The sequence below is a fragment of the Camelus dromedarius genome, chromosome 31 (genome assembly GCF_036321535.1).
Source record: "Camelus dromedarius isolate mCamDro1 chromosome 31, mCamDro1.pat, whole genome shotgun sequence".
Classification (NCBI taxonomy): Eukaryota; Metazoa; Chordata; class Mammalia; order Artiodactyla; family Camelidae; genus Camelus; species Camelus dromedarius.
Genome location: NC_087466.1, coordinates 10,244,279 through 10,479,212, shown reverse-complemented (window position 1 = coordinate 10,479,212; position 234,934 = coordinate 10,244,279). Strand labels below are relative to the sequence as shown.

The 234,934-nt window shown below is 53.1% G+C and overlaps 4 protein-coding genes and 1 non-coding gene across 13 annotated transcripts; 3 read left to right on the top strand and 2 right to left on the bottom strand.

Annotated features, from left to right (window-relative positions):
• Positions 1 to 7,348: 7,348 nt before the first annotated feature.
• TRPV4 (transient receptor potential cation channel subfamily V member 4) lies at positions 7,349 to 44,778 on the top strand. 2 transcript variants are annotated; one of them, XM_031442894.2, is made up of 16 exons: positions 7,349 to 7,415; positions 21,937 to 22,353; positions 25,123 to 25,295; positions 29,873 to 30,025; positions 30,779 to 30,919; positions 31,582 to 31,880; positions 33,392 to 33,571; positions 34,865 to 35,023; positions 35,280 to 35,372; positions 35,505 to 35,578; positions 36,306 to 36,471; positions 36,674 to 36,740; positions 37,980 to 38,296; positions 39,644 to 39,771; positions 41,235 to 41,356; positions 41,813 to 44,778. In XM_031442894.2, the coding sequence occupies exons 2-16, from the start codon at positions 21,968 to 21,970 to the stop codon at positions 41,968 to 41,970; spliced, it is 2,616 nt and encodes an 871-aa protein (XP_031298754.1). In that variant the 5' UTR covers positions 7,349 to 7,415; positions 21,937 to 21,967; the 3' UTR covers positions 41,971 to 44,778. The 2 variants fall into 2 exon arrangements, with proteins under 2 accessions (XP_031298754.1, XP_031298753.1); XM_031442893.2 differs by lacking the exon at positions 7,349 to 7,415 and adding an exon at positions 7,616 to 7,666.
• Positions 44,779 to 51,943: 7,165 nt separating this feature from the next.
• FAM222A (family with sequence similarity 222 member A) lies at positions 51,944 to 192,700 on the bottom strand. 7 transcript variants are annotated; one of them, XM_064481147.1, is made up of 9 exons: positions 191,736 to 192,700; positions 183,074 to 183,128; positions 175,266 to 175,335; positions 160,972 to 161,133; positions 150,728 to 150,827; positions 149,172 to 149,309; positions 105,748 to 108,335; positions 78,294 to 78,421; positions 51,944 to 54,471 (listed from the first exon to the last, which is right to left on the bottom strand). In XM_064481147.1, the coding sequence occupies exons 8-9, from the start codon at positions 78,373 to 78,375 to the stop codon at positions 53,183 to 53,185; spliced, it is 1,371 nt and encodes a 456-aa protein (XP_064337217.1). In that variant the 5' UTR covers positions 78,376 to 78,421; positions 105,748 to 108,335; positions 149,172 to 149,309; positions 150,728 to 150,827; positions 160,972 to 161,133; positions 175,266 to 175,335; positions 183,074 to 183,128; positions 191,736 to 192,700; the 3' UTR covers positions 51,944 to 53,182. The 7 variants fall into 7 exon arrangements, with proteins under 7 accessions (XP_064337217.1, XP_064337221.1, XP_064337218.1 ...); XM_064481151.1 differs by lacking the exon at positions 78,294 to 78,421; XM_064481148.1 differs by lacking the exons at positions 183,074 to 183,128; positions 191,736 to 192,700 and adding an exon at positions 181,422 to 181,615.
• On the top strand, positions 130,258 to 130,330 carry TRNAA-AGC (transfer RNA alanine (anticodon AGC)). Its single transcript has one exon. It is a non-coding gene; the product is annotated as a tRNA-Ala (tRNA).
• Positions 192,701 to 192,832: 132 nt separating the features above from the next.
• On the bottom strand, positions 192,833 to 212,159 carry MVK (mevalonate kinase). Its single transcript, XM_031442899.2, is given in 12 exon segments — positions 192,833 to 193,612; positions 193,614 to 193,711; positions 194,484 to 194,637; positions 197,673 to 197,789; positions 198,183 to 198,273; positions 201,552 to 201,597; positions 202,193 to 202,296; positions 204,741 to 204,896; positions 206,782 to 206,926; positions 210,081 to 210,228; positions 211,055 to 211,146; positions 212,088 to 212,159. Coding segments are annotated over 11 exon segments (1,662 nt in total). The 5' UTR covers positions 211,133 to 211,146; positions 212,088 to 212,159; the 3' UTR covers positions 192,833 to 193,087.
• A 264-nt stretch (positions 212,160 to 212,423) lies between these two features.
• MMAB (metabolism of cobalamin associated B) lies at positions 212,424 to 223,020 on the top strand. 2 transcript variants are annotated; one of them, XM_010999158.3, is made up of 9 exons: positions 212,424 to 212,581; positions 213,821 to 213,882; positions 215,630 to 215,723; positions 218,366 to 218,423; positions 218,907 to 218,979; positions 219,220 to 219,317; positions 219,665 to 219,729; positions 220,681 to 220,740; positions 222,596 to 223,020. In XM_010999158.3, the coding sequence occupies exons 1-9, from the start codon at positions 212,466 to 212,468 to the stop codon at positions 222,693 to 222,695; spliced, it is 726 nt and encodes a 241-aa protein (XP_010997460.1). In that variant the 5' UTR covers positions 212,424 to 212,465; the 3' UTR covers positions 222,696 to 223,020. The 2 variants fall into 2 exon arrangements, with proteins under 2 accessions (XP_010997460.1, XP_064337216.1); XM_064481146.1 differs by having other exon boundaries at positions 219,220 to 219,321.
• Positions 223,021 to 234,934: the final 11,914 nt, after the last annotated feature.

Genomic DNA, 234,934 nt, shown 5'->3' with positions numbered 1-234,934 from the left:
TAATGAAAAAGAATATGAAAATGAATATATATGTACATGTATGACTGAAACATTATGCCGTACGCCAGAAATTGACACACTGTAAACTGACTATACTTCAATTAAAAAAAAAATCCTGTTCCCTTTTCTTCACCACGGGGTTTTGCTAAGGCCCATCTCATAGGTTGTGAGGCTTAAATTAAGTGCTACTATTTGTAAAGCAACCAGAAATGTCTGAAGCATACTAAGCTGTCTTAGGAAGTGTTAAATAAAACTGCATGGATTTTTTTGTATGTGATGCAGAATTATGAAAATGTGATCAAGTGCTGGAGTCCAGGCTCTGCTGTTTATCAGCTGAGTGGCCTTGGACAAATCACTTCACCTCTCTGAGCCTGTTTTCCTCTTCCGTACAGTGGTGCTACTAATAGTTCCTTGCTCACTGAGAGTCAGTGAAACTACCGAGGTGGGCACTTAGCTGTGTAATCGTTCACTGTTGACCCAGTTATCATCATTTACAGAGGCTTTTGGAGACTGGAGGAGGAAGGGTCCATTTCTCAGGTTCACACGGTCCCAGACTCGGTCTGCGTGCGCCTGCGCACTGACTCCTCCAGGTCCCGCGCTTCCCGGTAGGTGGCGCTGTTGGCACCGCGGCGCTGCGGCTGAGCTGCGTGCCCCGCCGCTCCTGCGCCTGCGCAATGGCCTCCTCCAGGTCCCGCGCGTCTCAGTAGGCGGCGCTGTTGGCGCTGCGGGGACGCTGCTGAGCTAGGAGTCCCCACCTGTCCTCACCTCCCGAAAGTGAGTGTGTGTGTGGTGGTGGGGTGTGTGTGTGTGTGTGTGTGTGTGTGTGTGTGTGTGTGTGTGTGTGTGTGTGTGTGTGTGTGTGTGTGTGTGTGTGTATTGGGAGGGCCTTGCACCCCTAATGTGTTTGGGGTGCTACTGGAAAAGTCAAGCCTCTCAAGTGGACACTTTGGGATTCTGACCTCATGTCAGCTGCTGGGTCGAAGGTATGTCCTGTTACTTTTACTGCTACTACCAGCAGCAGCAGCAGCAGCAGCAGCAGCAGCAGCAGCAGCAGCATCACCATGATCACCTCACAATTTTCGGGTTCAAGTCCAGGTTCTGTAACGTTGTGGCTGTGTGATCCAGGGAAGGCAGTTCACCACTCTGAGCCTCAGTTTCTGCATCTGTAAAATGAGACAGGAACACCTCTGCCTTGCAGGATTACATAAGACAGTATGTGTAAAATACCTCACCCAGAAGATGGTCAATAAGTGGCTTTTATTAATATTTTTCTTTATTATGATGCCATGACCTGCTAGGGGGTCCTGAGGGGCAACCAAGCCCCTAATGCAGTTAAACCGTAGCGTGTTCACTTACACAGATATGGTAGGGTGCATGTCGACAGTAACACCCCAGAAAATGTCGTGCAGTTTGGCTGTTCTTCCTTGCTCTGTGACTCTGGGCACGTGTCTTCTCCCCGCTGGGCCTCAGTTTCCACATCTGTAAAGTCAGGAGATTGGACATTTCAGAGGTCCCTCCCAGCTCTGTCCATCTACAGTGGACACCTGTCATTGCAACCAGTCCCTGGTTTGTATTCATAATTCCAGTGAAATCAACACTCCACCCAGAAGTGGCCACATCATTTTCTCCTGTGACACCTAACGGAACGACACGTGCAAAGCCTTAGCACAGGGCCTGGCACCTACAGGGCAGTATGATGATGATCAATCCTTAATCAGCTCTCAGTCAAGCCCGGGGAGGATTGTCTGGTAGGTGAGTCATTCAACTCCTCTTTGCTGAGCACTTATTAGGTGCGAGGTCCTGGGCTCTGCTCAGGGGACCCTGCAGGGACAAGACAGATAAGGCTGCACCTTCCAAGGGGCTCACAGTCCACTGGAAGAGATCTAGATGGGGGGTGGGGCAGAGAGAACCCTTCTGAGGAGGTGACATTTGAGCTGAGATCTGAAAGGGAGAAAGAACAGACCATTAAAAGAGGCTGGTTACAGATGGTGCGAAGGCCCTGGGCAGGAGAGAAAGCAGCATGTTCTAAGGACAGAGAGAGAGAGAGGCCACAGTGGCCAAAGCATGGTAATCAAGTGGCGAGGACAGTGAGGGATGAAACCTAGCGATGCTGAGGCCAGGGTGAGTTTGGTTTTTGTTTTAGAGCAAAGAAGGTCATAGCTTCTGTTAAGTGGCAGCTGACAGAGCCAATTCACAGTTTAAAAAACTGTTAGCTAGGATCTCCATGGGTCCCTGCCATCCCCTTCCTCGCCCCAACCTCTGCCTCTTCCTGGCTGGGAAAATTGAGCCTTCACCACCTACGTGCTGGGGGGCGGGGTCCCAGGTCTCTGCGAAAGTCATGGGCCTCTTAGGGAAGTGTTCATTCACCCCCCTCACAATTTCAGTCACCACTCCAGGAGCCTTCACAGACACCCAGTAGCCCACCCAGGAAGCCGGGAATTACTTGGCCCCTACTGGCACCAAGGGATCCCCCTCCGTCCCCACTGGCTGCTCTAGACCACAGCTCCAGATGAAGGCTAACTTTGCAGTGCCCGTGGCCAGCTGTGGCTCGGCCACACCCACTGGCCACCAGGCCTGCTGCCGGGCCGACAGGAATCACAGCCAGCGGCTGAGGGCTGAGAGTGGCTGTGCCCATGGCAACGGTCATCTGAGGGGAAGGGCTTCCTCCCCACCTGGCCTCAGGTTTCTGCCACAGGGAGAATTCCAGAAGAGCCTCATTGAAGGTCGCTGGCAGGGCGGGGCCTCCAGTCTCTGGGAGGAAACCAGCTCTTTGTGGGACAGAGGTGGACAAACCAGCTGATTGTCTCCTGTCGCCAGGGCTTCTAGGTAAATGTGGGGTGGCGGGGTGATCTCCTGAGGGGCCTGCTGTCCACCGGGACAGGCTCCCAGAGGAAGACCATCAGCCTTCACCCTCCCAGCTATGTGACGTTGGGCACATTCCTTGACCTCTCTGAGTGTGCTTCCTCTCCTGTAGCTGGGAGGGATGTGTGAGGCAGACCAGTACACAGCAGGTACTGCATAAATGCACACCTGCCACCCCTGGTCCTCCCCCCTGCCCGCCCCTGACCTCTTCCCTCAATTGTTTCTTCCCATCACGACTTGAGCCTGTATGTGGCTCTCGCAGGAGAAAGGCCAAGCAGAATTTCTCACCTCCCAACCCCATACACTCTGATCTCATCCAAGTGGGTGCAGGGCTCCCCATGTCAGAGGTGAGGGGACTAAGGCACACAGGGTAGGGCCAGGTGGCTGCTAGATGCGCCGGGGAATGCCATTTGAATTCATATGGTCCTGGGTTCAAATCTTGACCGCATCACTGGCAGGTACCTCAGGCTTTCCCTGTGCAGAGCCTCAGTTTGTCCGTCTTTGAAAAGGATCTGGAGAAGGCCCACCCCTCTGAGGGTTGTGGGGAGGAGGGGATGAGATGGCCCAGGTCTGCAGGCATCCAGCCCCACGTGGTGGTTTTGGCTGCATCCTTAACTCTGAGGAGCACTCCAGGCCCCCAGGAACCTGGACACCAACTCTTGGCTGAAGCCGAATTCTGGAGCTGTGAGGTCACCAACTGGACCAAGGGGGCGCCCATGGAGGAGAAAGAGGGGAGAGGGCAGAGGCAGAAAGGCATGGGGCGTGGGGAGGGAGAGGAAAGAAGTTTCTGCCTGAGAGTGGGGGAGAGAGCTGCGCCAGCGGTGCTGGGCTCAGTAGTTCTCTGTAAAATGGAGGCGCTAATGCCAACCTTACAAGATTCCTGGGAAGGAAGATGGGAGCTGGCATCAGGGAGCCGACTGGGTAAACATGAGAGTGCTCAGACGGGGGTTTGAGTCCATCTTGGTGGGGGAGGCACGGTGACCTCATGGGACTATTTACTAAGCAGTTACTGTGTCCGGCACTGCCCAGCCCTCTCGAGCCCGATCGTGTTTAATCTTCTCAACCACGTGAGGTAGGGGCAGTTACCACCCCCATTTTATAGATGAAGAAGTGAAGCTCAGAGAAGCAGGGTCACCTGCCTGAGGTCACACAGCTTAGAAATGTGGTAGAGCCACCCTGAGATCCTTTGGACTCCAAAGACCACCTTCTTTTTTAATCTTTTGTAACAGCTCTATTGAAATACAATTCACAAACCATGCAGTTCACTCATTCAAAGCGTACGATTCAATGGCTTTTAAAATTTTATTATATTTTAAATTATATTTTGTCTTTTGATGGAGGGACTGGGGATTGAACCCAGGACCTTGTGCATGCTAAGCATGCACTCTACCACTGAGCTACACCCTGCCCTCAGTGGTTTTTAGCATATTCACAGATAGATGGAATTATTACCACCGTCAATTCTAGAATGTCTTCATCATCCTAAAAGGATGATGCTTCAAGCTTCCTCTCTCCCCAGCCCCTTGCAACCACGAGTGTACTTTCTGTCTCTCGGTTTGCATCTCCTGGACGTTTCACATACATAGGATCATGCAGTATGTGGCCTTCGATGTCTGCCTGCTTTCACTCAGCATCATGTTGTCAAGGCTCCCCCGGGTTGTAGCCGAGTCAGCACTTCATTCTTTTTATTGTCGAGTAGTGTTCCTCGGTATAGATGTTCCGCATATTTCTTCGATGTACCACATTTTATTTATCCGTTCATCATTTGAGTTGTTTCCACTTTGGGCTGTTATGAGTAATGCTGCTGTGAACATTTATATACAAGTTTTTTTTTTTTGTATTCATATGTTTTCATTTCTCTTGGCTGTATCCTTAGGAGTGGAATTGCTGGGTCATATGGTAAATCTATATTTAACTTTTTGGGGAACTGCCAACCTTCCCCACAATGGCTGTCCCCTTTGCCATTCCCACGAGCAGTGTCTGAGTGCCCGTCTTCTCCACGTCCTTGCTAACACGTTATGATCTGTCTTTTTGAGACCATATCCTTTCTGACTGTGCTGCGCTACACAGCCGGCTGGGTTTGGGTTCAAATCCTGCCAGCTTTAGGATCTCAGGCACGTGGCCTCTCTGTCTCCTTTTACAGAAAATGGCATAAGAATCTCTCCCTTCCTGGCTGTCAGGAGATGAACTGGCAGCATCAGGGCTATGCCAACTGTAAAGTGAGGGGCACATGCCTTATTTTTATAATTAGGTGCCCGGGTGATGGGGACAGATGCACCCAGTGTAAAGTCCCTGAGATGTGGACCCTTCTGGCTCACCAATCTCTCTCCAGTGCCTGGCACTGATTCTGGTATACAATAGGTGCTTGCTAAGTGCAGACCCTCAGTGTCGCCCAGGAACCTCCCTTAGTGGAAGTGGCTGAGCCCCCTTCCCCCTTCGGGGACCCTGGTACCCACGTGGGGCAGGGCACTGTGCCCGCCTGTAGCCTTTGCAGGACTCCCCACCCGTGGTAACATTTTTTCCTCCCCTGAGAGGAAAAGTTCTTTCCATCAAGAGTGTCTGGCCCTTCCAGAGGCTGGAGTGTTTCACCAGCGACAAAAACAGTCAAATAATTGCAGTCACATCCTTGAGGTGGCCCTTGTTCATATTTAGTCAAACCAGCGAGTCTTTGCTGGGTGCCCCGAGCCCCTCACTTTGTCTTCCTACTCACCCCTTCCCTGCAAGACAGACCTGCTTTTGATCAACCAGTATTCCCCGCCCCCCAATTTGTCTTTTATTGTGGTAAAATACACCGAACGCAATTTGCCATCTTAAGCCACTTGTAAGTGGCCAGCTCAGTGGCATTAAATACATTCACATTGCTCTCCAACCGTCACCACCACCCATCTCCAGAACTCTTTTCATCTTGCAAAACTGAAACTTTGTACCCATCAAACTCTAACTCTGTTCCCCAACTCCCTCCAGTTCAATCGACCAGTATTTTAAAAGTACCTCCTCCATGCCAGGGGCTGGTTCTGCAGCTGCAAACAAGACAGACAAGTTCCTTGACTCATGGAAACTGATACCCATTTTTCAGATGGGAAGACTGAGGTGCTGAGATGGAGAGGCTCTTGCTCACAGCTCCCACCTAATCTGTGGCTAAACAGAGTTTGAACACAGGTATCTGGCACAGAGGCCAAGGTCCAGCCTCCTGGCCCGAGATAAGGCACTTCCTAACAGGAGGGCCACAGTTTCCCAATCTGTGAAATGGGGGACAGGAGGGAGTTGGGTTTGCAACACTGATGCTGAGGGCTCATGCCTCGTCCCCCTCACTTTGGAGAAGAGCAAACACCATCCTTGACTCCATCTCTCCCCGTCCCCTCTGTCAGCCTCCTGGTGACCTGAATTAGCCCCATCATTTTCTTTTCATCTGAGAAGGGCCTTTCTGCAGAAATGGGCCCCAGCTAGTTATGCCCATGACTCCTCAGCTTCCTAGCCTGGCCCAGCCCCAGCCCAGAAGGCCCCCAACAGACGGACTTTCCACTAGGGAGGGATGAGGGGCCCTCTGTTTACCTTCTTCTCGGCCGGACAGCTGCCTGTCTGCACTGTTGAAGACCCTGGAAACCCAAAGGGGAATGTTTCTCTTCCTCACCCCTTTAAGGAGGGAGCTTTGGGGAGTCTATACTCCTCTCCGAGCCTCAGTTTCCCATCTGTAAAATGGGCACAGCAGTCCCTCCCTGACAACCCTTGGGAAGAAGGTTTACTTGACTCCCTTCCCCACCCCCATGCTCAGTGAGTTCATTTTCAGGGTTCATTTTTTCATAAATATTTCACACTGGTGATTTGAACACATCATTTCCATTAAGTTTATCTATCTCCAACAGTTCCAAAATTCCACTTCCTAGCTTCTGAACCAGCACCCTACGGGAGCTATTTCTACTTGCAATCTGAGAAGGAAAGGCCTACCCCCACTGACTTCCCAATGGGGGAGTCAGCTCAGTTTAGTAAAAGCAACTAACTGATTTTAAGAGGGCTAAGAATGTTCTTTGGGCTCTGCACAGACCTGATGCCCTCAGCATCTTCACCGTGTGAGGTGAAGGGAGGCACTGAGGCACAGAGAAGGGACTGACTGCTCAGCTGGTGAGTCATAGAGCCAGGGCCTGGGCTCAGGAGGTCTGGCTCCAGGCTTCCAACCACTCCCCGCAGAAGTGAGGTGCCCATCCCATGGAGGTAATCAAGTGTCTTGGGTGGCAGGTGAGACAGCTGGGATGATCACCTAATCAGGCTCCCTGCTAGGCGCTGGGTCAGGAGGTGACCTTAAAAGGAACTCACATGGAGTTGGTCTGGACCAGCAACTGTGTGTAACTCAGATGCCTCCCCTACTGGACGTGGAGCTAGCACACACCTGTCTGAATTGTCTGCTGGATGAAGGAACGAGCGAAGGCGTGGAGGAGTCAGCCAGGTGCCCATTCTCAGATGAGGAAGTCGCCTGGCGAGCCGGGAGCCCGTGATCTCGGGGATCCTTCCACGAAGCGCCTGCCCCTCTACCCGGGAAGATGAAGTCCCTTTTCCAGGTGAGGACGCGGAAGCCCCGCCCCCGCCCCCCCCCCGCCCCCCGCAGGGGCCGCGGGCCTTGGGCGTGGGGTGGGCTCGGCTCCAGCCCCGGCGCCCGGGCCGGGTGGGCGGGGTGCGGCCCGGGGGCGGCGCGCGGCGGTGGAACCCGAGCCCGGGGAGGAGGGACGCGGCGGGCAGGCGGGCGCGGGGCCGGCCGCCGGGATTCAGGAAGCGCCGCGCTCCCGGCCGCCGGCGCCGAGCCCTCCCGGAGGTGAGTGGGGCCTGGGCCTTCGGGGTGGGGACCCCGGGAGGGACGGCCCAGCCGAGGGTCCCCGCGCGCCACCGGGGACATCCAGGAGGCTCGGGGGTGCCGCCTGGGGCGCGGGACCCCGCGAGCGACCCTTGGGCCCGGCACCACCTCTCTGGGCTTCCGTTTTATTATCTGCGAAATGGGTGCCCACGTGGGCTCTGGGGATGCAAGTCTGGGAGAGGGAGGTCCCGGGTCCCGCACGACCCAGGCCCAGGAACCAAACTCAGGAGGCCCTGCAGCCCACCTCGGGGTCACCTCCTTTTCTGGGGGCCTGAGGTTTGCCCTCTGCCCCGGGGAGGGAATTGGGAGTCTGGAGCTTCCAAAGGCCACTTCTTGGTTACTGAGTCCCAGAGAGATGGCTCTTGGGCAGGAAAATCGTTAACCTCCCCTCTGGCTCTGCCCTGGAGACTCCCGGGAGGTCTCCGAGGACAGGCAGCGCCCTCCCACCCTCCCCACGTGCCTGGCGATCCCAACCACAGACATCCTGATTGAGCTACCACCACCCCGACCTGGTCCAGCCCCAGGGGTTTTCTCCATCTTTCCTCCTCATTTTGCCCACGAGGAAACTGAAGCTAAGGTCGGGGATATAGCCAAGTGGAATTTAAACCCAGGGCTGTCCAGCTCCAAAGCCGTCCCTACCTCTTGCCCAGGGGGTGCCCTGGAAGTTACCAAGGAGGGGGTGGGCTTCCGGCTGCTGAGTGCCTGGAACGAAGGCTTCTACTGGGGATAGGGGTTGGGGCTGTGATGTCATGTGTGAGCCTTGATCTGGGATGCTAAGACCCGCTGGAGGGTTTAAGCTTTGCCACTGTATCTCTGGGGCGAGGATGGTGGGGAGGTGGGGGGGGGGTTAACTTGGTGAAGAGGTGGCCTCTTTAGAGAGGTGAGGGAGGAGGGTCAGGCCTGGGTCATCTGCGGGGTTAAAAGTGGGATCTGCATGGGCCTTAACCCCCACTCTGCTACCACACTGTGGTGTGACCTTGGGCTGTTCATCTGTAAAATGGAGGCAGGCTGAGGGTGACCCCTGGGGCTTGGACCATCTGATGCTTCTTCTGGTGGTTGTTGCCCCAAACACCTTCTTAGTGGAAGGGGTGAAAAAAGGTAATTGACCATTTCCACATTTCTCTTGATCCTTCAGTTTGAATAACCAGAAAGGCTAGGGACCCTACTTTCCCACATTTATTGGTAAATTGGAGGGAGGAGGGGCTCCCAAGACAAATGACAAATGGTGGTCATGGGCCTATCCAGTTCACATTTGTGAAAGCAGGGTGGAGTCATTTTGAAATGGAGTATTTCCAGGTTTAGGGAATGGGCACCTGAGGGAAAAGGGTGAGAGGGAGAGAGGGAGAGAGGGAGAGAGAGCTCCAGTGAAGATGCTTGGGATTCCCCAAGCTAAATCCAGACCAGATGCTGTGGACACCCCTCTCACATCATCAGGTGTGAGCTGGGCCTCAGCCATTTCCTCTTTTGTCCATCAGACCCTCCTGGGAAGCTGCCGTGTACCAGCCCTGGGCTGGGCACTGAGGCACCTTGGATCCCAGCTTAGCTCTGGCCCGAGGTGGGCGTGAACTGGGTGGTCCAAGAAAGGCAGTGAGATGGGAGGAAGGGCTGCCTATCCCCCAACCCCAGCTGCCCCCTCCACCCTGGGTTGCCCCTCATGCCAACTGTGGCCTCCAAGCAGGCAACACCCATGCCCAACCTGTGGGCACCCAGCAAGGGAGCATGTATGGTAGATGCTCGGAAGTGTGTGCTGTTGATGAATGAGGGCCAGGAGAATGTGCTGTCGGTGGGACTGGGACAGGATCAGGGAAGGCTTGATCAAGGTGATGTTTCAGCTTTACCTTGAGGAATAAATGCAGATGTCAGGGAAAGGGCATTCAGGTAGAGGCCTGACTTCTACTCATCACCAGGTGGTAAAACTCAGGTTTGTAGAGCTGAGAAATTGTCCTGTTTGGAGTGTGTGACGTGAACAGGAAGGACAAGGGATCAGACAGGCAGGGGCTGGGGCAGACCCCGAAGCCTTAAAAGTCTGGGCTGGGAGGGACATGCGGATGTGTGGTCTGGAAAGGTCTGCAGAGTGGGGGCCAGGCAGGGAGGCGGGTCCCCAGGCTGGGGAAGTCATCCAGGAGAGAGGTTTGAGGCCCCAGGTACCAAAAGAGGCGGCTAGAAGATGTGGGAGGAAGAGAAATGTGCAAGCCTTGACCTCACTGCACCCGGCACATGGTGCTCAGTGAATCCCTGTTGCACTGTTGAGTGACTGAACACGTGGTTTGCAGAGGGCCAGTCCTTTGAGGTCCTTCATGTGCTCCTAGGAGGGACGGGGCCATGTGGAGGGGCCAGCTCTACCCCTCACAGGTCCCCAACCTGCTGTCTGCCTCCACCTCTCCCATTCAACTCTGGGAAAGCCACTCTAGGCTCCTCCCCAATTCACGGGGACCTGGAGACCAGGTCCTCTTCTTGTCACACACAAGATCTGGGGAGCCAAGGGAACATTTCATGCCAGCGGGCCCTCTGGAATTCTCCACATCGTCAAGTTGGGATGGAATTCACCTGTTAAAGATTAATTCCGGTCTCTCAAGATACTTGCGGTCCTGGGCCCTGCAGCTGCCTCTCTGAACTCTCGATGCAACATTTCATCTGGCTTCAGCCAAGCCTGGGCTGCATTAGTGGTCATTACGATGGTAGTGAGCATTTATTGAGCACTTACTCCGCCAGGCACTGAGCCAAACACTCAGGACATTTAGATGCAAAGTTATGATTGTGCCCATTTTTGAGAGGGAGGAACTGAGGGTCAGGGTGGTGCAGTCACTTGCCCAGGGTCCCTCCGCTGGGAAGGGCCTGACAGGGATCTGAACTCCATTTATCTGATTCTAAAATCCATGCCCTTAACTGCCACAGTGGCCTGTCCCCGCTTGTCTAGACTCAAGGTCATGGGAAAATAGTCTGCAGTTTAGAGATAAAAATCTGAATTGCTCTGACAGGCCTGGGCTTAAATCCTAGACCTGCTTCCTCCTCCCCAGGGGAGCTTGGGCAGGCCACCTCGTCTCTCTGAACCTCAGTTTCCTCATCTGTCAGATCAGGTTCTCAGTTCTCTCTTTGGAAAGACAGTCCAAGCACACGGATGGAGCCCTGAGCTCATCTTCTTCCTCATCCTGTCCCTGGCCTGTTCCAGGGCGTGTTTTCCTCCAGGTCATCCTGGGGCACCCTCCAAGAGCCCCTCTGAGCCAGGCGGGCGGGCGGGAGGTAGCAGGGGCAAAGCCAGACTTGCATTCGGACAAGGGACGTTGCCTTTTAAGCTGTGAAATATTTACAGGCGTTGACTGAGCGCCAGAAGCCATCCAAGTTTCCTACTTTCCTGATTTAATGCTGAAAAACAGGGCCAGAGCCTGCCTACCTGGTTCCGATCCCAGCTGTCAGTAAATTCCCTCACTCCTTGGGCCTCGGTTTCCTCATCTGTAAAATGGGATAATGATAGCATTGGCTTCGTGGGGTGACTGTGGACAGTCTCCAGAGCAACACTGACTGCTCGGAATGTAACGGGTGTCTGTTCACCTTGTTGGTGTCACAGCATCACCCCCGCTGGAGGTGGGCAAGGGGAGGAATGTTGAATCCCATTTGACAGATGAGTAAACTGAGGCTCAGAGAGAGAAGTGGTTTGCCTAAGGACGTCCCACTGGCTTATGGAAGTGCTAGACCTGGAAGCCAGATCCAGAGTCACTGGACCCTGAAAAGCCCAGTGGCTGGCTCAACCTCCTTCCTGGAAAGCCCCTAAGACTCTCCCCTCTTGGAGTCTGACCCACTTCCATTCACATCCCAGCTTGGCCACTCCCTGCTGTGTGACTTCATGAGGTGGGCTTAACCTCTCTGTTCCTGGGGCTGCCGCTCGGGGTTTACTGGACTTGAGAGCACTGCCAGTTGAGGTGGGGATTCGGGTTATTCTGGCTGCCACTCCTGCCCCAGCCTGGACTCCCCCTGCCTTGGGTGCCCTTGGGTCCCGTGAGCTGTCACCCTGGCCGATCAGGAATGAGGAAGGGAGGCCATGCCCTCATTTTCACTGTGACTCTGACTTCTTTCCCGCCTCTGAGCCCCTTCCTGGTCATTGGCTTCCCCTTTCTGCCCCGAGCCCTGCCCGCTGCTGGCTGTGTGACCCCAAGCAGGCCACTGCACTTCTCTGAGCATGCTTCATTATCGGTGAGGGACGGTTACAGACACCATGCTGGGGGCATGGGAGGCCCCCCAGAAACGCTCACAGGTCCGCTGCAGATGAGGTCAGAGGGTGGGAAAGGCCACAGAAGGAGGTGGGGGCGTTGGGGGCAGACAGGAGGGCCATTGACCAAAAGGGAGTGCTTATTTTTCTTTGGGTGGTGAGTAATGGCTGCCCCTCCTGCCCCCACCCTGCCTGCCCGCTGCACAAAGGGCTTCTCAGTCTCAGTGGACGTCTGTTTTTCCCTGAGGGTGGAGTGGCCTGGCCTCCTCCCGGCTGACCTGGAGGGCTGACCATCTTCTGGGACAGCTCCTCAAGAGTGTGTATGGGGAGACCCCAGTGGGCAAGGGGCCAGCCAGCCTCAGGTAGGGACCTGTTGGCTGGGTTCATTCCTGTCCCTGTGCCCCTTGGCAGAGAGGAGGGGCTCAGGAAAACCTGTGGATGGAGCGAATGGATGCAGGAAGGAAGGAGTGGTTGAACAGCTGGCAACAAGGCAGGGGCATCAGGAGAACCCACCTGCTCCAGGTCAGACTTGGGCTTGGGCTAGTGTCTTGCCTCTCCGAGCCTCACTTTCCTCATCTGCAAAATGGACCCATAGCTGTCTCCCTCACAGGGGGCATTGAACCTCACAGGTCAGAGAGCCCAGCAAGCAGTAGGTGTTCAGTAAATTATCTGTTAAAGGATGGGAGGGAGGAAATTAGCTAGCAAGTTAGTTGGGTGGAGGTTCGGCTTCAGTGATCTGAACCCAAGGAGAATGACTTAACTGTCTTGGATTCCTTTAGTTTGTATCCATGAGTTCATTCATTTGTTTGTTCATTTCTTCATTTATGCATTCAGCAAGTGTATCTTTAACAGCTACTTTGTGCCAGGCCCTGTTCTTGGCACCGGGGACTCAATGGTGAATGGAGCGGAAGAGGTCCCTGCCCTCCTGGAGCTTGTGTCCGAGTCCCCATCGCTTGGGGCTGCCCTTTATGGGGCTCTGACGCCCACAATGACCGAGCAACCCAGCAGCAGGTGCTGTGATTCGCTCCCTTTCAGGAACGAGGAGACTGAGGCTCAGATTGGTGAAGCGATCCACCTGGGGTCACACAGCTCTAAGTGGCAAAGCCGCGATTCAGACCCCCAGTCTGCGCTGCCCTGCTCTGTGAGCTCAGGGTGTGGGTGCGGCATTTAGAAGGGGGGCCCCAGGGAGAGGGCTTCGTAGACCCTGAAGCGATGAACTCACACGGGTTTAAAAGCAGGTGGTTGGAATCCTGGCCACCTTCCCTTCCTGTTGAGTTGTGACCTCAGCTGGGTCACTTGGTCTCTCCGAGCCTCAGTTTGCTCATCTGTGAAATGGAGATGGCAGCACAGCCTACCTCACAGGAGAGGGAAACAGGAGCATCCTTAGCGCATGCTCAGTGTTGGATAACTGTCAGCCCCTCACCTCCATCCTCCCTGGATGTTTATTCCTCTGAGAACGGGTGCAGTAATATCTAGGTAAGTTCTAGAGTTCCTATTTGGATTAAAGCAGATAGGAGGTGCTGTGTGACATTTACCAGTGGGGTGTTCACTGCTAATGTGAGCTTTCAGGCTTAGTCTCAGCCATAATTTTTTGGGGGGGAGAAGGGGGAGGTTTGTTTACTTATTTATTTATTGACAGAGATCCTGGGGATTGAACCCAGAGCCTCATGCATGCTCGGGCGTGCGCTCTACCACTGAGCTATACCCTAACCCCCCTCAGTCATAATTCTAAGCAGTTAGCCAGAGACAGCAGCCTACTGTTGGCATAGGCTGGTGGTGAGGCGGGCTGGGGCAGAGAGAGGATCTCAAACTGGTTTTCTGCTGCCTGGGGCGCCCTTCCCCCGCTCCTGCCCTTCCCGCTCCTGCCCTTCCCGTTCCTTCCACAGGTGTCTGCTCTCTTCCCTGACTTGGTAACCTCAGGACTTTTGCACAGGGGAGTGAGGCCACAGGGGTGTGTGCGTATAGGTAGGTGGGTGTCCTGTCCCCTCCGGGCCTCAGTCTCCCAGCTGGGAAATGGGGCAGGAATGGAAGAGAGATGGAAATGAGGAGGGGAGAAAATGCTTTCAGGAAGTGAGGTCTCCGGGCAAAGTCATGAGCCTTGGCCTTGGAGCCGGGACGTCTGGGTCCCAACGCCTGCTCCGCCCTGCCCTCTCTGGGCCGCGTCTCCCCAGCTATAAACTGAGGGAAGGTTAACAATGAAAAGGCAGCTGCCATTTATTGAACACTTACTCCACACCGAGCGCTGCCCGAAACTTGAATCATCAATTCAGTCAAGTCTCTGCCGTTATCATTCAGTCCTCACAACAGCCCTTTGGTGCAGGAGCTACCATTTTTTTTTAAATTTAAAGCATGAATGTCCAACCAGTAATTATAAAGCAAATATGGGTTCACCACTCCCAGGTGGCAGTAATTATTTCCCCCATTTTACAGATGAGGAAACTGAGGCCCAGAGAGAAGTGGTTTGCTCCAGGCCGCCCCACCAGAAAGTGGCAGGTGGAGAACAGAACATAGATTGGGTGATTTCTGAGGCCGCAGACTCCTCTCCGGGTGGGTCTCTGTGGCTCTGACTGTCCTCCAGGAGAGGGGCTGGGCTAGGCAGAAGGGGGTCCTAGGGTTTGAGGCCTCCATCCTCCTGGTCTGGAGCTGGGGAGCATCACACTCTGAGAAGGGCTGAGTCTGAGAGGGTGGGTTCCTAGGCTGTGCTTTGCTGGGAGTGGGTGAGGCAAGGGACGAGGGAGCCGGAGCCTCCCGGGACAGGGACTTCATGTCCTTGAGCTCCTGCCGTGTGCCAGTCCCTGTGCTGGACCCTTTAGGTGCACGTCTAACCTGGCGATGTTCCCACATTGCACCCAGGAAACTGAGGCTCAGGGTAGGGAAGTGGCTTGCTCAAGGTTCACCAATAATCTCAAGAGTTATTGAGATGTAATTCACATGCAACTCACCCTTTCAAAATGTACAATTCAGTGGTTTTGTAGAGTGGTTCAGAGTTCTACAGACATCCCCACTGTGTAGTTCCAGTACATTTTTGTCACCCCAGGAATGAACCCGGACCCATTAGCAGTCACTGCCACCCCAACGGCCTCAGCCCCTGGCAACCACTAATCTGCTTTCTGTTTCTAAGGATGTGCCAATTCTGGATGTTTCCTGTAAATGGGATCCTATCATAGGTGGCCTTTTGTGTTGTTGTTTAAGAGATGCGTGCTCTTAAACCGCTCAGCCACATAGCCTCCCCATGGCTTCCACCTTGGGGCTGGGGACTCTCGGAAGTGATGGGTGCCCATGAAAGCTCAGAGGGCCGGAATCCCTCCAGCCAAGGACTTGAAGAATGACCGAGTGACTGCCGTCCGTGGTCACACTGGCCTTGCCCTCTAGGGGCCTGGTGAGTCACCCTCCGATCCTGCCCCGCCTGGGTGGTGTGAGCTTGAGGGGGGCCTCCTCCTGGGTGAGGGCACCCGACAGGACACTGGAGCTCTGTCAGCCCTGGACAGACAGCCACTGTGCAGCAAACAGGAAGCGGGCTGGGCCGAGACCTGCTAGGTAAACACAGGCTGGCTGGGGAAGGTGCCTGGCGTGGCGTGATGCCCCCGCTGCTGCCACCCACCGGAGCCTGGGGAGCTTCTGGCAGCCTGGCAGGCAGCGGGTTTTGCCTGGCCAAGGGCCTGAGCGCTCAGCAGTGGCTGCTGTGGGGTGGCTGCCAGGGTCCCAGGCTCTGGGCCCAGCCACTCCACCCTCCCTGGTGGTCATACCTTCCTTGGTCCTCCGTCTGTCTGTTCATCCATCTTCTAATAATTGTAATACGATACTGATAATGCTGACCCCAGCCATCCTTTACTGGGCATGTGCTGCCTGCCAGGCAGTGGGCTCTGTTTTATACCCTCTCTCATTTAAGCCTCACAGCAATCCCGAGGTAGGGGCTAGATCACCATTTACAGGCACAGAGAGGCCAAGTGACTCGCCCAAGGTCACACAGCTGGTGAGTGGGCATTAGGCCTCGGGGCCCATGGTCTGCACCGCCCACCCTGAACCACTCTCCCTCCACCCCCATCTTTACCCTTTTCTTCTCGAGTCCCCTGGTCCTTGTAAAGTATCCATTGAAGGCATAGTTCCTGGGGCTTCATGGACTCCTAGACCTGCTTCAGCCTCTCAGGAGCCAGGCAACCTTGTAAGAGTGACTCCACCTCTCTAAGCCTCAGTTTCCTCACTTGGAAGGTGGAGGGGTTGGGTGGAGCTGGTGTTTCCTCCCTCGACACCAGCAAACCTCGGGATCCCGTCCTCCTAGATGCCTCCCACATCATTCCTCCAAGACTGATCTGGAATAGCAGATACTCACAGTCATGTCTATTCCAGGCTATGGCAAGAAGTGGGGGCCCCACAGGTTGGACAAAGATCCCCAGGATGGAGGGAGGAGGAAGTACAGTGAGTCGGTCTGGGAGCCCAGAACCTCCCCCTGGTCTACCTGTCTCCCCCTGTACCTGTCTCCTTCCCACCTACCCATCCACCCGCCCACTCACACATCTCTTCGTCCTTCTTGCCTTTCTTCTCCCAGTGCCTCCGGCCACACCGTTCCTCAACGCTCCCTGCACTTCCCCAGCTCCGTGCTTTTGACCTTGCTGTCTCCTTTGCTTTTTTTATCCCATTCCACTTGTCAAGCCCCAGTTCAGCTATTCCTCCTCCTTGCAGCCTCTCCCTGTGCCCACCAGGATGACTGCTGCTTCCTCCTGTGTGCACCCTTCCAGAACTTCAGAGCCTTACAGTTTAAGAAAGCACATATTTACTGATGCCTTGGCACAATGCTGAATGCGGGGGAGACAGTGGGCACAAAATAGTCCCTCCTTCATGGAACTAAAACGCCAGAGAAGAGGGAAGATGGATAAAAAAATGATCTAAGTAAAGGTCAGAGTTTAACCGTGAAATGCTATTAAAGGAAGGCACAGTTTGCTCTAAGAGTGAACACAAGGGAGCTGGTTTAGACTAGGGGCGGGGGCCAGGGTGGCTGGTTAAGATGACCCCCCCAAAGAATGGGAGCCAGTGGAGGAAGAGCATCCCCAGTGGAGGGAACAGCCCAGGCAGAGGCCTGGAGTGGGGAGAGCCATCTGCCTTCCCTCCTGGACTGTGAGTTCCCTGAGCTTCCACTCTTTTATGCTTCTCCAGGCGCCCTGCAGACAGGTGGCACTCAGCAGATGCCTGTGGGAGTGCATCGATCCCAGGTCCCTGAATTCTTCCCCCTGGGGTGGAGCAGCCCCTGCACGCCTGAACTTGCCCCCAGATTTAAGCAGCTTTCTTTGGTCACGTAATCAGGAGGATGGGATTTGCCAAGTACGTGGCACGGTTTCCATGAGATCAGGCAAAGCCACGGGGGTGGGGTGGGTAACACAGTGAGGACGGGCCCCTTCTTCCAGCCCTCTGCATGGGGACAGAGGGGTGGAGCAGGAGACCTCCACTTGACTCCACTCCTGTGGAATCTGGGATTCGCAGGGAGAAGGCATCTGCCATTCAAGTAATCTTGTGGTTTGCTGTTTATTGAAGGCTTACTCCGTGCCAGGTGCTTGACTCAATTCATATAATCCTCACAATGACCCAGTTAAGTTCCCCAAGGGCAGGCGAGGCTCAGAGAGGCTATGTAACTTGCTCAGGCTCACCCAGCTAATGAGCCGTGGGTCTGGGAGCCAGCACCGCACCCCCCCCCCCGTTCTGTCTGACGTCGGAATGCACGTTCTTTCCATGTCCTGCTAGCTAGCTCCTACCAGGTGCCCCTCCTTGGGGGAGGGAGTGGGTTTGGCTGGCCTGACTGAGTCCCCAGGGGCCAGCCACATTTCTGGAGAGCCTGGAGTCTGACCCAGGTAGAGAGGAAGGCTTGGGGATCCTGGCTTAGCCCTGTAGCTCCTTACCCTGGTCAGGACCCCTGTACCCCTTAACTTGGCCACTCCCAACCCTTCTGATCAAACCAGCTCTTAATGCCACCAGACACGCCTCAGCTTATTCCTGTGTCTAGCTGTTCCCTCACCAGGTCCACCCCAGGAGGGCAAGAATTCTTTGTCTTGCTTACATCTGTGTCCCCAAGACCTGGTACACAGTAGGTGCTCAGTAAATATTTGTTGAATAAATAAATAGGTGAACGGTTTCTAATCTTGCTGTTTGGGCCCTAAGATTCAGATTCCTGCTCCGTCCATCCTGCCACAACTACCGTCTGTGTGTGGACTGCCGTCAGGTGTGTGTGTGTGTGTGTGTGTGTGTATTCTAAAAAAAGGATTTGGATGCTTAATACCAAGATGTTTGGAATTCACTGCGTTAAATGGACACAGTGGTGACACAGTGTGTGGGATGTTCACCCTCATGTGTAAATGCCCTTTGTTGAGCCCCGAGGGGTGCCTGGTGCCAGCTGGGTGCTGCCCACTGCAGAGGCATTCCCAGGAGCTCGCAGCGGGCCCACGCGCATGCGTGCACACGGGGAGAGACAGGAAGAAACGTACAGGACATTTACACGCAGAGGAGACACACGAAGACTCTGAGCCTCTCTCCCCGCCCCGCACCCCTCCTTCCCCCTAAGTCTGGCATGGGTTTGGAATGTGTAATAACAGCCTACAGGGCAAATTAGAACTGGGAGTGAACTCTCCCCAGCCACAGAGAACAGGGTAGTGTTTGGGGAGGGGATTGCCACAGACTGGCTGTGTGTGTGTGTGTGTGTGTGTATGTGTGTATACACACGTGTACGTGCATGGGTGGGGTGGTGTGGAAGGAGTCCAGGGTTAGGAATCTAGAGGCCTTCTTCAAGGCCATTCACTCTCCATGTGGCCTCCCAGGGCCTCAGTTTCCTCAGCTGTGAAATGGGACCAGTAGCCCAGCTCTGCTCCCCAGACTCTGGGAGATGGGCTGGGGGAGAGGCTGAGAAGGCTTGGTGAATGTTGACCTGGTCCGTGAGTGCCAGGTTGCAGTGCTACATGTATGTTCCCCGGAGGTGGGGAGACAGTGAGGGGGACAGGTAAACTGGGACTGTATCCTGATGGCGATGATGATTAAAGCATCTATCAAATGTTTATTAGGTACCTGAGAGATAATCTGAGCTGCCTGTTACAGCAGCCTGTGGGATAGCAGCTGTGTTGAGACCCTCAACTTATAGATAGGGAAACTGAGGTTCAAAGAGGTTAACATGGGCTGGTAGTAATAATCCTTACCTCCCGGGGCTGTTGTTAAACAAGATACTGTAAGAGTTTGGGGTGGTGCCTGGCCTGCAGGCCACACTGTCAACTGAGGGGTTAGCGTAGCCCAGGCTCCACAGCCAACTGCCCGGATTTGAATCGTGATTCTGTTGCTAAGCTGCTGTGTGGCTTCAGGCAAGTCACTTACCCTCTCTGAGCCTCAGTTTCCATATCTGTTGAAAATGAGATTTATAGTAGTACCTACCCCTGGGGCAGGGTTTTTTAACTTCAGCGCTATTGACTGGGTTCGAGATGGATCATTCCTTGTGGTGGGGACTCTCTCATGCCATGCAGGGTGTTTGGTGGCTTCCCTGGCCTTGACTCACTGGATGCCAGTCGCCCTCTCTCCTCTGCACAGTGTGACACCAAACGTATCTCCAGACATTGTCCAATGTCCCTGGGGAGCAGAATGGCCCCTGGGTGAGAGCCACCAGTCTCGGGTTGCCATGAGGGTTGGATGTGAGTGCACGTGTGAAGCACTGGGGCTGGTCAGAGCAACACAGTCACAGTGATGATGGGGTTTCTGTCACTCTCACTTCGTCATAATTAAAATGCTAATTTTGATCCGCATGTGCCTTGTTCAAGGCTTTGCGCAGCGAGTGGGCAGCTGAGGGGGGATTTCAACCTGGGGCTGGCTGACCCCCTGCTCTGGAGCCTCAGAAACTCTGAATGCTGTCATGTTTGAATTTCTTAGAGGAGGGGCTGCAGGCATGGTGGGGGGTTGGAGGGGCCTCCCCGCTGCCTCCTCCGGCCCCTGCAGGACCTTGGAAAGGAGTTCAGTAATTAGGAGGGTGTTAACAGCCCAACTCCTCCTCTTCCCCTGACCTTGGGGTCCCCAATGAGGTGAACAGGACTGTGCCCGGGGAAGTCTAATCTTCGCCCTCAATGCCTGCAGCCCAGTAGATACCCCTCCCTGCCTCAACATACCCCCATTCCTGCAGAACAAAGCCCAGACTCACGCGGCAGCCACTAGGGGTCTCCGTCTCCCACCTGGCTGGTGGATGGGAACTGATGTCTCCTGAGGTCCTACTAGGTGCCAGCACCCAGTGGGCGCTTCAAATTCCTCAGTACACTGGCATCTCCCAAGAACTTTGCCCATGGTTACCCTGGTTTTACAGGTGGGGGAACTGAGGCCCAGGTAGAGGAAATGATTTGCCCAAGATCACACAGATGATAATGAACCAGGGCCAAGATGGGAACCAGGTACATCTGACTTCAGCACCTGTGCTCCTAACCCTTCCTTCCTCCTTTGGCTATAATCATTGACAGCCCCCAATTTAATCCCGGGGACAACACTGGACATGCCTGATCTCATCTAGTTCTTCCTGCAAATGTATGGAAAAGCTATGACAGTTGTACCCATTTTACAGATGAGCAAATGGAGGCTCAGGTAGCTAAAGTAACTTTCTCAAGGTCATGCTGCACATAAATAGCAGAGCTAGGGGTAGAACCCAGGCCTGTCAGACTCGGAAGTCTGGGCTCTCCCTCCCCACGGACGCCCAGAGTGGGGCCGGTCCCCAGCAGGCGCTCTGACCCTCGGTGTGCCCTGCTGCGCCTGCCAAGAGAGGCCTCTTGTGGTGCCCGGCCTTCCCTCCTGGCAGCCACAAAACAAACAAGGTGGGAACCAATCTTTATTTGCTCTTCTGCTAACGCGCGAGGAGGGAGAAACAGAGAAAAGAGGGCTTTTCAGACGTTTCCCCGCAGCCTGGGTGGGATGGTAGGTGTTCCAGGAAACTCGCCCTTGGTGCCCAGCACTCCCAGCGGTGCGCTGCAGCGGGCAGGGGGCTGACAGCCAGCCAGCGGGGCCCTGCCCCTCCCTTGCTCCTGGCTAAAGGTTGGACCTGGGTTCAAGTCCAGCTCTTCTCCCTGCAAGCTATGTGATTGCCCCTCTTCCAGCTTCGTTTTCCTCACCTGAGAAGTGGGAACAGATAGTACCTTTGTCTTCAGGTCGTCTGTCTGGATGGCGCCCTTCTAGGTGCAGGGGATGCAGGAGTGAACAAGACAGAGGACATTCCTCCCTCCTGGTGATCACAGCCTGGGAGTTAACTAGTCCCACGAACAAGTGGTCAGGGAGGGCTTCCCAGATGAAGGAATGAGAGCTGGGAACACAGGTGGGCAGGAGTTAACCTAGCAGAGAGGGGAGGGAAGGGGTCAGCGCTTGGTGCCATGGGGAGCAGAGTTTGTGCGCTGTGAGGAGTTAAGTCTTGGAACCTTGATTTCCTGTCCTGTGAAATGGGGGTCAGAATGATGGTGCTGGGTGAGGAAATTGGGTGCTACTGGCTCCCACAGTGTGTTCATGTGTATTTTCTGAGCACCTATTATGTCTGAAGCGTGCTTTTAATGGTTGGGTTTTAGTAAGTGCTTACTGTGTGTCACCTGACACACAGTAATGCGTGCTTTGTTTCAGAATCCCCATTTCACAGACGGGGAAACTGAGACTGAACCATCAACCTGCCCAACATCACACAGTTGCTAAATGCGGAGCTTGGATTTGAACCCTGCTCTGGGGGCTCTGAAGCCAGTTTGGCTGGCCAGGAGTAAGCCCCGGGCTCCAGGTTTGGGGTCCCAGCATAACTCTGAGGCCCTTCCTCCTCCAGCTGATGTCCAGGGTCTCTGGACCTGAGGCAGACTCGTGTTTCCAGGTCCCTGAAAGAGGCTCCTGTTGCAACTCCTGCCCGGGGGCTGGCAGCCAACCACATCTGGGAGTGGCCACCCTGCACCCCTGTCATTACAACGGTGGCTTTGAAGCAGCTGGCAGCAGTGCTGTTTGCCCATGTGGGAGGGGGCTTCCTGGAACTGGCCTGACTCCCCTCCCGTTCATTCTCTTGCAGGCCGAGCAGGGCAGACTGGTCCCAGGGCAGCATGGCGGATCCCAGTGAAGGCCCCCGCGCGGGGCCTGGGGAGGTGGCCGAGCCCCCCGGGGATGAGGGTGGCACCCCCGGCGGGGAGGCCTTCCCCCTCTCTTCGCTGGCCAACCTGTTTGAGGGGGAGGATGGCTCCCCCTCCCCCTCGCCGGCTGATACTGCTCGCCCTGCCGGCCCAGGCGACGCACGACCCAACCTGCGCATGAAGTTCCAGGGCGCCTTCCGCAAGGGGGTGCCCAACCCCATCGACCTGCTGGAGTCCACCCTGTATGAGTCCTCGGTGGTGCCCGGGCCCAAGAAGGCGCCCATGGACTCGCTCTTTGACTATGGCACCTATCGCCACCACCCTAGTGACAACAAGCGGTGGAGGAGGAAGGTCATAGAGTGAGTACTGCTGGCTGCCTGGCCAATGGTCTCCTCCTCTGTGTTGAATCCACCCACCCACTCACCCACCTGTCCATCCATCCATCCATCCATCTGTCCGTCCATCCATCCATTTGTCCATCCATTTGTCCACCTATTCACTGAGCCGCCCATCCATCCATTTATCTACCTATTCATTCATCTATCCAGCCACCTCTGTCCACCTTTCCATATGCTTGTCTATCCATTCATTCATCTATCCACTCCTCTGTCCATCTATGTGTCCCTCTGTATATCCATCTGTCCATCCATTCATTCATCCATCCATCCATCCATCCATCCATCCATCGTCTACTCATCCAAACATCTATCCGTTCTCCCATCTACCCACTGTTTCTATTCACCCAGCCAGTCAGCTGTCAAACTATTCATAATTCACTCATTTCATGTCCACGTCTTTCTTTCTCCTCTCTTTCTCTTTCCCTCTCTCTCTTTCTGTTTCGTTGCTACCTGTCTTTCCATCTGTCCATCCTCTTGTCCAATCCATCCGTCCATCATCACTCATGCAAATATTAATCAACCCATCTGTCCGTCTGCCATGTCTCTGTCCAGCCATCCATCATCTTCTCATTCAAATATTTATCTGCCTGTCTATCTGCCATCTCTCTGTCCAGCCATCCACCCATGCGCACCCCAAAGAGCCCGCCTCAGACCTCTGTGTGTGTCTGGAGGACAGTCCTAAAGTCTGGAGATGTCCTGTTGTCACTTGGTCCTCCTCTGTCCCCCTTGCTGATCACAGGCTCATTAATGCCCTTGGATGAAGCCCGTTCACCTCCTCAGCCCTTGCTGGGTCAAGAGTTATCTCCTTTACTTATTCACTGAGTCACCAATTCATGCAGTGAATGTTTCTTGAGCACCCACCATGTGCCAGGTAGGGGGATAGGGCTCCAGGGGTGAGCCAGACCAGGTGCTACGACTTCTCAGTCTAGCCAAGCCACTGAGTAGCCTTCACTGGCACCTTCAGTTTGGAGGGTGAGACAGGTAATAAGCAAGTGAATAGACAATTCACTTCCGGGGGGAGGTCCTGAGGTGGGAGAGGGGAGCTGATACAGGAAAGGTAGTTCAGGAGGGCTTCCTGGAGGAGCTGACATTTAAGCCCAAAGCTAAAGAGTGAGAAGGTACAGCCACACAGGGGCAGGGGAGGGTATTCCTGGTGGAGGGAAGTGCATGTTCAAGGGCCTAAGGCTGGAGAGGCTTGATGTATCCAAGGAACAGAGCCTCCCAGTCTGCATGCAGTGCTTAGATGAACTGCATAACCTCCACTCAGAGGTGGAAACAGAATCAGACCTGCAACATGCCCTCCTTCAGGCCCTCATCCCCACCCCTACTCCAGACAGCCAGGCCAACGGCTTTAGAGAGGTTGAGAAGGAGCTGGGAGGTGGCTGAGCAGCTGAGGTCTTCCGAGACCCCGAAGGCTGCCCAGGGAGGTCTGGGGCGAGGTTGTTCTTTTCATCTTATTTTTTGGCTCACAGGTCACAATTCAGGAGCAGATAAAATGGGGGGTGCACCAGTCTGTGTGCTCCCATCATCAGGAAGCATCTCTTCCCCCTTCCCTGGTACCCCATCACTACAGGCCCTGCCCCCGGGGTGGAAAGTCTGGGGCCCGAGCGGAGGAAGGAGGGAGAGCGGCGGTCCACTGCCCCTGGCGAGCTGCTGGCTCTCTCTGCCCTGCCGCCTCCTCCTCAGTTTCCCCTTCCCTTCCAGCCCCGCCTCCTCTCTGTCCTGGGTCGCTCTCTGCTCCCCTCCTCTCTCCTCTTCTCTCCCCGAGTCTCTGCCGCTTCCTCCTGTCTGTCCTCTCCTTCATTTCACAGATTCCGACTGCGCCCCTGTGCGTGCCCGGCACAGGGCGGGTGAGGACGTGGCCCAGGATTCCTGCCCTCGTAGTACCCTGGGCTAGCGCTGCTCCCAGCTCTTTGCCTCTCCAAACCTAGCACACAGTAGGTGCCCAATGAATGTTTACTGAAGGACTGAATGAATGTGTTTTTTCCCCTTTGTCTCCGTTCCTTTCCCTCCCCCAGCCCTCTCTGACTTGTTCCTTCTCCATCTGCCGCTGTAGCTCAGTGTTTCTCCCACACGTGTACAGGCTGCAGACACACAGTAGGTGCTAAATAATAACAGGAATATTAGCTAACATTTATTGAGTGTTTACTGTGGTGGGGCCTTGAACTAAGCACCTATGTGCATGGCCTCATTTGTCTCAAATGTTTGTTGAATGAATAAATCAGTAAGTGAATGATTGAATAAATGATAGAGTTGCTTTATCCTTTAGTCTGATGTTCCTCCTTTGTGTTCTTACTATCTTTGTCTCTTCTAGTCTCTGGCTTTTTAAGTACTCAATAAATGACAAATGGAAGGATAGACGGGTGGATGGATGGATGGATGAATGGATGGATAGTTGGATGGGTGGATGGATGGATGGATGGATGGATAGTTGGAAGGATGGATGGGTGGGTGCGTGGGTGGGTGGATGGATGGATATGTGGTTGGCTGGCTGGCTGGCTGCCTGGGTAGAAAGGGGGCTTGTGTGTTTCTTTTGTCTGTCTGTCTCCACCCAACACACAGTAGGTAGAATTTGTTGGGATAAAACATTCCTTTGTGTCTTCAGCTGTCCCTTCCCTCTCAGGCTGGTCCCTCCCTCGGGACCATCCACGATCCCTGGGCCCCTAAGGCTAGAGGTGGTGGTGGGCAGGGGATGAGCCCTCCTGTCACTCTGCCTCCTCCCTGCTCCAGGAAGCAGCCACAGAGCCCCAAAGCTCCCGCGCCTCAGCCACCCCCAATCCTCAAAGTCTTCAACCGGCCTATCCTGTTTGACATCGTGTCCCGGGGCTCCACCGCCGACCTGGATGGACTGCTCCCCTTCCTGCTGACTCACAAGAAACGCCTGACTGACGAGGAGTTCCGGGGTGAGCCTCCCAGGCAGGAATAGTGGGCAGGCCAGCTGGGGGCTGGGGGAAGACCTGGCATTGGGGGCCCCCTTTCCCCTCAGCATCTTCCCTTTGGTCAGTGTGCTGCGCCGCCAAGAAGAGCACTGGACACGGAGTCTGGTCCTGTGTGTCCTTTACCATATTACTTAACCTCTCTGGGCCTTTGTTGCCTTTATTCAGTCATTCATTCATTCAGCCTTTATTTATGAAAAGGTTAGTGTCATGGGTAAGCAGAGTCTGCCCACCTCCACCACTTACGGGATGTGTGGCCTCTCTGAGCCTCAGTTTCCTCATCTGTACCCTGGGGAATAATATTAGCTTAGTCCTGGCCTTTGAAGAGAGAGAGACAATTTCACAGTGCCAAGCCCAAGGCAGCTGGGGGGGTCCTGGGAGCCTCTGCCCCTCTGAGCGGAGCTCTGGACAGGGGAGCAGGGCATTCCTGCTTCTGCTCCTGGGCTCTGCCCCACCCCTGCCCAGCTTTTGGGCTCCCCGCTGTAGGTTGAAACCCCAGTCACCACTGCCCCTGGACTTCTCTCTGCCCAGAGAGCTCACCCTCCAGCCTAGTCCCAGCTCAGAGCACCTACCTCTGGGCACTAGCTCCCTCCGCTGGCCCAGACCTTCCTTGCAAATCAGGGAAGTTGGCCTGTGACCAGATGAGCCGTAATTCACTGGCCAAGTGACCCCAGAATCAATATAAAAAGTCAAGAATTGTGGCATCTGCTAGAAAGGAGGGCCTGTCTCGGGTGGGCTGGCCGTGGTCTACAGCTAAGGCTGATGAAGCTTCAGGGAGGTCAGGGGGCCACTTTTGGAGACTTTAGGGACTTTAAATAAATTAAATGCCAAAATAGGCTGACCATATCTGCAGTATATTTTTCACATATACCCTTATCCACCAGTTTCTTTTTTTTAAATTTATTTTTAATGAAGTATAGTTGATTTACAATATTGTGTTAGTTTCAGGTGTACAGCAAAGTGATTCAGTTATACATACACACACACATATATATATATTCTTTTTCAGATTCTTTTCCATTATGGGTTATTGAATATTGACTATGGTTCCCTGTGCCAAACAGTAGATCCTTGTTTATCTGTTTTATATATAGTAGTGTGGATCTGTTAATCCCAAACTCCTGATTTATCCCTCCCCCCTTCCCCTTTGGTAACCATAGTTTGTTTTCTATGTCTATGAGTCTATTTCTAATTTGTAGGTAAGTTCATTTGTATTTTTTTTCGATTCCACATATAAGTGATACATGATATTTGTCTTTCTCTGTCTAACTTACTTCATTTAGTATGATCATCTCTAGTTCCATTCTTGTTGCCACAAATGCCATTATTTCATTCTTTTTAATGGCTGGGTAGTATTCCATTGTGTATATATATGTGTGTGTATATATATACATACACACAAACACCGTATCTTCTTTAACCAGTCATCTGTCAGTGGACACTTAGGTTGCTTCTAGGTCTTTATCAACCAGTGTCTTTGAACACCAGAATGATAAAATACGGTATCACTGTGTCTAATCAGAAGGGAATTACCCGGTTTATAAAAATATTCACTCATGGTGCCTCGCCAGATGGTGTGGCCTTGTTTGGGGCACAGGCTTAGGGTTGTGGGGAGATGGAGCCCCTCTCTGCCCTCAGAGGGTCTCTGTGACAGTGTGAATAATCTCATTTGGAGATAAGTCACATTTAAGCCCTGGCTAAATGGCCCAGCCTGGTCCCCTAAGTTCATCAGGCAGAAGTGGGGAGCCTTGGGGTGGAGTGAACCCCTGTGAAGTGGGGACCGTGGTGCCTGTGCCTTCTGTGGGCAGAGTAGCACCAGGCTGGGCTTGCCAAGGCTTCTGGCTTCTCCTGAGTTCAGGACTGAATTGGGGGTGCCTCTGAGCCTAGGCCAGGAGCCCCCAGGAGAGTGTGTCTGCATGAGCATAGGTGGGGGACTCTAAGATAATCTGGGGGGGGGATCCCTGAAATTGTATGGAAGAATGCGTGTGTAGAGGATTTACTGTGAGACCCATTAATTAAGCTTCAGGGCCCCTTGCTTGCTCTGGCCCCTTCTACGGCCCTCGTATTTTGAATTCATAATTGTATGTTTGTTTTCATAAATGGGATACCCAAATTGTATGTCTCAGACCTGAATCTGCTCCTGTATGTTTTTCTAGCCAGAGACTCATGCGCTCATTGATTCTCAAGGGAGCCAGTAACACCCTCCCCCCAGCCCCGCCCCCAAACTTTGACAAGCTCCAATTTGGCAATTAGGACCCCTGGCTCCAGCCTCCCCCGTGAGAGCCACTTTGCCACCTGGTGGTTGAGTACTGTAGCTGCAACCTCTTCCCCATTCTGTGTAGTTGCTGTTCTTGGAATCTTTTCCCAGGACCCAGGCTGGCAGCCCCCTTACCCTGCTACAGCCTGGGTCTAAGGGTGTGGAAGTCCAAATCCAGAGTCTAGTTCCAAATCCCACACAAACCACTGGGTTCCTGTGGCTTGGAATTACCTGCAGTGCCCAGCGCATCCCTTCATTGAATGTTTAACTCAGCAAGTGGTTATTGGGCACCTACCAAGCATCAGGCGTTGTGCTGGTGTGGGGCAAAAATGGTGATCGAAGCAGACATGACCCTGCCCTCAAGTTGCTCACAGTCTCTGGGGTGAGACCAACATGGGTCAAGCAATCACAGAAATAAATGCACAGTTACAACTGTAATGCATGTCTGCAAAGAGGCTGTATTGGAGGATTTGACCTAATTAGGGAAATCTAGGAGGACTTCCCAGAGGAGGTGACACCTGAGCTGAGTCTGAATGAATTGCTGTTAACCAGGTAAAAAGAGGAGGAAGAGGGACTAGAGAGGAGGTGAAGAAACAGCATGTGCAAAGGCCCTGTGGCTGACCACGATCAGAGTTGGACTCTGAGGTGACTACTCCAGTTCCTATGTGGAAAGTGGATTGAAGGAAATCCAGAGAGGCTGGTGGAAACCAGGCAGGTGTCCTGGGCACGTGAGAGAGATGGTGGCTGGGCCAGGTTGGTGGCAGTGGAAAGTGGTGGAGGGGTTGGAGAAACTGGTAGGACTTGCTGGGGGCTGGGTGTGAGGGAGAAGGGAGGACAAAGACATGAGCGATTCAAAGGTTTTGGCTGGCTGGGGACACCATCCTCTGAGAAGGAGACATACACAGATCAGGAGGGCTTTGGGGAGGGAAAGAAGATGAGGTCAGCATGGAGAGTTGCTAGTTGCCTGATAATTAGAAAACAGACTGATCCACCTTGAGACTTGGCTCAGCTGAGTGTGGATGTGCCTGGACAGAATCCCCAGGGACCTCGGCCAGCATTCGGGGTCCCCCTCCCCTTTATGTAGATGGGGAACTGGAGTCCCTTACTCAATACATAGTTACCCGGTGTCGACTTTAGTGGACGCCGGGGATATAGCAGGAAGTAGCCAGAACGAGGCTTGCCCAAGCAGCCTCTCTCCTAGGAGTGATAGGACTGGAATTCAGGTCTCCGCAAGCCTTCTGCGTTCTCCCTACTGATTCCCGGCATCTAGGGAAGGGGTCTAGAGCACCTGTCGTGGAGTAATGACTGCAACAGTATTATTTATCGAGGGCTCCTATCTGCCTGGCGCTGGGCTCATCAACAAACATCTATTAGCTCATCGATTTCCCTTTGGAACCTCAGTTGAGCTGGACAGGACATTGAAGCAGAGAAGGGGCTGCACAGAAGCCAGGAGCAAAGCCCGATTCGAACCCCAAGGGTCCTGGCTCCAGGGCGGGCACCTCAGCTCACACCTGCCTCTCCCATGTCCCATTCCTGCCTCAGGCCATTTAACCCTGAGCCTGATTCACTGGAGAGTTCTCTTTTCATTGACTTGCTCCTTTTAAGATGTAGATCAAGTCATGTCACCATAAAAATTAATACAAGGGAAAGAAAATTGCAAAGGGACGTTAGCAGGCGTTAGTGGGCAGTGTTAAGGACCCATTAGTACCAAACAGAGACAGACTTCGCAGGAGAGACTTGACAAGGGGATGAAACCTTGCACACTTGGGCCTTCAGTGTTATTGCTACATCCGTGAAATCCCCAAAGTCCTCTCCAGCTGCTCCTAAGGTAATCTGACGTCGTCCACTATGGCTCCCAGCTGTTTGGGGTAAGCTGCACTCCCTCTGCTCCCCGCTAGGGGCACTAGTATGTAAACACTTCATGGAAAAAGGATTTATGTTCGAACAGGTGGGCAAAGGCTTCCTCCTGGGTCTCCTTTTAGAGGTTCACTGTTCTTATGAGCATGTGAAAGGCTCTGAGAAGTCCTGCAGTGAGGAAATACAGTTGGCTTTGTTTACTCCAGCATTCCCCCTTTTTATTTTTTATTTTATTTTATTTTTTTAAAGAACTTCTGTGCTTCTGCATTTATTTGACCTTCTTAGTTCCATGCAGGGCAGAAAGGGGACAGGCTCGGAGGAGAGGCATGACACGGCTGGACCTTTGGCTCCCTGCCCAGTACCCTGTCCCCCTGCTGCCCAGCAGTTTGAGCTTCAGGCCGAGCACCCCTCCTGTACATTCCCCCTGCAGAGCCATCCACCGGGAAGACCTGCCTGCCCAAGGCCCTGCTGAATCTGAGCAATGGCCGCAACGACACGATCCCTATGCTCCTGGACATCGCAGAGCGCACGGGCAACATGCGGGAGTTCATCAACTCGCCCTTCCGGGACATCTACTACCGAGGTGAGGTGCCGGGCCGGGCGGGATCAGGGGCACCATCCTCACTTGTCCGACCCCCCACCCCCGCCTCCGCCTCCACGAGCTTCTGTCTGGGCCCCAAGCACCAGCAGGTCTCCAGGAATCCATTATTGAATGAATGAATGAATGAATGAATGAATGAATGAATGAATGAACGAACGAACAGACAAAGGGACGATAACTACCCCTTCCAGCTTTGATAATTCTGAGTTTCAGAATCAAAGGTTCCAAGGTTTTTAGATGCAACGAGCCAAACAGGCTGTGAACCTGGAAGTCTGGACCTAAAATGCTCTGGTCCTGGATTCTCTGAGGCTCCATGATAATAGTTCTATGAGCCAAGAGCCCCCAGAGGCAAACGTGTCACCCGTCCCAGCTCCCTGGGTCTGAAGGTCTGAATTCTGCGATCTATGAATCTGACTTGACCTTCCAGATTCAAAGGCTGTGAATTTTATGTCCCGGGTCCCAAATTCTGTGAGATCATGACGCTCTTTCCTCTAAGACTGAGGCCTCCTTGTGAGTCTGAAAGTTCCCACTTTGGGGATCCTGCAAGTCCTTTGACCCTAAAATTCTGCTTGCACGATGCAGCAGATCTGGGACCTCAGGCATCAGAGAGTCCACATTGGGAATGTCTTAAGGTCCATCCGCTGCCCCTGGGTGGACTTCCATTTTCTGCACCCCTCCCACCAAGCCTGGTCAGGTCTCTGCCCACCTAGTGACTGTCCCCCTCTCCCTTGCCAGGTCAGACCGCCCTGCACATTGCCATCGAGCGCCGCTGCAAACACTACGTTGAGCTCCTGGTGGCTCAAGGTGCCGACGTCCACGCGCAGGCTCGGGGGCGCTTTTTCCAGCCCAAGGATGAAGGAGGCTACTTCTACTTTGGTAAGAAGGGGCCTGGTGGGGCTGGGAATGCAGGGGAGAAGCTGGGGCCTGGCAGGGGGGTACATGATGGTGGTGGCAGCCCCCAAACACCCAGAGCTGCTCTGGTCACAGCCCGGATGGTGCCCATTCCCAGGCCACCTGCGGGAACTCGGTCACTGAGGTCTTGTCTTTGAGGGGTAGAGCATCACCTCGCTTCTCTGAGCCTCCCCTTCCCCGTTGGTACAGCGGGGATGGTGGTGGGATCCTAGGGTTGCACTGGGATGTCCCTGTGCCTTATCACATGCATCCTTTAGTCCAATCTAAGCTGGGACCGATGGTCAGATTGCAGGGCCGACTCCCTGTCGCTGCTACATCCCAGTTGGACCCATGAAAGGTTTTTAATTTCATCCCTGCTTAAAGGCACATATTATTTGGAACTCAGAGACAAAGTCCCTCAAAGAGTCCCTCACAGCCTCCATGTCGCATGGCCACCCCCCCAATAGCCACCCCTGTCTCCCCAGACACATGCAGTTAACCCCTAGACACGTGCGGTAGACTGGGGCTCATCCACGTTGACTGTGGACACTGTGTCCATCGTCCTGGCATCTGCCCCTGAGTGTCCGAAGGCAGAGCCCCACCCGGGACCCCATCACTGACCTCCCTGCATCCACCCCCACCCACAGGTGAATTGCCCCTGTCGCTGGCTGCCTGCACCAACCAGCCCCACATCGTCAACTACCTGACGGAGAACCCCCACAAGAAGGCGGACATGCGGCGGCAGGACTCCCGTGGCAACACGGTGCTGCACGCGCTGGTGGCCATCGCCGACAACACCCGCGAGAACACCAAGTTCGTCACCAAGATGTATGACCTGCTGCTGCTCAAGTGTGCCCGCCTCTTCCCCGACAGCAACCTGGAGGCTGTGCTCAACAACGACGGCCTCTCGCCCCTCATGATGGCCGCCAAGACGGGCAAGATTGGGGTGAGTGCAGGGCCCGGGGCATGGCCAGCCCAGCCGTTCTTGCTCCTCTACACACATACACATTCATGCGCGCACACACACACTCACACACACATGTGGGGCTGCTGCTGGCGTTCATTATTACTAATACACACAGCACCTCCCATCCTGCCAACCCCATTGTGCAGATGCCCCAGCTCAAGAACCTGCTATGGCTCCCTATTGTCCAGCCAAGCTATTCAATTTCATCCCAGAGCCTCTCTCTTCATCCCACCTACCTGGATGCTCACCGCCCAACTCCCACCAGCCGGGACAAGCCGCTGAGAGAGAACTGAGTCGCAAGGGTCCAGCCCTGCTGGGTTCCCTACACTCCACAGCCGGATTTAGGCTCAGCCCCTAAGCTGCTGGGTGGCCGTGTGCCTGTTCCTTCCCTCTCTGGCCTCCCAGCACAAGGCCTAGAGCAGGACCTCTCAGCCTGGGCACCACTGCCGTTTGGGGCTGGATGGGTCTGGGGTGTGGAGCTGTTCTGTGCCGTTGTAGGCTGTTTAGCTGCATCCCTGGCCTCGACCCACTAGATGCCAGTGTGGCCCTCATGTACTCCACCAGTTGTGACAACCCAGATGTCTCCAGGCATTGCCAGGTTGTCCCCTGGGGGGCACCATCACCCTGACTGAGAACCAATCCTGAGGTTCTCTGCAGTCGGAAGCACCTGGGTCCAAGGCCGGGCTCTGCCACTGCCCTGCACTTCGCCTCAGGCCTCTTGCCTCTCCTCCCCATGCCTCCGCTTCCTTGTCTCTAAAATGGGAGCAATAATCATGCCCTGTGGTGTGGTGTTCTGACAACTCAGTGAGGTGATCCACTTAAAGCTGTTAATAAAAAGCCCAGGATGGGCACTAAATGCTAGGGTTACTACTGCTCTGTTAAAAATATAGCAAAAAAAAAAAAAAAAAAAGACTAAAATTGCAATTATACCAGGGTCCTGAGTGGGTGGAAAAGGCCTGGGTTTAAATTCTGGCTTTGCCCTACTGAACTCTGTGGACTTGGGCAACTCCCACACCCTCTCTATTCCTCAGTCTCCCTGTGTGTCAGCCAAGGAGAGTAGGGGCAGCGATAGGAAGGACCAAATAGGATAATTATTGCTAGATTTAACTTGCTAATAAGCTTGATTCATTGCTGTTTTAATTACATAAAGAGGATACTCACCACAACTGAGATTTGTAAGGCTCACCTGGGTTCAATCTGCCTTCAGCTGACTGTGTGGCCTCAGGGAACCTCCTTCTTTTTTCTGAGCCTCTGTTTGCTCTCCTGTCAACCAAGACAGAAGAGTAAGAATTAAACAAGATGATGTGAGTAAAGGGTCTGTCATACAGCAGGTGCTCAGTAAATGTGTTCCCTCCCCTCCATCCTGCTCTTGGGGTAGGTGCTATTTGATGGGCTGGCCTGGCCTCCTGGGGTCCCTCCGAGGTGAGCAACTGAGCAGCAGTCCCTCCCGCCCTGCCCAGGACCCCCTGACCCTCCCTTCTCCTACGCAGATCTTTCAGCACATCATCCGTCGGGAGGTGACAGACGAGGACACCAGGCATCTGTCCCGCAAATTCAAAGACTGGGCATACGGGCCGGTGTATTCCTCGCTCTATGACCTCTCCTCCCTGGACACATGTGGGGAAGAGGCCTCTGTGCTGGAGATTCTGGTGTACAACAGCAAGATCGAGGTGGGCATCTGGGCATCAGGGCAGGAGACGGGGCCCAGGGAAGGAGGGGCCTGAAGCAGTGGGTCTGTGAACTGAGTGCAAAAGAAAGTCACAGCTAAGTGCCCAGAACAGCGTCTGGTACTGGGGGGAAATGGGAGGGTTGTAAGGGTCGGACTTCAGGGGCAGGCAGGACTGGCTTTGTAACTTACATGCTGTGTGACTCAGGACAATGTACCCAGCCTCTCTGAGTCCCAGCTTCCTCTTTTGTACCATGAGGATAAGGATAGAGTATTTCTAATTGGGTTGTTGCGAGGACCAAATAAACTCATTCTGGAGCAGTCTGGCACAGGGTAAATGTTATGTGTCAGCTGTTATCAGTAGTCCTTACATGAAGTTTTGAAAGCTCCTTTTTTCACTTAGCAGTACTTTGTGAACATCGTTCTGCACCATTAAATATTCTTCTGCAGTGTCATTGCTGCGTGGAAATGTATCACATTCTAATTAACCATTCCTCTCTTCTTGGTCATTTGGATTTGTTTCTGCAGTTAACTATCAGGAATAACACTGCAATGGCATCTTTGTGGCTAAATCGTTGCACAGTTCTTTGATTATAAAGAAACTCAAGTCATTAAAGGGACAGGACACTGTACAAATGGGTCAGCAAATGCTGGGGCCTGGGTGCAGAAGATCTCCCTTCCAGCCCCGGCTCTGTGAGCTTGGACAGATGCCTTCCCTTGTTGGAGGTTACTTCCCTCATCTTTGAAATGAGTGACCAACTTGATTTACAATGGGGGTGGTGGGAGGCTTAGCATCTCTGCTGCAAACTCTGATTGATTGGTAGTGTCTACCCAGGGAACTAGATAGAGAACTTTTGTGCAGGAATCAATTTTGATGTCTGCCCTGGGTTCAGAATTGGAAAATTGTGGTGACTCAAGTTTTTATCATCTTTGGGCTAAATTTCCCGATCCCACTTTCTAAATCAGAATTTCTGAGTTTGGAGCCTAGGGATTTATATTTTTAACAAGTCACATAGGTGACTTTGCTGCCAGTAGCTTGGTACCATCCACAGAGTGGAGTCTGGGGACCACAAGAATAGATGTTCTTTAAGGTGCCTTCTAGCTCTGGGTTCTGTGAGTCTAGAAGAGGCTGAAAAGGTAAGCTGGGGCAGAACTGGGCAGAGTCTCAAATGCTGAGCCCAGAAGTTTGAGTGTCACTAAGAATGGGTTAGGAGGGGAAAGATCTCTTAGGGCAGTGGGTGGGGGGAGGCATACTGGAGTCAGCTGATCTGGCCCCTGACCACCCTGCCTCCCACAGAACCGCCACGAGATGCTGGCTGTGGAACCCATCAACGAACTGCTGCGGGACAAGTGGCGAAAATTTGGGGCTGTTTCCTTCTATATCAATGTGGTCTCCTATCTCTGTGCCATGATCATCTTTACCCTCACTGCTTACTACCAGCCACTAGAGGGCACTGTGAGTAACCCCCACCACCACCACCAAGCTAGGCAGGAGCTGGGGCACAGCTGGGTCCTCCTGGATCCCCAGTGGGAGGGACTGGAGAAGGCTTAAAACAGGATGGGGAGGTGCTCCCACACACACCCAGGGGGAAGAGAATGAGGGAGGAGGTGCCACAGGACCCAGGTGTTTGGGGCATTGGAGAACATCTGGGTCTGGGGCCAGGTGTTGGAGGGGCTGGGTGAGGATGTGTGTGCCCACCCTCGCCCCCCAGCCGCCGTACCCTTACCGCACCACGGTGGACTACCTGAGGCTGGCCGGCGAGATCATCACACTCTGCACCGGGGTCCTGTTCTTTTTCACCAACGTGAGTGCTTGGCCCCCCAGTCTCCCCCGACCCTGCCCACCCCCCCTCCTTCTCTTCCTCCACCTCTTTTAGCTGCCCTCTCCTCCCCTCTGCTGGCTCCACCTCTCTCACGTGCCCCCTCCCCTCTACCAGATCAAAGACTTGTTCATGAAGAAATGCCCTGGAGTGAATTCTCTCTTCATTGATGGCTCCTTCCAGCTACTCTAGTGAGTAGAGGTCCCCAGACTGGCAGCTTCTGGGTGAGGAAGGTGGGGCTGGGCAGGGGCATCATCCAGGTTTGGTGGGGGGTGGGTTGGGGGGGTGACTCTATTAGGAGTGAATTCACCCAGACTGAACAGCTGCAGCCCCAAATCAGGACAAGGCCAATGTCAAGCAAAAAGTATTTTGATTAAAGCAAGATTCTGGTTGCTAGAGAGTTACCACCACAGACACCATGGATAGAAATAACTTAGCATCTTACATGTTTGATTGATTGCTAATGTCTGCCCAGAGTGCCCATGTTAAGAATCTTGAGGTTCTGTCAGTGTTTCAGTGGGAAAGAGTGCTGGGATGGACTGATGATGTCTGCCTAGGGCACAGGATGAGTTGCTTCACGTATGTTACATCATCTCGTTTTTCCTTAGCATTAGAGAACAATGAAATTCACTTAGCTACAAAATCTCCACTGAACACCACTGAGTCTTTTTCCACCAATCCCAAAGACTGTCACTGTGGGATCTGGTAGAGCCTCAGGGCCATCACACACACATCAGTTGCCAATTAATGGAGCGTTTGGGTTAGAATGCTGGGGAACCCAGTGAATCCACATGGTTTCTCTTCTGGTGTCATCAGGATGTCCTGGGACCTAGAGGGCTTGAGGGCATATCTCCCCCTCCAGGGCCTCACTGTCCCCTCTCCCCTCTGGCCCCTCTTGCGGTCTCTGCTGCCCTGTAGCTTCATCTACTCTGTGCTGGTGATTGTCTCAGCGGCCCTCTACCTGGCGGGGATTGAAGCCTACCTGGCCGTCATGGTCTTCGCCTTGGTCCTGGGCTGGATGAACGCCCTTTACTTCACCCGTGGGCTGAAGCTGACGGGGACCTATAGCATCATGATCCAGAAGGTATGGGGTGGGGGGTGGGGGGTTCCCTCTGGCCTCGTGTGTCCTTGGAGGGAGCCACAGGCAGCATGTGTGTACAGACAGTGCTGTGGCCCTGAGGATGTGGACATCGGGGGATGTGGGATGTGGGATGAGGAGCTGGGAAAGCGAGAAACCATGTGTCTCATCCTTGCCTCCGTATTCCCCCCCAACCCGGGGCCTTTAGATCCTCTTCAAAGATCTTTTCCGCTTCCTGCTGGTCTACTTGCTCTTCATGATCGGCTATGCTTCAGGTGAGCGCTGGGTGCCCGGGTGGGCCTGGCGGGGGCGGCACAGGACTGGGACGGCCACCATGATGTGTGGAGGACAATAACCAGCGTTTGTAGAGTCCCCCCTGTGGGCCCAGTACTGGGCTAAATCCTTTCCCACCCCTGCCTCGTGTAATCGTCCCTACAAGTCTGTAAAGTAAGTGCCTTTATTGCCACCTTTTACAGATAAGGAAGCTGAGGCTTCAAAAGGTTAAGTAACTTGTGCAAGTGCAAAAGCTAGAAAATGGTGGAACTGGCGTGTTCGCTATTGTTGCAAAAGAAGCCACCGCAAGTGTAGTGGCTTAAACAACCCCATTTATTGTTACTCACAAATCTGGAGGTCAGCTGGGTGATGTGCTGACCTGGGCCAGATTTGGCTAATCTCAATGGGCTCCTGTGTCTCTGCTCCACTGGTGGGTCAGCTGTCACAAGGGTGGCCTCACTTGGGGGTGACTTTGCTGTCTTCGCTGGGGTCGCTCATCTCTAGCCGGCTGGCTTGGACTTGGTCACGTGGTGGCCTGAGTGTTCCCAGAATATGAGCGGAAGTGTTCAAGGTCACTGCCTTGCACAGCATCACTCCTGCCTCACTCTGTTGGCCAAAGCAAGTCTCAAAGCCAGTCCTGACTCAAAAGAGGGAGGAAATAGACTCTGCCCTCTTGGTGGAAGGAGATATAAAGCCAGCGTTGACGGGATATAGGGGAGGGTGCATTTTAACCATTAATCTACCAGCCCACGTGTTTTTTAAGCTCAGTATGTTCCCTCCGGTAGACTTTCTCCTTGATGTCATGATGCCATGGGACCCAAGTGGCACAGGCCATGGGGGAAGGACCCGGGATGGGGAAACTGACAAGCTGTTGAGTTAGTTCCCCAAGGGTTGGGTGATCTGCCATGCGATGCCTAGTATCCAAAAGGGGGCGGCCAACTTGGTCTTCACCAGGTCGCGTTCACATCTGGGGAGGTTGGTCTGAGACCAGCACTGACAGGGCTTCCCCTGCTAGGGGACACCAGATCCCCATTTTGGGGCTGACATATCCCAAACATGGCACATGTGCTGCCATTCTCAAGATTCAACTGTTGGCTTGGCTTCCACACTGCGTAACTTTGGGCCAGCACTCTCCCCTCGCCAGGCCTCAGTGTTCCCTCCCCATCAACTGGGACTGGTCCTCCCCTCTTCGTAGCCGGCATCCTCACCCTCAGTGAACATCACCGCCATCCCTCCCACAGCTCTGGTCTCCCTGCTGAACCCATGTGCCAACATGAAGGTGTGCAGCGAGGACCACACCAACTGCACGACGCCCACGTACCCCTCCTGCCGCGACAGCGAGACCTTCAGCACTTTCCTCCTGGACCTCTTCAAGCTGACCATCGGCATGGGCGACCTGGAGATGCTCGGCAGCACCAAGTACCCCGTGGTCTTCATCATCCTGCTCGTCACGTACATCATCCTCACCTTCGTGCTGCTCCTTAACATGCTCATCGCCCTCATGGGGGAGACAGTGGGCCAGGTCTCCAAGGAGAGCAAGCACATCTGGAAGCTGCAGGTGAGGCCCCGGGACTCCCGTCCCTGCCCCGCCAGCCACTCGGCTCCTTCTAGAGATGGGGCGACCTGACCCACCGCACCTCCTTGGCCTTCGGCACTGGGGGAGCCACACCGTCTCATTCGGCCTCCACTTCCCTGTCTGTAAAATGGGCATGGAAGGCTGCGGTCTGTTTCCCAGAGCTGCCGAGCGCACTTGCAGGTGGCTTCTTGCCTGACCTCCGGCAGTGGCCTCAGATTCCCTTGTGGTCGAGCTTCCAGGATACAGTCAGCTTCACCCAGCACCACTGAGTGAGCTGTCAGCACAAGATATGCTCAGAGAGCATCACATTTCAGCAAGGGTCCCACACTGGGCAGGTTCTGTGCCCTACGCCGGCTCCAGACACGAAACTGATGGCTGCTGTCGGCACAGGCCACCCCAGAGCAGGGAAACGTCAGCATTCTCATCAGATGGGCTTTTACCAGCCCAGGCTCCACCCCTTCAACCAAGCTGACGTGGACACGGAGGGCTGCAAGGGGCTCGCCGGCAGAGGAGCTGCCGCCTTTACTTCCCACCGGCTTCCGTGCAGTCCTGGAGAGCAGGGCCCTGGGGGTATCACAGCCCGCCTGGCCGCGTGCAGTATTTTGGCGTTCCTAATAAACAAGGTCGCCTCAAGGCCCGTGAGGGCAGCACCCACGTTTACCATGACTTGGTACATTTCCAGGAAGTGGCACAGTGAGAAAAAAACAAACTCCAAGGTCCTCCTCCCAGGTCTGGGTCTCAGGGAAACGTCTGGACCTGCTCTTTACCGTTATCTGTACCGCCTGCTTCCCCGGGCTGCCTTCCCCACCAGCTGTAACTCGTAAGATGCCAACTTATGATGCTTGTGGACTGGATTTAACCAGCAAAGATTTTTTTTTCTGTATCACCATATTTTTTTTTAAAGATTAACACAAAATTTTTAAATTAAGAGCTTTCATAGAAAAACCCCTATTTCTGGCCTTTCTTGAAAAGCTGGAAGCCTGGTGAGGCAGGCCCACACTCCTGCCTGGCCTTGCCCAGGTGGATGAGGGGCGGATGAGACCCTCCCTGGTCTGCCCCGAGTCCCCACCCCTCCCTGGGGAGGCTCAGCACCGAGGGGCAGCTGCTGTGTGTGTGTCCTGGGGCTTGAGCTGCTGGTCCTGCTTCATTCATCTGCTCCTGCCAGGCCCCTGTGGGTATTTGAGTGTTTAACCCTGTTTCCAGGGGCAGCGAGAGCTGGAAAGCCTAGGTCTCTTCCCTCCTAGTCCCGTAGCATCATTTCTGCCATTAGAGCAGTTAGGCGGGGCTGGGGTGGCTCACCCGCAGCCCTCCCTCCCTCCTTCCCCGCAGTGGGCCACCACCATCCTGGACATCGAACGCTCCTTCCCCGTGTTCCTGAGGAAGGCCTTCCGCTCGGGTGAGATGGTGACTGTGGGCAAGAGCTCGGACGGCACTCCGGACCGCAGGTGGTGCTTCAGGTGAGGCTGGGCGGGCTGGGCAGGACCAACCTGGGCGGATGTGGTCCCATATGCTTTCTACCTATTGCAACTTCCCGAGCCATCGAGGCCCAATGGGCCCGACTAGAACTCAGTTCTACTGGATGATCTTGGGCACATTGGTTCAGTTCTCAGCCTTGGCTTGTTCCTCTGTGAAATGGGGACGGTGACAGCAGCACTCCCTCGGCCAGCCATGTGGATTAGACGGGTTGCACGTGAGGCATGCCGGGCCAGCACCTGATGCAGCTGCGACACCGCGCGCCAGCTGGTGTTGCTGCCCCTCTGTCTCTTACTGGCGGAAACAGGTTCAGAGGCAGTGCTTATGCCGGGCATCGCCCTCTATCGACAGAAAAATGGGGTGGGCTTCAGGGCTTTTGCTAAACTGGGAAAACCAAGAAATCAGCGGCTTCCAGGGCTTTGGACGTTACCCAGATGCATCAGGAATGCCAGCTTCTCAGGGGAACCCGCTGGGTGAACCTTTTAAGCTGATTCGTTCTTTGTAACGTGATTGCCAGCCCAGAGCACCAGCATCATGTTTGGAGTCAGGCACAGTCAGTTTCCATTACGATAACCCCCACCTCACAGGGCAGCTAGTCAGCCCGGTTCAATTTGAATCCAAACTTCAAGTCCTGACTCTGTGATTTGTCAGCTCAGTGACCTTGGACGTACAGTTGAACAAGCCTCAGTTTCCTCATCTGTAAAAGGGGAGCAGTGAATGTCTAGCTTCCTTTCCGGCTCCTGACCCAGAGCAATTGCTCAAAAAGTGGAAGTTAAATGAAAATAACAAAAATAAATTTAGAAAGGAAAAATTACATGGAGCCCGTTTGGGCCCACAGAGCTGTAACCTGACTTTATGAGGGGGGTCACAATAATACGACTGAATCAAGCAGGGTGCTGCCCATCCACAGATGAATGGATGTATATCTGTATAAAATGTGGTCTTTCCACACAATGGAATATTATTCAGCCATAAAAAAGAATGCAGTACACATGCTTCTATGTGGATGAACCTTGAAAACATTATTCTAAGTGAAAGCAACCAAACACAAAGGCCACATAGTGAATGATTCCACTTATACGAAATGTCCAAAACAGTTAAATAAATTGAGACAGAAAGTAAAGCAGAGCTTATGGGGGGCTGGCGGGAAGTGGCATGGGGTGTCATTACTTCATGGGTACAGAACTTCTGTTTGGGGTGATGCAAATGTTTTGGAAATAGGTACTGGTGATGGTTGCACAACCTTGGGAATGTATTTTGTGCTACTGAACTATACACTGAAAAATTGTTAAAATGGCAAATTTTCTATTATGTGTATTTCACCAGAATGATAAAAAAGGAGGAGGGGGGCTGGGCAGCTCGAGCAGGGAGGCTGCCGGGGGCTGGGGAAGGGGTGCTGTCTCCAGGGGGGCTCCCCTTGACCCTGTCTCCCCTGTGGCCCCACCAGGGTGGATGAGGTGAACTGGTCTCACTGGAACCAGAACTTGGGCATCATTAATGAGGACCCTGGCAAGAACGAGAGCTACCAGTACTACGGCTTCTCGCACACCGTGGGCCGCCTCCGGAGGGGTGAGCCGGAGGGTGCGGGGGGCACTCAGGCGTGCAGGGGGGATCCCTGGCCATCCTCAGCGCTAATTTGCTTTGAACAGTCCTGTCCCCTTTCTGGGACTCAGTGTTCACATCTGTAGAATGGGTGGGTCCGATAGGCTGGCCACTGAGCTTCCTCTGCTGCCTGTGAATGCCCGGGGCCCCTCACTTCCACCCAAATGAGCGCATGAGACACCATAGAGAGGACACAGGTGCTCAGGCATTCTGACCCACACTTGAATTCTGATTCTTTCATTTATTCCCGTGTGTTCCTGAGCAGACTCCGTGACCTCTCTGAGCCCCACTTTCCACCTATTTAAATCAGGGATAGTATACCTCCCCCTTTAGAGCACTGTGCCTGAGTACACAGAAGGTGCTCAATATATGCACGGGCACCCTCCACCAACCCTTCCCCTTCCCCCACCGTGCTCACTGCAGATCGCTGGTCCTCAGTGGTGCCACGCGTGGTGGAGCTGAACAAGAACTCGAACCCGGACGAGGTGGTGGTGCCTCTGGACAACATGGGGAAGCCCAGCTGTGACGGCCACCAGCAGAGTTACCCGCCCAAGTGGAGGACTGACGATGCCCCCCTCTAGGCGCTGTGGGCAGGAGCAGGGTCCCCTCCACTGCCCACTTCTAGTCCACTTGCATTTCAGTGGCGCCCCCCGGGGTGTCCCCTGCACCCTCCTTCAGCCCCCAGAGGTGAGGGCTGGGCAGAGATGCCGGGGAGGCCCCAGGACCCTCTGGCTCCCCCACCCCACTCCCCAGGCACCAGGCTCCTGGCCGCCTTTCTCACTCCCATGGAGTCAGCTAAGCGACACCAGGGCCTCTCTGCCTCTCCATTTATTTATTTGCTCTGCTCTAGGAGAGCGGCACGACCCCTGCCCGGAACTGGAGCCTGGCCGAGGCCTCAGGACCCCATCCCAGGGGCACTGCTGGCTGAGCCCCTGGCCCCACCCTGCACCCTGGGCCGCTCAGGCCACCGTGTGCTGAAGTGTGGTGGCTTTGCCAGGGGGCCTACCTTCTGTGTGTTCTGTAAGAGGCCTGGGATTGTCGGTGCTCAATAAATGTTCGTTGATGGTGGAGATGGTGGGGACGATGGTGGGAGGAGCGTAGCAGGCACAGGGTGTTGGCACGGAGATGGGAGAGCTAAGAAATGTCTGCGGGGGGCGGGGATGAGAACGAGGGGCAGTAATAATGACCAAGGTGGTGTTTAGGGTGATGGTTGGGGGGCTGGACGAGGGGTGGTGGCCTGAGAGATGGGGGTGAGATGGAGTGTGATACAGAAGATAGAGCTGAAGAGAGGAGGTGACAGTAGACTGGTGGAGTGATAATGGTGCTGGCGGGGAGAGAGTCAGTCTGGTCAGGTTATAGGAATGCTGGGAGGGGATAATGACACTGGTGGGGGGACAGGAATGCTCATCATGGCCTGGTGACACTGGTGGGGGTAACACTGTGCCAGCGGGGGGAGGACAGCTGCTGGGGAGGGCCAGAGCCGAGGTGGGGATGACAGCCCTGGAAATGGGTGAGCCATCAAGTGTCAGCAACGGGGGGATGGTGAGGGTGACAGTGGCCTTAGAAAGGACAGTGGTGGCAACTGGAGTGGTGACAGTGCTTGTGGAGCCTGGGGTGGGGACGGGACCACGTGCCATCGGAGTTGTGAATGTGACCTGGAGCTGAAGGCTGACCTGCTTCCCTTTCGAGGGCAGCCATTCTCCCCAGGGTCACACCCCACTGCTGATCAAGCCCCCTGGGCAAGAGGAAGGACCCCACAGACACCGCATCCTGCTGCTCCACCCTGGAGCGGAGGAACCTGCAGTCAGCTGAAGTTGCCCTCTGACCTCCCGGGTCCCTGCTCGGACGAGGTCTGAGGTCCCCTCTGAAGCTTGAGTTGACCAGAGTTTGGGTCTCTGAGGACCGGGCCAAGGGCAGCTTCAGTGGGAGAAGCACAGGGCATGGGGTCTGCAGACGTGGGCCTGCACTGTTGGCCCAGACTGTGGGTCACTTTACTCCTCTGGGCCTCCAAGTCCCCGTCTGCCGGAAGGGTGAGACTCAGTTACTTGAGGGACTGGAGTCTATTCAGCAATATGAGAACCAAGCCGACATGAATTGTGTTACCACTGAGGGTGGCTGGGGGGCGCCAACCTTCCCATGGACCCATTCTTTCCATCTCCCTCTACATTGCCTTCCAGGGGCTGGTGGGCTCTCCTTGTGGTCCAAGAATGACCCAACTCCTCCCAGGGATGCAGGCTTCCTCATTCCAACCCAACACACACACACATACACACAGATGGTCCTCACCCAGCATTCTCAAAGGAGGTCCCAAGAGCCATTCTGATTGGACGGACTGGGGTCACATGTCATGCCTGAGCCAATCCCATGACTGGGGGTTGGGATGCCCTCCCTGGCTGAGCCAAGCCTTCTGGGTAGTGGTGGGTAGGTCCTAAATGTTGAGCCTCAGTGTCCTCATCTGTAAAATGGGGCACAGCTTTTTGTGAAGATCAAGTAGTTCCCTGGGCTTTTCAAAGAAGAGAGGATTGTGGTTGTAGTGTTTGTATAGTTATGTGCTTGGGGCAGCAAGTCACGGAGAACTTGAAGGAAAGAATGTTTATTGTCTCAGCAGGAAGTCTCAAGTTAGGGAGGGCAGGAAAGCTGGTGAATTCAGTCTCTGTGATTCATGAAGGGTTCAGCCAGCTCCTTTATCCCTCCAAGCATTTATCAGGTACTGAAGGTACTAAGCTAGGCACCACCCACCAGGTGTGCTGGCTTTTTCTTCACACGGGCTTCCATCAAAGACACAAGATGGCGCCACCATATCAGGCATTGCATCCAGAGGAAGCAGGAGAGATGGTTCTTCCTGGGTCTCTTTTAATGGGAGAGGAAACCTTTCCTTGAAATCCCCCAGCCAACCTCCCTTCTTGTATTATTGGCCAGAATTGTGTCACGTGTCCCATGCTTCAGCCAATCAGCAGGCAGGAAGCGGCAATTGCCCTAAAGAAGAAGAAGGCAATATGGAGGAAGGTAGTTTCCCCAGCCTGGTCTGAGGTGTGTGGGCAAGGAGGGTGGGGAAACCAGGATTTCCTAGGCGGCCGGTAACAGCTTTTCCCAGATGCCCACCCTCCCCTCCATCTTTCTAGTTGGAGGGTGGGCAACACTATCACGGAAAATGGCAGTGACTCATTCTGGGGCTGTAAAGAGATTGTTTCTCTAGGGGCATATGGGATGGGCTGGCCCATAAGATCAAAACACCCTTTCAGCTCAAAAAGACTCAATCGATTATTGAGGTGAATGCCTCATTCACTGATTTTTTAAAAATCATGCAATAATTATAGGCTATGAATTTTCCTCTGAGGACATTTTTAGCGAAATACATAGTAACTTCTTCTACCGTGATTTTCTAAATATTTGATGGTTTGTGTGTTCTTCAATAATTCAAAAGTAGTTTAGGTGGGGATTTAAAGTATTTTGAAGTCGTTGAGATTTCGTTTGTTCCTGTAAGACCTTAAAGATGACCTTTCCCATTGTCCTTCAGCGTATAGGACATGTACTGGTGGTATGCCAAAATATTTCCAGGGGACATACTGGACATAGAATTACTTAGAGGAAAACAGCCTTCCGACGGGTCTCAGTTTGATGCTTCTGGAATTTTAATACCGTTCCAATACTTGCTAATCTCTCTTTAATGGAGAAAAACCTCAGGCTCAGAATCTCTGAAAGGCAAAGCTAGAACCAGGGATGGGGTTAGCTTCTCGTGGATCACAGGGACTGAGGATGGAGAGGGGCAGTTCCTGAGGAAAGTTGGAATGTTGATACCTGTGCTAGACTGTGTTGGCCCTGTGATGGCCCTGACCCCTCCTTTAGCCATTCCTTTGCAGTATAGCTTTGTCTTTCCACGGTGGGCAAAGCATGACTTTGCACCCCTGGGGTTGGCCATGTGACTTTTTTTTGGCGGGGGGTAATTAGATTTTTTTTTAGTGGAGGTACTGGGGATTGAAGCCAGGACCTCGTGCATGCTAAGCATGCACTCTACCACTGAGCTATACCCTCCCCCCACCATGTGACTTGTTTTAACCAATGGGATGTTAGCGGACATGCCCAAGCCACCCCCCAAGAGGAGGATGAGAGACCCGTGGAGCAGAGCTACATCATCCCAGACAAGCCTCGCTGAGATCAGCTGCAGATGCGTGACCCCCAAAAGTTTCTTGTATGCCACTGAGTTTTTGTGATTTTTTTTTTCACGTGCAGGCATCAATTTTGTGGCAATAGCTAATGGGTACAGACAATAGAAGAAAGTAAACAGAACCTGGTCAGGCCAAAAAGACTGAATGTCCCCTGCACTCCATATGTTGTAGATGAGGAAACATAGGCTCAGAGACAGGAAACCTCTTGCCCCAGGGCATCTGGCTTGTAAGTGATAGAGGCAGAATTTGAACCCAAGCATTCTACCCACCAGACCCCATCGTGGAGAGAAAACACTCTGACCCCTGGGGGGTGAGAGGTGATAAGGCCAGGTCACTTCTGCAATGAGCAAAGACCCTGGCTGTCGCCCGCCACTTTGGCTGAGCCCCTGGGACTGTCTCCTTGAGACACCCTTTCCTTGTGAACATACCCCTAAACTTCATTCCAAGAAGGATTTCTTATTATGTGCATGTATGTGTATTTAATAATGATAAAGCACTTGTATGTCATATTTGACAGCAGGGCTTTTTTCATCCCAAGTTTAAAGCACTACTGGGAAATAATTAGTGCTACCAGAGTCAAAAACAATGGGATCCCATCAGAAAAGACAGTCTCAGAAACTCTCGGATCTTAATTGAACAATTACCTCTTATGCCTATGAATAGCTCATTATTACATGCCCTGTTATTATTAGCTGTTATTATTGTTTTAGATGAATGCTGGGGATTTTTTTTTAATCAAAAGCCATTTTCAACCATACTGTTCATCTCCCCGCCGCCTCCCCCTGCGCCGCGTACTCATGCTTCTGACATTTCTGAATGTAATAATGTTGTAGTCAGCAGTCGATCTCTACACCTCGCCTGGATAACGGTGTCTTCTGATCACTTGGGTTGTTTGGACGGGGTGGTTAGTTACTCCAGGGCTCTCTTCATACTGTTACTAATTTTCGACTCCCTGGTGAAAGCATTTGCATGAGAATCCAGCACTTCCTGTCTTTTATTTTTTAGGAATCCACAGTCATCCGGGACAAAGTGATCCTTGTTCACCCCAAGCTTTTGAGACAGAAACAAAAGGAGATGGTGGTGATGGAACCAGAGGACAGGATAGAGGGGGCAGTGGGGCAGGGATGTAGGGCGGGAGGCTGGGTCAGGAGAGGCCAGGCTGGGAGTCTTGTGTTCTCAGAGGGAAGCACAGAAAGGAGGGAACAAATGGACACACATAAAGCATCTGCCATGTTTTCGGTGCTGTGCTCAGTATTTGGTATTCATATTTCAGGAACCATGTGGGAGCTTATATACTGTTATGAATGCCTCTCCAGAAGTTGTGACTCTCTTCCTGATTCACAGTACCTCATTTTGTTCAGGGTACTCCACTCTGCTTCATGGGCTTCCCTGGGCCAACTACTGTGACTCTCTTTGCCTTACTAGGTACTAGTGTAGGAGTAGCCTTGGGAACAAGTTCTGACCCATGAGACAAAAGGAGAAGTCAGCTGCAGGAGAAGGAGTTCTGGGGAAATAAGAGAAATATAAGAAACACTGTCTTCTCTTTTGCTGGGCACTTTCAGGTCTGGGTGTGATGCCTGGAGCAGCAGCAGCCATTTTGTGACCATGAAGGGGCCTGGTGGAACAGAAAGACGAAAAGGATGTGGGTCCTTGATGATACCATTGTGCTATTGAATTAACCAACTTTGGAGCCACTTCACCTTAAGGCTTCTTATAATTATTTGAGATCATTTTTTTTTTCATTTATGCCAGTGAGTCAGAGTTTCCTATTACTCTGCCAAAATCATGAAGATACCAGAACAAAATTTTCTGCCTATTTTACAGATGAAGAAAGTGAGACCCAGTGAAGTAAACGTACTTGCCTGGATGGGGTGGAGTCAGGATTTGAACTCACTGTCTTAGGAGGAGGTGCCTGTTTGGGGCAGGGATCAGGGGCGGTGGCAGGATTTTTTTTTTTTTTTAAAGCAATCTGGCCTTTACACAGCATGGGCACATTCTGTTTCTCCACAGCAATAGGCTGTGATGGCTTCTAACAGCTGAAGTTGGGTGGACCTGGGACTCAAACCCAAGCAGGTCCCCATACCCCAGCTCAGAGTCCTCTTGCAGCTCAAGGTATTCAGTGACAGCAGAGACTCTCCCTTGCTCTTAGCCCCCCTCAGTTTGGGCTGCACCCACTGGGTCCCACAGATTCGTTGGTGGGGTGGCTGATCCTGGAGATCCGCCACCAGGGGCTGCTGTAGTCACACCCACGAGAGGAAGCCTGAGGGAAACTTGGAACCTGGGGACCAGGGTGGGAGGAGCCCCTGGGTGAGCTCCCAGTTAGGTGTGTCTTGAGGCTGTAAGACTCGGGAAACCCCACCACCACCACTCGCCACCCTCACAAGGAGAAAAAGAGATCTGTATCTGCCTCTGAAGTCTAAGGCCTAGTGGCTGTGTGCCCTCAGGCAAGTTGCCTCCCTTCTCTGAACCTCACTTTTCTTATCAAAAGAGGGGGATCACCTGTACTTCTCAAATGAGGGCTTCCTCTCTCTCCCTGGGGGGCTTCCCCCTCCTCTGGGCCTAGCTCTACATGGTAGACAAAAGACCAGGTAGGACGTGAGGCCCAGTGACTCCAGGTCCGGGTTGGAATCCAGTTCTTGCTCTGCTGCAAACTCATTAGGAGCCTTTATATTGCAACTGGGGAAACCAAAGCCCAGTGAGGAGAAGGGACATACTCAGTTTCCCCAGGTGCAACCCAAGAGGTAGGACTCAGTCTTTCCTGAAGTCTGGCTTATACTTTGGGATGTTAACAGATAGAAATAAAAACTTAGGTGATGGAAAAAGCTAGAGATAGAAATAAAAACTTAGGTGATGGAAAAAGCTAGGGAAATGCTGAGTTAAAGCTGGAAGGCTATCTTGCCTGCAGGACTTTTCAGAGCCTTTAATGTGCTTATGTGATTTGTGCATCTCAAGATGATGGTGGGGAGGAGGAGATAGACATCTGTTTTCCAAACTATTTTGACATAGAAACCCACTTTCCAACGTGAAAACCAGCTAGAACAGGCGATGACAGAAATAATACACCTAACAGAACAGGTAGTGTTCTGTTCTGCCCAGTGGATTTGACTACCCGTCTCCTACGTTTAACCGCACATGGTAAGTGCTTTGTAATATTAGTATCACTTTACAGTTGAGAAATAGGTGGCTCAAAGAGGGGCAGTCACATGCCAAAGGCCAGCATCAGGACTGGACCCACTGGGCCCCACTGCACTCAGGGGGTTCCACTCACAAGACTGATTTGCCCTGTCATCCTGATCACACATCACCTGATGCCGTCCTCGTCCTTCAAGTGCCATCACTCCCTTTGACAGTGGCTCAGAGAACTGGAAATGAGGCTCAGAGTGGCCACGCAAGTCACCCAGGGCCACACCTGGAGCCTATAGGAGACTGAGGCCAGTTTTCCTGCCTCCCTCACCACCATCCTGCCGCTCTTTGGCGAGCTGGTGATAGTGGTGATTTAAACAAACAAACAAACAAACAAAAAAACACCGGGTTCGCCCACCTTCCAGCGGCCCGTGAAGGGGGCCGGGTGGAGATCCCGTGGGCCCTTTAAGAGCCGCCCGGAAGTGCAGGCGCAGTGGAGGCGCAGGCGCACTGCAGCGCAGGAAGCCCAGGCGCACGTGGAGTCCCAGCTGCAGCTCAGAGCTGCGCGGTGCGGGTTCGAGATCGCTTCTTCCAGGCAAGGCAGGGGTCGAAATGGGAGCGGGATCTAAAGGCTGGGATAAGTCAAGAAAACACGGAGCCACCCTGGAAAGGTGAGTTTCCCCACATGGTTCCCGCTCCACTCGAAAGTTTGCTGAAACCCTCCCGCCCTCTGGTGCCTGTGGAACATGCGTTGATCTTCCAGTGGTTGTTAAGACAGAAAATGGGAGTAATAGACGCCGCCCTGGGCCAGCCACACGTGGCTACCGTTTTGGGCAGCTCGGCTCTAACGGGGATGCACTCAAGACAGCTACATGGACAGCAAGAGGATCCTAGTGTCCGAATGAAGAGAGGATTGCAGTTTGGGTCGGGGAGGGGGCTGGGTGGATGGTAGTTTCTCCCCTCTGCCTCCTTCATCCAGCGTGAAGTCCCCGCAGCGCCGGCTGTGGGAACCGAGTCTGGGCCTACGTTCTGGAGCCAAATAGGCCATATTTGGGGGTTGGTGGTGGTTTTATTTAGTCTCTGCATAGCACAGCACTGAAGAGCTTGGATTTTGAGTTAGAAGGCCTAAGTTCTACCCCAGCGGCTTCTCTGATCTCCATTCTCAGCTGTGTGACCTTGGGCAAAGTGGCCTTCACTGAGCCTTGCTGGTCTCGTCTGTGACGTGGGAACGTGCACGTTTTATCACACACACCTGAACCCTTGTGAGGCCTCAGCCCCACCTGGCACTGAGCCTGGTGGCCAGTCCGCCTACAGTAACTGGGCTGTTGGTAATTGTAGCGGTGATAACGTAGTTGTTATCACCTGCGCTGCTCTTCCAACGAGGTAATCAAAGGTGAGCCTATAAAGGGCAGGGTGCCACGTGCCAGAATGATGAGGCTGGAGGGCTCTTTGGATCAGCTAGCTCAGCTCCCAGGGAGAAGAAACCAGCCAAGGCACCCAGGGAGCTGGCGCTAGGACCCCAGCTGGGTCCTGGGGCCAAGCCTGGACTGGCTGTGCCTCGTGTCCCCACCTGCCCCGCTTGCAGAGGGTGAGGAGGTTTCCCAGGATAGGGGGCAGGTCCTCAGCCCGGTTCTACAGATGTGAGGGACCTGGCCTAGAGGGTGGCTCCAGTCTTCTTTGTCCCCTCTCTTGAGGTCCCAGGGTGGATGGGCCTGGCAGTGCGCCCAGGCCTGGGGAAGCTGGGTCACCCACAGTTGCAGCAGCCGATCCACTGCCCCGCCCTGCCCCTCTCCCAGGTACCCACACTGTGCTTTAGCCTCCATGGAGTCCATCTCTGGTTCTGGTGCTGCCTCCCTTGGGGATGGACGGGTTCAGAGTCAAGGTAGCAATGGTTTTGGACTTGGGAAGATTTGGACCCACATCTAGCTCCAGAGCCTGGGTTGCCCCTCAGGTGTGCTTCACTGATGCTTGAGGGCGGAGGGTCTGGAGTTGGCCTGGCGCAGGGGGTGGGGCTTGACGCCAGAACCTGGCTCCTTGTGGCCGTTTCTCAGATTCTTTGTGTCCTCATCTATAAACTGGGGGTGGTTTTATTGCATACCTGAGAGGGATTTTGCCAGACTCATGTGAGGTCAGAAGAGCACTTTGTCAACTGCCGTTTACATCCTACTTGTGATAACTCCCAGAGGTCTTCCACATGGCGTGGAGCTTCCTGGCTTGTCACCCAGTGGGACCCCGCTCCTGCTCTCCAGTGCCTGGGGGATAGGTTTGGTTCACTGACCCAGCTCAGAGGGGTCTGGATCTCACCCTGGACACAGCCTTTTCCTCTTGGAGGCTCTAGGTGCTGCCAGGCTCAGGGGCCTGGCCTTAGGGAGGTGGGTGTTCCCACTGCAAAGTCACATTCAGGGTGTCCCCTCTGTCCCTCTTCCACCCTGAACCTCACCACACCAGGCATCTGGACGGGGCTCCATGCATGGGAGGGGAAGCCTAAATTAGACTGGGGGCTCCCCCAGGTGCCCCCCTGTCCAGATGCTGCACTGGCAGACCAGGTGGAGGTAGGACGTGAGGAAGAGTCTATGCTGTGGGGTTTGAACCCGACTTTCCAGAGACTTGGCTGTGTGACCTCAGGCAGGTTGCTTCCCATCTCTGAGCCTCAGCTTCCTCCAGAACACGCCCTGTTTTGCAAAGCAGTGGCAAGGCTCCATCAAAATGCCGTGTATAGGAAAAGGCCCCAGCACACAATAAGCGCCTGATAAATGCGGAACATCCTGGGACAAGGATGGTCTCTTGGGCATCCCCGGGCGCCAGGGCACAGGGTGGGTGTGTGCTGGGGCTGGCCAGGGAGATGGCCACTGCCCAGCCACTTTGGCCTGTCCCCAGCCACAGTGCCTCCAGGGAAACATGGAGCGTGCCAGGCACACAGGTAGAACTGGGGGGGAATTTAGCGATGCTGGGATGCCAGCCCCAGACCACCTCTGGACTACTCAGGGGATGAGCCAAAGGGACCTGGGCTCAGTTCTGCCTCAGCTGATCTGTGGACCCATCACTGGCCTGACCCATAATCAGGGTAAATGACAGTGTGCACTTGGAAAGAGCTGGAGGAGTCGATGGAACATCGCATACAAAGTGGCCCAGCACAGGAGGGGCCGGGGGCTCCTGGCCGGCCTGGTCGGCAGGGGAGGAGACAGCGCATTTCACTCCTAAGGGGAGGAAGGAAGAACTAACGAAAACAAGAGCTACAAAACAATCCCACAGCTGAGACACCATCTGTGTTTTTCTTTTTTTTTCTTTCTCTTCGTTTTTAAAACAATATAGTGCAGACCGCACTTCTCACAGTAGAATATAATGGTCAATTTTAGTATAAAAAAAAAACATTCTCAGAGATTTGTAAATGCACTTAGTGCTTGAACAGGCCTTGGAGAGATACAGTACCGCTTCCGGAGTGCCAGAGGGGCCGGGACCTGGGGAAATCGGGCCTTGGGGATTTAATGAGGGGACCCCTGCCTGCCTTACCCCCCAAATGGTGTGGGGCAGGCCTTGGAGGGCGGCTTGCAGGAAGGGAGCTGGATTGGATCTCCCAGTTAGAACCAGCAGGTTGCCCTCTCGCTGGTTCCTAGGAGAACCCCTGGAGGAAGCAGTGGGTGGTCCCTCTGGCATGGTTAGCCCCTGTGGTGCCTTTGTGCGAATAGGTACATGGTGCCCCTTCCTCAAGATTCAGAAAATTGCTGCAATAAATATACAAGTCTAGGATGCGAGTGGTGTCTCCTTGGATGAGTTGCCCTTGTGCAGTCCACAGCCTGCACAACTGTGTCCAGCAGCCCTGTAAGATGTATGGGAGGGAAGGGGGAAAGTGGTAGTCCAGGGTTGGGAGAATGGAGATGGGATTCTGTGTTGGGAAAGAATGGTGGGGAAGGGGAAGGAGAGTCTCGGAGAGAAGGAGCAGGGGGGCCGGTAGTCCCGGAGCCTCTATCAGAGTGGTCTGCACCTGGATTGGGCAGTGGGGGACACTGTGGGCCCAGTGACTTATAAGCCCCCTCTGCTCTTTTTCGGGGAGACTGGGGAGCTCGTGGAGGGAGGAGCTGTCTAACCCCAGGGGCTGCTCTAGCCCACCCTGACTCTAGACCGTCACACTTCCTCCTGGATCTCACTGTGGCCCGAGCCCCTCTCCTGGAGAGCCAGAAAGAACCATTCCTGTTTTTAAGTGGTTTCTCTCTCCCTGCCTCTGCCAGCTTGGATGGAGGAAGGCGTGGACGTCGGCAGCTGCCTTGGGCCCTCCCCGTATCCTGGGGCAGCGGATGGGGGAGAGGGGCCCTGGTGAGTGAGGCCACCCTGTCACTCCCCTTCTGGCAGCCACATGGCAGCAACCAGCCTGGCTTCCCTGTGGGCATCCATGGGCACTCGGACACAGGGAGGGGCTGGCCCTCCCTGCGTGTCACCCACCCTGTTCTGCGGCCTGCCTCCCCCCTTGGCTCCCTGTCCGTCTGTCTGTGCATCTGCCAGGCAGGCCTTATCTGTAGACGGGCAGGCGGATGTGGGCGTGCTGGTGGTCGAGCAGCCGGGGCACAGCCACTGTCTCGTAGCCCTTGCCCAGCATCTGCTCCTTGATGCAGGGCGGCCGGATGTCATTGATGAGATACTCCAGTGACTGCAGGCTGCTGCTCAGCACGGCCGTGTTGCACACGCTCTTGCTGGGCAGGCCCGAGAGGGTCTCCGCCGGGGGCCCTGCCAGCTCCCGGGCTGCCCCCGGCCCCAGCTCAGTCACCGCCACTGCTGCCGCCGCTGCCGGGTTGTAGCAGTCGCTGGTGGGGGTCACCAGCACGCTGTTCCAGGGGGCGGCGAAGTACTGGCCCACGGTGAAGCTGGCGGGCAGCCCCACGCCGCAGTTGAGGGGCGACCCGCTGGCCCGCTCGTACACCCGCCCCCCACAGGCCTCGGGGGACTTGCTGGCCACTGCACCACCGCCGCTGTAGGCCCGCAGTGGCTGGGGTGGTGGCGGGGGCGGCTTCTGTGGCCACAGCAGGTAATCCAGGCCACTGTCCGCGAACCCTGCGGGCTTGGTGGCCCCAGCCAACGTCAAGGCTGAAGTGCTTCCCTGGCCCAGCTCGGTGCCCTTCCGGCAGTCGGGCAGGCCGGCGGTGGCCGAGTAGGCCATGCTGGGGAAGCTGGGGACCGGGCCGTGCTTGGCCGGGCTGGGGTGGGGGACAGCTACGGCCTGGCAGGCAGCAGGTGCGGTGCCCGGGGCCTGGCACTGCTGGTTGAGCTGGTAGAGGATGCTGTGGATGGAGGGCAGGTTGGAAGGCGGCAGGGGCAGGCCGCGGCCAGGCAGGGGGATGACGGAGGCGGCGGTGGCAGCGGCCGTGGGCAGGCCAGGTGGCGGGGCGGGTGCCTCGGGCGGCTTCGGGTAGGCCAAGGGCCCCAGAGTGCTGGGCGCTGGGTAGGGCGCGATGCCCACCTGCACGGTGGCTGGCGACAGCTTGGTCCGCTTGCCCTCGGCGCTCTTGAGCACGCTTTTGGCGGGCCCGGTGGGAGCGGCTACGCTGGAGGAGGAGACGGCAGCCTTGACGATGGCCAGCAGGCCCTGGTAGCCGGCCGTGTGCTGCGGGTAGGGGCTGTAGCGCTGGCCGCTGGTGTCATAGCCGTTGACAGTGCGGCCAAGGTGCTTGTGCTGGGGCACGCGGATGTTGGTGGGGAAGATCTTGATGGAGAGCGGGCTGTTGGCCACCTTCTCGGCATAGGCATCCAGCTCGGCCGGGCTCGGGTAGCGGGAGGAATGCATGGAGCTGGCCGCCGTCTCGCCTGCGGGGACGAAGCACAGGTGAGAGCTGACCCTGCGACCCGGGGAGGCCCCGAGCCACGCCCCGCACTGCTCCCTGTAAGGACTCACCAGCCGCCCCTCCCTCCCTGTTTTCTCCATCCAGTCACGTGCTCCTTCAGTCACTCCTAAATTTTTAAGCTTTGGAGCAAAGTGTAAAAGTACAAAAGGAAACTGCACACATCACAAGCGTGGTGCATTCTCACAAGCATACTCATATAACACCTCAGTCAAGGGAGGGCTAGTGCCAGGCCCCGGAGGGTGGCAGTGGCGGTGGCCGTAGGCAGACCGGGTGGCAGGGCAGGCGCCTCGGGCGGGTTGGGCCCCCTCACAGTCCCTAACCACACCAAGTGAATGGCCCTCCTGACTTCTTTTTTTAGCAGAGGGGGTGCAGTAATTAGGTTTATTTATTTATAGAGGTACTGGGGACTGAACTCAGGACCTCGTGCATGCTAAGCATGTGCTTTTGCCCCTCGAGCTATACCCTCCCCCCACCCCGACTTCTGCCAGTGTGGACTGGTAAGCCTGGCCTTAGCGTGGGTGAGCTGGAATCCTGCAGGACGTGCTCATTTGCACCGTGGGGTCTCCCCCACTTAAGGTTACATTTCGAGAGTCACCCGGGGGGTTGTGGGGGCGGCACCTGCTCTGTCTCATCGCTGTGTGATGTTCGAGTGTGACTGTATCACAGTTTACTTGTCTTTCCTACTGTCGATGGCATTTGGGCCATTTCTGGTTTGGGGCTGATGCAAACACTGCTGTGGCCCCTGAGGAACATATTCAGCGAGTCCTGCCGGCTGGGAATACGCCCGGGAGTGGAATTGCTGGGACACAGGGGAGGAGAGAACGTTCAGCTTCAGGAGAAAATGGGCAACAGTTTGCCAAAGAGACTGTGCGGGCTGCACTCCCCCCCGCAGGGCACGGGAGTTCCAGGGCTCCGCACCCTGTCTGCGTGGTGCCGCCTTCCCCCGCAACACCACGCTGGGGGGGTGTTCCTTCCTGCCCCCTTTCCCTCGTCCTCTCGGTGCCTCCCTCTCCTCATCTGTGAAATGGGGTGATGATGACCCGTGACCCTGTGGACGGTTCAGTGAGTGCTCTGTGGACAGAGCCCAGCACGGGCCTGGCGCCGGTGGGGGGCGGGTTGCTGCTGTCGGCCTTCATCCTGGTGCTCACAGTCCCTCGTTCAGCCAGCAGGCAACTGAGAAGGAGGGATCCTGTCCCGGCTGGCTGCCCATCCCCTCCCTGAGTCTATCACCTGCAAGACCAGCATGGCGGCTGCTGCCTGTTTTGTGAGCCGTCAGCACATCAGCTGAATGGTGCACTTTGTGTGACGGGTTGACTGTCCCCGCTGTCAGTGGGCAAGCTGGCCCCTGCCATGCGGGAGGTGGGTCACTGGTGGGTAGACCCCCTTCTCCCATCCAAAGCCCCTCTCTGGTCCTGAGACAGACAGTCCTCAGTGCTGCCCGGGACCGACTCTGGGGCAGGGGTGGGGGGTCAGGGAGGGGAGCAGGGGGCTTGCATGAGGCAGATGGAAAGAGCCTGAGCTCTGGAGCAGCAGCCTGGGTGGAGTCCTGCCCGGCTGTGGGGCTGTGTGGCCCTGGGCGAGTTGTTGGCGGGGCTGAGCCTCAGTTTCCCCGCCTATGGAATGGGGATAATGACTGTGCCAGGTCTGCAGGGTGGCCTGGGGGCCCAGCAGGGGCTGAGGTGCACAAAAGGTGCTGGGAGATTGTGGCCTGGCTGGACCTTTCTTTAGGCAAGGAGGACCCTACCAGGTCTCACGGTGCACTGCCTTCCTCCCCACCTTGTAGGCACCCCAGCACCCAACAGTGACTCCTTAGGAACTTTGGGGGTGGGGGCCTCACTACTCTAAGCCTCAGTTTCCTTATCTGTAAAATGGGGTTATGCTGCTGCTAACACCACCCCCAGGGGGGCTGTGAGGGTCTAACAAGTCATGTGGTGGAGCCTTAGCCTTAGTGTATTAAGACCCTCCCCGTCTGCCCAGCACAAGGGTCTTCCTGGGAGAGGAAGGGGCAGGGCTCGTGCACAGGTAGGCCTGGCGTTGTGGCTGGGACAGTGTGGACCCCCCTGCCTTCCTCAGGCATCCCACCAATCGGAAGGCCACACACCGCATCCCTTCCTTCCCGAGCCTCACCCCCATCCCCTCATGGGCTCACAGCCAATCTGAGCAAAGCCCGTGCTGTGAAGGGGAGAGGGGTGCAGGCAGCGTGGGGACATGGGGGAGCCTCACCCCACGGGGCTTCGAGACAGCTCTCCGGAGGAAAGAGGATCCCTGCTAAGGCGGCGGCGAAAGGGGTGAGGAGTGGGGAGAAACACATTTTGGGCAGAAGAAACTGCGCGAGCAAAGGTCCAGAGAGGAGGAAGCCTGTCCCAGGTGGGAACTGTAAACAAACCAGAATAAGAGCAGGAGCCCAGAGCAGGCAGGCGGGGGAGAGAGGGCTGTGACCCGTAGCTCATGGGGGCCAAGGCCCAGAGTAGGGCCTCTTCCTCGCGGGCAGAGGTTCTCAATGGCCCTGCCCCCTGGGGCACACTGGCGATGTCTGGAGCCCAGTTTGGCCGTGTAACTTGGGGAGAGGGTACTACTGGCATCTAGCGTGTAGGGGTCAGGGTGCGGCTCAATCTCCTACATGCCCAGGATGAAGACCCCACAGAGAACTGTCCACCAGGTGCCAGCAGTGCTGCGACGGGAGCCTTGGCTCCGGCATCGGCAGCCATGGAAGGCTTTAAGCAGGCGAGGAGCAGGGCAGGCTGGCGTGTTAGGAGGAGCACTCCTGCCTGCCTGGAGGTGCAGGGATGTGGTCTGACCTGGATGGGGCAGCAGGGAGGGAAGAGGTCGGCAGCATCAGGTGCCCCAAGGAGGCTGGAGCGGTGGCCCTCCATCCCTGCGGCCCAAGCTGGGCCGGGCAGCCGCAGCCGACCCCCGGCCCCCATCCTGACCCTGCCTGGGGCGGCCCCCCTCCTAAGTGGCCTAAAATAAACTCGGTGTGGAGAATGGAAATGTCACTTTGGCCAACGGGGGAATCTTTCTCCGAGATTGGATTTAAACTACATTATACAAGCAATTTCATGGGCACTTAGCGCCGCTCGGAGAGTCCCGCAAAAAAGGGACCAGCTCTTCATTTACCAGCCATAAATCAGCAGTTGCTATAATGAGCACAAAAATGTCACTTTTATGCAATTTTACAGATGAACAAAACTGGTGAAATTAACTGTGGTAACCTACTATAGTCAGCAAAAGCGGCTGCCGGGGGAAAAAAAATTATATCTGTATGTATTTTTGTTCCCCTTAAACTCTCTTCCCAAGCAAGTTTCTGCCATTGTGGTGTGAAAACTCATTTGTCCTCACCATTATACTTTCATTTGGAGTTTATCTTGAGTATCCAATGAGCCACCAACTGTGAAAATGATTAAATCTACAAAATCTATCTAATGGATGGAATAAATTAGGTGTTTAAAACCTTAAGAAGAAGAAGAAGAAGGGAAAAAAAAGAGCAATGCCTGTTACTAGTTCCCATTCATTGAAAGAAGGGGCCCGTCTGGCCCCCGACTGGTCAGCAGGGCCCAGCCAGGGTGGGTTGGTCCCTCCAGCGTTTGTTGGAGCTGAAGGTGGGGCCGTAACACAGAAGCTGCCCTTTGGTGAGCGCTGAGTACGTGCTAGGTTCCGCGCCCACAGCTTTCCTCGAGGCCTGTTGTTTGGAAGCACCTGGCAGCTCCGAGAGGTGGGAGGTAGTCCCATTTTACAGATCAGGAAGCAGACAAGTTGTGGCATTGGGCAGGTGCCCTCTGAGATCTGTCCCCGACCTCATGAGTCTCACCTCCTGGTATACATGCCCTTTTGCTCCACCTGGGGCTGGCCCGCGTGATCCACGCTGTGGAAGTGGAGTGCGACTTCCAGGCCTGGGCCATGGGAGGCTCTGTGGCTCCCCCACCCCCACCATTCTCTCCTGAATCTCTTGCTCTGGGGAAGCAGCTGCCTGTCAGGTCACTGAAGCAGCCCACGGGGAGGCCCACGTGGAGGCGAACCGAGGCCTCCTGCCAGCCACCATGTGAGCCTTCTTGGAAGCAGGTCCCCCAGCCCCAGTCAAGCCTCTGGATGACTGCAGCCGCCACCAGCATCTTCCTGCAGCCTCACGAGAGACACAGAGCAGAACAGCCCAGCTAAGTGGAGCTCCTGAGCTCCTGATCCACGGAGACTGTGAGAGACAGTACACGATTACTGATGTCTGAAGCCGCTAGGTTCTGGAGCAACTTGCTACACAGGTAACTAATCCAGGCCCCCATCCTACAGAGGAGGAAACGGAGCTCAGCACCCCCCGAGAACACGCAACCGGTGAGGGGCAGAGCTGGGATCTGGACCCAGTCTGTCTGCCTTCCACGCAATCGTCATCCTGCCCTGCACCCCAAAGCAGGCCCTGGCTCCCCCTCTTCTTCCATAGAATTAGGAGGTGGACAGGCCTGGTGAGGGACTGTAGCATCAGCCTGGAGGCTCAGAGAAGTGGGAAGTGACCCATCAGAGGCCACACGGCCGGGCAGCTCTGGCACCTGCCCTCATGTCCTGCAGGATGCCTGGATGCTTGCTGGCCTTCAGGTGGACGTGGACCCAGAGCAACCCAGGACGTCACTGGAGTCCTCGTCTCAAATGTGGCCTAATGGCAGTGCCCCTGTGAGCCTTTGCATCTGCAGCCTCTGTACCTTGTTCCTGCAGGGCTTCCTCCCGAGCTGCCCCAGGTGCCTGAAACCCAGCTTTCTCCACCAGGAAACAGGGTACAGTGGCCGTGGCTGGGGGTCTCAAGCCACTTGAGCCAGGCTGGGCCCCCAATTCCCGCTTGTTGAGCGCTCCAGACCCTCTCCCAGAGGTGGGCCCAGCCGCCAGTGTTTAGTACATTTGCATAGCCCTGTTTCAGATGTCACGGCACACAAAAGGCCTCACACGAAGGAACCAGCCGAGCCTGCTGTCTGCGATGAGCTTCCAAGCGGTGGCAAGGACGGGGGCAGCACTCACAGGGTTAATGGGTGGGGAGGGGACCTGTGGCCCTGTGGGCCCACTGGGGAACCCCAGGGCCCACCTTCCCTGATTCCTCGAACTGGACCAGGGGACCCCACCGGAGGTCCCATCAGCGCTTGGTTGGTGGCCTCAGGCACAGCGACAGATTCTGCCTGCCCTGGGCTGGCCCTTCACCCCTACAGAGCTGGCTTGCTCACCGCTGCCCCTGCTGCCCATGAGACGCGTAGCGGGAGCTCAGGAATGTCGTGTTGAATGAATTCAGCATTCAGCATCCAGATGGACCAGTCCAGCCCGGGAGCCCCTGTTCACTGCCAGTCATGACACTTGGGAGAGTGAGTCCTGGGAGGACCTAAGTCGGAGACAGCCCTGTGGAGAGCAGCCTCCCCCCACCACCCCAGCCCTGCATCCGTGAGATGCTTCCTGAGTCCCGCCTATGTGGGGTGCACTATCCCGGGCCTTGGAGACGCTGCCGCAGTCAAAGCAAAGGCCCTGCCCTGGTGGAGCTGACGTCTAGTCGGAGGAGAAGGAACCGCAAATAATGTGTCAGGCAGCACCAGGCCCCGTGAACACGGAGAGAGCCGGCGTGGTAGTTTTAAAGCACGTCCACAAATAATGGAGCCTAACTTTGCTTCCCTTGAACGTGAACTAATTTAGCGATGCAAATGTACTAAACAGAGCACAGCACAAGTGGTGCTGGCGGTTGTCAGGGCTGGGTTATGTCCAGGTGGATCTGTCTGTCTCTCGGGACATCCATCCCTGGAGCCCAGCCATCCCGTTCTAGGAAGCCCGGGCCCCGTGGAGAGGACACGCGTGGGTGTCTCAGCTGAGCTGGCATCCACCGCCCGATGCGTGAGGGAGCAGGCCCTCTGAAGATTCCAGCCCCAGCCTCGGTCTTCCAGCCGGGCTTCCTCCCTCCAGCCCCATTCCCAGCGACATCACAGAGCAGAGACACCACCTCCACGGTGCCCGGTCTATATTCCTGAGCATATGAAATAGCTGTGTGATGCCACTGAGTTTGGGGGTAATTTGTTACACAGCCAGAGTAACCGGGACAGCGGGGTGTGGGGGACGGAGAGGGACAGGATGGAGCAGTGCCTGGTTTGGACACAGCAGTTGGTGCAGAAGGCTTCTCTGCTAAGGTGGCTTTTGCGGAGAGAGCGGACTGAGGTGAGGGAGTGAGCTGCATGGATGCCGGATGGAAGAGCAGTCTCAGCAGAAGGGGCAGCGGAGGGGGGAGGGGAGCAGACGGGCGCGTCCAGGGTGGCAGTCAGCGGGGTGGGGCACACAGTGCAAACGGGATGCGCCTCGGGGGCCACTGAGGGGACCTGGGCTTCCCTCCATGTTGGAGGGTTGGGAGCAGAGGAGGGACAGGACCTGACGTAGGTTTCCACGGGACCCCTTCGTCTACTGGGTGGAACACAGGGCAGGAAAAGGGACATCAGAAGTCCCAGGAGACAGCAGCCAGGAGGCCGCCAGCAGAAGCAGGCCTCACTGGGCATCACACTTAGGTTTTGGAAGGCTCCAGCGACGAGGGGACGTGAGTGCAGTACAGGTCTGCAGAAGGAGGTTAAAAGGGGGCTGCACAAGCCCTGGGTCTCCCTCCTTCCCTCTCGTGGGAGGTCAAATCAAGACTTGAAGGGAAAAGGTCCCGATGCCAGCAGCGGCTGGCCTGGGAAGGAGGCATTTTCTCTCTTCTGCTTTTCTGTAATTGCTGGTGGCCAGCCATGCGGCTCCCCTTCCTCCCAGGGTCCTGCCCTTGACGCCCGCCTCATGCAGCCCTGGCTCCCTGTGTCATCGGCAGCGTCTGCTCCAGGGCAGCGCACAGAGGGTGGTCAGCAGACTTTCAAGAAGGCATCATGGTCAAATCCTGGCTCTGCCACATGTGGACTGTGTGGCCCTGGGCAGGCTGCTGCCCGTCTCTGAGCCTCAGTTTTCTCTTGTGTAAAATGGGGAAGATGCCACTGCCGCTGCTAACCTTGGAGTTTTTGTGAGTGCTGTAAAGGGTGCCTGTCCTCTGTCAGGGGCCGTGGCTATTGGTGATGAATTCACCAAAGCACTCCAGCCAGCCCGCGTCTGTCTGTGTGGTCTCAGCTGCTCAGGGTGGCATATGAGGCCACCTGGCCTTGACCTCCCTCTGCAGCTCTCCCTCCCCACAGGCCCCTGGATGCAGGCACGGTGTCCCTGGGCCTCCTCTATAGGCTGACGGCCCCCTTCTGTTGAGTGCTGTCTCTGGGCCCAGCATCGCTCCAAACCCCAAGGACCTTGTCCCTCCGCCAGCCCTGTGGTGGCCTCAGGAGGTGGGCGTTTCAGAAGAGGAAATTGCACATTCAAGGAACAGGGTGTCAGGCGGGGTTGCAGACGCTTTTGCTGATGGTTGGGGACAGAGGGGCTGAGATTGAGCCGGTGGCCCTGTCTGGGCAGGTATGCCCTACCCCGAGGTGTTCACTTTTGAAACAATGTTCAGACATTGAGCAGGACAAAACACACACCTGGTGGGTGGGGTTGTGGCTTGTGGGCTGCCAGTCTGAGATGTCTGGTGGCCCAGAAAGGGTTTGTGAGCCAGGCTGTGAGCCACGGGCATCCGTCCCCCAGGGCCCCTGCTCTCAGTCACAAGGCACCATGGACACCGTGGCTGGACTGGTTCTCTCAGGTTGACGCTGCTAGCCTGGACTCCCTGTGCATGTACTGTCTGTCTCCCTTGCCCCACACCCTGGGGAGAAGTGCCCCATCTCCATTTCCCCCCAGGACCTGATCTGGAAAGGTGAATCTGGGGTGGGGTGGAATTGTCCATGCACTGCCTGGCGCACAGTAGGTGCCCGAATTATGTGCCGGGAGAATGAAGAAGAGGCATTGCTTACAACTCTTGGCCGGCTGGCTCTGACCCGCCAGGTCTTAGCCAAGATGCCCACCACCCCCTCCAGGCAGCCTTCCCTGCCTGCCCCCCAGCACTCCAGTGCTGCAGCCGTTGACTTGTCTCCTGGGCTAGATCTGGAGGTTCTTAACCATCCCGATGCCTCAAAGAACATGTGGAACCACAGCAGGTACCTGGGAGCATCCTATGAGTGACAGCGTGGGGTCCAGTGACTCTCTGAGAGGCTGCAGGGGCAGCTGCCAGACAGACCCTGGGTCCCATGGGCAGAAACAAAGGTGGCCCTCTGTGAGCTGGGCCACTCCTGCCCCCTGCCCGCGCGCCGCAGCCCCTGTGAAAGCCTTGTCGGGAAATGTGAAAGGCTGCCTGGCGGGCTGGCAGTGCGGGCGAGCCATCACTGCCATTAAGTTAATGTTATGGGCCTTTTACAGGTGTGTTAAGTAGACGCGGTTATTAACGAGTATATTAAGCCAATTAAAAGCAGCCCTTTGAGTGGGATTTAATGTTGCTACAGGGAGACAGGAGAGTAGGACTCAGTGGCACCCTGCTGGCAGGGGGCAGGCAGCAGAGGGGGAGTGTGGGTAGAAGGATGGAGGATCTGCAGCAGAGACCGACCACCAGGAGGTGAGCTGCTCTGACTCTGACTGCAGGCAGGCGTGGCCGTTTGGCACGCAGCTTGGCCGCCTGGCCACAGGTCACGGGTTGCTCAAGTCGGTGTGATACTCCGCACGTGGTGCCTGCCCATCGAGGGGCAGGCGGAGGTGGGATGGGGGTGCCCAGGGCAGGACGCCAGCCCAGGTTCCCGCTCCTCTGTGGGAGCCCAGGCACCTACTGTGCAGCCAGATGCAGCTTCCTACTGATTCACTGGACATAGCTCCGGCGAAGTTGTCCCCTTGGTGGACCTCAGACTTTCTGACTGTAAAGTGGAGCTAACTGTAGCTTTCCCAGGGGAGAGGTGGGAGAATCAAAGGTGTGCCAGGCACCCGAACAGTCGGTGTTTAGCGAAGGCCGTTTCTCTTGCACGCTGTCCCAGGTTGTACCTACTGCCTCCTCCCAAAGGCGCAGGAAGTCATGCTGGGCCTTATCTGTGTTGAAATGGGGGTGAGGGCGGGCTGTCCAGGAAGGAAGGGGTCCCTGGGCAAAGGGCCTGGCCCCAGCCCGCGGGGAGGAGCAGCCCGTATCTGCATTCCCCTTGGCTGCTGACACTCTGCCCTTGGAGGTGGCAGCCTTCTGAATGCTCAATTAACGTGACACTAATTAGCTGGTGGCACCAGCAGAATCCCTAATGAGGCCGCCCAGGATAGGGCAGGGGAAGGCGGCTGGGCCGGGGCAGACACAGCTGTGCTCTGGCCTCTGCTGGGAGGGAGGGGGGGACGTTCAGGGTGGTTGTCAGCCCCCCAGACCTGCCTCCAGCCCCAGCCCTCTGCCCGGTGGCAGCCCCAGGGCCTTTGAGGTCAAACCCCAGTGTGAATGCAGGTGCCCTGGTTACTAGCCAGGGGACCTCAGGGGAGTGACCACAGCTCCCTGGCCTCCATTTCTCCTAAGGGGACAGAGTGAGGATTAAATGAGAAGATGCATGTCAGAAGGCCTGGTACACAGTGGTGCTCAGATAAAGCATGGCTGCCTCCCTTCCAGCTCTTTCTGGGCCTGACTAAGCAGTGCAGGGCAGTGGTTATCATTGGGCGCTGCACAAAGGATCCCCTCTCTCATTCTCTAGGCGTGTGTGTGTGCACATGTGTGCAAACTCACACATGCTCCGACACTGAGGGTCACACCTGTGAGCCACAATATTCGGGGACATCCGCACATGCAAAGACTGGCAGGTTCTCACAAGCACACGTACCTGTATCCACATCCTCCTTCCGCACCTGAGCCCCTGCTGGAGCTGGAGTGGCCGAGGTGTCCCTCCCTGTAGGTGGGGCTGGGAGTCCTTCCATCCGGCCCCAGCCTGACCTTCCTGCCCCTCTGCTTCCCCCACCTGCTCCCTGACTGGGCTCTGTGTTTGGGAGCCCACTCCTCTCTCTCTCCCTGGACCGGGCCCCCTGCCACGTTCACCTGTGTTTCCATCTCGCCCCGCCGCATTGCTGCCCGACCCTCTGTCTTTGCCCTCGGGAACTGCTGCCTCATCTCTCTGTCCTTTTGTCCACTTACTCACTCCTTTCTCCGTCCACATCTGTGTGGTCTGACTCACCACCCCTGCCCTCCCCCTCAGTCTCGCCCCCTCACCCCCCGGCCACCCCGGCTCCCTGCTACTGGTCCATAATAAATGCTACAGACACCCTCTCTCAACTCTGGGCCTGTCTTGACTTATTGATGGTATGTTTTGCCGAGTTTCTAATTTTAACGTGGTCCAACTCGTGTTTTCCTCTATTTGTGCTTTTCCCCCCTCCTTGGGGTTTGCAAGTCCTTCCTATGGTGAGAAGGACGTTCTCAGTCATTTTCTTCAAAGAATGCTATCATTCTCCTTTCCATGGTATTAGTTTCTTCTTCTGCCTAGAATTCCTGTTGGTGTATGGTACTGGGTAAGGCGCCAAGGTCATTTATTCCACACAGGTAACCAGTTGTCCCAGCACCACACGTCAGTCCCCTGTGGTCAAGGCGCGCCTTGTCCAAGGTAGCGCTGGCTGGTGTGTGGATGGATTTCTAGATGCTCTGCTCCATCCCTGGTCCTCTCTTTCCCTTTGCTGACCCCACTGCCTCAGCCCTAAGCCACGGCAGTGCGGCCCTCTCCCCTACCCTCATACTTCTTTGCTAAAAGCACCCTGGCCATTCTTGGTCCTTTGTTCTTTCCTTATCAGCTTCCAAGTCAGGTTTTCAAGTGATATACAGGGTGGCCATGAAGAGGCTGGACTGGATTTTTTCTATATTTGATTTCTGTCCTTGCACATGACTGTGTCTAAGTTTGTTTAAAGACGATCACTGAATAAACTTGTATTTTCTCCACAGAGGTCATTTACCTCTTGTCAACTTCTTTTAGGTCCCTTAATAAATTGTAATAGTATCACAACTTAGATAAAGTGGACAATTCCTAGACAGATACAAACTACCAAAACTGACTTAAAAAGAAATAGAAAATCTGAACAGATCTATAACAAATGAAGAAATTGAATTAGCGACCAAAACGCTACTCACAAAGAAGAGCCCGGGCTCAGATGGCTTCACTGGTGAATTCTACCAAACATTTAAGGAAAAATTGATGCCATTTTTTCCCCCACAGACTCTTCTAAAAAAGAGACCAGGAGGCCAGTATTACCTTAATGCCAAAATCAGACAAAGACATCATAAAATAACCATAGACTAATATCCCTTATGAATATACAGTCAACCCTCTGTATGCACGGGTTCTGCATCCACAGATTCAACCAACTGCAGATTGAAAATACGTATTTTTTAAATCGAGAAAGTTCCAAAAAGCAAAACCTGAATTTGCTGTGTGCCAGCAACTATTTTCATAGCATTTATATCAGACTTACAACCATCTACATATCATTTACATAGCATTTACATTGTTTTGGGTATTAGAAGTAATCTAGAGATGACCTAAAGTATACAAGAGGACGTCCATAGGTTATATGCAAAAATTATGCCATTTTATGTAAGAGATTTGAGCATCTGTGGGTTTTTCTTTCTGTAGGGAGTCCTGGAACTAATCCCCTGCAGGTATCAAGGGGTGAATGTACATGCAAAAATCACTTTGAAAAAAAAAAACCAAAAACTAGCAAGCTGAATCCGGCAACATATAAAAAGCATTATACACCATGACGAAGTGGGGCTTATCCTAGGAATGCAAGGTTGGTTTAACATCCCAAACTCAATTACATAATACACCATAGAGACAGAATAAAGGACAACTACCATGTGATCATCTCAGTAAATGCAAAAAAGCATCTGATAGAATCCAAGATCTCTTCATGATAAAACACTCAAGAAACTAGAAGAGAGCCTTCTCAACCTGATAAACAGTATTTAGGAAAAATCCATGGATTACATCATATTTAATGGTAAAAGACCAAATGCTTTCCCTCTAAAATCAGAAACATTGTGCTGAAGATTTTAGCCAGGACAAATAGACAAGAAAAAGAGTTAAAAGTCGCTCACATTAAAAAGCAAGAAGTAAAACTTTCTATTCATAGATGACATAATCTTGCACACAGAAAATCCTATGAAATTACTAAAAAAAAAAAACTTACTAGAATAAAAAGTTCAGCAAGTTTGCAGGATACAAGATCAAATAATACTTAGAAGCAAATTTGACAAAAGAGCAAAATTTATAATCTGACAAAAAACAAAACATGGTTGAAAGAAAATTAAGAAGATTTAAATAAGTGGAAAGACATCACACATTCAAGGGTTGGAGGACTTAACATCAAGATGGTGTGATTCCCTAAACTGGTCTGTAGATCCAACACAGTCCCTGTCAAAATCCCAGAATGACTTCTTTGCAGCAACGGACAAGCTGATCCTAAAATTCATGAGACCCAGAAGAGCCAAAACAACTTTGAAAAAGAAGGACCAAGTTGGAGGATTCACAATTTCTGATTCAGGACTTAACTCCAAAGCTACAGTAATCATGACAGTGTGTTGCTGGCATAAGGACAGACATGAAGATCAATTGAACATAATGAAGAATCCAGAAGTCACCTTTCCGGTCAACTGATTTTTGCCAAGGGTGCCAAAACAATTGAGTAAGGAAGGTCTCTTCAACAGATGGTGCCGGAACAAGATACCCACATGCAAAAGAATGAAGTTGGACCCTTCCTCACCCCATATACAAAAAGTAACTTATAATGGATCACAGACTGGAACGTAAGAGCTAAGACTAGAAAACTCTTAAAACGGTAAGAGTAAATTTTCATGACCCAGTGTTAAGCAAAGCCTTCTTAGATACAACACCAAAAGCACAAGCGACAACAGAAATTTTCACTTCATCAACATTAAAGTCTTTTGTACTTCGAAGGACACTGTGAAGAAAATGAAAAAAGCAACCCCGGAATGGGAGGAAATATCTGTGAATCATGAAATCTGAAAAGGGACCTATATCTAGAATACATATAAAGAATGTTTACAATGGAATAAAAAGACAACTCAAAAAATGGGCAAACGAGCAAAATAGATATTTCTTCAAAGAAGATATACCAAGGCCTATAAGCACACAAAAAGATGCTCGACATCCTTGGCCATTAGGGAAATGCAGATCAAAACCACAGTGAGAGTCCACTTTCATACCCATTAGGATGGCTGGAATCAAAAAGACAGATGCTAACAAGTTTTGGTAAGATGTGAAGAAACTGGAACCCTCATACACTGCCGGTGGGCATGTCAAATGGTACAGCTGCTGCGGAAACCAGTTTGGCAGTGCCTCAAAAAAAAGCAAGCATCGAATTTCCAGGTGACCCGTCAGTTACACTCCCTGGTATAGACGCCAGAGAAACGAAAACATTCGCCCACACAGAGGCTTGTACGCGAATGTTCATAGCAGCGTTATTTGTAATTGCCAGAAATGTGGAAAAGGCCCAGGTGTCCATTGGCTGGTAAATGGATAAATAATACGCAGCGTGTCCATACCATGGAATGCCGTTTGGTAATAACAAGGAATGAAGTTCTGACACCTGCTACGACATGGATGAACCTTGAAGACATTGTACAAAGTAAAAATGCCAGGCACACAAGGCCACGTAGTGTATGATTCCATTTATATGAAATGTCCGAAATAGGCAAACCTAGAGAGACAGAAAGTAGTTTAGTGGTTGCCTAGGGCTATGGGGGGGCCGAAGGGTAGATGGGGAGTGACTGCTGTTGGGCTTTCTTTTGGGGATGATGAGACAATGGTCTGGAATTTGTTACTGGTGATGGTTGGATGACTCTGAATTTATGCTAAAAAGTATTCACTCTGAATGGGTGAACTGTATAGTACCTGTTACCATACACTGAAAACTGTTTCCAAAAAAAAAACCACTTAATAGTACCTCTTTGTAAAACATAAGTTTCCAACTCTTTGTTACAGGTATGGAGCCTGCAAACCACCACCCACAGGCCAACTCCGGCGTGCAGCCTGCTTTTGTAAGTAAAGTTTTATTGGCACACAGCCGCGCACACTCATCTCCGCGTGTCTGGGGGAGATTCTGCACCACAGTGAGGTCGTATGGCCCTGCGAGGCCCCGGATATCGGAGCTTCACAAACAAAGTCTGCCCACTTGTGCTGGGGAGGAATGAAACTGCATTTGTATGTTGATGTTCTGTCTACAGATCTGGCTGCATTCTTGTTCTCTTGGGGTTTCTGTGCAGGGAGTTTTACTCCTTTCTAATCCATCAAGCTTGTTACTGAGCTGGCCAGGACCTCGGTGCAGTGCGGAAGGGCAGTGATGTGGGTCTTTGTCCTCCCCAGCTGTTACCAGCTCTTGGGTGGATTGTGGTTGGGTTCTCTGTAGCAGATGAAGGAGGTGGCTGGCTGTTCTAGTTGGTTAAGAGCTTATTTTTTCATTCATTCAATCGTAAAAGGGGGCTGACAGCGTCCGGCCCTCTCCCGGCCATCACCCCCCAAGCCTCTGTCCTTTCCTGGGCTTGGTTCCACAGTGGGGGTGGCCCCGGACCAACCCTCTTATCCCCAGGGCTGCGCTCGGCAACAGCCACGTAATTGAATCTGCTGCGCGGCCAGTGGTGGGTTTTTAATTTTATTGGAATTTTAAATTGCTTTGTTTCTTCCGTATTTTATTAATGTCAGTGGAAGCAGCTGCAGGAATGCTCAGGGCGCTAGGGCTCGCGGGGGCAGTGGCGCCAGCCTTTGGGGTCAGGGGTGTTGGGAGAGGAGGGGTGGGAGCTGGGGAGAAGGGCTGCTCCCTGATCTTCTTGGGTTTGCAAGCCCTTCAAAGCTCCATCAGTGAAGATGGGAGAGACAGGCTGGGGAACCTCTTGTCCCGTTGTGGGGAAAGGGGGGGGTCCCGCCCTCTGGGGAAGATGCAGGCTAAGGTAAAATAAAGTATTTGAATCTGATGGATCAGACCAAGAATCGGAGGACCAGACCGAGGCAGAGAGGCTACATCCCTTACCCGAGGTCTGGCAGAGAGAGGCTGAAAGCTCACACCAGGCTCCCGGAGATGCTGCCTCCGCCCCTCCCTCCTTGAATGACAGGTCCCTGGGTGTCCCCTATCCCCCACACCATCCAAGCCCCAGTGGTGCCTCTCTGGGGCCCTCTGCCTGGCCAGAACTTTGAGCAGCGCGTGACTCAAAGTTCATGTATCAAAACCATGATGAGAAAGTCAAATATTTATTAGAGGGACGGCTCTGAGCAGCTGAGAAAAACAGGCTTCTGTCCCAGGGGTGGGCGGGTCCTGTTTGGGACCCAGGGACTCTAGCCAGCTGGGAGCAGCCTAAGATCTTAGGCCTGAGGTAGGGAAGGGGGAATGGACTTCCCCCACCCCCACATCTTTTTTTCCTTTTTTCTCAGGGTCACTTTCTCCGGTCAGCTGAAACAGGCTACAACAGCCAGCTGCCAGGGTTCCTGGACCCGCAGCTGCCCAGCCCCCCACCCCCACCGGCTTCTCCACCTGCCTGACCTCTAGTCCCAGAGAGGTGGACTGTAGCCATTTCCGGTTCGCTGGCCGTGTTCTGGGTGCTTGTGGCAGCCAGTCCTCGCACAGCCCTGTGTAGTCAGGCTGCTCTGATCCCATTTCACAGGAAGAAGAGGGAGCGGGGCTCAGGCTGGGCTACGTCTCCCTATCGGGTTTTGACATTATCATCACAGATGGTCAGAGCTGGATGACTTCTTCGGTCCATCAGATCTGACCTCTCGCTTTACAGAAAGGCGAACACAGGCCCCGAGAGGCCGACTGACTCATCTAAGGTCATGCTACACGTGGCCCAGGCAAGACCTTTCTCCCTCAGTGAGAAACGCTGCACAGCCCAAGATCTGGTCACGCAGCTCAGGCCAGTCCTTCCTGTCCCTGTTCTGCCTAGGGGCCACAGGGACAAGAGGGTCAGCCCAGGCCTGGATGCCCAGGAGTCTTGTCCAGGCCTTGACCGGGCAGCAGAGCGCCCAATTCAATTTGCTTATCTCCCTTCCTGCCTCCCTCTTTCCTGTGCTCTTTAATTACGCAGAGTCGGTGTCTTTTTCAATAAGTGCAAAGATGTCAAAGGGTCCGAGCGGGCAGGGGAAGCAAGACATCCTTGGTGGTCCTCCGCGTTCTCTGATTCCAGCCTTGGAGCAGGAGGTAAGGACCAGCCCCAGTCATCCCCCAGCCAGCTGGCTGAGAGGGCAAGGCAGGAAACCCTGGCAGCTGGACAGGAGCAGTCAGAGGTTAACATGCACAGATCCTTTGAGCCAGCAAGTCCATCCTGGAAGAGGTTTTTTTGTGTTTTTTTTTTTTTTGCACAGATCTACATACATGTACAAAGATACTGTTCGTAAGAGCAAGAGACTAGAAACAACCTAAATGCCCATCACAGGGGGACGGTTAAAAAGGTCATCTGTATCTGTACAGTAGAATACAATGAGGGCACGCTTTCTGTCAGGTGGGGAAAAACCTCCAAGATACATTGTTAAGGTAAAAAGGCTCAGAAGCATGTCTGGGTGGAAATGTTTACGTGAAAGGTATTTACTGCCCCTTCACACACGCATGCATTTTTCAGGAGGGTATTTAAGAAGCTGCTCGTGCTGGTTTCCTCTGGGAAGGAGAGTTATTTTTCACTGTAAATTCTTATGCCTTCTGAATTATGTGCCATGGACAATCTATTCAGTGAAGTAGCTAATTTTATAAAAGAGAACGTGTTCTCCCTGGAGGCCATGTAAAGGAGGGTTAGGGAGCTGTGCATGAAAAAACGTTTTTCCTTGAAACTGAAGGCCCTTCCAGATTCTCCATCATTGTTCTGTTTTTGATGAGGCAGACAAATGCATCTCTGAAAGGACACCATCAGAGGACCTTCAGTTCTGAGGATGTTGATACAACATCCTAGGTCCCTCTTCTCTTTCTGGAAATACCCTCCAGAGGCCAAGTAATCAAAACTGAACAGCACAGGACCTAGCCCAAATATATAAGAGAAAGAAAGGCAAAACATAAGTAATGATTGGCAAAAAAATATTTTCCATCAGAAAAATATGGGCACAGAAGAGGTCAAGATTCTGGCCAACTACTTCAGTATGAAAGAAAACGCAGTAAGCAATTGTTTCTATAAAGCAAAAATGCAAAGCAGAGATACAAGAATAGGAGAAAAAGAAAAAATAAATGGAATGAGCAGGGAAGGGGAGAAAGAAGGCAGAGAAAACAAGGTGAAAAAGAAATAGGGAGGTAGAAAGGGGTAATTGGAAGAGGGTACGTAGGGGAAATGGGCAAAAGACAGCCAATCTCTGCTTAGCTAGAGTCCCCCCGAAGAAGGAAACTGAAATAATACAAGCCTTGGATCTGCCTGTCGAAAGGCACGGACTGTTCCAGGAAAAATAGACTCTGAACGGTCAACCTCAAGACACAGGCTAGTACCAGTAATGACACGAAAGATGTGGAAAGATCAAAATGAAATATAAAGGAGGAAGAATCAGGCTTCAGCTTCTCCATGGCAACATTCAACATCAGGAAAGAAGAGAACAAGGTCTACAAAAAATCCTCAAGGAAACAAAGTGACCCAGGGATGATTTTTTTGGCTCACTCAAGTAGAAAGTCAACAGACCATTCTAAACGTGTGAGAATTCCAGGTGTGTCATCCACAGGAGGCCTTAAGACGCAGACTAGAGGGCAACTTCTGCTTTATTTTTCCATCATCTGAAGAGCTGGTGGTGAGCACGGACCCTGTTCATCTAGGAGACCGAGGTGGGAACAGCTGTGGGGCTGCGGGGCTGTACCCAGATGCTAACATTACAAGCCCAGGGAATAGAGTGATGGTGTCACTTGGAAGAGGGGGGATGGGGAAAGTGGGGGACAGCAGGATGAGTACACAGATGTCTTCATTTTTAACAGCTGGGATCAAAAGATACTTAAAGCTGATGTCAGGTAACAGAGGTTTAAGAGGATGCCATGAATCAGAGAAAATGTAGAGAGAAAAAGGAAATACACTAATTTCATCATTTTGTTCATCTTAGGGAAAGTAATAGATACTGTTCCAAAAAAATAGGGAATTAGGGGACTCTTTAATGTGCCCAGAACAAGGATACCAGACTTCCCTATAATTAGTAGGTACACAAAGCAGAGAACACAGATCATACAGGGAAAGACTTTTCAAAGCAATAAAAACAAAGCACGGAATGATTGAACCAAGACCAGACATCTGTTCTATCAATAAATGTAAGTGGGCTAAACTCTCCTATTAAAAAAAAATTTTAAAGGCATTCAGATTGGATCACAAAGCTTAATTCAACTATATTATATGAGTCACATCTAAACAAAGTAATTCAGAAAGGTTGAAATAAAAGGATTGGCAAAGGTTTCAAGAAAAATATGAATTACAGCATCTTAATAGGCGGTTACCATCTTAATAGATAACATGGAATCCAGGCCAAAAACTATTAAATGCAGCAAAGAAGAATGGAATTCACTATGCATATTTAAGGTATTAATATCTATGTGTTAGATAACATTGCATCACCATTCATAAGGCCAAAGCCTTAGGTGCCACAAGGAGAGAGAGACTGGAACACATTAGCATGCGGCATGGAATTCATTCCTCTACTCATGACAGCTAAGTTAAAGGTATGTAAGACCTAACTAATGTAATTAATGGGGTAGATATAATTGGTAAACACCAACCTCTGAATCCTGAAAACAGAGCCACATCTTTTCACATCCTCATAAAAAAGTCACAAAACTCAAAAACAACCGTAGATTACACTGCAAAGAAAACTTCACTGAAGTCCAAAAAAGTAGAAATCATAACATTATGTGATTATAATGCAACAGCACTAGAAATAACAAAACACAAAAGCACCTTACTACCTGGGTGGGTAGATGGAACTCAAATGAGCCCGAAGTCAAATCAAAGCCAAAAGTATGACATATTTAGAAGATACTGCTAATAAAACTACATATCAGAACCAACAGGATACTGCTAAAGCAGTACTCAGAGAATTCATAGTCTTAATTTTTCCTTTTTTTCTTGTTTATCAGTATCAAGATTGCAGCCTCTAACTCAAGAAAAAAAATTTTTAAAGGAAAGCAGAAGGAAGATTTTAATAAAGGTAAATGCATAAATTGATGGATTAGGAAGGATAATTACTAATAAATGGATCCCATAGATGGTTCTTTGGGAAAGAGGGATACATAACTTGTTAGCTAACTCATCAATAAGAAATAAGGGCATGGGAAGCACAAAATGTACAGTAAAAGAAACAAGGGTGAGAACAATTTAAAAATTTATTTTGTGCAGCCTCATGCAAGTGAAGTTGAAAATCTGGATAAAATGGGTACTTTTCAGAGGGGAGGGTATAGCTCAAGTGGTAGAGCGTGTGCTTAGTCAGCATGCGTGAGGTCCTGGGTTCAATCCTCCTCTAAGAATAAATAAATAAATAAAGAATAAAGCTGATTACCTCCCCCGACCAAAACAAAAATGGATACTTTTCTAAAAGAACAATTTACAAACATCATTCAAGAAGCAGGACAATTGGATCAGTTATTACAGAAGGAATAGAGAACATTTATCTAAGGGCTATTTACTCATCCCAAATAAATGCTGAGCCCAGACTGTTTCACGGAGGAGCAACCAATCTTTAAAGAAAAGATAATCCGTTTCTACTTAAGCTGTCATAAAGCCCAGAGAATGAAGGGAAAGCCTCCATTGTCCTTATGAAGCAAGTGTTAACAGTGATCACAAAACCCAACAAAAACTGTTCCAAAAAGAGAAAACTGAAGACTCAAAAAATCTAATCCCACAGTGCGTTATAACAAAGTATTTACCATGACCAAGTGGGAACCAACTGGGAATGCAAGGATGGTTCAGTATTGACATCTAGATCATTATTCCTATTAATAGCTCAAAGGAAAAAAACCATATGATCAGTTCCACAGACACTGAAAAATCACTTGGTAAAGTTCAGATTCCATTCTTGATTTCTGAAATTCTTAATGAAACAGGAATAGATAGATACTCATTTAACCTGATAAAATATCTGCCCCTAAACCAGCATTTTGGGTAACGGGGAAAACCTAGAAGTTTTCTCATTAAAGTCAGAGACAACACAAGATTGTCTGTTGTCACCACTATTAATTTTCATTGTTCCAGGGATAGTAGCCAACACTATTAAATAAGACAAATCAAGGTATAAAATGTCCAAAGAAGTAAAATCATCACTTGCAAATGATTTGATGGTATAACTGGAAAACCTAAGAGACTAAACTGAAAAACCATTACAACCAAAGAATTCAGTAAGGTGGCAGGAGTTAACAGCCTTACCTCTATGTATGGAAGAAAAGACTCACCAGGAAAGGTTAACTTTCCAGAGGAAGTAAACTTTAAAAATGTGCAATATCTAAAATGTAAGAAATACTGAAACATTTCTGAGGGACACAGAACGAAAGTCTGAACGAACAGAAAGGCACAGATCATGTCATTGTAGGGAAAGTGATCATCATTAAAATGTCATTTCTTCCTGAATTAATTTATAAATTCTGTGCAATCTTGGTAAAAACCCAAACAGTATGTTGTTCTTAACTAGATAGGGCGATTCCATAGTCCAGACAGAAAACTAATAGACCAGCTAAGGAAATTCTGAGTAAGATGGTGGTAACACGGAGCAAGAAACACCACCAACTGTTAAAATGTATTAAACACAAGCTACAACATGGATGAACCTTGAAAATGTTATGCAAAGGGAGAGAAGCCAGTCCCAGAGGCCACCCACTGTATAAGTCCTTTCTTATCAAAGTCCAAAACAGGGGACTCTATGGAGAAGGAAGGAGGTGGGGGGATGAGGGAGTGAGTGCTGATGGGTAAGGGATTCCTTCTGAGGTGATAAAAATGCTCTTAAATGGGTTGTGGGGAGGGGAGGGGATAGCTCAGTGGTAGATCATGTATGTGCTTAGCATGCACGAGGTCCTGGAATCAATTCCCAGGACCTCCATTAAAAATAAAATTACAATGAGGTGCCACCTCACACCACTCAGAATAGCCATCATCATTCAAAAGCCCATGAATGATAAATGCTGGAGAGGGTGTGGAGAAAAGGGAACTCTCCTACACTGCTGGCGGGAATGTAGTTTGGTGCAGCCAGGAAAACAGTATGGAGATTCCTCAAAAAACTAAAAATAGACCTACTATATGATCCAGCAGTCCCACTCCTGAGCATATATCCAGAGGGAACTCTAATTTGAAAAGATACACACATCCCAGTGTTCCTAGCAGCACTATTTACAACAGCTAAGACATGGAAGCAACCTAAATGTCCGACAGATGACTGAATAAAGAAGCTGTGGTATATTTATATAAGGTACTACTACTCAGCCATACAAAAGAATAAAATAATGCCATTTGCAGCAACATGGATGGACCTAGAGATCGTCATTCTAAGTGAAGTAAGCCAGAAAGAGAAAGAAAACTACCATATGGTATCACTCATATGTGGAATCTTAAAAAAAAAAAAAAAAAAAAAAGACACCATGGACTCATCTACAAAACAGGAACAGACTCGCAGACTTAGTAAACAATCTTATGGTTACTGGGGGAAAGCGGGTGGGAAGGGATAAATCTGGAAGTTTGAGATTTACAAATGTTACCCACTATATATAAAAATAGATTTTTAAAAAGTTTATTCTGTATAGTACAGGAACTATGTTCAATAACTTGTAATAACCTTTAATGAAAAAATATGAAAACAAATATATGTATGTGTATGCATGACTGGGACATTGTGTTCTACACCAGAAATGGACACGTTGTAATTGACTGTACTTCAATTTAACTAACTAACTGACTGTGGTGATGGTTGCAAAATTCTGTAAATACACTAAAAACTACTGAATGTACACTGAGTGGACTGTATGATATGTGAATAATATCTCCATAAAGCCACTGAAAAAAAATTTAATGTATTATACACTACAGTATTAAAACAGTATTGCACTGATATCTGAACACACTTGGAGCCAGACTCTCACACTACATAAATCACCAATCAGAGATCATACATTTAAAAAAAATTAAACCTGAAAAGAACCAGAAGAAACCCTGGGGAAGCCTTTTTTAAAATAAATAATCTCAGCATGAGGAAGGACATTCTAAGTATGACACAAAAATCCGAAGGCCATAAAAGGAAATACTGACAAACTTCACTTCACCAAGAAAATTCCTCCCTGGCAGAAAATGACAAATGACAGTTTGGGGAAAACATCCACAATTCATGATAGACAGAAGTCTAATTCCATCATATACAAAGAGCTCCTACAAATCAATAAGGACAAAGCCCAGTGGGAAAAACAGACCAAGAAGATGAACAGATAAGTCAGTCGAACTGCATGTGTCAAAGTTACAAATGTACCTACCTTTGACCTGGTATTTCCACTTGTGGAACCTGATGCTGTAGTTTTATTCACACCTTTGTGACACAGGCACATGACAAAGTTTGCTGCTGCATTGCTTATAATGGCAACAAGGTGAGTATGGTTCCCCTTAGGGGACTGTTCAAATAAATGATGATCATCCGTGTTATGAAAAACTATACGGCAAAGAAACGAGGAAGCTCTTTAGATGCTGACCTGCAGGATGTACTGCTAAGTGAAAGAGTGAGGTATAGGACAGTGGATAAAGTATGCGTGTACACATGTCTTCGCTGGGATGCATACAACATCTCCTGGGGGGACACACAGGAAGCTGACTATGCTGGCTGCCTCAGCGGGGAGAGGAAGGCTTTTGTCCCTATACCCCTTCATTCCTTTTGAATACTGGACCACGTGAATATATTACCACATCTAAAGAGAAATACATACTAAAGGAAAAAGCAACTGTAAGCACAATGATAAATGCAGCTGACCCTGTACTATAGGAAAGAGGCAATAGGGAAGGGTATAGGACTGTGGTGAACTGGAGATGAGTGTCCCCAGTTCTAACCAATAGCTGCAGTACAGGAGCACGGGCCTGTAACCAAGTCCTCTGATTTGTTTTCAAGAGACACTAGATCCAGATTTTTATACAAACCTCCCTGTTTTTTAATGTTTCTACATATTTAAAAAAATCAGATCAGAGGGTTTGGGGTCCCTGTCCTAGGTGGTAAAGGACAGAGCTCTGGAGGTCACCTAACTCCAGCATCCTAATTTGACACACTGAAAAAGCAAGGCCCAGAGAGGGAAAGAACATGCCCAAGATCACACAGCGACCGAGGCCCCAAGCTGGGGTCCCTTTTAGGACTACAGTTGACCCTTGAACAATGCGGGGCTTAATTCAAGTAGAACTTATAGTTGGCCCTCCGTATCCTCGGTTCCTCCCCATCTGCAGATTCAGCCAACCACAGACCTTGTGGTACTGTAGTTACTCCTGAAAAAAATCTGCATATGAGTGGACCGGCCCAGTTCAAGGGCCAACTGCAGTTGCTGCCCCGTTAGCCTCCTCTCTGTGGACGCAGGAAAATGGTGATGAGAGAGGCAGACGTGGCACGTGATGGGGTCACCGAGGCAGTTCTGGGGTTGGGGCCGTGGTGCTGGCAGGAGTCAGAGAAGGCTGTTGGGGAGGAGGTCAGGCCCAGTAGGAGATGACAAAGGGGATGGGTGCCGCTGTCTGGGAGGGACCCTGGGGAGGCAGCCTAGCATGGGCAAAGGCCTAGGGGAAGACAGGCCGTCCAGAGCAGAGTCGTGGTGGGTGGATGTGCTGGATGCGCTTCCTTGCCTGGGAGCTGCCCTGAAAAGGCCCGAGGCAGGAAGAGCTGTATGTGTCCAGGAGAGTCCCGCGGACTCGAGGGGGCAGAGGGAGGGGCAGGGCAGGGGCCGGGGCCGCACAGAGGGCATGCCACTCACACTTGCGCAGCTCCAGGCTCTTGCTCGGGCAGGCCAGGTGTTGGCCCGGGGCGTTCTGGGTCCTCTGCAGACAGGCCAGCATGGCTGAGCTGGGGGCCCGCGGTGGGGCGCACTCTGCGGCAGGGTCCCTGTGAGGAGGGAAGATGAGGTGCTGGTCACCCAGGGCTGCTCTGTGCCCACCTCCCACCTCCCCACCTGGCCCTGCTCAGTGTTGGGGTCGCCGCCTCCACAGGCCTGCTCAGATCCTCACCCGCTCTGTGCGCCCTCAGCAGGCTGTCTGTCCAGGGCTGGTGGCCTCCAGCTCTTGTAACCACCTGCCAGCTAATCTGTACCAGCCCCGCTCTGGCCCCCACCTTCAGCCTTGAGCTCATCAAGGGCAAAGACCCCATCTGGTCATCTTTGGAACCGACACTGAGGGATGCCTGAGAACTGCCAGGGGGCGAATGAGTGTTTCCATTTATGGCAGTGTTGGTCTGCCCCTTGCCTGGAGACTCTCACAGCCGCCACTGGAGAGGGGATGTCCAGGAGGGCATCCCTGGGGGAGCGAGGGGTGCTCAAACCCTGACCTGTGCTGAGCCTGACTGTGGTCTCAGACTGAGCCCTGAGGCCAGGCCCCAGGAGCCACCAGGGCTCCCCGCCTGAGCTGCCTGCCCTAAACAGAAAGGGCAGGGCCACCCAGGGTACCTCTGCCCTGCCAGGCTGGCGAGAGGCCCTGCACAGGCGACAGCTCAGACTTCCCCGCTTGTGCTTATTCACCCAGATGCACACAGAAACGAGCCTTTTTATCTTCGCAGGACCCACTTTCCTGGGAACCCAGAGCCCCCGAGGGGCAGGGCGACATGGGCAGGGCCTGCTCCGGATGGACAGGGGGAGGGTGGGACGGTTCCTTCCAGGCCCCTCCCTTTGAGAAGGTAAGCCTAGGTGTGCGCTCAACCCTGGGCACTCCTGATGTCCACCCAGCCTGGGGGCGCCCCCCATTCCTGCCCCACCGCCCCCATCCCCAAGGCCTGAGCCGACAAGCTGGGAAAAAAAGGAGAAGAAAGCAGAGGGGAGGGTGTGTTGAAGGGGAAGAAAGGGAAGTTATTTAATACTAAACAGGTGTCTGGAGCCCGGAATTCTGCCGCTTTCTGCTAATAATGAAGTATTCATGAGGAAAAGCCTTTTTTCACTACTTTCTTAAGATACTAATTTCACAACAAGCTCCTTGTTACCGCGCAATTATTCCAATCTTGTATTTCCCCGAGACGGTTGCAGCCTCCTGTCTGTCCTGGACTCCCGGTAAATGAAAGACAATCACGTAACCACCTTTCATTATGCGCTATTTTACTTTCAGCAGAGGTACCCTGAAAGAAATGATTTACTCTGAAAGGGACTTTTATTCAGTTTCAAAACCAATTTTCTCCTATTACTGTCTCAGGAAAAAAAAAAAGAGAGAGCAAGAGAGAAAGTGGGGGGCGGATGGGGGAGGGTCGGTGGTTCTCATGCCCCCTCCCCCGCAATCGCCAGCCTTAACGCAGCCACGCAATGAAAGCTGCGGTATCCACTTCCCAGCTTTGATTTCTGGTAATTTTAAATATGCCATTACAATCAGGCAGAAATTATACAGTTTAAAAAGGGAATGAAGTGGGGCTCATTGCAGGGATAAAGCCCTTGACTGCGGGAACGAGGCACCGCTCCTTGGGGACTTGAGACGTGAGCGGACAGCGGCAGCAGCCTCGCTGGGGCCCTTTGGGACACACCTGCACAGAGGGGGGCAGGTGGCCTCCTTGGACTCCCTGGCCCACCCTGAGTGACGTGCCCCTCCTTGCCCTCTGGCACCCCCTCAGCACATGCGGGCAGGCCACAGACATGCACGAGAATCCTGTGGGTAGGGGCAGGGGACAGTTTTGTATCATTTCCATCATCTACAAACAAGACAGACAAAACAGAGCCCTCTTACTGGTCTTAAAACTTCACTCTGGTCTCAGAATAGCACCTAACCCTCTTTACCTGGCCCTCAAGGCTGCTGTGACCTGCCTCCCACCCACCCCACCCCCACAATCTCTCCTAGCCCTGCCTCACCCAGGCAGCCGCCCACCTCCAAACCTTAGCCTGTGCCCTTCCCTCTGCCTGCAGTGCAGCCACCTGATCCATTTTAACTCTGGCTCCCCTCCTCTGGGCATCCCCGCCTTGCAGCCCTAATCACACGGAGTTGTAATTGCCAATTTTCATGTCTGTCTCTCTCCACTGGACTGTGAGTTTCTCAGGGGCAAGGACCATGTCTTATTTGTCTCTTTCTCCCCAATGCCTGGCAAAGAGTAATCACTTAATAAATAGGTGTTGAATGAATGGCTGAATCAATGAATCAGTTATTGTCAGATGAAGTAACTGAGGCCCAGAGAAGCCAAGTGTCCTGCACAAGGTCACACAGCAAGCTGGAGACAGGACTGAAGCAGGTGCCTAGAACACTCATATCTTCCCGGGACCTCTACCCCTCTCGCCCCTCCGCCCCCTCTGTGCTTGGCAACATCCCATCTGCAGAAAGCCAGCCCCTAAGAGCCCCCACCCTGGCTCATTACATTCCCAGCCGAGGACCATCCGGGGAGCACTGCTCATTTTGAAACCCTATCTGCAAATCAGGCTGTTTATAAGCCCAAGGTCTTTTGTGACTTTAATAAAAAAAAAAAAAAAAAAAAAAAAAGGGGAGGGAGAAGGGAAGTGTCGCAAGCCTCAATGATTAGAATGCTTTGGCACCATCCCTGACACGGGGGCTGATAAGACGCCTTATCTCCGAGGCACCCCTAGGAAAAGGTCCCCTCCACCAGATAACACCCCCAGCTGTCGATATGCCCTTTCATAGCTGAGGATTTAGATAAAGGAAATGTGACAGGGGAGGGGAAAGAAAGGAAGGAACTTTCCAAGTCCAGGAAGAATCCAGTCTGTGCTGCTCGCCTTGGCAGAACAATGCATGGGAGGAGGATGTCTAAAGGCTGTCTTTATATTTATTAAAAGAACAATTGGAATTGAGGCCTTTGGCCCTGCCTGCCTTTTGTCATCTCTCCCAGCCTGTCTGGCTGCAGGGGGTGTCGGGGAGCCACCTCCACCACCCCCAACCCTGCCAGTGGGAACAGGGAGCTTTAAACTTAACAATACACAAGTTGGTGCTAATAATAGCAGTGCACATGTACTGAATGCTCCCTTGGTGCCCTGCCCCACGTGCATCCTGTCCATTATAGCTCACCACGTTCTCCTAGCAGCCTCTGTGGTAGGTTGTTTTTAGCCCCATTTCACAGATTAGGAAATGGTGGCAGAGAGGGGAAGTAATCTGTCCAAGGTCACACAGCTTTTAGGCGGCGGGGCCTGAGAGGTCAAACCCTGCCAGGGCCTGCCCCCTGGGCCCCATGCTGTATGGCCTCCAGCCTGGGCTCCATTGTTGTGGGGGGGCCCGTCAGTCCCCAGATCCCAGACAGCTGGGCAGGAAGGAGCAGAAGCAAGGTCCTGCTTCTCCCCAGAGCCTGAGTCTTTGATTCTCCTCTGGGAGGGGCTGGGATCACAGAGAGGGAGATGAAAGGAGGGCCGGGAGGAAGAGGGGCCCCCAGGAGGCCACTGACTCATCCCATAAACACTCACGGACAACAACGACGCACATGAAGTCCCGAAGTCCACATTAGGCAGAACAATACTGAGGCGGTCAAAGAGGCCCTTTCGAGGTGGCTGTCATTTACCCAGCCGTTCATTCACTCACTCATTCATTCATTCGTGCAGCAAACATGCCCTGAGCATCTTCTGGGGGCCGGCCCCGTGCCATGTGCTGGGAGGACAGAAACCAGCGAGAACATCCTGCCAGAAGAGATTATTCAACCGGGACTGGTCTCCCACTTCCAAGTCCCGCCTGCTGCAAGGGGACTTCCCGGGCCTCTCTCTCCAGGCTCCAGTATTTCTCTGAAGCAGCAGGCGGGCAGGACTTTCCCCCAGGCATCCTGTAGGTCAGCAGTCTGCCCCTCGCCAGGCTGCGCAGGCCCTGGAATGGGTGGAATGCGGGGACGTACTTGGGCTGCAAAACAGGGTGTGACCCGGTGAAGGCCACAGGCGATGCCAACTGCCAGCAACCACCCTCCCCTCCTCCCCAAAGTGGCCCACTCTGGCTTCTGTGGCTCCACTCAAGGCCAAAGACTGGCTGTGGCTTAGAGAAGGTCACGCCAGGCCTTCCCAGCATGCAGCGGGACCAGGAGTTCAGAGTAGAGGGCCGGCCCTGGAGGCTTTAGGGTTGCATCTGCCAAGCAGGGGCCAAGCACGGGGGTTCTGATTGACTGAGTGACCTTAAGGACGTCACAGCCCTTCTCTGAGCCTTGGTTTCCCTCACTGAATCTGGATGGGGAGTGGCCACGCCTCCAAGCTCGGACACAAGGGGACGTGTGACCATGTGGTTTTCAAACACAATCCAGTGCACAAGGTGTGTGCAAGACACAGGCCGAGTCCACACAAAGGTGTTCGAGATGCAGTCTGTCCTTGAGGGATTTGGAATGTTGAGTGGGGACGAGCCAGGAAGCTGGTAACACCCAGCATGTGAAGTGCTGAGTGGACATTCAGGACTGAGTTCCCTAAAAATAGGCGAGGTGATACCTGCTAGGCCCAGGGCCTCACAACCTTCACTGGGAGGGGACAGGAGCCCTCCCCAGCTCTTACGTTCATCCCCCTTGCTGCACTGGAAGCCCGTCCTGGCCCCAGACCCTGCCCCCACATGCAGGGAAGAATTTGAAGTAGGGCCTGGGGAGGGGAATAAGCACTGGATTGCGAGCTTGGGAGAGCTGGGGTTGGGTCCTGGCTGCGTGGCCCTGAGTGGGTCACTTCCCTGGGCCGGTCCCCACTACCACTAGCCAGGCCAACACAAAGCCTTAGAAAGCTCAATGTCCCCTAAACCGCAAGGGGCAGGATTTACCTGCCCTTGGCCAGGACAGAAGGGTGGAGGGACCCTTGCCCAGGAGTGCCATAGGGAATCGGGGTGCACGGCACCCCCCCACCCCGATGACAGGTGGAGCCACTGTCTGTCTCTTTCACTCCTCTGGCTCTATTGCTGTTGCCTTCTCCATCTGCCTCCCTATCCTGGTGCTTTCCTTCTTTCCTGTCTCTTTCTCACTCCCTTCCTAACCCCACTCTCCCCTACCCCTCCCTCCCCACCCCCCCAAACTCTCTCCGCAAGGCAGCCAGAGGAGAAGCCCACCCCAACCCCCGCCTGCCGCTCCCTCCCCCATTCCTGTTCCAAGCCCGAGCCTGAGGCCTTCCAGGGGACCCTGTTAATAATTAAATGTTAATCTAAAAAGCAATTTGAGCTGCGGCTAGGCAGATCTGGTTAGAGATTACATTAGCATGGAGGAGGCGAGGGTAATTTTCTTTAACCCCTCTCCTGATCTCTCAAGCCCGGGAATCTTCAAGTCATACTGGCACTGCTGATTAAACTGGCGCAGGGCTTGGCTGTGGATAAGGGGCCTGTGAAAAGTGATTATTTCCCACCGCCATTTGGGCCGCAGCACCAGAAAGGGGATTTTCACTTTCTTTTTTTAAGGTTGGGGTGAGAAGCGGGCACTGGCCCCTTCAAGAGGAAGCCTCCTCTACTGCCAGGATTACCATCCCCACCCCTGCAGGCCAGAGGTGTCCCTAAAATGCAAATCTAGCCAGAGCAGAACCTGGCTCCCTCTGTTCCTAGGACAGAGACGCTAGCTTCCTGCCCGGGGCACAACACCCTTTCATTTAGTCCTCACTCATAGTTCCTAGCACCTTGTCTGGCCCTGGGAGGGGCACTGGAGCTACAGATGCTAGTAGTGGTCCTGGGCTGAAGAGGAGACCAAGAGAGTGAACCGCCAATCAAATTCTGGATGGCAGGCAGCAGAATCCAGAGACGTGTATCCCTCAAGACATGCTTCTCACTGCCACACTTGCAGGCCTTTGCCCATGCAATCCCTTTGCTTAAAGCCCCTGCAGTTCTACTCAACGTTCAGCTGAAGCTCTGGTTCCTCAAAGGCTTCTTAAAGACATACAAGCTGCCTGATAAATGTTTGATGAATAATTGAATGGAGTGCCCCTGATCCCTCCTCCATGGGTTCACAGTGCCCATGTACAGTAGACCCTCAGGAAACCATCTCCTGAAGGAAGGATGGGCAAGAGGCTGGCCCAGGGAGTCGGGGAAGGAGAGGCTCAGGAAATAATCCGACTGGGACACAGGGCTGAGGTCTGGGGTGGCCAGCTGTCCTGGGGCCCTTCAGCACCACGGCCAGCTCCCAGGGCAAGCGCCCTGGAGAAAGAGGTGGGGTGGAACCCGGGAGCCTAAAGATGTCAGTTGCCATGGAAACTACCTTGAGGTTATCTGCCCTGAGCAGCACTCCAACCTCTAGAGGCCACATAACAAATTAAGCACCTACTGTGTGCCAGGTCCTGTGCTAGATACTGAGGCAGATACTGGGGAAAAGATGTGTACATCAGAGGGGCAATTACAAGGCAGGGTGACAAGTGGTATACCCTTGATGGGGACACCCTACCTAGCCTGGGGGTGTCAAGAAAGCGACAGCCCTGCTGCCTCATAAACAGGGTGACAGTGCTGTGTGGCAGGCTTTAGAACCAGAGGTCTGTGCTTTGTCCCTTAACTAAATCCCAGCTTTATCCCTTAACTCTGTGGCCTTGGGCAAATGCCTCTATCTTTCTCAGCCTCAGTTTCTGTGTCTGAAAAAGGGGTTAATTCTTTACCACAGCTTAGTACAAACAAAGTGCGGGGTCCCAGTAGTAACTCCCTAAATGGTAGCTATTATTAGTACCATTTATGATTATTATCAACAGGTAAGTAGGAAATATTCAAGTGAAGAAGGCAGGAGGAGGGGGTCCCAAGCAGAGAACTACACAGGGAAGCATATGGAGGTCATCTGTGCCAGGCGAGGCAGGGTCACCAGGACAGAGGGGACAGGGTCCCCCAAACCTCAAGGTGGGGAGATGCACTTCCTGTGGACCAGTGCTGGTTTAGGGCAGGGAGAGGCTAAGAGGCTCTGGGTGCATGAATAGGTGGGGGGCTCATGAAGGGTCAAAAGCCACCCCCTCTAGGGATGGGGTGACATGAGCAGTCACTGCCACCAGCAATAGACCTGGCTGGCCCTCTCCAAGAGCCCCCCACCACAATACCTGGGGAGTGAAGGATGGGGTGCTCATTCTCATGCAAGTGAACCTTCAGGAAACCCTAGCTAGGAGAGCAAAGCCTCCTAAACTCAGAACCCTCTACCCAGCACTCTTCTCTGAGAGCCAGAACCCAAGGCGGGACGTCTGGGCAGGGTCTGATCCCACAAGTCACTTATTCCTCTCCTAGTTCTGGCCTTGGCTCTTTAATGACAAGTGGCCGTCACCTTCAAGCAAAGGATGTGGGGTGGGAGCTGGGGAGGGGAGAGTGAAGCCAGGAATCAATTCCAAATGTCATCAGTGCTATGATGCTATAATGGGGGCTGGGGAAAGCCAGCAGAAAGGCCCCAACCTAGTATTTCTGGAGGAGGTCATGGGACCTTCCAGGAGGAGCAGTATGTTACCAGATGACTCCAGGGATAACAGGTCTGGGAGAAGAAACATTGTGCGCAGAAGGCATAGGGAAGGCTAGCTGTAGAGCCAGGAAGGGCCAGGGGTGCCCAGTCCGCCTCTTGCCTACTTCCCCTGCACGCCCCCAGGGCCCTGCATCCACACAGTTCAGGGTTAACCTAGTGACGGGGAAGGAGAAAATCTAATACTCAGAGCAATAATAGGAGCTAGTTGTTATTTTTAGTGTTCCCCATGGGCTCAGCACTTTACCGACATCACCTCATTTAACCCACCCCGGGCCTGGGAGAAAAAGAAAGAAAGGACCGCTGTGGTCTATGGACCTGTGAGGAAACAGAAGCCCAAGACGGGAAGAGGCTGTCCAGGGCTGCAGGAGCCAGGTGGAAGGCATGCGCGTGGGCCAGAAGGGCTTGAGGATTAGACCCTGGGGCGGGGAGGGGGAGAACGGAGAAAGACTGGGTCCTGGCAGGATGGGCCAGGAGTGCTTGGGAGAGAAAAGCCTGTGTGGGGGGCGGGGTGGAGCGGCTGGTGGGGGATAAAAGTGGCTGGTGAGGGCTAGTCTTTAAGCCAAGGATCAACAGATGCTTCTGGGGGTCAGGCTGGGGCAGAAATGAGTGGAGTCTTCCGGGCAGGGCTGGGGAAACAGGACAGGGCACCTCAGCCCATCAAGAGCACAAACATAGATGTATTAACCCTGAAAAGCAAGCCCCACGCCTCTGTAGGCCAGGTGAGCGGGGCTGGAGATGCAGTGTCCCTAAGCCCTTCTCTGATGGCGGAGCTCCCTCTGTGTCATCTGGCCACGGGACACCACGGTCTTAGCGCTGCGGTGCAGGGGCCAGACCACCTGGGCTCAAATCCCAGCTGTGCCACAGCCTGGCTGTGTGATTATCTCTGGGGAGTTGGATTTTCCCTCTTTGTGCTTCTCCATATTTATAATCTTTCTATGGGAAAGATGCATTGCTTCTGTCTTTTAAAAATAACTTTTTGAAAGGGATGTCAACCACTGACCACCTGGAGAGACAAGGAGCTGGGGTGCACTGTAAATTCACTGACTGGAGAGGGAGGAAGGTGCTCAGAGAGGCAGCAGTCAGGGAAGGGAGAGGTGGGTGGGGAGAGTGGCAGGAGGGGAAGGCCCAGAGGCTCTGAAATTCGGGAGCGGACGGATGGACAGAGGGACGGATGGATGCAATAAGCTTTCTGGGAAGCCAACGGGGTTAGCCACCCTTCCAGCTAGACTCTTACAACCGGCCCCTGCTCTGACCACATGCCCTATCACCTCCAGGCCTCCACACAGGCCCCTTCAGGCCACGCTCCACCCTGCTGGGGCCAGGCTGAGCTTTTCTGCATGGAACTCACTTCCTTCCCTACTCAAAACTCCCTCACTGGCTTCCAAGGCATTTCTAACAATATCCTCTGAGGCCCTGTGTGAACCCCTTCCCCACTCTGTCCCTCTCCCCTTGCTCACCTGGTCCTCTTAACAGGCCAACCTTGGGCCTCTCTCACCCCAGGGCCTTTGCAATTACACTTTTGTCTACCTAAATATTCTACATCTGATGCTCTCCAATAGAAATAGCACATCATTACAAATTTTCTAGTACCCGCAGGAGAAACTATGGCTCATAATTTATTGTATTTAATACAATATATCCAAAATAGTATCATTTCAACATGTAACCAGTATTCAAAAATTACTAATGAGATATTATGGGGTTTTTTTCATAGTAAGTCTTTGAAATCTGGGGTGGATTTCATACTTAGAAGACATCTAGGTTTAGATGGGGTGGCACTCTCTGCCAGCTCCGTTTCCTCATTCATGCCTCAACGCAAACACCACCTCCTCCAAGAGGCCCTCCTTGACCACTCCATATAAGCTGGCAACCCTCTGCCCTGGCCACCATCCTGTCAGCACTGTAGGTCCTTCACTGTCATTACCACTTTGAAATGATCTTATTGATGTATGGTTTAGCATCTGTCTCCTCTACTGGAGCAGGCTGCTGTGTTTGCATACTGGGGCACACAGTAGGTGCTCAGGGGGGCAGGTGGCAGGGGATGGAGGTGGGGGTAGCAGCCTGGGGCCCTTGTCTGCCTACCTCATTCCAAGTTCTGCTCTCGGTGACAAGAGAGGCCAGTGCGTGTGTGTATGTACATGTGGGGGGGGCGTGCACATGCACACACACACACACACACACACATAAAGACCCCCATCCCCTCCCCTGCTTCTGAAAAGCAGGCCCAGAAGATGGGCCTCCTTTCAAAATCAGCCCGGCGCAGAAAAACGGCTGTGACAGCACAAAGCCGAGATTGAATCAGCAACGGGCCCGATTGCCTGGTGACGGTTACAAATGATCTGATGTGGAAAAGACAGGATCAGATGTGTGCAGAACAGTGGCTGCTCTGAGCCCCCACCCGCCAGACAATGGGCCACTGGGCAGGCGGGCAGGTGGCTCCCAGAAGCCCAGGCCCAAACGTGCCCATCGGTGCGGGGCCCAGGACACACCTGGCCGTATCTGTGCACCAACTCACGTGAGCCTTGCTTGACTAGCGTGGTCACTTATGCCAGGCAGACCCAGATGCTCCCCAAGTGTCCCTCACCTGGGAAGAATGGCCCCAACGGGAGACCAAGTACCCAGCTCTGGGCAGGTGGAGAACTGCCGAATTTTTCATCATCAGACTTGTCATTTCCAAATAACTAAAAGAGGAACATTATTTTTGTCACGAGGGAGGAAAAAGAACTTTCTCCCCTCTTCTTGCATCTCACCAACCCCCAGCTTCTGCTCTCAGAGCCAGAGGCCATGCCCTCTACCCTGCACAGCTCAGTTCAGCTACTGGAATGGGCTCCCACCCTACCTCCAGGGGTGGGGCAGCGGTTTGAACCTCCCTGGCTCTCAACCACCTCGTACTGAATGGCATCCTACTTCAACCCCCTCCACCACCCAGTGCAAGGAGGCTGGGTCGAGAGAGACTGCCTGGCTTGCCCAGGGGTGCACAGCAGAGAGGCGGCCAGCCTGGGGCCTCACAGACCCACTTCTAGTCTTCCTGCTCCCAGGCCAGGCACCTCGCAAATGCTGGATAAATCCCCATTGAACAGACAGAGGATGTGTTGGGGACTTTCTTTCCACTCCCTGCGTGCCTGGGGCTCACGGCTCTCCTGTACTCTGCCCTGGCCCCTGGGGTCTCTCTCCCCACTCATTTCACTGCACACTTTACCACTGCAATCCAACAAATCCCTCTCCACATCTGGGACAGAGAACTGAGCCGGTGTTCATCAACGCAGGTGGGTGAACGGGGCACTGGCTGGGAGGCCAGCGGTATCATGGAGGCACAAGGGCTAGGAAGCTTCTGGAAGAGGGGGAGGGCCCCTCCTTGTGAGGTCTGGGCAAGGGAGCTGCTTCATCTGGCAGCGACTATGTGCTGGACCCAAGTCTCAGCCTTGAGCCCATCCTGGGAGATGTGGGCCTATCCACGTCTTCCATTCTACCCAGGGGACAGAGGCTCAGAGCGGACAAGGGTTTGTCCAAGGCCACCTGGTGGGGTCTGGACATGAAGCTGGGTCTGCTAGACTCCCAAGCCCATGGCAGGGCCAAGAGAGGGCTGGGCTCCCAAGTGGGTGCCCAATGTCCCACCAGTCACCCCTGGGGTGGGCACTGGGTCACCGCCCCCAGGGGGCCACCCTGGCCCTGAGCGGTGGGCGTGACTGTAGGCCGAGGCTGACGCCAAAGGGGCCGTCCTGAGGCCAATGAAGTTAGCTTCTACCATCACTACCTCCAGGACGGCGTCCTGCTGGTCCGTACTTCCCAGACCGCAACACACATACTGCTGTGACCGGCGGCGTCTAGGAAGGGCCACAGAGCACCACGGCCACCGCACAGACCAGAAATGCTGTGTCTGAGCCCCAGCTCTGCCCCTGACCAGGAGGACTCTCCTGCTTCTGTCACTGAGTTCCTTGGGGCCTGTTTCTCCATCTGAAAAATGGAGCTAGAAATCTCCCCTTCCTCACCTGGCCGTGGTGAGGACCAAGCAGGGTGATGTGTATATTATGTACAGTCACTCGCTTTGGGGCAGCAACTTGATGCTCACTGCCCACTGGGTGCCCCCTGTGCCGGCGACGTCCACCCTCAGCTTTCACTGTCACGGGCCAGAGACGACAGACAGCAAGGGGCTCGGAGACGTGAAGTGATTTGTCCGTGGTCCTGCCAGGCAGGGGGAGGGGACTGGGGAGGCTCCAAGAACTTAAACTCCACCTCCTTCCAGTACAGTTTCTCCTTCAACCTCCAGGAACAAGCCCCAAATATGCCAGGTTGGGGTGGGGGGCATGGGACAGATCCGTTCTCCAAAACTTGCCTGAGCGCTGGCTGCATGCCAGACTGCTGGGACCCAGAGAAGAATCAGACACAGCAGACACGCGCCCAGTAGCCCCAACCCCGGGTCAGATGGAGCTTCAAGGGAGCCCGGAGAAGAGTGGTTGTTCCCAGGAGGAGCGGCTTCCTGAAAGAGGAAGCCTCTGAGCCTTAGACTGCATGCTCCGGGGGCAAGCCCAGCGCCTGGCCCGGAGCCCAAAGGCACCCAGCAGGGCCTTGTAGGGCCAACTGAACGGTGCGGGGCTGGGCGGGGGTGAGGGCATTCTGGTGGAGGGACCCCATCTCATGGGCAGATGCAGTCATTCACCCACTGAACCTCCTAACCTCCCCAAGGTAGAGACTACTATTATCCTGATCTTCCAGGAGGGGAAATTCAGGCACAGAAAGGGAAAGCCACTTGCCCAAAGCCATCCAGTGAGGGATGGGTAGATCGGGGATTTGAACTCATTATCTGTCTGGCTCTGCGAACCCGACCACCATACCCACAGCCCTCAGCACAAGATAGCATGCAGGGAAGGGGTGGCGTGTGCAAGGCAAGAATGGACACAGGCTGGAGGGGCTGGGGGTGGTGGTGGAGGGGACTTGAAGGCCAGGCTGAGGTCTTGGCACATCACCCACAGACAAGAGGGAGCCACGGGGAAGGTGTGGCGGTTACAGTGCAGACCTCGGAGCTGGTCATTCTAGGTTCAAAACCCATCTCTTACCAGCTGTGCAGCCTTGCGCAGGTCAACTGACCTCTCTGTGCTTCAGCTTCCCCATCTGAAGAAAGGGGTTCAGATCAATGAGGCTGAATTTTGGCATGCAATGAATTTTATGTTTATTACATTGGAAAAAAAAAAAAAAGGAAAGAAAGCGAAAGCTGGGGGACTGAGTCAGCGCCCAAGCTAGGTTTAGGGATGATCGAGTCGCTGGGCCTAGGGCACATTCTGGCCCCAGGCAGTGGGCATGGCCTGGCCCGGCCCCACCCAGCCCTGCCAGGTGGCGTCTCCCAGCCTCGCCAGGGCATGCGCCAGCTTGTGCGTGTGCGCGGCTGTGTGTTGCTACAGCAGCTTCTATGCAAACACGTTAATTTGTTTTCATTTTGTGTTTTTTTTCCCTTGCAGGATAATTGGGTGAGTTTGAAGTCTTGGCGAGGCTGCTGATTATAGCTATTTGGGTGGTGCCCTCGTGGGGCTCGGGCCCTGCCTCCTGCCTCTGGCAGTGACGGCGGCGGCTGGGGGTGTCTTTGGGGGTGCGGGGAGCTGCTGCTGGATTCTGGGGGCTCTCGCTGGCAGGGGATGATGATGGGGAAGGCAAGACATCCTGGGACCCCCATCACTCCCTCCACCCAGACAACATCGCGTCACAGAAGGGTGCAAATCCTGCCCACGAACGTCTTTTCTTTGCCCTGTTTGTTGCGGTTAAAAAAAAAAAAAAGTTGCCAAGAATAAAAAGAAGAGCTCAAATTCCACCTAAAATTCTCATGGTCTGGTTTCTCTTGAAAACAAACTAACTAAAACTGGCAGCGTCGGAGCCCACATTCCCACAAGGCCCGGTGACAGCTGCTTTGTTCCCTGTGTCACCTGGCTGGTCCCCCTGGGCACCTGAGTTTTCTACCCCAGAGAAGGGCACAGGCTTTGGGGACAGTTGTCCGAGACTCCAACAGAGGCCCCGCCCACAGAAGCTGTGTGACCTTAGCCAGCATCTGCCTTCCTCAGCCTCTTGTCTCATCCGTACACCCTGCCTTGCCCCGGGAGAAGTAAACCGAGGTGGCTGAGTTTTCAGGAGCACAGTAAGGGCTTGGAAGTGTTCCTTCCCTTGGGCAGAGCAGGGAGAGCTGGGGTGGGAGCCGCCTGCTCCTTGTGTGTCCTGCACTTGACCCCTCCTCAGACACACAACCTTGTCACTCATCTGTTTGTACCTATTTCTCCCACTAGGCTAGGCGGGACCAGGTCCTAGAGGGCCAGGGCTGTGTCTCTGTTTAGACTTCACTGAAGGCCGACTATGTGCCACACTGTGAACAGAGAGCTGTGTATGGGACCCAGAGGAGGGGCTCCAAGCCCTTTAGGGAAGAGGAGTTGGAGTCACCCTAGCAGAGAAGGCACGTGTGCTGGGGAAGGCACTCCTGATGCAAACCTCGGCCTGAGCAAAGGCACAGAGTGGGGAACGGCCTGGCAAGGGAGAGCTGGTACCAGGTTGCTGGCCTTTGAGGGCTTCCTGGGGGTGGGTCTGAGCCTCCCATAGGACTGGGCTCTCAGAGGGGTTTGGTCAGCGGCTGCAGTGGACAGCTGCACAACAGGCCAGGTGGGGGTCAGGAAGAGACTAAGAGCTGGGCCCTGAGCTGCTGGCTTCCCTGTGTTCCTGGGCTTCTCAACAAGTCACTTCATTTATCTGAGCCTCAGTCTGCTTACCTGGAAAATGGGGCTACAGCAGGGACCCAGTGAGCCAATCCCTGACATGTGCTGGCACTCTTAAGAGTTACACTCACATCCCTGCCACCCACACACTGCTTCATCCTCCCACCTCTCCCAGGTGGTGGTAGGGATGCCAAGAAACCCCAGGCTACATGTGCGCAGCCTGAGTACATCCAGGCACTGAGCTCAGCGCGTTAACTGCACCCTGGCCTGACATCTCCCAGTGCTCCAGGGAGTAGATGCAATTTCACTCTCATTTTTAAGTTAAGGAGATCAAAGCTCAGGGAGGGTTTAATGGGTAAGGCAGCCCTCAACAAAGCCCTGGGTTTGGTTCTCCACTAAAGCTGCAGCTACTAGCCCAGAGCCTGGCAAGGATGGAGGGGTGGAATGGACTCCTGGCAACACAGACAGCCAGCAGCCTTCCTGAGGCCACACCCCAAATTGCAGCCCTGGGGCTAGGGAACAAAGGGCAACACAAAGGGTACTCCAATTACAGCCTTGGGGCCTGGGAAGAAAAGGCTTTGAAGTCGGCCAAACCCTGGCCCCAGGACCAGCTGCATGAGAAGGGCGAGTCAGCTGTCCTCCCTGAGCCTCAGTGTCTTCACCTGTAATGGGAGACCACGGCCCTTGACCTGCGGGGTTGGCGGAGTGTCTAGCCCAGGACTGGCACATAGTAGGCCCACAATAAACCAGATGAACAGCTGCTCTTGGCCCTTCTAGCAGCCAGGGGCCCCCAGGAAACAAGAGGAAGGTGAATAATGATGGAAGGAGGCGGCTAGGAGACGGGAGGTTCTCTGGCCAGTCCCCTAGGGGTGGTGACAGGCCTCTGTGGAGGGCTCGGGCCTCCCCAGTCACACAGGGTGGCAGCTGGCAGCAACCCCACCTCCACAGAGCACCACACAAAGGGGCCTCTATTCCGGCTCAGAGCATTTGTCCCTGGCTGGCTGGGCTGCACTGCCCTCTCCCTATTCCGCTGGCTGCCCTGCCTGGCCCAAGCCTACCCGAGCCTACACAAAGGCCAGTGTGTCCCTGCCGAGCCAGCCTGGCCTCAGAAGACCCCGTCCGCAGAGAGCTAGAGAGCTCAAAAGGGTCCCAGGAGGGTTCATAGAGCGTGGCCAGGCCTCACGTCCAGGCCCCGATGGGGAGGGGGCTAGGAAGGCCTGAAAAAGGCTTAGGAGTGGCTGAACCTGAACCTGACTCCAGCTCTCCCACCTCCTAGCTCTGCAGCCCTAGATCAGTTTGGACCTCGGTTTTCTCATCTGTACAATGGAGGCAATGATGACAATGTGCCCAAAGTTCTGGGCCGTGGAGGGTTCGGTTAGGTACGCGGGCCTGTGCACAGTCAGCACCCAGCACCTCAGAGCCAGATTACAGGCAACTGGGGGAGGGGGCAGGCAGGAGTCTCCTAGGCCTTGGATAAGAATGTTCTGTGTCTCCCTCCTCAGCTCAACCCTGGAAGCCTGGCCGCCCAGCTCCTAGGGAGGGAGAGGGGACAGCATCCCCTGGCAGACCATTCCCCCCTCTACTCTCCGTGGAGCAAGGTCCATTGTGTTGACACCGACCCTCAAGCCGGGGTCTGAGCCCCCTCCTGCCCCTGGCCCATCTGCAGGCAGTGGGATGACAGCAGCTGTTTATGGGAGTACCTACTGTGTGTTCGGACTCCAACCCCATCACCTCCTTTAAGCCCTACGGCTACCCTGGGATTGCACGGGCTGTGGAGTCCAGCGACCCAGGGCCAGGGATCCTGGCTCCACCACTTCTGGCTGTGAGATTCCAGGCCTCATGCTTCCTGTTGCTAAGACAGGCAGCCCACCCTAAAAGGTTCATGTGACAGCTAAGTGAGAAAAGGCCTGCTTTGTGCCTGCAGCCCAGAGCCTGGCTCCAGCAAGCTTGAAATCCTGACCTTCTGGACTCCCAACTCACAGATGGGGAGACTGAGGCCGAGCTGGCAAGTGGCGCACTGCCTGGCACGCAGGGGGTGGGCTAAAAACCCACGCGACGGATCATTGCAGGAGATGAAAGTGGGATTCCAAGCCCAAGTCTGGCGGACACCAAGTCCCTCTTTCCTCCTTGAGGATTTTGCTAGCCAATTTGAGCAGGTTTTTTTCCCTCTTGTTTCACAGCCATCCCCAGCCTGTGAAGGGTGGGGCAGGAGACCCGGGCCTGGAGCCTGATCCACCTCCCTGGCTGACCCCCAGGAGCCCTTACCCTGCCGCACAAAGTCCCCCTTTCTCCCTCCCGCCGGCTCGGGGCGGCCAAGTGAACAGCAGAATCCCGAGTAATTAAGCCAGCGCGCACCATCCGGGCGCCTGAGAACACTGTGGAGTTTCCCTTTTATGTTTATAGCAATTGTATGAAAATGTGCAACATGGAGCGGCACCAGCTGACAAATGAGACGAAACAGACAGGATTCCGGGCCGGCTTTTTTTCCAGGCCTGATTGGCATTAATTGTGAGCGTTTACAAAGCACAACTCGGCGCCTGACATTTGCTTCAAGCGAACGTTTCCTTCTAATAGTTTTAATGATTACAACGGGAGCTGGTGATCACCGCCGGGCGGGGAACGGGCTGCCTGGTGCCCAGCCTGGGCTCCTGCCAGGACCCAGGCCGGCCTCTGCTTGCCCAGGGCCCAAGGGTCCCACTTTCCCTTGCTACCTGCTGTGGGAGGGTTGCGCTGAGTTCCAGGCCTCAGGCACCAGGACCCCGGTGTGGGGCCCGGCTGCTGGCACACGCTGAGCTGCCAGCTTATGAAGCTGATGGGGAAACCCACAGGCACAGGGACCCCGGGCACAGCCCTGGGGGGAGCAGGAGGGCGGGGGAGGCGGGGAGAGCAGCAGGGCTCTGGCCTGGCTCTGGGGCTGGTGGGGCTGAGCTTACAAGGGACTAGCAAGGATCCTACAAACACTGCCTGCTACTTCCTTGCTGTGTGACCTTGGCTGAATCCCTTTCCCACTCTGGGCCTAACCTCCCTCACCTCTAATGTGAGGGCCAAGGACAAGGTCAGGTCAGAGTTCCAGTCCCAGCTCTGGCCTCTTTCCAGCTGCACGACCTTGGGAGAGTCCCTTGCTCTCTCTCAACCTCAGTTTTCCCCATCAGTAGAATGGAGCTCATAACCCCCACAGTTTGCAGAGTGGTTTCTAGATTCCAATTGAAAGGGTGGAAAAACTCTAATTTCTGGTGGGCCAGGAGCCTATGTTTCATTCTTTCCCCAGAGAGTCCTCCAGACACCTCATTCATACACGCATTCATACACTTACTCATTCACTCATTCATTCATTAAACATCCAGTGTCCTGATTAGGAACTTGGAAAGACACCAGTGAACAAAGACTCTCCCCTGAGGCAGAGGTATGACATAGAGGCTCTTTATATGCAATATCTGCATACACGTCTTATGCCCGTTTTACAGAGGAAAAACTGAGGCACAAAGAGGGAGAAACAAGAGTCTGAGGTCCCCCAGTTGGGAAGAGGTGGTGCAGCAGCAGAACCCTGGCTGCCTCAGAGGTGAGAGCTCTCAGAACCCTGATGACCAGCCCACGCTGGGCTGGAGCCCTTTCTGAAGCGCCAAGAAGGGCTGACCACTTGGATAGGGCTCATTGGCCGAGCTGGGCCGGGCAAAATGGCAGAAGGCTGGGACCCCTGGGAAGAGGGGAGTCTGAGAGACCTGGGTAGCCTGGAGGAAATGGAATTCATGGAGTTCCATTTCGTGGGCTAGAAATGGGAGCAGAGGCGCCTCGTCTGTGAAACTACAACATCGCTCATGCCTACACTTCCATCAGCACTGTGTGGTACCCAGTCCAAGCCAAGTCCTGCTCTAGCAAACAGCATTAGTGAGGTGGCTGGGAGAGAACACCAGATACTCGGACAGCTCCATGGCATGTGCAAAGACCCAGAGCACAGAGAAAACCCAGTGTGTGTGTGTGGTGGGGGGTGGCAGGAATCTCTGGCAGTTTGCCAAGGCCAAAAAAGCCTCCTCTGAGCAGTTGGGTCCCATGGGGCCCCCTGTCACCCCTACCTCACTCAGCCCCCTGACTTTGCCAGGCCCACACTGAAGGAAGGCCCCAGGATGGGTCCCAGCTCCATGCTGGGCTCCAGCCAGAAAAACCTTGGCCACTGTTTCTTTTGGAGTCAGTTTCGGGGATGGGGCAGGGAGAAACATTTTTTTTAAATGGGGATTTTTTTTTCCCTGTTGCATATGGTGGCACAGATGGGCCCATGATCCATAAAAACTGTTTGCAATTAAACTCCCACTTTGCATGGCTGGGTTTGTCAGTTGTCTGAACCACGAGCGTGGGGCTCCACACACTGACAGGGAGATGGGACTTGGGGCAGGGTGGGTGGAGGCCCAGGAAACTGTTCTGGGCTTGTGGCCTGAGCTGATGGGGTGCTGAGACGGCCATGCCAGCTTCCTCTCTGGGCAACCCCCAGCCCTCGCCAGGAGTTGGAGTGTGGCCAGGCAGCTGGGGTGGGGCTTGGCAGGGCTTCCCTGCCCAGCGGAGACTTGGCCAGTGCTGGGCACCCCGGCTGTGGGGGTAATGAGGGTGGAGAGAATGGAGGTAATCACCACTCAGCTCCTGCCAGAGACTGAGTCTGGGGCCCAGGACACGTAGGAGGGTGGTCGGGCAGGGCAAGCCATCATGGGGGTCCAGCAGGCAGAGTGCAACGTCAGGTTCAAGGCTGAGGAGCCAGAACCGCTGGCCCAGTTGGCAGAAAGGACCTCAGGTGGTGCCAGGAAGAGCAGCCAAGGGCCAGAACCGGCTCCTTCCTCACCCCCAGGGGAACTGGCCCAGCATCCCTGTGCCTCTTCGAAGCAGGCAGGGAAATCGAGGCAGTCACAAAGAGTACCTCAAAGGCCCGGGCTTCTCCTTGCCACACCACGGGGCTCTCTGTGTTCAAAACTTCTTCTGAGGGCTCCCAAAATGTGGGTGAGGGGCCTGCACCCCTCAAAACACCAGCCTGCCACCCCAGCTGCCGCGCCGGCATGCTGGCCTATTTGGGTTAACCAGTGCATCATTTGGCTCCAGGAAACCCTGAGTTCACTAATAATTGTTCCCTGATGAAAAGAAATAAGGCCTCGATACTCCCTTCCCCCCGCCCCCCTCCAAGCTGGGAAAGAAAAGTCGTAAAAATAGCTTGTTATCTCACCTACTGAGGCTCCGACTGGATGTTACTGCTAATTGGGTATAACATCCTTGTCTTGTTCTCTTAGAAGCTAAATCAAGAAAGCGCCACTGCTGCGAACTAATTATATCTCCGGCCTGCAGCCTGCAGCTTGTCTCTCCCTTTATTGAGTTAAAAAATGGTCACGAACCTTCATCTTTTATTCCCCCCAAGCGCCGGGTCCAGGCTGCTTGCCACGCCTAGCGGCAAGGAGAGAGGACAGCCCTGTGGGAAGGTCTGGGAGGACTCTGGGGACAGGCAGCAGGGTCGGGGCATTGCTGGGAGGGCAGCCCCTGCCCCGGGTACCTGCCTGGCACCCTATCCCTGCCCCTACCCCAAGACCTGGTGTTCAACTTTTCATAGAGAAAGGGACCCTGGCCTCTCTTCTCCCTGCAGCTGGGCCCACAGGGATGTCAGAGACATTTCGGTCCAGCAAGTATTTTCATTCATTTATTCATTCAACAAACATTTCTTGGATGCCTACCTACTGTGTGCCAGTCAAGGTTCTAGGCTAAAGCTTCCAGTAGACCAGAGGTAGCCCCAAGCACCAGCTGCCCTCACCCTGGGTTCATGGATGTATTGAATAAATACACTTAGACAGGACTGGCTCACTCCTCTGCTCCAAGAGCTGTCATAGTTCCCTGCTATAGGAGGGCAAAGTCTAAATGCCAAGACCACCCTGGCTCCCTCCACGGTCCCCTCCCATCCCCACATTCCAGCCACACACTAGTCCCTCAGCCTAAACACTCTTGCCTGTGGTCTCCACCTAGAAGTGCCTCCTTCCCTTTCCTGTAAGGCCCAGCTCTGCCCACAGAAGTCCACCAGCCTTTAAGGCCTTGGCCTTTAATGACACCTCCTCCAGGAAGGCTGCCCAGTCTGTCCCAGATTTTGAGACCTGACTTTGAACACTAGCTCGGCCACTCAGCAAGTGCATAACCATACTTTGCTGAACAGCTCTAAGCCTTGGTTTCCACATCTCTAAAATGGGTTAAGACTTTTTCCTAGCACTGCTGAGAGGCACAATGCAGGTGCCCTGGGGAATGATGAATGAGAAAGTGCCCAGGAAGGAACTGGCTCTCAGGAAGAGCTCAATAAATCCTGTTATTATTATCCAGACTGAAAGCGTTCAGAATCTGCCCGAGCACTCCACACTGAGCAAACACTGGGCTGTGCAGATGGAGACACAGGTCTCTCTGGGAGCTGGAGGAAGGTCATAGATTCTCAGACCTCAACAGCTCTTGTGGCCGAAGAACAACCCACATGCTCAGAAGAGATCCCCCAGAAATCCCTCCCTCCAGTACCCCTATCCTCTGAACCAGACAGACACGAGCCAAAGGGACTCCTGCGTTCCTTAGGGGTCAGGCAAGCAGGATTTGGGTCATAGGCCCTGCTGATTGATTGGTGCTGCCTGCCCAGAGCCCTGGCAAGAACCCAAGGTCAGGGGAAGAACTCAGCAGGGGAAGAGGGCAGTGTCTGATTGGCAATGTCTGCCAAGGGCACAGCAGTGTAGGGCAAGCCAGACCTGCCACGGATTTGCCATCCTTGACATTTTACAGAGAACACAGCTGAGGCCAGGCTGAGAACAGGGTGATTTGCTCAAGGTTGTGAGCTCATAAAGGCAACAGCTGGCCCCGAACTGGGTCCACCAAGCTCCCGCCCCAGGATCCTCCCCTGACAGCCCCACCCAGCCCAGTGCCCTCACAGGCAGAGGACAGGCAAAAGCTTGTGTGGATAATGAAAGGGATGCTGTTGATCTGCCACGTGGCCCTGGGCCGTCAGTTCACTGTGTTGAGCCTCAGTTTCTTCATTTACACACCAGGGACAAAAACTCCCTTCCCAGAACCATATGAGGATTAAAATGCCAAAGTGGGAAGCTGTCTGGCACACAGCCAATACCAGCAGTGTCCTGGGATTCCTATAATAGCTAAAAGTGTTTAGACGGAAGTCCTCAAAGCTAGCAATGGAAAGTGCCTCCTCCTCCAGGGAGCCCTCTCTGGCTACTACAGCCGGAAGCAGTAGTTTCTACCTCTAATTTCCTAGCGTGCTTTGAAAGACTGGGGGCTGCAGAGGGCAAGGGCTCTATCTAGCTTGTTCCCTGCTGCCACCCCACCCCTGGCCCAGTGCCTGCACACTGCAAATTCCTGTATTGTGGTGACCTACCCACTGTATGTGATGGTGTGTCCGAGGCCTCACCACCTTTCAAGGCAACTGGGCTTGCTCATCTGTATGTCCCCAGCACCTGGCAGGGAGCCTGGCACAGAGCAGTGGACCTCCCTGAATGAGCGGATGAATAAAGAGCAAAAATAGCAGTTCCTGTTTACTGCCCACTTGCTGTCGGTTCCTGCCAAGCCTCGCAGCTGCCCTCCAAAGTGGACCCCTGGCCCATCTGACCAGTAAGGAGACTGAGGTCACGCAGATGCTGCGGGACAGGGCCGAGCCACCAATTCAGGTCTAAGGGCTGCAGGCCAGCAGGCCCTGCCACTTCCGCCTTCCTCTTGCCAAGCTCAGGCCTGGACCCTGTGGGGCAGCTGCCCCTGCCTTGGCAGCGAATCTTGGAGCAGACAGCTGGTGGCTGGACCTCCCTCCTGCTCCTCCAAGGGAAGCTCCCCTCCCCGCAGACACCGGGTCATTAAGTTCTGCGTCATTAAGTCCCCAACCCCAGGAGCCTGTTCACCGCCAGCCTGGGCCTTACCCCCTGACCTCTGGGCCTTTGTCCCCTGTGCCCTCTGCACAATGGTAGGGGCTCCCAGGGCCCCAAACAGCTGCTGTGGCCGGAATGCTGCTTTGTTGTGGAGCCAGGATGACTGGCTGGGGTCTGTGCCTGAGCCCACCTAGCTCTGAAAAGCTCAGTCGAGCTCCTCCAAGCACTCCATGTGCTCAAGCTCACCCCACTCACGAGCCTGTGAGAAAACTGCTATTACTTCTTTGAACGGATGAGGAAAATGAGGCCCAGAGAGTTTACCTCTGACTTGTGACTTGTCTGAGGACACACAGCCAGTGAGAGTGGAGCCAGAGTTCCATCCCAATCTGCAACTCCCAAGCCCCTACAAAGGCTGCCAGACAGACCTACGGGCACCCAGATTATGCTGCATCCCTTCCCACCAGACACCCTCACTGGCTGCTCTTCCTCCAGACAAGTGAAGTACTTAGCTCAGTCCTCAAGGCCCTGCACACTCTCCTAGCTTATCTCCTTTCACCTCCACCCTCTCATAACCTCCCCCTGCCCTTCCTGGTCATACCCCTGGATTCTCAAACTCCCCCTGCCAGGATCTGCCCAGTCCTCAGGACCCAGAGCAAAAGCCCCCTCTGCCAGGAAGCCCTCCATGACCAGCTACAGTTTCCCCTCCTCGATGTCTCTTCTCCAGCCCTGCTCTGACTCTGTCCAGAATTGGAGTCCATTGCAGGCTCATCTTACTCCTCATCTCTGTGTGCTGTCTCATTCCTTAGAGCTTTGCCACCCAGGCAGGAACCAGCAGGCTGCCCTCACCCAGGCTGGTGCCCAGTGATCACTGAATGGGACCACGAGGGGTGGGGGAGGGGAGCTGGAACCCACACTTGCCCCTCTCACTGTCCACACTGGACTCCCACTTCTGGCCATCAACAGACCTCATATTTCTGTCTCCCCCTGGCTGTGTGACCTTGGGCAGTAAGGTAACCTCCCTGTGCTCCCGTTTCCTCCTGGGTAAAATGGGGGTAGTAACAGACTCTGCATTTCTCAGGGCTATGACATAAACCCTGGGAGGTACCAGACAGGAATGATCACCATGCCTATTTCTGTCTTCACCCCACTCCAGTAGCCAGTGCACGAATTTAAGGGTCAGAGACTCAGGTCCTGACCACTCATTGGGTGTACGATTCTGGGCAGGTGGCTGATTCCCAGGGCCTCTATTTTTCTATTTTTCCCATCTCTGAAATGGTACTAACTCTGCCCCCAGAAATGAACCCCCGCCCCCAATATCCACAACCTGTCTTTTGTTTCAGTCACGCAGTAGGCACTCAGACATTTCTCAACTAAGGAACCAATGGTCCAGGTGGAAGGAATCCATCCCCCTTTCAGCCTCCTCCCCCACCCCACCCCCAGCCTCCAGAATCCCCCTCCCCACCCCCAGCCCATGCAGACTAAAATAGTCATTAGGCAGATTTCAAAAGATGTCAGTAGCTTATAATTATAGTCGACATCCTTCGGAGATAAAAGTGATTACCTTGGATGCAAATCACTTAGCAACCAATCAGGGCGGTGGGCGGCGCCCGCGGAGGTGACCCGCGCGCAGCCCTCCTCCCGCAGCCCGCCCCGCACCAGCAGAGAAAGCGCACAATAGCTCTTGACACGCAAATGGGTTAACACAATAAAGGCGGCTCCGGCCGCTGCTGGGGGAGAGCAGCAATTCCCGGCCCGCGGGAGGTAATAAAGCGGCCCTTTTGTGCGCGCCTCCTCGTTCTCACCCCCGCCCGGAGCCCAGAGGAATCTCCGCCTGATTGAATTACGGTTCATGAATATGAGCTGCTCCGCTCGCTTCCTCCGTTTGTGGGGGGCTGGAAGGCGGAGGAAGCAGAAGGAAGATTGGGGAGGGGGCCCCCTGGCCGGGCCGCAGCCCTCCAGGAGCTCAGATGGGAGCCACGTGTGCTCACCACGTGGGTTGCCCTGGGTAGGTGGGTGGGAGACCCAGCAGAGGCAGCTGGAAGGGTGGAGGTCTCTGACCTGCTCTAACCGCCTTTGATCTTTTAACTCCAAGATGGTCTGGGAGAGCCATTCAAAGCCCCATTCTGAGGACAAGCCTACCAGTGGCCAGGAGAATGTGCATTTACTGTTCACCGCCTGTGCTCTGCCCTCACTGAATCCTTAAAGCTACCCTGGGCAGTGGATGCTACTATCAGCTCCTTCTCAACAGATGAGGAAACTGAAGCTCAGAGAGGCAAAGTTACTCACTCAAGGTCACACACCCAACACGGGTAGACCCACTCCACAGCCTGGCTCTTAATCAAGAGCCAATGGGCATTAAGAAGCCCGGCCATCCCAGCCCTGGTCCAGAGCAACTGTGAGGCTCAGAAGGGCCAAGGGATGGGGTGAGCTTACGCGGAATTAGACCGGTGATAAGGATTACTGCGAGTGGGAGGTAGGGAGCTAACCTTGAGAGAGGAGGCTGCCCAGAGAGCTGAGAAGGTCCTCCCTGCCCCCACCGGACTGGAAGGGATGTCCAGGGTCACCGTTCCGGTCAAGGAAGCCCTAACTGGATCCTCTCCCCTGCTTAAACCTCTCCCATCACCTAAGCCTTCAGGACACACCCAGCCCAGGGATGCCCCTTCCCCTCATCCGGCATACCCCAGCAACTCACAGGGCATGGCCACTCCCAATGGCCAGAACAGTCTCCCACTCCCCTGCCTGGTGGGGCTCAATTTGTCCCCTCTGAGAGTCACATGGCACTCCTGCTAAAGGGTCCGTCCTAACCGTCAGGCTTGGTGGGGAGCCAAAGTTGCCACTGTCCCACCTACATCCTTCCACCAGCTGCATGCCTACCAAGAGGGTCCCTGGACGACTGAGGGCAGCCTCACACCTCTCCCTGCAGTGAGCCCACAGGGGCAGATGACAAGGAGCCTAGGGCTGGCTCTCTCAACCTTTCCTGGCAGGCAGGTTTCATACCCCAGTGCTGGAGAAAGGGGTGCTGGGGAAGGGGGAGCAGGCTGCCCACAAGGCCAGGATGGATGCTGTGACTGCTCGACACCGCCCTGTATGTACTGGGGAAGCAGGAGTCACACCTGGGTTTCGGTGTAGCAAATCCTCTCAGTGAGGCCAGGCTCCCTCCAGGGTAGACAGCCCTGACTCTTACAGGGACCCTGTCCAACAAGTGGGGGTGCCTCCCCTGCACCCATGTTAGGAAGTGGGAAGACATGGAGACGCTGGGGCCAAGGTGATTCAGAGCCCAACCTCTGCGGATGCCTGGCTGAGCACCCCATAGCCCACCACTTTCTCTGCGTGAGCCTCAGTTTCCTCATCTGTCAAATGGGCCATAGCCCATGAGCTACTCCAAGGAGTAACTGAGATGCAGCAAAATGCCTGGCACATAGGGAGATGCTGCGTAAGCTGGTACTCCCTCCCACTTGTCGCCTGGTGCTATTGCCAAGTCCAGGGAAGGGAACAGAAGGAACTGCCCGAATCCGACAGCCTTTCCCTCCGCCTTGGCAGTGGAAGTGTAAATACTCCACGGAGGACCTCCAACTGCCTGTGTTTGTGGATCTCTGGCGCGCACTCCGAGTTTGTTTCTAAACTGGGAAGCTTCGAGAGGCAGCGCAAACAGCCCTTCTGCCCACCTCCCCCACTTCTACCCCCATCTGCTGTTGCTCTGTCCTTGGAAGCCTGTGTGTTTAACGACACCATTTCAGCTGGAAATATCATCTCCCTGCCAAGCCCCCAAAAGCAGCTCCACTGATATTTATTGACCTGTTAATCTAGCTAGAGAGCCTGGCAGGAGAAGAGAAAAAAATGCTCACTGTGTAGAGACTGGGGCCTGGCTTCTCTTAACGACCCCCCGCATGCACTCCCCTCTGCAGTCACCCCACCTCACGCTGCTGAAGCAATGACACAGTTCTCTAACCTTTTCCTAGAAATGTGATCACAGCAGTTTCACCCACATCCGATGCTGGCAGCCATCACTGGAAGGAACTTAGAAGAGGAATTAAAGAGCCAGCAGCAGGATGCGGGCTGGGGGTTCTCTGGGCCTTCACAAGGAACAGGGCTGGGGCTGGAGCTGGGGTGTGGTGGGGAAGAGAGGGCTGGTGTCGGAGCCCTGCGAAGCTGGCCCCTGGCAGGGACACGTTTAGTCAGACCTTGGCGCTGATGGGCTTGACTTGCCCTCCATTCACTTAATGAGCACCATACTTTGCTTGTCAAAATCATCTTAAACACAAAAGGGAGAGTGGGGCAGCCAGGAGTTCAGTTTTGGCCATGGCCTGTCATCTTGGGGTTGAGCAGCATGGAGAACCCCCGGACTCGAACGGCAGCGTGCAGTAGCACCTCTGCACCTTCCCTGGCCGGCGGCAGTCACCCATATTTCCCTGAGCAGTAGTAGCCTGCTTTAAGGCTGGGGGACCAGTCTCTCTGGGGACCCCAGAACGTCTGCTGGGGTTCAGGGAGATCTCTGTAGCATCCCTTTTGAAAGCAGAAAGTTGCTCTGCTTGGGAGCCCTGCACCCCTAGGCACTGCCAGGCTATATGGGCAAAGCTGAACACCTGTCTTGGCGGGGAGGAGCATCAGCAGGGACAGCTGGCACTGCCTCCCTCCCCCACCTCATCGGGGCGTTGGGGATTTAGGTCAGAGCACTGCAGTTGGGGGTGGGGGAAGTCTGCTTTCACCTCATCACTATCCAAAGGCATCCGGCCTCGCCCCCGGTTGCCACGACCCCGCCCCCTCCGGCCTTGGGTCAAGATGAGTCGTGTCGCCCTGGCAACCTCCACCCCAAGTGACGTCAGAGGCCTGGCAGTGACATCAAGTATGGGCCCCACTGGGGTTTCTCGTAGGAACTCGGGCGGTAAGGGGGACCGTGGTATAGTCTAGCCTCAGAGGGCACAGTTCTCAGTGCAGCCACCTGCTTGGTCGGGACTCCACGTTCCCCTCTGACACGTCTTTTGAAGATTTCAGACTACTTGGGAGAACCCCAAGGAGTCCCATCCAGGGTGTCCCCCAAACCCTCTAAGACGCGGGAGTTTCCGAGGAATTTTCGGGTGACTGAACTGCTACCTTTGTTGGCTTTAGGGGTGGGGTGACCTTTCCTCTCCCGCATACGCCCCACCCAGAGCTCCACGAAAGTCCTCACAATCGGCTCTCAGCGTCCACTCTGACCGGCAGGCCGGTCTAGGCAAGTTGTGTTAGGAGGGGCAAAGGGGCAGACAAGGGGCACTGCTGCTTCAGGATCCCCAACAGCCCAGGGCCTCTTCATTTCCAATCCTGCCGCCCCGACGCCAGAGGGTGCCCCCAGGTCCACCCCGGAACCCCGCCCCGCGGAACTCACCGAATCAGCCAGGCCGTCGAAGAGCACCAGGTCTCAGCGGCTACAACTCTCCGCTCGCCGGGTCGCAGCCATGCAGAGGTGGCAGAGGCTGCCTGAGGAAGCCCCCCTTGGGGGCCGATGCCTCTCTCCAGGTGGGAAGGGACGCTGTCGATGAGGTCGATCCAGGCGCCGGCCCACGCCGTCCGAAGTCGGGGGTGGGGGTGCTCTGGGCTCAGCGGGGGTCGTGCCAGCCCGGGACCCGGGCCGCCCGGGCGCTCAGGCGGCGCATACTCGCCGGAGCCTGCGCTCACTGCGTCCGGCGGGCGGCGCTGCGCCTCCCCTCGGGGTCCCGCTCAGGGCTGCGGCTCGGCCAGGCGCCGCTCCCCGGGGCGCCCTCTCCGCCGGCGCCTGGAGCACGGCGGCCGCGGCCCCTCTCGCCGGCCCCAGCTGCAGCTTGTCTTTGTTGCTTCCTCTCGCTCGACCGCCTGCCAGTGGCTTGCAGCCCCCTGGTTCGCCAGGGGGTGGGGGGGCTCGTCTCTTCGAGGGTGCACGCACCTGCAGCGGCCCCGCTCCTCGCCGGGCATGCACCGGCCCCCGCAGGTTGCAAAGAGCGGCGGCGAGACTGCACCGGCCCCTCCTCCTCCTGCTCCGAGCCCCGGGTGTGGGGGGAGGGGAAGCCGGAGAGCAGCGGCAGCCGCGGCGGCGGCAGCGGGCGGTGCAGGCTCGGGTGCAGCCCTGGGGGCCTCGGCGCCGAGAAATAACCGGTCCAGGTGGCGCAGGGTGGATATGGGGACGAACCGGAGGACGGTACACCGGGCGCGCGAGCTCTCGAGCGGCACCAAGGGCGGCGCGCGCCGGGCTCTCACGCGCCCGTGGCCCCGGCCGGCGCACGGGGGCTCCCAGGGCCTCAGCCTCACGCCGCCTGGCGCGCGCCGGCGCCTTGCCTCGCCTCGAGCCCGGGTGCCGCGCGCCGCGCCCCGCAGGCGGCGTGCCCGGCTCTTCGCCTCCCCCGAGTGCCACGCGCAGCCTCTCCGCGGAGCTGCCAGCCCGGCTGTCCTGCCCGCTGCTCCGCTCTGGCCCGACTGACAGGCGCTAGCGCCGGCAGCGGACGCCGCGTCTCGCCCCCCGCCCGCCCCCTGCGATCTGGTCCTATCAGCGGCTGCCGAGAGGCGGTTACCAGGGTGACGCGGCGCCGCGTCCTGCGGGGGGCGGGGCCGGGGGCCGCCACGCGCGCTTTTCGCGGCAAAATTCAAAGGCTGGCAGGGCGGCTCTCCCACCTCCTCCCCCAAGCTGGGGCGAGGCGGGGTCGGCCTTGGGTGGACTGCAACTCCCGGCATGCAGCGCGCCGGCTCCGGTCGTAGGGGCCCCGACTTGGGGCGTAGGGTCTGCTGGTACTTGTAGTCCCCTTGTCGGGAAACTAGGATGAACACCAGGACCGTTTATTGAGCACATATTTGGTAGCACAAGCTAGGTGCATTATCTACATTGTTTCACTTAATTTTGGAACCAACCCAATGAGAAGTTTGTTAAAAACATTAAAAGTAATAAAAGAAGCTAACACTTAATGTAATGAAGTACTTTACCTAATCCTCACACACAACTCTGTGAGGCAAGTATTATCATCCCCACTTTACAGATGAGAAAACTGATATAGTAGGTACTATCATTATACTCCTGACTTATAGAGGAAACTGAGGCCAAGAGATGTGAAGTGACACTCCGGAGTGTTTTGCCTCAAGGCGTATTGTTGGCAGTGATGGATTTTTGGCATCACAGGTGAGATCTGTGGAGCACTAACTATATAATCAGGTACAGCGCTGAGCTCTTTGTAAGTTCCATCTCACAGAACCTCACCACACCGGTGCTCCCTCTACTTAATGGCTGAGGAAACAGAGTATCACCTGGGGGTCCAAACTTTGAATCCATCAAACCATATTGCACGTTGCCTTTTACCTTCTAAGCAACTTCCTAGGTTCTCATTTGCCCTGCCTTATTGCCCGCGGGTGGCCCATTTAGCAGCCCCATTTTACAGCTGGAGAAATTGAGTCCCGGGAGGGACATTTCCCTCAGTTGCCATGTGTCCATCACACAGCAAGCTGGGGAGCCAGCTTTCCAGGAAAGATCTCAGGATGCCTAAAGAAATGTAAAGCAGCAGCCAGAACTCCTTCCACCACGCTCAGGCTGTGTCCATGTGACACCCCCCCCCCCACCAGCCCCACCGCGCCCGCAGGGTGGGGGCTCCAGCGCCGGCCCAAGTAGGGCACCCGCCGCCTCATCTAGGACAGAAGTTGGCCCTGTTTCAAGCTGCCACGCGCGCCCTTCCCAGCAGCTCCTCGCTCTCCGTGCCCCGCTCTATTTCTCCCCCTGCTGCCACACCCCAACCCCCCCCGCCCCCGCCCCGGGAGTTGGGGTGTGGGGGTGGGGATTTACCTGGAAACGCGATCCGGCTACCAGCTGCTTCAGCTCCTTGGCCAGCCGCCAGAGCTGCCAGTGACGTCAGGGCGGGTTGCCCAGGCGACCTGCTGGGTGGACCCGGGTGTGGACAGGTGAGGAGACTGCTTGGCGGGCTCAGGCCAGGTGCAGGGCAAGGGACAGCTACAACCAAAACCCTGGGAAGAAAGAGAGGGCGGGAAGGAGAGAAGGCAACAGGCCACACCACACACAGCCTTTCCTAAGTTTGGGATTTTTTTCCACCGAAGGTTACCATGACTTGACACCTACCAGGTGCCCAAGCACACGCTCAGTGCTATCTACAGCAATATTATTACATCCTTTTACCCTCACAGCAACCCTCTATTCCATCATTATCCACATCTTACAGCCAAGGAAGGCCACGTGACTTGCACAAGGTCACACGATGACAGATTGGGGTCCCAAAAACCAAGCCCCTGACCTTGATTTATTGTGCTCTGTGCCAGCCACTAATTGACTGGGTGTGATCTTGAGGGCAAGTTTTTTCTCCTCTCTGGGCCTCAGTTTCCTCTGCTGTAAAATGGAGGGTGGGACTCATAACCCAGCCCCACCAATCAGACTCTGGAGCTGGCTGCCCCTCCCCACCTCAGTAGTTTCCAAAGATCCCCACGTGATTCCAAAGTGAAGCCAGAGGGTTAGCAGATCTCAAAAGGCCCAGCGTCTCCGAAGGTCTGAGTCCATGATGTGCCAAATGGTGTGATTTCAGGCAGCAACAGGCTGAAAGGTAGCTGTACAGGTAATTCAGTTTTCCAGGTGCCTCTAGACCCTTCCAGGCAGGTGAATGTCCCATAGATGCTCAGACATGGGCCTTTGCTATGTCCAACACATACACTCAGTGCCCACTGCCCCACACCACTCCCCACAGTCCACCTCCCTGAGGTCAGACTCTCTTGCTGATGCCCCTTTGCCCCTCAGCTCTCAACCTTGACCCAGCCTTTCCTTGTTCTTCATCACGTCCAATAACTCGGCATTATGTGAATGGAGACAGTGTCAAGATGGATTTGCCACGGTCCATAGAGCCACCAGACGGGCCAGGCTCTGAACGTCGGCTCCAGCCAGGGGTCCAAGAGGCCCCAAGGGGAAAAGGGGACAGAGAGCACCTCGCTCCTCACTGCCCTGTATGCTCCCTATGCAGCAGCCTTGCTGAAGTACTCTTGACTCGCTCCTCCTTCAGATTTCAGTTAGGGTGCCACCTCCTCTGGGAAGCCTTCCCTGACTGCTGCCCTCCAGGCTGGAGCGCTTTCCGTTTCGTGGATGCACCCAGTCTGGGTTCTAATGGCCCACTTATTTCTCTTCCCCACCAACATGAGGGCTCTGTGAGGGCAGGGGCTGCATTCGAGCTCCTTTATCCCCAGCACGGGCCTGGTATACGATCAGCGCCCAATCAAGTTTTGTTGAATTCATCTCTGAATCAATGGATGAATGAGGCCCAGGTTTCTTTTGTTTTCTTGTAGAGGGGGAGCAGGGAGAGAAGGAGGGAGGGCAATCAGACAGACTGAATCCTGACTCTCCAGGTTACTAGTTATGTGACTCATCTGCTCTGTGCCTCACTTTTCCATCTGTGAAATGGGGGTTAACAGCCACATCAGCACTGCTCAAGGGGCCTGACGCCAGGATATTTGGCTTCCACCCCCCAAACACACACATGTGTAAGGTTAGTCATGCCTCGTTCACTGAGGCCTGATCATTTCCTCCTTAACTCTGCTCATGCATTCATTCATTCATTCTTTCTTTCATTCATTACCTAAGGACCTGCCCTGTGCCAGCAACTGGGGATTCAGCAGTAACCCAGACACAGTCTCTGGCCTCATGGAACTCAAGTTTCACGGAGGACAGACAAGGCGACTAGTAGTGATCACCCAGGGTAGCAGGGAAGGAAAAAGAACCGAGCAGTCACCTGACCTGGCTGGTGGACTAGTGACAATGGAAAGGCTGATCAGCTGTCCTGGGAAAAATGAGTAGAAGGTAGCCAAGAGGGGAGGTGAGGGTAAAGTGCTCCTGGCAAAGGAAACTGCTAATGCAAAGGCCCAGTGTCCCAAGTGAATGGCCCCAGAGTGGAGGTGGGTCAGAGGCTGAGCTGGGGCTGGGGAGGGAAGCGAGACTGAGCCTTTATCCTGGCAGGGAAGCAGACCTGCCCCTGCCTCCCGCCCCCCGCCTCCCTCCCCAGCCCCCTGTTGCCTCACCTGCCCTCATTGCCATAATCTAGGCCAGAGCCTGGAGGGAGCCGAGCCCCCATTGGTGCACGCCACGTAGGTTTTTCAGAGATAATTTAATCAGAGCTATTAATAAGCAGAAAAGAAAGAGCTCTTTATGCTCCTCCTGGAGAAAAGGAGAAAGAAGCAGCACGTGTAACCTTGTTATTCACCCGGCCCTGCCCCCCAGTACCTGGAGCCTCTCTCTGGGGCAGGTCTAGGGGGACGGAGCAAGGAGGCCCAGGTAGCCTCAGGGACTGGCCCTGCAGAGCTCCCGGACACCCCTCACCCTTAAACCCCTCCAGACACTTTGGCCTCCTCTCGGTTGCTTGAAGGTGCCAAACTGTTTCCCAACCCATCTTGAGGCCTTTGCACAAGCTATTCCCTCTGCCCAGACCACTCTTCCTTCTGCTCTTTACCGGCTGGCTCATGATTGTACTTTAGGTCTCAGCTTAAATGACACCTCCTCAGCGAAGCCCTCCCTGACTAACCCATCTGACATTCTTATCCCCAGAGCACCTCCCTTTTGCTTTTCCCCTTCCCGCACTTATCACTGTTGGCAACTCTCAGAGCACTGTGCGTTGACGTGTTTATTTTCTGTCTCCCTGTCTAGACTGTCAGCTCTGGGAGGGGCAGGGCTGTTTGTCACTATCTTCACCACTGTGTCCCCACACCTTGAATAATCACAGACACATACTAGATTCTCTGTCAATAGTTGTAGATGAAGTTGGTGAGGGTTCGAGGGGCCTGGATTGTTGAGATGGGAATCAGGAGGTGGTGGGGTCGCTTCCACTTGGGAGACCCCCTTAGAGAATCCAGGAAGCATGAAATGCTCCCCACCCCATGTTTCACCACTGGGGATCAGGGGGCCCCAGGGAAGGCACTCACTCAAAGTCATGTAGTAAGTCTGGGCCAGAGGTGGGACTTGAACCCAGAGCCCTTTGGGGGGCACAGACTTCCATATGAGTCTTGTATCAAATACCAGCTCTGTGTTGAGGAGGTTTCTGAGGTCTCGCTCAGGATTAGAAGGGAAAGAATACTATGCTACGATTGATCAGTGATGACTGCCAGAGTCAGGGTTGGCTATTCCTGTTTGAATTAAGACCATAGGACTGGGAGCCAAGAGGCTTCAACTGGCACCACCATCTTATCACATGACCCCCTAGGCAAGTCAACCAACTTCCCTGGGCCTCAGTTTCTACATCTGAAAATTAGGAGTGTCCACCCTAGCCCTGCCTATCTCAAGAACTATTGTGGGGGGGGTAGCGGGAAGGGAGGGTAATAGCTCAGTGGAAGAGCACATGCTTTGCATGCATGGGGTCCTGGGTTCAATCCCCAGCACCTCCGCTTAAAAAAAACAATTGAAAGAAAAGGACTATAGTGAGAAAATAGGTATAGCATTTCCAAAAGCCTCATGGGCTCTTTATAAGCATCAGGGATTATTGTTATTGTAAAATATAGCAACAACAATAATAATAAAATCCATCTGGTGAGGCCCTGCTATGGTCCAGGCACTACCCCAGGTATTTCTCATACGTGATCTATAAACCTTGCAATAAGCCATGAAGGGGACCCACTGGCTTGTGTTACAGTTGTGGCCCCTGAGGTGGGGTCCGTGGCCGTGCTCAAGGTGGCCCAGAGCTCTTGAGTGGGTGGGATTAGGATCTGAACCCTGGTGGGTCTCTTTGCATAGAGGATTTCTGACTTAGCTGGAGGCCTTAATAAACAGAAAAAAAAGTGGCTGGAGGTGGGGAGGTCCTGGCAACCGCCCAAGAGCAACCCCCGCAAGGTCATCTCTGCTCTCTGGCCAGCTGGGCCTGGTCCTCCCAGGCTCTGAGTGGCAGGGAGATTTTCCAGGGGATTAGACCCAGCCCTCCCCACACCCCTCCCTGACCTCCCCTCTGGCCTGGAAAGGCCAGCAGGCCCTCCCAAGCCCGCCTGGCAGATCTCCTTTTGCACAAAAAGTTATTGACTTATCAAGGTTAAAATACATTCAGCGCAGGCCAATAAAACAGGGATACCGCCGCATCCCGGCTGTCATGTGCAGCCTGGTTTTCATGGCAACAGGCCCTCTTCTGCACATGAAACGGTTCAGTTGTGCAAAGTTCAGGCGTTACATAAACAGGGAGTTAACAACAGCAGCAGAAATCAATGTCTGGCCAGGCATGGCCTGGGGAGATAGCATTGATTGGACCCTTGTCACAGATAGGCTCGGTCCCTGCTTCCTGCCCCAGCTGCCTTGGGCTCCCTCCTGCTGCCCCAGCCCCTGGCTCAGACCCAGAGAGCTCCAAGAAGGTGCCTCCGCCCTTGCCCCAGAGCCCCCTTCTGGCTGGCATCCAGCAGGGAAGGGATCCGCTAAGCTGTCTGCAGCTGTTTTGTAAACCATTATTGCTCAGAGACACCATTCCATTCCTTAAAATATGTCCGTGCCATTGTTAATGGAGAAAGCAACCCTTTGCCTTTTAAGCTGTCCTTGTGACAAGGAACAATCCCACTGCCTCTATGTTTAGCCATAAAAATCACCCGTATATCAAGATGCGACCTAATGGGGTCAAACAGACCAGGATATGAAATTAAACTGGCTGTGCAGCCTTGGGTAAGTCCCTTTGCCCCTCTGAGCCTTGGCTTTCTGCTTTCTGATATGACAAGCTTCGCAGCACCAGCTTCAGGGGTGTAGAAAAGGGGACACCTGCGAAGCCGCTAGCTTAGGGCTGTGTCAGGAAGTTAACGCAATGTCTCTCTTCTACTACAGATTCCACACCCTGAGGGAGCAGAAAAGAGCAGGGAGCTAGGAAGTGATATTTGGGTCCAATCCCAGCTCCGCCGCGAGCTGTGTGACGTTAGGCAAGTCACTTCACTACTCTGAGCCTTGGCATTCCTTCCCTTATGTGAACTGGAGAGGGTGCCTTTGCCAGCGTGAAGGAAGAAGGAAATGAACTCAACCACGTGAACATTCTGGGCACACAGGTGTCTAGTAAAGATTTATCACATCCAAGCCTTTCTCCAGTGTTCCAACATCAGTGCTACCCACCCTCCCCAAATGGAAAATCTCATGGGCTTTCTCTCAGGAAGAGAGGGTTCAAAGGGGAAAGAGAGGTCTGTTTCATTTACCGGAAGGTTCTTAAGGACAGGGACCTGGTCTTGTTCATCTTTGTATGGTCAAGGGTTGGCACAGAGCCCCAGTATACAGTAAGAGCTCAATATATGTTTGTTGAGCAAAGTTACACTCCTCCAGAGAGCTGGCTGGGCATGGGGTAGCATGGAGACAAGGGATGGCTAGGATGATGATTTGGGATGGCTGGGAGGGGGGCTTCCAGCCGCGCTGGGTATGGGAGAGACAGCCAACCCACTGCTGAAATTCACAGCCCCTTCCACGGATGGAATAAGCTCTGGGAAACTGCCCGGTGGGAATACATGGTTGGGGACTCTATTTCCACGTGTGGCTGAATGAGTAGCTTTTGCCAGGGATGTGAGCATGCGTGGAGTGAGAAGTGGCTGTGTCTTTCCTCTATAGGCTTTCTCTTCCTCCTTAAGGCAGATGATCAACCCTTTTAAGTCAGGGAAGGGTCAATGATGGATGGAGCCTGGGTCCCTAAATCACTTGTGGAGGAAAGTTGCCCACCGGTTGACTAACAACACAGGCTCCAAACTGTTATGTCAGAAATGAACTTCTGTTGAGTGATGCCACTAAGATGCTGGGGTCCATTTGTTACAGCAGCTGGTGGTGTCATCACAAATTCGTGGGGCTTCTTGGAAAGGACTCAGAGCCACCCCTGCCCCCAGCGCAGTCCTCTCCGAGTCATGGAATTTTGCAGAGCTGCGAGGGTGCCCTTAGTTGCTAAGGGAAGTACGGTAAAATATTAGCAGTAGAATCTGGGTGGTGGATATTTGAGTGTTCATTGTAAGTGTCTTTCAACTTTGCTGTAGGTTTGAAATGTTTCATAATAAAATGATTGGAAAAATATCTCTTCCTGTATTTTCAAAATCTTTCTAGAAACCTCAGAGTTTTAGAAAGATGCCTCAGGGACCACTCGTAAGTGATGGGGGTGGGTAGAGGGAGCTGGAAAAGACAGAGCTCTGGGGTCCACATTCCCCCCCCCCCACCTTGCCAACTTCAATCAGAGCACATTCAGTTTCATTTCTTTTTCATCTCGGAGCTCAGTGCGTGATTTAATTTGAAGAAAGCTTTCCACTGTTTCAACAATAAAGATTTGAAAACCAATGTGTTCCATCCTCTCATGTTGCAGACAGGGAAAGTGAAGTCCAGAGAAGGGAAGGGACTTGCTCTAGGTCACACAGCGAACCAGGGGCTGGGCAGGAATTCAAACCCAGATCTCCTGGTCCATAGGGCAGAGTTTTCTCCATGGCTTTCTGGAAGGTCTCTGAGGGTCTCCACCCTGTGGGCTGCTGGGAGGCAAGGAGCGAGAGTTGGGCACTAGGCGGGTGCCTTCACACCCTACATCCTCCAGCCAGATCCCTCTGCCTTCAGGGGTTATATGTTGGATTCTGAGGCATTGGACCAAATGGTCCTGAAGTTGGGGAGAAGCTTTTTGGGAGGTGATGGGGGGACACTGGAGAGGACTTCAGTGGGGCCAAGAGTTTCCTAGAGCGGGACCCTCCCCCTCCATCCCAGCAACTCCCCTTCCCTCTCGCTGCAGTGGGAAGATGGATGGGGGGAGGCAGGACTGGGACGGACCACTTGGGAATGATGGATTTGGTCCCTGACCAGAAGCCTCCAGGGTCATTGGGAGCATGAGAAGAGGTGAGAGGTCACCTGGCTAGGGCAGGTGGGTCAGCAAGGGACAGGGAGAAGGAATTGGCTTAGGGTCTGAGGGCTGGAGATGGTAGGGGTGGTGTATACCCTAAGCCTGGAACTCCTCTAGTACTAGCCGTGTCCATCCATCTATCCATCCATTCTTTCATTCATTCACTCTGTGACCCCAGCACCCCACTTCCCCACAACCCCTAGCAAATGATCAGCCATGTGACCTTGGGCAGGTCCCATTACCCCTCTGAGCTTCAGTTTCCCCATCCAGAAAATCAGGGTGATTGTAGCTTCAAACAGATGATGTGTGATACATTTGGCACAGAGCTTGGTCAGGAGACATGGTGGCTGTCTTCCCCAGACTTGCATTTAAAAGAGAAGAGACGGCCTCCCTTACCCGATCTGGCCCAGCACCGGTAAGACAGGGGCACGGGTTTGACTCTTGATCCCACTTATTAGCTGTGTGACTGTGGGCCAATCACTTCCCCTTTCTGGGCCTTGGTTTTCTTTTTTGTAAAACAAGCATAATAATAATACTTTATCTAATGGTTATGAGGTTTTAATGAGTTAATAGATGAAAGCATTTAGACCAGTGCCTGGTCCACAGCTAACACTCAGTGAATGCTAACCTTTGCTACTAGCACTGCGATGGATTCTGAGTTATTGAAGCAGTGATAATGTTATTGGTGAATGTTGACCTAGGGCTAGTGGAGGACTTGCAGACCCTCTAAACTCAGTCTGTGCCTGTGTGCAACTCTGGCCCATCCAGAGGAAATGCCTGGAGCACCGGCTTGGATTAGTTTTGCTAGCCCATCCTGCCCATCCAGGTTCTTTGAGAATGGTGCTGCAATTGATTAGCAATGCCTGCCATGGGCATGGGAAGGGAGAGTGATGGAGGCATGCCCTCCCCTTACACTGATAGGGAAATGAAGGCTCAGAGAAGGAAACGAGACTTGCTTAAGGCCACAAAGGCAGTCACAGACAGGGCTGTTGCTCCTGCCTCTCTGATTCCTCATTGGGGCCCTGGTCTATGTCATTTCACCCTGTGGAGAAAAGTCATTATTTCTCCATTACATTTCCCAGCCTGTTTTCTGGAAGGGAGTTAATTGATTTAAACTTTTCCAGGATGATTCTCCCCCCTCCTCTTCTCCCCTGCCCCTCCCCCGATTCTATTATCGCTCTGTGTCTCGGAAATGAGTAGGTGGCATCTGCCAGGACAGGCACAGAAGTCTCTAGGTGGGGGCCCTCCAAGCAGGCGTGGAGGGTATGGACCTTTCTGAGGCTGGGTCTCATGGGGACCTCCACATTTAATGACAATAACTTGCCAAGACTGAAGTATGTGGTGTCGATTACTCATAGCAACCACCATTTGTGCCACGTGCTGGGCGTGGCTCAGAGCGTTCACTGAATCTTCACATCCACCCAACTTACAGAAGGGGAAACTGAGGCACAGGGATGGTCCCAGAGTTGAGATTCAAACTCAAGACTTCCTAGCCTCGAATTCTTTGTCCTTTACTATTAACATCACTCCTCCTTAGCACTGTAAAACCCAGTCATCCCAGATGCCCTTTCGGATTCTTACTTCGGACCTGTGAACTTGGCTGAGGGGTCACCTCGGACACCCCCATTTGATGGATGAGGAAACTGAGGCTAAGAGTGGTGGGAGTGACTGATCCTGAGTCACACAGCACAGGAGGCCAAGGCTCTGTCCTTCATCTGTCTCTATGGGGAAGACACAGGACAAGAGAGGCTCAGAGCAGGGCTGGCCATGGCGGTCCTCCTGGCCGATTCATCTTCCAAGCTGAAATATTTATTTATGCACCCCATTTAATCAGGATATGCCGTAATTAGCGGCAGATTTGTGCCTCCTGCCTGTGGTATTATTTATTTCAGGTTCTGGGCGGCCACTTCCCGGGGCTGTGTGTGTACTGGGCCTGGATTTCAATCAGACGGGGCCCCGGCAGAGCTGTCCCCAGGGACCTCACAGCAGCGATGCCCACCTCGGAATGATAAATGAGCCCACAGACAGCAGAAATGCTGCCCAGCTGCTTTGGGGGGCTAGCGTGCATGGGGTGGGGAAGGGGGTGTTCTCACCAATCCCAGGATCCTGTTACAGAGGAACTCCCCCTCCCCCAGTGCCAGACACTAGCCTGGCATCCCCCAACCCCAGGAAGAAACACACGAGCAAGATGGCACCGTGCAGGGCCATCCTAAGGCTGGAAGGAACTTGAAAGGGCCGCCGGTCCCTTTCGCTGTCTCAAGTAAGGTTTTATCTCAGCATCCCCCAGCCTTGACTGTAGGGGTCACACTCTTCAGCTCACAGCCCCCGTGGCTGGGAAGTTCCTTCTGCTGTCTAACTTTTGTCAAGATAAAAACATTTGCAACTCTGTCCACCATGTGATCCCATGAATGTCACTATCTAGAAGGAAGCAGAAGACACAAGTAGGGTGGGGGAATATGCGCAGGGGTTCTTTGGATACTGGAGGGAGAGAAACAGAAATAAAAGCTAATCTTGATTGAGGTCCTGTGCCTTTATCTGTGTTTGGATGAGTTTCTTAATCTCTGGGTGCCTGTTTGCTCAGCTGTGGAACAGGGAAGATTTCAGGAGCTACCTCCCAAGATTGCTATGAGGATTAAGAGTTAATATCTGCAGAGCCCCTAAAACTACCTGACACACAGTAGGTGCTCAATAATTGTGCACTATTGTTGCTGTTTGGTGGTTAATTCTTACACGAACCTGGCAAGTCAGAACCCCATTTTACAGATGAGAAAACTGAGGCTATACCTTGCCCACGAGAGGGGCCTCATGGTCCTCATTTTCTACATGAGAGAACCGAGGCTTAGGACGCCAGGGAGCCTCAAGGGCTGCCCCCAGGATGGCGAGGGTGGGTGGTGTCCCTCCTCCCCCAACTCTTCCTCTGGGAAGTGGGGACGTAGGCACCTTACTGGTTGCTTTGGGAATCAAGTGATGGGAGGCACCCTAACAGGGAGAGGAGCCCGGTCCGGTGTTTGAGGCCCATCCTCCGGCCACAGAGGACCTGGATCCTGGGGTCAGGTTCAGAAGCGCTCCAGACGGATATTTCATGGGTTGTGAAATGATCACAGTGAAGCTGGCACAGCTCCCGGGGGTCCACTGCCAATTAGGCCAGACGCCCACAGGGTGATCCCATTGTCCCTGGCCTAGTTGGGACAGGGTTTAGTGGCTGAGCCTCTCCCAGGGATCGCTGCTTCCAGGCCAACTGCCTTAATGAGGTCAGTGAGTGACGTGGCTGTAACAGGTGTGGAGGGGTGACGACTTCACCTGGGTCTCTTTTTGCAGAGAAGGAAACTGAGACTCAGTAGGGAGAAGTGACTCGCTGAAGGTGCAGGCTGTAAACCCTGGAGGATCTAGGAGGGCCCCTGATAAACAGCTCCCCGATGCTCACATCCACCATGCTGGTCCAGATCCAAAGTGTCTTTGCTGTGTGGCCCCGGGCAACTTACTTAACCTCTCTGAGCCTCCCTTGCCTCAGGTGTCATCAGGGGAATAACATCTAGCTGGGGACAGGGATAGGGCACGCTGGAAGTGAGGATCACGTGGTGCTGGACACACCTGCCGCTCAGAGGACTCTGATCTTGAAACTGGACAAAGGAATGTTGTGAGAGGGCCCTTTCTGTGTCCACCCCCTGTGCCTTCTCACCTTTCCCGGGTTGTCTCCTCTGCTTTAAGTGTCCTTCCTGGCCCTCTTTCCCAGGCTGATTTCCACTCCCTGTATGCATCCCAGCTCAGCTGTCACCTCTACGGGAAATCTCTCACTGACCCTCCTCCCCATAGAGTCTGAGTTCCACCTCTGAGCTCCCAGCCTCGTCCTGATCGCTCTGGGCTGTACCTACTTATTCACTGTCAGCTCAGCAGGGCAGGGGCCCTGATGATCTGGTGTCCAGCGTGGGGCCTGGCACGTGGTAGGTGCCGATGAATGTTTGTTCAGTGACTGACTCACTCACTTAACGCGTGGACGATGGAACCAGAGAATGGAATTCACCAGCATGCTGCCATGGCCTGAATGTTCTGTCCTCTCCAGATTCACACGTTGAAAACCTGATGCCCAAGATAATGGTATTTGGAGGTGGGGCCTTTGGGAGGTGCTTAGGTCATAAGGGTGGAGCCCTCATGAATGGGATCAGTGCCCTTATAAAAGAGACCCCAGGAGATAAAGAAGCTGTGGTATATTTATACAATGGAATACTACTCAGCCATAAAAAAGAATGAACTAATGCCATTTGCAGCAACATGGATGGACCTGGAGAATGTCATTCTAAGTGAAGTAAGCCAGAAAGAGAAAGAAAATATATGATATCACTTATCTGTGAAATCCCCCACAAAAAGACAAACAAACTTGTTTACAAAACAGAAACAGATTCACAGACATAGAAAACAAACTTATGGTTACTGGGGGAGGGGAGAAAGGGGTGGGAAGGGATAAATTGGGTGTCTGAGATTTGCAGGTACTAACCAATACGTAAAAATAGATAAACAACAAGTTCATACTGCATAGCACAGGGAACTCTATTCAATATCTTGTAGTAATTTATGGTGAAAAAGAATATGAAAATGAATATATGTATGTTCATGTATGACTGAAGCATTGTGCTGTACACCAGAAATTGACACAACATTGTAAATTAACTATACTTCAATAAAAATACATATATATAAAATTCTGGAGGAGAAACACTAAAAAAAAAAAAAGAAAAAGAAAAGAGACCCCGGGAGATCCCTTGCCCCTTCAGACGTGTGAGAGCACAGAGAGAAGCCTTCAGCCCAGAAGAAGACCACCACCTGATCACACCGGCACCCCAGTCTCAGACTTCCAGCCTCCAGAAGAGTGAGAAACAAGTTTCTGTCATTGTAAACCACTCTGTCACTAGTATTTTGTTTCCAGAGCCCAAACGGACTGACACGTGCCCACCTTTCCTGGCTCCCCCACCCCCGTCCCTCTTCACAGAGACCCAGGAAGCTGGCAGCGTGGGTGGCAGCAGCTGCATTTGAATCCCCCGTAACAGGAGCTGCACGGATGTAAAACCAGGTTCTCAGTTCTGGGAGCTCATTGGCTTTGTCCAGAATAGCTGGGTCAGGCGGATGCTGCTGGGGAGAAACCAGCTCTGGGCTGCCCACCTTTAGCAGCTACAGGAGCAGCAGAACAGGCTGATCTGGAATCGGCCAGGCCTGGTTTCGAATTCTAGTCCCGGCACAATCTAGCTGGGTGACCACGGGCAAATGCCTTCACCACCCTGGGCTGGAGTTTCCTCTATGAAATGAACTTGCTACCATCCTGAAGCTGCTGTGTGCCCTTGAGGAAGGCCCTTTGATGGGGCTGGGGGCATCACACAAGCATAGTCACATCCTGGCCTGCTCGCCCAAGGGTGGGCCCAGGCCCCAGCTCCCAGTGTGCTGGGTTGGAGGGACCCCTCATCATCTGCCAGTCCTGTCCCTCGTTCCCTTCTACACTGACGCTCAGCTTTCCCTCTGGAAATTTCCACTGTGGGAAGAGCCAAAAGGATCCACCATCATTCACTGAGCACCTACTATGTTCCAGGGCCTGAACATTCTTGGCCTCACTGGATCCTCCCCCTCTGCCCCCATTTTACAGATGAGGAAATTGAGTCTTGGCGAGGGAGAACAGGGGCCCAAGGGAATGCAGCTGGGAAGTGCTGGACCCAGGACTTGAACTCACATCCCCCCTGGTTCTGGAAACAGCCTCTCCTTGGATGATGGCTCGTGGCCCCTGTGACTGTACAGAAAAAAACCTACTTCCCAACTGGGACCCTGCAGATATAAGGGTAGAAAGGGAAGTTATTTTGGGAGGAGTGGAAGCTAGGCAAATAAAAGAAGCCCCCTTTATTTTATTAATAATAACTATTATTATTAATCTGTCTGATTAATAATAACCCACATTTGAGCCTTTACCATGTGCCATGCCCACTGAGGACTCCTATCAACTCTTTTAGGACAAGTTCAAAATGTATCCCCATTCTACAGATGAGGAAAACTGAGGCTCAGAGAGGTGAGGTGATTTTCTGGAAGTTGCTCAGCTTGGAAGTGGCAGTGCTGTGATCTGAACCCCAGTAATGCCAAAGCTCCTTGGCCAGGGGACTTGCACAGAGATAACATCAGGAGATGTTTGTTGACTGACTGATTGAAACACTGAACAAGAGAAGAAATGACTTAATGAATGAATAGCCAGCACTAGGATGCCTACTAAGGGCTGGCAGGGAGCTGAGAAGGGCCTCTAAGTCCAACTCAGCCATCCAGACCTCCCTCCTGACTTCCCAAGGGCCTTCCATCTTTTGCCTCATCGGAGTTGGGGGTGGGGCAGTGGCCATCCGGTGGGGCAGCTCAGGGCCAGGGGCTGGACTCCCCCAGCCTCTGTCCTGCCCTCCCCCATGCTCACCCTCTCTGTGACTTATTGTTTAACTTTACAAGCCCCTTGGTTTTTATGAGGGTTATTTGTAAAAGCTTTGGGCTTTGATCCACAGCATAAAAACCAAACTCCTGTGTCTGAAAATGTCACCGGGGATTAGGGGAGCCTTTGAAGTCCCCTCCCTGCAGGCAGCACCCGCCCAGCTTCCCTTCCAAAGGGCCTCCATGCCTGGGAGCCCTGGCCAGGCCTGAGGGGCCCTCCTTTGGGCTGGAATTGGCCCCTGTCCAGATGAGTGACAGGTAAGGGACCCTTCTCCTTGGAGCACTCCGCCCAGCAAGGCACTCTGCCCAGTTCCAGGCAGGACTGGGCCTCTGTGGTCTCCAGATGTTGGCAACATCTGTCTCTCATGTTTATGGACAGCCAGAGGCAGCTATCTGGCGTCCCTGAGCCCAGCAGTAGAGACTGCAGGGTTTTAAAAAATGGATTATTATGACTGGCTTGTTGGGATGGAGGTGGGCAGGGAATCTAAATAGACAGGTAGGAGAGAAAGAACTCTTGGTAAGGCAGGTGGCCATCCCATTCCTCCTAGCCCTGGGGTCTAACTTTCCACCCAGCCTGGGAGGGAGGGGCCCCCCTCATTTGTTTCTTCCCTTCTATTCAGTGCAGTGGCAGCAGGAGGGATTTAGGCTCGCTTACGGGGACGGGGGGAGGTGGGGGGGAGGCACCCAAGTAGAAGGTCCGGAGAAGCAGCCATGTTCCCTGCTCCCCACCCAGTTCTCCAGGGAAGTGAGGCCAGAGGGATAAACAAGATGAGCTTTCCCGGCTCCTCTCAAACATTCACCGTGGCCTGACTGCTTCTAGGATATTTTCTCTCTCGCTCTCTGGATCTTGCTGGACCCCCAAGCAACTCAGTAGCCAATAGCCGGTGAGGAGGTGAAGTCCCAGCTTGCCCCGCCTCTAAGCTGTGTGATCTCAGGCCAGCCCTTGCCCTCTCTGAGCTGCCCTCCCCCTATTTCCAAAAAAGAAGGCTCGGACCATGCAAGGCTGTGTGAAAATCAAAGGAGGTGGTTCCCGGGAGCACGTGGGATGCTCAGCAGCGGTCCCTCTTGCCTCCTTCTCCAGACTCCGCTTCCTTTCTCAAGGCTCAGAGGAAGCAAAGCTAGGCCCCCAGGGAGAGAGCCCCCCCAACCCCACCCCACCTGGCCCTCTGCCCAGCTCTCTCCCAGCTTCAGCTGGTGGAGGAGGCAGACGGCCACCCTCCCCATTCACAGTGCTGGCCCCACTGCCAATTCATTTACCTCCACCTTTTAAAGGCTCATCCCTTCACTAGGCTTTATGGGGGAAGGTGATAAAGTGGCAGGAGGGCTGTGCAGGGTAGAAGGCTGTGTGTGAGGGGGTGGAGGTGGGACCAAGATTGTGGGAAACAGAGAGGGTGGGGTGGGGCCATGTGAGCCGGTATGTGAACAGATATTCAAGAGAGTGAGCCAATAAACACACCGGGTCTGCTCATCCCATGGAGTACTACTCAGGGGTAGAAAGGAACGAGCTCCTGATGCAAGCAACACCTGTGAATCTCAAAAAAAAAAAAATTATATATTTGCACCTGCTTTGCCGTCTGCCTGCAAAGCTGCCTCCCTCCCTGCCCACCCCCCCCATCCCTTTTATCTGGCTAAAGTCCCCCTCATCCTTCAGAGCCAGATTCAAAAGACTAGGCACTATAGGAATTTCTGTGTATGGAATTTTAGAAAAGGCAAAAAACTATAGTGGCAGAGAGCAGATTGGTGGGGGCTGGGGGCTAAAGTGTTGGGGGAGGGCGATTGACCCCAAAGGGGCAGGAGGGAAATGGGGAAGGGGATGGAAACATTCTATACGTGGACCATGGTGCTGTTTACCTGATTGTATGCATTTGTATACACTTACTTTTTTTTTGTTTGGGGGAGGTGGTAAATTAAGTTAGTTTACTTTTAATAGAGATACTGGAGATTGAACCCAGGACCTTGTGCGTGCTAAGCTTACACTTTATAACTGAGCTATCCCCTCTCCTCCCATATACATTTGTGTACTCATCAAACTGCACACTTAACATCAGTGAATTCTGTTGTATGTAAATTACACTTCCATAAAAGCTTAAAAAAATTACATGCAAGTGGAAGACAATGCATCGTTATGGAAGAATATAAGAATATAAGTAAACTCTCTACCTTCATTTCAACTCCCCAGAAGCAATAATGCATAAATGCATTAAGTCCTTCATTTGTGTGTACCTTTCTAGAAATAGTTTCCAGGTTATACTTTGTTTTTAGATAATTACGACCACGCTATAGTCTATTGTGCATATATTTCCCCATCTAGCAGCCCAGATGAGAGAGAGTTGGGCGTGAGTTCACATCTCCCTTATGCTTTTTAAATGCTATACAGGAGTTCATTGAGTGGATGGACCAAATTTATTAAACCTGCCCTCTTGACAGATGTTTCACTAGGCTCTGCATTTTTGGGTTTTTTTTTTTTAATCCCACATAGTGATGCAGTGAACATTCTTGTGACTGCAGGTGTGCTTATTTATGGGGTATATTCCTGTGGGTCGAAGAATCTTTATATTTCAAAACTTGATACAATCCCAAAGTTAAATCCCTCAAGTCAGCCCTCTGCTAGACATTTGGGTGTTTCCACCCTTCTCAGAAAGTGGACCCAAAGCCCCACTCACACCGACAAGCTGCATGGTCCTACCCCTACCAATTCTCACTCTGTACTCCAGCCACACTGATCTCTCTCCCACCACAGGACCTTTGCACCTGCTATGTCATCTGCCTGCAAAGCTTCCTCCCTCCTCCTTGTCCCCTTCACCTGGCTAAACTCCTACTTATCCTTCAGAGATCATCTTACAGGAAGCACTACCTCCTCCAGAGAACCTTCCCTGATTACTCTGACTGGACATGTGTCTGTTACAGTTTGCAGAGACCCTGTTCCTGACCCTGTCACTTTCCTTCAGAGCACTGATCTCCATTTATAAAGAACTTTGTTTTTTTTTGGATCCTGTGAACAAGGCCTGTCCTCCTACTAGACTGTGAACTCCATAGGGCAGAGATGGGGTCTAGAGTTGGACCCTGGGGCCAGGATTGGTGTGCAAGTGATTGTTTAAGGAACTGATCCCATGGGAAGTGAGTAAGGGTATAGGGGAAGCAGGACGGGGAAGGGGAGGGAGCCAAGTAGGTATATTTCCAGGCAAAGCCCCACAGAGGGTGGCTTCAGCCTGATGGGGAGCTCAGGAGTGTGAGTTACACCAGTTCTCCTGATCGGAGGCAAGGGAGATGGACTTTCATCCTGTCAGCCACTGGCTAAGAACTGCCCCAGCATGGGGGTGAGGGGGCGTAACAACTCCCTGGTTCTGAGTATGTGCCAGCAAGGTAGCTCCAGTGGGCCGAGGATAGTTCTTTGAAGGAGTCACAAATGTAGACCGAAGCTGGTGGAGGGGCATCTAGACTTGGCCAAAGGGACCCCCCGGGATCTGAGTGGGGTGTGATGGTACCATTGCAGATAAAGTCTATTTCTCATGATCCCAAGCACCTAGCACAGCTCTTGACACAGAGCATGCACTCAAAAAACACTTGGTGAGTAAGTGAATGAAGGAAAGAGTGAACGCGCGTATAAGGGCAACATTCTGGCAGAAGGCTCAAAAGCAGAAGTAGGCATTTATACCAGTCCAGTGAGAGCCAGCCGTCAAAGGTTCAGGAATTCTGTGAGCCCGTTCTGAAACACAGTATTCTGACCCCAGCTGGTGCCCTGTAATTCAATCCAGTGCTGACGCTTAACCATCAGACTTAACCATCAGTTAGCTTTAGACTCTGCAGGTTAAAAGGCACAGACCCCAACAAGACTGCCCTCGCTGCAGATGACAGCTGCCAAGTTCACGGGTCTCAACACTTATGACCAACTGGCTACAAATTTAGGGGTTCCCATGACCCTCCCACCTTGGGTTTGATAGTTTGCTAAAACAGAGCATAGAACTCAGGAAAGCACTATATCTGAGATTACAGTTTTACTATAAAGGATGAAACCAGGACCAGCCAAATGAAGAGGTACGTACTGTATGAGGTCTGGAGGGTCTTGAACTGAGAGCTTCCTTCCTTGCGCTACCACCCCGCCCGTGGAACCAGGCACATCACCCGCCCACTACATCAATGTTTACTGGCCAGAAAGCTGTATTGAGCTTTGGTGTCCACAGTCTCTATTAAGGTTCCATTCAGGGTGAGCTTGATCGAATCATTGGCCCCATGATTGAACTCAATTTCCAAGCTTTCCCCTGCTTGGAGGGGGCAGAGTGGGGGGCACAAAGCCCCACCTTCTAATCACGCACGTGGTTGGTCTTTCTGGCAACCAGCCCCCATCCTGAGTCACCCCATCTCTTAGCATAAACTCAGGTATGTTCCAAGGGGCTCATGAATAACAAAGACACCCCTATTCCTCCAGAATTTCTGAAGATTTAGAGTCTCCTTCTCAGCGACAAAGACCAGTCACATTCTTTCTTATACAATACACAGTGATTATTGAAATTTAACTTATATAAACTTATAGCTAATCAAATCCTATTGGAACAGTAATAATTCGCAAAACTCATCATTTCTTAATGTTTTCCTACATTTTGCCATTATCTGTGCCATTGAGTTATTTCCACTTGTTGCATCTACGCGGTAGAAATACTACATAACCAATATCTGTATCTCTCCCCAGCTCTGCATTCACTACAGTGTTGGTGAGTTTGAAATCAGTATTGACACCAGAGAAATTGGCAAGTGCTGCAAACCAGGGTTTAACTTACTGTGCTGTTGTTGATTATCTAAACTGAGAACGTAATGGAGAAAATGTTAATAACACAGATTAAACTCGGAAGTGCGTTGTCTTTATAGCCCTTAAATGCGACTAGCACGCCAAACTGAAGAAACAGTTTTCCAGGATTCAAAAACCATTATGCAATTCACATCACTGACAAAGAGTGAGGCTCTGACATACATCTCCGTTGCTTTACTCTCAGCTTACTGATTAAGACTTACATGAAAATATCAACCAATATGCATGCCTAAGCTACCCTTGTTCATCAATTCCAACCACAGGCTGGCTATGGATACTGGAATTACAGTGAAAACGTTTCAGGAGAATCAATTGATTCTATGGAATTTACAAGAAAGACTACTGTATGTTTCACTGTTATTTTTAAATTGCATGCCACACGTCAGTATCAATACAGTATGTATCAATAAAGGTTATAATTAAATTTATAATTTATAATTAATGCACACATGCACTTGTAATGCATATATTTTTTCTTTTTCTCAGAGAGCTGGGACTAAGCCACCGGGATCAGGCAGGTTGGATGGAGTGGAAGGGACAGGATGCCTGAGGGGCTAAGGTTGGAGATGAGGCTCAGTTCAGATAGTCCAGGAGCCTGAATGCCAGGCTCAGAGAGGGAGAGGACCTGCTCTAAGTAACACAGCCAGGAAGCGAAAGAGCTGAGGTAATCAGGGGGTTGTGGAGAGACCTGCCCTTCTGTCCTGGGTCCTCTGCTCCCCTCTCTTCCCCAAGATTTCAGCTCACTAGTCTTAGGGGCAAACCTGGGGTCGTTTGGGTCTGGGAAGTCAATCCAACCCAGCCCCTAAAATGCCATAAGCAGAGGCATTTGTCAGATTTCTGAGTGTCAGTCAATGGGGCCTGAGCCTGACTAGTCACCATGGCATGGCAGATTTGGGGAATTAATCAGGCTGGAGATGGTGGCAGGTAGAGGGAGGATGAGAAGGGGCAGGGATGGGGAGCAGGGTGCTGAGTGCTGGAGGACCTGAGTGATCAGTCCTTACAAGCCGCTGTCAGGCTGCCCTGGGGAGGAGCAACCATTTCTCCTGAGAGATGCTGTTGGTCTGGGGGAGGGAGCAGATATTCTGGGGGACCAGGAGGGCCTTCCCACCCTTCCCTAGAAAGACAGTACCGCTTTTTACATCGAGGTGGCTCAGGAAATGACCACAGATGGGGCCCTGCCTCCCATGCCTGGATTTCAGAAGTTAGAGGCAGGTGGGAGATGAGGCTAGGTGAGAAAGGAGGGGGTGGTCTCGGGCAGCTGAGCAGAGTGGACAGGGTCCCAACTCCCTTCCTCGCCAGCCCTGCTTGCCTGGGAAAATGTCAAGAACTGTCTCCCACCTGCTGAGGCTGGGCTGGCTTTTCTGGGCAGGTGGGCCCCACGGGACCCCACCTTGAAAGTGTCATCTTAGAAGCTGCGCAGTTTCTCAGCTCCTGCCGATGCATTCTCCTTTTAAAATGGGTTTCCGCCAGGATTGCAGGGAGCCCATGTAGGGCTTTGTTGGAATTAGAAAAAAGCATCCCCTCTGGGTAGGATAATTACCAAAAGGCTACACTTTCTCCAGGCTATTGGTACAAGTCTCAGCTGGTGGCCCTCTAGCTGAAGGAAGGAAGGGAGGGAGGGAGGGAAGGAGGGAGGAAGGAGGGAAGGAGGGGATGGATGGAGGGAGGGAGGGAGGAAGGAAGGAAGGAAATTGGCATCTACTGAGCTAGCTTTATATATATTAGCTCATCTAAGGCTGAAAACTCCAGCCATCATAGGAAATTCAAGGAGTAAAGACACTTAGCTCTCAGCTCCAATTCCAGATCTATCACTTTTTCCTACTGGGGGACTTTGTCTAAGTTTCTTGACCTCTCTGATCCTCAGTTTCTTTCTTTGAATCACGGGGAGGAATAATAATACAGACTGTTATGAGGATGAAAGCATGTAAAATACCTGGCACACAGTCAGGGTAGAATAAATGGGCACTGCTTTCACTGCCTTCTGCCATCAATGAGCAATTATCTCAAGCCCTAAGTCTGGAAGTTGGTGGGTGACTGAGAGATGAGGAATATTAGTAGTCCTAGCAAAGGGAACTACCGAAGCCAGAAGTCAACATCTACCGATCTGTTCACTTACCAGTCCATTCATCCATCCATTCACCAGCCCAAACATCCATCCATTTATCCATCCATCCAATTACCAACCCACCCATTCACCTACCCACCTACTAGACTGCTCAACCATCCATCCATCCATCCATCCATCCATCCACCCATCCACCAACCACAGATCCTCCTGTTGGTCCATCTATCCATGTAGCCATCTCACCCACCCATCCATCCATCTGTCCATCCTTTCATCATCCATTCCTCTACCTATCCAACTATTCCTTAGCACCTTAGCTCATCTCTAGGGATAAAGAGGAGAATAATGCATAATCTTTGCTCTTAAGAACTTCTGGTCTCCAGGGGAAGATAACATACCTAGATTATTTTCTCATGTGTCTTACCCACCCCACCTGAGGGTATCAGGAAAAGAAATGTGAGAAATATTGCCTATTAGACCCCCTTCTGGGCGATTCACTACTCACACTACGAGCACATTAAAATATCTGCCAAGTCCCATAGTCAAGATCTCTTTTCAACTACTATTACCCCAAGTGAACCTATTTTAAGAGGATTGCTGGTTAAAATCCCATGGAATGAGATTGTCTCAGAATAGATTTTGGGAAGTGCTGATAATCCAAGGAAGAGAGAACCAAGTGTTATTTTAAAAGCACTGAGTAATATTGGATTATAACCTAAAGTATAAAATATCTATGAGTCCATAGTGATATAAATAAATGACTGAATAAATAAACAAAAGAGAGAATATATGTATCTCCTGTGCAGAGGAATTCCAAATAATTTATGTAGGTACTCTGCCATTAAGGAGGGGGACCATAACTCCCTACTCCTTGAGTGGAGGTGGCACATAGTGACCTCCTTCCAAAGAGGACAGTGTAGAAAGGAGGGGAAAAGAAATTTTGCAGCGGAGAAGCCCGGCAGATGCTCTCCCAGCCATGTAATCAATGTTAAGCTCAACAATGATCTGTCACATTCACAGTGTGTAACTTCGATGGGACCTGGAGAACAGCGCTTGACCTCTGGGGTCTTCCTCCCAAAACACATAACCTCAGTCTAATTATGAGGTGAACATCGGACAAAGCCCAACTGAAGTACATTCTACAAAATACCAGATCTGTCCGCCTCAAAATTCTCAAGGTCATCAAAAAAAAAAAAAAAAAAAAAAGGAAAGTCTGAGAAACTGTCGCAGGCAAGAGGAGTCTAGGAGGAATTGGTGATGACACAGAATGTGGTCTCTTGGGTGGGATCCTGGTCCAGAAAGAGGACATTAGGGAAAAAATGAAAAAGATCCAAATAAAGAATAGACTTTGGTTAATAATCATGTATCAATATGAGCTCATTAATTGTGACAAACGTACCAGACAAACAGAGGATGTTAATAACAGGGGAAGCTGGGTGCAGGGCATATGGGAGCTCTCTGCACTATCTACTTAACTTTTCTCTAAGTTTAAAATGGTTCTGAGGTTTTAAATTATTTTAAAAATAAGCAGATCAACGAGTAAATAAAACTTTAAACAAGCAAAGGATGGGGCTTGGGGAACAGCCCGGGGAAGGCAATATGTCCTGGTTAGAAGGGGAGATCTGAAATCAGAGCTGCCTGGGTTCTGTTCCTTACCTACTGTGTGAACTTGAGCAAGCTGCTCCATCTTTCTGAGCTTGTTTCTTCATCTGTAAAATGGGGATTTTACAGATGAGGATTTAAACATGCTGACTATGAGTTGATTTGGATTAAATGCAGCAATGTAAAAGGGGAGGGTATAGCTCAGTGGTAGAGCACGTGCTTAGCATGCACGAGGTCCTGGGTTCAATTCCCAGTACCTCCGTTAAATACACACACACACACACACACACACACACACACACACACATATATAATATGTAAGCACATTTGACTGTCCTTTATGATTGGATTACTGCATTCTGTTGATTCTTAAAGATATATATATATAAAATGAGGCAATGTATATAAAGTTCTGGGCACAAATAAATACTCTGGGGCTATTAGACTGACTCTGTTATTATTTTTGGCAGGGTGGAGGATCTTGGAAGGCTGCAGGAAGGAGGGATATTGGCAGCACATCTTGGAGAACTGGTAGGATATGGATGGGACTGGGAGTAGGGGGTCAGCTTCCCTCAAAGCAGAGAGGTCTCTCCTTCTATCCTTAACTCCTACCCTTTGGTTCCAGAGCAGGGCTAAGCAGCCTGGGAGGAGACAGAGACTTCAGATAGGTCGCTGGCTTCCCACCCCAGCTATGGCCCTGGCTTGCTCTTCATCTGCCAGGGTCTCTGGGCTAAGTAATTGCTAATTCCTCCCTGATGAAGCACCTGTATCTGTAAGCAAATGAGCTGGCAGGTGGTGGCTGGGATAAAATACGACCCGCTCAGCAGGGGATTTGCTTACCAGTCGAGAGGCAGCCCATCCTGCTGCCTGCAGCCTGGAGGCCTCCCGGATAAAGTATAAATCGCTGGTGCCCACGGGGAGGGCAAGAGGCACCTGGAAGAGCGAATGACCCCCTGCTCAGTCTCCAGCCCCAGGCCTATGGACACTTTCTCAGTGGCTTGTAGGAAAGAACCATGACTGGGAATCAGGAGACCAGGGGAGTTCATTCTAGCTCCACCACAGACTTGCTGTGCGGCCCTGGGCAAGTTGCTTTCCCTCTCTGGGCCTCTGCTCTCAACTCTTTCAAGTAAGAATTGTTCCTCTTCCTCTTAGGGGTTTGCTACAAAGATCACAGGAGAAATGCTATGGAAACACACAATATTTGTTATCATCTTGATTATTACTATGTTGTTACTATGCTGCTCCCATGGAACGTAGCCTAGGGAGCAGAGATCAGGGGCTGGTAACTTTCTGGTGGGCTGGTAGCTTCAGGGAGTTATCTTCAAGGCTATAGTACCTATTCGCAGAAAACTGATCAAAGGCATTTTCAAGGAGGTAACATGATATTTTAAAAAGTGCATGTTCTGGAGGCATCAGAACTTCGTCTGAATCCTACAGCCGCCACTCATTAGCCAAAAGTACTTGGGCAAGTCACATTCCTCCTCTGAGCCTCAGTTAACTCCTCTATAAAGCAGAAGAATATAATCTTTCAGGTTGTGGTTATGACGAGATTACATTCCAGAGCACTTGGCTCATAAGTCACTGCCCGATAAAGGTTAGTTCTTCAAGGCTGAATCGGGTTTTGCAAATCAGATTTCCTAACTTTCTACTCAGCTCTTTGCTGAGATCTCAGAAAGCCTTGGGGGAATCTCCAGGCTTCTATGAGCTGAATCACTGCTCCCGCCCCCAGTTCCCCACCAGATTTCTGCAGCCCAGCCCTGGAAGAAGACCCCTTGGGAAGTGCTCTAGCCCAGGGGCTGCGGGGACGGCATGATGAAGACAGAGCCATTTGCTAATACTATGTGGCTGCTGTGACAGTCTGTTAATGCCATTTACAACGTGCTGTAATTATGTCTCACACATGCTGGCGGCCCAGCCAGCAGGAGCGTTCCCTGGGAGGAGCCTCGGAAAGATTCCTTTAGCAGGGTCGGGGATTGGGAGGCTGGAAGCCATTGTGAAGGAGGAAGAATTCCTTGTACAGTCCTACTTGGCTGCACCTGAGAAAGAGTTCACCCCTGCTTGGATGAGTGGCTCTACCATCCTGAATTGCTGAAGAACTTTGGGCAAGTCATGGCTTCTCTCTGGGCCTCAGTGACCCCTTCTGTAAGATAAGGATATGGGGAAAGATGAGAGAAATGTACTGGAGCCGGAGTTCTGAACACTTTCTGCAGCATTTCCCTAGAAAAATGCACATACTCACATCCAGTTGCAATGTAGCCTGCATATTCGGGGTGCTGAAATCCATCATAAAGCTCCAAGGACCCCAGGTCAAGAAGCTCAGTCTAGATCATTTCGTGGACCTACTACCAATATGTTTCAGCCTATTTCACCATCTGCTGGATGTTGCTGCCATGCTGGTTGGGGCATAGGTTTTCACGACAGGTAACTGCTCGTTCTGGATTCTTATCATAAAGTGACCAGAGTTGTCTCTTAAGGCTTTTTTACCTCGAATTTAATGGGCCAGCTAATTTCTACAAAGCTGCCCAAATTCTGACATTCTAGGATCCTTGCTGGTGGGTGATGCTCATCCTCCTTGAAGTTTGAGGAAAGAGCTCAGCTTTGGAGTCAGACAAGGTCTGAGTTAGAATCGCTCCATACTTCCTTGCTGGCAAACCACCGGCTTCCCTGAGCCTCCATTTCCCCTTCCAGGAGTCCAGCTGTCATGAGGGTTAAACGCATCAGTTCCCCTCAGGTGCCTAGCAGGGAGGAAGCACCCAGTGCATGCCAGTTTTTCTGCCCTCATCACCCCCCCCCCCCGCCACCACACTGAGCTCAGATCCTCCTCTCCCTTTCCTGGAGAGAGCTGAGAAGGAGTCTTGGGGAAAAGCTCTCGGGAATGGAGAAGCCTATTTCCAAGTCATTAGTCCCCTAGTGTCGGGCTGCAGGATGGATTTTGATCAAGAGCGGGGTGACATTTGGCAAAAGTTGCTGATGAGGGATTGAATGATTAATCGTCATGACAACCGGGCTGGAGTAATGACAGGGATGCGATGGTGCCCGAGTTAAACACAAAGCAGCCCCGCAAGCCGGGGCGGTAAATTACTAGGCATGTCACCGCTGCGCTTTTGGAGAAAGCGGCCGTGCGTTCCTAATGAGAGGTTAACTGTGTCCCCAAAGTAATTACAGCCGATTGAAGAGGTGGCTGGTAATTAGAGGATTAGCAGTGATGAGGCTCACCTGCATGGTTGCCATGGGGATGGAGGGTGGGTGGGGTAGGGTGGCAAGGAGGATCCAGACTCCTCCCCAAGGCAGGTGCCAAAGGCCTTTCTAGTGTACCAGCCCTGGTGTCCAACACTGACAGACAGGGAATTGGTAGGCAGTCCCTAAGGTTCTGCCTCTGATGGCTGGGCCTCAGTCTTCCCATCTGTAAAATGAGGGCTTGAGCCCATTCGAGAGTACAGACCATCAAAGCTGGAATTCTGGAAGTTGTCAAAGTGACATCTCCTTTGGAATTCAAATAGTCTTTAATTTGCCATCCTCCCCCCAAGCCTGGCATTGCTGGGACCCAGGAAATCACGTTCAAATCCCACTTCTCGGCTGAGTGACTCATGTCAAGGGTTTGACCACGAGCCTCAGTTTTCTCACCTCTGAAATGAGAATCATAATAATGGCTCCTATCTCTGAGGGTTGTCTGGAGAATAAAGTGAAGTCCTAACTGCAGAGCATCTAGAACAGTGCCCGGCCACTGCAAAAGCTCTGTAAATGTTAGTGGTGACGGTCACCTTTATAGTCAACTCTCCTCTCCACTGACCTGAGCAGTTGGAGGCAGGGAGGTAACAGGGGGCTCAATCTTTTGTTGGGGAGCAGGCTGAGTGAGCCCTCACACAAGTGACAGATGACACGAACACTAGGGGAAGAAAGTAGGCACCCATTTTTTGCTCATTTTGCTTTGCATCTTTGGTCAAGACCCAACTGCCTCTCTGAGCTTCTGATTCCTGCCTGCCTGAGCATTCTGTTGGGGGAAAAAATTATGAAACGCTGGACTTGTGGGGCACTTACTATAAGCCTGACCCTCACTATGTACTTTATAGCTATTGTTTAATTGATCCACCACATAACGCATAAAAAATATTATTTTGGCCATTTTCAAGAGGAGAAAACTAAGACTCAGAGAAGTTAAATGGCTAGCCCAGAAGCACACAGCTGGACTGTGAGAGTCAAGATTTGAACCCAAGGCAGTCCAGATTTCTCGCACTTTCTACCATTTGAGAAGTGCCCAAGGAGAGAAGCCAGGCCCACCACCTCCATCTAAGGGGCTGGGCACCCCCCATGGGCCCAGCTTCGAGAGAGGCCTCCCTGGGATTGGCCAGGGCTGGTATGACATCATGAGGGCGGGGCCATCTGCAGGCACCTGCTCTGGTGCTGGTGGAGTCTGCACGCCCAAGGCTTGGGTTTTGACATGCTGCCAGGCAGGGAATGTGACAGTGAAGACGACCCCAAACTGGTCCCCAGCTCAGCAGCTGGTGATGCCTGGCGTCCAGGCACAGGCCTCGGTGAACCGCTGAGCATGGTGGCTTAATTACTCCATACATAAATGATAAGCCCCGCTCATTTCCAGGCCTTCATGACAAATTTATGGCCTTCCTTAATGGCCTCGCTGCCCGACCTTCCCCGGGATCTCAGGGAAACCAGGGGCCTGTTCTGGAGGACGCCGCGGGCAATTAATGCTGCAGTAGCCGCTGGGCCACGCATCCCCGCCTATCACTCCTGGGAACCTGCCTGTTGCAGTTTGCAAATCCATTTTTTTCTGCCTTACTTCTGGGAGTTAGCAAAGACTCGGGTTCAAGTACCAGCTCTGCCACCTGTTTGACCTTAAGCACGTATGGGTCTCTGCCTGGGTTTCCTGGGTATGAGGATGAAGTGAGATAAAACAGATCAGGACAGGGTAGTTATTGCGGCTTTGGGATTTTCACATACAGTTATATGTTCTTTTCTTGGACCTGCTGCTTGGGATGGGACCTGGGATGGGATGCATCTTGAAGTAGAAGGCCAACAGGCCCAGGCCCTGCTTCTGCTCTGAGCAGAGAAGGCTGCCAAAAATCTGGCTGTGCGAGCCCAGCCCCAGGTAACCAGGAGCCTGGTTCCGGTGTCAGTCTCACTTCCAGCTCTGGGATGGCTTTGGCGACTCATGCCTCTCCCTCAGTTTCCTCGTTTGTCCCAGGACCTGCCAGCATCGTATGCAGAAGTGCCGTGGGCCAGAGGTTCCAGCATAATCGAGGAGTGGCAGAATCGCTTTTGGGGGGGAACCAAGGAACCCACACAAGGCCCTCCAGCCTGGATGGCTGACAGGCTCTGAGTAGGGGGTGGATGCAACTCACAGAGCTGCAGGGCCTTAGAGCTGGCAGGGGGCTCAGAGAGCGCCCCCTCCAGCCTCACACTTCACAGACGAGGATGCTCAACACGGCTGCCTTATATTAAATGCTTACTGTATACCAGGTACCGCAGCCATAGCCATATGTTATGAGTACATAGGTGTGGAAGGCTGTATTTAGTCATCTTTCAACAAAATGACTCAGAACCTATTTTGTGACAAGATCATAAACAACACTAGTAACAACACAGCAAATATGTATCTACTGCTTATGGTGGCCCAGGCAAATGACTTCCATTAACTCATTTAATCCTCACAACTACTCTATGAGATGGTAACATTATCATTTCCATTTTACATGTGGGGAAACAGAAGCATAGAGAGGTAAAGTAAGCTGCTCAAGGTCACACAGCTTGGTAAGTGGCAGGGCTAGGATCCAAACCCAGGCCATGTGGGCCCATGGCTCACGGACCCCTCCCAACTCAGGCTGCCGTAAAAGTACTATAGACTGGGTGACTTAACAGAAATTTATTTTCTCATAGTTGAGAGGCCAGGAAGTCCAAGATCAAGCTGTTGGCCTAGTCAGTTCCTGGTGAAAGCTCTCTTCCTGGCTTGTAGACAGCTGCCTTCTTGCTACGTGCTCATATGGCTTTGGCCATATGAGCAAACCAAGGCCATTCCTTGGTTCACAGGAATGGAGAAAGATAGTTTTCTCTTTCTGGTATCTCTTCCAATAAGGGCACTAATCTCATCCTGAGGGCTCCACTGTCATGACCTCATTTAACCCTAATTACTTCCCGAAGACATCATCTCCAAATAGCATCATCACATTGAGGGTTAGAGCTTTAACATATAAATATGGGGGGGGGCAGGGGGACACAGACATTCAGTCCATAACAGTGTGTATACTGTACACCTGTGCACACGTGCATGCATGGGTGTGCGTGCCCACACGAGTGTCTCCATGTCCGTGCATGCACTTTAGGTATGTGCATGTTTGTGTAAAGGTGCCTGTGGGTATATAAGATGTGGCTGTATATACAAGTGTGTGCACGTAAGCACATGCTGTGTCTGTGCATATGTACAACTGAGTGTGTGCACACAAATAAGATAAGAGATTGGGAAACCGGCTCCCAGGTCAGCCCCTCTGCCAATTGGTCCAACAGCCCTGTGAAAGCCGGACTCATACAAAGGGGGCTGAGGTGGGTCTTTGGGGAGCTAAGGCCTAAGAGCTAGTGCTCCCTGAATCGGGGGGGAGGGGACTCCCCAGCTGCTCATGCCTGTCACCCTGGCCTCCAGGAGACATTAATAATAGCTCAGCAAATTCCAAATGTAAATAGGGCAATCAGGCCCGAAAACACAGACATTCATCACCCAGATACAAATTACGCTGCCGGCCCTGATGTAATTACCAGAGCTCAGCTCGATGTGCGAGCCACCCCCACCCTGTACCCCTGCATGTTGCCTTGTGCTGGTATTCTTTCCCAAGGAGGCTCCCCTAGCTGACCCTACAGGGTCTCTCTGACTACAGACAGAGATCCCTGGCTGTCCTGTGCAACTAGGAAGACAGAAGACCCACGAGATCTTTATGCTTTGATGGCAGAGCCCTGAAGGTCATAGGGGCAGACCCCAGACCACACACCTGCTCCGGTTCTGGCTCCAGTTTTGAAATGACTTGCTGTGTGACCCTGGGCAAGTCAGTCACCCTGTCTGAGTCTCAGTTTCCTCTACTATCCAAAGGAGCGAACAATATAGTATGGTGTTAGAGCTTTGGGTTTTACAGTCAGAAGGACCTGGGTTTGAATCCCAGCCTTGTCTCTCTTGAGTTGGGAGACCTTGAGTGAGTTTTCTTCCCCACTCTGAGCCTAACTCTTTCATCTGTAAAGTGGGTATAATCATACCTATTTTATGGGATTATTCAGAGGAAAGAGTGAAATAATATTTTTTCTTTTAATTGGTGAATTTAACTCATTCACATTTATTGTGATTATACTATCATGTGTAAAACATACGCCATCAAAAATCTATATCCACATATATAGTGTTTATATAATTATGTGATTATATGGCTGGACTCTTTCCTGCCACATTTGTTTTGTTTCCTCTTTATCAGTCTTCCTTATGTTTCCTTCTTCCCCATGGCTATCATATTAGATATCTATTACTCCAAAACTTGGTGGCTTACCACAATAATCATTTAGTATCTCATAGTTTCTGTGGGTCAGGAAACTAGGGGCAACTTAGTGTGAGATTGCCGCTATCGTGTCAGCCGGGGCTGTGGTCTCATGTGAAGGCTTGATTGAACTGAAAGTTCCACTCCCCAGAGTGGCTCCCCAGTTTCTCCCCATGTGGAGCCCCCCATAGCTGCTTGAGTGGCCTTGTGATATGGCTACTGGCTTCCCCTAGAACAAGTGCTCCAAGAGGGCAAGGCAGAGGCCACAATGTCTTTAGTGACCAAGCCTTGAAGTCACAAGCTGTCACTTCTGCAATGTTGGTTACACAGATCCATCTCTTCACGTGGGAGAGAACTACACAAGGGGTGAACACCAGGAGGCAGGCATTACTGGGGGCCAATGTGGAACCTGGCTACCACATCTGTCTTGTGTCAGACTGAATGATATTGTATGTAGAGCTCTCAGCCCAGGCACTGGGACAAATTCATTAATCCCTGTGACCCCAATGCCCAGCACAGTGCCTGGCACAGTCTAGGCATCCACGGTAATGGCATGGCCAGAGAAGGACTGAAGCAGAATCTGGTCACCTCTCCCCCAAAGCCATTTCCTAGAGGCCAGTGGGCCAGCAGCTACTTGTAAGCCCACATTGTCCTCCCTTCCTGCCGTCCAGGACAGTCTGAGAGATGGAGGGCCAGGGACTCCTGCCTTCTCCGAAATGGAGAGTCTAGACCAAAGGCAGTTTCCAGGCCTGTCTCATCCCAACTTTACACTGATCAGTAATTAAACACAGCCTCCAATTACTATCACGTTTGGCGAGGCACCAAGCTTGTGTGAAACCTTGCAATAAACATCTGCTTTATAAATTACTTCTTGGTTTCAGCGCATCGGAGGGGTTCTGGGGGTTGGGGAGAGAGAAAATTGGAGAGCTGGGAAAGGGAAGAGAGGCTAGGGAGGGAGAGAGACAAAAGGAGAGGTGAGGGAGAGGAGGAAGAGAGGGAGAGGGGAGAGGCTGGTGTGAAGGACCGGGCTATTCCTCCATGACCCTCCCCACCCTCCCAGGTAGGGGACCAGGATCTAACCAAGACCCGAGAGGCACCCTTGTCTCTTGAGATCTGGTCACATATCTAATGCAAATCACTTTTCTGTTGCTTTTGATTTTACCAAACCCGATAACATCCCACTCATCTGCTGTTTACATTTAGAGGGAGGAATATAAAGATGTATTTGCTACACCAACAACCCCTGTGGGGAGCATGAGTTTCCTTGGGCTGTAGAGGAAGGGGGGGTCAACATGGTTTCTCACCATGGGCCTGAACCGCCCCCCAAAACACACACTGTCCCATGAGCAAGAAATGGGCCTGTGTACCCCACTCTGTCTCCTGCATGATCTTCCTCAGGGAGGCCACAAGGAAAGGGAAACCCCAGGACTGGAAGTTTGATGGAAGTCGGCTGAACTTTGGCTCAGCTCACATGAGATTCTGGGCAAGTGACTTTGCCTCTCCAGGCTTCTATTTCTGCATCTATGAAATGGATATAAAACCACCCTCAGAGGTTTGGGGAGGATTATGGGAGTTGTGGAGACAGGCTTTGGGCCAGGCCTTTTCCTCTCGAGCCTCATCGGACAATGGGAAGAGAAGAGGATCCTCCCACAGAGGTGCTCTGAAAACAGTCTGATTGACTTGCCATCCCCAACCTGCCTGTTTCTTCCCTCAGCCCTAGAGGAGGTTGAAGACGCCCATTGGGAGGGGGCAGGCAGAAAGGGGAGGACTCTCTGAGGCCAAACTGCCTGCCTGGGGGACACCCAAAGCCACCCAAGGCAGCTGAAATGAAATGAAATATCACATGTGTTGCACGCCTAGCTGGTCACGTTAATATCGTTATCATGATCTGAGACCCCGCCGGGGAGGCGTGGGGCACACCCCTCTCCCTTGTTCCATCCTCTTTGGCCGGGTCAGACACAACGGGAGATGAGTGAGGCCGCCTCCCATCTCTACACCCAAGCGCCCGGGAGTCCCCTGTTAGAAGCCCATTCCTTAGCATCGACTTGATCCTCTTTAAAAATAAAACAGCCCCCAAGAGGCTGGCGGAGGGAGTCCTCCTATCTTCGCAAGAAATCATTTATGAAATCGTCTAATCTGAGTGAGTAGGGATGTTCAGCGGAGTGCCTGGTTCATGGTGAATATCTAATGAAGGGATGAATGAATGAGTGACTGAAGCCTTCCTTCCATCTGGCGCTGGCCATCCCTATTATGGACGATGCTCACTGCGAGGGAGTCCAGCCTCTCTGTGAACCCTTTTCAGACACAGGAAGCTCATGGCCTGGGGGCCAGCCTGGTCCATCTCAAGACAATGCCATGCACCAGAACATTCCCCTGTGAGCTCCGGCTCACTTTCCTTAAACTTCTCTAGGGGTCTCTTGCCCCTGCAGCACAGCTCCGAGGTCACTCTCCAGAGAACCCTAAGTCACAGATCAGCAGTTGCCAACAGGTTTTGTAAAAGCACACCCTGCCACCTCCGGATGTTTGCCTATGAAACTGACGTCGCAGGAGAAGTTGGTTCTGGTGATGCTGTCAGCCCAAGGCAGCACACAGGTGCTCCGATGAGTGGGAATGTGACAGAATAATAAAAGATCACCCATGCCAGGTGTCAGCACTAGCTAAACGCTTTCATCTGGTGCAACTCATCTACCGCTTCCAACCCTCCAAGGAGGTAGGAGCTAGGAAACAGAGACTCAGAGAGGTGAAGTGACTTGGCCCAGGTCCCACAGCTGCTGGGGGTTGGGACAGGGATTTGAACCTAGACTATCTTGCTCCAGAGCCTAAGCCCTGTACTAAACTGCTGCAATGCTTAACCTGTGAATCAGAATTTTCTTGATGCTGGGCAGCCAAAACCAAATATGGAAATATATTGGATGTGGAGTTGATAAAAGATAGCGGCTGTCATCCGTAACTCCTGATTCCAAATGTTTATGTCTGTCAAAGCAACTTCATTGTTCTTCCTAACTGGCTTTAGGAGTAAATATGTTATTGGATTGAGCCCATCTTTGGTTGCAAGTGATAGAAAAGCCAACTGGCTGGAGCAGAAATGGCTCCTGCAACAAAAATCTCCAGAGGTGGGGCTGGCTTCAGGCACAGCGTGATTCAGGGGCTCTCGCGATATCACCAGGGCTCACATGTTTTACCATCTCTCAGCTCTGCCTTTCATGGTATTGGCTTCATTTTTAGACTCTGAGGGTGAACTCTGGCAGCTCTAGGCTTACCCCACCTCCATCCCAGGTTCAAATCTAGGAGAAAAAGGACTTTCTTTCCCTCTATGGTTTGCATGGAAGCCACAAGCATGACTAGCTCACATTGGTCACAATCTAGTCCCTGAACCTTTCGCTGTGGCCAGGGGAAGTCTTTGGCATTGGGTCCATGCCACCTCTTGTGTGGGGGTGGAGCGGGAGGGGAGCTGAGAGAGGGGGAAGGACAATCCCCTCAAAAGGAAGTTCAGGTGTTATCACCAAAAGAAGAAAGGATGCAGGAAGGCCAGAAAGTGGCAAACATCCACTGAATATAAATACCACACTTCTAAAGCTTCTAAAGTGTTCTTATTCCTGCTTTACACCCACTGAGTTGCCACCTAAGATTCCATTTGTAAATGAATTACATACCTAAACACTGTTTGAGGATCATTTAAAATAGCTTCATGGGGTCCGTCACAGGGATGGGTATTAATTCACCAGCTGGGAAGGCATGCGAGGGCTTACCATGTCTCTCAATGGGATAATAATAATTATAATGCTAAAGCTACTATTCACCATATGCTTGCTATGTATATACTAAATTTTTTAATTGAAGTGGAGTTAGTTTACAATATTGTGTTAGTTTCAGGTGTATAGAAAAGTGATTCAGGTGTATTTTTTTTGCAGATTTTCTGTATATACTATTAATATCCAATATTGCTGAAGGAAATTGATGCTCAGAGAGGTTAAGTGACTTGCCTAATGTCGCTCAGCTGGTAAAGGAAAGATTGAGAACAAGAACCAAATCTGCTTGACACCAAAGCCAATGTTTCCTTGTTTAAAAAATGTTGTATTCTATTTTTATATTTATAGACATAGTAGTTGGTTGTTGTAAAAAACTCAAACCATAGAGAAGTTTATAAAGGAAAAAATGAAAGTACCCCCCAAAGCTGAACATTTTAAGAGAGTCAAAATTTTAAAAAATATAAAAAGTTCTATGGCACATAGTAAAAAGTAAATTAAACTAGCCCAAAAGTGAATGAAATGAAAATTAAAAACAGTCCTGATCCCTGGTTCTTTGGTCTCACTTCCCAGAGAGACTCACTGTGAATAGATGTTTGTGTGATTCTTTCTACATCCTTTTCATGCACACCAAACACATATATGCCTTCTTTTATGTAAATGAGAGCACACTATATATTATCCTATAATTTGCTTTTTCCATTTAGTAATATCTCATATACTCTCTTCTCTATTGGTCCACATAGGACAAGCTCATTCTTTTTCTCAGCTGCATAGTATTCCACTCAAATGGCTGTTTCATCATGTACATTTAACTAGTCCCCTGCTGATGGACCCTTAGGTTGATTTCCATTTTATGTTTTTCTTTAAGGTTGCCATGAGCAGCCCTGTACTTTTGTCTTTGCCCATGTGGATGCACACACTTGGCCTCCTGGCTCCACAGCCCTCTGTTGTATGGCCACACTCTCCATGCCAGATTTGCCTCCCCCACCAGCCTCTGCTTTGGGAACCTCTGCTGGGCCAGCTCTGAGCTGGGGGTGTGTGAAGAGACCTCCCTTCCTCTCATCCCAGCCAGCCTCTGCTCTGCCTCTTCTGAAGGCCCTGCTTGGAGCTCTCAGCATCACTCTGTGATGAGATAATTTAAATTTTCTGTTATTTTTCTTTTTCAGCAAAAAGGGGGCACTTAAAGTGAAGTATCTCTTGCCGCCCTGTTAACCAGGATTCATAAAAGAACTGTTCACCTTATCTGCCAGCAGGGGGTTATGAAAAATCAATGGCACAGAGAAACTCTGCTTCTTGTGTCTGACGCTGTCTGTTTGGTAGTATGGGAGGGTGAGGGCATCCTGGCCTCCTCAAAGACACCACTGGGAGCCTGGTATATTTGCAAACAGGGCTCCTCTGGGCCGGGGTGACAGCCCAGGTCAAAGGTTAATGCAAAAAGCTATCGTTTGGTGCAGAAAAAGCTGTCTGGCCCTACACCCTGACTGCTTTCTTCCCCCAAACCACCATGAGAGCATGAGAGCATGGGTCGTAAGTCACATCATCTAAGAAAACCTTCCAGAATGATGCGTTCACTCATTCACTCAACAAACACCTACAGAGGCCCCTACTATGCGGCAGGCCTGTGCTGGTCACACACAGGAGACCCAACATGGCCCCTGCTTCCTGCAGTGGAGAAGACAGTTGGGTAAACAGGGACTCACCAAGAGACAGGGTGAGATGTGCTTCTGCGCAGGATACTGGGGACTGCTGGGGCCTGGAGGGGACCCCTGATGCAGTCTAAGGGGGGGGGGTGCTCAGAGAGGCTCCCTAGGTGATCTATGTCTCTGCTCAGAGCCCAGGGAGCATGGGGGTCAGCCAGACAGAGTACAGGAGGAAGGTCACAGCAAGCAGAAGGAACAGCCCATGCAAAGGCCCAGAGGCAAGAGGGAGGGAAGGCAGGGGAGTCTGGGGGCTTTAGAGGTTTGGTCTGACTGGAGCACACAGTCAGAGAGGAGATGGGAGGGGAAGGTGGGCAGTGGCCGGCATGGAGGGGCCCTGCAGGCCTCACTGAGGAATGGGACCTAATAGGGACTGATGCCTCTGTGGTGGTATTTGGGGGTGAGCTTTCATTTGTTTTTGAAATGATCTCTTAATTCTTCAATTGGTCTATCACAAACATGTGTTACCTTTATAATAGGAATTTTAAAAATAATGGTAAAAATTACTGCAGAAGGGGAAAAAAGGGAGGAAAAGAGAAGTAGTAATAGTAGTGATTGTGGCAGCAATAGTAATAGGACTACTGATAATGGTAGCAACAGTGGTAGTAATAGCAGTAATAGTGGAGGCTGTTAATAGTAGCAACAGCAGAGTAACAGTGGAGTAACAGTGGTAGCAACAGTGGTAATAATGGTGTCAGCAATAGTAACAATGGTGATAGTACTGACAATAGCAGCAATAGTGGTAGTAATAGCAGTAATAGTGGAGGCTGTTATAATAGTAGCAACAGCGGAGTAACAGTGGAGTAACAGTGGTAGTAACAGTGGTAATAATGGTGTCGGCAATAGTAACAGTGGTGATAGTACTGACAATAGCAGTAACAGTGGTAATAAGAGTAGTAGCAGTATTAGTGGCAACAACAGCAATAGAAACAATAGTGGTCATAGTAACAGTAATAGTAATGGTGGTGGCAGGAGTCCTAACGGTGGTAATAGTAGTGGTGATAGTAGCATAGTGGTGATATTCCTAGTGACAGCAGTAATAGTGGTAGTAAAAGTGGTGGCAGTAATAGCAATAGTAGTAATAGTTTGGGCTCCACCTTGTAGGCAGAGGGAGCCGCTGAAGGGAAGGGAAGGGTAAGAGTTTGAGTCCAAGGACGATGCGGGAGGCAACCAGTGTGGGGGAAGCACTGAGAATAACCCTGTCCTAGTTCTGCGGGGTTATGGGCTCCAGTTCCTGGCCATCTCATCTTAGATAATTCACCTGAGGGAAGTGGTCTGTTTCCAGAAAATCCCACCATCCCATTGGGAACTGGACTCTGCGGCCAGTCACATTCAGTCACGGCTGCTGGACGGACAGAGTGAGGGTCCGAAGTGACAAGCCTCTCTCCATCACTTCCCCAACACCCAGAACCTTAATTGTCTCTCTTCCCAGCTCTTAGGATCCTCAACAGTCAGAATTACTTTCTTCTTTCTATCTTTTGTTTTCTCCACCTACTCATGCACCGCCCACCACCTACCTATCCATCCATCCATCCATTCTATTTTATTTTTTGTTGTAAAAAGCTTCACCAAATATTAACTTCTGGGTAGTGGGGTTTTGAGGGTTTTTTCCATCCAATCAGTGCACTTTTCCATATTGTTTGAATTTTTACCCCACACATCCATCATACGTCATTGTATAAAAACGATGTATTGATAAAAACAAACCAGCATACCAAAATAAAAATACACACCCTAGACTTCAAATGCTTACTCTGGTGGAGGTGAGCCGCCACATGAGACATCTGACTCCTCTGGGACCACCATGCCGTGAGGAAGCCCAAGCTAGCTAAGTGGAGGGGCTGCGTGGAGAGGAGGGGATATCCAGCCAGCTCCGGCTGTCCCAGCCACTGAGCCCGGGTAGCTCTGTGAGTGAAAGAGCTATGTTAGGCCTTTCAGCCCCAGCATATCAACTTGGAGGAGAACCAAGGAGCCCATTCGACAGTCAGAACTGGGACATCAGACACATTTCTAGCCTTTCAAACCACCTCAAATCCGGAGCCAGTCAGTGAGCAAACACAGCTCTCCCTTCTACGCCCTACCTAAGTCAACATACTAAGACAGTTTTATTTTCAATTGAAGTATAGTTGGTTTACAATGTTGTGTTAATTTCTGGTTAATTTCTGAATCTATCTGGTGTATTCACTTATACATATTCCTTTTCATATTCTTTTTCATTATAGGCTATTATAAAGTATTGAATATAGTTCCCTGTGCTATACAGTAGGACTTTGCTGTTTATCTATTTTATATATAGTAGTATCTGCAAATTCTGAACTCCCAGTTTATCCCTCCACCCCACTCTTTCCCCCCTGGTAACCACAAGTTTGTTTTCTATGACTGAGTTTTTTTCTGTTTTGTAAATGAGTTCAATTGTAAGACAGTTAATTTTAAATACACACACACACACACACACACACACACGCACACACACACACACACACATGCATGCACACACAATTAAGACCTGGATTTGAATTCCAGCTCTGACTGGTTTGCGTATGACCTTGGGCAAGTCCCGTTACCTTGCTAGTCTCTGACTCTTTATCAGGGGAACAGGAGCCGGATGGCGGTGGGTGATCACACTGCTGGTTTCTCCCAGAACTCTTTCTCATGTCAGGAAGGCAGCATCAGGGGGTGATACTAAATTGGGCTTTGTAGTCAAGACTTTCAAGTCTTGGCTCTGGCATTTATGAGCATATGACCTTGATTCCCCATGCAATGCTTGGCTTTTTTCTTTTTTTTTTCAGTTTGACTTTTCTATCTGGATGAAAAATATGTAACGTTGGATGTTGCCGCCGACAGAACTGTGGCCAATGCTGCACTATTTATATTGCTGGTACTTTTGACGCTTCAAACATGTTTTGGCAATATTAAAAAAAAGGTTCCTCTGCAAAGTTGTTGGGGGAGCAAATGCTCCCCTCCCCTACCTTGAGCCTGGATTCCCAAACTACTGTGTGTGTTGGGGTCAGGAGCCCTCTTACGCATGCCCCAACCATCAGCCCCAACCAGGAGGGGTGAAGATTGTGGCAGGGGTTATCCCTTGCAGCCTGTGAATGTACGTGCGTGTGCATGCATGTGCACACTCACACACACACACACACAGAGCTATGCACAGACCCGGCCTGATTAGAGTCAGAAGGGCGAAAAGAGCCAGATTAAATATGTCTTGATTATGCGAGCTTGTGCTCCTGTTTATTTCTCATAAATAAGACATGAGCCCTGTTTTCCACCCCTAACACACACGCGTGCGCGCACACACACACACACACACACACTTCCTGGGGGTGATATTTATTGTATGCAAATCAGAAACTGAACTGGGAGGAGAAGTAATCACCTGTTTATCAGATGGCAAGTGGATCAGGCAGAAAATAATAACCCTGGGTGACAGCACCACATCCATTTGAAAGGAGATGACATAGACCTGTGTCTGGATGTACCCTGCTCTGGACAAGTCAAGGGCTGGACCTGGGACCCACTGCCCCACTGCCTGCTCAGGTCAGCCAGGCACCCCATGCTCTGCCCAGTGGTGTGCACAGGGTAACTGGGGCGGCGGGGCGGAGGGGTGGGCAGCACAGAATTCAGAAAACAGCAGGAGGAAGACAGCAGTTACCGGCCACCTCCTGAGCTCTGGCAGCTGTTTGCAGGAAAGAGGCTGTGGCAGGCAGACCTGGTTCAAGTGTGGGATCTGCTGCTTCTGGCTGTGTGACCTTGAGCAAGCTGCTGCGCTTTGCTGGGCCCCCATCTCTTCATCTGTGGAATGAAGATAATCCCCCTTCTGTCTCGTTGGCGCTGGGAGCATGAGAGGACTCGGGCACGTCTGGAGCAAGGCACCTGGAGCCACCCTAGACCCTTCTTTCTTCCTCACCTCCCTAACCCCGTTTCTGCTTCCTAACATTTCTTGCACGTGAACACTGCCTGGCACCTTGTGAGTGCCTGGTACCTGCTGCATCATTGTCCATCATTGCTCAGCGCTCTCCGACTCTCCCAGACTGACCCCGTCGTGAGCTTCCCTCCATCCCCTCTAATCTGTTCCTCACTGTCCGGGGCAGAGAGAGGGCTCCTTCTCATGTCCAAATCCCATCAACACATCGCCCCTGCTCCATAGCCTGTTGTGGCTCCTTGGTGCCCTCCACACAAGAAATCCACAGCCCTCCCTGTGCCCCGCGAGGATCCTTGTCCTGTGCCCAGTCGACCTCAGCAACCTGCTGGCTGCCTCTCAGACCCAGCCTCTCAGATCTTTTTTCAGGTCCTTAAATATGCCGAGCTGGTTCCTGCCCCAGGGTCTTTGCCCTTGTTGTGCCCTTTGCCTGGAATCTTCTGCCCCTGGCTCCTTTTCCACCAGGCTACTTAAATGTCACCTCCCCAGGGAAAGCGCTCCATCTAAATTAGGTCCCCTGGCGGCTATTCACCCTCTCTGAAAACCTTGTCAGTTTCCTTCATGACACTGCTCACAATTTGTCATAATGTTATTTATTTGGGTTTACTGGATTGTGGCTGTCTCACCAGCCAGCTGTGAGCTTCAGAGAGCTGGGGCTGGGTCTGTTTTGCTCACCATGGTGGCCCCGTGAGCTGGTGCATGAGTAGGATGCCCTTTGAAGGGCCAAATGGCCACTGTGGTCTGAGGCACTGCGGGAGTGGCCAGAGTAGAGGGGTGCACTGGACTGGGGACTGAGCTTCTTGTCCTCCTCCCCCAGCTCCCTGCCAAGTCCAGGGCCCCCCAAGGGATGTTTTCTTGCCTCTCCCTAATGGCCTGACATACAGGGCCCCAGTGATAAACCTCCCTCTGATAAAAGATGCAAAACTAACATCTGGCGGTTAATTAATAAAGAGCAGCGGTGTCTGGCTGGGGCACACAGTGTGCTGATGCTGCCTTTTTCTTCTCCCGCCCCAAGAGATGCTGACACCGTGAGCGAAAGTGGGGGGCGGGGAAGATCAATTTGGAGCAGGCCCTGCTGACGAGGCTCCCCAGGGGCAGGACACTCCCTCATCCCCTCTTTAGGGGGCTGACACTCAGTCCGCCATTGCAGGGGCACGGGTGGTGAGAGGGGAAGTCTCATTTACTGAGTACCTATTATGTGCCAGCCCCCATATCTCATTCATTCCTCCCGGAAGCCCCGCAAGGTGACTGTATCTCTCCTTATTTACACACAAGGAAACGGAGGCTCAGCTGCTGTCCCAGAGCCCGGGCTTCTCCTCCCTCACTAGGAAGCAGAGGTGCTGGGGAGTCACTGGGGGCTCTTGTCACAAATACAGGCTCTGGGCCCCAGCATCCAGGCTCTGCCCGTCCAGGCAGGGCCCAGGGGTCTGTATTCGTAACAAGTCCCCCATGAGGTATTGGAGCAGGTAGAATGGGTAGCTCACCTTGGAAGACACCGGTCTTGTGAATACTAGCAAAAGTCACTGAGTACCTACTGTATGCCAGGCGCCAGGCCAACTGCAATAAGGCTACGAAGCAGGAAAGACAGATGTCTCAATTTGACAGACACGGCCCAGAGAGGGAAAGAGACTTGCTCAAGGCCACACAGCAATGCAAGCAGGCTCGAACCCAGATCCTCTGATCGCCCCCAGCCCCAGGCTGCCCAGCTGTTCCCACCTGGCCTCTGGAGAATAGAAAGAACCCAGCTTCCCAGCTGCAGCCATTGCCTGCTGCGACCGAGCCGCTGAAATATTAATTGAGCTAATATTTCAATTACTTCTTGGGGCACCTGGGCAGGCCTGGCCCCCAGCCTCAGCTGAATGTGAGCACCAGAGTGACCTTCAGCAAGCCAGTAGGGGGCCCTGGTGAAGAGAAAGCCAGGATCTGGCTGTGGACTGAGGCTGGGGGTCAGCCCACAGCTCCTGCGAGTTTCTGGCTGACAGGTTCAAACCTTAGCCTCGTAACTTTTGGGCTGCGTGAACCTCTTCGGGCCTCAGTTTCCCCATCGTCTCTGCTCACAGGGTTCTTAGGAGAGTTAAAGGATGTCAAATGCTTAGCACAGGGCCTGGTATGGAATAAAAGCCGACGCACAATTGCACTGACAGGTGTGTGGATGTCTTGCTAGTACTCTTCAGAGTGTGATGCCGAGAGCTCATGAATGCACGCTGCTTACCTGTTTGGGGGTTTCCTGTCCCAGCTAAGCCCAGCAGCACTCCTTGTGGCTCCTCTGCTCCAGGACCCCCACTTGCTTGCTGGTCTCTGAGGGGCGGCTTGGTCATCGCCATGGGAGGGGCGCCAGACAGCCCTGGATCTATCGGCATAATTGAATTGTTACCGACTTGCCCTTGTGACTCTGGTCCACAGACATGGTAACACTCCCAGGGGCTGAGCTGGCTCCCACCTTGGAGACCGGGAGGGCGGCCAGATCAGGCTGGGATTTGGGGGCCTGTGGGGATTACAGGATATGTGTGGACTTGGGGTCCCTGGTTCTGCCACTGACTTACTGTGTCATCTTGACCCAAGTTCCTTATCCCTTATCCTCTCTGGGGCTCAGTCTCCACTCTCAAATCTGCTCCTCTCTCTCTGACTATGGTAGGATACGGAGTCGGAGTTGGGAGGAAAAAGGAGCCTGGCTTGGGGTTTCTTTGAAGCTTCTACCCCACCTCCCCCAGTCCTAGTCAACTTCCCTCCCTGACCCACTCTCCGTTCTGCCTCCCAGAAGCCTTCCCTAAAATAACATTCACTGCCTGCAGAGTGGATCTTGACGTCAACCCCGTTTTTCAGCTGAGCAAACGGAAGCTCAGAGAGGTCAGGTAGTGTGCTCAAGACTCACAACCAGGAAATATCAGATCCTGGCCTTCAACCCACGTCTGTCTGACTTTCCATCCTGTGTTCCTACCCTCCCCACTATCCTGCCATTCTTTCTACTCAACCTTCCCCTTGGCCTGGATCAGAAGTTGGGGATACCCCCCCCATTCCCTGCTTTCCTGGCCACCTCCACCTCCTGCCTCCTCCACCCCGTCTCTTCCTGCCCTGGGCAATCAGTTTCTTCAGATATGATTTGGGATTCTAATGAACAGAATGATTTGGCATTTAAATAATTATCCACTCTCTAACTGTTAGTGATGCTGAGTCGGGAGAAATTTCCGCATCTTATTTATGAATATGGTTTCTCCCCCTCATCGGGTGGAGATTTCTCAGCCCACCCCCTCCCAGCACCTCCTCTCTTGAATGCCTTTTCAGCACACATTTCCAGTGGAGCTCCCCCCACCCCACCGGCCCCTAAGTGCCTATTAACAACTTGCCTCTTCCGCTATCAGCCCCCATTCACGCCCCTTTTTATCTTTACATTTCAATATCATTACAAATCCTAGTGTTATTCAAATTGCATCAATTATTCAATTTCTCCTCCCCGAGTGGAGTGGAGGCAGCGGCTTCCCAGTGGCTGCGCCAGAAAAAGCAGAGGCCTCTCAAGGAGGGTTTGAAATTCATGGGGGATTCGGCTGTGTTCCATTAACCTGAGCTCTTTTGGCTCCCACAAACCATGGAATTGATTAAAACACATACGCAGCTGCAATTTGGTTTGGGGGAGAAAGCCCACTGCTGAGAAGCACTGAGGGGACGGTTTGGGAGATAAAAGGCTTTTCGCTGTCCTGTGATAGTCATTCACTGAACATTTATTGAGTTCCTGCTGTAAAGAAGAGAAGCCACCATTAATGGAGCACTTACTGTGTGCAAAACACCACTTGAAGCTCTTTATAGAAGACACTGCTGTTTCTCAGCACGGGCTGGCTGCCTGATGCTCTAGGAACCAATCCTACGGCACTGGCTTTTGAGAAAAAAAAGAGTTTTACTGCGAGGTCAACCAGCAAGGAGACAGAAGGCAAGACTCTCAAATACGTCTCTCTGATCCAGGCTTCCGGGTGAAATTTAAGAGGCTAGGGGAACTTCAAGCTTGCAGCTGATTGGCTAACCTCAAATCAGTCCAAATAAGCTACTGCTGGAAGCTAGATTTTCCTTATTGAAGGACTTCTTGCTTCATAAAGGGCTTCAGGGGCAACATTTCTATTCTTTAAATTCTGTAGACTTAAGATTCTTGGTTCCAGAGTCATCCTGGAGACAGGAGTTCCTGTCTTGTACATGAGCAGTGCTGTCTCTTAGAAAATAACTCCAGGCTTGATTGACCAACAACCTGTTTTAAGGAAGCAAAATCAGTTTAAGCTGGTCAGTGTTTTATGTGCTGTTTCACCACCTTCAATCTTCAAGAACCTGGAGGTGGTTATCATTATAACCACCTGTTTTGTAGATGAGGAAACAGGCTCAGAGAGTCTCTAGCCCAAGGCTGCACAGTGGTGCAGGCTGTTTTTGTCTTCAGATCCGGGCCTCTTAATCATTATGCCATCAGCTACGGTTGTAGGGTTTGAGTAACGCCAAGGAATAGCTGGAGAAGGAACGGAGGGCGTGGAAAGGAAAGAGAATGACCTCGTCCCACAGGGCCCTGTTTTTAAAGACTCACAAGAGAAATCGCTCACATCTCATTACCAAGAAAAGTTTTTTTTTTTCCTCCCCAAGCAAGTGGTAGTTTCTCAGCTTATGGATACTAAGAGTTACATAATGGTCACATTTCTTTCTTTGCTGTGGCTGCTGGGAGACTCTAATCCAGACATGCAGCCCACTGCTCGCAACCATACAAGACCTCTCCCCACCATCCCGTCATCCTGTCCTCTCATCTAGGTCTTTCCTGCATTGGCACTGCAGTGTATACTTGTAAGCCATTTCTAAGCCTTTTTGAAATGAGGCCAGATATAAGTGCCTTTTAAAAAAGACTTCTAAGCATCCGTTATGAACCAGGAATTTTATACAAGGTCTCATTTTAACTTTGGCAAAGTGTTTATTCTCACTTTGCAGATGAAGCTGAGGACCAGCGAGGCTATGTGAGTTGCCCAAGGACACACAGTAAGTGGCAGAACCAGGATGAGGACATGTCTGTAGACCTCCTCTTCCCATGATCCAGGGGATATGAAGACTCCAGGCTTTGACATCCCTGCTCTAGATCTTGGTCTGGCAGGAAGATGTCACAGAAAGGGCATTCAGGTGAAATCATGTGACCTTCCTCCCTGTAGGCTGGGTTTCCCCACTGAGCACTGTTGGGCTGCCCTCCGAAGCCCCATGCCGCTCTGACCTGGTGTCACCCCTTTTCTGTCTGTGCCACTGATGCATGCGCTGGCACTGGAGCCTGGTTGCACCTCTGAGTCACAGCACCACTCTCTGAGGCAGGTACACTCCCCAGGGAGTTGTGTCATCTCATTCCCAGGGTTTCCTGATGCCACAGACAGGAGGAGGGAGCAGCTGTGGGGGTGACAGGGCTGTGACACATGCCTCCCACACCAGCCACCTGCGTGCTTTGTGATCCTGGGGCCCCAGGCAGGCAGCACCTGCCTGGTAAGACAGGACCTCCCAGAATGGGGACAGAGGAGGGGTAAGGACGGCCAGAGGCTTAGCTGAGTGGGACTCAGGCCCTTCCTGAATTCGAGGATTCTAAGTTTTGGGTTGTGGGCTCCAGCCTGGCCTAAGGTCTGAACTCCAAGCAGGCAGGTGACGGTATAGAGACAGATGAGGGAGAAGCACCAGAGACTAGGGGCAGAGAGTGACTTCCCAAGAGAAAGGGACATCATTTACTGAGCACCTACTAAGTGCATCACCTTCAGTCCACAGATCAAAACTAAGGCCACAAACGTGGTAGTTCTGACCCACCTTGTGTTTTTAAAAAGCTTGAATTAGTTTCTAACACTTAAAAATAGGGACATCCTACATAAAATCAGGATTTAGGGTTCTCTTGAGAAGTGTCCTTTACATTTCCTGCCTGGCCTCTAGGGCATCCGAGTGTCTGACCCCCTCTTATAACTGTGAATGCCTTCTCGGTAAGTGTTATTATCCCCATTTTTACAGATGAAGAAACTGAGGGCTTCAAGGCAGCCATCATGCCAAGTTCCACAACAGGTTAGCACTGGAGTCAGGATTTAACCCCACTGCTCAGCCTCTCTAAGCCCCTACTCTTTCTACTGCCCCACACTCTCTCCATCTAAGAAGGCTGGAACAGGCAGCCCCAGCAGTATATCTCTCTAAAGTCCTCCGTGCTCCTATCTGTAAAATGAATGGCCTCTGAAGTACTTTCCAGCTATAATGTGGGGTGTGGCTCCCTGGGGGTTGAAACCAGGAATCTAACCAATCATAAGTGCTTAGGCTCTCTGTACAGGGAACTTTAAACAAGCCATCTCATTTAACCCTCACAGCTTCAGAGGAAGTAGGTTCTACCATTATGCCCATTTAACAGATTAAGAAACTGAGGCTCTGTCATCTCTCTCAATGGTCCAGCCCCTCTGGCTTTTTTTTTAAGCTCTTGGATGTTATCCTGTCCCTTTCCTAACTCAGGGCCTTTGCCCATGCTGTCCCCTTTGGAATGTCTTCCACCCTCCCCAATGCAAGCCTTCATCATCCTTCAGTTCTTCCCTGATTCTCTGAACAAAGTCTGGCTCCCCCTAGTATTGCCTCTGAGAACTCCCTGTACACGTCATAGTGTTAACAATGACAGTAACTTGAGCTAAGAATTATTAAGCACTTTCCATGAGCCAGGCTCCATTTTAATCACTTTAACTCCATTATCTCAATCCTCTCACAACTCCATGAAGTGGCTATGATTGTTATCCTCATTTTACAGATGAGGACATAAAGGCACAGAGAGATTAAGTAACTTGCCCAAGGCCACCCAGCTAGTGTAGAAATTTTTACCTTAGGTTGTATGACTGATCGATATCTTCAGGGACTATGTCTTGGGGAACTTGTTCTTGATAAATAAATATCCTTTATGAATGAACACACTAGGATTATGGCTCCAAATTTCATGTCCATAACCATATGACTATCACCTTCCTCCCCTGCTAGTGTCTCACCACTGGAGCTGCCCCCAGCTCGCATCTGACTCCAAAGTAGCGCTGAGTTCGCAGGACTCCCCCACCTCCACCCACATTGTCCCCAGGGAGAAAGAGAAAGTGGGCCAGTGAGGTTCAGCACCACGGACAGAGCCACCTCCCAGCTTATAACTGCTCCCCTTCAAGGCTCAAGCTGTGGACTGGCCTCTGGGAAATTCCCAAAGACCCCGCCTCTTTGCATCAGCCCCCTCCTTCCTCACGGCCCTCCCCCGCACCAGTTTACTGCCAATGACATTCAGATAAATGGCTGCTGTCAACCAGGCCGGTCCCACAGAAAGGCGTGTCGGGTGATGTATGGCACCGTCCTCTAGAACCACAGGACTCACTGCTCAGGAGCTCCAAGGGGGCTGCTCCCCTACTCCCATCAGCTTCCGACCCCGGGCCACATCTGGGCTTTGAGATCCCCCTCTATCCAGCCCTGGGGATGAGTCCCCCGTCAGACACAATTACTAGGGTCTTCAATCATATGCTGTTAAGACCCTGGCCCACTCCCCTACTCTCTGGGCTGCTATGCAACCCCACACCCAACCTCCACTCCTGCCTGCCCCAGGTATCCCTCCTGGATTGTTCAGGGGCTCAGGGGGCCTTGTGGACTGTGGCCATCAGACTCTCAGCTTCTGGGTTCAAAGGGAGGAGGCCCAGCCCAGCCCAGCCACCAATAGGGCAGCTAATAAAACCTTGGTTTATCATCCTTTCACTTAACTCGATGAGATGGAGCGATTGGGGCATTTAATGAAGCTGCTGACTCTGGAGACCCCTTGCCCCTTGCCCCTTGCCCCTTGGAGAAGGCAGAAGTACCTGAAGTCACCCTGTCCTCACACATCAAGAGGCACCAAAATGCCCTCTCCCGTCCTTAGCCTTCTGCCAGCTGCCAGCTCTGGCACCAGGTTTGTCATCTTTAAAATGGGACTAACAATAATAATAACTAACACTTACACAGTACTGTTGAAATACTTTCTAAGCTGTAAAGCCCCTGCCATAATATTTAAATGTAGGAGCCAAACCATTCAATTGCATACAGTTCAAAGTCATGTGTGATGTTAGCCAGATGACGAGAGCCAGCCAACAGGGAGTTCTGGGAAACCCATTCTATCATATTCAAACTCACATAGCCGGGTTTTATGTTTGGTTCTCACAACCACCATCTGAGATAGTACTATTATCACATTTCACAGACGAGATAGACTGAGGCCCAGAGACTTTCACAACCTTGCCCAAAGACATAGAGCCAGTAAATTGCAGGGTTGGGATTTGAACCCAGGAGACAGGGATTCAGAGTCCCTGGTGTAGCCACCACCCTAGGCCACCTCCCAGAGCTAGGATGAAGATTCAGTGGGAACTAGCAGACACAGAAGTCTCTTCTCACCTCACCCTGGGCACCAATATCGCCACCTCCTCTTAGGAGCATCCGCAGAATCTCCTGCGGTCCTCAGTGGCTAATCTAGCCTAAGTATTTCTCTCTCCTAGCCCCTCTGGTAGAATCCAACAGCCTTTCTTACTTCCTGGTCCTGAACTAATGGGGCATCTGCTCCCTCACCCTTTGGGCACCCACCTGGTCACCCCGTCCTAGAAGAGGAGGAGATGGGAAAGAGTATCCTATATCTTTACACTTTGCTGATGAAAAACAAGGAAAACCCACCAGGGATGCAGGTGAATAAAGACAAATGGCCCCACAGACCTTGGCTTTTCTGATTTTTTAAAAAAAATTTTATGGGGTGGTAATTAGATTTATTTATTTACTTATTTAGTGGAGATACTGGGAATTGAACCCAGGACTTCATGCCTGTTAGGCGTGCATTCTAACAGTGAGCTATACCCTTCCCTCTGGTTTTCTTTTTTTAATGATTTATTGAGCACCTACTGTGTGCCTACACAGTGCTGAAGGAAAGGAGGAAATGCAAACAGCTTTGAAATGCTCTTAAGAGCTTAACATGTGTCTTAGTCGGCTGGGGCTGCCATAATGAAATATCAGAGACTGGGTTGTTTAAATGACAACAATTAATTTTCTCACAGTTCCAGGGGAAAGCAGGCCAAGATTGAGGTGCCAGCCTGGTCACCTTCTGGTGAGAGCCCTCTTTCCGGCTTGTAGATGGCTGCCTTCTCACTGGGTCCTTACATGATGGTCTCTTCTTATAAGGGTACTAACCCCATCATGGGGCCTCCATCCCCATGAACTCCTCTAACCCTGATTACCTCCTAAAGGCCCCGCCTCCAAATACCATCACATTGGGTAGTAAGGGCTTCAACGTTGGAATCTGGGGTGGTGGGGGACACAATTCAGTCCATAGCACCCTGTGCCTGGGAGACAAAATTTTTACAGGGAGGATTGGGTGGCCTGATTCTACTCCTGGACTCACACTGACTCACCACAAATTTGCTGAGCCCCGATATAAACAAGGCACTATTCTGGGCACTGAGGTCACAGCAGAAGACAAGACTGACAAGGATTCTGCCTTCAAAGGAGGGAGATGACAATAAACAGAGAAAGAAAGCCCAGTGTAATCAGTGCACAGAAAAAAATTAGACAGGGTAACGTGAAAGAGAGTGATGAAGGGGTCAGGAAGGACCTGCGCAAGGGGAGGACCAGTAAGCGGAGGCGTGAAGGATGAGGAGCTGCCCCTGTGAAGATCTGAGGGAACAGCATTCCCAGTGGAGGGAACAGTGGAGGCAAAGATCTTGAGGTGGAAAGGAACTGGGGACACATGGGGAATCAAGAGAGGGCTGGGGTGGCTGGCTCAAGAGCAGGGGACAAGCATTATCCATTGTCCCTTGGACTAGCTTTGTGCCTCTTGGCACAACAGAAATTTATTTTCTCACAGTTCTGGAGGCTGGAAGTTCGAGATCAAGGTGTGGGCAGGTTTGATTTTTCAGAGCCTCTCTCCTTGATTTATAGACAGCCGTCTTCTCCCCGTGTGTTCACATGGGCTTCTCCCCATGCGTGTCTGTGTCCTGATCACTTCCAATAAGGATACCAGTCATATTGGAGTGGGGGTGACCCAAATGACCTCATTTTACCTTAGTCTCTATGTAAAGGGTCTGTCTCCAAATGTACTCACATTCTGAGGTACTGGGGGTTAGGACTTGAACATATGAATTTGGGGGAAGGGACACGATTCAACCCACAGCAGTGTCCCATCCATATCCCCTCACCTGGGTGCACCCGACTCCAGCCTCCAGCCAGCTTGTCTCTGCCCCAGGGCTTTCTCTGAAGTCTGCTTTGCCACCGGTAGGCCAAATCAGGGGATTCATGCCCCCCTGGAGCAACCCCAGTGGTAATGGCAGTTGATCTGGAAATAGCCCAGCTCCCAGCTCCTTGAGCTGGTGCGTTCCACGCTGTGTCCCAGAGTTCCCCGGCAGGATTATGCCCCACTCGCCACAGTGAGAGTTGGACTTCATCACATGCTTTTTATTGGCGGTCTCCTTTCCCACTCTCTTCTTGATGTGAGTTTCATCTCCAAAATCAATGACTTGCAGACTTGCAAACCCCTGTGTCAGGGTCTGGGGAGCCAGCACCGAGGGGTGACAGTCCCTCTGTGCCCCCGGGAGCTCAGAGGTGATGAAGTCTGTTGACGAGCATCCCTGGAAAGGGGCAGGCCAGTGTGAACTTTGTCCTGCTGATAAAGCAGCAGTCACACCTACCATTTACAGGACACTTCCTCTTCCCCAGGGGTCGTGCCCAGCACTTCACCAGCCTCCTCTTTTTAAGCCTGCCCACAGATCTATGTGAAGCAAGTACTATACTTAGCCTTTTTTTTACAGATGGGAAAACCAGGCTCAGAGATGTTGAGTTACTTCCCTGAAAATGCAGAGCCAGGTTCTCAACCAAATCTACTGCCCTGTAAGGTTGGAACTTCAGATACCCTGTGTTGCACCTGCTCGGAGTGGCAGGTGCCCAGGGCCCCCTTGGTGCTCGCCGGGGCAATGACAACTCCCCGCCTGTGTCTCCCTCCCACACAGCTGGGACCCGTTATCTGTTTTGCGCACGGCCTGTGCCCGTCAGGGTAATGGACTGTGCTTGTCCTAGCGGAGGTGGCCTCTGGCAGGGATGATGTATGAGGCGCTATTGTTTGATATGAATGCATTAGGCGACATTCCCGATAAAGACTTTACCAGCAGAGCTGCACTCACTGGCAGCAGCCCCTGTGGAGGGAGGGGGACAGTGGCAGTAGCCTGAGTCCCCATCAAACTGGGCTCCGGGGGACCAGCAACCTTCAGGGAGGCAGAGACCGGGTCACTCTGGCTTTCAAACCTCTGCGTCCTGAACCACATGTCTCACACCCTGACAGGCAGCAGAGTGTAGACCGAGGGTCTCACACTTTGAAAGCATCAGCATTGACTTGGGAGCTGGCTAAAAATGCAGAGTCCTGGGTCCCAACTCAGATCCATCAAAACAGAATCTCCAGAGGCCTGGGATTCTGCCTTTGCAAACCCCTTCCCTCGGTGAACCTAATATTGCTGGACCAGCACCCAAACATGGGCCACAAAATGGTCTGGGGTGAAGAGAATGTGGTTTGAAGTCAGAAGCTGCTGGGTTGGAGCCTGGGCTCCCCTGAGAAGCAGCAGGGAAATCTTAGGCAGGTCACTCGGACTCTCAGCATTGTAAGCCTCAGTTTCCCAATCTGCAACGTGGGCTGAGCAGCAATACCCGCTGTGGCTGTCTCCCAGGGATCAAGGGGACATGCGCCATCCACACGCTCACGAACCCTAGGGGCCTGCCAGTGTGAGTGAGCCCTCTACATCTTCCCAGGGGGCCTTCGGGGGACACCACACTTATCTTCATGCTGATGCTCCAGGGGGTTCCAGGCACCCTCTGAGGAATGGGGAGCCCTTTGGGGCTAGAAGATCCTGCAAAGCACCTACCCTATGAATCCTTTATTTTGAGGTGGGGCTGGGGCAGGGAGCGGGTGCCTACTGTTGGCACATTCAGGTGCAGAGGTGGACGGGATCCAGATGCTGCCAGAGGATGCCTACCAGGGGTGGCACCCCTGGAGACAACCTGGAGGGTCTCAGCAGAGACAAAGTGACCCAGGGTTCTTGGAGGTCCAAGGAGAGAGAGGAAGGGAAGATGCAGAGAGGATGCCCTGGACCAGGAGGTGGGCTTTGTGTGGGTTTGAAGCAAGAGTGGCTTCAGCCATACGAGGAGTCCCACGTCCAAGTCAAGTCTCTCTGACTCCATCATTCATTCATTCATTCACTCATTCAGATATGGACTGAGCTCCTACTCTGTGTCAGGTGGTCCTGGGTGCTGGGTATGTGATGGTTAATTTTATAAGTCAATTTGACTGTCATTTGGTTAAACATTCTGGGTGTATCTGTGAAGATGTTTCTGGACGAGCTGAATGTTTGGAAAGCAAACTGCCCTCCCCAGTGAGGGTGGGCCCCATCCAATCCACTGAGGTCCCGAATTGAACAAAAACGCTGAGTGAGAGGAATTCTCTCTCCCTCTGCCTGCCTGTCTCTGAGCTGGGACATTTGTCTTCCACCTTCCAGTTCGGGCTGGAACTTCCATCATTGGCTCTACCGGAGCTCCACCAGATAACCCAGGAGAATCTCCCCACCTCGAGGCCCTGAAGTTAATCACATCTGCAAAGTACCCTTTGCCATGTCAGGCAGCAGACTGACAGGTTGGGGTATCAGGATGTGAACATCTTTGGCAGCGGGGGAGGCCATGATTTTATCCCTGGACACCATTCTTCTGCTTAAAACCCTCCACAGGCTTCCGTTGTTCTCAGGACGATACCAGAGCCTCTCATGTGGCCTCCAAGGCCCAGCGTGGTCTCCCCTGCCACCCGGTCTCATTTCCCACTCCTTCCTGCGTCCCCATGACCCTGCAGGCAATACCTTGCCGAGCTTCATCCAGATCTCTAAACCTGAAGGTCAGCTCTGGCCCGTCCCTCTGCCTGGAATGTTCTTCACGAGTTAATTAGATTTCAGCCCAAACATCACCTCCTTCCGGAGACCTCTCTGATTTCCATACCCAACCACACTGAAACGGCTGCCTTGCCCCACCCCATTATCGCTTCTGATCCTAATAACCCCAAAAGGGGCTCATCTCTGTGTTTGGGTTGTGGAAAGAGGCTGAAAAAGGAAACAAAAACAAAAACACAGGAAAACTCACAAAACACTGAGGGAGGAAAATCTTGACACCCCTGACTCCAACTTAGGTACGAACTACATGTCTCACCAGTAAAATGCAGCCTGGCCTCACTGCTGCCACACTGCACTCATTCTTGGAAATTCACACATTTCTTCACATTTGAGCATCTCTGAAATCAGGGTGCGACTTGCAGTCGTGGTGGCCTCTAGTACCCTCCCGAGCCAGGTGGCAGTGATGGTGGAGTTGCTATTGCCCGTGAGTCCTAACCGGGTCAGAGCTAAGCTACTGTTTCCACTCAACCTGGGTTTACTCACCATCTAAGTACCTTCAAACCAGAATAACAAAATGTTGGTAAATGTTGAGGCTGGAGGATGGGGTTGTGGGAGTTCATTATTCTATTCTGCCCACTTTTTTACGTGTTTAAAAGTCTCCATAATAAAAAGGAAAAAATTTCCCTGCTGCAAATAATAATAACCCTGCAAATATATGAGGTTCTACTTTGGAGATGAGAGTGCAGAGGATCAGAGAGGTTAAGAAACCTGCCCAGACTCACCCAGCCAGTGCATAAGTGCTGGGGCCAGGATTCTCCCAAGTCTATTTGATTCTCAGGGAAATGCTTTTTCCCAGTCAAGCCTCCCCCTAAAGCTGTTCCTCCAAACATCTCAGTGCTTCCCCACTACAGCACCTCGGGGTTCTCAACCAGGGAGATCTGCCCCACCCCAACTCTGCCTGTTGAGAAACTGTACATCTTTCAATCAATAGTCATTCAACAAACACATATAGGCACAATTGTGGTGTGCTGGGAGCTGGGGTTCAGCACGAACCAGACAGACAAGGCTCCTGTGCTGGGGGAGCAACTGCCCAAGCGCCACCTCCTGGAAACCTACCTCGTTAGCCTCTTAGGACGCCTGCCATAGGCTGCTGCCAGGTTCAGCTGTGCCACGGCCACCTCCCCTCCTGAAGAGCGAGCGCCTTAGGGTCAGAGAGTGTGGCCTCATCTCGTGTCCTCAGTGTGGGACCTGGCACGTAGAAGGTGACCACGAAATGGCCTGTGAAATGGAATGAATGAAGAGGTGGGTAAGTGGCTGTGAGCGAGAAAGCACTGGTCCTGTATACAGTCGGTGCCTAAGACTGGATGATGATGATCCACGGTGGCCCCGCTGATTGGGTCAGGAGGGGAAAAGGCGGTTCTGGTTCCTATACTGCCCTCCCCCCACATTCACACTCACACACGCATGAGTGCATATGCCCTTACACACTTATACACACTCACGCACACACTCATGCAACAACCTTTCTTGACCAGGTGCAGGGCGAGACAATGAGGATGAGGAGAAGCTGAAGCACCTGGTTGGGTCCTGACTCAGATGCCTCTTAAAGGTATGATCTCAGCCCCTCAGTTTCTTCACCTGTAAAATGGGTATGATACAAACCACCCTCATAAGGACAGGGTCAAGGCTAGATGAAGTGGAACAAGTTAATTTACATAGAAGTCTGGTCCATAGTGGCCTCTTGCTTCCCCCTATCCCTGGTTGGCTCTAGGACCCCAGTGCGGGGTAGGCGAGGGAGGGAGCATAGATGAGGGTGTGAAGCTGTCCTTGCCTGTGCTCCTCCCCCCATGCCCCCTTAGTCACTTGGTCCTGCCCTCACTTTCCTTCACCCTCAGAGGGGTCCCATCCCTCCTCCTCCACCTTTCAAAGTCTGTCCTTTCTATGTCCACATCTCTTAGGTCCCCAATTCCACAATCTAGGAAGTGAATCCCGTGTCCCATGTGTCATGAGCAGGAACACACTTCAGCAGAAGCTTCTAAACCCAGTGATGCTAAAAGTCAAGGTTTCAGGCGTATACAGGATCAGCTTCTGCCCTCCTGCCCACCCCAAGCCAACCCAGGGTTTGGCAGGAAACAGACTGCAGCGTGGCGGCTGCAGATGTGATGGTTAGAGTTAATTTATGCTCCGTTTACACAGGCTCCAGATGTCACAAGCTCCTCTGTGGATTTATCCAAAAGCCAGGGAAGGAGGGGATGGGCTGCGGGCTGAGGCTGCAACCCCTTCGCCTGCCTCCTTTCCCTAGTCCAGCTCTGAGGATGGCATTTCAATACAGGGTCCCCAGGCCCTCACCCGTCCTGTGGGCCCCAGCCTTGTTTCCCAAAGCTTCAGCCTTGCGTTCTGCTCATAGACTGTAAGCTTCGTGGGACCAGGAGCCCCCAGCCTGGGCCAGCTCTGGGGCCAATAAGGTGTTTACTAAATGCCTCTGGTAGTGAGGTGACAGTGAGCCCCGGCGGTAGTGAACAGAACGGTGCTCCCCCAAAAGGGTATGTCGAAGCCCTCAGCCCCCGGGACCCGTGAACGTGACTATATTTGGAAATAGGGTCTTTGCAGATGTCATCCAGTTAGGATGAGATCATACTGGATTGGGGCGGGCCCTGAATCCAGTGATTGGCATCATAAGTTAAGACACAGACACTGAGAAGAGAGGTAGAGACGGGGGTGATGCACCTAGACTCCCAGAGATGCGAGATTACTGGCAGCCACCAGAGACCAGGAGAAAGGCATGGACGGCTTTTGGCCTCGGAGCCCCAAGAAGCAGCCAACTCCGTTGACACCTTGATTTCAGGCTTCTGGCCCCCAGAGCTCTGAGAGAATACACGTCTGCTGTCTGAAGCCACCCAGTTTGTGGTACTTGGCTACAGCAGCCCTACGACATGAGTCCAGTGGGGATAAGGATGAGGCGTCCAGCTGGCCAGCCTGGCCAAGGCTTTTTCCTTCCAGGCTCCCAAGCCTCCTCCCCCAGGCCTCTGTCCTAGGTGTGGCTGCCCTGTCCCCCATCCAGAGGACCAAACCAGCCCCTCTCCAGTCTCCCTGAGAGTCTCAGGCTTGTCTCCCACATCCATCCTGCACCCAGCCACCAGGGGAATCTTTCCAACTCCCAGCCTGGTGCCTTAACCCACTCCCACCTGCTGTTCACTCCTCAACCCACTGCAATCTGCTCTGAGCCCCCATCCCCTGAGGATGCTCTCCCCAACCCCCAGGGTGGGCACCAGCCTCACCTTGCAGATGCTGGGGCACAACTTTTCTAACTCCCTCCTTGCCAACTCTTTGCTCCCTTCAAGCCTGAGATACCTTCTTGTTCTCCTCCTGCCCACCCCACCCAAATGTGACTGTCTGGTTGTCTGCATGTGCAGCCACCTCTTTTTTGCCTGCCTCTCGAATCTGGGGCTCTGCCTTCTCCCTCTTTGCTTCTTCTCCCACACTTGGTGATGGTGGTCATGATGGTAGTTGATGGTAACAGTGACGATGGTGGTCATGATGGTGACGGTGATGGTGGTAGTGGTCACGACAGTGATGGTGGTGATGATGGGGTGAGGGTAGTAATCGTGGTGGTGGAAATGGTGATGGTGGTCATGATGGCGATGGTGATAGTGGTGATGATGGCGGTGGTGGTGGTTACGGGGATGGTGGTGCTGCTGTTAAGAGTCTCTCAACACAGAAAGTGGGCTAGGCCAGGCTGTGTTGAAGACACGGTCTTCCCCAGACACTACATCCACGGTGTTTTTGCATCTTCACCTCTCTCTCTTCTCTCTGGTCTTTCTTCTTACACACATGTATGCAGACACACTATTTTATTTTTCTAGGACTGCTATAACAAAGTCCCACAAACTGGGAGGCTCAAAACAGCAGAAATGTATTCTCTCACAGTTGTGGAAGCCAAAAGTCCAGAATCAAGATGTCAGCAGGGCCATCCTCCCACTAAGACACTGGGTGGAATCCTTCCTTGCCTCTTCCTACCTTCCGATGGCGGCCCACGGCTGCACCCCTCCGATCTCTGCCTCTGACGTCACATGGCATTTCCCTTGTGTGTCTGTGTCTCTTCTCCTCTCCTTAGAGGGACACCAGTCATGCTGGATCCGGGCCCAGCCTAATGGCCTCCCCTTGACTTGATTATATCTGCAGTGATTATTTCCAAAAAGGTCACATTCACAGGTTTTGGGGGTTAGAACTTCACATATCTTCAAGGGGGAGGGACACAATTCAACCCATCTCACACACACACACACACACACACACACAAACACACCCCTCTCTGCACCCTTCTCCCAGGCTTCTAACACTTTCACACCACATCCCTTGTGCTATCAAACACTTGCCTCTGGTTACCTCTTACCTTGTCTCTTTCTCCCTCTCTCCCTCCCTGTCTCCATTCTTTCCTACACCCTTGAAGCCTTCACTGAGTGCCACTCTCGGCCAAGCTCTGTGCTGGGGAACTGGAGACACAGAGATGGAGGTGGGACCTGTGGGACCTGTGGTCCCTGTCTTCAAAGAGCTCACTGCCTAGAAGGGGAAGTGAGGTTGCACGGGCCATGGGCCAAGCAGCCTCACGAGGGCTTCGACAGGGTCTCAGGGGGCTGAGGGCACAGGTGATGCACTGAGCCAGCCTATCCTTGGTCCTCTGTGCCCCTCTTCACCTCCGGGGCCATCCCATCTCCTGCCCACCTCCACAGCTCAGACACCCACCTGGCCCTTCCCTTTGGGCCAGAGAAGGCTTCTGGGGCATGAGCACCCTTCCTCTCCCTTGTGCACGCGCACCTCCCACACTCCCACTCCCTCTGCGCATCTCTCATTAAAGAGGCTGAAGATTGCCCAGCCTGTCTCTGGGCTTTGCACTGAGAGGGCTAAATGATATGCTGACACCTTAATTACGACCCATTGTCACGGAGCGCTGCAGAAGTTGTCTGAGTGATCCCTGGAGAATGGGCGCCAACAGGCCTGTCAGAGCCTTTGATTCCCTGTGCCAGATTGGAAAATGACACAAACGAGGGCTAGCTCCAACTGCAGCCCCTGGGTGACACGGGCAGACCATCCCTCTCACACATCAACCTGTGCAGCTTCCACAGGCAAGGGGTGGGGGGGTCTCCCTCCTGTTACCCCCATTTTGGTCCACTGCATAGCAATCACTCTGAGTCAGGCATTGCACACATAACCCCGACAGAGTTCTTCACCCAGCTGGGACTCTTATGCTCCCATTTTACAGATAAGGAAACAGGTCCTGCATGTTTAAGTCACCTGCTCCAGCTCCCCTGCCCCGACCTCGGCCACTGCAAGACACGGTCGCTGTAGGGATGGCGGCTCCAGACTGAGAGGGACGGGATCCGCCAAGGTCACCAGGGCCACCCTCGGGCCACCCGCAGCAGATAGAGGCCAGGACCCAGGCCCCTCACTCCCCACCCCTGACTTTTTCCACCAGGGCAGCAATTTGTAAAGTGAATCTGTGGGGGATGTTGTCAATAATAATAACACAATAACAGCAAGGATCTGTCACTGACGCTGACAAAGCACGGGCTCTGGGTCTCGAAACCCCGGGGGAATTTCAGCTCTACCATCAACCGTCCTGCCTCAGTGAGGACTGTGTGAGCTGGTGCAGGGAAAGGTGAACCGTCAGGAAGGAGGGCGGCCTCGCGCCCCCTCCCCTCCTCACCAGCCTGCAGCCCACAGTGGCCAATTCCCTGGCAGAGGAGTGCCTGCAAATGCAGGGAGGGAAGCTAGGGTCCCCTTGAAGCCAGGCCCCTGACCACCCCCACCTTGGGGACACCCCTCCCTCTGCCACTGTTTCTGCGTGAGCAAGGGGCCGGGCTGGGCATTTGATAACCCAGACTTTAAAGATCTGGCTGTTGTAACGGAATCACAGGGGAGAGGGTCTCCTGACATCATTAACTGGCTCCATCAGGTGGAAAAGAAGCGAGGGCATCTCTGTGCAGCACACACTCATTCAGCAGCCCCAGAATGGGCAGACCTGTGGGGCCAAGACCCAGAGAGGTGTGCAGAAGCTAACTGACATGGTCCCAGGACCTAGGAAGAGGGGTCAGGCAGCAGAAGAGGCGCCAGGTGCGCTCACAAGCTCTAGGGCAGGACCAGCCATGGACTGTGGCTCTTGTCCCATTCCCCTCCCAGGAGACCTGCCCCCAGGGGAGAGCTGGTCTCCCACCCACCCTGACACCATCCCTGTGGGGGAGGAGGGGGAGGTGGGAACAGTCTGAAAAGCTCAGGCTCTGCACCCTGGTCTTTCACAAGCCTGAAGGGGGCTGGATGTTATGCCTATTTCACAGATGGGGAAACTGAGTCTCCAAATCACGCAACCCTGTGGCAAAATGACCAAGCTCCCGCTTTGTGCCAGGGGCTGTTCTGGGCACTGGGGCCATATCAGGGGACAAGACAGAGGATCTCAGTCCTCTGGGGACTCACACCCACAAGTGGAACCTGGTTTCTTGTTGCTTCTCATAGCAGCCAGGAGGAGGCAGGGCCAGGTTGGGATCAGGTTGAGGGAAGGGACTTTATCTGGTAGACTGGAAGCTGGGTCTGTGGCCTTGGCAAGTGACTTTGCTTCCTGAGGCCTCAGTGCTCTCATCTGCAAAATGGTGGCTGTAAGGACACCTCCCTTCCAGGGCAACACAGTCGGTGCCATCAAGCCTGGCTCTTCCACCCCATCCTCTGCTGGCAGGGGTGGTGGCACTGGGCAGTTGACATGGCATCTCCAGGGCCCTTCCTACACCCAGCAAAGGAGAATGGTTCCTAGCGAGCCTTCTTCCTGCAGCCTCGTCACTTCCCTGTGTGGCCCCCCACCAACTCTGGGAGCCACCTGATTGTCCCGGTTTGGCAGGTGGGGAGGCCAAGGCTCAGAGATGGAGCGACTTGCCAGATGTCACGGTAGGTAGGCCGGAACTGCTGCGCTCCTCTCCAGCCCTCATCCCCACCCCACCACCGTCTCTCAGCACGGCCCCTCCCTCGCCACCCAGGAGGCTGCCAGAAAACTTCAGAGCTGCCAACATGCCATCATGAACCCCAAGCATATCCCCCTCCTCAGTGTCTACCCCTGAGAAGTGAATACACGTGTCCACAACCAGAGCTCGCGCAGGGATGCGCATGGCTGTGTTATTCGTAACAGAGAAGAAGCAGAAACAATTCAGATGCCCATCAGCTGAGGCATGGATAAACAAAATGTGGTCCCTCCACACCACAGAATAGTACTCAGCCTTAAAAAGGAATGAAATGGCAGAGGGGAGGGTATAGCTCAGTGGTAGGGCACGTGCTTAGCATGCACGAGGTCCTGGGTTCAATCCCTGGCACCTCCATTAAAAATAAATCAATGAACAAATAAACCTAACTACTCCACCCCTCAAAATTTTTAACCTAAAAAAAAGGAATGAAATACCGATACATGTTCCAATGTGGATGAACCTTGAAAACATATCAAGCGAGTCATGAAAGATCACATGTTGTATGATTCCATTTATACAAAATGCCCAGAAGAGGCAAATGCATGAGACAGACTAATGGTAGCCAGAGGCCTTGTGTGTGTGTGTGTGTGTGTGTGTGTGTGTGTGTGTGTGTGTGTGTGTCTGCTAACGAGTAAGGAGTTTCAGGGGAAATGTTCTAAAGTTGCAGCTGGTTGCAAAATTCTGTGAATACACTGAAAACCATTGAATGAGACCCTTCCAATGTGTGAATTACATCTCACTGAAGCTGTTTCAAAACCCTGGTGAGTTGACCCCTGCCCAGAGTCTCTGATTTATCCCCTGCACCTGGGCTGAGGGGAGAGTCCAGCCGGGGTGTCCCCAGGCCTTCAGACTCCCGGCCAAAGCTAGGCAGGGCCACAGGATACAGCCCCCGAGGTGACACAGGGAACTGCCACAGGGGACACTCTGTGCTGGTCCCTGAACCCGGGTGACTGTTCAACATTCATTCTACATTCCAGGCTCTGTGCTGGAGCTGGGGACTTGGTGGGGAGCAAGAAACACTCCCTACCTCCAGGAAGCTGGCTGACAGACAGACAGACAGACAGACAGGGGTGGGGCTAACAAGTAGGCAGAAATGACAGCCCAGTGTGACATTGCTACGATCCTGGCAAGCACAGAGAGGAGGGCCCCTGACCCAGCCCAGGTCCAGTGCAATCTCCCAAGGAACAGACGTGTAGGCAGAGATGGGAAGAAGTTCAGGGGTGGAAAAGTGTTCCAGGCAGAGGGAACAGCAGATGGGAAGGCCTGGAGGTTCTAGAGGGCGTGGCATATTCAGAAGAAGAAAGAGCAGGATGAGGCGGGGTGGGACCAGGGGAGACCTTGGCTCTGGGAGGAGGGGGCTGGGAGGTGGAGATGTCGCAGCCCACAGGCGGAGGCAGAACCAGCTCCTGGCCACCTCCACTGCCCTGCTGGCCCTTCCGGGCTGGGGTGCCTGGGACCCCACAAGGGATGGAGTCAGGCCCACACACCTAGGATCCTCTAACCCGCTCCCCCTCTCAACTTCTACGTCCCCACCCAGCTGCCTCTCCCACACCCTGTGAGCGTTGATCACAGCAGACGGAAAAGGCAAGGCTAAGTTTTAATGAGCCATCTCTGGGATGTCTTCAGCTGCATGTAAAAGCCCCTAAGCTTCCAGCAACAGGGGGACCTGCGTTAGGCAGGGTAAATATTTACAGCTCCACCTGAAAAGCCGAGCCCATTTTTCATGCAGGATTTTAACGATATAGATCATGCCGAGAGCGAGACACAAATAGAGGGAAATGAAACCATGGGCGGCCGCAACGCCAGGGCCCTGAATTATGGATAGGAACCTGTCCCCAACTTCTTGTTTTTAATTAAAAAGCCCTTTTTGGTAATTCCATTAAGGGGCAGCTGTGGTTCCAGAGTCTCTTGCTCTTTCTCTTTAAATGATGAAATGTCCCACCGGCTCCTTCCAGTTTTAGGAGTCAGGGGACAGGAGGCAGGGGACTATTAGGATTTAGGAGGTGCCAGGTCAGGTGTGGAGGGAGCTTGGGGCCCTGAGCCCCCTCATTGCCATCTGCTTCTCCCCTGCCCTGTCTCAGCCAGACTCCTAACCGTGCACTTACTTTGGGCGGGGTCTTCCATCTCCACCATCTCTCTTGCTACCCATAATGCCAGTGATGCCGGGATGAGGATGTCTAGTTTACAGAGCAGAGGAAGCTAAGTCTCAGAGAGGGGAAGGAATGGGCCTAAAGTCACACAGCAAGTAGGAGGTAGAGCCGGAACTCAGACCCAGGGCCACCTGACTCCAAGTCTCCTGCCTTTGCCACCTCCACCAAGGATGGAGAGGGACATGGAGTCCCCATCCCGCCCACTGGAAGGGCCTGGTGAGGGATAGGAAACCCTGGGGCCTTGACTGGCACACACCTGAGATCCAGGGAGAGGGGATTTCTGAGCACCTGTTCTGTGTAGGGACCCAGGCCAGGAGCTGGGGATTCAGAGCTGAGAGGTGCACATCGCCTGCCCTTGAGGAACACACAGCACCCGCTTCTCTGCTTATCTGCAGCCGGGCCTCCTACTGGAAGCCTTCCTTGACTTTCCCAGCCATCATCCCTCCTTCCATCCGCCATGCCTCCATCTCCCTGCTACCTGGACTCTCATCTGATATTCACCCATTCACCCATCCATCCTTCCACTTACCTATCTTCCATCCACCCATCCATCCACTGATCTATCCATCCACCCATCCATCCATCCACCCATCCATCTATCCATCCATCCATCCACCCATCTATCCATCCATCCATCCATTCTTCCACTCATTTCCCCTCCATCCATTCATTCATTCACCCATCCACCCACTCACCCACCCACCCATCCACCCACCCTTCTACCCGTCCATCCTCCAACCCATCATGAAAGGAACCCACACATCTCAAGCCATTACTATGTGTCACTCAATGTGCCTCCCTCATCTAATTCTAACAGCACCTCTGCCAAGTAAAATCTATCATCTTCATTTTACAGATGGAGAAACGGAAGCTGTGAGACATTCTGAGTCGCTTGCCCAGAGGCAAGGGAATGGAGAGCTGGTTATACACTTTCAGCCATGGTGAGAGGCCACTTATGGTGGGAGGGTTTGGGCCAGGAAAGAGAGACCTTCCAAATCTCGCCATGTGGGTGGGCTGCCAGCTCCCCCTCTCCCATCATGACCGTGTGTGAGCTCTCCAGCCCCTTGCCCCTTGCTCCTAAGCCAGGCAGTGGCAGCCAGGACCATCTCTCGTCTGGAGTGGTGCAGAGAGAGGCAGGCCCCCAAACACAGGGTGCCTATTGTGTTACCCCCCCACCCCGGGAGCACAGGCCTCCCATTGTCTGGAGGAAGCTGCAGGTGGGCTCCAAGCCTGTCATCTGGCTTGGATTGTCCCCATTGTGCAGCCACAGCAGTGCTTTGTCTCTGAAAGGCGCTCCCTCATTGTCTGCCCAGGCCCTCTCCCCCTCCCACCAGGGTGATCTGTACTCAGGATGGTAGAGAGATTGGGGTGGGGCGGGAGAGAGCACGGGTTCAGGAGTCCAGAGACCCTAAAACATCACATCCCCTCTCTGAGCCTCAGTTTCACCATCTGTAAAATGGATAAGAATTCCTGCCATGCCTCGCCCATGTTGGAGGCAACAGCAGGGGATGTAGGAGTTGTTCTGAGTACAGGTCTGGTCTAACTCCCTTAGTCTCTTGCTGTGCAGCCTTGAGCAAGTCATGTGCCCTCTCTGAACCTACATCCACATCTGCAAAGTCAACATGAAAGAGGGCCTGCCTCCGAGGAGATACAACATGCAAAGGGTTTGGCCCAGGGCCTGTGCTAAGAGACAGAAGTGGCCATTTCTGTCCTCATCAGCGGTGGCGGCAGCCGTCCTCTGAACACCACGTGGCTCTGGGCCATGCAGAGCAGTCTGCTGTTTCTGCTGCCCTTCCAAACCTTCAGGTCCTTTCTTAGGTCATGTCATGTCTCAGACCAGAGAAGTTAATCAATATCTCTAAGGTCACACAGTGAGGGGACATCAGTCAGGCCCACAGATGCTGTCCTGAGTCCCTTATCCTCCAATTCAGGAGGCTTCAGCTGTGCTGTGGACACCGTGGGGGCAGGGGTGGTCTGATGAGGGCACTCCTGGCCTGAGCACATCTATTCACTGTGTTTGGGAAGGGCAAGGAATTGATGGAATCCTCAGTGCCTGGAACAGGCTTGGCTCAATGGAACTTGATAAGTGGATGGGAGGAGGGTCCTGGGAGCCCCACAGAGCTGCCAGACTTAGCTGGGCTGCGTTCCAGCCCGGGATGGAGGGCCCTGCCACAGCCACCGCTGAGGACAGAGAGTTGCTAGTAAGAGGTACCCCCTGGTGAGGAGGGATGACAAAATGACATGGGGTCAGCCTTGCCCAGTGGCAGGCACTCTGGTCAGCGTGGCCAAGAACCTCTACCCCCAACTTGGGGGCCCAGGTCTCAGAGTCTGGGCATGGCCAGGGAGATGGGCGGGGTGGCCAGGGCTGCAGAGGTGGTCCAGCAGCCACCAAGCTCTGCCAGGACCCAGTGCCCAGCATGGGCTCTCGAGCCTGAGAATTACCCAGTAACAACCCCTTGCAGAGGACAGCACCAGCCGGACACAACAAGGTCACTCGACAGTGTCATGAGACATGGACAGATGGGGTCACATGGACACATGTCACCCGGACCGTGTCATGAGACATGGATAGATGGTGTCGCATAAACAACTTAGGGTCACGTGGCCATGTCCTCGAGAAAATCATAGCGCAACTGGGACAGTGTCACCTCAGCAGCGGTGCAGAGGGGAGGAGCCCAGGGCACCCACTCGCCCCCATGAGCAAGGCTGGCAGGGCGGCAGCACCATCTTGGACAGGGCGGGGGAGCATCCATGTCTTAGATGGCTGACCACGCCCCTGCCCACAGGGTGAGGTAGCTACAGGCCCAGGGGACGTGCCCACCAGGGGAGCTCGTCCCTCTGCTGACCACACTCAGAAGCCGGCATCCCAGAATCCCCTCCTCTGATAGCCCCGAGCCCATTTCCAAAGCCTAGAGGACATCCTTCCGAAGTCCATCTGAGGTCCATCCTCCCAGGACAAACCTGCCACTGATGTGAGCACCCCCAGGCCCAAAGGGTGGTCAAGGGGTGGCTGTCGGAGGGGGTTGCCAAGGACCCTGGCAGGCTGGTGTCCTCACACGTGCGAGCCAGGCCCTTCCAGTCCTGGACACAGCCCATGTTGAGAAGAGAAGGCCTGGAGGGCTGGTCCTGGGCCACCATTTGTACCCGATCCAGACTCTTGCGAGTGTCACAGGCAGGCCTGGTGGGGAGCTGCGCCCAGGACTGGACGTGGCAACCCTCAAACCACTCCGCTCCCAGAGACAGCAAGAAGCCTACTCGTCAGGGGAAACGTCCCCTCCCCACTAAGGGAAATTCTGGGCCTGGAACCCTGTCCAGCCTCAAACCCCATCAGGCTCCTGGTACCCCAGCCCTGCCGTGGGACCTGTCATATGATCCAGGGATCCTAAGCTGGAGCCCTGGAGCCTGCTGGTCGACCCAAACATGGGTGCACAGAGGTTGCAAGTCTATAGTTCATCCAGAAGCCCTGGACAGACAGCCCGCCCAGCTTAGAGCTCAGGCTTGTAGAATCCAGGTCACCAGGAACAATTCAAGACTTGGAAACTCCATCAGGCCTGGGTTCAAATCACGACTCCATCTAGTACTGGCTGTGTGACATCCAGAAAGCTAATGAGCTTCTCTGAGCCTTTCTTTTGGAAACTGGAGATAAAACCTGCCTCCTGGGGATGCTGTCAGGTGAAAAGTAATCACGGCTTTGAATTCTCCCTGTATCCAACATCTACACAAATGTCCTTGCCCAGTCCAGGGGAAGCATTTATTGAATGGGCGATTTAAAAAGACAATCGGAAAACTGGGGCCGAAGGAAGCTAGAGGCTTCCATCCAGCCCTCCTTCCCGAATCCCTCCCTCCATGCAGCTGCAGCCCTTTCCTGGGGCGAGACCCCTGCCCCCCCCCCCCCCCCCGCTCCGAGCCCCTCCCCAAGCCACAGGAGGCCCAGACACATGTTCGGAGGGGGCTTTATCTCTGCTCAGTTGACTGTAAACGTTTAAGCGGAATTGACTGTGTACTCAGCCACTTTCAAACACTACTAATCTTCATCGGGGCGACGGGAAGTGAAATATGTTATTGTCGGCAGCAGTAAATTACCCGTGCCAGAGCCGGCTCGTGAGGCATTACGGGCCGTGGCCGGCGCACTCCTTCACCCAGCCGCCACCCGCCGCAATCCATTACCACAAAGGGCCCTGGTCACCTCCTCGCCAGCCCAGGCCTGGCCCCCACCCATGCTGGGCAGCAGGGTGAGGAGTGGGCTGGCAGGGGAGGAGGCAGGACCTGGTTTCATGCCATTCTGTCTCCCAGATGCCTGGGCAAGAGACTTGAGAAGACCCCTGGCCAGTGAATTCTTAGAGGTCAGGGACCAGATGGGGAGGGAGATGGAGACCCAGACAGGGAAAGGGATTTGGTCCAAAGCCTAGCTCTACTGCCTTCTGAACCTCAGTTCCTCCATCTGTAAAATGGAGAGGTTTATTCAATGTTTTCATTTTGCAGAAATCTCTTTAACATCAGCCTACCCAGATCGTTGGATTCCCACATCTGCTTCTGCATTTCAATCTGTTGTGACGTGTTGTTTCACTTGAAGCCAATGAAGGCTATCTGACCTGGCGCAGACACGCAGCTCAAAAAAGGAAGAGGATTCTAGCAGACTTCTTGGATATTTACCGATATTCTTTTTGATATTAAACCAAAACTACTTATGTGACGGTGTGCTAAAGGTGAGCTGTAATATGGAACCTGACCGCAGCCGTTAACTCTCAGACTCTGTTCAATTAAAACCCATTGGGTCTATTTTGCACTCTGAGTGGATTTTTACTCCTTCTGTAACACTCTGCATTGGTCGCTGGGAACGGACTGGTTTACTGAGTTGAGTAGCTCTTCCCAATGTCGACATATTTCATTAGACAATATCCAAAAAAAAAAAAAAAGTCACTTTCACTCTTACCACCCAGCTTTTTGGGAAAGTCTTTCAGTAGGAAGCTGTCAAACCCCGAGTGGCAGGTACAAGTTCTCCAAAATTCAAATTTTTGCTTGAAAGTCAAATTTTATCATTGGCAAAAACAGATCCTGTCAGTTGACAGGCAACTTGGTACATTTTTGAGAAAATATCTGCCAAATCACCAAGCCTGCAAGGCTATCGTGTGTCGGTTAGTCATTATTTCAAGTGGAAATGATGTTCCATGAAAAAAAGGGGCTAATGCCGTTCGCGACTCAAACAGTCACACGGCGCTTTTCTGCAGTGACTCACAGTAGAGCGGGGTCCCTTTCCGGACGTGCTTCCTACTGTGTCACATGGAATATTTAAAAGATGTGTGCTCAAAAGTTGAGATTTTTAAAATATCAATAGTTTTTGTTTTTCATCAAGAACATTCTTAAGTGAAACTAGGTTTTAAATTTTTAACTGAGGGAGCGTTGGGGATAAAGAATGCAACGATCTCTGTTCCAGGTTGGCGTCACTGCTGTGGTTCCCACTATGAGGCCCGCGGGTTTTACCCATCCCATGACTTTGACACTATCAACACGGTGAAAAAGGCCAGTGATGACTTAGGATTATTAGGAAAAAGGTCTCGACCTCATGGGCCCCCTGAAAGGTGTCCCAAGGGTCTGTGGAGCCCACTTTGAGAACCACTGATCCACGGTGATGATCCCGGGACCACCAGGGGTGTTGGAAGACGCGGATGAAATCTAATGGGAAAATGGACCTTAACAAGCTGCTGTCCATCATCGGGCAGTACCGTCCCTGCCCCCATCCTCTGGGGCCGCCTCCACATTCAGGGGGCAGGTGCCCTCTCTCCCCATGTCCAGCTCCTTCCTCAATCCCAACTCTAAGTAAAGCTGCTAATGGAAAACTTTTGGCTCTTTTAGGACCCGGTTCAAAGTCAAGTTCTTCCAGAACATAGTCCTCAGTGGGGATCATGTCTCCCTCCTCGGAACCTCCTGTCCACTCAGCATCTCCCTTCCAGCCTCATCCACTCCCAGTACCCTCCTCAGACATAATAAACCCCCAGCAGACCCACGTTGATCCAAAGGAATGAGGAGATGGAAAGTGTGACTCGGCCTGTGGCTGGAGCTGACTAGTGACACTGGCTAACAATGGTTAGCAGGACAGAGGATCCTGCTACGAACCCCAGAACATAGGTGTATCCCCAAGAGCAGAACCAGGGACCAGCACCCCAAGGGAACTGGGATGGGTGGGGCTTGGAGGAGAGGAAGGGGTTACAAGTTCTCCGAGGGCTGACCCAGACAAAACTGTGACCATGATGAAACTTACATTTAGGGTCCTCCTTTGCTGTGTGATCTTTGGCGAATCACTTAACCTCTCTGGGCCATGGTTTCCTCCTCTGTCAAATGAAGAGTTTAGATCAATGCCTAAGACTCCTTACAGCTCCCAAATTCTATTAGCCAATGATATTCATGTGCTAACAATCCATAAGCTGACTGAGACTCCAACCTCCTGTGGGAGAAACATTCAAGCTTTCCAGGCCACTGACATTTGAACGTAGCACGGCATTGACGTTCAAATGATCTTTGACATCATCCAATGATATGACATCAAACAGTCTCTAATGCTAACACATGCAAAGACATGATGCTGACATTCTCACGGGCTGGGGCTGACACAGAATGCTCTAGGACATCAGTGTGAACTGAGTGCCAGCTGTGTGCCGGTCACGCCAACAGCCCAGGGAAACCTATCAGTCCATAAACTGTCCCTTCTCTGAACATAAACTGTCCCTTCTCTGAACTTTCCTTTCCAGGAACCTAGACCCCCTGGTGGTTCAGGAGATCTTAGCTGTCCCCATCTCCCACAGTCCAATCTCTTGTATGAAGGGTTGATCTTCTCTCAACATAATGCAAAGGCAACTTCCATACAAGTTGCATGGCCCTCTTCCAACCAGATTCTGTCCCCTCAAAATCCAGAGCCATCAATACGGTAGCTGCAGCGCCCTAAGATTTCCCTGCTCCCCAGTTTCCACCCAGGGTCCTGCAGCTGGACCATGCTGGTGGGCATCAGGGAGAAACCAAGGCTCAGGATGGGACCCACAGAGGGCTGTGGAGGAATGTCCTGGGACGGTGGCTTAGCCCCCTCCTCCTGCCCCCTCATCCCTCCGGCTGTGTCTGGGGCTCCTGGGGGCCTTAAGGGGGCAGGGGAGGCAGTCACCATGGCGATGCCCACTGCCTCCCCCACCCCGGGTGGCCCAAGGCCATTGCCCAAAGATTCCAAGCCCCGATTGGCTTTGCCTCTCCTGCCTCTCTTCATAAAAAGAGAAAAGAAAAGAAATTCCTGCAAGTTGAACAATCCTTGTGTTGGATTTGGGAGATGTTATTCCTAGTGACAGACAAGGGCAATTATCTGCAATCCGCCAGCAGTTTTAGCCTAATTTCATTACTGCTGTGCAATTCTCCCTGAGCTGCTAGTCTATCAATGTCTTGCAGAACGGATTAGCGGGCACTTTCTTCATCTTCAAATGAATTTTAGCTGTCATGCCCTTGATGAATAGAGGCTGACCTGGGCCGGGGAGTGGCCAGAGGGCAGCAGGCAGGCAGGCGGCCTCTGGGCTGGGGCAGGAGGTGAGGTGGTGAGTGGGTAGACCCAGGAGGTGAGTGGAGAGGGAGGCACCAGAGCCATCCAGGCTTCCTGGGCCCCTGGAGGTGCAGGACTTAGGGCTGTTTGGACCCACCTACTGGGGCTTTGCACACTGAGCCCCCCATCTCCATCTAAGGATAGTTTCCCAGGCCCCAGGCTGACGATACAGGAGGGGTTCTTTCCTGGGAGCGTATTGCCAGCTGACATCAGGGGCCCCCATGCTGCAGCCCTCTGGGTCACCCCTGCCACCGCATCCCAAACTTTGGAAACTCCAGCTTCAAGTCTGCCTCCCTGAGGCACCATGGACCTCACAGGAGCAGAGTCCAGCCCTGCCTTGTCACGGCCACGTTCCCAGAGCCCAGTGAGTAGGAGATGCTCTGTCAGTTTTTGCTAAAGGACTCTCAGCTTGGCTGCAGCTTGGGTCAGGGGCTGGTGCAGGCCTGGCACATGGCAGGAGCCCTGTCACTATCAGATGACTGCATGATGCCATAGTAGCTGATTAGAAAAAGGGTGGTGAGGGGAGAAAGGGAACGCTTTGCAGAGCACCTCCTATGTGTCAGGCACTGGGCTGGGGGCTTTCCTGATGTGGCCTCAGTTAATCTCAGGGAGGTGGAGCCGAGACCCGGGGACCCGAGCAAGTTGGTAAGTGGCGAACCCAGGTATGTCAGGCCATCCTCTCTGACTGCCCAAGGAGCACTGTTTCAGGAGCACTAGTGTGAAGTGAGATTCTCATGGGCAGGATGATGCCCCGTGGGGAGAGGGGAGGAGCCCTGCGGAGAGGTCATGGGGGGAGTGGCGTCGGCAACATGGGGCGAACACCATGCCTGCTTAGGACCCCCTCATCCCCACTCCCACCCAAAGCCTCCCTCCCCACCCCAGTACTTCTCCAAAGTCCTGGGAAGAGGGGCTGTGGGGTTTTTTTTCTCTTTTCCCATCTGTCCAATCCCCCCTTTCTCAGCCCGGCTCTATGCCCTAGGAAGCTGACCTCCACAGCCTTCCCCACCCTCCGGTTTCCTGGAAGGATCATCCAATGGGTAGCTGGGGGTCGGGGTGGGGGGAGAGAGTTGGGGTATGTCTGCCTCGCTCTGCCTCGCTCACATTCTTGGCAGCAGAATTTGAGTCTGGGGGCCTCTGGCTGGCTTGCACCTCTGTATACAGAATCCCTCTACTGAACTTTCTTCAGCTGTACCATTCAGGTGGAACGCCGGGTCCGACTGATGCTGACAGATGCAGGTGGGATGGGGGTGCAAATTAGTTTACAACCTCCCCACACCTGCCCTGTGCCAGCCCTGGGCTGGGCAGCAGGCTTCCACTGGCTCATTGGAAACTCCTAACAGCTCAGTGGGGTGTGCAATTTCCAGAGGGGAGCACTGAGGCTCAGGGAGGTCAGGAGACTGGCCAGGGTGCCCAACGGGGAGGTGGGGGAGTCAGGACCTGAGCCATCCTTCACCTGACCTCCAGCCCCGTCACCTTCCCCTACCAGGCTGTGCAACTCAACTCTTGGTCTGACCAATGGAGGATTTCCTCCCTCACTTTCAATTTCTGGTCCTTTCTCCAGGCCCCGGGGAGACTGTCCCAGGTTTATCGATTTCCAGGGCGGCTTCGAGTCAATATGGTGCACTTTGCTAATTAATCTTTTCCAGATAATTGCAGGAAATTATTGGGTGGTGTGAGGTGGGGGTGGAGAGGCGGCCTCAGTCCCCCACCTGCCCAGAGCAGCCTCTGGCAGAGCTCAGGATGCCGGCCTAGACCCTCTGCCCAGCCTCCCGCCCCTGACCCACTTCTCTCTGTCTCCAATCTGGGGCAGATGAGCCCTGCTCCCTCCCGCTGCCTGCTCAGCCCCATTCTAGAATCCTCAGCCCAGGCCTCCTACCAGGCCAGCTCTCCCAGCACTGGGCACCACTCTGGGATGCCGTGGGAAACACTGGAAGCAGGAATGATCCCAGGTTCGAATCCTGCCTCTGGTAGTTACTAGCTGTGCAACCTCGGATGAGTTATTTAACTTCTCTGAGCCTTAACGGAAAAACGAAATAGAGTTTATCATCTGCATCACAGGCAGACAAAACCAAGGAAGACGTTTTAATACTGATTTACTAGGACCACTATGAGTAATAACTCCAATAACAACAGCCAACACTGTGCAGGGGTTTTGCCACATTCTGGGTATTGTTCAGAGTGTCTGATCGGTGCCATTATCATGCCCATTTTATAGAGGGGGAAACTGACACCCTGAACTGAGGTCGCAGAGACACTGAACGGCAGAGGCCGAATCCCTGCTCAGTGCCCAGGATGCTGGTGGCTGCCTCACGCAGTGTCAGTGAGGCCAGCGTGGTGCCCCGCCTAGATCAGCATCATGAGGAGCAAGCCCTCCACATGCTCATCTCAGAAGCCAGGGGATGCTAGCCGTGGGTGGGAAGGAGATGCGGGTGGGATGCTGGAGGGGGCACAGCCCTCAGAGGCACCCAGGACTTCCCACTCCAAGCCCCTTGCCCTAAAACTCTGGATCCACCTTAAGGAGGCTGAGAGACTCTTTGGGGCCCCAGGGGCCTCCCGCAGGCCCCACAGTAATTAATCATAACCGGACACTCCTGGATAAAGTTCCCCATCCCTTTGGGGTTTCTCGCTTTCTCCCAGATATCATTTAATACACCCCCTCGCTGGGCTGTATATATACCTGCTCTTAATAAACCTCTAAGACTTTAATGAACTAAATAGCAAATTACTTTTTTATTCAAGAATGAAATTTCATCATATTCATAATTCATATTTTATTTCAGACATCTGCTGCTGATTACATTACATTTAACTAAAATTAGATGATGCTCAGAATGCAATTAAGGCTCTGCCAAATTCTTCGGCCCACCAATGCCGGCGCAGCTCAGCGGGGGCCGCTAGGAACCTAATATGTAATTAGGAGCTATTTTCTAGCTGTTTTTAAAGTCTGAAAATTAGCTGCCTTTATTAATCACACAGACAAATATAAAGTGGAACCAACGCTCGCTGAAATTTCTAAAAGGGATTTTTTGTTTAATTATACACCGCAGAGGGCCGCCACTCGCTCTGCATGTTGATTTGTTGTGCACTGACATTTTGACAACTGGTTTTCAATTTGTCTGTCGTAGTTAGGCAACAACAAAGCCAACGGTAATACTTTAACTTTCAAAACCTTCAGTGCGCCCGGGAGAGGGAGAATGGCGGGGCCCGGGGCTCGGGTTCTCGGAGACACGGGGGAAAGGATGGGCGAGGGCTGGAGGGGCTGGGCTGACAAGCTGGGTGGGGAGGTGGCTGGAGCACTGGACTTGGAGTCCGGAGCCTAAGATGCGAGCCTTGCTCCGTGCAGTGGCTAAGAGGAAACCCTTCCCCTCCCTGGGCTTCTGTTTCCTCCTGTGCATGTTAGAGGGCTCCGCAGCCCGAGATCCTTTAAGAAGCCTTCAGGTGCTAAAATTCTGTCTTCTTTTCTCTGTGCCAGACCCTGTGCTAAGTGTTTCCATGCAGGATTATTTAGCCCCAGGACCTTATGCGGGGGACCTGTTATTATCTCATGGTACAGAGGATAAAACTTAGACTCAATGGCATTTGGCAACTTTTGCTGGCCAGGAGGTGGCCACACCAGAGCTCAAAACTTGTGGACTCCAGGATCCGTGGTTTTAACTGCCGTATCCACCCGCTGGTATCCACCCGCTGGGCTAGACAGCTCTGAGCAGGGGTGGCTGTCCAGCCCTCCTTAACCATTTGTGTGGCTTGGACGTGGGGATGTGGTTTTGCAAGGTCTTGGGCTGACGCTGTGGCCAGCTGACCCTGCCCTTGGCCACTTGGTAACTGACAGCCTGACCAAAGCCCTGGTTGGGGGCCAGGGAAGGGGCCCACAGAGGGGACTGCGGCATGGAGTGGGATAGAACCTCTGACTGGGTCCTCAGCCCCTGAACTCACCCCCCATGTCCTGAGCTCACCTCGACTGGTGACCAACACTTCCCAGTGATATCCAAAGAGTGGTTGCCGTGGGGCCCGTTCCCATCCCACGCTAACAACATGCTAACAACAGTTATGATAGCAGACACTCTCACGCCTCCACCCTCCCGCTGACTCTGTGAGGTAGTTCACAGCCGGGTGTGGCATCTGACAGCTGGGTTCAAACACAGCCTCTGTCACTTCCCGGCAGTGGAGGCCTTGGCCAGGCCGCCCCACTTCTCTGAGCCTTGGTTCCACATCATTAAAGTAAGGATCCTGAGGGCACCAGCTCTCTGGGTTCTGGTGAGAACTGATCAGGGTATTGGGTGCTTGGCTCAGATGAAGCCTCGGCCACTGAAGCTACGAGGTACTATCCCATTTGACAGATGGGGCCACTGAGGCTCCACAGGGTGCATATCACTCAGCTGACAGCTGCAGCCCGGTTGGCCTGATCACACAGCCTGTGCTCTCACCCAGAATCCTGATGCCACCCGAATGCCCACGGGGGAGGGCTGGAGAAGGGCCTGAGGACCCGCTGTGGGGTCTGGACCGCCCCCATTTGGCCACCGTGGCTATTTCCAGGGGTCCTTGGGGTCTGTTCTCCCACTTCTCATTCCCTCTTGCCCCCCTGGAGGGGGCTCCTGAGCAGGGCTGAAGCCAAGGGGAGGCAGAGCCCACCACGGGGGTCTTCTGCCCCCACTAACCTCAGGCCAGTGGAACCAGCACCCACCGCCTGCCAAAACCCATTTTCCGGAGCCAGCCCTGCGTCCCCTCCTGCCCCCAGGCTCTCCTGATGAAAATGCCAACGGAGCAAAGGAGGTTTTTTTGGGTGACAATGAAACTGTCAATAAAATCTCAGACGCAAGGATAGGCAATGACTATTTCACTTACTCTGACAGCTGAGACTCTGCCGGGGAAGGAAAGTGATAGGCATCTGCTGACATCAACAGCACTTCTTTCGGAGAACAATCCGCGGGAGAGGCGGCCCCCGGAGGCCTGCCTGGCCCTGATGCCATTCAGGCCAGGGCCGCTGCGGTTGCCAGAGGAGATGGGGTCAGGCACGGAGGAGAGGCTGGATGCCCTGACTCTGTCTGCTCATTTGTTCCTCCCACGACTCCCCTCCAAGCTCCGACAGATGCCAGGCTCTGTGCCGGGGACCGCAGATGGAGAAACCAGCCAGGAAAACCCCTGCCCTGAAGAATGCTGTGAGTTCAGTCGCGTCCTCCCAAAGGAGATGGTGAAGTCCTAAACCCTGGTACCCATGGACGTGACCTAATTCACCAATGGGTCTTTTGCAGGTGTCCATCAAGACGAGGTCATGAGGATGGGGCCAAATGCAGCGTGACTAGTGTTCTTATAAGAAGAGGAAATGTCATGTGAAGACGGAGACGGCCATGTGACCACAGAGGCAGAGACCGGAGGGACGCATCTGTGAGCCAAGGATTGCCGGCCACCACCAGAAGCTGGAAGAGGCTACCTAGAGCCTACTTAAGATGCTGCCTAGAGTCCTAGAGGGAGCGTGGCCCTGCTGACATCTTGATTTCAGACTTCTGGACGCCAGAACAGTGAGATGATGAATTTCTGTTGTTTTCAGCCTCTCAGTGAGCAGTAAGTACTGTGTTCCAGCAGCCCAGGACACTAACACATGGGCTTCCACGCCCACTAAAGAATCAGCTAAGAGGCCCCACCCCTGGCAGGAGACTATCAAAATAGGGGAGACCTGCTCCCTGAACAGGGGAGGTAAGTTGGACTCTGAAACCGAAAGGCCCCTCCAGGCACCCGGGTAATCCTCCCATCTATTATCTCCAGTCTCTCTGTTCCCAAGGACACCACACCCTTCCAGCCATTGTCAGCTGTTACCTCTCATGATCCCCCTCCATCCGCCGCACCACAGCCAGAGGACTTTCTAAAGCGCAACTGTGACCTGCCCTCCCATGTCACCAACTGTGGCTCCCCGGAGCCCTCAGGATAAACCTTGCTTTGTGTTAGCCCAGACCCTGCTTCATACCATGGGCGCCATCTGAACACCAAACCACATGTGGTTTCCCTGCACCTGCTCCAGCACTGCTCCCCTCAGTGCCTTTGCGGCCTAGAATGCCCTCGCTTACTTCTCAGTTCAGCCGAAATTCTACCTAGGCATCTCCTCCTCCAGGAAGCCTCTCCTGATCCTCTTCCTAAAGTTCAGCTGGGATATGTACCACCCCTCCCTGGGCTCCATGGTAACTTGGAACCTGCCATTCCTTACTGTCATTGTCAGTTTTCTCAGTGGGCTCTGTCCTGTGAGCCCTGGAGGGCAGGGATGGATCTCATTCACCCCTGGGACCCCAGTGCCCAGTGCATAGTTCAAGCTCTGTCTCCACTTCCCCCTCTGGCCCAACCAAACTCAGGCCTTGGCTAAGAAGCTGGCTCTGGGAACAAATCCTAGCTCAGCCACCTGGACCCGGGCCAGTCACTTTTCTGCTCAAGACATGCTGAGATTGCCCAGGGTAGAGGAAGAGAAACTGGCTTTGGGGTCAGAGGACGTGGACTTGAGTCCCACTTACCAGCTGGTCGGCATTGGAGATGCCACTTTATCTCTCTGAGCTTCAGCATCTGTGTCTGTAAAATGGAAACAGCAAAACTTAAAACATAAGTTTTAATTATAGTGATTATGAATGGTTTTTGTCATTACAATGATGATTGATTCACTGTCACTGTAAGGGGTATCAAGGCCAGATTCCCTGACCAATTCCACAGAATCGTACACATGCCCTCATGAGAGTGCCCAGAGTTTCTGTTTGTCATTTAATTCTTATAACTCTTTACATATTAATATATCACCCTCCCAATTGGATGACATCTCCCTTACCTCTAGGGACAGTATCATACTTCAGGGGCTTTTGAGGGACCCAACAACTACTGGTTGATTGATCTGCCCCTTCACTGCCCACCCAGGGCCTAATACAAATCTGAGACAATCTGGACTTGAGCTGAGAAGCAAACTGCAGGGCAGAGACTGCAAAGTGGATCTGGAGTCAGACAGACCTGTGTTTCCACTTGGTGCTGCCTCTAACAGGCTGTGAGACTGAGGGCCTGCCCTTTCACCTGAGCCTCAGTTTTCCCTTCTGTAAAATAGGGGACAGAGTCCCCACTTCTTAGGATGTCAGCAGACAATGTCCATGAAGGTGGCTGGCACACAGCAGATGTGAGGTGAACGAGCAAGTACTTAACCTGAGTCCTGGGTGCCATCCCAACACCACTCCTTCGTGGCTGGGTGATGCTGGGCTTGCCTTCCCACCACTCTAAACCTCAGTTTCCTCTTCTGGAGAATGGAGACACTGAGAACTGTTGTGAGGATGAATTTGGTCCTGCACGTCAGGCCTGACATGGGGAATGTGTGCATTTACTGGGGGCTGTTATTCTATTGCACAGAATTTTATGAATGTCTAGTCTTGTGCTCCCCGAGGTCCTGCCCCCTCCACCTCAAGATCTGGTAAGTGGAGTAAGGAAGGGGTGCAGACAGGTGCTGGCAGGATCGCTCCTCCCCCAACAAAGAGGACATTGCCTACGTCTCCCCCCCCAGCACTTCAAAGAACTTTAGAAATGCTATTTATCCCCCAGCCCCCTGGCTGCTGGGATATGGAGGGTCTGCGGAGGCCCTTCTTGCCCTCTGCCTGAAAATAGGACAAGAAGGGAAGGGCTCATTGCCTTCTGACCAAGACCCCGACCCCTGCCCACTCCTAAACCCTGAAAACCTCTTTGGAGAGGTGGTCTGGAGAGGTGGGCTTGGGTGGCCAGGTTTCCTAAGCTGAGTAGGGAAGAGGGGTCACAGTCTCCTTTCCTTCTCATCCATTCATCCATCCATCCATCCATCCAACCACTCTTCACTCTTACCATGTGCCAGGCACTGTGCTAGACTTGGGGAGGTAGCAATGAGCAAGACGGCCATGGCGCCTGCCCTTGGAGGGCAGGCAATTCACTGGGGAGAAGGGGATGTGACAGCAAATGACCACACAGTTTGGAAATAAAAGGCGAGATAGGGTGGGGGTGGCATGGGGGTGTTTTGCGCAGAGGGAACAGCAGGGGCAAAGGCCCTGCAGTGGTACTTGCTTCCATCACATCATCATCGTCATCCTCGCTCTCACCTGCCGGAATCAGGGAGCACTGAGAGGGAGTCCGTGTTTCCTTTCTATCTCCTGCACTGGAAGGTAAGCTTCCTGAAGGCAGGCATGGGGCCTTACTTCCTTGGTGACTTAGACCAGCACCTGGCACAGAGCTGTCCTTCAGTCATATGTGTGGAGTGATGTGCTAAGTGAATATAGAGGCGCTGTGTTAAATGCTCTACACCTGTTACCTCGAGGGATCCCTACAACCATCTTAATGGAGGAGCTGGGAGTTGGTCGTCCCATTTTCCAGATGAAGAAACTGAGGCCTGACTGAGGCCAGACAGCCAGTGAGTAGCAAAGTTTGGGATTCAAACTCAGTTTTGCCTGGACTCTTTTGCTCCCCTGCCCAGGCCAGGAGTGGTGGTGTTGGGGTGCAGCAGATGGCAGGGTCCCGGGGCATCCCCCAGAGGAAGCAGGTCGAGAGGGACCGTGCTGCAAGCTCTATAAATAACCCTGGTCCCTGGGCCCTGCCTGTGGTTTAGCAGCCGGCGAGTGTGTGTGTGTGTAATACAAACAGCTCTAATCCCCTGTCAGTTAAACTGGATATCAGAGGAGACAAGCTTCCGAGCGGGGAGGCCTAATTGAATCGAATTGAAAAGGCGGAATGGGCGGCCGGGCAGCGGAGGCGGGATGGGATGCCGGGAGGGAGCAGGCGTGGCGCAGCTGTCTGGGCCGCCCCTGCCCTGGGCCGGGGCGCTGCAGCCCCCGCTGCAGGGAGCCGGGCTTGGGGGGCAGCGAGCATCCCAGCAACGGGCTCGGGGGTGAGGTGGGGTGGGGTGGGGGGAGGCGTCCCAGCCTCGGCACTCCGCCCCCTCCAGCCTCCCCTTTATCTGCTGGCTCTGCCATTTTCTCTCCATCGTTGACCCTTTTTCTGTTCCCTCTGTTATCTCGAATAATGTCACTGCCTCTTTAGAATCTATTCATCAGAGCAGAAAGAAGCCAATGCTGACGCTGATAAAAAAAAAAACAACAAACCATCTGTGCCTGACAGGGAAGCGCTCTCAACCCAACCTCTGGCGCCCCCGCCCGCCTGCTATTTGGGGGGGTGCCAAGGGGTAATCAGATTCCACGGGGGGGCACCCTCTCACAGGTGGTGCCCCCACTCCCCAGCTCACTCTCCAGAGCCCAGGAGACAGTCTCTGAAGGAGGTCTCAACCCCGGGCAGTTTTCCAGGTGCAGAAGAGCTTGATTTGGCTATTTGTTTTTTTTTTTTTCCCTAATTGTTTTTCTTTATTGGTTGACAGTACTTAAAAACCAGGATATTTTACCCCTCGAAGTTCCAGACTTCGGAATTCTCTTTAAAAACCAACAGAAAGGTTGGGCGATAGTGGACCTACCACCCTGCAGGGCAACAACTGCCTGGAGCTTGGGGAGGGGGCGCTGCATCCTCCCCCAAGTCTGACTTGCCTGTGTCGCCTGGCAAATCCCAGGAGGCTTGTGAACTTGAGACCCCTGGGTGGCTAGGGTTCCTTATAGTGGTGCTGAGGGGCAGGTGGAAAACCTCAGGGCACTTTTCATGGGGCTATAAATAATATCCTTAGAAATGACTGTGACCAAGGCCCAGAGAGGGAAACCCACTACTGTAAGTCACACAGCATTTCAGATATCTCCCAACTCCTGGGTAGTATTCTCCTCAACCACACGAGGCAGGTGGGGAGATGGTGGGGAGTGGATCCTGACTCTGGCCCCACACCTCCCCTCCCTGTTCCCCATCAAAATCATTAAGACTCCTGCATCCCTGTGTGTGCCATCACATCACCCCTCCTGAGAGCAGGTTCTGGCCAAAGCTCCCTAAGGGTGTTGGGGGAGGTCCTAGCATCTCCCCGGACAAGCAAGGACACATTAGCAGCCCTCCTGCCTCCTTTCCTGGCCTTGGAACACCCGGTCTTGACCCAGTGCTCTCCGCTGGTCACAAGCCTGGGTTAGGATCCCTGCATTCCCACACATGTGCTGTGTGGCCGCAGGCAGGTCATCCCCCTTCTCTGTGCCTCAGAGTGTAGGTCCTTGTGGCTTTATCAGGGGAAGCTCTGTGTGGACTTGCCTCTGAGACAGAGGGAAGGACCTGGGAACTGGGCGGTGAGAGCTGATCTCTGCCCGCCAAGGTCAAGGCCAGGCGTGTGCACGGAGTGGGGTCAATGTGGGCCTGTGTGAGGGGCACTCCATGTGCTCCCCACCCCTAGCCCGGCTTTGGTGAAGCATTCCCCTGGCCCCGTGAAAGTCAAAGGGGGAGCAGAGCAGATGTGCCACTGTGTCGGCAACAGAAGGCAGGTGTGCAGTTCGAGGGGAGCCGCTTCCTCCAGGGTCACGTGATAATCACTGGCTGGTACTGTGGTGAGGACCACACCGTCTGAGGCAGCCCAGCCAATTCTGCCTCTTCACCCTGGGCCCCAATCTCCTCTTCTGGGACAGGACGACGCATTAGTAAGACCCAGCCTCCCCCAGCAAGGGAAGTGGAGGAAGCCACGGGCTTTGGAGTTGGGCGAGGCTGGGTTCCATCCAATCCCAGCTCGGCCACCTCCGAGCTGTCCTGTCACCTCTCTGAGCCTCAGTTTCTCCATCTCTCATAATAATAGCTCCCATTTATTGGATGCTCACTCTGCTTACCTGGCTCCAGGCTAAGAGTTTGATGTGCATTTTTACCTAGTATTTCCACTTCCCAGACGAGGAGCCTGAGGCTCAGAGTGGTGACATGGCCAGCCCAAGTCCCACAGCTAGAAGCCACAGCATGAGGCCAGACCTGTCTCACAGCAGAGGCCACAAAATAGTAGTAACTGGGAAGAGGAAACGAGGGCACCAAGGCACAGCTCCCAACACAGCGAACGGGCGCCATGATTTCTATGGATGGGAAGACCGAGGCCCAGAGAGGGCGACAAATGCCTAAGATAACACAGCCTGAGCGTTACAGGAAGAGCGATGTACTTGGGGTCTAGAGACCCAGCTCAGGGCCTCGCTTCTGCACCTGTTGACTTTTCAGCTTGGAACAGGGACTCCCTCTGGGCCTCAGTTTCTTCATCTGTAAAATGGGGCTCACCACACTTGCCTCAAAGGCTTGCTGCAGGTGCAGGTGGCAAGAATGAAAGTGAAAGCACCTGAAGCCACCGGCCAGCATGCCTCCATCAGTCCCCTCACTTGCCCTTGGCTCGGCCCGGATCCTGGGATGTGGTACAGGTGCACATTTCACATCTGAATGAATAGCGTCCATGAGCGCAGGGGCCAGGATCTGCCTACGGCCCATGGCAGTCATGGGGAGGAGGGCAGCTCCCTTCTCTCCGGGCAGGGAGGATGCCCCGGGGAGGCCAGGTGCATCTCAGGAGAGCCTCGGCGCCCCCATCAGCATTCAAGGGGACACCTCGTCCTCAGCCAACACATTATGCAAATGCATCGAAATGGATGTTTTCTTTATCAGATTTAAAACACTGTGTGAGGACAGACCCAGTTAATCTCCCGTGCCAGGGGGGTTTGGCAGAGCAGCCTGTGAAGAGGCCCTGTTCCCGTCTCCTCCCCTGTGTGTGTAATTAGGCGCTTCCCCCTCTGTGGTGAGGATTGATGCATTCGGGCCTCCCCACTCCTTCCTGCTGCTTGGAGGGAGGTGGGGGTGGCCCAGGAGGAGAGGGAGGGCCCTTGTCTCTCCCTCAGGCTGAGGTCCCCCGTTTCTGCCCCTGGTTTGCAGGAAGCAGCAGACCCCCAAGAGGGCCCAGCAGCCGGCCTGAGCCATCCCCTGCAGTCTTGTGAGTCACATTACAAGCTTTATGGCGAGAACACACAACCAAGATGGACAACTCTAGTCTGACTTATGAGCCGGAGCCCGGCCCTCTCACCCCGAAGGCCAAAGACGGGCCCCGGTCAGACCCCACGGTGAGGGGGGTCATGTTCAGCCTGATGGATGGGGTTCATGCCTGGGCTTCACCCTCTTAGCTCTGTGGAGTTGGGTAGGTCACCGAACGTCTCTCTGAGGGAGTACCTGTCTGTTTCTTGGCAAAACAGGAGGATCGTTCAGGCCCACCGTCCAAGACACTCTGAAGCCCAGAAGCTTGGCACCAAAACCCACTTGGTAGCAAATGCAACACAAGCTGACATACAGTGAATGATCTTCACCCTTGGCACCTGTCACTGCAGAGTCCGGAGTGGGGCTGCCCCAGACGCCACAAAGGCTGAAACGTGGGGTGCAAAATGCTGAATCCCAAATCACACGTGTTCCCAGGGTTTCACGTAAGGCACTGTGGTCCTGTCCCCGCAGGGCTGCTGTGGGAACTGAATGTGACGATGTCTGCGGGGTTTAGCACGCTGCCTAGCATTCTACACATGAACAAACTGAGGCCCAGAGGGATCCCCTGCCCCAGGCCACGCAGTCAGCAGATGTAGAAGCGAGGTCCTGAGACGGGTCTCTAGACTCCGGGTACCGTGCTCTTTCTGTGCTGCCCCGGCTGTGAGGAGAAAACCAAAAGGCAGCTTGCTGTGTGACCTTAGGCAAATCTCTTGCCCTCTCTGGGTCGCTGTTTCCCCATCAACAGCAAGTGAAATGTTGGACTGTGTGATCTCCAAGGGTCCTCCTGACCCTGATGCTTTGGGATTCTAATTACAATCAAATGAACATCTGCCTGGGTGACATTGGAGACAACTGCCTTTGTCTGTTTCCGTTTTGAGAAGACATGGGGTTGTGGAGATAGTTCAGCCCAGCAGCCAGGTTTCCCTTGGACGTGGCTGAAGGTGGCTCCGGGCACAGTCCTGCGAGAGAACACGTGCTCTTCGGCAGTTCAGTCAGTCTGTTCACCTGTCCTGTTGGTAGGACCACAGGGGTCCAAGGTGGAGCAGGGGGGGTGCGCTGAGCTGGCGCCTCTTGGGCGGATGTGACAACTCAGTTATGACGAGGCAGGGACTGGAGGGGGACTTGGGAGGTCACCGGCCATCTCCCGGGGAAACAGCACAGAACAGCAGGCCGAGAGCACAGACCTGTCTGTCATTTGTTTGCCTCGTGACCTTGGGCAAGTCACTTCCATTCCCCGGGCCTCAGTTTACTCATCAACGATCTGGGTGTAGGAACGATACCTATCTCACTGCACCGAGCAGGTTCGCAGGGAGAAGGCACCTGATGCACCAGGCGCCATGCTGTAGCAGCCCGGTAGCAGCCGCTCAGGAAAGCTGGCTGCTGGCCGCTCAGGAAGGGCTTTGATCCTGAATGCCCAGCGCAGAAGCTGGGACATGCTGCGGGATGACCGGCCAGGTCTCTCGAGTAAGCCAAGCACTGGAGGAAAGAAGTGTGTATGGGGGGTGGGTGTCAGGCTGCTGTGCTAAATTAAAAATGATTTTCAGGCTGCAAGAGCCAGGTGTGTGGTCCTGGACAGGATTCTGGACATTTGGGGGACAATGGGAGGAAAAGTGACTCTGGCCTGAGCATTACGACAGGAACATTCCACAGACAGGTTGTTTAGCCTCTCTGGGCCTCGTTTTCCTCATCCAAGCTGATGACTGGGTCCGGTGCACAGTAGGTGCTAAGAGACAGCCGAGGAGCTGGTCCAAAATGAGCCTGGAAGCCAGGAAGGGCCGGGGAAGGGGATGCCCACTAAGTGCCTGCTAGCTTTTTAAAAAAAAAAAAAAAAAGCTTTTGCCAGAGAACAAGAATGAAAATGGGGGTCTTGAGAAGCAAAGGGACGGGCCCAAGTGTACTCCGATGGCAGGGTGGGTCTGATCACACCTGCTGATCTGCAGCCAGCACCTAACTCAACAGGCTGCCAGCGGCCCACAGGAGACAGTCTCGGGGAAAAAAAGAGCCTGATGGACAGAAAGAATGTGGGTGTAGCCGCTGTGGCTCCTCTGTCTGCTGTGGGTCCCAATATCTCCCAATGCGAGACCTCGGTCAGATCTGGGAAATTTCCTGCAAACCTCAGGCTATGCGGGTGGATGTTGAATCCACAATCAGCTGCAGAGGCTGGGAGCTGCTCCAGATGCTGACTTGAGAAATCGCTCTCCTCTGGGCTGGCGGAGAGTGCGTGGGGGCTATGAGACTGCCTCTTTGGGGAGGAAGCCAGTTGACATTAGCTGTGTTTCTCAAATAGCAAACCCAGGGGTCTCCACCTAGGGGGTTTGGACAGATGGGGCTGGGGGCTTCTAACCAGCTTGGTGCACCGTTCCGAAATTTCTGTCTTTCAGCGCAGGACAGTTTTTGATAATGAGTTTTTTTAGTGAGTGCTTACACTGTGCCAGGCACCGAGCCAAGGGCGCTACATGCCTTTTCTCCTCAGTTCTCCTGGGCCTCTATGAGGTGGGTCCTACTATTATTGTCATCTTCTAGATGAGGAGCCTGCAGGCTCTAGAGCTGGACTGGCTTGCCCAAGGCTATGGGGCTAGTGCGTGGCAGAGCTGACTGGGAGCCCAGGCAGAAGCAACTTCTCAGCACCAGGATGGCCTGCAGAAATGACCCTGGGCATCACCTTGCTCAGGGACCTCAGCCTTGGCCGCACTTTAGAATCAACCGAGAACTTTTATAAACCACCCATGACTTAAGTCCTGCTGAGACCTGTTAAATCAGAACAGCTGGGGGTGGGGCGAGGCATTCAGGGGTGGTTTTGAGGCGCAGCTGGGAGTGAGAATGACCACGGAAGGCAAGGGGAAGGGCGAGGCTACAAATGCACATCGTCTACAAATGGGATAGCAAAGACAGGTGGCCGGGAGTGGGTGCCACTCGGCCCATATGGTGGCCGGTGATGGTGGCTGGGGTGAGAGGCTGTGCTGGCCAACGCAGGCCAGGTGGCTGCTTCACTGGGGCAAGAGTAACAGGTTGGCATCTGATCCAGGAGGGACACCTGATCACCAGGGAGTAAGGAAAAGGGAGTGACTCAAGGGCAGGTGGGCTCTGGAGGCCTCAGCCTCTGGATACCCTCCTCCCAGGCCCACCTCCTGCAGTGTAGAAATGAGTTCAACCACCATCACCTCCAAGAAAACACCTTTCAAATGGGGAACTTTCAAAAACCACCCAGGCCCAAGCCCCACTCTGACCAAGCACCTCGGCGTCCAGAGCAAGTCAGGAGCCCGAGCGTGGAAAACAGCAAGAATTACAACAAACCTGTGTCCAGGAGGAAGCACGGAGGGGCTGAGGGCAGGCACTGGAGTCAGACCGTCCGAGTTGGAATCCTGCCTTGGATGCCGATTATCTGTGTGGCCTGGACGAGTCAGGCAACCTCTCTGAGCTTCAGTTTCCCGATCTGTAAAATGGGGCTGAGACTAGCAATTACTCTCCAAGGTTGGTGTAGATGAAAAGAGATGACGTAGGTACAGTGCTTAGAACAGTGCCGGACACAAGTCAGTGTTCAGTATTCATATTATCATTTTATGCATTATTTGTTTCGAAGGGTGGAGGCATGCAACCTCCCCGCCCCCATCAGTGAATCTAGGACCACTTTCACAGGTTAAGCTGGGGCAGGTATTCGTCCTGTTGCCCTCAGATTCCTGGCAGTGACCCCAGGCAGAGTTGGGAGAGAGGCTTGGCATTGTGGGTAGGCTGATTCGGCTCTAAGGCAGCCTCCCACTCACCCTCCTGGTGAAGATGCTGGGAAAGGTGCCAGCTGCCCCCTAGTGGCCGAGGGCAGAAGCGCAGAGCCATTTTAACCAAACCCTTCCCCAGCCCCCGCCTTCTTGTCCCGCCTCTTGCAGGCCCAGGGCTCCCAGGGCTTCCGGTGGCAATGTGCTAGCTCAAGGATTTTTGGATGGATTCTGCCATTTCTTAAAGAGCCTTGACTTGTAATATAAAGTTCAAATAGGGCCAGGCAGGTGCCAGGTCTCTTTTTCCCCACCCAGCTGGTAATTTCAAAAAGGAATAGTCCATGGCCCACAAGCAGGTTTTGTTTCTGTGGCTTACAGAGGTCTGAGAACTAATGGGTACTCACGATCTGAGGAGCTGGGAAGCTTTAAATTTCCCTTTTCAGGAAAGTGGGCTGGAGCTGTGCTGATGGACTGAGAGCCCGATGTCCCAACATCCATCCAGGTCCAGCCAGGGCCACCTGTGAAAACCCCGCCCCATTCCCCAGACACAAAACCACGTGGCCCAAAGCCTTACTTTCCACTGAGAAAGAGGCTGGAGAAGGGACAGGCCAGGGGAGGCAGGTTTGGGCGGGTGGAGACTACTGGACCTTCCCCCTTCTTTCTGGACACCGAGAGAAGCACTGATGATTTAAGAGCTTTTTATTCCCCCACTGCCATCTTTTCTGCAAACCCCTCGGGTACAAGCTGGAAGAAACCACCCATAGATGCTGCCTTTCGCCCAGCCTCGGGCAGGAGGGCAGAAGGGCAGAAGGCAAAGACCACCACCTGGGCACCTCCTGGGGCCCCACAATCTACCTGAAGAGAACAGCCCAGCAAAGTGCTGATGGTTCAAACAGACTGAAGGTGTGAAGGGAGGACGCTGGGACAAGGGTTACCCTACGAAGTGTCAGGGAAGGCTTCCTGGAGGAGGTGGGAGGGGCCTGGGCCCTGAGGGACAGACATGTAAGTGTTGCAGAGGTGGAAGGAGGGAGAAAGCCGACTCCTCCAGGAACCAGAGTCCTGCATCCAGGTGTCCAAGCAGTTCAGCCAGGGAGTTTGTGGGTCTGTGGGAGCTTCGGGGAGGACAGGAAAGAGGCCCTCACATCTCAGGTCTGCAGTCTCAGTCCCCACGCAGCCCTGCTGCCCAGCCAGCTCGAGAGAACGTTGCAGAACACAGACCACGTCTTCTGGGCTGCCTGGCTCAGGGCGGGGACTGCCAGCAGGAGGGGCATCACAGAGGAGCTGGGCGCCCCCCCCCCCATCAGTGCCAGGAGCTGGGCGCCCACTGGCCAGCACAGACACCAACTCAAGAGCCCAGAATAACCCGGGAAAGGGCTTCGCGGTGGGGCTGCAGCCGCGTGGGCTCATCTCAGAGGCCGTCCAGGGCTTGCCGGACAGGGGCGTCCAGGGAGGCAGCCGCGTGCATGGAGACACCAGGGGCACCGATGCTGGTTTCCCAGCAGTCAAAGCCACAGTTGGTCAGCGCCTGCTTCGTGGCCTCTACCTCTGGCCGCTCCAGATCTGCGGGGAGGAAGGGCAGCAGGTCGCCCCTGACAACTGTCCACTCCCTTGGAAATGTTCATCCCCACTCAAGGAACAGGCCCGGGGACCAGTCTGCTTGTTGGAATGCAGAGCTGTGCACCCTCCCCGGGAAGGTTACGTATCCCGAGTCACATGGACCTGGCCTTGGCGCATATTGGCTGTGGGGCCTCAGACAAATGACTTCCCCTCTCTGAGTCTCAGTCTCCTCACCTGGGAATGGGGCACATGATGAGATCTGCCCTCGAGGGTCACGGTGAGGCTTACATGGCCTCCTGCAGGTGGAGAGCCTGGTGCAGTGCCTGATAATACCGCACACGCCTGAGAAATCATCTCACTGCCCCTGAACTAAGCCCCCCAAGCCCAGGTTTGCTGAAGTTAGGATGTGGTGACTCTGTGAGGCCCAGGAGGCCCACTGAGGGTGAGGGGGCCTCTGGGGCCACTGTGGGCTTACAGCAAATCAAAGGGGAAAAGCAGGGCAAAGAAAAGAAGCAGTAGGCAGCCAAGCCCTACGCCAAGCTCTCTAAATACATTTTCTCCTCCTTGATTCTGGGCAACAATCTTATATAAACTAGATATTGCCATCCATATTTTACCAATGTGACAACATAGGTCCAGAGAGGTTAATTCACTTGACTAAGGCCACACAGCAAAGGCGAGACTGTTCACAGGCCTCTTCCTCCTCCCAAGGGAATTGCCCAGGTGGAACCTTTGTATGATCCCAAGCTGGCAACTCCGCCTGCCCCCCGAGTACCTGGCCTGAGAAGCGTGATGCCGCAGCCCCCACCGCCTGCACCCGTGAGCTTGCTGTGCAGTCCGTGGGCCATGGTCACCTGGCACAGCTGGTCCAGCGAGGCATGGCCCACACCGAGGGCATTCAGATGGTGTTGGTTCATATCGATGAGCTCCTGAGGGAGAAAGTTCTCTGTTCCTGCTTGGCCTGCCTTAGGTCGAGGTCCTGTGCCCACCCCATCTGACAGCCGCTGGTCTGGGACCACAAATGGCTTTGACTACCCAGCACACTGTCCCGCTCACTGATAAAAGAATCCTCTCCTTCCTGCAGGACACCTGCAGGGGCTGGGGTGGAGTTGGTAGTGAACACCCGACCCAGGCCTGGTTACAGAAGGCTCTGTGTGTGGGACAGGTGTGTGACCCCAGCTGGGCCAATCAGAGCCATCCCAGTTTCTCTGCCTCGTTCCACTGGAGCTGCTAAACTGGTTGACTGCACTGCACATGGTCTCAGAGATTACATGGAAGACGGAGAGAGATTTCAGACTAGGTTGTTTTGGCCCCTGGATCCAGCTATGCCTGAAGCTGTCCCCTCTGGTCTTCTCAGTTATAAGCCAGTAAATTCCTTTCCTGCTAAAGCCTGGTTGAGATGGATATCTGTCACTTGCAGAAGTCTCAAGTAATATGCCATCCTACAGCCGCCTCAGGTACTGATTTTCAGAGTAAGATCAGGTTTGTAGTTCTAACAAGGTCACAAATGGGGGAAATTGCTAACTGTTTGTTCAGGTTTCTTTGATTATGCATAACAAAATTCCTGTTCTCCTGTGGATCAAATGCAATGCAGGCTGATGAAAAAGCTAACAGCCCCACTGCCCAGGCGTTCTCTATTTACATTTCATTTACTCCGTTGGTGTCTGGCAAATCCCTTCCACATGCTGGGTGCCAGGCTAGATGCTGGGGCTCTGAGAATGAGCTATGGTCCTACTGTCGGGAAGTGATGAATGTGGCATCTGGAGGCAGGTGGGCCTGGGTTTGAGTCTCCACTCTGCCACTTCTTGGTTGGATGTCTTGGGATGAGGTCTTCCACTCTGAGCCTCAGTTTCCCCCCTTGTAAAACAGGGATTGTAGGAGTATCTGCCTCGTCACCGTGAGAACAGAATGAGGTGTCTTTCACATGATGCCTGGCATGGGATAAATGCTTGGCAAACGTCAGCTGCTATTAGTACTTTATGGTTATATTACCACCATCCCCATTTTACAAAGGGGAAAACAGGCTCAGAGGGGAAAGTGACTTGCCTAAAGTCCCTGAGCTAGTAAGGTACAGAGCTGGCACTGGAGTCTGGGTCTGCCTGATGCGAAGCACGTGTCTACCCCGCCTCTGAGAGCACCCTCAGCATCCCTGCCGCCACCCACTTCTTGCTGTGTGTGGCCTGACAGCGTGCAGCTCTGCCCCAGGCTACTGGGAGCGTCTGTGCACCGTGAGGGCTGCAGGCTGCCAATCCCGGACCTGTCTGCCGAGACCCACCTGGTTCTCCTGTCCAAGGCCATCGGGCAGGATTGGGTCAGCCCTGCCCCAGCAGCCTGCCTCACACACCCCAGCACTTTTGACAAACAAGCAGACAGGCGTGATGGCCCCGTGGCAGCCCCAGGTGCCTTTCCCCGGCCCCGAGGGCAGGAGGGGAGGGCAAACTTCTGGGGGCCTGCCTCTCTCTGCGCCTCAGCGCCAGGTGTCATGTTGCCAAGGCAGGTTCCAGACACCTGTCACATTCTGATCCAAAATCTGTCACGGATCAGATGACGGGCTGTGACACAGGAGAACAGCTCGCTGGTTTGAGTGCAGAGCTGTCCGGGAGGCAAGCTGCACATTTCAGCGGCTGCTGCAGCCAAAAATATACACAATGTATAATCAACGTGCTCTTTCGCAGCGTCCTCCGGGGGCTCGACGGGGTGTATTTTAGGCAGCACTCCATCATTATTAATTTCCTCCTCAGGAGGACTCTGTTCCCTTCCTTTCTACGTGAAAGGAATTGAGAGCCAGCCAGGCAAATGCTGGGGGATAGAGATGGTTGCGGAATGAGGGCAAAAGCCCAGAAATTAGATGGAGTCCGTGCACCTGGCCCGTAGGAGGCACTCATAAAAATTTGCTTACTAAATGAATAAACAATTCAGTCTTTGACCTCTGGCTCAGCCCCTTACTAGCTGGAAAACCTCAGAGAAAGTCATTCCTTTAGGCCTTTTATATCTATAAAAATGGGGGCAAGGTACCCAGGTCACAGGTACGTTGCTGTAGGGAGCAGGTGAGAAGTCATTTGTGAAAAGGCTTGGTCGAGTAGCAGCTCCCACTCAGTACAGGGGCTGCACTCAAATACCTACAGCGGGACTAGGAGGCACCAGGCAAAGACAATAGTGGCTGTGGGTACTGATTAGGGATTGGTGGGGACTGTGGAGAAATGGAGACCCCACGGCCTGGCTCAAGAGGACCCCTTGGGCACCTCCAGCTGACTGCTGCCACAAAGCCACACAGACGGGGCTGCTGGATCCCCTGATTCTTCCAGGGAAGCCAGATGGCTTTTTAATGTCCATCCACGTTCACTGGACCAGATGGACCAGGTCTGAGAATAAGCCTGGGCCCTCTGCCTGAGCTGGTGGCTCCTCCGGCACTGTGTTTGTGCGTCACCCACAGGACCCCACTGCACCCTTAAGACACCCCAGGGAGTCCAGGATTCAGACCCAGGCCTGATGAAATTCAAAGAATGAGATCTCCGCCTCTACGCTAGAATTATTCAGAGGGTGGTGGCTGGAGTACTGAGGGTGAAAGGACACTTTAAGACTACATCTGATCCAAACAATGCATGTGGATGAGAAATAGGTACTGAGTAAACAAAATGCACTTAGCAAAGATAGCAGGAAAGCAGCAGCCAGGTGAGAAATTGCTCCTGGGCCTACGGAAGACCGTGTCCTCACACATGACCCCCAACCTGGCCCACTGCACTCAGCACACACCAGGTGCTTTCTCTGGGTTCTTACAATGATTGTGAATCATTTGGGAGGAGGCTTAAAAATAAGGCACACATGCTCATGGGTGCACACATGGGCCCCCAGACCCAGCCCTGGCCTCTCTGTTAGCTCCGTGGGGATTCCGAGCGCAGACTGGAGCCGCTGCCTTAGGCAGTGGTGTGGGTGAGTGACCCTGATACTGCAGACGGGCTCTTACTTCCAGCACAAGGTAGTGCTCCGGGGTCGGGGCTGCTGCCATCTCTCCAAACACTCGCTCGCACTCCAGGGAAATGGCGTCTATGGAGGTCAGGAGGGGGGCCATGATCTCTGGGAACTGTGGGGAAAAGGAAGCCAGGGCCTGTGAGGCTGAGGGGCTGGCAGACACCAGACAGCTGCCCGGGACAACGGGGTGGAGGGGTTAGGTGACCCCACGGCCCACACCCACCCTCTGAGGGACCCTCTTCTCCTTCCGGCCTGGTCCCTGCCCCGCCCAGCCACCCCTGACCCAAGTGCGGGATTCTCTCTGCAAAGCCAGCATGTCTAATGACCTCTGTCCTGCCTCCTGGCTGAGGTGTGGGCAGATGGCGCCTCTTCTTCTGTCAAAAAGCCTCCCTGAGTCCCCACCACCACCCCCAAAAAACCCACAAGGCAGACGGAGAGCTTGGACACCCAAATGTGAGTGTCGCGGCCCCACTGGGAACCCGTCCAGGAGTGGGACAAACGGCACCTTGAGCAGCCTGCTCCTGACGCCAGCCACCAGGGCCTTGGTGCTGCGAGGGACCTTTGTGTTGATCAGCAGGATCTGCAGGGCTGGCGGCCTGTTGGGTGAAGCGTCCACAGTTGAGCCCGTGACAGAGGAGCTGGGTCGAGGATGGGGACATGCCTGGACTCCACCTCACCCTGGGGAAGCGCACCTCACCCTGGGAAAGCGGAGGCCCAGGGAGGTGACGGCAACAGCAGGCTGGGGACGGGCCCTGGAGCATGGGCTCCTGACGGCCAGCCTGGGACGCCTGCTGCCAACCCCTGCTTCAGCCCCTGGGCGGATGGACATGTTCCCTTGGCTTGTGACTCACTGACTCACTTATTTAGTAATTGAACGAGTGAATGTGCACATATGAGGGCCCAGCCCAGCCTGGAGGTGGCAGAGCACGGCACACTTGTGGACTTAAAAGTTCAAAGTCGCCACAGCAGAGTACAAGAAGGGGCTGAATTCTGGAGGGGGCGCTGGGAGGGGAGGTGCCCGGGTTAGCCAGTGTCATCAGCACAGGAGCACGAGGGACGGACAGGCTTGTGGAGGAGTCAGGGTCCCAGCGCTGCACCCACTCTTACCCTGCATCAATGGTGCCCCGACCAGTGGCCCTGGCACGAAACCAGATGCAGTTAGAGGGAGCCAGTCTTCCCTGGGGAATAAAACACAGGGCCCGGGGTGGCCACAGGAAGCCGGCTCTCCAGCCCAACCCCGCTGCCCTCACCCGCCCTCTAAGCTTTATAATCTCTCCTAAAGCTTCAATCTCAATTGCCCTTGTGGTTGGCCGTCTTTGGGGGACTCAAGTCACCGTTTCTTGCCATCCGAACCTGCCTTTCAGAGAGCGGCAGGCCAGGGACAGGGGGGCCAGATGAGCTCTGGCTGGAGACAGACAGACCTGATACCTTTGTTCGAGTTTCTTGTCTCAGACCAAGCTTGTAAAATCCAACAGGGCTGGGAAAGGCTGCCAGAAACCTGCTTGATCTCACCGCCCATAAGCCCATGAAATTAATATCGATTCTCAGCCTCGGAGGCCGGCTTTTTTTCTTTTTCTCCTTACAAAAGATGAACATTCTATTTGGCTTTTCTCTTCCCTTTAAAGAAAAGCCGTTCCTCAAAAGGGCAGTTTTCTGGGAGGCCAAATCTTGATCCACTTCACAAACAATGCCTTTTTTTTTTTTTAATGAAAAAGCCCCACGCGTGGTTTGAGGGGAAAGGGCTCCTCTTTAAGCCATCAGCAGGACTGATGAGGAGTCTGACACCTGCTCACTGCGGCGCCTCACAGCCAGCAGCAAAGGTCGGTTCGCTGTTCCCAGCCATCGGGTCAGGAGGAGTCTGGGTATTACACCTTCATCTTTCTTAGATAGAGTCCTTTGCGATCTTGGACCTGCTGCTGGCCCCACAAAACCCAGGGCTCCAGTGACACCCAGTGACCTCCCCCTCAGGGGCTATGTAGGTGGTTTAAGCCTGGCCATGCCTCCAACCTCACTTCATCTCCACCTCCCTGATGCTCACTCCACGTATACCACCCTGGCCTCCTGGCTGTGGCTCAACATGCCAGGCACACTCCTGCCTCAGGGCCTTTGCATGTCCATCTCCACTACCAGAAACCAGCCCTTGGCCATTTGCCAGTGGGTTTCTCCTCCCACAAGATAGGAGTTCCATGAAGGTGGGACTTGCGGTTCCCTGCTGAGGCCCCAGCACCTAGTAGTTAGCTGTTCAGAGATATTTGTGGGCTGGATGAATAAATTTGGTCAGGAAAAAGCAAATAAGCCCTTGACAGATACCGTTTCTGATCTCATACTCAGGAACCCAATTGTGTAAATAAGAACGAGGCCTCAGGAGAAGTGACTCACCAAAGGGCACCCAGTGGGCAAACAGCAGAGCCAGGCTCAAACTCGAGCTGGTGGACCCCAGAGCATCTGCCACCACCGGCCACTGTGAGCCTCTCCACCTGCCTCCCCCGGCCTGGGAAAGCCTCCATTGCTTGTCTCTTGATTGCCCCGCCATAGACCATGCATGTGCCCAGCCACTTCTCCCAGGGCCAAGTTCAATGCTCAGGATACAACAGACTCTAAGGATGCACAGAGTGAAATGAACTGCTCCTGCCCCAGATCTGCAGCCTGACTTATGACGCCCTCCATGCTGTCCCAGCAGCTTCAGAACCCTGAGGAGGCCTTCATTCGAGGGCCTGGACACCTCAGCATCCCCTCCCTTGGATCCTGCACACGGATTCAGGGCACCAGGCTCTCCTGCCATCAGTTCCACAAGCAGCCAGAGAGCTCTGTTCCACACTCCTAAGTGGTTCCGCTTCCTCCTCCATGTAGAGCAGTGGTTGTCACCCAGGGGGACTCGCACCCCAGGGGACAGGTGGCCACGCCTGGAGCTATCTCTGGCTGTCGCAACTGGGAGACAGGGGAGGTGCTACGGGCACCTAGTGGGCAGAGCCCAGGGACGCTGCTGAACACCCTGCACTGCACAGGACAGGCCCCAATTCTCCACCCCAGACACCTGTAGTGCTGAAGTTAAGCAACGCAGATGTGGGGCCTCAGAAAGGCAGGCCAGGTCACTGAGCCCCAAATGGAGCGGCCCAGCAGGCGAGAGCAGAGGCCTGGGACCTGCCGCCGGGCCGGAAAGGTCTCCCTGGCTGAAGAAGGTGGGGGCAAGCCCTGGGCCCTCTGAGGCAGCAGGGCGCCCTGGGACGAACACCACGACTTGATGGAGCGTTCAGGGAACAGCCAAGAGGACCCTGCTCCCGCATGCCACGTGCTTCACTCCCAGCCCGTGACGTTTCCACGCTGAGGGCAAACAGAGCAGAGGGAGTTGGAATTTCCAATGCCTCCAGGAGACATAAACAGGCTGAAAGTTGCCCCAAGTCCCCTCCGCTGTCAGCCTCTTCTGAGCCTCCCATGGGCTCCGGTCCTGCTCGGCCTTGAGGCCTTCACTGTGGCTACTCCGGCGATGTCTTTCAGTGGCTTCTGTGTCTGTCCCCGCCGCCCAGAACCATGTTGGAGAGCCATCCTTATACCCCTAGCCCCAGTGCAGTGTCATGGGGAACACGGAAGGCATCAGTTCTCATTTACTAAAGGGTAACTGAACAGGTGGCCATGGGTCTGGGGGAACAGCCACTTTCTAGAAGGTGAATGGCGCAGCCTCCCATGACTTCCCCCTCTAATCTCCTGGCAGTTTAAGAGCTGAAGGGGAGAGGGAGAGCATGGGGGCTGCATGGGGGAGGGAAAGCCCAGGGGCACTTGCCCCCACCTCCTTCACAAAGAAGTGGGGCTCCCCACCCCCCACCCCGGACGCATGGACGCAGCCACTCAGGAAGGCACGGCTCTGCCCAAGAATTACCTCTTTAAGGATGAAATCTTCCCTTGTTGGTATCGGAGAGCTCCTCCTAAAGAAAAGGGGAGTGGGTCAGGGCTGGAGGGAAGCCCTGCACTTGTGCCTCTGGGGAGAGGGGCTGGGGTGGGGCTGAGTATCACCGGAACTAGACCAACACCGTCACCAGCTGTCTCAGCTTCAGGCACAGAAGGCCCAGAAGGGCACGAAGGTGCTCCGCCGGGGAGCCCTCCAGGACTTGGGGTCCCTCCCTTCTGTCCAGCGCCCAGCTTCCAACAGGATGCACGGTGACGTGGCAGAGTGGGAGCCGGACCGTGTCCAGGGCCAGGACGCAAGCAACCCCACCAGAGGGGAGCCCAACCTGCGTGATCTGCAAACTCCACACCAATGGTTCTACAGCTTTACTGTCCGGACCCCCGGAGGGGTGGGGGGGACTCACTGCAACCATGGCTTCCTGGGCCCGGCCCAACCCCCAGAGATTCAGATCCCTGAGAGTCCTCCCCCACCCCCCTCAAAACAAGAAAATGCTATCTCCCTCCAAATTCTTTGGATCTCTTCATCCCAAACCAACAGAGCATGCGCAGCCACGTTTGTCCTAAGAATTTTTAAAAGAATAAAAATAAAGGACACAAGCCTGAGGCAGCACCTACCCCAGGTGCTGACAGCGTTGTCCACTCCAGACGGGTTCCCGTGAATCATCCTCTCCCCCTGGAAGGCCCATTTATTAATTAATTCCAAGTTCTCTGCAGTCCACCTGAAGAAGTCACAGAAATGGGGGGCCGGGGGTCACTGAGGGCAGCAGAGGGCAGAGGCCACAGGCTGGGAGTGGTGGAGACCAAAAGTCAAAGGGGTGTAGGCCTCTGAACTTGGAAAGAAGAGAAGAAACAGCTCTGCACCTCTCTGGCTAAACAGCAGGCCCCTGGGCCAGCGTGGTGAAAAGAGCCAAGGCCGTGAGTTCCCGGGGTCCTGCTTTGCCTCTTACAAGCTGAGTGACCTGCGCCCCTTGCCTGCCTTCTCTGAGCCTCTCTCTTCATCTGCAGGATGGCAACTCCTCCCTGCTCGAAGGCACGTGGGTCATCTCTGGATCTCTCCCTGGGAGGGATGTGGGCTCACTGACAGTTCACATGAACAGACCCAAGAGACGTGTGCACTGAACAAGGACAAATGCTCGACACCTTCCCCCCCACTCCCCTGCCTTCTCTCTCAGCTTTTGTTTCTGTTGAGTCCCTGTCCCAAGAAACAGCAGAAGCCAACGGGGGCTTTGCAGCCTCTGAGAGTGTAGCTCAGAGGCAGAGCAGCGGGTGAAGGAGGGAGCTGGTTTGAACCCCCTTCTGCTGCCGACTCACTGAGGGTCTGTGAGCAACCGCTGCAGCTCTGACGCTCAGTGTGCTCACCTGTGAAATAGGGACAGCAGCGTGTCTGCCTCACAGAGGACACTGTGAAATGGAAAAGACACTCCAATGCTTTGTAAAATGCCCAGGGGATAGAGGCCAAGTGGGATCATGGCTCCTGGAAGTCTCTCCAAGCCCAGGCCACCCACTCACTTGCTGTGGAGACTCGGGCCTCTTTCCTCACCTGTCAGATGGGGATTTTATGGACCTGAGATTCTCATGGTGGTTGTGAGGCTATGATTAACAGTGAGTTGAGCAGGGAGGGTATAGCTCAGTGGTACATTGTACGCTTGGGTGAGGTCCTGGGCTCAATTCCCAGTACCTCCGTTAGAAAAAAACATTTTTTTAAATAGTTAACACGGCTCAAAGCTACTGATTACCCAGCGCTAAGCACTGTGCTAAAGGTTCTTTCTGATGGGCCATCCGTAATCCTCACAGTGACCCTTCAGGGAAGGTACAGTTACTACCCACTTCCTCGTGCACCCACAATCACCCATATCCTGTGAAAGGCAGAGGTGGCTGCTGGCCAGGGGGAGTGTCTATGTGGGAGGCCCACGACAGCCAGGCCTTCACCACTCTGCGCTAGATCAGCGATCGGCGCACGGTCGTGAGGTCTTGAAGCCTCTGGTCTGAGTCACAATCTTATCTTGGGATCAGCAAATGTCAAGGCTGGAACCACCCCCCCAATTGCCCCGGGGCCTCAGGTGCAGGCCCTCACTTTCAGAAGAGCAAATGGAGCCCCAGAGAGAAGAGAGTCAACAGGCAGATCTGACTGTGATTCCTGAAAACGGCGACCTCGCGTCTCTGAAGGTGCAATCATTACCTGCCTGGTCATTACCTGCTGGATGCTTCCCACAGCCACTGACCCCCGCCCCCAACCTCCCTCTGCTCGCATGAGTCTTTCAGAGCCCCTCTGGGGAATGCAGACGGGGAATCACATCAATGGCCCCCAGACCTGCTGTGGCCACAGTGATCAAGGCGACCTTGGGCTTAGCCAGCAGTCCCCCGACACGGCACAGCTAGGCCCACGTGCCTGGTACCGAAGGCCCCCCTCAGTGTGAGGGCTTTCCGGAGACATGAGGGCCCAGTACAGGCCTCACCAGGAAGCTGCCAGGTGGGATACCAGGGCCTCACCCACAACTTCTGGGGCGAGGTCCAGGGCAAACTACATGACCTGTGCTCAGGGTGGTTCCTCCAGTCTCCTTAAGAGACAGAAATGGTCCGCTCACAACCCTGCCTGGACAAGCCTCAGTGACACACAATGAGAACCGCAGAGGCGACGCTTCCTCCTGGAGACGAGGTGGAGGACTCGGAGGAGGGGGTGCTGTGATCTGATAGACATGCCTCCTGTGTTTATTTCTCAGCACGGTGTACGTTTTTTCCCTAACCATCTGGTACAACCAGGAAGCGTCCCCTGGGTATAAGTACCGTCATTTACAGAAAAGGACACTGAGGCTCCCAGGGGGCAGTCAAGGTCCCACTGGGAGTTGATGACAGAGGTGGGCCCGATGGCTCATTTAATCCATGGCCCTCTACAACCAGGCTCCGGTTTCTCTACCATACCAAGGGCACGTGAGTCCAAGAGGCAAGGAGGGGGCGAGGGGTGGGGGAACTGAGGCAGTTTAGTGAGAAGAGCTCAGGCTCTGGAATCCGATGGCCCAGGCCTGCCGCGTGGCCTCCCTGTGCCTTGGCTTCCTAAGCTGTCAGGTAGCCACGGGACACCTCTCATCTCATGGGGTAGCGGGGAGTTCTCAGCTCGGGCACGGCACCCAGGAAGGACAAGGAGTGGGGCGAGGGCCATGATTACCTCCCAGTGGCCTCCCCATCCTTCAGCGGGTTTGGGATCTCCTCACACGCAGTCAGGAAGGCAGCTGCCAGACACACGGAGTAGGCGGCACTGGAGCCCAGGCCAGCCCCAGGGGGCAGCTCCGACCACACGGTGATGTCCAGGCTGGGCAGGGCCCTGAAACACACCAGGAAGCAGAGCGTGACCCTCCTGAAGGGCCGTGATGTGTCAGCACTGAAACAGGGGCCCAGATCTAGGCCTGACTCAAAGGGTCTGGCCCAGTTTTTTGATCTCAGGGAGATTCCCCAACCCCAGAGGCATCCGTTATCAGATAGCAGGAACTCACGGCGACTCAGACAACCTGAAAATAGGTAAAGGATCATTTAAATCTCTATGTTGTCCAACCGGAGCTCTTCCTAACAGTGCCTGGAGAACCACCATTCCTCTAAACTCCTTCCTGTTCCCAAGTGAGGCTCTTTCCAGGCCCTGCTCTCAGCATGGGCTGGCCCCCCTGCCCAGGTCAGCTCTGTACCCCTTTCTCCCCCAGGGAAATTCTTACCCATCCTGCAAGACCTTCCTTGCACGTTGTTCCCACTGGGAAACTTCCCTGGACCACCCAGAGGCCATCCCTAGCTCCCCTGAGGACCCCAGCACACAATCTGTCTCCATTGCTGCCTCCTCACACGCAGGGCGCTGACAGCGCGTTCATGGGACGCCTCTCCCACTGGACAGTGTTTCCCAACTGCGTGTAACCCAGACCTGGTCTGGACCCACAGAGAGTTCTGAATCACTGCAACTTACCTGTTATCTGTCCCCAGGGAGAACCATCAGAGGTCAGCTTCTATCATCTAAGCACTCTTCCCGTTTTCCAAATATAAAATTCCAGGACTGAATCTGCCTTTTCATACTACACATTGCCTCCCCTCAATCAGGAGATTCTGAAATGTGCCTGCAGCCCCCACCCTGGAAAGGGACACGCCCCTCTCAAGCTGAAAACCCTGGCACCCAACAGCAAGTGTCAAGACTTTTTTTGTTTTGCTTCACATTTTATTTTAATTAATTAATTGATTTTATTTATTTATTTATTTATTAACATTTTTTATTGAGTTATAATAAGACATTTTTTAATGTGGTCTCAGCACAGCACCTAGTACCCAGTGCCTGCTTAACCAGGGAAAGGCTGCACCTCAAGGCTGTCCCTTTGGGTTCTGGACCAAAAAAATCATCGTGAACACTCACTGTGTGCCACTTACGGTGCTAGCCCCATTTCATACATAATGTTTCTAATCCTCAGATAGTTTTTCCCAGGAATGTAATAATAATAATATTAATAATAATAATAATAATAATAATAACGCCTCTGAATCAAACACTTTAGGTAAATGGACTCATTTAACCTCACAGGGAACTAATGAGGTAGGTACCACTACTACTCCCATTTGACAGATGAGGAAACTGAGGCCCAGGAAGGGTGAGAACCTCACACCGGCTAGTAAGTGACTGCACTGGGGTTTGAACCACTGCCATCTGACCCTCAGCCCTCTCTCACCGTGGGACACTGCCTCAACAGGAGAGTATCCCTTTAGGAGCTGGCTTCCCTGGGGCCAGATGACCCAGATCTTACTGTAAGCGGGGAATTGAACACAGGCTTCGCTCTGCCAATCAGGTTCCCTTGGAGCCTGTGAGATGTGGAACAAGGGTGCCTCTCTGGGCCTGGCGCAGAGATACCACACAGTGGATCCAAGTATCTGGCTTTGGTTCTACTGAATGGGAGAGGCCAGAGGAGGCAGGGTGGGGTTAAAGAGGCAAACATCGGTGTTGAAGGGAACTGAGTTGATTTCCAGCCCTCAGCACTTCCTAGCTAGCTCCGTGGCCTTGAGTGTCTCTCTGAGTCCCAGTTTCTTCCCTGTGCAAAACGAGGAGCGTGTCCTTCTCAAGGGGTTGTCGTGAATATTAAAAGCAGATCATAAATACGCAGGGTCTAGCACCAAAACCACAGCCACCCTGGATCAGTTTCCGGGGTGGGCTGAACCCAGACTCCCTGCCCAGACCCTGCACGCACCTCTGACTCCGGCAGATGGACAGGTACAGGTACAGGAAGGCCAGCACGGCCAGGCGCTCGTGGTCAGTGCAGTCCTCGGGGAAGCCCGCTGCCTCCTTCAGCTTCTCCACTTGCTCTGGGGTGAGCGCCGTGTTGCCCGCTCGCTCTGTCACACAGGCAGACAAGCACACGCGGGTGGCTGAGAGGGCCTTGGCGCTTTTACAAACAGGATGCAAAAAACCGAGCAGTCACAGGAGTCAGAATCTGGATGGATGTGGACTCAGGGTCCTAGCACCGTGGTCAATGCTGTCAGTGGACTTTGGGCTTGGGAGGCGGGTGGACTCAGATTTGGGTCCTGACTTTGCTAACTGCTTGTTCTGCAGGCTTGAGCAGGTGACTTAACCTTCCTGCACCTCATTTTCCCTCCTTGGTAACAGAGGTAACTGCAGTACCTCCCCCTAAGGGGTGTCATAGAGATAAAGTTAAACAGGTACAGAAAATCCTTAGCACTGTTCCTGGACTCTAGTAAGGCCTAACAGAGTTATTTTCAAACACACCCACACATACGCACAAAACCACTCAAAGGCCTGGGTTTGACCCCACAGTACAAAACCAAAGGCGGTATTAAGTTATTCCCCAAATAGTTCCCTCTGCCAAAACATAATTAGCGAGAACAGGACGCTCAAATAAAACCAGTCAACGTGAAAGGCTGAGATCTGCTTGGGTGGAAGGGAGAGGAGGAGGCTGGGCCACATCCCCCTGAGGCTAAGGAGCAGAGCAAGTCTGATCTGCCTGCCTTCATGAATTACCCGAGTCCTGAGTCAAATTCTAAAGGGGACCTGAAATTGAGCTGGTGTGCCAGTCTTAGGAAACTTCAGGGTGGAGCTGGATTAACTGACTGAGTTAACAATCCACTGGAGGCAACCAAGCCAGACAGTGTGACTGAGAGCCCGGACATTTCTAAGCTCTGTGATGGAGAGGGAACGGTGCCTTAAGAGCCTGGGCCTTTGAGTTTAGAAAGATTTGGGTTTGAATCCTTTCTGTATCACTGACAAGCTGTGTGACCTGAGACACATGGCCTCTGAACCTCAATCTTCTCATCCATAAAATGGGGCTGAATCACACCACATACTTTCAGGCAAGACTGGAGAACTCGAATAGTGCTAATATACGTAACACATCGGTTCAGTGTCTGGCACACATAAATGCCCAAACGTTCACTGTGTTTAGGATGATTAGAAGGGTACAAAAGGACATTGGAAGAAAAAGGTGGCAGATCCTGGCAACCTAGTAGAAAATTTGACTCCAGCAGGGAGGGTATAGCTCAGTAGTAGAGTGCATGCTTAGCATGCACGATGTCCTGGGTTCAATCCCCAGTACCTCCATTAAAAAAACAAAAAAACAAAAAAAGTGCTGGTAAAACAAAACCAAAACATATTGTTAACCTAGAAATCTCTGTCCATTGAAAATATGCCTAATAAGTGAAGGCAAAATAAAAACATTAAAAAAAGAAAGAAAAGAAACCTTGACTCCAAAAGGCTCAGATTCTGTCTCCTTGGAGAAGCAGACTAACGGGCCCTCATGAATGGGCTGCGCTCTGCACCACAGGCCTCCGCCCACCTCCCATCCTGTGGGACCCTCACAGCAACGCCCCCAGGCACCACGAGTCTGCTCAGAGCGGTAGGTGCCCTGCCTCGGCGCACACAGGGAGTTGCGAGTGGTCTGAGACATGTCCCACTACCCCCGCTGCATCATCCGTGCTATGAACGTACAAAAGCGGCATTCAGTTTTCAGGGAACGTTTCCGACCTGGCTGGGTGGCCCTCTGCCCGACGGAGAGCCAGGCCAAGGGTGCTCTGGACAGCTGCCCCAAAGCAGTGGCTCTGAATTGAAGATGTCCCTGCAATTACCCAGAGAACCTCTTTTTCTCTTTATTTTTTTTTTGGGGGGGGGGGAGAATTAGGTTTATTTTATTTATTTGTTTGTTTATTTTAATGGAGGTACTAGGGATGGAACCCAGGAACAAGCTAAGCACACACTCTACTACTGAGCTACATCCTCCCCTCATCCCCCGAACCTCTTTCAAAATACACATGCCCAGTCCCTCACCAGCACTACGACTTCTCAACAGGAGGGGTGGGGGGCCAGGAATTCATCTGTACTGTTAAAACAACAAGGACAAAAACCGCCCTGGGGGATCTCAAGGCAGGACTGAGGTTGAAAATGGTAGCTCGAAAATGGGGGTTTGCAACTCTTCCTCCATCTCTCTACGGTGTTTGGGAAGGACTGCGTGGCTTGCTGTGGATTAATTCTCATGGGGGACAGGGTGCAGTTTGGAAAAGACCCCAGAAGAGTCTCACTTGCACCACCCTGGCTGGGGGACACTGTTCCGAAGGGCGAGGTGTCAGCCCAGAGAAGAGATACTGAGAACGGGGAACACACTCCAGCTTTGCTGTGGGTGGTGACTCTGCTGATGAACAAACCAGGCCTGCTCAGGAGTGGGGAAAAACCTTCCCAACAGTAGCAAAAATTAGCCCAGAGGCCTGTTTCTTGGCATGGAAAGAGCGTCCTGATACATGGAAGAAGAAAAAAACCCCACACAATTCTAAAAACTTTATACGGTCTGATCCAATTTTGGTTAAAAAACAAGCTCTCTCCTTATTTCAACCTAATTACTGGTCTATAAAAAATAATCCAGAAGGCTTAACATCGAAATGCTTAGCACTGTCATGAGGGGTGAAGTGGGAGGCAGTGATTATAGGCGATTGTTTTTAACTCGCAATGTTTCGGCATTGATGGTGTTTCAATAATAAGCGTAAGTTACTTTTATTTTTAATAATTTTAAATTATATGAAACGCCAAAACATTCTCCTTGTTAAAACAACTTTGGAGAAGGGAGGTTCCCTTTGTCCACTCTCTGACCTTAGGACCCTCCCAGAGGTGACTATCACCATTGTCAGCAGGATGCATACCTCCCCAGGCTTTTTCTTTGTATTTACACACCTGCCGATACTTAATTTGAGCCCTTCCTCATATACTATATATGCTGTTCTGCACCTTGTGTTTTTCCACTCAATGGCAGGCCTTAATGATCTGTCCGCAAAAGCTCACACAAACCTAGTGCGTCATTGTACGTTTTTACATTTTGAAAAGTTAATAAACAAGTGAAGTTAACTTTACGGGAACAGGAGAGAAAACACCCCCAGAGTGGCTGGCCTCTGGTCCCTTGGGGACAGCCTGGAATGACAACCCAGCTGGCCTTTCCCCGTCTCATCAGGGCCCAGGCTCTTCCTGCACCTGGGTCCTGCTTCCCGCTTTTACCCAGAAAGCTCATGTCCAGCAGCTGAAGCCTGGCCATGTCCCAGGCCCGCTTGATGCCAAGGTTGGGTAAGTTGAGGCCGACTTTCCCATAGCTGTGGGGCTGAAGCCGGAGGAATGTTCTCAAGTTCAAAGCCACAGCCAGGGCTACCTGTAGAATTAAAGGTAAAAGCAGTCAGCCTGAGGGTGAGTGCCAATGAGCATGGCTCCTGTCTTAGGAACAAAGGGCCCTTGCCAAAGAGCTGAGAAGAGAATAAACACTAGCACACAGGCCACTCCTACCCATGCCCTTGGCAGACACTGCTCATCGATCTTGGCACGCTCTCCCATACAACTGGGCACAGCCACTACCAATCGATTAGGAATTAATATCTATTTCTGTTTGCTCTCTCTGCATAAAATTCCAAAAGTTCTCAACTCCAAGGAATGGCTTCCCAATAATCATCACACTTTCAAAGATAAATAAGAACATAAAGACAGGGTGGTGGAGTGAAAAAAGCACAAGCTTTGGGTTCAAACAGACTTAAGTTCACTCCTGGCTCTACCAAGGTGTATGGGACCTTGATCAAATTACCAAGCCCCTCCTGAGCCTCAGCTGCCACATCTCCCAAAAAAAAGGACAATAAAAGTTTAACCTCAGAGGGGAGTTGTAGGAGTTAAATGAGACAATGCATGTTTCAGAGTCTTTTTCTGAAATGCCCGGGTTTGGTCCCCAAACCTAATCTCTTCCCCACTGAAGCTCACTTCCTAAATGACTCATTCCACCAACAGGGATGTCATCTTTTTGCTATCTTATGGGATGGTCTACAGAAGCCCTTTAGAGGCCCTAAGACCTGTCTTTTCCTTGCCTGGCTGGGGAGAAACTGACCTCTCTGAGCTACTCCCAGGCTATGCCTCAAGGCCTCCTTTCAGCTTCCTTTAAGATTAGTGTCAGGGAAAAGTGGTGCCCAGCCCTCGAAGGCTCTGGGGGCTTGTACCTTGCCATGGACCACGGCATGCTCTCCGTGAAGGATGACTTTCCCTGGAGCGGACACCAGCAGGACTTCTGACAACATGGCTCCTGGAAATCCTGAAAGGGAAAGCCAGAGAGAGGATGGAAGGTCCCTACTCCTTGGAGATCTTCGAGAATGCCTCGTTCCAGCTCATCATTATAACAAAAAAGGCAGCTACCACTCAGCACTTGCTATGGTGCCCAAAAGGCAGGGCAGCAGTCAATGAGACACATCAGAAAGATCTGGGTTCAAACCTAGCTCCTCCACTACCTAGTGATGTCTTGGCAAACTCCCTCAAATAGCTACGAACCTCGGCTTCCTCTTAAGTTACACGAGGACAATAACTCTATTTACTTCAACGGGTTTTGAGGTTAAATTAACTAATGCAAGGGAAACCCTTAGCAGTGTCTGGCACACCATAATCACTTGTTTATGGATAGCTTCTTATTACTGGCTCTGTTCTTGCTTCCAGCTTTTACCATTAGTACTATTAAAGGTGGAAATTTAAATAAAATCAAGGACCAGAAAGGACTCTTTCCTGGGTATTTAGGCTGTTTCTAACTTGTCACAATTATAAACAGGCTGAATAAAACAGCTAGCTGTTACACACCTTTTTTGCACACGTAAGCGAGGATCTCTACAAGACAAAATCCTAGAAAGTGACTTGTTGGGTGTATGGTGTGCCTATTTTAGATTTTTTATATAATGTAAAGTTACCATCCATTTAAGGCTTTACGTGCATTACCTCAACATTATAAAACCTGAACCGCACTGTGCGCTAAGTACTATTGTGATCCCCGTTTCTTAATGGGGAAAACTGAGGCTCGGAGCAGGGAAAGCTATTGCTTGCTTCCAAAACTCAAAATCCCGCCTGTCAGACTTGAGGTAGCCAACCCCTCAGGAAGGAGTCTCAGAGTTGGGGAAACTGAGCCAGAGAAGCCGGGAGCCCGACCCAGGGTCGTCCTAGGTCTCAGCCCTGGACCACGAGCCACCCGGCCCCGACACCCCGACCTCTCACCTGTTGCCACAGCCCCTCCGCTCCCGAGCCTGGGCCGCTCTGGAGCTCCATCCCCGGGCGCCCGGGCGCCGGAATGGGGGGGAGGCGGACTCTTCCTTAAGATCAGCCAATCAGAGAGAGCGAACCGGGAGTTCCTTTGCCAATTGGCTTGAGTATTGACCAATAGATGTTGCTAACCAAGTCTTCACGGGTTTCCCCGCCCATCTCCTTCCGTAAACCAATGGAAAACAAGTCTCTGGAAGTGCCCCGCCCTGGGGCGAGAGCCACGGACCAATGGAAGATGGCGGCTGAGCTGTGGCGCGGTCGGCGGTAGGTGGAGTCATCCCGCGACCTGGACGGGAGCCTGGCGGAGTCAGCTCTCGAACAGAGGCCTGGCGCATGGCTGCCTGGGGCCCGGGAGGTCGCCTTGGCCTGCGTGGGTGCCTCGGCGCCCGCAGGCTACTATGTCCCCGTTTCCAGAGCCGTGGCCCCCAGGGCGTGGGAGACGGGGACAGGTGAGTGCCTGGCTGGGAGGGAGTTCAGATACCTGCCGTAAATTGTGTTGTCGTCGCCACGGTTACGTCACACCACTGGGAGGGCGCCGCAGCAATTGCCAGGTGACGTCTTCTTTTAGTCCTGACGTCACCATGGCAACGTGGGCACCCTCGAAGCGGGAGACCAAGATTTCTTGGCTTAAGACAAGTCCAAACGAAGCCCAGCATCAATCAGGACAGGGCATATCCCATGTGGGCCAGGAGGACCATCTTGCCCGGCCTCACAATCAGGAGGGGCCTCAATTCAGACTTTGACCTGTCTCCAAACCAGTGTATACTTTTCGATGCGGAGATACACCAACACGAAGAGATATACCAACACGAAGAGATACACCAACGCGATCTAAAGATGGCTGTCATCATATAACTTGAAACCTGCACCCCATTCCTGGATCTCAGAACCTAATTTAACAATGGATTAATGTATTTCATAGCTCCAGTAATTTAACCTGGAATAACCTCTTAATGTCACATTTTAATGTTGAAGTCTGCATTAAAGGTGTTATGTTGCTACTTGAAAATGCCAGTTTTCGAACCCTGTTTTGGCAATTCTTCATTTTGGAGTATATTTGAAGCCTCATGGTGTGGAAGTGGTCCTGGGTACTCTACCCCAACTTGTACCCTCTCTTCCACTAAGAGGCTCTGACTTGCTGGAGTAGAGGGTCAGAGTTTGGGTAGAGCAGCGGTAACAATTTGGGGTGTGGAGTAAGATAGTCTTGGGCAAGAACCCCAGCCCTACTAATTCTTCCCTGGGTGCTCTAGGAAGGCGAATCTCATCCTGTGAGCTACAGATGCCTCCATGGTAAAATGAAGGTCATAGATAATGGCTCCCTTTAGGGCTTGGGAGAGATTCCAGGGATAATTCCAGGAGATAATGCCAGTAATTCACATAGCACAGTGCAGGGACTATGGGGAGTGATCAGTACATTGTTTCAGCCAATGTTTATTGAGCATCTGTGTTGAGCAATGCACTATGTTAGCTACTGTGCAGCTGTCGATGTGGGAAGACACAGAGCTTGCCCACAAAGTGCTGAAAACTACGAGGGAGGGAGGGGAAAGATATAAGCAGAAGAGATCGCAGCAGAGAGTGGTAAATGCTGCCTTTGAGGGTTCGGGTAGCAAGCTGTGACCCACTAAAGGCGGTGACCCACTGTTTGCACCATCCCTACTCACCACCTCTTGATGTCTATTTCTTCTTAGGCCACAGCCTTCCTCGAAGACACCCAAGATCCCCAAGATTTACACTAAAACAGGAGACAAAGGTATGGTGGGGACAGGTGAAAAATGCAAAGAAAGACAGGCTCCCAAAATAGCAGTTTCCACCGTAAAGTTCTCTCCAATTCTTTGCAGACATTAAAAACTATGTGACAGATCAAAATGTGATGTGAAGTGAAAGATGGCCAAGATATATTAAGTGATAAAAGCACATTGCAAAACAATCCAAATAATTGGAGTCCACTGGATCAAAGTGTGTGTGTGTATTTATATGTGTCCAGATATGCATAGAACATTGTGAAAGGTTACACCTTGAACTATTTATTACCCAGGAGAGAGATTGAATTGTGGGAGAGGGGAATGAACAGGCAGGTTTTCATTGTTTCCTGCACCCACTTTTATCCTATGCTGTTGTTTTTTTGTAATGAGCATATATTAACTTCGATAATTTAAAAAATACCAGAATGCGATGTTGTATAGGAAAAGATGCAGAAGAATGTATCATTTTCTAAAGTGTAAAACCAGGCAGATCATTAGTATATATTGCTTTGGGGGTACATTTATGTAGTAAAAAGGTTAAAAACATGCCTAGGATGTAGTTAATGCCATTGTACACTTGAAAATGGTTAAAAGAGTAAATTTTTATGTTTATGTATATGTTACCATGATAAAAAAAAAGAAAAGATGGAAAGGCATGACAAACAGAAGGCAGGGACGATGCCCTCCAGCCAAAGACTCCAAGGACAGTCTAGTCAAATAAAAAAGGGCCAAGGTGGGGAGGGTATAGCTCAGTGGTAGAGCACACCCCTAGTGTGCACAAGGTCATGGGTTCGATCCCCGGTATATCAGTTAAATAAAAAATAAAATAATAAATAAATAAACCTAATTAACACCCCCCCCCCCAAAGGGTCAGTTAACTCATTACAACTAGGGAGATGGCACACGATCAGATCTATCCGATTGGGCTGGTATTAGGTGATTTAGGGAGAATTTGGGGAAGTGGGGCTTTGCTCTGGATCGGATGCTGTCACAAAGCAGGGCTGATGGTCATTGGGGATCTTAATAGTTTTTATCTAGAAGGTGCAAGGGACAAAGAGGTCTAGGGCTGTCATTGATCAAGCAGCAGCAGTCACATTAGCTGGGAAAGGGGGACGCTTGGTCACCTTTTTTAGTTTGGACCATGTTCTGTGCTCAGGCATGATCATGGAGTGGTCTTGTTTAGGTCTTAATCCATCCCAGTCATAAAGTGGCCCATCACAAGAGAAGCCCACAGCCTACCTGTGAGTGCCGGGCCAGTGCCTGGCGGCATCAGAGCCAGTCTAATGGTGCTGGGCCAGCTCTGGGCTGTCAGAGCAGGTTTTCTCTTCCTCGGTGATTGGGAGAGCAAGGTGGGAAATGTGACCTAGGTAAAGATACAGAGGACTTGGATTTTATGTGAAATATCATTATAGTGTGCATACAACATGTACATGTTTTATTTCTCTAGCAGGATGGTTAGTCCATGATTTTTAGGTTTCAAATGAAAGCATATCAGGAAAGAAGAGGACAGTGGTTACCCCTGGGAGATAGTAACTGAAACAGGGTACACGGGGGCTTCTAGAGTGACGCTTATATTCTGTTTCTTGATTGAGGTGCTGATCACAAAGGTGTATTTCAGTTACTAACAATTCATCAACTTGTCCACTTATGATTTGAATACTTTTCTGTGTTTGTTATACCTCGAGTGGAAAATTTTTTAAAAGAGCACATCAGGGAAAAAAATCTTTAATTTCAGTGGCAAAACATTTTCCACAGGGTTTTCTAGCACCTTCACTGGAGAAAGGAGACCGAAAGATGACCAGGTGTTTGAAGCCGTGGGCACTACAGATGAATTAAGTTCAGCCATCGGGTAAGGGGGACGGGATTGGCCTTGAGGTCGGGTCTGAGTGGACGTGATTGATACGCGGCTCTCCAGAGCGCCGGCCAGTCCTGGAGGCTGCCAGCCCTTGACAAACCCGCCTCGTCCTGGGGGCGCAGGGGCAGCTGGTCAGCTCCGCAAGGCTGCAGGGCTGCAGACGCCCTTCCCGTCTGCCTCCGTGCCGGCTTCGGCCCCTCACCCCTCTGTCCCTGTTCCCTCGCTGTCCTCGTGAGTATGTGCATGCCTTTGAGGTGCACGTGTTAAGTGAGAGGTGAGTTGAGCACAGTATCCAGTGCATCAGACGTGATTCCTTTCATGAATCTTGTTTTCTGAATAATCATATACATGGCCAGAGCTTAGAAGGTGGGCTCGGGAATTAGGATCGGCCAGGCCATGCTGGGGTAACAAACAATCCCCAGATCTCATGGCTTACACCACCAAAGGCTGTTTCATCCTCTTGTGGGTCGGGTGTTTCTGCTCCATGTGGCCTTCACTCTGGGACTTGGGCTGGCCGGACAGCCTCTGTCTGGAACGGAATTGGGGCAGAGGGAAGGGAGATCATAATCACGCCCACACTGGCCCTTAAAGCTTCCACGATGTGACACATCACATCTGCTCACATTTCACTGGCCAGAGCCAGGCACGTGGACACATCGGACAGCAGCAGGGGTGGGGCGGGCAGCAAATATTTGAGAACAAAGTACAGTTCACTGTGCTATGCAAGCTGTTGACAGTGTGAGCTGCAGTGACTGGTTCCGAGCTCTGATGTGACCTTGTGGGTGAAGGTCGTGGGAATCAGACACATCTGGGTTCAAATTCTCTCCCACAGCTGACTGGCTGTGTGACTTCACGCAAATCACCTAGGCTCTCTGAGCCTTAGTTGCCTGTTCTGTCAAATGATCATAGTAATAGTATCCATCTCATTGGCTTCTGGTGGGGATTAAATGAGATAATTCCATGTTTTACCCTTAGGACAGTGCCTAGCACCAGTAATAATAATGCTAGATATTGTTATTATTAATTATTAAAACTTACCTGTCCATGGCTGCCATTTCTCAGTGATGGGCCTAAGGGAGATTTGCAGGACAGACGGTGGAAGGTGTAGGTCGTCTGCCAGCAGAGTGGAGAAGGCAGACGCTTGGTGTGTGTGGGAAGGGTGTGGAGCCGGGGAGGCAGACACAGGATGAAGTGGGCAGAGGGGCAGGAAGGTGGGATCCAGCATTGGCTGTTTAGAATGAGCAAGTCAGCCAGCCATCATCTCTCAGATGACGTGGGGCAGGAGGCTGGCAAAAGCTCAGTTGTGGATTCTCCCGCTGTCAGATGTTGATGGAGCATCTCTGAGCCCTCCCCCGCCCCCAGTCCCCCACTGCTGAGCAGGGAGCCTCAGCCCACGGCCTGGGGGCGGGGTGCCGAGGGCGGAGCAGACAGATGCTCTAGGGGCAGCTACCTGTGATGGGAGCTGGGCTGCAGTGAGCACAGAGGGGCACACGCTGGCCTATGTCCACGAATCCCTCATGTGTGCCAGGCCTCCACCCCTGTCCCAGCCCACAGACCCCCTCCCTGCCATCCAGAGGGGAAGACAAACACTAGACAGCTTCCATGTGTGTTTGTTTAGTTCTGACTATAAGATGGGCTAGAAGATGCGCTGTACTTCTTTGTTGGCCCCGTCAAAGCCATTCTCCTGTGCCTGGGAGGCTGGCCTTCATCCCCTGGTGATGGTTTCACCCTGATTCCCTTGTCTCTTGCCTCTGGCCCAGCCCACGGGAGGCACCAGCAGGAGATCAGATGGGAGTGAGAGGTGGGGGATACGTGTTACCCCGGCCCCAGCTGCATGTGGCTCTGGCGGGATCTGGGCTCTCTGCCGGCTCTGTCCCAGCTGTCAGGCTCCTGGCGGTGGCCCCTGCCCAGCATCCAGCTTTCTCCAGGATCGGTAGTGCCTTTCCCCCTCCTCCCCAACCCCCACAGGCTCCTGCTTCTGCTCATCTTTGCCACCCATCCTTAGTTCCCACAACCCTCCCCACTGTTATGGCCCTTTTCCTCTGGGAACCCTATGAACACACCACTGTCTGTTCCCTACCAGGACCCTGACTGAGACTGAAGGGGCTGCAGGGTTTTGAGGGAGGCCAGAGCCAGGGTCCTGGCCTGCATCAGGGGCACTTCACTTTTCCTGCCTGACCTGGCCCTACCAGGGAACTCCTAATCAGCCTTCAGAGTCCCGCCTCCAGCATCGCCTCCTCCAGGAAGCCCTTCCTGAACCCTGACCAAGGCCAAGTTTCCCAGGACTCTGGCCCTTTCCTTCAGAGCACTGACCTCAGTTTGCAGCGTCACTTTGAGCCATGTGGTATCCAATTCATGTCTCCCACTCCTGCTGGCCAGGGCCTGTGTCACTTCGGTTCGGACTGAATCGCCTGGACCTGGCCAGAGTGGCACTGAAAGAGGAGCTGTTGACTGGATGAGCAGTGAGGAAACAAATACCCCTCACCATGGGGAGGGCTGTGATGTTCTGACTGTCGGCAGGAAAATGACACTCTTCCTATGACAGTTCAGTTAGCTAGCCCGCCTGTCACCTGAGCATGCGTGGCTTTACAGCAAGACGGGGCCTGCAGCAAATTCTTTTTCCTTTTTCCTCATAGGTTTGCTATGGAATTAATCATGGAAAAGGGCCACCCATTTGCTGAAGAGCTTCAGAAAGTGAGTAACATTGTCTCACCCCAAGCTGGGATTTTTCACCCCCAAGGCCTGGTGGCTGTAACTGGATTTGCCATCTGACCTTTACTTCCTCCCTGTGTCACCTGGGACTAGTCCCTCTCCCTCTTTGAGCCTCGGTTTCTTCATCTGTAAAATGGGGACGTACAGACATCACCCTCCTTTGCAGGCGAGCGGTGAGGCTTGTACTCGGGGAGGGAGATGTAAAGTGCAGTGGTATCAACCCGGGGCTATTCTTGCCCTGTGCATCACCCAGATGTCCCCAAGGGAGCCAGGTCCCCTCTCAACAGGGCAGGCTGTGCTGCAGGTTCAGGCAGTTTGCTCATTAGCCTCTAATGCCAGCTCCTTAGAGGTCTGACAGCCCCACCTGCCTGGCCGGGGCGTCGGTGCCCCCCGCACATGGACTCACGTGACCCCGCTTGGCCCGCGGGACTAGGTCTTCATCTGCGCCTTCTGTTCCTTCCCCAGATCCAGTGCTCCCTGCAGGACGTCGGCTCTGCCCTGGCGACACCGCGCTCCTCGGCCAGGGAAGCTCACTTAAGTAATTCTCTCCCAGAACCTGCCGTGTGTGCTCAGCGGGCCCAGCGGGGGCCTCAGCCCGAGGGCAGGGGTTGGGGGGACTGTCTCCTGAGTGTCGGGGGTCCTCTGTCACCGGGCCTGCAGAACCTGCGAGGGAAGGGCCCTCTGATCCAGTGGAATGGTGTGCGGGGCACCTGGGTGGAAGGGACAGGGGGCGGGTCCCTCATGTTCCTGGGGCAGCAGCCTGCTCTTGGCTCCGCAGAACTCGCCGCGTTTGAGGAGGGGCCCATCCTGGAGCTGGAGCGATGGATCGACAGATACTCCAGCCAGCTGCCCCCTCTCACGGCTTTCATCCTGCCCGTAGGTACCGGACCACCTCAACCTGGGGGTGGCTGCAGGCCAAGTGTATTGACCAAGGCACACAGGCACTGATTCAGTCCGTCTCTAACTCTCAGCAGTGACAGAAGCTGGCCCCCAGCCCCCAGGTCCCCTCCACACCCTCACCAGTCCCTCCCCAGCCCTACCCACTTTGGAGGGGGGATACCTGTGGGTGCGTCCCGGCAGGGCCCCCTGGAGGTGGAACAGTGCCCGCTGGGGGCGGGGCCTGTGTAGCATCCTTCCATCCATCTGCCCGAGGAGCTCCCTGTCTGCAGTGGGCACACCCGCCCACCCCTCTGCTCCAGCCAACACCCGCTTTCTCCTTTCAGTCGGGAGGCAAGTGCAGCTCCGCCCTGCACCTCTGTCGGGCTGTGTGCCGCCGAGCCGAGAGACGGTAAGGGGGCCAGGGCTGGGGACCTGGTCAGAGCCGGGCAGGCCTGGCAGGGTCGGCTCCAGGCACTCCAGCCGCTCACCCACACACCTCCTGGCGCCCTCCCCATGCCGGATGGACGCCAGGCCAGACCTAGTCCCTGTCCTCAGAGCCCTACGTTGAGCAGGGGAGACAGTGATCCCTGACCAGGCAGATGACAGGTGATGTAACTGCACATCCGGATCAGAGCCGGTGGAGAAACAAGCAGCTTCTGCGAACAGGGCGGGGGAGGCCCAGAGGGTCTGGATGATTATTTGTAATGATAATAACACTCGCGTGGTGGGAAGCTCAGAAGCATGTTCAGTGCAGACTCCTGTCCCCTGTGTCCCAGCTCCCCATTCCTGGGAGGGGCTCTCAGCCGAGCAGAATCAATGAAAGAGCTCCAAACCTCCAAGCGGTGATGAGGGCCGTTACAGAGGGTGCTCAGTGCCAGGGTGGCCCAGCCTGGGGGGGGGGCGGTGGACAGTGCCCAGGGCGAGGGGGCAGCAAGGACAGAGGGGACAGTCTGTGTTGAAAGCACAGAAAGGGTCCAGAGTTGGGGTGGGGCATGATGAGGCCAGAGGCTGAGCGAGGCCAGGCCAGGCAGGGCCTCGTGTGCCCTCAGGGCTCCGCCTTTTCCTGGAAGCCACTGATGGGTTTTGAGCCATGGGGTGATGTGCTGGCTGCCAGGTGGAGAAGGGCCCAGAGGGACCCCCGTGGTCGTGGGGAGCCTAGGTGGAAGCTGCCAGCTCTCCAGCCACTTGCAGCCCCAGTCCCCAAACTCAGAATCAGGGAGAGGAGGGACCCCTAAAAGATCCTGTAAGGCCGTGCAGTCAGGTGGCAGTGGGGTGGGAAAATGCTGGCTTGGGACATAGCCCGGGGCCCACAGCGTGTTGAGCCCAGAACATAGTGTGATGCTGTGTCTCCTCCTTCCAGTGTCGTGCCTCTTGTCCAGACAGGTGAGACGGATGCAAATGTGGCCAAGTTCTTAAACAGGTACTCAGATAAGACTTTCTCTCTGAAAAAGTGGGCACATCGTGGGAGGTAACAACAGAACAGGCCTCATTCTCTCGTTCATTTGCCTCGTATCCACTGAGTGTCTGCTGTGTGCTAGGGGCCGTGCTGGGCAAGGGGATGCAGCTGAGGAAACAGTGGGGACCGTCCCTTTCCCTAGTAAGGGGAAGAACTTGTCAGGACAGGCTACTGTAAAAACCAGCAAAGAAAAACATAAGAACAGAAGGCCGGCGGGTGCGGTAGCAGGGGTCCACTTGGAGGTACCGTGGTGGTGACTGACCAGGGAGCCCCGGCAGGAGTAAGACCCTTTTTGATTCCCCTGCACGCAAGGCCCCGGGCCAGGGTGAACCGAAGGAGGCAGCCAGGCACAGCCAGCGCGGGCCCATCGGCGCAGGACCCAGGGAGCCAGGCCGGCCCAGGGAGGGCTCCTGCTGCCCCGCAGTTGGCCTGCTCCACCGGGTCCTGCTCCAGCCCTGGTTTGTGCAACCCCAGCGTGGGCCAGGCCAGGGCTCAGGGGCGAGGTGAGAGCTGAGGGACCCCAGAAGCTGACCTGAGGGTCCAGAAAGTGACCTCCCGGCCAGGGTCTACCCCTTACTCTGGCTTCTCCTCCCTCTGGGACATGGTGTGGCCTTTGATGGGTCCTGACCAGCTGCTTTCCTCCTCGGAGGGGAGTGGGCCCAAGGGGAGGGGGGGACCCTTCCATTCATGTCACAGCAGTGGCCCCACATAGTTTGTGTTGGCTGAGCTAGTTCACTCCCTCAGCAAGGAAGGCGTCACCCAGCAGATGAGAAACTAGCACATGACCACCTGGGGTGGGAGAGGGGGGACACTCAGAGCAGTGTCCTCCCCTCCCCCTCTCCCCTCCCCCACAGTGAGACAGCAGACATCGGGAGGAAGGGGGACCTGGTACCAGGAGGGGCATGGGTCAGGGTAGGTTCCAGCAGGACCTGGCGTGGAGCTGGCCTCAGAGGGAAACGAGCGCAGGACAGCTGAGAGGCGGCAACTCGGTGGACTTGTTGCCAGCTCCCTAGGGGCAGGCTCCCTCCCTCTCTGGTTTCTCTCCATGCCCACCCCTGCCCCGAGGCCCCGTCACCAGTGGGTCAGAGAAAGAAGGGAGAGAGGCACCAGAGTCTAGCCCGCTAGAACATTCCAGGCCGGTGCTGCTCAACTGGGATATCTGGCAATGCCTAGAAACAGCTGGGTAAGGACGCCACTGGCATCGAGTGGGTGGAGGCCAGGGGTGATGCCCAGTGTCCTGCAATGCACACTACAGCCCCTTCCCGCCACAAGGAGTTACCCAGCCACAGGGGATGATCCCGAATGCCAGAGGTGGTGAGGCTGAGAAGCCTGCGCCCAGCCCCCTCTCCTCAAAGTGGGGTCCTCAGACCAGCAGTGCCAGCATCACCTGGGTGCGGTGTAGACCCGCTGAATCCCAGGCCTGGCCCAGCCCGTCCTCTTGAATGAGAACTGCACAGCTCCAGGATGCCGGGGGACTCGTGTGCACGCCCCATTTTGGGAGCCGCCAGTCCTGGTCACTGGAAGGTGCAGAAACCAGCGAGTGGCCCAGAGTCGCCAGCCCTGTGAGGTCAGGCAGGGTAGCAGCCTGGTCCTGCAGGAACCGCCCCAGCCCTGGCACCAGTCAGGCGCTGGGCTCTCCCAGAAGCCGGCCTCGCACGCCATCTATTAAGCCCAGGTTGGATGAGCATCCACCGTCCCGCCCAATGCTCCTGGGGGCGCGGGACTGATGTGTCCTCCTTGAAGGCTCATAGAGGAACGACCTAGTTAGCACTGATGTCTCGGCTCACATCACTGTGTTTGCCTCTCCCTGCCCCTCCAGACTCAGCGACTATCTCTTCACGTTAGCCAGATACGCTGCCATGAAGGAGGGGATTCCAGAAACAATATACAAGAAAAATGACCCGTCGGACCAAGCCTGACGCACTTGGAAATCACGGGAAAAAGGAGCTTTGCAGGCTCCTCCGTGGTGACGCTGGTGAAGAGGAGAGTTGCCCTCCGTGTCCTGATTCCTGAAGACCAAACCCAGCGGGGCTGGAGGCTGGTCCTCCATCCACACTTGGCTTCCTTTCGGAGCCTCGCCACTTCCCTCAGGAGCTGTGGCTGAGGGAGGTCCTGCTCTCGCTCCCCTGGGCTCTCCTCGGGCTTCCAGGAAGTGGGGAGGAATTCAGTGTTGCAGGAAAGAAAGATAAAGTGATTGCTTCAGTGAGGAGCCACACAGAAAAAAGAATAAAAGTGGAAAAGCTGTGCGTGTGCATGTGTGTGCGTGTGTGTGTATGTGTATGTATGTGTGTTGGAGGGAGAGAGGGGAGGTCCTTCCACTGCTAGCTCATTGTGTGAGGATTTGGAACAGTACCAGAGGCCCTCGGAAATGTAATTGTGATTTACCTGTGCCAAAGGGGCTTTAACTGTCACATTTATAAAGGGGAAGGCAGACAGGATTGGGAAGTTTAGTCACCTCTGAGCCACCCATCTTCATGAGGGGAGGACAGCTGCAGATTGACAGGCAAGGCCTCGGAAACACTTGGCCTGAAGTGTGTACACGGTGGGGGTGCAGCCTGGAGAACCCTCCCTCAAGGGGACTCTTCCTCTATCAAGGAGCAGAGACCCGGTGAGAGGGGCATTGCCGCTTTAAGGAGGGCATGCCCTGCCCAGCGGGGTGGGGTCCAGGGTCTGAGGTGGACCGTGTTCAGCTTGAGGCGCTGAGATCTTCTGCTTCCAGGGACACTGACCCAGGCCAGAGTGACTTCTCTGATGCTGCACTTGACTGGTTTATGCCTCTGAGATCCAGGCCACCGCTGTATTTCATTTCAGTTGTCAACCACGCACCCTCCTGCCATGAAATGACACTGCCAGTGCCAGCTGTGTCCTTGGGAAGGGGGATATTTATGAAGGTCGAGGAGGCAGCCCCGAGCACCTGAAGATTCCATGCTGCTAACTGCAGGAAGTGACTAGGGAAGGGCAGGCCCTTGCTAACTGTCAGGGTGGAAATGCCCGGTGAACCCCGTGGGGTCGTCCTTTATTTCCTGAGCGCCTGCTTATTATCATGAGGCTTGGAAAGGCTGGTCACTCCAGCTGTTCTTGCCGGCAAGTCAGAGAACATTAAAATGATGAGTTCTGTGCTTGCTTCTGCTTTTATTTTCACCACTTTGCCTGCTAATTTTGCTGGAGGAATATGTTCTCTGGTTCCTTCTGGGTCCTTGCGTTCCTGGCAGGCTGCAGCGGCCCTCTTAAGCCTCGGGCCAAGTGGCCGAGATGATGCAGGTGACCGTGAGCACAAGTGAAAACCCTCCAGGACATGGCCCTGCCCCGCCCAGGGGTCAGTGCCAGGCTGGGTACAGGGCAGGCGCTCTGTTAGTGTGAACAGAACTGAACACAATACAGAGGTAGGCTTGAAGCGGTTCACTGCCAGGCAGGCACTCAGGCTGGGCCGGGGAGGAGTGTGTTCCAAGAGCTTGCAGCAAATCCATCGTCCCTCAATCCTGCCCACACCTCAACACCTTTCCAGAAGAAGCAAGACGTGTATAATGAAGCAACAGCCCCGCAGTCCCCGCCGTGGTCAAACATCCTGCAAAGGACGGGAGAAGCTCTTTGAGCAAATGCAGTGCCCTAACAGGATGATCTTGAAACAAGTCCTTCTGCCTCTTGCCAAATCCCACACCCACCAGCCCTTGCCAGGAGGGGCTGTCGCAGGCCAGTTGGGAACCCCGGGTTCCCGGGCCCTGCGCCCTCTGGATCTTCCTTTCCACCAGCAAACATCCCCGAGAAACGTGCAGGCACAGGTGTCTCCCGGGCCGCCACCTGGGGAGAACTGAGGAAGCCTGCTTGGGGGACCCAGGAGACGGGCTGGTTTGAAATGTCTGCTCCTCCACAGTGCCTTACACAGCCACGTGGGAACCGGAAGCAAAAGGAAGACTGTATTCCCCCTGTACACCTACCAAAACATCCTCCCGGGTCTCCAGTCCAGCAGGAAAAGTTAACCAAAGCTCCCCCTGACTGTACAGCGAGCCAGTTTGCAACCACTGTCACCCTCATAAGTGACTGTCCCTGTGGCACAGTGACACACATCGGGAGAGAAACAGCAGGCTGTTTTATTTATAATTGTAATATCTTGTGGATCAGAGATTTTAAGGGACATAATTTTGATTTTTTAAAATATTGCATGAAAGTGTTTCTCTTGCTACCTGGATTTGGGGGGCATTCCCATACATTTCGCACCCAAGAAAGTGCTTACCTGCCTCCCCCTTGTCCAGGTCTGGCTCTTGGGATCGGATCTACTGCCACAGCCAGAAGGATATTCCAGTGGCGAGAAGCCACCACAATAATAATGCCGGCTGGCACTGTCAAAGGCTTGACATCTGTCAGGCCCAAGGTCAGGGGCTCCACAGACATCATCTGGTTTAAACCCCACAGCAGCCCTGAGGGCGGCACCCTCTCTGTCCTCTTTGCGGGGGAGGAAACAGACTCGGGAACCACCTATGTCAGGGAGTCAGCTCCAAGATGTGGGCCCAGGACGCTGCCCCGTAACTCGGGGCCCAGGGCTCCTTGCCTCCCCCTACCGCCACTTGACAGTCATTTTAATCACGACCCGGGCCGCCGAGAACAATGTCAGGTCCTAATAGATTCTGCTGTCTCATTTCTCAACCTAGTTTCCCTTAACTGATATTTCATGGCTATTGTTAATGTGCATTTTTCACCGAGTAATTTTCGCAGCCCGAACTTGTTACACATCCCAATGACAAACGTCCCCGGTTCCGAATCCCCCGTGAGCTGCAATGTCACCCTCATCTCCCAGTTCCCTCCCCCACACCTTCCTCCGACAACCCATCCAGTTTTATGATCACTCTGTCCCAGTTATCACTACTGAACCTTTAAGAAGCCAGATGCATTTCAAGTTTAATTGAATAAAATCCTTTGTCTAATAAATTCCACATGAATGCTACATAAATCAGTGCCTGGGGGGGATGTGTGGCACATCCCTCCCCTCAGGCTGGGCCCAGGAGTCTCGATGGCAATTCTGGACCCATGCTGGTCCGATCTTGCTCAGGGAGAGGACTGGATTCTCTGCAGCCCAGCTGGGCGCGGTTTTCACTGGCCTTGGCCTGTCACTTTTCTCCTCTGGCAGTCCATCGTGGAAGACACCGCTTGGGCACAAGCAGAGGCAGGAGATGGGCTGGTTGGGGACACAGGATTTGGAAGTTTAGGGGTCACTCATGGACTTTGGGGATGTCCCAGTGCTTTCCTACTCCACAGAGTCAGAAACTTCTGATGAAGGCTACATGCACCCTTCCCCAAGACAGACACACACACGTGCACACAATCCGCATCCAATCCGAGGAAGTCCGTGGAAGCCCCGGAGAAGACTGACTGCTTTAAGTGAACCAGGGCAACAGCCGCTTCAGGAGCGAATCTGTTCACAAGGCCGCTGGACAGTCTCGTGGCGGGGTGTGCAGGGCCCCAGACTCGCAGTGTGAGAAGGAGCATTGGAGCCGGCCGGGGATGCTGCCAGAGGACATTTGCTCCCTGCAAGACTGTGTGAGCAACAGTCAAACTCATGGCATGGGTGTTGGCCTCAGGCCGACTAAGGTTCAAGACCAGCTCTGTCACCTTCTAGTGTCATGACTCTGGGCAAGTCCTTCCATCTTTCTTGGACCTGCTTCTTCATCTGTAACATGGGAATGACAAAAACATCTACTCCACAGGGCCACGGGGGAAGTTTAATGAGGCAAAGTTTAAAAGGCTTAGCATGCCCCGTCACATATTAGCTGCTATTATTACAGTTGGTTTATTATTATTATTATTATTATTATTATTATTGTTATTGTTATTATTGTTATTATTATTATTTTGAATTCAAGTTCCCGCTCTGCCACTTCCTAGCTGAGTCACCTTGAAGAAATCACATAATCACTGAATCCTCATCTGTTATTGCTGGGGATAATACACCAACTTCCAAAGGTTCAGGAAATATGTCCATGGGCCTGGCCCAAAAAAAAAAAAACAATTGTAGCTCTAGTTGAATCAGATTCAAAGCACTTTCAAATAGCTCAGGCCCAGGTGAAGCGCGGAGGCACTGAGCTGTGCCTCTGGTTTGCTTAGACTTCCTGCCGGCAGGAGATGGGAGGCCTCTGGGGGGCTGGGCCCAGTCAGCCCTGCGGACGTGGCTGCAGGAACACCATGCCAAGGTGAAAGGGAGGGTGACCCGGTCACAGAACAGTGAGGACCAAAAGGGATCAACGCCCGAGGGCCCTCTGTGGGCAGCAGCAGAGCCGGGACGAGAAGCCTGGTGTTCAGAGTCCCACAGGGGGACAGAGGCCGTGATTGACACTTAAGCAGGGCAGAGGAGGCGAGGGGACCATAAACCGGAGGACCATGCTGCAAGCTACCTCTCCGAAGAAGGGTGAGAAGCAGGTGGCACCAGGACGAAGGCAGCCTGGGGAACAGACTGAATAAGGCGTCCAGCTGACCCAGGACCTTGGGGTCCTACCCCCAGCCCCACCAGATACTCCCAAAGCACAGATCTCCGGCCCTCGTCTGTGGCCATCTGCAGCGCTACGTCCCTCCCTAGCCAGCAAGTGCTTTTATTTACGATCACCTTGGAAGGGTCGAGCAGACATATGTTGCTAAGGGTCGTTTATTCTTGTTTATAAAATTTATGGCTTCACCTCGATTACACACTGTCAAAACGGAAAGGATTGGCCCCAAAGTCTCTTGCCGCATGACTGCCTCAGACGGGCGTACATCTGTTAACGCCGTAGGAGCTGTAGAGGGAAATAAGGTTGCCGATAACTCAGAAGTGCGCCGTCCCGTCACAAGGTGTGGGCGGCAGACCCTGAGAAAAGACATCCAGGCGCCTACGTGGAAGGGGAGGAGGTCAGGGTCTGTGGGTGGCCATGCTGGGTGGCATCGGGACCCTGGCCCTGCCTGGCAATGGGCTCTCTTAGGTGCTTTGGGTTTGGGTGTGGGAGGGGAGGAACTTGATTCCTGCAGCCTTCAGGGATGTGCTGCAGGACCGGCAGCTGGAGAGAGTTTGGAGCGTGTGGTTCTCCACCTGCAGACTTCAGCGGGGAGAGGGAAACGTTGACTCTCCGCTGTGGAGGGGACTGGAGACAGGTCCGACCTTTCAGGAGGGCAATTTGGCAACGCCTTTTAAAGTCCTCAGAACGTGCATCCTTCTGGCCCAGCAATTCCGTGTCTGAGAATTTCTCCGAAGAAAATACATCTGTCAGTGGAGTCATTGAGTTTTTTTCTTTGTTTTTTTTTTTATCATGAGTGCATGCTGCTCATTACAAAGAAAAATTGGAAACAAATGTCCAGTAGGGAGTTAATGATTAAAGAAATATTTAATAATAAGGGACTATATGAAATATCATAAAGATACTGAAAATGATGGTGGCTATGTATTTATTACTATGGAAAAGTGTTCACCATCTGTTGAGTGAAAAAAAAAATCCAAGTTATAAAATGGTATGTACAGAATGATCCAAATCCTGAAAAAAAAAGTGTGTGTTTGTATACCATAGGGGAAAAAATGCAAGAATCTGTTCTGTTTGTTAATAATACTTATCTTTAAATCTCAGGATTATTGGGTGATTTTAACTTTATTTTTGTTTTAATTTTCTAATTTTTTTTTACAGTGAATTTGCGTTGGATTTGACAAAGGCTTACTTGTGTAATAAACATGATTGAAAAAGTGTAAAGAAATTGACAACTGCTTTCCCTGCTTATAATAAATCATCTACCTCCCTTGGGATGTTTGGAGCCAAGAGAGCAGCCCAAGGGGAAGGCACTGCCAGTAGCCAAAGCCACGGGGCCCCTCCCAAGTCTTGAAGCCTGGGGAATGTGCCTTGTGTTCCTTTGGTTGGAGACAGCTGGCTGTCTGGAGTGTAGCCCCTGTGCAGCCTGAATGTGGACGCTTGGCTTCCATTCTGGGGCAACAGCAGAGGGAAGAAAAATGATCATGGCTCTGCCGCGGTGCCCCCAGCGGGTAATCATGCCAGCTTTTCACAAGATATTGGGAATTGCTGGCATCCTTCTTTCTCCTCTGTTGCGTGTTTAACCTGTACAGAATTTGAGAGTAGGCAATGGACGTTCACATTTAATTGACATATGGCTGTTCATCCTGGATTATCACCCTCACTTTTCCTGGACAAACTGGCACCCCCTCGGGTAGAGTGATGAATCCAATGTGCAGTAGTCAGCAAGCTGAAAACCCAGCACTCCACCTGGGCCTTCTAGATCGGAATCCAGCTTCCTTTCCCAGCCCTGTTCTGCTGAGACAGGGGAGCAGCTTATCCCAGGGATGGGCAAGAAAGGCCAATTCCAACTGATTGGTAGTGGTGGCGTGTGGCGCTGTGTAAGAAGGAGCCTGAGGCTGGATCCAGATTCAGCAGGAAGGAGTTTGGTAATCCATTAGTAATGTCTGCCATGGCTTCCCACAGAGGTAGTGGAAGAGTGTGTACCTGATACTTCTGGGTTCCTACGCCAAAGCCTTCACAGATTTCAAAACGGTGGGACCTCAGAGGTAGGTATGGGTCTTCAGGCTGCCTAAGGTTCTCCCAACCCTACAGCTCCCCAAGAGAGCAAACCAGCAGGACAGGAATTTCTCCGTGCTTTGAGATGACACATTAGGGTTATAGATCTCCAAGAACCAAAATACTTATAAATCTGACTAATTGATTAGTTAGCCCTGACAAGCTCGCCACTGTAATTCAGCATCTGTAATTACATTTCACATTAAAACATGCAAAGTTAAAATGAAAGCCAGTGAGAAATGGCGTGACACTTCCTGCACCAGCCCACTTCCAACCTCGCCACAATTGTCCGTCTGTCCCTCCTCCTGCCAGAGGAGACGTCTCCAAGGGGCAGGGGCTGTAGTTCCAGAAGCTGCTTCCTTTGGCTACTTTTTCTCTCAGTTCCCTCCAGGGCTGTTTCCTGCTGTGCCAGGGACCAGGTCCAGCTGCCCTCCCTGTGGAGCTGCGTTTAGTTGAGACAAATGCATTTTTCAAGGGGATGGACATTTTGGGTTTCCCATGTACCATGCCCTCCAGCCAAAGAAAGCACCTGTAGTTGAGCAAAGGCAGACTGTCTTGTTGCAATGAGAGAGCACACAAAGCTGGGAACTGCAGGGTGTTTCAGGAAGAGGGTGTTAGAAAGGACTTAGAGAATCTGGGCTTGTGTTGGGTGCTTTGGGGAGGGTTCAAGGAAGCAGGGGTATCCTATTACTGGGTGTCTTAATAAACGTCTAAGAGGAAGGGAGGAAAGGATGAGGCTAAAGTTGTAAAGGAATACTTTGGAGGGTCAGGCAGGCACAGTCCCCAACCCCAAGGAGCTGGCTTGGGTGACCCACCTTCTGCGTGTGCATGCTCACACACACAAACACACGCGTGCACGCAGCCAGGATGTGATTTGTAGTATATTTGAGTGCTCACTTATGCTAGGCACTGCATGTATGTACCATTCAACTTCACGGCAACCCTACGTGAGAATTATCACCCCCATTTTGCAGGCTTGGTGAGGGTAGATGACTCGCCCCCGGTCACAGGGAGGAAGTGGCCATGGCTAAATTTGAATTCTAGTCTGTCTAATTCCAGAACCCGAATCCTTCCCATTGCCCTGGGGGCCAGAGCAGGCTTTAGAAGCCCTGAAAGTAGCAGGAACCGTCTGGTGGGGATTTGCTGTGTCTGGGGACTCGCCCTCCAGTCCTCCTTCTCTTGACAGTCATGCCTCTATTTCCTTTTGGGACTTTTCTCCCGCAGAATACAATCTCCGTGAAGGTCTTTATTTGTCTCATTTTCAACACATTAGGAATGTTACTGGTTTCCTATTTAGTGTCCGTCTCTCCCAAAACAGACTGTATCCCAGTGCCTGGAACAGTGCTTGGCATGCAGCAGGTGCCCCAAAATATTTGTTGAATGAATAAATGAAAGAATAACCTCTGGGTCTCGCCCAATCTACTCTCTCCCCCTGGTTTTTCTCTGAATTTCCCTAAAGACCCCTGCGTGATCTCAACGAGGACAGGTTCCTGGCTGGAGCTGAGTCATTCCTGCTCACAGAGTCCTGAAGAGATTCAGGGGCGGCCTCTGCCATTCCCCGCAACACTAGTGGAGGTGGAATGGGGGCCTCCGTAGTCACACAGGCACAGGGCCGGATTTCCACTCTGGCACTTTCTAGCTGTGTGATCTTATTACAGGGAATCCACCTCTCTGAACCTCTGTGTCCTCATCTGCAGAAAGGACCGGTTACACTCCCAGTGCCCAGAGTCCCTGGGGTGGATTAAATGTGGCCACTGGTGCAGAGAGGGCTGAGTGCCGTGCTGGGCCTGGGCGAAGTCCCGGGGGACAGCAGCTACTGCTATTACCATTTACTGTGTGATGCCCTCCATTGCCGTCCTTGGTGACAGATGTGTTCTAATTCATGCCGTTCACCTCCACACCTTTGGTCTGGCCGCTACCTCTGCCCCAAATGCCTCCCTTCTTGTCTCCAAAGTGGAAACCCTCTTTCCAAGTGAAATAAAAGAACATATCCTTTTGAAACCATAAGCAAAATGAAAAGACAACCTACGGACTGGGAGAAAATATTGGCAAACAATGCAACTGACAAAGGCTTAATTTCCAGAATATATAAACAGCTCATACAACTCAATAACAAAAGAACAAACAACCTAATCAAAAAACGGGCAGAAGACCTAAAAAGACATTTCTCCAATGAAGACACACAGATGGCCAATAGACACATGAAAAGATGCTCAACATTGCTAATTATCAGAGAAATGCAAATCAAAACTACAATGAGGTATCACCTCACACCAGTCAGAATGGCCCTCATTCAAAAGTCCACAAACGATCAATGCTGGAGAGGGTGTGGAGAAAAGGGAACCCTCTGGCACTGCTGGTGGGAAGGTAATTTGGTACAGACACTACAGAGAACAGTGTGGAGATTCCTTAAGAAACTAAAAAAAGATTTACCATATAATCTAGCAATCCCACTCCTGGGCATATATCCAGAGAAAACTTTAATTTGAAACAATACATGCACCTCAGTGTTCATAGCAGCACTATTCACAATAGCCAAGACATGGAAGTAACCTATATGTCTATCAACAGATGACTGGATAAAGAAGTCATGGGGTGTGTGTGTGTGTGTGTGTGTGTGTGTGTGCAATGGAATACTACTCAGCCATAAAAGAAAATAAAATAATGTCATTTGCAGCAACACGGATGGATCTAGAGATTATTATACTAAATGAAGTCAGAAAGATAAACATCACAATATTACTTATATGTGGAATCTAAAAAAAGATAAAATGAGCTTATTTATAAAACAGAAAGAGACTCACAGAAAACAAACTTATGATTACCAAAGAGGAAGAAGGGGGATAAATTAGGAGTTTGGAATTAGCATATACAAATTACTATATACCAAATAGATAAACAACAAGGACCTACTGTATGACATAGGGAACTATACTCAATATCCTGTAATAACCTATAATGAAAAAGAATATAAAAAAGTATATATGTATAACTGAATCACTGTGCTGTACTGTACACCAGAAACTAACACAACATTGTAAATCAAGTATACTTCAATAAAAACATTTTTAAAAGAGGAACACATTCTTTGTGGCCCCTTTCTGCCTAAACAGACATGCCCCCTCTTCTCTGACCCCCACGCACCGCTTGTCCCGTTACCATAAAGATGCTCTGTAAGAGGAGACCCATTATGCCCATTTCTCGGATAAGGAAAGTGAGGCTTGCAGCAGTGGCCAAAGCTCCCGCAGCCAGTGAGTGGCCAGGCTGGGCCTGGTACCCACGTCGGTCTGACCCCATGGCCCATGTTTCCACCACTGCCTGGAACTGTTCACACTACTCAGGACAGATACTACTATTACTGGGGTGATTATACTGATGAAGAAACAAGGTGCAGGGAGTTGGAAGCTTGCCCAGGGTCACTCACCTGATCTGAGCCAGTTTTTGAAGCCAAGTTCAGGGTCAGCCCACCTGCCTGATTGCTGGGCCTTGAAGGATGACACTCTGACCCTTGCTCCTCAGTGTGGTCTGTGGGGCAGGGCTCCACCCAGACTCGGGACCATGTGAGTGCTTGGGAAGCTCTGATTTGGCTTTCTCTGTGGCTTCCCCTGGGGGCCCATCTTCAGCAGGGTCTCTTCTGTCGTCACTGAGTGGATTCCTGCACTCTGGCTTCTTGGTGGGGGGGGGGGGTTTAAACTGACAGACCCACTCCAGCCCCGCTTAACCTTTGAGTGTCCCTACCGCTCAGAAACATCCACTTTTCAAGGGCTGAGAGAACCACGAAGGGAAAGCTGCTACGAGTCCCGGGTTGGGGAGATGCTGCACATAAGTGCATGTGGAAGCTTGGAGCTCGGCCAGGGCTCGGTCAGTGGAGGAGCTGCACACCCGGGGCTGAGGGTGGAGCCCTGCGGGAGCTACTCAGGGTTCAGCTGATGTCAGCAGGAGCTTCCTTGCACTGCAGGTGGAAAACAGACAACTCCTGGAAGGACGTCAAGGCCTCCTCCTCCTCCTCCCGCGTACCATGGTGGGTGCCGTTCTCCCTCTTTGATGGAAGCCCAGGGAAGCAAGCGGCCGGACCCCTGGCCTCCCGGCTAGTGGAAGGCAGAGCTGGCACGTGAACCCAGCCAGTTCCAGAGGCTCCAAGCCCAAGCTCTCTCTAGCACCCTCAGTTAGATCTGTAAATACTCAGCCGGGCCCTGGAGTCAGCTGCCATCTGTTAAGCACGTGCTTGTAACAAATGTTAACCATCACGATGATTAAAACGAGGAGGCTGTTTCAGTCTGGACTCCGGGCTCCAAAGGCTGGAGAGATCCATGGATCCCACCTGGGACTCAGCGCAACCTTCTCAGTGTTACCCTGGCTGGGTGCGTAGGCAGGTGTAGGGGGTGGGGGGGCATGTGTGTGGTGGTTGGGAGCGCCCCAGGGCCACACAAGCCTGGAAACACCTGGGCCGGGATCCCTCTGGCTGGAGAACTCGTTGCTCGTGTACCATCCCTCTGGGCTGAAGGGCCACAGCCAGTGTAGGGAAGCAGGTGTGCCTTTCCCCGCCCCGCACAAGTCCCGCAGAGATCTCAGGTGGCCCTTCTCCATGTCATTCCCCATCATCCTGCTGTGACTGTCAGCAGCCCCAGAAGCAGTCACTCTGGAAGCCTGGCCAGAGCCCGGGCAACAGGCAGTGGGCAGCCCAGTATTCGTCCAGTGAAAGGTGAGGAGATGCAGGAAGAGGACTGGTATCTGAGTCCGACTCGGAGCCGGGAGCTGCGCTGGGCACACAGCCCGCCTTGCTGAGTTCTCAGCCCGGGCAGCAGCACCAAGCCTCCTAGAAACCCCCACAGAGAGGCCACCCCAGGCTGACTCAGAGCAGGAAGTGAGGGACTGTGTTTGCACATGTGTGTGTGCTCCTGGGAAAAGCGCACCGAATAGACCACTTTTCACAGTTCTTCGGCCACTCTTAGTGACTGAAGAGGTTTCCACGAGATAAGACTTTGGTCAAAGGGAGCCCTGGATCTACACGTTAGCCAGGCTTAGGGATGACCCGCCTGTCCGTGCCCCTCACACAGGCAGCCGTGTGCTATCTGCTGATCAGCAGCACAAAGGTAGGCTGATGGCTTCAATGCAGTCAGAAACAGTGGTGACCAGTGTTTCTCAAACTCTGTTCCACCTGAACATTCTCAGGCACTTGCAAGTTCTGTCAGTGCATTAAAATGGTCATTTTAAATAATTTTTTAAAAAACTCACTTATTTTTCCTGGTTATAAAGACAAACTTTCTCTTTGCGGTGCTAACTTGTAATTAAAAGCCAAAATATCACAGAATGAGGCTTTAGTTCTCTAGGTGGGCGGGTCTCACGCTGGAGGCCGTGGGTGGATTTGGGGACTCCAGGGTTTTTCCCTTCGCAGGACAGAAGTGCCCCGTGGGAGGAGGTCCACGTGCATGAATTCCCCTCAGGAGCCCAGGTGGCCTGACTGTTGGAAAAGGGCCTGTCGGGCTTTCAAGACTTCTTTCCTGATGCTCAGATCCTCAGGTGCCCCGGGCCAGGGTCGGGCATCGAGAATGCACAGGAACTTCCAGCTGCCATAGTGGGGCCAAGGCCACCCCAGGAGAAGCGGGAGAGACCGGCAGGGCTGAGCT

Bases quoted from the DNA above. Each gene is read 5' to 3' on its own strand.
- TRPV4 (XM_031442894.2), top strand. From the start codon at position 21,968: ATGGCGGATCCCAGTGAAGGCCCCCGCGCGGGGCCTGGGGAGGTGGCC. The intron at 30,920-31,581 runs GTAAGAAGGGGC...CCCCACCCACAG, and splicing joins AGGAGGCTACTTCTACTTTG to GTGAATTGCCCCTGTCGCTG. The intron at 33,572-34,864 runs GTGGGCATCTGG...TGCCTCCCACAG, and splicing joins TGTACAACAGCAAGATCGAG to AACCGCCACGAGATGCTGGC.
- FAM222A (XM_031442896.2), bottom strand. From the start codon at position 79,605: ATGAAAGGTGGTTACGTGATTGTCTTTCATTTACCGGGAGTCCAGGAC. The intron at 78,422-79,504 runs GTAACAAGGAGC...CCCTCCTCACAG, and splicing joins AAGATTGGAATAATTGCGCG to GGACCCTGCCGCAGAGTGCG. The intron at 54,472-78,293 runs GTGAGTGGCATG...TCGTCCCCGCAG, and splicing joins GAGCCTGGAGCTGCGCAAGT to GCGAGACGGCGGCCAGCTCC.
- MMAB (XM_010999158.3), top strand. From the start codon at position 212,466: ATGGCTGCCTGGGGCCCGGGAGGTCGCCTTGGCCTGCGTGGGTGCCTC. The intron at 213,883-215,629 runs GTATGGTGGGGA...CATTTTCCACAG, and splicing joins CACTAAAACAGGAGACAAAG to GGTTTTCTAGCACCTTCACT. The intron at 220,741-222,595 runs GTACTCAGATAA...CTGCCCCTCCAG, and splicing joins GTGGCCAAGTTCTTAAACAG to ACTCAGCGACTATCTCTTCA.